General features: G+C 37.4%; 15 protein-coding genes across 21 annotated transcripts; 7 read left to right on the forward strand and 8 right to left on the reverse strand.

The window, feature by feature from the left end:
• Positions 1 to 1,274: 1,274 nt before the first annotated feature.
• e2f5 (E2F transcription factor 5) lies at positions 1,275 to 6,238 on the reverse strand. Its single transcript, XM_056267585.1, has 8 exons — positions 5,901 to 6,238; positions 4,663 to 4,772; positions 4,312 to 4,473; positions 3,656 to 3,764; positions 3,189 to 3,474; positions 2,488 to 2,622; positions 2,329 to 2,367; positions 1,275 to 1,627 (listed from the first exon to the last, which is right to left on the reverse strand). Exons 1-8 carry the CDS (start codon positions 6,039 to 6,041, stop codon positions 1,518 to 1,520), a joined length of 1,092 nt encoding a protein of 363 aa, XP_056123560.1. The 5' UTR covers positions 6,042 to 6,238; the 3' UTR covers positions 1,275 to 1,517.
• Positions 6,239 to 7,080: 842 nt separating this feature from the next.
• lrrcc1 (leucine rich repeat and coiled-coil centrosomal protein 1) lies at positions 7,081 to 17,974 on the reverse strand. The gene is made up of 20 exons (XM_056267520.1): positions 17,893 to 17,974; positions 17,214 to 17,303; positions 16,904 to 17,109; positions 16,695 to 16,760; positions 15,867 to 16,034; positions 15,152 to 15,321; positions 14,882 to 15,031; positions 14,549 to 14,748; positions 13,770 to 13,938; positions 13,526 to 13,674; positions 12,035 to 12,239; positions 11,442 to 11,581; positions 11,093 to 11,294; positions 10,414 to 10,599; positions 10,041 to 10,215; positions 9,791 to 9,954; positions 8,211 to 8,419; positions 7,884 to 8,021; positions 7,667 to 7,802; positions 7,081 to 7,449 (listed from the first exon to the last, which is right to left on the reverse strand). The coding sequence occupies exons 2-20, from the start codon at positions 17,255 to 17,257 to the stop codon at positions 7,339 to 7,341; spliced, it is 2,988 nt and encodes a 995-aa protein (XP_056123495.1). The 5' UTR covers positions 17,258 to 17,303; positions 17,893 to 17,974; the 3' UTR covers positions 7,081 to 7,338.
• Positions 17,975 to 18,039: 65 nt separating this feature from the next.
• ralyl (RALY RNA binding protein like) lies at positions 18,040 to 40,910 on the reverse strand. Of its 2 annotated transcripts, none has more exons than XM_056267519.1 (9): positions 40,823 to 40,910; positions 32,434 to 32,704; positions 22,132 to 22,204; positions 21,971 to 22,018; positions 20,121 to 20,272; positions 19,758 to 19,871; positions 19,356 to 19,489; positions 19,187 to 19,228; positions 18,040 to 18,682 (listed from the first exon to the last, which is right to left on the reverse strand). In XM_056267519.1, the coding sequence occupies exons 2-8, from the start codon at positions 32,687 to 32,689 to the stop codon at positions 19,196 to 19,198; spliced, it is 810 nt and encodes a 269-aa protein (XP_056123494.1). In that variant the 5' UTR covers positions 32,690 to 32,704; positions 40,823 to 40,910; the 3' UTR covers positions 18,040 to 18,682; positions 19,187 to 19,195. The 2 variants fall into 2 exon arrangements, with proteins under 2 accessions (XP_056123494.1, XP_056123493.1); XM_056267518.1 differs by having other exon boundaries at positions 18,040 to 18,689; positions 19,191 to 19,228; positions 19,341 to 19,489.
• A 7,575-nt stretch (positions 40,911 to 48,485) lies between these two features.
• On the reverse strand, positions 48,486 to 52,206 carry and2 (actinodin2). The gene is made up of 4 exons (XM_056267533.1): positions 52,152 to 52,206; positions 51,405 to 51,443; positions 49,992 to 50,134; positions 48,486 to 49,824 (listed from the first exon to the last, which is right to left on the reverse strand). The coding sequence occupies exons 1-4, from the start codon at positions 52,204 to 52,206 to the stop codon at positions 48,508 to 48,510; spliced, it is 1,554 nt and encodes a 517-aa protein (XP_056123508.1). The 3' UTR covers positions 48,486 to 48,507.
• A 10,379-nt stretch (positions 52,207 to 62,585) lies between these two features.
• On the reverse strand, positions 62,586 to 74,041 carry retreg1 (reticulophagy regulator 1). The gene is made up of 9 exons (XM_056267560.1): positions 73,776 to 74,041; positions 72,835 to 72,941; positions 72,708 to 72,738; positions 66,224 to 66,350; positions 65,612 to 65,696; positions 65,165 to 65,287; positions 64,182 to 64,252; positions 63,920 to 64,043; positions 62,586 to 63,129 (listed from the first exon to the last, which is right to left on the reverse strand). The coding sequence occupies exons 1-9, from the start codon at positions 74,024 to 74,026 to the stop codon at positions 62,672 to 62,674; spliced, it is 1,377 nt and encodes a 458-aa protein (XP_056123535.1). The 5' UTR covers positions 74,027 to 74,041; the 3' UTR covers positions 62,586 to 62,671.
• A 1,461-nt stretch (positions 74,042 to 75,502) lies between these two features.
• Positions 75,503 to 76,980, forward strand: rnf182 (ring finger protein 182). The gene has a single exon (XM_056267538.1). The coding sequence runs from the start codon at positions 75,900 to 75,902 to the stop codon at positions 76,644 to 76,646; it is 747 nt and encodes a 248-aa protein (XP_056123513.1). The 5' UTR covers positions 75,503 to 75,899; the 3' UTR covers positions 76,647 to 76,980.
• A 1,056-nt stretch (positions 76,981 to 78,036) lies between these two features.
• Positions 78,037 to 93,455, forward strand: ranbp9 (RAN binding protein 9). The gene is made up of 14 exons (XM_056267473.1): positions 78,037 to 78,679; positions 81,003 to 81,114; positions 81,927 to 81,979; positions 82,334 to 82,501; positions 83,009 to 83,031; positions 84,995 to 85,179; positions 85,352 to 85,464; positions 86,089 to 86,197; positions 86,284 to 86,438; positions 86,909 to 87,050; positions 88,272 to 88,393; positions 88,608 to 88,759; positions 88,941 to 89,052; positions 92,251 to 93,455. The coding sequence occupies exons 1-14, from the start codon at positions 78,463 to 78,465 to the stop codon at positions 92,379 to 92,381; spliced, it is 1,794 nt and encodes a 597-aa protein (XP_056123448.1). The 5' UTR covers positions 78,037 to 78,462; the 3' UTR covers positions 92,382 to 93,455.
• Positions 93,456 to 93,536: 81 nt separating this feature from the next.
• On the reverse strand, positions 93,537 to 96,103 carry nol7 (nucleolar protein 7). Its single transcript, XM_056267565.1, has 9 exons — positions 96,091 to 96,103; positions 95,153 to 95,510; positions 94,972 to 95,032; positions 94,760 to 94,815; positions 94,649 to 94,677; positions 94,521 to 94,563; positions 94,311 to 94,432; positions 94,146 to 94,223; positions 93,537 to 94,055 (listed from the first exon to the last, which is right to left on the reverse strand). Exons 1-9 carry the CDS (start codon positions 96,101 to 96,103, stop codon positions 93,982 to 93,984), a joined length of 834 nt encoding a protein of 277 aa, XP_056123540.1. The 3' UTR covers positions 93,537 to 93,981.
• A 14-nt stretch (positions 96,104 to 96,117) lies between these two features.
• epdr1 (ependymin related 1) lies at positions 96,118 to 97,631 on the forward strand. The gene is made up of 3 exons (XM_056267515.1): positions 96,118 to 96,492; positions 97,115 to 97,323; positions 97,441 to 97,631. Exons 1-3 carry the CDS (start codon positions 96,248 to 96,250, stop codon positions 97,629 to 97,631), a joined length of 645 nt encoding a protein of 214 aa, XP_056123490.1. The 5' UTR covers positions 96,118 to 96,247.
• A 1,150-nt stretch (positions 97,632 to 98,781) lies between these two features.
• stard3nl (STARD3 N-terminal like) lies at positions 98,782 to 106,176 on the forward strand. 2 transcript variants are annotated; one of them, XM_056267558.1, is made up of 9 exons: positions 98,782 to 98,938; positions 100,882 to 101,166; positions 101,425 to 101,502; positions 103,502 to 103,579; positions 103,767 to 103,820; positions 103,919 to 104,036; positions 104,186 to 104,284; positions 105,795 to 105,850; positions 105,944 to 106,176. In XM_056267558.1, the coding sequence occupies exons 2-8, from the start codon at positions 100,963 to 100,965 to the stop codon at positions 105,845 to 105,847; spliced, it is 684 nt and encodes a 227-aa protein (XP_056123533.1). In that variant the 5' UTR covers positions 98,782 to 98,938; positions 100,882 to 100,962; the 3' UTR covers positions 105,848 to 105,850; positions 105,944 to 106,176. The 2 variants fall into 2 exon arrangements, with proteins under 2 accessions (XP_056123533.1, XP_056123534.1); XM_056267559.1 differs by having other exon boundaries at positions 105,951 to 106,176.
• Positions 106,177 to 107,609: 1,433 nt separating this feature from the next.
• On the reverse strand, positions 107,610 to 128,535 carry LOC130101735 (M1-specific T cell receptor beta chain-like). 2 transcript variants are annotated; one of them, XM_056267581.1, is made up of 6 exons: positions 128,440 to 128,535; positions 128,045 to 128,359; positions 110,023 to 110,082; positions 109,579 to 109,893; positions 108,570 to 108,659; positions 107,610 to 108,034 (listed from the first exon to the last, which is right to left on the reverse strand). In XM_056267581.1, exons 1-6 carry the CDS (start codon positions 128,480 to 128,482, stop codon positions 107,895 to 107,897), a joined length of 963 nt encoding a protein of 320 aa, XP_056123556.1. In that variant the 5' UTR covers positions 128,483 to 128,535; the 3' UTR covers positions 107,610 to 107,894. The 2 variants fall into 2 exon arrangements, with proteins under 2 accessions (XP_056123556.1, XP_056123555.1); XM_056267580.1 differs by lacking the exons at positions 110,023 to 110,082; positions 128,045 to 128,359; positions 128,440 to 128,535 and adding exons at positions 110,612 to 110,648; positions 111,523 to 111,830; positions 111,935 to 112,272.
• A 1,499-nt stretch (positions 128,536 to 130,034) lies between these two features.
• Positions 130,035 to 162,085, reverse strand: amph (amphiphysin). 4 transcript variants are annotated; one of them, XM_056267574.1, is made up of 26 exons: positions 161,961 to 162,085; positions 156,600 to 156,680; positions 153,420 to 153,474; positions 153,239 to 153,333; positions 150,854 to 150,949; positions 150,571 to 150,678; positions 150,365 to 150,450; positions 146,107 to 146,182; positions 142,286 to 142,368; positions 141,452 to 141,590; positions 141,135 to 141,257; positions 140,895 to 140,996; positions 140,716 to 140,739; positions 140,427 to 140,453; positions 139,889 to 140,065; positions 138,025 to 138,057; positions 137,323 to 137,364; positions 136,745 to 136,897; positions 136,345 to 136,398; positions 135,724 to 135,771; positions 135,406 to 135,459; positions 135,058 to 135,099; positions 133,315 to 133,611; positions 132,542 to 132,715; positions 131,398 to 131,499; positions 130,035 to 131,304 (listed from the first exon to the last, which is right to left on the reverse strand). In XM_056267574.1, the coding sequence occupies exons 1-26, from the start codon at positions 162,027 to 162,029 to the stop codon at positions 131,200 to 131,202; spliced, it is 2,445 nt and encodes an 814-aa protein (XP_056123549.1). In that variant the 5' UTR covers positions 162,030 to 162,085; the 3' UTR covers positions 130,035 to 131,199. The 4 variants fall into 4 exon arrangements, with proteins under 4 accessions (XP_056123549.1, XP_056123550.1, XP_056123551.1 ...); XM_056267575.1 differs by lacking the exon at positions 138,025 to 138,057 and having other exon boundaries at positions 161,961 to 162,084; XM_056267576.1 differs by lacking the exons at positions 135,724 to 135,771; positions 138,025 to 138,057 and having other exon boundaries at positions 161,961 to 162,084.
• Positions 162,086 to 163,159: 1,074 nt separating this feature from the next.
• On the forward strand, positions 163,160 to 171,740 carry otulinb (OTU deubiquitinase with linear linkage specificity b). Its single transcript, XM_056267578.1, has 8 exons — positions 163,160 to 163,518; positions 163,649 to 163,858; positions 164,446 to 164,516; positions 168,196 to 168,302; positions 168,370 to 168,510; positions 168,654 to 168,770; positions 169,492 to 169,761; positions 171,483 to 171,740. The coding sequence occupies exons 1-8, from the start codon at positions 163,385 to 163,387 to the stop codon at positions 171,738 to 171,740; spliced, it is 1,308 nt and encodes a 435-aa protein (XP_056123553.1). The 5' UTR covers positions 163,160 to 163,384.
• A 1,875-nt stretch (positions 171,741 to 173,615) lies between these two features.
• ankhb (ANKH inorganic pyrophosphate transport regulator b) lies at positions 173,616 to 190,038 on the forward strand. Its single transcript, XM_056267582.1, has 13 exons — positions 173,616 to 174,107; positions 176,498 to 176,714; positions 177,975 to 178,093; positions 180,229 to 180,312; positions 180,638 to 180,713; positions 181,708 to 181,802; positions 181,991 to 182,125; positions 183,389 to 183,481; positions 184,445 to 184,540; positions 186,466 to 186,595; positions 187,975 to 188,098; positions 188,253 to 188,352; positions 189,784 to 190,038. The coding sequence occupies exons 1-13, from the start codon at positions 174,012 to 174,014 to the stop codon at positions 189,922 to 189,924; spliced, it is 1,506 nt and encodes a 501-aa protein (XP_056123557.1). The 5' UTR covers positions 173,616 to 174,011; the 3' UTR covers positions 189,925 to 190,038.
• Positions 190,039 to 194,568: 4,530 nt separating this feature from the next.
• Positions 194,569 to 196,362, forward strand: mycb (MYC proto-oncogene, bHLH transcription factor b). Its single transcript, XM_056267579.1, has 2 exons — positions 194,569 to 195,229; positions 195,506 to 196,362. The coding sequence occupies exons 1-2, from the start codon at positions 194,578 to 194,580 to the stop codon at positions 196,030 to 196,032; spliced, it is 1,179 nt and encodes a 392-aa protein (XP_056123554.1). The 5' UTR covers positions 194,569 to 194,577; the 3' UTR covers positions 196,033 to 196,362.
• Positions 196,363 to 288,358: the final 91,996 nt, after the last annotated feature.

Below are 288,358 nucleotides of genomic sequence, written 5' to 3' on the forward strand. Positions count from 1 at the left end.
CCAGTTGGCTTTATATGGTTAAACTGTACTTTACTAGACTTTTCTGGTTCGTTATGGCCACAATCTTTGGTCTATTTAAAAAGAGCATTACATTTTCTGTAAGTTGAGTCTTCATTTTAAAAAACTGTTGCTAAAATTACCAATGCTGTATGTGAAAATTTTAGTAAAAGAAAGAGAAAGGGGAAAAGATTGAGGGATCTACTGAAAATAAGGTAAAAGAGGAATTGATGGATAGATTTTGACAACCCAAAATAATGCTTTATGTGTGTTATATTGCAGTGTTACAAACAAATACATTTCTTTTCCAAGACGAGATTCCATACAAAACATAAATGATCACAATACTTGAGCAAAAGCAAGTGTTTTTTATATATATATATATTTTACATATATAAAACTTTGGTTAAAAAAGTGCAACAGAACAAAAACATTGCTCTTGATTAGAAAACCTATACAGAGAAAATAAAGTTACTTACAATAATAGAAAAAAAACTGCATAAGGCACAATCTTGTGGAATGTATAAACAAAGATTATCCAAGGCAGTTTAACATCTTTATGTCCTCTAAACCAAGAACACCACAGTACAAATTATATTAATTCCCCTTTTAAATTAGGTAGGATTGCAATTTGCAATAGGATTACAATATATATTAAAAAAAAAAAATCTAATTAGCATTTCACAACAAGGTGAACAACATAGTAATATTCCAACATGACAGTCAGTTACAAAGACAAATAAAAAAAACTCCAGTACAAGTAAACTCCAATATAAATACGCACAGTTGAGTGTCAGTGTTTCTATCAATAGACTACAAAACTAACCAACATACAAATAATTAGTGTTGTGATTAAATAGTTAGACAAATAATCAAGCCACTCAAATGTCTTTGTGTGAGCTGTTAAATTATATTATACATTTTCATGTCACATTGTAGAGCTCCTGCTTACAATATGTGCTAAGAAGATAAAGTTAGAACCCTTTATAAAGTATCATGAACAACAATAAGACAGGGTGGCACAGAAAGGGCAAAAACAAAGAACAAAAAGATGATCTTAAGGCACATGTTCCAACAACGTGTCATGTTTGGGTGGTTTTAATTTCTCCGATTACATTTAAACTGCCCTCCAATTACCTTTATGAATTACACCATCACTCATCAGGAACAATGAATGAAGTCACAAAACTGAAAACAAACTAACGACTATATCAAACAAAATCACAATAGACACACAAGTGTCTAAAGTTTAGGTGGGAGGAGTTTCTTTTCTTCTCTCTTCCTCTTAAATATTAGTCATGGTTGAAGGCAGACAGGATAAAGCTGTTAAAGACTTGCAACCCTAAGCTAAGGATGAAATGTAAATGAATGTGAAACTGAGTGCAAGCCAAGGTTCAAGGAGCAGGCACTGAGGCAGGAATGCAGCCGTTGGCAGTGAGGGGGGGGGGGGGGGGGGGGCTCATTACCTTTGCTTTTGTCCTATGAAAGCAAGTGTCGACCGGTGTGGCATGAATCATGCTTTAATAATTAAGAATCTGCACATCAAAAAGGTCACAGACTCCCTCGTTGTCATCAAGGTTGAAATTGTAATCCACACCAGGGTTAGGTGAAAGTCTTAGCAAGGGGAAAACTACAGTGGTAAACACATAAAAAAATAATAAAAAAAAGTTATCACAGAGCAGATTGAGTTCATCCTATATTTACAAAAAAAAAAAAAAAAAAAAAATTATCAATAAAAGTACACAAATAAAAATATCAAAATTTTGGAAACTATCTTATGCCCACCAAGGCTGCATTTATTGATATACATTATAAACAGTAATTTTAAACAACTGTTTTCTATTTTAATACATTTTAAAATGTAATTTATTCCTGTGATGGCAAAGCTGAATTTCCAGCATCATTACTCCAGTCTTCAGTGTCACATGATCCTTCAGAAATCATTTGTATATGCTAATTTAGTGCTTAAGCATTTCTTATTATCGATGTCACAAAAGGTTGTGCATAACAGCGCTCTCGTGACTGCATAACAGGGATTAATGCCGTAACACAACAAGCCAAAGGCAAAAGTGATAAAGAAAAACTGGCAAGCATAGGAGAAAGAAGCCTTGAGAAGAACCGTCACTCAGCTGTTTTGTCAGGAATCAGAACATATTAAAAAGATTTATATGCACTGCTAGCTACATGATTAATTGATAAGGTCAGCAGTGAACTGCTTCAAGTCAGAACAAATATAACCAAGGAAGCTGTTCTGTGTGGCCACAAGGGGGCTGTGCAGAAGGCAAACACTGACACAAATAAATGGTTGGAAAATATTTTTTAAGAACTTACCATCTGAAGACATCAGTTCATCAATGAGGTTAGAAACACCTGGAGGAAAAGGAAAAAAGGCAAGTGTAAGAGATGCATCTCCTTGAAGTTCACTTAAAAATACAAAAATATCACACTATCTTTTTTGTTTGTTTGTTGGTATAATGGCATCCATGTTACCTTCTCTCTCATCCCTCATTTCTTCCAGCATGGACTGCAGATCCTGACCACCCATGTCCCTCTGCTGTTCTTCAGCTCCACCTAGAGAGCCCTGCATCAGCAAACACTGACTGGCAGGAGACTCAGGGTGGCATTCTTTATAAAAAATAAAATAAAAATAAAAAGGGTAGAAAAGAGGTAGAAATTGTAACTGAAATCAATCATTAAAATACTGTATAAAATTTCTCATATACACTACAATTCAAAAGTTTTTTTAAAGGTTTTTTTTTAGAGAAATTAATTATTTTATTCAGTTCAAAGTGTTCTTTTGAACTTCCTATTCATCCGAGAATCCTGAAAATATATAGCAGTTTAAGTTCAACATTGATAACATGGAGACTGGAGTAGTGATGCTGATATAATACAAGAAATATATAATATAATGAATGAATTACATTTGAAAATATATTAAAATAGAAATCTTTTAAATTGTAATATTTCACAAATTACTGTTTTTAATGTATATTTGATCATTAAATGCAGCCTTAGCAAGCATAAGAGGTTTTTTAATGGAAATATATATTATATATATTCTCACATATATTTAAAGGTGATGCATGTAATTTTTTCATTGTTAAATATGTATTTTTTTTACAATCCAATGACTGGTGCTATAAATATCAATCATGTAGTAAGGAATGGGGCCAGTATGAAAGCAGTACCCATGTGCATATCGGGGGACGTGGAGGACGGAGTGAGTTGGTGCTCTGCAGCGGGGCTTTTGAGCGGCCCACGCTTCAGATCACAGAGATCGGCTGAGGAGATGGGGAATCTCTGCAGCCCTGCTGGAGTACTAGGAGGAGTCGGCATGGCAGAAATGTCGTCTAGAGGTGGAACGGAGACAACAACAGGCTTGGAGCAGCTCGTCTCTCTGTTTATCAGCATCACCTGGATGGGAGCCGTGTGACTTCGCAAGTTCACCTGGTATTTCTTCTGACCATTGTGGCCCTGAGTCAACAAAAAAGGCATGGAGATTAATATACAGACAAAAATCACACACAAAAGAGCAAATTAACATCTTTTTCATATAAATGTACAAAACAAAAATGTTTTATTTAACATTTTTCCACTTTCACACTCAAACTGTTTTCAATAAAGATAAATTATGCTCAAGGTTAGTGTAACATACCATCTCCGGCACTGGGACCTCCAGTTGTGTCCCTGATGGTGCCATGACAGCTAGAAGAGTATCCCCACCAAACGCATCACATATGTCCTCATGCGTCACATAGCTGTATGTATGCAATTCTAAGGAACATATACCAATGGGGTAATGCACTGTAACTCCAATCCTTTTGTACATTTCAAAGAAAATTCTCTGACACAGATTTTCTCAGAGGAAGGCAATATTTCTGAGAGAACACAAAAGTTTTGAAAGCAAACGTAAAATAAATTAATGTAAAAAAATATTCCTCCTATATTTTTTCCATAATCATGCCCCCTTAGGGGCTTCGTACCATGACAATGTACGTTTTGAGATGGCTGAACTGTACATAAACCACGGCAAGTGTAATCCAAAGAGGAATAACTGGTGGGGTGAGGGTTATGAAACTCTAGCATGAACCGCAGTATACTAGAGACTGGAAAAACTGGACTAGGGCCACTCAAATACCCAACAAGGAAGGATAGCATTCAACATGCAATTATGTGCACTCCTCTGACAATGGCGTTTTCTGGGACTGTTAATTACCTGGGGAACCACCCAAAAATGGAATAATGTCAGACGAGAATAAGGAAAAAGAAAAAAGCAACTATTTCTGGCTCATACACTGACAGTAAGGATATCTGCAGCTGGAGGAGTCTTCATTCAGGTGCTTGATGCTTTGTTGCAGACACGCTTTCTGCATGTCCAGCTCTCTCTCTTGAATCTCCAGATCAGCAATATTTGCCTTGAGAACTTCCACCTGCTCGAGAACTTCCTGAGGCTGGCAGCCTGAACTCTCCCCCCTAATTGAGATAAAGCAACTGCATTAGAGAATTACGCAATGGAAGTATATCACACTGAGCATGCATGGTGCAAAGAATGCACACATCACAAAATACATTTACAGTATAATCACATAAGGAAAGTTATTTAGATAAATATAGTGTCAGTACAAATCAACATTTGATAACTTTCTTAATCTTTGTACTCACTTCCACTGAATCGTGTTTTTGGTCTTTTTTTCAATGAGCCCAATACCTTCCAGAACATTGGTGATGTCGTAGATTCTCCTCTTCTGTTTGACTGCCAAACTGTCTGCAGCCTATGAAAAATCACAATGTAATTATCAGAGACTGTCCAATCAGAAGAGAGGAAATGGCTATTTAGGGGACCAAATGTAATTTACAGCTTGTAACAACAAATAACAACAGCTCGGGTTGTTGGGATATCACAGAAGCTCTCAACTGTTATCAGAGGAGTACGAGTGCCATTATGATAAATATGGGCAGGTGTACTAGAGCTGGTCAAACTGACCCCATCTGTCCTTGTATGATGGTTGATGGTAATATGACGGAAAGTAACAAAAGGTACATTATATGAATACTACAGACTTTGGTCCATTATATTTTTAAAAGAAGAGACACAAATGCTCATGTATTTTAAAAATAACTGAACTAATAAAACAAATAATAATTAAAAACTAGGCTTTTGGCAATTAAGTACCAAATAATAACAATAACAACAATACACCGTTACCGCAAAAAATTTACAAAAAAAGGAAAATTCTTTAAAATTGGGACCCCAGAAATAACTCATTTTCATTATTTTTTACATAATTCTGCAATCAAGCAGCCCTGTAACTCAAATGTATAAAAATATACATTAAAATTGTTTTAACATTTTAACGCACGAAAAATTCTATCAATATCAACACACTAACATAGGATCCCAAACTAGTGCTAAATGGATTTAGAATTTAACTATAAATAGTTTTTTATTTTTATTTTATTAAAACCTTTTATTTAAATAATTATTTAAAAGCAACTCCCATTGGTTGAATTTTTTATAAGAGTTTACGGCCCTATTTTCTACCATTTTAGCGGAAAGTAGCAGGTGATTAAACAAAAAAAAACTAAAAAATACTGTCTCCAATGAATTCACAGTCTCTGCTGCCTCAAGCGTCAGGTAACAAACACCTGCTGCGAGAATCCCACGGGTTTCTGTTCAAAAGTCCCTCTGACACAATAACACGCCATTTCTGTTCGCTCTTAAGCACTTTTAATTAACTATGAGCCAAACACTTAGTAATTAAGTTACCTATATAAGAGCCTCAAAACTCGGCGAAGGTCCACTCAGGTAACGTTAAAGTTTCTTTGTGCAATTTAATTACTTTCATTCATTACTTCGTTCATTCATTCTGCCACTCGTAGCTAATTGTATTTTAACCCACCACTTTGAGATCGAGCACTCCATCTTTGGCCTCTTGAAGCAGAGTAACGAACTTGACTGTGAGGAGACCCAAACTCTTCTCATGGCGACTGGACCCGTTCGGTGTCGTGTGAGGAAAACTCGCGCTGTTCGACTCAGCCATACCATCCAAACGCCCGGTGTAATTCAAAAACACCCTCTTTGTCCCGTTTAGAGGTATGGAGGTCGACCTCAGTTTAGCTGGTGACGGTGAGGGGGAGCAACAATCATCTCTTGCACTTATTTACCTCAGGCTACACTTCTACTACTGATGGCTCGGGGGTTTTTAAATGAGAGGAAATGACGTAGGATTACTGTTACTATGACAACGTCTCCACTTGAGCGTTCCAGAGGTTCGTGCCAATAAAATGTTTCAAAATGTAGTTATTCTCACACACACACACACACACACACACACACACACACAAAAACACCGAATACGGAATAACAACGAGTTTAGAATTTAATTACAATTTAAACAGAAAAGTAAATAAAAAGGCGATGTTATATTAAAAGTGCATTTTATGATGCTGTATGTTGAAGGAACAACAGCTTTACAAAAAAAGTGTATATACCGGTATACACTACCGTTCAAAAGTTTGGGGTCAGTGAGAATTTTATTTTTATTTTTTGGAGGAAAGAAATCAATACTTTTATTTAGCAAGGACAGTAAAGACATTTATAATGTTACAAAAGATTTTATTTCAAACAAATGCTGTTCTTTTGAACTTCCTATTCATCAAAGAATCCTAAAAAAAAAAAAAAAAAAAAACTGTACAACTGACAGACCAACAACTGTTTCAACATTGATAATAATAATAAATGTTTCTTGAGCATCAAATCCTCATATTATACTGATTTGTGAAGGATCATTTGACACTGAAGACACTGACACTGCTGGTGATGCTGAAAATTCAGCTTTGATCACAGGAATAAATTACACTTTACTATATATTCACACAGAAAACAGCTGATTTACACTGGAATAATATTTACTACTATAACTGATTTTTGTTGTATTTTTAATCAAATAAGCGCAGCCATGGTTAGCAGAAGAGAATTCTTTTAAAAGTATTTAAAATCGTACCGACCCCAAACTTTTGAACGGTAGTGTATATATATATATATATATATATATATATATACACACACACACACACAAATATAATATTATTAATGTTTTATCATTAAAAGAAAACAAAATGCACAGTTACAGTCAGTTCACAGCCATTTAGTATTTATGTATGTGAAACAAAGCCAAAAATAGTTAAACACAGTAGGCTGGACTCTCATAAGTACAATAATTTCAGGATATGTTCATGTTGGCAGTCAAACTTAGGGACATACGTGACATAAGTCTTCTTATATAAGACATAAGGCATCTTCAAGCATTTTGTCTTTTGGTTTGTAATGGTAGGAGGTCAGAAGTCTTTCAGCACTTGTGTGAGGCGTCTCATTTTCTCCTCCATTACCCTTTTATTACTCTCAGTTTCCTCAAGCAGCTGGCGCATTTCCTCCTCCACCTGGAGCACCTGTGGTTACAGAAAAAGAAATTTGGACTAAAGAAAGAGTGCTGTTCAAGCATCAGTCATTCATTAGGACATAATTAAAAACAACTCATTCTACATCTGCTCATTTTAGTCAAACAGTTTGTCTGAACGTGACAACACTAGCCATATGAATGCAAATACGATGAATCAATACATAAATCAATACTGAAATGATAACTTGTTACAGTGGCAGTAATACCTTCTGATTGGCCTTTTCTATCTGTTTCTGTTTGTCATTCGCAAGATGAAGTAGTTCCGCCTGATGGGAAGCTTGTAGAGTCTCCAGTTGTCTACGGAAGGCATCGTCAACAGAGTGAAGCTTCTCCACTGCCGCTCTAATAAATCAATAAATCAGTTTTAAATGTATCAAATCTATACTACATTGGCCAAATTAGGACCTGCTGCCCATCTCATACGTGTGTGCTTGTGATGCTTTTTCCTTTTCCTCCAACAGCGTTCTCTCTTTGGAATCAAAACCGTCCTTCATTCGCTTCACCTGGCTCTCGAGCCTGTTCAACAGTTCAGCCTTTTCCTGCCATTTCTTACTTGAGGTCCTGCAAAAGTTTAATACAGTAGTGTATTTTGGATAGCTGTTGAATTTAAAGGATTATATCTGTGTGATGGAGTGCAACAGACATCAGCAGCCAGCCTTTAAAACAACAACAACAACACACTGTATTGCGCAATAAGTCAGGGTTACAGCTTGGAATCATAACATATTGGTGATTATTATTATTCCGTACCTGTATGTCTCTTTAACCTCATCAAGCTCCACCTCCTTATCAAGGAGCTGTTGTTTCAGCTCCTCCTTCCTGAGACTGAGCTGCTCTACTGTGTCTCTGAGCTCCACTGCAGAGGCCATTTCCTCCTCCATCTGCTGCTTCAGCTTTCGCTGGTCCTGCACACTCTCGTCACGGAGTCTACGGATCTGCTCATCTCGTTCCAGCAATGCCTAGAAGCAATATGTCCGAAAAAAATGAGTCAGGTGATGAAAACTGGCAATATTATACATTAGATTTTGCTCATCAGACTATTTTTTGTATTTAATGCATTAAATTAGCACTAAATTACACTACCGTTCAAAAGTTTGGGGTATGATAATGTATATACCCCCGGTTTCACAGACAAGGCTTAAAGGGATAGTTCACCCAAAAATGAAAATTCTGTCATTAATTACCCTCTTGTCGTTCCAAACCTGTAAGCCTATTCATTTTTGGAAAACAAATTAAAATCTTTTGATGTAATCTGAGCGATTTCTGTCCCTCCTTAGACAGCAACGCAACTGACACTTGGAAGCTTCAAAAAGTTCATAAAGAGATCGTAAAACTACATTTACATTTATTCATTTAGCTGACGCTTTTATCCAAAGTGACTTACAATTTCTATATATGTCAGAGGTCGCACGCCTCTGGAGCAACTAGGGGTTAAGTGTCTTGCTCAGGGACACATTGGTGTCTCACAGTGGATTCGAACCTGGGTCTCTCACACCAAAGGCATGTGTCTTATCCAATTTTTGCTTTGTATTCACATATAAACATTTATCAACTCACACATCAGTTGTGGTAAACGGAAGATAAAGCATGTTCGCTTGAAGTGCGAGAACCAAATTAGGTTCATTCTCCTGTTACGCAGCACGTTTGAGCTTCTGCAAGAGGTTTGTTCTCGCACGTCAAGCAGGTTTGTTTGAGTTTTCTTCTGTCTATGTTCGCTGATCAATGTTTATATGAGAATAAAAGCCTAAATTCAATCTGTTCATAATATAATGCGATCGAGTCTCTTCAGAAAATTTGGACTGAACCGCTCCATTCATTTGGAAAAAAGATCTTCATTTGTGTTCAACAAAAGAAAGAAACTCATACAGATTTGGAACAACATGATGGGAGTAAATGATGACAATTTTCATTTTTGGGTGAACTATCCCTTTGGGTGAGCCTAGTCCCTGACTAAAATGCATTATTGAGATTGTTTTAACTCAAAACAAATTGCACTGACATATCTTGAAATAGAGAGTGCTTTCAAAAACATTCAGAAAAACTTACAGACCCTAAACTTTTAAACGGTAGTGTAGATTTTGTGATAAAAGGAATGTCTTACCACAGGACCAATTAAAGATATTGAGAAGCATTTTGAAAAGTTGTACTGTTTAACTTCAAATGTTGTCTTATAAAAATGGCACTCATGGCATATTGGTGGATAATATGATTGATTAATTAATAAAGACATCATGCAATTGTAATAATGTATTAATCAAAAAAGATTATAATCAATTGACAGCCTTAATTTATATCTTAGATTATAGTTTTGTGAGTGAGTAGGACTTCACCTCTTTTAGTTTACGAATTGTCTCTGTCTGGTCATCAACAATCTTAGCTTTAATCCTGAGTGCATCATTGTCTCTCTCATTCTGCTTCTTGTGCGATTCCAGTTCGGTAAACAAAACCTCAATTCTGGCCTCCAGTCGACCACGGTCCTGTGCTAAGGATGCCCCTAAGCAAAAGGACAAACACAAAACTTAGTTCAAATACAAAAGACTATCTGCATCATGTTTTCTTAAAGTTACGAATGTACTGTGCCTTGCTGTGCAAGTTCCTGGCCCCAGATCTTCCTCTCTGCCCGTAGTCCATCTATGACAGACTCTTGAGCAGTTAGCTGGGAGATCAGCTTGGATTTGTCCTTCTTCAGTAGCTCCACCTGTAGGTTAAGTCGTTTATCATCCTCTAACCTGGATTCCAATGACTGCACACGGGCCTAACATGCAAAACAGAGCATAATGTAATTTATGAGGCACTTCTTAAGAACTGATTAAAATCACAACCATTCGATAATAAAAAAACAAACACCTGGCTACATTTCTAGACATGTATGCGTACATGATAATGATGTCGATTTCTATGAAGAAAAACAAAATCAATAACATATTTAAAAAAAATATTTGGTCTTTCTTACCTTGAATTCAATGGCAGCTTCTTTTTTGGCTTTGAGTATCTCAGTAATTCGTGTTTTCTGCTCTTTTACCATAGCTGTGAGTTCCTGCACCAGAGAGGCTGACTGCTTCTCTTTCTGCTGAGACTGGCTGAGGCTTGACTTCACTTCTAAGAGTTCAGCAGACACCAGATCAAACCCTTCCTTGACCTTGAGATCACACACACACACGTTGGGTTTCCATGTTTTATGGGGACTTTCCATAGACATAATGATTTTTATACTGTATATAAAAAACTGTATATTCTATCCCCTGACTCTAAACCTATCCATTACAAAACTTTCTGCATTTTTACATTTTCAAAAAAAGCTGTTTTCCTCATGAGGTCCAAAAATGTTGTCCCCATTACATATGGTTTACCAGGAACACACACACACACTAATACAAATGACAAATGCAACAACATTACTAAAGATTAAATCCATTCTGCAAACAGCTTGTCCTCTGTAGGGTCGCGAGAAAAGAGGCTGAAAGCTGAAAAATGAAAGCTAATTCTAAATAACAGTACATTTACATGTTCTCCCCAGTGACTTCAAATTTAGAATCAATTCAAAATAAAATGTAATGTCACAAAATATATATATTTTTTTTATTCTAATAAGACTATTCGGACAAAAAATGTTACCTCAAATTTAGATTTACCTCTGAGAAACGCTTTGACTCAATGGTGAGAGCAATGCGAAATTCATCCTCTAGAGCAGCATACTGTCTTCTAGAATCAGTGATCTTCTGTTCCAATTCAGCCTGTTTCTGGGCAAATCTCTGCTCTGTCGCTGCCACCTCTTTGTCTACAGCCTCCTTAAACTCAGTCCCACCAGGAAGCAGTCGGGTTGCAAGCTCTTTCCTGTCCCACAAAGTTAAACAGTCAAAACAGGTGCAAGATGAAACAGTTGAAATTTCCTGTTTTGTAAACGAAACAATTTTCAGACAGTCACTCTTACTACGACTAAGAAAATGATCATGGACACAATTCCATGTGGTGCTTGTTTACCTGTGCATCTCCTCTCTGGAGGCCAAAAGTTCATGCAAATGCTGCAGCTTCTCTTTGTGCTGTCGTGCTGATGCGCGGAGAATTTCAACTTCCCTTTTTAAGGCGGATGCTTTATTCCCTACCTCCTGAGTCCTCTTCATCTGAAATAATATAGCAGGTCATATAGCAGGTTTTGAAGAGTGTTTTTCTGCTCAAGTGGTACTTCAAGCAGCTTTCCAATGGTAGCCATTCAAACACATGCAAAAGGTCAGGTAAAAAATGTTCCTCTCAATTCAAAGGATTCAAAATGTCAAAAAGAAATTGGAACATGTTTGCAATTCAGCCAAATGCCTATATATTTATTTGGGAGCTGCTTCTTTAACCATCCCACAAAAATTGCTCTTTACATGGCTAGTATTTCAGTGTCATTCTAGTAAGTAGGAACAGTTCTTGTTAGGTCAATGAAGACTGGATTCATGGTTCAGACATGAACCAAGTCAACTCTTGAACCTTGTAGATCATACACTATATTGGAGCACTCAGTTTATGCTATGGATCTGTCACTACTGAATTTGGATTTTGGACACATCTATGAGCTGCAAATGTTACTCTACCTCTTCTGCACGCTGTTGTTCCCTAAGAGCCTCTGCTTGGGTCATGCTGTCCTTCAGACTGTGCAGCGCCCTCTTGTGTTGATCTTCCCTGTTGTGCACCTGCTCCAGCTGTTGTAACGTTGACCTGTACCTCTCCTCCAACTCCTGCAAACGAGTCTGCAATCCTGCCCGATCAGAGCGCTCTTTTAACAACAACTCCTTCAGCCTAAAGGAAAAAGACAGATCTCATTTCTCACAATATTTTTGAATAATCATTATGTTTCACCATGCATTCATGTACACCACCATTCATACATTTGCGGTTGGTAAGATTTTTTTTATGTTTTTGAAAGAAGTCTCTTATGCTCACTGAGGCTGCATTTATTTGATGTATGTTTGATGTATGTGTTTTGTAATTTACACTGCCTGGCCAAAAAAAAAAAAAAAGGATTTAAATAGACAAATGCTTAAGTGCAACCTTGCCAAATAAAAGTATTCATTATATTAATACCATTTTTTAATATTGACATTACTAATTTTGAACGGTCTATCAAATGATGTATCAAAGTGTATCAAATTTTTATTAAAATTCTATTAAATTAATTAAATGGAGTTATTGACAAAGTTTATTGATAGGACATTACAGAGATGACTGAAAGTGATCTGGAAAAGAATGGGCAACAGGATTGGGATATGAATCAAAAATCGATTTCAACCGGATTCAAACACACATCTGCATTAGCACCAAGGTGCAACATGTCGCCATTACCCACTAGGCCACAGCTCCGACACACTGCACTATAGCAAAAAGTGAATTACACATTAAAACTTCTGTTTGATGACATTTAAAATATCACACTATCATTTACACACACTCAGCAGATAAAGAGTTAACAAAACAGATACTGGACAGTGAAGTGACAATCATTAGCAGCAGAAAGCTGCAAGGCTGGTAATTAGGATTGATTGATGATCTGCAGCAGACATGTGCCTGTCACCATAACTTTAATCTCCATTATAATTACGATTTATTACCAGGGGGAGCGCGTGGGCTGTAATATTGGAGCACAATATCAGGGCCATCATCATGCCACAGAAACTGCTGTGCAGGTGGGATGGCAGAGCTTCATACATCAGGGCCTGCAGTGGTGTCTCTGGAAACTTCTAATAACATTTAATTATACTCAAGTGTATTCAGATCCAACATTTCAGCTGGAGCTGACACCAATTAGGTGCAATACATCAAGCCAAACATTCTCTGCAAACACTTGGACGGCTGAAATGTCCTTGATGGGAGAGAATGTTTATATGAGTGAGATAATAGGTGTTGCAGCTAATTGTGTTCATTGGTAAAAGAAAAAAATAATAAATAAAAAATAACTTTGACTGTCGGCAGTAAAACTCTTAATTGGGCTGCTCAATTTGCATTCACATTTCATTCACATTCAAAGGCATAAACATGAAGAGACAGAGTGAAACTATCCATTTTAACAGAGAACTGTTTGTCCTCACCTGTCTGTGGTGTGTAAGGCCAAACTCTGTAGGTCCTTTTCCTCGCTGGCTTGAGTCTGCAGGTTCTTGACCTGTTCGGTAAGTCTCTTTGCAGCCTGCTCTGCCTTCCAGCGCCGCTCCCGCTCCTGGTCTCGCTCTTCCACTATTGCCTGCATGTAAAAACACAAGCGCTTTACTCTTTTTACATCTACAGTAGCTTAATAAATAAAAAATATGCTGGACCTGAGCAGTGCAGTTTGCATACCCTGTAGGTTTCCTCTTGAGGTTGAGTTGAGCTTTTGCTAGGACTTGCTTTGATGATTTTGTTTTTTACAGACTCTATGGTTTCAACAGACCCAGAGCTCTGGACTGATGTCCTCCTACGGGCACCAACAGCCAGCTTCGTCGACTTCTGCTTCTGTGTATTTGTCACACTGCAATGGAAACAAAATTCATTTCGGACTAGTGAGAGATAGTAGGTTGATAGTAGAACTTATGGAAAATATTAAATATGTAATATTTTTTTTTTACATTAAATATAGAACTATGTAAATATAAATAATTTAAATGAACATAAGGATGCATTGTTGTATGTATTCAAATATTATTGCTGTAACTCATCAATAGTAGCTCTCTCTAGTTCTGTGATAATTGAAGTTTACGTTTTGATGAAGCTAAATGAACTTTGTGACAGTGTAATCATTCTTGTGTACAAGCAATTTTAAGTGGGAGGAGCAAGGACAATTTATAAACTGCCCCGATTACTGGACTACTGCAAAGCCTTTGTTAGATGCGCCATCCAGTCTTTTTGTATTGGGTAAAGAATGCAGCAAGTAAATATTTTGAACAGCCTCTCAAAACACAATTCAAGGCCTGTGCTGAAGTAAACATTATTACACTATTAATCAAATCCAGTAAACTGTAATGATAAGTATTTGTGCAACTGAAGTCTAAATTCTCAAAAAACACTCGAAATTCAGTTTGAGACCAAGTGCACATATACACTGTATATATATATATATATATGTGTACAAGTCACTTCACCTTTCAGATTGTTTGGGTTTGGTGTCCTTAGACAGTTTTTTCCCAGCAGAGCCTCTGGGATGAGACAGGATTCTGGAAAGCCGTTGGTTCTCTTTTCCACTGTCACATTCGCTCTCTGATGTCTGATCTGTGTCTCTTTTAGCTTTATGTACCACAGAAGGTACAGAACTGTTGGTGTTAAAGCCAGCCCCTGTAGGGATCTAAGTACAAATGTAGAATTTGTACTTTTTGCTTTAAATTATCATTCATAAAAAAAGATTGCTAAATCTTTTTAAAGAAAATACTGATAATAATGATAACTGAAATGTAATAATCAATTTTTACACAATGTACCTTCTGGATTAGATGGGAAACCTGCTGCTCTAGTTTTTTAATTCGCTGCTCATTTTCTTGATTTTCCGCAGTTGGTTTTCCCCCTCGTTTCCGAAACTGGGTCAGGACTTCATCAATCCGTGGAGTAGTGAGAGGAGCATCTGACTTTGCCTTCATAATAAAGAAACACTCTGAACATAAGCATGTGTCTCACTACCACCTCAGATAAATATATAAGTTAGGGTTAGCTAATTAAAAAGCTAATCAAAAAGTATGGTACAACTATTTTACCAGTTCTCCATTAACACTAGTGTCTGATGAAATTAGAAACTCAAGAAAGTCCTCAAGACCAGGAACATCCATGGGACTGTCCTCTGCTAAAGGAGATGTGTTTCCAAGGCGATCTACTCCATCTAGTGTGGTGACTTGATGTACAGATTGAAGAACCATTTCCCTGTAGCCTAAAACATAGAAAGAACATACCAGTGATACTAGGGGCCAGATTGACTAAACAGGGCAAATTAACATAAGAGCGCAATTCCAAAAAAGCGTTGATGAGAGTGTAAAGTTCTGCACGTTATCTTACGACACGCAAATTAAAGAACACAGACGCAGCTGGATCATTTCAATAATGACGCAAATTAGCGTCTGGTTTAGGCCCTGCTTTTTTTTGACGGTAAACAATGGCACAAATACCAGTAAACTGACAAGTGCAATCCTTAGTAAATCTATTCGCGTGATTCATTTAAATACTCTCCTCATGTAAATTTTGTGTCTGAAAGGGAAACTCCTACAAATACATATGCAATAAGGTCAGTCGCAAAAACAACTGTGTCTTTAGTAAATCCTGAAGTAAGTCCTTTAGTCATTTTTTAACACCAAAAGAGGGTTTGCGCTGGCGGCACAAGCTGTTAGTAAATCTTGTTTTTTCTTTTTCTTTCCTTTTTCACTATTTCAGACCTTTCACCACATTTCATTACATGTCAGGAGGACTTTTCCAACAAACCTGGCAGCGAGCAGATTGGATTCTGTGCACCGTCCTTGCTAAGAGTAACATCTTTCAGATTCTGCAGTCCCACCATGCACTGCAGCAGGTGGTTCATACTCTCCAAACGATTGCTGTGGAGCTGCAGGTACTTTAGTTTGTATTCCGCTCCATGGAGATACAAAAGACCTAAAAGCACAGAGCAGAGAATGACTACACAGTTGTCTAATTGTGATCTACACAACTGTTGTTCAAAAATTTAGGATCAGTAAAATTTTCTTATTAAGGTACTTTTATTCAGCAGGGATGCATTAAGTTGTTCAAAAGTGACTTTAACATCGGTAAAAAAAAAAAAAGATCAAATCAATTCTGAAAAAAAAAAATCCTGAAAAAGTCCTGAAAAAATGCTTCATGGTTTTCACTAAAATATTAAGAAGAACCACTGTTTTCAACATTATTAGTATAAAACATTTAAATGAGCACAAATTCAACATATTAGAATGATTTTTGAAGGATCGTGTGAGACTGAGTAAAGGCTGTTGAAAATAAAGCTTTGCCATCATAAGAATAAATTACAGTGTAAAATATATAAATCATATTAGAAAAGTATATTCAATTTTTTTTAATTGCAATGATAAAGTATTTCACCGTTTTATTGTATATTGGATAATACAAAAAACTATGAGCATAATGGTGACCATAAGAGACTTCTTTCAAAAACATTTAAAAAATCTTACCAACCCCAAACTTCTGAATGGCAGTGTGCATTTCTTATCTTAAATGTCCAATTATTCAGAGAGCTAAAACAAACTACTCAGGAATATTTGATGGAAATGCAATCTAACCAACCAGTTAGGTCATTTATTTGATTGTAGGCCAAATTCAGTCTTGTGAGGTTTGTTAGTCCATTAAGTCCTGAAATAAATCCATATATTGACAAATCAGACACAATTTCATTTGACCATTTTTTAGAACATTGTTTTACAACAAAAAAAATTATACTACAATGCTAAAAAAACATTCTTAATATTTTCTGCCTCCAAAAGTGTGAGCTTTACCTTCTACTTTAGAAATTAAGTTGCAGGACAGGTTTAGGGTGCGCAGAGAGGACAGGGAAGCTAATCCTTCTATACGACAGATGTGATTGGATGACAGGTCTAGATGTCTTATGTACCAAGCTGTCGCCAAGCCCTCAATCTTAGTGAGGCGATTGCAGTGAAGATTCAAGGATGAAATGCTGGGATTCAGATGGACCTCTAGTAGACTAAAAATAAATATCTTCAGTGAAGTCACCATCAAACACTACTGTACTTAAAATACAATCCAGTATTGATAGTCTAAATCTGAAGTAGAATGAGTTAAACTCACCTTGAAATATCCTTATCAATTAGACAGAGCTCTCCAACAGCCATAACGAAGCTGCAGACTGACTGAGAACAAGCTTCTGTCTTTATCAACCTGTCAAAAATAATAAAATAAACCCACAATAACTGGGGTGTCACATGACCGAATAGGTCACAACAGAATCGATGACAGTGACGGAGAACATTAACCACAACATAGCGTGTTATTGTTTCATGTTTATGTACAATGGCGCAACAAAAACGAGTGTCCATTCATCGAAATAAATGTTAAATTGGGTCATTGATTCAGATCACGAGAATTAAGACAAAGAACTGCGGTAAGTTAATGTTTCCCAAGTTTGAGACTATGGCCGTCCGACAGTTCAGCACTTGACAACACAACACATAATGTAAACAAAGCCCAGCCTGATCGTTTACAGACTTGATTGTGCTGATAACAGACATATTATCCTATTAAAAGGCATGTAGAGTTGCCAGGGTCGTATAAAAGTACAACATTGTTAGGTAACGTTACAGCTTTAATCCAGCATTAATGTCAAATGCAAAGTGCTGTGAGGTTAGTTAGTTTTAACGTCAGTTCTTCTTCTGCTAGCCTCGGTTTATTTTTATTAATTCTACAATAACTTCGTCTCCATTATGCTATAATTAATATGTATAGAAGGCAACGTATTACTATCACCTACCCGACTTGTGGAAAACTTTAACTGCCTGGGTAGGATTCAAAGCTTTTACCGCTGCAAAAATTAAAAGTCCCGCTTAGTCTTAATTCCCATTTCCGGCCTTGTACGTAGTCACTTCCTATAGGCGTGAAAGTCAAAAAGCTGCTATAATTGTTGATGTCTGGTTGATTTTATTTCACAAATTTGTGGCAATATTACATTAAACATAAAAATAAACACTTTTCAGATGATGGATAAACCACAATAAAATATAGAAAAAAAATAGATAAAATGTAAAAGGAAGCTTTTCAAATGTGTGAGACATCAATCATTTTATGACAGTTTACTTATACATAAATGTGCATTCAATAAATATTATTCAAATATATGCATAATCATTTAATGCCGAAAAATAAAATGCACATAGGCTACAGTAACGTTTTCCATTTATTTGTAAACCTTTATGACAATGACTCTTAAGTTTATCACTTGTTTTGCTAGACAAAATACATGAATTATTTTACATATTTAGTTGAATAGCCGAAAACCAAAGTTACCATTTTCACCATTTTGTTTTGTCTATTTACACATATCATGTATGCAGATATCAGAATAACTTCATAGATACTTTCAAATTTCTTACAAAAAAGAATGATTGAACGAAATAAATACATATACATACATACATTTATACATTCATATATACATACATACATACATACATACCGGTACATACATTAATCAATACATAAAGAGTTTGACATGGAAAGGTCAACAATTCTAGCTAGATATCTTCCAAACATGATGCGCTGGTCTCAGTCCTAAAAAGAAGAAGAAAAAAGTCAAAACAACATCAACAACAAAAATCATCAATAAAAGATTTAAATATTTTTATAATAATAGATATATCACAAAAATATCTTTTTGTTGTATTATTACTTTTTAGTAGTATCAGAAATGTCCAGTATCAATAGTGTTTTCCAAGAAACTGTTGGTTGTACACTGATTGAAGCAAATAAGAACTTTTTGCTTGCCTGATACTGAAGGTCAAATGACGAGAAATTTCAGAGACATTAGTACTTATAAATGAATGGCTTAAATAGCTTTTAGTTTACATGGCATTGGTTCTAAATGCTGAGGTCTGTCTGGAAAGGATGAATGCAGTAAACTGCACAATACAATGACATTCATGAAGAGCAGACAGTGTCAGACAGTACATTTCACAAAACACTTGAAGGAAAGATGCAATCTCATTTTTGATGATGTCAAATAAAAAAGACAAGTATTTCAAACATAATATGACATGAATTTGTGGTACAAACCTTGTTCAGTTGTCTACATCTGATATTGGGTTTTCTATCTGGGATTTAACACACATACAGACAATTTAATCCAATACAAGTGGGTCTTATTCATATATCAAATTAAAACAAATGACATTTCACATGCATATGAGTTTAATGACAGCTCACCAGTTCTTTGTTTACTCTGTCATAATATCCATCATCACCTTCATCTGTCACGTCCCAGGACCCCCCTTCCTGATCCACATCTTCTCCAGAATTTTCTTCGGTTTCACTATAGAGAGATTGATAGGCCTTCTCGCGCTTCCAGTGGGCTTCTACACAATATAGAAATGGCAGACAAAGAGATGACTGAGATTTATATTTACAGAATTAAAAGGTAGCAAACTTTCAAGTAAGTAAAACTACACAGGTTTGGGGATGGCCCTCTGCCAGCCCATTTTTTTGTGTGTGTGTGTAGGAACAGAGTGCTGCTGTTTTCGATTCCCTGCACTGACATTGAAAGTGATGAAGACAAGTGTTTTTAATCTACCTCCTGCCAACATGGCCTCTACCCTGATAGCAATGTTCATTCCATCCTCTTACCTGCTTCTGCTAACTGCTTCCGTTCAATCTTCTCAAGCCTTCCCAGTAAGGAGTCAATCTTAATCTTGATCTGAGACAGTTCTTTCTTGATTGTCAGGAGCTGATCGGATTTCACTTAGATAAAAAACACACCCCCCAAAAAAAATTAATCGTGAGGATGAATATATCACTGTGATTTTATCAGCTCATTGTATTACTTTTAGTTTTAAAATAGTTATGGTTGGCAGTAGATTATGGTTGGCATGGGCATGCTATAGTCCAGGTTGGGACATGTTGTCCTTGGGGCTAAAACATGATAATGGAAATTGAAATGAACTGATAAAATGGACTTGGAATGATACAAAACCATGGAGCATAAGGAACCTGAGGACAGCCTTCTTAGAGAAGAGCAGGTGGACATCTTTGGCTGGAAAGACTTTTTCGTCCTGCGTGTTGAGAGTGCAACCAAGCGGGAATGCTTGATAGGTATCATAGCCCGAGGGGATGGTGCTAATCGCCCACGAATGTCAAAAATCCTGAAAAAAATATATTATACAAAATATTTAGTTCATTATAATTACAGTATTGTTATTATTTAATCACTTTCAATCCTGGAAAAAATGATTATGGTTTCCACAAAAATATTAAGCAGCACAACTGTTTCAACATTGAAAACAATTTGACCACCAAATCATCATATTAAAATTATATTAACTTAAAGAGAAACAACACTTAAAAATTGTGCCGACTGCAAACTATTTGAATGGTAGTGTATGTACACATTGAAGAATCCTTGTTGATTTTTTTAGTTAAACGTGTCACTAAAATTGCTTTTCTACAAAATATAATTTATTATGCATTTTTTATTATTATTATTAGAGGTACAAATGTAACTTTTGGCCATGCAGCTATAGCAGTTAAAAAAATGCATTTGGTTGTGCTTCGGTTATGTGTGACTGGGTGGATGAATTTGCCCCTATACAATAGATAATGCTTTACAGTGAACTGTACTGGAGAGCTACATATGGCAATTTATCTGTGTATTTATCTCTAATATACTTTAATGATATCACCTGTTGAGTAATAAAAATGCAATCTCTGCATCAGTTTTACAACATTTCAAATCCCTCATTTCTCGCCATCACCGAAAAGCCAAGCCAATGTTGATTCTTGTTTTATTACAACCTTTCTCGCTCATTGTGACAATTATGCCACTCCATACACACGTCATATAGCCGGAGGAATTTTTTCTCCATTTACAGATATGACAAGCAAAGCCAAGTGTTCGCAATTTCAAGCTAATAAAGATAATAATAATAAACATAATAATAATAATAGGTCCTGTCAGGTCTAAAATATAAACACTTATGGCTTCCCATAGTGAATCAGGGTAAGAGAAAAACACGTTTTGGAAGAATGATTTATGATATATTAACTAATTATTTATATTTAATATTTGGAAAAAAGTTACAGTCACGTACCTTTAATATTTAATTAAAAAAGTTACAGTCAGTGTACCTTTAATAATTAACAAAAATAGATGTTCACTAATGATCTAAGTCTTCTGGACCCCATTTAAAATGACCAGCTGTAATCCAATAATTCTGTTGTACCAATATGGAAACTGACATATCATGGCATGTATAGAATTTCATTAAGTTTCATTAAGTAAGCAAGATCACTTCTTAGTCCCTGTCCCCGGAGTTAACATTTGATAAGCATAATTAGGTTTTTAACTAACTGCACAGAAGGGATTTTGTTCGTTAGCACACATATATTTTCCGTGGAGAAGTATAAAACTCAGCTCTGCCAAATGAGGAGTGAAAGCAAACACATGAAAATGTCAGAGGAAAGATGACCGGTGTGTCTCGCGCTGCTTGGTTAACGACCCAGCAGCTTTCTGACATTCAGCTAATGTCTCACAGGAGAGGAGTGCTCATCATTAGCCTGAGCAAAGGATCGAAGTCAAACCAATAAAATGACATTAATTATGGACATTAGGGGAAGCTCTTCCTCTACTTTTTCAACTGCTTTTATTTTTCTCTTCACCTTACCTCACTTTTTCATAGCATAGAAAAGGTTAAACGAGACAAGGTGGATCTTAACTAAAAATTTAATTAACAAAAACATGTTACAAATCTCCTGTAGCAAAGACCTTACCAAATCAACAACTGAACCTAAATTATTGGTATCTTTGAATTATTGCATTTTCATAAGTAATTGCATGTACATACCTGGTATAGAAATCATTCCTGTAGAAATCATAATCAAATTCATAGCCACTTAAAAAAAAAAAAAAAAAAAAAAAAAAAAAGATGATTAAAATGTTATTTCAATATTTCCATGTCTACTAATTACAATGGGGGAGGACTATAATTCATTTTAGGTGGCTCACCTGTATAAGGAGAAGGGTCGCTTGGATCCCACTTTTGGCCTGTAAGGACGAGGCTCTCCAGCCATGTTAATGTCTGTGGGAAGAGCAAAGGACATTATGAAGAAGAAAAAAACAGCATACGCTTCCTTTTTTATATATAGTCTCCTTCAAATAAATTTCTAAAAATGGCCGATGAATATTCTGGACAGAAAAGCCTCTGCGCCCTCTGAAAGAGCATAAGCATTATGCCACAGAATAAATAACTGATGGCTTGCATCTGTCTCATCAGAAAGAGAGATGCTATCAGAGCAACAGCCTCACTCCACACACAACACACACACACACGCACAATCACTCCTGAGTGCCTTTCAAGGTCATCCGGCACGTTATCCAGAAGGACGGACTGAGTGCCTGACTAAATCACAATTCGGGGCTTTAAGACATTTACAAGCAATTTAAGCCTTCACTCTGATGAAGCACAAAACAAAGCACTAAATCTGTGAGGAAAAGTAGTGCACTTTCAGAGTTTAGATTAGTCTTTGCCTCACTGAGCCAAATTCATTATGGAAGCATACAGACCTTTTAAATGGTCACGCTCCGAATATGTGAGATTGAAGTTTCAAAACATTTGAATGAGAGTGTCACTAGGTGGAATACAGTATATTGGAAAATACACTCAACCAGTGGTGTAGTCTAGTTTTTTGTAGTGAGTATACTGTGATATACAAATCCCCCCCCACCCGCCCACACCCATTTTCTACTGTTTAGTGTAAATCGCCATCTAACTCAGCCAGTAAAGAGCTACATTTAGCCTTAGATGTTATATGGTCCCTGAAGCACAGGTTTTATCAGCTGACAATTAAAATACTTAAACATTATAAGCACAAATAAAAATTTACTTTTTAAAAACTTGTGTGATATTCCTTTAAAATTATGTTTTAATATATTTGATTATTATTATTTAAAAAAGTACATCTTACTATGCAATTTCTTGCATAATTTCCTCGGGTAACTTTATTTCTCTCTACAAACTTTTATTTTGGTGGGTTGTAAATTAAAGACATTTGAGCTTCTGTGTGTTATAATAAACTATTATTATTATTAGGCCTACTTGAAGTATACTCTACTGTGCAATAGTAATATATTTCTGTTATATTTTCCTCAAGTTATACAAAACTTTGATTTTGACAGGTTGTCATGAAGACTTTAAAGTTCGTGAGTGTGTAGCCTATATGATACGAATGAATGACGATCGTTTTATCAAATGAAATGGTAAAATTCTTGTGAAGTGACTCTCATAAAAGCTCTGCAATGAAGTTCAAATGTCCTCTTCATAGACGCTGAAAACACAACGCGTGTCCCGCTCGCTTCAGTGTGTAGTAGAGCACACATTGAGCGCTCATTCACAGAAACACGCAGAAGTGGAACATGCAGAGTTTATTTCAATAGCAGTCTTTTTGAGCTTTAATATTCATAGACACTTAGTACATATCGAGATTTGATTATCATTACTTTTGATTTGTTCATTCAAAAATGGCCAAATTGCGTGACGTTCCGCTTTACAGTAACGTTAGCTAGTTACATTTGTTGCTGGATTCCGCGATTCGATCCGTGTCGCTGCGCAAACACAGACGTCACGGCGGGGTGAATTTATGAATGAAAGTTCTTTCACAAAACGATGTTGTTACGAATCCTCACGCTTTTTAAAGTGGGTATACGGAGATCTTTGACATTTCCTAGTGGGCATAGGCATACGGAAATCCTTGACATTTTCTAGTGGGTATACGCCGTATACCTGCGTATCACGTAGACTACACCACTGCACTCAACCATATTGGAGTAAATGCATATAGCAACAGAAAAGCCTGAGGAAAAAACAATTGACTAAGAAGATCAGGTTTGTTTCATCCTCTTTAATTAGTTACATCTGACCTTCTGTGATGAGAGCAGACGTTTTCCACAAGTTTGACATTAACACAAAGTTAGTTTGACGTGAACACGTATAAAAAGTAGGCCTATGTTATGTTCTTAAAGTGTTTGAGGTTCAAAGGATATCATTGTGAGTTTGATGTCAGTTTCTAAAATGTTAAAGAAACTTAAAAGGGTAGTTCATCCAAAAATTAAAATTCTGTCATCATTTACTCACACTCATGGGACAAAAAGATTGGGGGAAAAAAATTAACGGTTTCTGAAAAAGAAACAAAAAAGTCATCGTTTTGGATCAACATGATGTTGAATAATTGATGACAGAATTATTATTTTCTTTTTTTCAATTTTCATTTCATATCCTATTTTTGACTCATATTAACTCATGTTAAAAACAAATATATTTATTTATTCATTTTTTTTTTTTAAATAATATCAATTTGATTGTTTTTCTTCGATTTTTAAAACAAAAAAGATAAGTTTGACATTAAGCTATTCAATAAAATATTCAAGCAAATATCAGAAGGTTTGGCCAATGATAACTTTTATTCATGAACGTTTAATATAAAGTTCATGAATTGAATGGGGTGAAAGGTTCTTTTGTGATTGACGTTCAAAAGGAAGTCATCATAAGTTTGATCACAATGAACCTGGCATTACTAATCACTGATGTGGCTGCTGATCATTTCTTTTGATTTACATGAATGCGTTTGGCAGACACTTTTTTGTATTAAGGCCATCTTTTTTTTTTAGTCCATGCATTCCCTGGGAAATCGAACCCCTGACACTAGTGCCATCCTTTACTGTTTGAGTTACAGGAACGACCTCATTGAGCCTCTTTGACTGCTTTAATGTGGAAGCAAATGATTCAAGCGCCTTTAAGTTCACGATAATGATTTTGTGAGATCTTAATAATGGTTTCTTGGGAGGCAATATGAACAGGCTGACTCATCCTACTGCACCAATAATCCCACAAAACACCAGACATTTCACTCGATATGTGCCGACCATCTACAATACCCCCATATTTCAGACATGGAGCCATATCAATACTTTAATCTCAGTTTACCAATGGGTCTCTTCTACTCAGTACGCTTCTCTCCCAAAGGTCTGTCAGGCTTAGCATCGTATAGAGAGAAGATTGGCGTTCCTCTTATTGATGACCTCGGCTTAATGTCAATGTCTCCGCCTGTCAGCTTAAAGAAGTTTTTTTGAGTGATTAATTTGACAAGACATAACTGAAGACTTGTGTCTAAACTTGCCTAAATGCCAAACTCTAAATGAAAAATCTGTTCTGATAAATCTCAGTAAACATAGTCACTCAGGATATACCTGACTAACCAAGAAAAAACTTCAAGGACTTTATTTATTTCCAAAGAAAATCAATTTGCAAACATTATAAACTCTTATACATTTTCTCTTTAGCTATCTTAAATGAATATTATTCAGACATCTCATTTGTTGCATCTCTTTAACTACTGAGTGTTTTCCATACATGACCTACTTATCAAACATTTCTTTCACTTCCTTTATTAATTCCCTTTGTGGTGTGATGTAATTCAGTGACTGATGTACGCAATTGTCTGGAACGGTTTGTACACTTCAGGACATCACATCCATTTCCAGTGCCGCTCATTATCCCTGGAGTCTTGTGTGTGCACAGCTGCAAAACTTTGCTTTGTAACTTTGATGTGCCGACTTTGATTAGACACATGCAAAACATGGATGCTCATCATGAACATATGCTACTTGAATGCAAATTTAACAGCTTTCAGGATTTTGTGTCTTTCTGGCAACATCTAATTTTTGGCTACTTTGCCTGGTCAAGGAGAAAAACTTAAGACCAAAATCATCCTCAGCTACTAAAGTAGATGTGCTATACTTCAGTATGGAGAACACACATCAAACCCTTAGAAAGAATAAAGACAGGTTATCATTTCAAACAGGTCACAACATTTTTTAACAGATGCAATTTAGTTATTATGTAGCCTATTTCCCCCTTTCAGAATAGTTGACCAAAAGGTTGTAAAGAAAAATAATGTTTTTTAACCTTAAAGTATGTTTCATGTGGCAACATTGTTATTAACTGTTTTTTAAAAAATATATAAATTTTATTTTAAATATTATTTTGTAATATTATTAAAATACTATTATATTTTATTCTATAGCCTACTTTAATATTTTTAAAGTTTAATAACTGTACTAGGTTGCAACAAATAAAGTATTTCTTACAAGCCATTTTACAAGTCATTTCAGACCAAGCTCCTTGGAAACAACTGCACATTCTCAGTTTATACAGCATATATGAAAGTGCATTTATTTAGTTACTTGTCATTTAGCAGATTTATGTTTAATTTTATGTCCACAGCAACTGTCCCCAGTGCAAGGACAATTTCACAGGAGTTATCCTGGGTTAATTACAAACTAATGATTTTAATTGTATTTATTTAATGCATTTATTAATAATTAAACAGATTTGATATCAAACAGGAAAAAAATATAATATTATTGGATACAATATAATACATAATGTAATTATCACCATTTCGTCCTTTTAATGAACAAAACTGAAACAGTCGTATTATTATGAATGTTTATAATTATTATTTTGTTACAAATTAGGTATTAAAAACAGAAATAAGATGCATCTTATTTGTCTGTAAAATACTCACATCTCTGATTGTGGCGCTTCCCTTTTTGTATTGTTCTTCTGTACATGTCCATTAGGTTGTGCATACTATATTTTGATAAATAAATGATTCCTTTCCCCTGAACTTACTTCACTGTAGTGTCACTGTGAGAGACTGACTGAATGGAGTTCAGCACACAGGCATGCACCATTCCAGACCATACCACTGATGCATAATGGGGGTGTTGATAAATATATTAAAAAAATTCTAAACAATTATAAATTATTCATAATCAGGACCCATTAAGTAGTGCAGGAATCCTGTTGTTTTGCATATAAAAAAAGATAAAAAATGTATCTACCATATGTATTGTATAAGAAAATAAGCTTTTACAAATGTATGGCTATATAAATACATACATGTAGGCTATATCAACGATTGATGCAGTTTCTTGTCTCAGATTGTTTATCTGATCTTGGATCATATACATCAAAAGAACAGCATCACACAGCTGCTGCTAAAAACTAATTATAGTGAGTAATACACTCATTGTGACATTGATATAATAAAAGCTTTTATTTAAGGCAAGTTTAATAAAACAATTTTGAAGAATGGGGTATTGAGGTGGGAGTTTCTAATTAAAGAAACTATAGGTCCTATTTCTGACTCACTCATTTTGAAGCTTATATAAATCTTAAAGGTCCCATGACATGAAATTTTCACTTTTTGAGGTTTTTTAACATTAATATGAGTTCCCTATAGCCTGTGTATGGTTCCCCCGTGTCTAGAAATTTCAATCGGTGTAAAGGATTTCAGATACAGTACTAGGGACCACTAAGGCCTATATCAAAGCCTACAAAAAGAAGGATGCCATGGGACCTTTAAGGTTTACACTATATGGTTTATAAATGGAAGTGTTCTTAAAATATGCACAAATAGATGATTCAATGTATGAGGTTTTAGTATTCTTAGAGTATGTTTAGTTTCTGATTTATCTTTGCCACTGCAGTTCCATAGATGGCTATGGTATACACACACACACACACACACACACACACACACACACACACACACACACACACACACACACACACACACACACACACACACACACACACACACACGTCAGAAGTAGTATGTATATATATATATATTCTGACAGATATATATTGCCATCTAGTGGCTGACATTGGCCTATTTTTTTTTATTCTGTAAAGTGACGTTTTTTTATTCTTCTTACCAGTACTTCCTCTTGCCAACAAAGGGGGGCAATAAAACACTGTAAAAAATCACATGTACAATTTTTTTTTTACTGACTACACCCCAAAGAAATTGTTAGGATAGATTCTTGAAACTATTCAAATTGTTTCAATTCAATTTCATTGTAAAGAATTATGTTTATTTTTAAAGAAACTATGCTGCTCTGGCTACAAAAAAAAAAAAAAAAAAAAAAAAAAAAAAAAAATAGCACTAGGCTATCTATTTTTTTTAAAATAACCTTATTAGCAATAGCAATGTGCATTAAAATGAGGCACATTGATCTCCCAAACTGACCCGCTGAAAAGTGCCCAAAACCTTCATTAATTTATCATCAACATTAGGCTAGTAACTAGTATTTTTCTTTTTTTTCCTTTTGATGTTTAGATGATATTATTTGAATTATTTGCTTAGGTATTATGTGTGGTTATAAGAGCCTGATGTGTGTGTTTTTTTTTGTTTTTTTTTAAGATGTAAAAGTAGTATGTAAATCAGGATGTGGTTTAGAGGCCGCTGCAGACGGAGAACGAGTGCGGGAGAGTTGATTGTTAAGAAAAAAGCGCCTCGCACTCGTTCTCCATCTGCAGCGGCCTCTAAACCATGCTTTCCACTTATTGGTTATTGTTTTTATTTATGTGCTTTTTTTTATGTGTTGGTGATGGGTATTATTATCACAAAAGAAAATAAATAAATAAATGAAAAGAAAGTAGAGGAAGGAAAGGGGAACAATTACTTTGTCTTTACAATAAATGTTTATTTGTATAATGTATTAAACAATTTTAATGGAAATACTATAATCGATTATATTTTATAATATACTATAATAAAGCATATTTAAAACAAACAAACATTCAAAGCCATTTGAATTTTCATCAAAATACTCCTGAAATTAAACAAAAGCTTTGCTGGCTACAGATGCCCAGCTCAGCACTGTGAGGTAAAATCAAGCAACTCATATTTTTTCACAAGGAAAGATGAAGTGGTCTGAGGAGGGGGGGAAATAACTTGTAGCAGTTAGAAAAGGGGAAAAAATACTTAGTCTTAAAGGTGCTCTAAGCGATGTCGGGTGACATCACTTCTTGTTGACGTTAAAAGTATTGTCAAACAAAACGGAGGCTAGCTAGACCCTCCCTCCAGGGGCGCCGCCAGGAATTTTGGGCCCCATGACAAAAAAATCACATTGGGCCCCCTCTGCGTAGCTGTTGTCACCACATCTCTAGGACCTAACTATCCCATCAAAAGCTTTACATAACTCTAATCAAAGGCTTGCAACTGTCTTGTTTCTTGTAGTACAATACTAGTGCTAGCACTATTTACTGCTGGTGATTTGTAAATGCAAGTCTGCATACAGTATGCGCATACAGATGCAAGATTAAAAGCCACCATAAAAATGTCCTTAAGGCAATCCTTTACAGTCTCAATGTATTTTTATTGCAAAATTAATGACAGATAAAATATATATATATATATATATATATATATTAGTGCTGGGCAAGTTAACGCGTTATTATCGCGTTAACGCATTTAGTAATTAATGCCGACAATTTTTTTATCGCGCGTTAACGCAGTTTTTTTTATTATTATTATTTTGAAAGTCCGTTGCTCACTGGCTCTGAATACACATAGGCCTACCGTCAAACCATGATCACAGGAGGGGTGGGATGTTGGTCAGCCAGCAAATAACCCACCCAAACAAGCAGTGGAGAGGCTTTGGCAGGTTCTCTCAGGTGAACAGAAAGGGAGAAAGCGCTCCGCGAGTGAATGACAGGCGCTCTATGGATAGTAACCATGCAACGGCTTCTGTGCGCTACGCAGCTGTAGTCTTTTTAACTTAAATTAAAATTATACATAACTTTACCTGATAGGCCTGCGTTTAGTTTAGCGGGGATGCTCTGCCATGTGAATTCCCTCCTGTTGATGTCCTGATAACTATTTAGATTCTGGAAACTCACAAACAGCGAGCCAAGGATCAGTCTCTCTTCCAATGATTTGTGCTGCGCGTCGTGTACAAAAAGTTAGACAATTCAACTTCGGCAACGCGCGGGCGCGTGCGTGAGGCGAGCATGACCGCAACAGTTTCACAGGAACGCACCCGCTTGTCGCTGCACCAGTGCTCGACCACTTCACCTCACTCTAGGCTGATTTATACTTCTGCGTCGGACCTAAGCCGGAGCCTCTACGCTATAGACTACGCGTTGGTTTTCATTTATAAATCTGCGTCGTTGACGCGCAATTACACATGCAGAGGGAGAGTGTGAAACCCGGGGAGCGGTTCTAGCAATCACAGCGCTTGCGGTACGCGTAGAATTGACGTTACATTTTTGGAGAGATGCACGTCAGGGTACGCGCGCTACACAGCTACGGCGTGAGTTCGACGCAGAAGTATAAATTGGGCTTTACCTCTGTTTAATGTAATCTTACGTGGGAAACCATGGCATGCCATGACCAAACCTAAGCTGCTATCAGAGAAGTAACGTTGGTCGACTTATATCTGTAGTAGTGATCATGACCCTTTGACTACATAGACTGTTTCTGCTGCTCCCTGATACAAGATACCTGTTCAGAAAAAAAAAGAAAAGAAAACTGGACTCGTTTTAACAAGCTAGATAAAAGGTAATGCCCTGGCAGTGGCAAATAGCTTTGTTTAAATATTTGATTTGATTATGTTAATGTTTAAGTTGAGATTTACAAGAAATATTTTATTGATACTGTGTAAAGGGAATACTGCTGGTATAAAAGCACCTTATTTGTTTAAAGTTTTTGCAAACCACATGTTATTGCACTTTTGTAGCAGTACATTTAAATCAAAAGTGCGCAATACACTACTTTAGAATTCATTATTCAATATTGCGCGTAACAATGCGATTAATCGCGATTAATCGCAAGAAATCATGCGATTAATCGCGATTAAATTTTTTAATCGTTGCCCAGCACTAATATATATATATATATATATATACATTAACTTTTTAATCAAAATAAATTAACATCATCATCATCAAAATTCAGTCTAAATGAACGCATCAAACTGGATTATTTTAATACTGTCTGTAACTTACATGCAGGTTGAGGTAAGCTACTCATTGTTTCTAACTGCATCCAGTACAGACAGGAGGTTGTTTTTGTGTTGTTTTTTATTTATGTCTGTCATAATGGTCATTATGTGAGAAAATAATTTGTGTTTGATTTCTGTCATTAATAAATATTTCATTTTCTTTTTTGTTATGGTAAAAAGAGCAAGAGAGACAGAGAACCCCACAGACACTCCCTGGAATGATGCCAAGTCATTAACACAATGCTGCTCACCTTCTTCACCTGGACAGGGACAGGGAGGGTGCAGTTATGGGGAGACTGGGGTGCTACTGACTCATCTGTTGTTGAGTCTGCTAAAAGGGGCATGGACAATGATTTAATATGAATATCTTGCTAAACGTTTCCCTGCACTGATTAAATGTTGATGAAATAAATGTAGGCTAACAGTAGCCTGCAGCTAGCTAGCTTATTTCACTATGGACAACAGGTTAATACCACTCAAAGGCTACCCACCTTTCTTGGTGAAAAACTGGGTTACAGATTGACACCCTTTCTTTTGTCTTTCCTCTCTCTCTTTCCTTTTTTGAGAACCAGATTTTATTTTACAATGCAACGTTGTGGTCATTGTTTTTCTGGCGCATCGACGCGATCTGTCTGCAATTAAACACCGTCACTGATGAGTGCGCGCGCTTAGGCAGGACCAAACCATTTCATGCAGATACAGGGGGTGGTCGGTCAATATGGATGTTTACTTTTTGGTCAATGTTTATGGGGATATTGAACTTTTATTCCCAAAATAAGTAAAATCAAAGACATTATAATTAGAAATATACTCAATGTTGATGGTGTATATAGTGTATAATATATATATTTTTTATTATTAGTTTTTACCTATTTGTTGGGGCCCCTGTCAGTCAGGGGCCCTTGGAATTGTCCTAACTTTTCCCCCCTATACGGCGCCCCTGCCTCCCTCCTCCTCATCCGCGCACTAACCCCCCAAATCGTTCCTGTCGGTTATTGGCTGGAACAGTTTGTTATGTTTCGGGGTGCGGGTTGCTACAATTTGTTTTTGTTGCCTTTGTGGAGCCTGGGGAGTCTGCAGAGACCGCGTCTTTGTACAGTGTGTTCAGGGGACAGGCAGCTATAGCGGATAGTGAGGAGATGTTTGCTGTATGTGACAAAAAATGTTTTGGCCTAAAAAAATGTGTGACGTCGCTTAGAGCACCTTTAAGGAAAATCATTCCAGCACAAGAGACCCATTGGAGTTCAACTCAAGCCACAGCCCCAACAGTGGCAGCAGTAGTTTAATTTTTAATAAAGGGTGATGAATATTTACCAGGTAGCCATGGGAATGACCATGACCTAAGATCAACTGTCTGTCTCTGTGCCTGCAGATCCTCATTGTTATCCAAATATTTGTCATTTGTTTCAGTCCAAATCATTTACATAAATATAAAGGGAAATAAATATCACTTACCCAAAGTCTGTCCAGCAAGCACCCTGGTGTTCTCACCAACCACAGCTGAGCGAGCGTTCCTCTCGCAGGCATACTGGACGAAAGCAAACCCCTTGTGCAGAGAGCAGCCGGTGATCTTACCATACTTGGCAAAAATTAGCTCAATGTCAGTTTTCTTGACCACAGCAGTGTTGAGGTTACCAATGAACACTCTGGAATTCAGAGAGCGAGGATCTGTCTTGTTTGTTATATTGCTGGTTTGAGTTTTCCCAGTCATCCTTCTCAGGATGTCCTGAAACACATATAAACAAATATTAAAGTGCCCCATTATGCTTTTTCAGATATAACCTTTCATTTAGTGTGTAATATAGCTGTTTGTGAATAAGAGGTCTGCAAAGTTTCATAGATCAAAGTGCACAATAAAGGGAGGTTTTTGTCTCCCAAAAGAAAGAACAGTTAGTAATTCTAGTCAGTAGGCCTAATGAGGCACTTGGCATGCACTTTAAAAGGATGAGTGAGGTTTAGAGAACTGCATCCTTGATCAAACCGTTTCAGACACTGAGACCAGAGGTGATCCTGCAAGAAAACTTAAGTGTTTTTAAATGAGTGTATGGATAGTCTAGACAAGAGACCACCAGGGCGGAGCAGGCAGAGCTGGAGACCCCCAGGAGCCAGCCAGGACAATAGTGAAACACAGCAGAACTGATGGAGGGAGGAGCCAGGGTGGAGTCATGAGCCCGACCAACAGAGGCAACTCCTAGAGAGGTAAAGACCCAGGCGGAGTCCGATGGAGAGAACAGGCAACATCGAAGGATCAGAAGGCCAGAGCCGCAGTGACGAGTGGCTGAAGTGGAGCCAGGATGCCGGAAGACTGGGAACTGGGAACACTTCCCTTAAATCCTGATGTACTCGTTTCATCATAAGAAGAATGGCATCTACGCTAATTTTAGTGTGTTTGTTTATCCCGAGTTTTTCCCGCAGCCTGCCGGATCCAGACCGTTTCCAGATCTGACGACACCTGGACCCGATGACAACGCAGTGATGAAGTGCCAACTAGCCTCTCCCTATGGAGGATCTCCCTATCCCAAAATTTATAAGACAAGTAGTTTGTTTAGGCATGGTTTGTAGGGAATTACAAAACTGCGCACATATATTCAAACGCACATAACTATAGAATCAATTCTTAATGCGCATGTGAACGCCATCAGCGTTTATCACAGGTTCGCGTTTAAAGTCTGTTTAGAGAGAAAGGTGTCATCTTAGCGTAATTTAATAACAAATGATCATTTCAACGGAAGTGAATCAATCAAAACTAACTTTAGCTGGAAAATAACATTATTCAAGAACCGCAATAAAACCGAACCAATCTCTGTTACCTTAAATTATATTAAGTTTATCTCTGTAAACCTGCTTTGAGACAATCTACATTGTTAAAAGCGCTATATAAATGAGGATGACTTGACTTGAGTTGACTGAGGCATAGCCGGTGGGAGTGGACTGAGGCAGAGCCAAAGAGGTGGAGAAACTAGGCACAGCCGAAGGCCCCAAAGTTCGAGTTGGAGGTAGAGCAACGACTGACCAAGGTGGAGCCGGAGGGACGAGTGAGCCCAGTGGAGCCGGAAGGACAATGGTTCTCGGTGGAGCTGAGGGAGGGTAGAGCCAAGGTGGGGCCGAATGGTCAACGGGCCGAGGTGGAGTAATGGGCTCGGAGGCCCGAGGCAGAGCCAGGGGATCTCCACAAAGGTGGAGCTAAAGACTGGTCTCGAAGACCGGGCTCGAAGCATAACAGCATTGTTAAGCAAAGTCAATGGAGGACGAGCCGAGGAGCTGAATGGGACCAGCAGAGCCAAAGCCGAAGAACTGGATAGCTTACTTGAAGGAGGAGGGAATGGGAGGCTGGGAGGGATCATCAGCGGCGACAAAGACTTAGAGTTGGTTGGAACCAGCGGCGATGAAGAAGACTTTGAGCCGGGCGGGACTGGCGGAGATAAAAGAGAAGATGAAGAAGATTTGGAGCTGGACGAGACCGGTAGAGATTAAAGAGAAGACGAAGAAGACTTGAGGCTGGGTGGAACCAGAAAAGGAGGAAAGGCCTCATACTCTAGCTCCACTAAAACTTCCACTGGCACAGATGTATAAATTGGCTTACACACCTGGTCAGAATGGACAGCAGGCTTGGTCTCCGGGACAGACTAGGCTGCAGGCTCTGGCACTGGTTCCATGTCGGGCATAAACTCTGGCTCTGGGGTGGGCTCAGGCTCCATATCCCCAGGGGCGGGGTTTCTGGATCTGCTGTGGTCATGAGCGACAATATCAATATGGGATAAAAACTCTCAAGAAACCGGAGAACGGCTTCTCTCCATGTTCCGTCTTTCATATCTGGTCCAGGGGGTTACAATAATTTGCTCCTTCCCAGTAGATGGATTTGAAAGTCTTGTCATCCAAAAACGAGCACTGGGCTAACTGGTATAAGTGGGCTGAATAATCCAATAGAGGTAGCCCCTCACGGGCGATAAACGCTGCTGTTAGATCCATAAATCCTTTCTGTGGTCAGGTGTTCTGCCACAGCTGGGCTGAGGATGAAGACAAGGCGAGGTGAAGCAGATCTAAAATGCAGAGTAGTCCTTATTAAACAAAACATTAGAGTATAATCCAACATAAGAGTAAACCAAAACAAGCGAGAAGGCAAAGTTACAGTGTGCTATTGGACAGGCAACACCAGTCCAGGAGTAACTGAAACTGATATGAACTAATGATACAATGAATTAACGAGGAACAGGTGTGCGAGTATGAATCTGTTACGATCCTCTGTGTCTGTTTTGTGTGGTTTTTTTTTTTTTATATGAGTGCTGGGATTGGTTGCCGACGGAGGAACCTGATGTGCAGCTTTAAAAGGGTGGCGCTAATCGAAGATGTCAAGCTCATTCTGGTGTTGGCCTTGTGGCGTGAAGAGCTCCGGATTCCTCCTCCCGTTGACAGATCAAAAAACCTTCTGTTGATCATGTTTGTTTGTTTGTGATGATTTAATTAGGTTTTTTCTTATGTTTTAGGAGTGTAGGGTGTTGTGCCATTTATTTTGACATTGTTTGAGATTTGTTTATTTATAGGGAGTTAGGGAAGTTTCTTTGTAATTTTGTTTATTCCCTGATTAGGTAATTTATACATGTTTTATTTATAAGTCTATTTTGTTTATTATTTTGGCCTTGGGGCACCCTGAAGCCATTGCTCCTTAATTTAATTACTTTTTCCACTTTAATAAATTATACTTTTTGTGGAACTTAGAATTGTGTCTTTGGTGATCTGTCGGCTGGGGCTGGTTTCCTTCATACCAACTAGTTCACGTCAAGCCTGTCTTTATTGCACGAGTCGTAACAAAATCAACGAAACAATGAGAAACAGAAAAAACAGAAAGGAAACACAGGAAATGACGATAACAAACTAAAAGTCCTTGAAAATGAAACCGAAACCCCAACAGATTTGCGACAATAACACTATATAAAATAACACTCATTTATATTTGAATTATAAAAGTAGACTGGCTGATTCAAAGTACATGTATCGGTGAAATAATGAGTTTTCAGTGGGGTTTAAACAGATACTGACTCATTCATTACCTGGCCATTTCCTATCTCCATGGCAACAGACATAAAAGTTTATGATCAAGAAAGAAAGTTATTTTCAGATACTGTATCTACTCAACTCCATCCATTCACACCCTCTTCCCGAAACCTTACCACACACAAGCACTAATACAGCCACATCAAACACCACACCAAACTCAAGCTGTCTAATTGCTTCATGTGCATTTTCAAATCTTCCTCACCATTGCTAATATTCTGTAGTTGCTATAAATGGACCAAGAATAAATTAGATCTTTTGCTGAGCTATTTATACATCTCTTGAGCCTGTGATCCTGTCAGATTTTTTAAACACTCTTTTCATGTACACAGAGACTATACATCTGGCTGGATGTGGCAGCACTAGGGTTGACACCAGAGAAGACACTATTCAGGATGAGCTGTGAGGATCACTACAGAGTGTGAATGCTGAGAAGTGTGAAGTTCACACACAAAAAAAGTTTCACATATAAGGCTTCTCCTGTCTTTTGCGGCAAATGATAACAAAGTGCTTCTTCAGGAATCCCAACAGCATTCCCTCACATGCATTAAATATAAATATAACCAATAGTGCAAAATCATTGAGTTGTCAAGGGTTCAGCTTGCGTTGCCAGAACCTTCAGACTGACGGCAGAAGGTCTGGACTCCATAGCAGCTTTCATTAGCCAAAGGGATGTCTGACCGACATGGAAAGCAACCAATCACAGTTAATTTGTTCAGCGTCATGTTTAGAGGCGTGAAAATGTAAAGTCAATGTCTTGCAACGGCTTGCGATTTATTAAAGAACGTTGTGATAGTTTATTGCAACAATGGTGCTGTGATCTTCAGATACTTCCAGAGTTTAGTTGATATGCTCTCATTGTCACAATTGTAAACACGATGGCTTTCTTCTTCCATGAGGGGGTTTGGCGTCATGACGGCTTTGTTTCCTGGCGGACCGTTAAAAAATGTGAGACACATGTTTTCCGGAAATCCTGGAGAATTCAACCAAAGATGACGAATTCGAAACTCCCAAAGTGTTTCCCATTTTTAATGCCATATGCATCAGACGTTCAGCCAACGGTCCGTAGGGAGTGACGTCTGAGGCTGAGACCAGGGTTCAGCTAACATATGAAATTAAAGACAAAACAACTGTGTTTTTCAACGCCCAAAACAACGCCCAGTTTTTCTCTCTTTAAATCTATGATGTCTAGTTTTTAAAAATCTGTTTAGATTTTAAAAGTCATGTAGTGTGTTCAATCCTTAATACCGACTACTTCTGACTACTAGCAAATCAAGTTCATGACTGTGGCATAAACTAAAGTCTAGATATTAAAAAAAATAACAAACTTCATTATTTTTGCCCCAACTTCAATCAAAATTCAAGTCTTTAAAAAAAAAAAATAGTAAGGAGAATAAATGTGGTCTTTAAATGTTAAAACAAATGTTTAAAGTATGATATAATTTTTTAGAAGGAATAGTACAACTTCAGATTCCTTTTCATATAATCTACCATTCACACACTAGAAACAAAAGAGCTGGAAATCAGCAGACCGACACAGAATCCATTTCATCTGTGAGACAGTGAGTCAACCCTCTGACTGATCCTCAGCAACACCAGCATCCTCCTCTCAATACACACCATCATTTCTACCGAATCACTGATGCATGAAAACCTTTTGCTTCCCTGTGTTAACAATAACCTCACCTCATTCTCTCAGGTTGACAGGCATGGCAGAGCTCTGGCATTGTGACTGGACATGACATTTATATTCCCATTCAAATCCCATTACTTCACCAGCTCCATGCACAGTTATTCTATTATCCCATTCAAACACTCTCGACTCCTCACACAGTAGTACTTCACACTTCTCCTATTTGTTGGTCAGTGCTAAAATTACATGACCAAAAAATCTAATAAAGAAGGCATCAAGTAATCTCTGTTCTCTATCAGCATTAGAAACATCTAACTAATGTATACACATTTTAATTGTTTAAATTTAGTGATGAATGTCACAGTCAACTCAATTTTCTTCAGAATTGAATCAATTTTATGAATCGAATGAATTTTATGCCGACGCAATCCTTAAGATTTAAATATCATTGGTTAAAATTTTCTACACTATAAATATGTTTATCACATAATAAGGCTTCTTATAACTGTCAGTTAAAAGCATTGTTTGTTTTTAATTTATAACCTCAGTTGTCAGTTGCATCGAAAATGACTTTTTATTCATGTTTCTGTAATATTGCAGTGTTCATCTTGTTGCTAGTTGATTGTTTTGTACACTGCAATGGACTACTTTTTTGATAGTGGTAAAATATATATAGGTAAAATCAAATCAAATCAAATCAATATGTCCACATATTTATTTATTTGGCGAGTATAGCCTTGTAATAAGTGGGATAATATTAGTGTAATTATCTCAAGCAGCTTCTGATTCTAAACTTGGTGTGTTTTATATCTCTTTATTGCTGTATAACCCTATATACAGTAGCTGTTGCTGATGGTGTGCTAGTCCAGATTACAGTTTCCGCATGAAAGCTCAGACACTTCACACAGAATTCATGAAAAAAACAATGTAAGAAAACATCACAACAGATCCTACCAATCCACTATACAGCACACTTCTCCAACACTGAGTATTCACATCTACATTTATGAGATATTGATGTTTATAATAATGTTTGATGTTTATAATGTTCTTATGCAAAAGCAATTTTTTGTTTGTTATTAAACCTATACCTCTGGCATTAAGGAGACTTATTCATTCCTTTCTCCCTCTGTTGGGTGATCCCAAATATAGAGAGTAAATTCAACCAGGCATGTGTAAGTGGGTCACTAGAGCAGTGACTAATTAGCTGGTATACACAATGAGCTGCAGCTGACAAGGCAGGTGCACTGCTTAGACAATACAAGGTCAATTCAAGGTGGAAAATACATTCACTTTTACATGAAAAGTAAGGATGACGCCAGGGTGCTAAAATAGATCCGAATCATCTCCCTGAAGTCATATTTGTGTCATCAGATTTTTAAAAATATTTATTTATTTTCACTTTAGTTTACTCAGTATTTTGAACAGGCCAGAAACTTCTACAAATTGACTACTGTATGAAAAGATTTATGGGACACAATCACTTTTAAATGGGTTATAGTCAGTTGTTACAATTACTGCAGTACTTTTGAATAAGTAGTTCTTTCAAATAAAAAGTCAATGAAATCTGAGGATGATGGCATATTCTGCATACAAGCAGACTCCATTTATCTCTTCATTGTCTATCAACAATGAACTTCTAAACAAACCGGAGGAATTGAATCAAAATTATGCATTGTGAAAGACAGAAAACCAGACAGTAAAGTTGATTCGGTGTAAAGCCTGTTATTTCTGAAATAGCATGACAAAATGAAGTTGTTTATTCAATTGTCTTCCTCCCACTCCATTTTTATTCTCAATTAAACTAGAGAGAAAGAGTCTAGGTAGGTGTCTACAATATAAAACTTTGCTGGGAGAGACATGGGATACCTCAGATAGAGTTATTTTGATCTAGAAGCATATGACAATACTTTGTGACAATTTATCCTGCCATTAAAACTGCGGTGATATGTTACATAAATAAACATATAGCTACTTTTATCTTCATTATCTCATCTGTATTCATATGTGTATGCAGAATGTGGGGCTCTGAGGAAGACTCAGGAATTCTGTCCAGGTATCATATGCTTGAAACTCCCATCCCTCCTAGAATTCCCAATGAGAGATAAGCCTTTAGGGAAAGGATATTTCACGGCTGGCTTCCCCCACCTGTCCCTTGACTGACACAGCCTGAATAGTAAATAATTCTTTTTCAGAATAACATACTTCTTCAGCACTATCGTTCTCGACTCTAAAAGAACAATATTGATTAAAGAAAAGGGTTTTGCAGGAAGACTGTGAGTATCGTATCTGGTTGAGAGCTGGTTGACAAACCGGTAGACTTATCATGCTTTGGGCTCTGAGCTTGTACAAAACGAATGTAAGAAATATTGCAATTGGCTGGATAAAATGAAAGCCAACTTAGATTATGCTGATAACATAAAATATTCCTATTACAAAGTCATGAGGTAAAATATTTTTTCGCGTGTGTCAAACTTTATTGGAAGATTAGTCTTTTTAAGTCTTATTTTCAGCATCCCCTCATAGACAATTTCATATTATTTTGATAATATCAAGACCAGTCATAGCAAGCAATTTGCATGGATACAATGAAAAAACTGGTCCAACTGTGAAATGCACCACATTTACATAATGAAAGTGACAAAGGCAGCCATTATTATACATTTCAAATTCAAAAAGTTTTTCATCTCACAATAAATGTTCTTTAAATAAGTGTATTGGTTTCTGAGAACACATATGTTTTTAAAGAGAGAACACAGTTCGAATTTAAAAGGTTCTCATTTAGCATCAGACTGAAAACCCCTTTTTATTCCAGTTGGAACGTTTAATTAAAGTCTAGGCTATCAATAAAAATAAAACATGAAAGAGATAGATCTGCAAACTTCGGAACCAACTCAAGAGTCGTTAGGCTAATCATGTATGCATTGAAAACAATTTTTATATATAATCCAAGGCATTGCTTATCGAATAGCCTAAATAATTATTAGTTTGAAATTAACGCGACGTCAAATTTAATTGTAAGACATCGAACGGAATTAAAAAGCTAGCATCTCTTTTTAAAAACCTCAGGAAACAGTTTACACGAAAAAGCATTTCAACATTTGACCAACGATGAGCAGAATCGAGAAAGACAGCAGGTAAAACACAGGAGCTACTTACCAATCACAAAGTCCGAGCATCAGATGAGATGGAGAGCGAGTGCAGAGCATTACGCTTCTGATCGTTCAGATCGCAGCCTCACTGGATCATGTGACAGCTCTGCTCTCCGCTTCATCATCCACAAATCCACACTGCATCCATTCATCCACAGCTGGCTTACTGTCTGGAACCTGTTTCTTTAACTTCGGGATTTTTCCACCTTCTTTTTTATGTATGATGTAGCATATTCCCCCCCTTTATCAATCACAGCTCTGATTCAGTAAGAAATTACGTGTTGCAATAATTGACTTTTTCAAATGCCTTTTATGTATAGATTTTGTTTTATTGTTTTTGTTTTACTCTTGCACCAGACCCAGACTTTTAAGGTGCTGTAGCCTATGTAACTTTTTGACTCCTAAAGCACAAACATAGGCTAGCTAATATGTTTGCAGATATTTAGGAAAAATGCTAAGTTCACATAGGTCTAGTTTCTCCGAAAAACAATGCTACAGCCAGTTATTCTACTTTGAAATATGCGCTCCGTGTCGGAATGTTCGTTTTTGTATTGGTCTGTGTGATTCCGCCCAGTATTGGGGGCCAATTTACCCAGCCGCGGTGTCTGTATGGGCAGGTCAAATGGCCAAAATATTTATTCAAACATATAGACCTCTGCTCTGAATTAATAATAAATTATAAATGTGTTCAGCATTCTGCAACAAATATTTTTCAGATTTTCTAGACTAGCCTATTTTAAGTCGTAAAGCGAGCAGGATATATGAAAATGTAGCGCATGGATTCGTCATGTATTAATGATAGGCTACTAAGCGGGGCAGCCGGTCTCGGAGCCCTCCCCAGCTCTACAGCGCCCAACAAATTTTCAATGTAAATCTGTGGTGAAAAATGAAACTGCAGCACGCTATTGGGGCAGATTTCGGTCAGATTTCTGTCTGCCCTGCTTATTTTCACGAACAAGACGCTATCAGTCCACTTCAGCTATGAGTCTGCATCTGGTTAGTAACTAGTTGGCATGTTTGTTCCTCCTATGTGGAGTAGGGTATCAAATTAATGAAAGTATAAACCCTTTAGTTTAAACATGCTCATGTGAATATAGCTTTTAGGCTATAGGCTATATAGCGCGGGGCACAACGTAACGCTGGGCTAGTTGTAATACACTTAATACTTCCACACATGCCAGCATGACGAAACTTGGTGTATTTACTATAGTTGCCATTTCAACACTATATAGAGAAAAAATTGCGCCAAAATTCAGAAATCTTTGTAAGATATCACTGAACATTTATTTAACCATAGCAAAAGTGCATTTCTTACTTAAGTAAATTTTTCATCTCTATATTTTGTGTTTATTTAAAATTAGACAAATCTGATATTATTTTAATCTCCAATCTGTTGTTTAACAGTTCATATAGTTCTTTAATGCTTCGCTAACTAGCAGAAGACACTAGCAGGGTTTAAACCCCAGTTGTGCAGGTGGGGCAGGGCCGTCGCTAGTGGGGTGAAAGGTGGTGACAATTATAGGGGCCCCCGCTGCCCAGGGGGCCCCACAAAATCCAGCAGTTATATTTAGGCCCCTGTAGTATGAATAATTCTAATATTTATAGGCCTATTAGTTGTATGCCTGAGATTTAAATGAAAATCACAAAAACGTGCAATTTGGGTAAATATTTTTCCAAATATCTGCTTCTCTTACCTCCATAAAAATGGTTTAGTCCGACCTAAAGTATTAATTATTCAGTCAGAGTCAGTGACAAACATCAGATGGACCCAATAAAATTGTAAGTCCCGCCCCAGCTCGTGAACAGAACCAATCAGAGTTGAGGCGGCAGCCTGAAGTTAACGATGAACTTGGTGGAAGACCAGGAGACTAACTGACTGAAAAATGTCGGGGAAAAGAAAACAAATCAGGGTACCAGAAATGCCAGGAAAAGACGGAGAGGGAGGCAAGGAGAGTGGTTGTATCCCAGTCGATCAAGACGTTCTTAAAGACCGGTTATATATTGTTATTTCGCTGGGAATTAGAAAACTTCCGTCTACAGTCTGCCGTGTACAGTCATTTTTTATTATCGGCGCGCGCCGCAATCGACCGAATGATTACGTGGTCTAAATTCCTGTCTTTTTACAGTATTGTAACTAGAGTTTTAAAAAAAATTACACGAGTCACGACGCATTGCATTATGCATCTGACCTGCCGGCTGATGATATTTAAAACATCGAGAAAACATGAATACAACACACTGCACTTGGATGAATAAATGTATTCGCTTTATTTAATAATATTAGCAGTTCCATATTATCTTTATTAAAAAATAAGACAATGAATGCTTTTATTTTTTGAGTTAGACTGCATTCTTGTCAATTTTTTAAATGTTTACTTTTTGATTTATGAATTATAACAGACTGATGGGGAACATTTTTTTACTTTTTAAAAATTGGTTTTATTATTATTTAACAATTTCTTGCTTTTTTGTTAGTTTTTATTAGTTGTAATTTTTATATAAACATTTAACTTTTAAAATAAAGGTTTTACAACAACATCACCATCTTCTGTTATGTGGGCCTCCATGTTCATCTATTGTACAGTATATGATATTGGTGGAGGGTGGTGGGGGCCCACATCAATATTTTTTCAGGGGGCCCCGAATCCTCTAGCTACGGCCCTGAGGTGGGGCATGTTGTAACACTGCGTTACAATGTGTCCCTATTAGAAATATGCTATTATATTCTACACTTTTATGAATTCTATTGAGAAAACATGAGAAACATGTAAATAAAGACTGAGAGTCAATGTTCAGAAATTATGAATTATTATTTTGTTTTGAACTATGCTGTATAGCTGTGTTTTCCGGTGTGTTTGTTGTCAAACTCAAAAATTAGTTTATTTTTAATTATTAAAAAAATGCCATTATTTTATATGAAAAAGTTAATAATTGTATTTTATTAAGAAAATATTTTGGTTTGACTTGTATATTTTTTTATTAGATCAGATAGCATCTTAAGCTGTCATATGGTGATGTTACAATGTGCCCCTCACATTTTACAATGTATAGGCCTACCCACCTACACGCTGATTTCACGCTGCCGCCATTTTGAAATCGAAAGCGAGGCTCCGGTGGGCGATATTTTTTTTCACAGGATGGTAGGGGAAGACTCATGAATATTCATTAGGGAACTCATCCCTGATTGGTCTGATGACCTACCCCCTAACCCCGCCCCTAAACCTACCCGTCACTGGGGGTCTGATGACCTACCCCTAACCCCGCCCCTAAACCTACCAGTCACTGGGGTTAAGACCAATCAGGGATGAGTTCCCTAATGAATATTCATGAGTCTTCCCCTACCATCCTGTGAAAAAAAATATCGCCTCCGGTGGGAAGAACCCCGGAAGTACAGATAGACAACAATGCTTGGACTACCAACCTGAAGCTGCTGCTGCTGCGTTTTACACTATTGGATGTTAATATCCAATATAGGGAATGTATATAGTTCGTTTTTTTCCGTTCTGAATTATATATATATAAAAATGTTTTATTTATAAATGAATTTCATTGTATATAGTCCAAAGTATGAAAGAAATGTATGTACATTTTTAGAATAACTAATTTCTACATTAAACACAACAATACGCCATCGCATTCGCGACTCTCCTATGATTAAAAGCGACACTTCCGGTTTTCTTCCCACCAGAGCGATTTCAAAATGGCGGCTGCGTGAAATCAGCGTATAGGGCATGTTGTCACATTTCACTTCCATTCTTTCGGGGTAAATCAAGAAAAAAGTATACACTGTAAATCAAAACCACATAATTCTACTAGACATGTGGGAAATTAAAATATAAATACTCTAAACCCAAAGTAGATTTACACAAACTGAGAAAGTCAAAAAGCGTTAGGCCTAAGTTGTGCCCCGCTCTCCCCTATGTAGTTCTGTTGTGTTTGTTTTATTTTTGTTCTGAGAATAGACGACTTTGTTTTCCTCACTGGAATTCCTAACTTGCAATATTCTAAAACAACATTTGGACACAATAAATACATTAAGGCAATTCCTAAGATTGCATTAGGCTATAGCCTATTATGCACTATTATGCCTATGCGTTTGTCGTGTGTACTAAAGTCTGTCCATTATCATCAGAGCGCCACCCTCAGGCTGAATAACGGAAGAACATTAGAATTCTACCGAAACTGTGTCTGATGTGTTCAGCTATTATAAAGCTTACAAAATGTTTATCACAAACTAGCGCTAAGACCCAGAATCTGCCCTATACCAAAATTTATGGCCAGGAGCCGCTACTGAATTCACCCAATAGTATTTCGACACCACAGGTTGCCAGCTGGTGGAAAACACCGCGTATTGTAGCCACGGAAAACTCTACCCGACCTAAAAAGCCTCTGCATCCATCTAAAAATCTCAATGTCCAGACTGAGAGGCATATTAAAACGCGGATAAATCAACTCATCAACTTACAGTGTGCTCGTAGCCTTCCATTGTGCATTGCACTCGTTCCTTGTTGTGTGTTCTCAAACTGGCAACCCGGGCTAGTTGATGGTCGCCTTTAGTCCTTTTGGGATGTTCAAGCGCAGCTAGTTCTATGTCGGCTTGGTGTGTCCCGGGCTTTACACTTCATCAGTGTGAAAACACTTCATGAGTGTGAAAAGTGTGCTTTAAAAGCCCACAGGGTCAAAAATGCGAAACATCACAATAAACTAATAAATATCGGTCTGATATCATTGGAATGCATCTTTTCACAACATTCCCCATTTTTTATATAAGTGCATAGTTTTAAGCTCATTTAGTTTTGCTTATCTTGGCGAAAGCCGAGTACAAATCAGCATGAAGTTTTAACATCTACTCTCGTGTAATGGAAATCGATCATTTACTGTTCCACTAGTCCCAGTAAGAAATTAAATTTAGGAATTCAGAAAATCAGGATGTAGTTTTGTAGGTCGTGTTACAGTGATTCAGACTGTCAAACTTATATTCCAGAGGAGCAAAAAAACTACTAGGCCTATATCTTAAATGAAATCTTTGAGAATAACCTGAAGCGTACCAGACAACTCCATCTCAGCCTACAGTTGAAAATGTTCCTCATGGGTTGTCAAGCCTTTGCACCATGTCATCACATGCTTCAGAGCCTGTATGAGGAGGTTGGACGTGGTATCTTATGCACGACAATGCTGACAATCTTCTCTTCTTCTCCCTCCTCCGTGAGCACAAGGTTTGATCACACTAAAATTTAACTTTATCAATTTAGCCAGAAATACATTTTAGCGTTTTTAAGATACATTTATAAATGTATAAATATACTGAAGTCTTTGATATTTATCCTTTTTTTCCCCAGCAGGTTTGCCTGCATGGCACAGACACTTTTTCATTTGAAGCTCTGTACAAAGAAACTGTCAACAGTGTTCTGTACTGTAAGTATGTCACCCAGAGAGATTAACGTAGTTAAAACTGTTCATATAACTAGGGCATCTCTCATTTTGGCAAAAGGTCACCTTCAGTACATGAGCCAACTTAAAATGGACAGTTTTAGGTAGATATATGACCTTCGTGTAATTTTAAGGTGCATGTAACATCTGGTTTGAAAATCGTTGTCAGACGCAGCTCCTTTAGGGCTAAACATTATAGTCAAAGTCAAACTTTATTTGTCATATGTGCAACTGCACCAAACAGCAATACATGTCAGTGCTTTATTTTACTAGCTCATAGGCCCTATATATGAACTTTGTATAAATATATATATTTATTTATATATTATATATGTGTACGGTATATATATATATAAAACACTTTTTTCCAATTATATGTATGTGTGTATAAATATAAAAGTAACATTCTCTACCGATTTATCTGTGGTCAGTTTTATTCAGTTTACAACACCACTAACATACAGACTACGTGTGAATGTTTACAAAATACATTCATATGAATTCATACATTTTTCAATGGCCACATTTCATTTTGCAGAAGTGCCATCAAAGTAATCGAAATTTCTGTTCAAGGCCAGATCTGTCACTTTCAAGAATACAGTGTTTCAAACACAAACTCACTTACTGACCACATTAAAATGAGAAACTCTGCTGCACTTCTGAATACAGCACATAAGTACACTGCTAATTTCTGGTTGCTTATGCAGAGGACATATTTACCCTCATTACCATTCAGGGCTCTTTCCCATCCACTTAATGACATTCAGCTGGTCCCGCAGGTATGCAGGCCATGGAGAGGTGCAGTCAGCACAAACCGGACTCATGCTGACTGAGGCATTAAGCAACAGTTCAAAGTCTCATAGCCTTTTCTCAATCCCCTCTCAAAGCCCACCTAAGGCCAATTAGACAGTAAGGAAAGAACCCCAACAGACGTGCCAGTGGTATGAACATGCAATGCTGCTGCTGAGTCTGCATCTGGGTAATATATCCTCACTGATTTCTAGTACTTTTACACAAGTTGCCTGTCAGAATGAATTGTGTCAATAAAGTCTGTCATGCGTTCCTTGGAGAGAGCGTTGGATAATCCAGGGTATTTTTATGTTTTGTGTGCTTCATCAGTTCCCTTTTTAGGTAACGTAGATTTGCCCGCTGAGGGACCTTCTAAGAATGCCATATTTGCAGTGCACTTGCAGTTTATGCATATTTCAACATGTTCACTGCTGCTGTGTGAGTAGTCATTAATGTTACTGTGCTGGCATGCCAAGCTCTTTTAAAACAGTCATCAAGTGCACTCACTTTTCATTTGCCCGAGGGATCTTTTGACCAAATGCTGTTGTGGGTGATTTAAATCATGGTTTTACAATTAATTACATTTCTATTCAACAAAGAATTTTTTTTACTATCTACAGCAGGCCTATAGATTGAAGCGCAATAATGTATACTTATGTAACTTGGCATGCAAGTTTATATTGTGAATGACTTACTTATTTACCCTAAGGAGATATCTTTTTTTTTTCAAGTTGAGCTCTTTCATCTGTTTTCTTGCTCCCTTTTTAAAGCCTGACATTGCATAACACATTATCTTTACATGTGTTGATTCTGGAGGTGCATATTACAAATAACATTAACAATTCAATACTTTCATTTTTGTCATAAGAGATGTACCAATATATCATTTCAGGTGTTGTGACTTTTAAATAAATCATACAGTGTGTAACGTGAACTTAGTATCTTTTTTTTTTAAATTGCAAATTTTTGAATGCAAAGATTGCTATATGTAGCCGTATACTGATGTTACAGTATGGTTTTAATGCATACTCCAAGAAGAATTGAAAAACACCAATGTTTTATTTCAAGTAATTTATTTTTTTATCGAAATAATGAAGCATAAAATGCTGAGGAGAAAGACATTGTTTTCATCAAAGTGGTTGAAGCTACATTAAATATATATAAAAGGGATCTGATAACAAAACTAAAGAAAATGTAACATACAGATTTAAGTATCAGTTGAAGTCATATTCACGTACCCGAATCCTACACTATTTAATACATAAATACATACTATTATCAATAACAAAACCCTCAAATCTATTCATTTGTTTCTCAGCATGACATTTCAGAAAAAAAATGTAATGTTAATCTATAGTTTCTAAAATATCAATGCAAAAATGATTCTTGAGTGACCCTGAATTTCTTCTTTTGCATATGCCTAAATTTGTATAAGCATGATTTAATTTGTAAGTTCTGGTCCATTTTTTCTTCTCATTTCTTGTAGCCACCCATATATCCTCTCAGGAAGTCCTCGAATCCTGGAACTGGATACTCAGGAGCCACATGTTCAGGGAGAGGGTTGCCATGACCTTGTTCTTGCTGGGCCGGCTCATCGTTGTGTTCTTTACCTGTGGATGCTGCCCTGCGCAGGCGGCAGTTGTAATCGATTTCTGGGTCACAGTCCGGATGGGGCTCAATGATGCCATCTTTGACCGTCTTTGCTGGCTCTGCTTGAGTGGACGGATGAGCGGCAAACCTCCCACAGTTGGGGTCGTACGGGTGGCAAAATGGTTTAGAACTGGCAGCACTGGCCCTCGGGTCCTGGTTGTCCACCGGGGTGCAGTCCTTATCGTAGAACATGTAGCAGTCATAGCCTTCCTTGGTCTTGCCACGGACGCCCAGATGGTGACGGGTCTGGAACTCTGGGAGAACTGGAGGGGGTTTCCTGAGAGCAGCGGCTCCACCAATCAGACAATATGGATCGTAGCGAGGGTCGCAGGCCAGATTGAGAGGCGCAGGCTCATCTCTTGGAGCGTACTCCAAGGCGGGCTTACTGAGTCCAGTTAGCTTGGCAGCTGTAAGGGGGTTGCAGCCCTCTTCAAACAAAGGATTGCAAAACTTCTCTTTTGGGGTTTCTGAATTCTCTGCAGTTTGGGCTGCAGGTGCAACTACATTGGTGACGCAAAGGGGGTCAGTGGCGGGGTTGCAGGAGGGGTACAGGTGATACAAACCTGAGGGTGATCTGGCCACCAGCTTGGGCTGGCAGTAAGGATCTTTGGTAGGATCACATCCAAGGTGAGCGTACGAGGGCAGAGGGCCGATCGAGGGCCTGTAGCCATAAGCAGCGCGCAGGTGGTACTGCAGACACTCAGTGTCCGAAGGGTTGCAGATACGCAACAGCTCTGCTCTTTGCTCTGCCGGCAGGAAAGGCTCCAGGACCGGAGCGTAGTAGTGAGCCGATGGGGTTTTCAGAGGCAGAGGGAGTAGATGGGACAGAATCGGAGCAGGGACCTTCGCTGGAGCGGGTGAAGGCTCTTCTTCTGCAGCTTTTGGCCTAACAGCATAGAGGCAGTATGGGTCGAGGTAAGGGTTGCACACCGTCACAGAAGCTTGCCTCACAGGAACAGGCATGACAATCTTGGCTTTGGGTTTGCTGGTGGACTCTGCAATGCAGTCTGGGTCGTCGGAGAGGGCACAGGCTTTGTAAATTTCGCTCAGGTGCGTGAGGTAATGGTTGTAAGAGCGGCCCTCTTCTACTCTGTGTTTGTTTTGCAGGTAAACTAGGTACATGCGATCCATGTCCTCTACCTTTAGAGGTAATCACACAGAAACAAGATTGGGCTTATTGACTTATACTTGTCGCAATTTTCTGAAAACATCTCTCAATAAAGTTAACTTATTTAAAAGAAATATATTCCATAAAGTCTCAAAAAAGACTGTGACCATGAATGATAATCTCTTCTTTTGTTACTCACTCCTTCCTGGTTGTTGGTCTCCATGAAGTATTTATACCAGCCCCAGAAATCAGGCAGGCTTCTGTAATAGGCAACATTCCTCCTCTTGCGGACCAGCTTCTTCAGTGATGACATGCTGTCTGTCTTCACCTCAGAAACGGCCTCTATAATTGAACCAGCACATGACAAAAGCAAGTTTCAACATATTGACATCTCAATATAATGTATATTGTTTTGTGTGTGTTGTGAAGTTTTTTGTAAATGAAAGGGGTTTTTATGTATGTATACCTATTTTGAATTATAGATTAAACTTTTTATGGGTGCTTAATTTTTAGGCAAAACCAATGTTGGTTTTACATAATGGCACAATATAAACTTAAACTATAGTTAAAAGTTTACACACTTGACTAAATTTACTTTTTCTCATGGTTTTAATTTTTTTTTAATCTAAAGGCTTAAACACTTTAACACTAAAAGCTTAAACACAGAATTTAAATTTAAATTGCACCAACATATGTATTTCTTCATACACTACCATTAAAAAGTTTGGGGTTATAAGACATTTTAATGTTTTTGAAAGTCTATAAAAATACAGTATAAACGTTAATATTTTGTGAAATATTATTAGTTATTTTCTATTTTAATCTAATTTTTTCAGCATCATTACTTCAGTCTTTAGTGTCACATGATCCTTCAGAAATCATTTTAATATGCTGATTTGGTGCTAAAGAATCCTTTCTTATTATTATAGTTATATAAAATTTTTGTGGCTGACGTCACACTCTTTTTTCAGGATTCTTCAAAGTTTAGCATTTATTTAAAATAAAAATATTTTTTTAATATTTTCAGTCTTTACTGTAATGTTTGATTAATTTAATGTGTCCTTGCTTAATAAAAATATTAATTTCTTTAAAAAATTGTACTGACCCCAAACTTTTGAACGGTAGTGTATTTTATAAAATAAGAGTATTATGCTATAGAGGATTTTATATCTTACATATAAGTTTAGATTCATATTTAAGACACATGTATGTACAGACATATGTCTGGACATAATTCCCATAATTCCATTTTTGTTATTTTATAGTTTCGATGACTTCACTATTAATAAATAATGAGCAGAAAAACCTTTTGACTTGCAGTGTACGAGAAGTATTAATGTGAAAGAGAGGAAAAATCATTGTGGTGATTTGATTGCAATATTAAGAATCCTTTAATTCTTTGCTTTGCCAGTGTATCACATGACCTATCCATGTATAACTTAAAATTATACATTTAGAAGAAGGATGTTCTATTTTAGAGCCAAGATGAAGAGAAGCTATATATGAAACAATGAACCACTGCATATTTAAGTGATGTTTAATAGCTTTATCTCATATTAGAGTATTGATATCGCTGCCATTTACAACACAGCTGATAAATAAAAAAACTCACCGTCTTTATTGCGCCCAACAGGACCAGCATTCAGAAAGTCTGTCACACATTGCAAAAGAAAAGAAAAAACAGAATTGAACTGTTATGAAACCAAGGTCACACTTCTGAAAATAAGGAAAATGCCAACCGAGAACTGACTAATATGCTCCTGCAGGTGCACAGCAGGCACTTTTCCCGTCAGCAAAGGATTTGTCTTATTCTAGTGATTACTGCTCTGTCTTGGCTCTCTGAGAGCACTAAGTGCTTTAAAATGGGGCTTAAACTTCCGGGACCCCCTGCAAGTGTACCTGTTAAACTACAAAGAGATTGGGGAACCAGCCCAGAGGCTGCTGCTATAATTACCACTGCTGTAAAATAAAATGAAGGATGTAAAATGTTCTGTACGTGCAACATTTGTGGCATATATCTGCACCTCCAGTTGGTCTCTTAAGATGTTTATAGTTCATGGAAAAATTACAGTTGGCTGATAATTGCAAGGCCGGCCTTTTCCTCTATAACTGTTTGCCTTCACAAAAGAGTAACAATACACAATGCTCATTTGTTTTCTTAGAAATTATGTTTGAAGTTTCTGCAGTTACAGTAACCTAATGTGTTTTGTATCAGAGCTTTCTAATTCATTTGGTTCATGCTTTCTAATGCTATGTGATTTACGTTTTGACATTATTATGTGAGACGTGAGCTGAAATTTAACTGTGCAACATATTAAGGATAACAGAATATTTTATTTTGATCAACATGGATTCTCACCTGACATAAAGACAGTTGCAAGAGCCATTCCACAGATCATTATAAGTCTGGCCATTTTTCTTGATTATTGAGTCCTGAAAACACAAAAATAAATCACTTGAGAGAGTGGCCATTTCAGGAACATTCCAACATTCAAAATAGTGCTTGACGGGGTTTTTCAATAGTTTATTCTTAAATGATATTGAACTTTTAACTATTTTAACTTTTAAAACATGTATGATTTCTTTAATATGACCAGATATCATTATTTTAAATATAAATCTTTATATCAATACAACACATATTGAATAATAAAACAGTGACAATCCATATGAGATCTCCAGCAAAACATCTCTTACTACTAAAATGTAATTTCAGTGGTCTTAACTCGATCTAACATGAATTTAATAAGAGTATTTTGGAAACTCTCACTATCAGCAACTGTATGAGAAAAGGAAACTTGTCAAAAGCATGCACTTACCTGTTCCAGAAGAAATAAGTTGCTGGTGGGCTCTGAAGGGGCGGACTGAGCTCTTCACACAAACCCCTGCACTCCCCTTCAAACCCTCTGTGGTGGATGGCAACGTTTTTAAGGAGCTCCATGATCATTAAGAACAAAAAGGCATGTCATATGTCAGGAGCTTGCTGTTAGCCTTATTGGGATTGGCTCTTGCAAAATCAGCTCATTGACCAATGAGAGTCCTGTAATTTGGAAGAAAAACAGCAAGATCCAGCTTGGAAGAAAGAGCCGGAGGGATGCAGAAATAATCAAAGATATACTTTTTTTACTGATTGATGAATGAGGTGCCACATTTACCAGAGACAGACATGTCATGTTCAATTTTTTTTAAATACCTGAACCTAGTTCCCTTTCGAGGGAACTCGCGATGCGTCATCGACGCTTTGGGAACGCCCCCAGCGTGAATGCGTCTGAGCATCAATGTCAACTAGTCCAATGGAAAGAATGAGCGTCACGGGCGGGTGACGTCATGACCAGGAAGGCATAAGAGCACATCCGTTGAAACGCGGCATTAGCTTCTGTGTCTCAGCAAGCGATCTGTGTCATTTTGTCTCTGTCTATTTACTGTTGTCTGTTGCGTAAAAGGATGGAAAATAAACACGTGTACAAACAGTGTGCTTCTCCCTGCCCGCGTTATTTAACGGGTGGGGACACACACGAGCTTTGTGTCATTTGTTTGGGAGTGGAGCATGCGGTCTCAGCCTTCGAGGGGGCTGAGTGCCAGCATTGTGAGATGCTACCGCTTCGCATGCTCCGCTCTCGCCTGTCACTCTTTGATAAAGAGAGTGGGCAGGCTCGCGATCCGCAGGGATCAGGACCCGCGTCTGCCGAGGCAGCGCGGAGAATGCATTCCTGGGGATCGCAAAAGGATCTTTTGGAGGGGTTGGAGACGGGTCCGAGGGCTCTTTCTCCTTCCTTACCCGAAAGATCCAGCGCTCCCCCCCCCCGAACCCCCCCCCCCCCCCCCCCCCCCCCCCCCCCGGTGTCGTAAGCACGCTCTGCGGTTTCTTCCGCCCGGGGAGAGAGCCCTCCATTACTTCATTGCTCTTCCTCGATGCTATGAGTTTGGAGAGTGAAAGCACACACATGGGGGAATGAGATTCACAATTTATTTCCCCAGCATATGATGAGCTGGTGGATGTTATGTCGCGGGCTGTAGATAAATTAAAGATTGAATGGCCATCTGATAATAGGGGCGCTCGTCCTAAGAGTAAATTAGATGAGCGCTTTTTATCTTCTACTGCTTCATCTCCACCACGAGGGCTTCCATTTTTTCCTGATCTTCACAATAAGATTTCTAAATCATGGAATAAGCCATACTCATCACGACTTTTCAGCCCTCAAGTTAATATTTATTCAAGAATTAGAGGGCTGAAAGAGTATGGTTATGAGGCGATGCCCCAGGCGGAACAGAATTTAGCCAGCTATCTTTCCCCTGGTCCCGCATCGTCTCTGAAAGCCTCGGCTTTGCCCACTAGACCGCTCAAAGCCACGTCGGTGTTAGTGGGCAAAGCTTATACGGCAGCAGGTCAAGCTGGAGCATGTCTGCATACTATGGCAGTGCTTCAGGCTTATCAAGCTGACCTGCTGGGGGGTCTGGATAATAGTGAGGGAGTTAGTCATGACGATATTCGAGAACTTCGCCGGGCTACCGATCTTTCTATCAGGGCTACTAAAGAGACCGCCAGAGCAATTGGGCGGTCTATGGCAGCTTTGGTAGCTACTGAGAGACATTTATGGTTGAATCTTTCGGAGATTAAAGAAAAAGATCGTGCTTTTTTGTTAGATGCTCCGCTTGAACCTTCTGGTCTCTTTGGTGACGCAGTCCACACGGTCGTCGAGAGATTTCAGGAATCAAAAAAGCAAGCGGACGCTTTCAAAAAGTTTATACCTCGCCGTGTCCAGCCCCCTGGGGCTGCTGGGCGTGAGCAGCCCCAGCCACCAAGCTCATCATATCGTGTGCATCAGAAAGAGAGTGTTGCGTCTCGTGCACCTCCACGTGGAAACTGGAGACAGACGCAACCCTCTCAGCCGAAGTCTTCTAAGTCGAAGCCGGATCTGAGGACCGCTCTTCAGGCGAAGAAGACTTCAGCTAAAAAAAAAAAAAAAAAAAAGGTCCTGATGTTCATGCATCAGGCCTGTGAGGACAGCCCCGACCGAAATAGAGCGGTGTACACCTCATTATACGGTGCCCGTTCCATTTCGGGGTCCTCACGAGCCCGTTCTGCCAACCCTGCCACCCTCGGTGCTTCAGGGCGCAGCGGTCTCCAGCGAGTCGCTGATGCTATGCTGCGGCACAGCATCGGTTTCGCGCCCTCTGAGGGGGGCTTTAGAGCGGCCAGTTCAGGTAGTTCCTGCCATTATGTTTAAGGCTCCGGAATTGGCTGTCTCGATAACACCAGAGACCAGCCTCGAGAGGCTGGTTCCCTTAGTAAATTTTCTGGCAGCGTGGAAGCTTCTGCCTAATATTTCTCATTGGGTCCTGCAGATTGTAGAGAAAGGATACAGAATCCAGTTTGGTTCTCGTCCTCCTCGTTACAACGGGGTGCTGCCCACAGTGGTGCATCCCGAGCAGGCTCTGGTAATGGAGCAAGAGGTAAAGGCCCTGTTAGCAAAGGAAGCTATAGAACAGGTGTACTCACCCGACAGAGAGTCGGGTTTTTACAGCCGTTATTTCATTGTTCCAAAAAAGGATGGGGGGTTGCGTCCCATTTTAGATCTTCGTCTGTTGAATCGTTCAGTACAGAAACTCAAGTTCAAGATGCTGACACTCAAACAGATCCTGACTCAAATCAGATCTGAGGACTGGTTTGTCACGATAGATCTGAAGGACGCTTACTTCCATATCTCCATCCTCCCTCAGCACAGGAAGTTCCAAAGGTTTTCTTTCGGGGGCAAAGAATACCAATATCGGGTTCTTCCTTTCGGTCTAGCTTTATCACCCCGCACGTTCACGAAATGCGTGGATGCAGCTCTAGCCCCTCTCAGGCTTCAGGGCATACGTATTCTGAACTACATCGACGACTGGCTGATTCTGGCGGAATCAGAGCAGTTGGCGGTTCTGCACCGAGGTGTCGTTCTCGCTCATATGCAGATGTTGGGGTTGAGGCTCAATGCCAAGAAGAGTATTCTTTCTCCAGTACAGAGAACCACTTTCCTTGGTGTGGTATGGGATTCAGTGACGATGCGGGCCACTCTATCGCCCGTTCGTGTAGCTGCTATCCTGACAGCCACCAAAGAGCTAAAGCTAGGCCAGTCACGCACTGTGAAACAGTTCGAGAGACTGTTGGGTCTCTTGGCGGCAGCGTCCAACGTGATACCTTTTGGCCTGCTGTACATGAGACCTTTACAGTGGTGGCTAAGGACCAGAGGGTTCTCCCCGAGGGGAAACCCACTTCGTATGATCAAGGTCACGCGGCGGTGCCTTTGTGCCTTAATTATATGGAGGAAACATTGGTTCTTAACCCAGGGTCCGGTATTGGGAGCTCTTTGCCATCGTGTTACTATCTCGACAGATGCTTCCCTCACCGGCTGGGGAGCGGTAATGGAAGGCCGCTCGGTTCAGGGTCTGTGGAAAAGTCATCATCTTTCGTGGCATATCAATTGCCTGGAGATGATGGCTGTCTTCAATGCGTTGAGACAGTTTCTCCCAGACCTGAGGGGCCATCATGTGCTTGTACGAACAGACAACACATCAGTGGTCTCTTATCTGAACCGTCAGGGGGGTCTGCGGTTGCGTCCGCTTTGCAAACTGGCGCACCAGATCCTCCTGTGGTCTCTGGGGAAGGTACTCTCCCTGAGGGCAGTGTATATTCCTGGGGACCAGAATATGGGGGCAGACATCCTGTCGAGGCAGGAGCTGAGGCCAGGGGACTGGAGACTCCCCCCCGAGGCGGTGGAGAAAATTTGGGAGTTTTACGGCCAAGCAGAGGTGGATCTGTTTGCGTCTCAGCATACGACGCACTGTCCACTTTGGTTCTCCCTTACTCACCCAGCCCCCCTGGGGCTGGATGCTATGGTGCAGACGTGGCCGAGGCTACGTCTGTACGCATTTCCCCCTGTTGCTCTGCTCCCAGGAGTTCTGGAACGAGTCCGCCAGTACGGAATAAGCCTACTGCTTGTAGCACCACGCTAGCCGAGTCGGATCTGGTTTGCGGACCTGATCCATCTCTTAGACGGTCCTCCCTTGGAGATCCCGATCAGGAGAGACCTTCTGTCTCAGGCCGGGGGCACAATATTTCACCCTCGACCAGAGATTTGGAACCTGTGGGTTTGGCCTCTGAGGGGGCCCAACTCATAGAGAGTGGTCTCTCAGCTGAGGCTGCTGAGACCATCCTAAGCTCCAGAGCTCCAGCTACTAGGAAACTTTATGCGCTTAAATGGAGAGTTTTTTCTGTATGCAGGCCTGCAACTCGCACTAAGGTGCCAGCTTGGGATCTTGCTATAGTACTAGAAGGCCTGTCTAGGGCTCCGTTCGAGCCCTTAGATTCGGTTTCAGAGAAATTTCTTACCCTCAAGACTATCTTTCTGCTAGCTATTTCTTCCCTTAAGAGAGTTGGAGACCTTCAGGCCCTTTCGGTTTCCCCCACCTGCCTTGAGTTTGCACCGGGGATGGTCAAGGCATTCTTATATCCGAAACAGGGATACGTCCCTAAGGTGCCGACCTTGATTCCGAGGCCTATTGTGCTGCAGGCTTTCTGTCCTCCTCCTTTTACATCTGCGGACCAGGAAAGGCTGAACCTCTTGTGTCCAGTGCGAGCACTGGATACTTATGTTCATCGGACATCTTCAATGAGGAAGTCCGACCAGTTATTTATTTGCTTTGGATCACCTAAGAAGGGTCTTCCTGCTTCTAAACAGACGGTTAGTAAGTGGATAGTCGAGGCTATTTCACTTGCATACTAGTACTCTGACCATCCGTGTCCCTTGGTGGTCAGAGCTCACTCTACGAGGGGTATGGCGGCCTCTAAAGCCTTGTTATTTGGGGTTTCTCTCCAAGACGTTTGTGATGCGGCAGGCTGGTCTTCACCGCTCACATTCGTCAGGTTTTACAGTTTGGACCTGGATGCTGCCCCAGGTTCTCAGGTGCTTAGTGCTTAGTTCCAACAGACTGACACTCAGGTACTTGGAATTCTGGCGTTTTGGGTATTCTCGTTCCCAAAGCGTCGATGACGCATCGCGAGTTCCCTCGAAAGGGAACGTCTCAGGTTACTACTGTAACCATAGTTCCCTGAGAAAGGGAACGAGGCGATGCGTCACCCTGCCATACTTCCTGCATCCCTGTGATCGGCTTGCTTCGACTTTTTGAAGCTAATGGCGCGTTTCACCGGATGTGCTCTTATGCCTTCCTGGTCATGACGTCACCCGCCCGTGATGCTCATTCTTTCCATTGGACTAGTTGACATTGATGCTCAGACGCATTCACGCTGGGGGCGTTCCTAAAGCGTCGATGACGCATCGTCTCGTTCCCTTTCTCAGGGAACTATGGTTACAGTAGTAACCTGAGACGATTTTTTCCCCATTCTGCCATATACATAACCAGTTCATGTAGATAATTCAACATACAGTAGATCAGTTTATCTTTTATGGTAACATCTAAATTAGTTTTGTTCTTGGCAAAAATATTATTTAATATGACTAACCTGTTACTAATGTTACAACAACAAAAATACATTTTGTGGACCAGAAATCGGCAGAATATGCAAATTCTACCTAATTGTTTTCATGTGTTTTGTTTTATTTTGTAGTGCACAATGATAATCGATTATAATACATGTTTGTCACATTAGTAATTTTGTCACCATAAAACTTTGACAAAGTCAGCACTCTATTTGTAAAGATATGCAAAAATATGTACGGGTGAGTTTAGTAGAAGAATTTCTTCTGAACCTACATTAATTATTTTTCAGCATTTTTTAGAATAGAACCATGTATACAATATTGTTAAACCACCTGCATCATCTTCCTCATTAAGTGGAATGAAGACTTCTAAAGTCTAGATATGGTGAAGTAGAAACTGTATAATGTAAGAACCAGACCTTTGCTGTTTAAAAAACAACAAGCGGATTCCTGTCAGCAGCTTTCTGAAGGTGTTATCTGGCAGTTTCTTCACACTCACTAAAGATTCCACAGGAAAAGCAGAAAGTGTCGACCACCGTCATAAGAAACCAATGGCAACTGAAGGCCATAAGGTTAAAGAAAGCTATAAAAGATCAGAGATTACTGCTTTTTATGACCAGAACATAGATCAGAATGATGGCCTGTCAAATATCATTTCAAGTGATTCCTTCAGTACAGCTCAAAAATGTGGCTGCTTTTGACTCAGAAATGACAACTCTGTATAATATAGGCCTACTGTATATGCGATTGAATGTTGAATGGTGTCCACTAAGATCCATTTATCACGATGAAGGGAGAGCCGGATCAGCACGTCCAGTTACACATATAATTAAACTTCAGGCTTGCTGAAAACAGGTGTTTTACATAGCACATAAACCTGCAATCCAACCTGGAAGCAGCTGAGCACACAAACATGATATGGCCTCATAATTTCAACATACCACATGTAGAAGAATGCGACGTCCGCTCAGAATTTTAGAACAGCTGGCGCCAGAGAAGACTTTAAAATCACTTAGAAGACAAAAAAAAAAAAAACTTGCCCTTTGCTGTCATAATATCTACAGAAATTTCACAAACTTTAGTGAAATATGTTTTTCTGACAGGATGAGTGTGGCATGCAAGGTAGGTCAAGGTGATAAAACTCTGAGTTTTTTTTTTTTTTTTTTTTTTTTTTTTCAGTTCACCTGCATGTCTCTGTAGAGTTTTACAAGACTTGAGACAAGCCAGTTTTCACTTCTTCCCAGGTAACTCACCTTGCCTTAAAGGCCACTATTAAAGGCCACTATAGGAGCACTATTCCTTTCCCTCCACACATAATGGCTCCCAAAAGCATTTAGCTACACAAGTCACTCCTAAAAATGCACAATGTCATTGCATTAGATAGTACCATCATACCATGTCAAACCAAAAAGCATTTATTTAAAAGAAAAAAAAAACATATCACAAACACACTTTTCAAGCTCAATTTCACATGCTAAAACAATATCCGCAAAAACACTGTTGAAAACAGTGGACAGTTTATGGTTGTCAAACACATGTCTGTAGTCAATGTGAGGAAATGCATGTTGTTTCTCTGACTGAGATGTAGCCATATGTAAAATAACTATATTTCTGCCTTGCATTTCCCAAGCCAGCAACACGATTTGTAAACAGCATTTTATGAAAAACTAAAGACCTTTCTCAAAAGAATTCAAGCTTGTTTTCATGAAAAAGAAAAGAAACAATAATAATAATAATAATACGTTTATTTTCTATAGCGCCTTTCAAGAACCCAAGGTCGAATAGCCAAACAAATAGCCAAAAATTATATGTATGGCGCCATTTAATTTACATGCCAGAAATGTGTCGCGTATAATTTCATATTGTAAACCACTTGTGAAAATTTCATTGGATCCTGCTATATTTATTTAAATCGATTCAAATAATCTGTTTGTGCAACATATCTGTATTGATATAGATATAAGAAAAGTAGGCCTGTCTGTGCAGTCAGTCTTTTGTTATGTTTCTCTTTCTCACATTTAGAATAAATTAATGTGTGTAGCGACTTTTTGTGGCTTGTTTGATTATTATTTTGCCCCTAAGACACAAATCACACCACATTAAGCTACTCACTTCATAAAGAAATGCAGTGGTAGTAAAAACATCTCCTGCTGGGCCTGAACCTTTAAAGGACCACCAGACGCAAAATTATGGAAGAGGTTCTTTTTAATCGTTTCAGTATGTTTAGCTATAACCATACAGTCACTCATATTGCATTCAGTCAGACACTGTGTTAGTTTACTCTAAATCATGAATGCAATTGAAAACATTGGTGTTGTTCTTTTTATCTGCTTTAATCATGAAATGCTTTAATTTTGTGCTGTTCGTAGCGTATACAGCACATTATGAAATCCCACATGATGTTAGTTACCAAGCCAAAATCATTGAAACATTACTTTATTTTGTACTGCCGACTTGAGGAAAGGGTGATGGGTGATGTATGGATGGCGTGCTTTACAGGTGGTGTATGAGTAAATCACCTGGTGTCATATTTATGAGGAGGACAGTGCCTCCCCTTTACCTGGTAAACCTGCAAACAGTGAAAATACCAGAGAGAATACATTTATTATCTGGTTAATCATGCATTTGGTGACAATAACCTATACACTGAGGTACAAAAGTCTGAGCTCATTAGTGTTTATTATTGTAATTTAATTTATATAATTATAGTTTTTCCAAAAATATATATATGAAGGGGGAAAAGTCCCAGATTTGTAATGTGAAATTCGCACCCCCTTTTATATGTTTTTGACTCAATTTAGAATCTTTTCTAAGTTACTTCAGACGTTTTTCACTCCACCTCATTCAGAAAAAAAGAAAGAAACCCCTATCTTTGAATCTGATGGTTTTAATTACATTCTTGAGATTGTTTATATCTATATTTTGATTATTCTCTTCCGCTCTGACAGACAAACTTGCACAGGCATATAAGGCGATCATATGTGGATGGCAGCTATCTAGTAGAGATATATATAGGAATAAATAATATCAAAATTTTTAAAAATGATCAAACTGACACCTGATTAGAGTCATTTTTGGATAGCAGTCATAGTGAGTGGCTAGAAATTCATATTAAGCTACGTTACTATAGAAAGCGGTTGATACATCTCAAAACAAAACTCATAATACATCAGTAGTTTGTTAGAAACACTAAATTTAGATACACACCAAGCACCACACTGTGAACAGAAACAGTCTTGATTATATGTGCCTCTGTACTTACATTGATGAAAAGGTAATTATGAATAATGGGTAAATTGACAAAAGACAACTTTCTTATCACAGAAAACAAATAATGATCCTCAAAGAGACAATTTGATTTATATGATTGACTAAAAGTGCAATTGTCTTCTCTCTACAATGTTCTTTGGGATTAAATACATTTTCCATGTTAATTTTGACTGAAAATTAATGTTAAGGTTCTTTGTGTATATTAAAGAGACAGTTCACCCAAAAATTATCCTTATTTACTCACCCTCATGTCATTCCAAACCTGTATGAGTTTTTGTGGAACACAAAAGAAGATATTTTGAAGAATGTTTCAATTGATTTTATCTATAAAATGAAAGTCAAAGGTGTCCAAAGCAATATTAAACACCACTGATGACAGAATATTAATTTTTAGGTAAACCATCTCTTTAAGCACTATTTGTTGAATATTTATATGAATATAAAACATAATCTGTTCAACTTTGATGACTATGTGCTCTAGTGCCTAGTTGGTTCACTCTAAAAAAAGGTGCAAATCGATGACTATCCAATCCATGCAAAGGATTACACTAAGACCACCGGCTTTTCAAAACTCCTTCATAAAAAAATACAATAAAAAAAGAAAATTAGAAAACAAAAGATTTCAAATAAAAATACATATTCACCACATGTGTACTTCACTTCAAGGTGTTTCTGTCATTTAAGGGCTGTCCTGATTGTCAGTTAGTGGGAGGCCCTTTCTTTTTGGCCATGAAGCGTTTTAAGTTGAATAGAGACAAATATTTGGCAGCAAATTATGGAGTATCCTGCATCTACCAGCCTTTTAACAGCTAAACTAATGACATTACTCTGGTCCATAACCCTCTGGTCATTGGCGGGTTGGAAGTTGACAGGAAACATTGTGAAAATAATTTCCTCAAATGACCAACTGAGATGGAGCTACGCCAAAACCAGCCACTATCGCATTCCCCGTGAAATACACAATTAACCTCCCTTCCAAAGATTGACTTTGTTTAGCAAAACAACTGAATCACGCCAGCAAAGTTAAACAATGGAATACATTCATCACTCTGGACCTTGCCCTGTAAACCCGACATTTATCCTCCCACCCACATCCCATCACAGAGGGAAGCGGACGCCCCTCTGAATAAGATCAGTGGCGCCCCAGTAGTTTGGACAGTAAGCCTGAAGAAGGTTGGCTAGGTTTAGACGGATCTGCACGGCTCGCCTGGTCCAGCCCCAGTTCACCTTCCAGCTGTTCCAGCTCTGATTGGTCCAACAACTCAAAGTCCTCTGCCTCGCTGTCTGACTCCTCCTCCAGGGCCTGGACCAGCGCAGGCGCTACCGCCGCCTCCAGGCGTTCCTGCATGGCCGCGGTGACAGCTGCCGTAATTACCTCTCCAGCCAGCCTCTGCACAACCTCCAGGGCCTGGACCACAGGTTCTTCCTCTGACTGTGTGGACCCAACCCTGCTGGGATGGGCTGGAGGGGTGGGCATTCCAATGCTCAGGTCTTCATCGTCCTCTCCGTTTGTCACCAAGCCATTGTCCATGGAGGGAAACTCTGGTAGTCCACCGGCGAAGACTTCCTCGTCACTTCGCGGGTCTGAATCTGTATGAAATACAGCAAATAAATAATATAGAAAACAATCACATTTTGAAAAACTCAAGGCTGAAATCGAAATTTGCATGTATTCACTGGAACATAATTTGTGTAATATCCAATATTCAACGTCTCGAAAACATAGTTAAATGTGATTCTATTCAAAATTCTATTAAATTGTTATAATTTCATTAGACCAGTATAATAGATAATACTTAAAAGACCAGCTATAACACATGAAGAATGACTTTCTAAACTAGAGGTCTGGCTTACATTTTATTAATAATAATTTATTAATAATTTAATAAGTTAACATAACTGTATTTTATTATTTTTTGAAGTATATTGTATTTTTTTTTTTTCAGAAAACAGACGCAGAGAGTGCTACACGGGTGCCTTTACATAAGCACTGGTGGTCATTGGATGAACTGGAGGTAAACATCAAATTATGTCGACGAAATACTCCAAGGCACTCACGTGGTAAAGTTAACAGCCTTTAATGAACTGGGCTAAATCATTAAAACCAGTTAAAAGTAGATCTACGCGTTTCGGCAACACAGCCTTCTTCCGGACCTGTTTTTAAGACAAATGTCTTGAAATACATAATCTGAACAATGTTTTGAGGTGTAGTAACGGTAGTATAAGCGGAATAATTGACTCCGGGTCCGGGTGCACACCCGAGGTGTAACGGCCACTGCGCTTCACCACATTGGGTGTGCTTAATTTTTCGAATAATTTGACGGCCCGTCGTCAATTGTTCCTTACTTCATACATTTCTGTAAAAGATAAGAGAGCTTACCCTCAGAGTTCTCTGTCTGAGGTGTGTTTCCCTCTGAAAGGTTGAAAGTGCCATTGTCTGTCCACGTTACTTCAGAGACCTCTGTGTCTGATATAGACAGCTCTTTGCACACAGTGGAGTCCATCTGTAATAGATCTCTCAATATCAGCTCACACATAGACAGGAAATGGACATAATTATGTATATTATATCGTTGCCATATCATGAAACTCTCCGAGTGTTCAGTGGCACATGATAAGCATGGGTGTGACAGTGCACTGACCTTGGGGAAAAGTGCGGACAGATCTGCTTCAATGCTCTCTCTCTCGGCTTGTGACTGGAGTATCCTTTTCTCTGGAGCAGGGAAGTAATATGATAAATGCAATTCAGAAATGACTTTAAATTAGTGCTGACAAATCGATTAATCATGATTTATCACATAAAAGTTTGTCAATATACTATATATATATATATTTTTTTTTTTTTTTGTGTGTGTGTGTGTGTATATATATATGATATGTATATAATCAATTTCACAGCACTACTTGAAATAAATATTTCATTTAAACAGAAAAGAATCAATAAAATACTCCTATGTAGTTGAAAAAACAAACATATTGTGCTATGTTTTATATGTTTATTAGTGTAATGCTCTGTTAGCTTAGCAACATGCTAATGCCAAACTCCATTGAACTCAATTATAACAAGTGCTATATTTGTGGTGCAAGGAGATGATCCAAATCGGTTACTTATGAGTTTCCATACAGCGTTATATTAGTATTATATAAATACGATTATAATAGTATTTATTAATATTTTGTCATTTGAGTTCTTGTTAAATATTTATATGTATAGCTTTAATTTGTTTTTATTTCAGTTTTAGGATTAATGATTTTAGAACTTCAACTTATTTTAGTTTAGTTAGTTGCCAAGGGAACATTACCAATTTTATGATCAACTTATCATCAAGTTTTTTAAGATTTTAATCTAATATTTATATTTTATTTCAGCTTTATTTAAATGAACAATAATTAAATGATTTTAATAGCTTTTAATTTTAGTTAACAATAACATTTTCCATGAAGGTTAGGATGCCGGCTACATGGCTCATAGGTTTTGAAACAGAGCTATAGCCTTTCTAGTAAAACAAAGTCTAATTAAGATGCCTGTGAGGCAGCATATGCTGGTGGTGACGAGCTCTACTGGAAATAATGTAAAATTCAGAAATGTAAAGACATTTTGTGTATGAATGTATTTGAGACTAACCATGATTCTCCTTGATTTTCTGAAGAAACTCGCCCACTCCAAAGTCCAGTTTCTGCAGAACTGGTTCCAACCACATCCCAAACTCATGTGACGACACCAAAGGCCAGAGAAAAATGCCCAGCACTGCAGCAAACAGATGTACAAACTATTAATGTAGGTGTCACACTTACCAGTGTTTATGAACCTGCTGACTGCTAGGAAGAAAGAGAAACCAGAGACTGAGAGAGAATGTCGTCCTGGTTCCATTACTAGGAATCCACTATCACATGACAAACAGACTGTTGGATGTTCTCGGGTGTGCTGGAGGTATATCCAGGAAAGGGTCCGCTCTACTTAGCCATGACGCATGGTTACAATCACTTGAACATAAACTTAAATGAAAAGGTAGGACAAAAAACTATTGGTTGTCTTTTTTGTGTGTGTAGGCAGCTCTAACTTACCACTTACCTAAGATGTATGAAATAACAACCCCTGGAATGTAACGTCCAAGTATTGCCAGAAAAGAACACATACTGCACACCAGCAGACAGAACTGCAATGACACACAAATTCACAATGTCTCAGTTCACTGCAAATGGATAGACATGAAATATGTATGGAAAGTTAATATAACATGTGATGTGACATGCTATACTACATGGAATACTTTGAAAAATGTAAGTATTACTTTTTTTTAAATGACAGGTACAAAAGCTGTCACTGGGGTGGTACCCTTTGTACCCAAAGAGTGCATATTAGTACCTAAATGGTACATATTGGAACCTTTTTAAAAGGGTACTGACCAAGTACCAGTTACAGCTTTTGAAACATTTTTTTCTGAGTGTATAAAAAATATAAATATTAAATTTTATATTAAATCATAACATTATTAATATTAATTACTATAAGACCACTGTAACCAAGACCATTAAAATAAAGAAATTAAGGCAAAATGGGGAAAATGTAAAAGAAACTGAGACTTGTTACATGATGATACAGTTTTCCTTATACATTTATACAATCTTGATGTGGTTGTAAAAAAGAATGTGTTATGTGTCATCTACTCAAATCCATCCATACCTTGCCTGGATTCTGCTGCTTAAAAGAGGAAGTCTCCTCAATGAACAGCTTGAGGCTTGTCCAGAAGTCTGTGAAAGGAGATTCAGATCCAGACTTGCCATCCTGGACAGAATCAATGACCTCCCAGCTACAATTAAAAGACCAGTGACATAGATGATCATTCATGCTGAACCAAAAGTAAAGTCTGACCCTTTCTGAACAAAGCACTTAATTCATTCATTAAATAATTTAAACAATTTACATTTCTTTTCATTATCACTGCATTTCTGTTAAGCATATATACTGCAATATACATATACACAAATATATATATATATATATATATTTGTAGTGGCCTCTCAACCTCTGAAACTATGTAATATGACATGCCTATACAGAATGTTTAAATTCATGTTTTGGAAGATGGAAATTATTAAATAACAACAATAATAATAAAGATTAATTTAAACCTTAGTCCTTAAGGCTTAGTCATCTCAATCAGATGAAAAACGTGTGATACTGCACAATCTGAACATATAAAGATGACATACGTTTTGACATAAATAAGTTTTTCCACACTGATTAGATCACAGTCCATGTCTCAATTTTACAAAATCAGGTCTTTAATAAACAGATTACATTAGCTATTCAGCGGTATGCTTTTGAAGACAGAATCTAGCACTATTGGAGTGAACGCTGCATGTGTGAAATAGTTCACAGTCTGAGTGATGATTGCAGATATGTACAAAAGGATTCTTCTCACTTTTAACTACAATGGGTTCATGAGATATCTGAAATGGAGTGGACCTGAAAAAAAAACTGATTTATATATGAGAGAATTATTGCACATTGAAATGCTTTGCGTGTTTGAGGGTTCACCTTATGTTGCCATTCATAGATTCTGATTTTCTAAAAATATATGATTACATATTAATGGATTTATGGGTCCTTAACTGACAGCTTACATTAACAAACATATCATTAATCACATAAAAATGACTATTTACACATTAATGATTCTTTGAGTCCGCTGGGGTCAAAGTTAGACTCTTTGATGACATTAAATCACATTTGACGTTATATAGAAAGTTTACAGGTAGCCTATGGTGAGTTGGTTTAAATTCTTTAAAGCTAATAATAACATCTGGTAAAAAGTCTAGCAAATATTTCTTTGGTCAAACATTTGGCTTTCAATGAATTAGTATGACTTTTAGAACGGGTCATCTGAGAATTTCTTGGAACTAGATAAGAGTCTATCAACACAGTGCATGTCTCTTTAAATGATAATGAGCAACTGCTCACCCCACCCCTCTCTTCCGTGGGGTGTGTCGACACAAGACACTTAAAGTGCAGCCTTGGCGGACAGTATACAAATGGCTGAGGGCGGAAATATGCTAATACAGGACAGTCCGTCAGTGGTCGTGGGCGGAGCATGAGCAACATGACATCATATTGCTCAGAAAATCCAAACGGCTTGATTATTGAGAGTGTTTAGGCTTTTTGAGGATAAAAAAAAAAAAGAAAAAGGAGTGAATGGATTTTTTTCATTGTAGGGTGGTTGTGTCCACACACTGCAAAGACACATTTATATGCAAACACCATATAAAAGTAAATTTAGCATCTGATGACCCCTTTAATGCCTTTAATCTCTGGTTATGCGCCCTTACTCTTGTCCCCTCACAGCTGACGCTCTATATTTCCCATGACCAAAACAAACCAAACAACGCCACCTAGAGTAGGTAAATGTGTCGAAACTTTTTAAACTGATCAACCCCAAATGTTAGCAAAAATATGCTATAACCCAAGCAATTAGGCTGCCTCCTACAGATCAGCTCGAGCTGTGTTTCCTCCAAAAGGTCATAAACCTGTCACCTCCAACATTGCAGAGACATGTTTCCCCACCGGAGGTTTCCTATTAAACAGGGCGCGTGGGGTGCATGTGACTATGAGGCAACAGAGCTCACATTAGCATTTCACCATCGACCATGTGGCAGATACAAGCCAATGTGCCAGAGAAAGTGCAGCTCAGGCTTGCCCAACCCAGACCAGAGCTGACGACTGGAGATCAATGAGGTCTAATACTCACATGCCACTTGTAAAAGTGTGAAGACATTTCATAAGATAACATCTTCTGTTACATCTTTCGAGAAATCTGGTTGTTGACTGACGCCATGTGGTGTTTGATAGTTAACACTATTTGAAATCATACTGCATGGCATGTTTGCCACTGGTAAATATGTTGCTAAATAGGTTGCTATAGGTGAAAACCAAAAATGTTAACATTTGCTGTCTCAAGCGAGTCTTAAATCTTTTAAACCCAAAGAAAATGTGTAGAAAAGCCTCTATGTCTCTGCAAATGCCAACAACAGGTGACTCTGGATTCTGAAAACCAAACCGCTGGACTAGCTGACTCCCATGCTAATCGCTAAAACAACACAGAAAGCTACTTGTCTGACACTCAAACAGGCCCAGTGACAGGGCACTAAAATAGCCCAAAACAAACAGCTGAGGGATGGCAGTTAAAATCCAGTGTCTCTTAATTTGTAAAATAAGGGCAGCAGAAACACAGGCATTGCCAATTGCAGTATTTTAACAATGCTATTAAGCCTGTCTGTGGGTCTGTCCACTTAAACCTCATCACACATGACTGACAGGATCCATTGCTGTGTGGCATACATGCACGTATCAATACCTCTGCAGTCCTTGTGACAATCAACATGAAATTCCCCCTAGCAAATGTTCCAAAACAAGGGTCGCCATGGAGACTGCACAACCCCCTGATGCATCCGATACATGATGACTGACATTTATAAAAATTCGGAAGAAGCTCATATCAGAAACATGACACATCTAAGTGCAATGAAAGTAAGATTAAAGCAAGGTTCTTCAAAGACAAGTATTACTTTACTTTTTTACTTTACTTTTGTCTAACACTTTAAAAAAAAAGACAAACTATATTGTTCAAGTTATCAGAGATATACAAGACTAGCAAGTATAATGCACATAACACTAATGCTTAGTATTCAAAGTTAACAACCACTCTGTCTAGTTTGTACCAGTTTCTTCAAAACAGTTTTTTTTTTTTACCTCAATGCTGATCCATGGTCTTCAGCAGTCATTTCAAAAGCTCTAGGTTTCAACATGAAAAGCCTTCAGAAGGTAAGTCAGAAGATGAGTGTGTCAGTGATAAGTTCCAGAGTTCAGACAGAGTCACAAATGAAGTGTCGCATGAAGCCACACAAGCTAGTGTTTATGTTGATCAAGGCCTGAGCTTCACTATTTCAACCAGTCAGGTCTAAAAATACCAGAGTGACATAGCATTCCACAAGCAGGCATCATCCAGACAACGCTGGGGCATGAACACACACACACACACACATGTACAAACACTGCACATAATACCCCCTTAATACCCCCTCTTCACAGAATGAGACCATCTAAAGAGTATTTTGAATGACACTGAAAAATGATCTCCATACAGGTACATGGGTATCATTTTTACTGGAAAGCTACTTCTTGACGTCACAAAAACTATATGTTCTTCCCATTGATTTATGATCATCTTATTTATGAATTAATTATATTGAAAATTAATATAGAACTACATGTTATGTAAATACTATATACTGGTATAAAATTATACAATTGATTAATTAATTATATTTCCCTATAAATATTCATTTGGGGCAGGTGGTCACACTTTTATTGTTTTTGTTCATTATTTACATGTGTTTTAAATGGTATAAAATGAAATTTTAACAAATGTCCATTTGGGGCAAGTTGTCATGTTTTTTTTTTTCTCTCTTTCTATTATTCACATGTGTTTGAAAGGTATACAATTTATTAATTAAAATATTTATTGGCCAAAAACTTTGTACATTTAACATTTGCCATTTCATCTTTTCATAACTTTTTTTGTTGTTGCTGAAAAGCCTATAATAGGCTGTGTTCCACCAGGCCAGCTTTTTAAATAATGGTAAATAATGGTGGATATGTTCAAAAAAAAATTTTTTGTAAGACTTCAAAATATACAGTATGTACAAAAATTCAAAAATGAACATTCCCAGAGAAATATTCAATGGAGTGTAAAAAACTTGCCCTGTCTCCCCTGTATATACAGATAGTAACAGTCTTTTTTTATTATTCATATCACTTCTTTATTGATCTTATTATTAGTTGGTCATTTGACTGTGATGAAAGCAACGTGACTGGTCAGCAAACAGCTAATAACAGTAATGTAACCATCACTTCATAACCGTCTTCCTCCAATGGGCAGCTGAGTCTCTAACCACACCCTTTTTTAGTTAGTATACTGTGATGTGATTGGCTTATTGGTTAGGACACTCCAATTTCCTCCCAATAAGAATGGTGAGGAAATGCAAGAAAGGATTACCATCACTCCCGGATGCACAAATGGCTGTGTCATTCTACTCAACTTGCCACGCACAGGCACGCAAAAGTCTGAAACATAAACTCAAGTTTCACAACATGACATGTGCTACCACTGGACAAAACAACCCGCACTAGAGCATACGTCACAATACAGATAAACAAAGCTGAAGATGACAAATATTAGTACAAATTATTGCACTGTGAAAATATAGCAACAACAACAAAAAGTAACTAAATTCATATTACTAAACTTCTGTTGGAATATAAAAAGACAAAAAATAACAGACTTTTCTTAAAGCTCTTAATGTGAAAATACAATCATCACACTTTAAATGTCACGTTAACGTCTATGAAAATGCATCACTGTAAAAATGTTCCCCCTAATTGCTGCCTTAAATTTTGAAGTATCAATTTGGCCTGTCATTTCAACTAACTTTTTTAAAAATCTTGCCAAGTTGCATAACTTAATGAGTTTGTAATAGGTTAAGTTATTTTGATGAGTTAAAGTAATTGAAAAACATTTTGTCATGACTTATTGATCATATCAATTCTTACAGAAATACATAAAGTAGAGCAGAAGCACAACATAAAGCGCTTTGATCCCATAGCTATTGGGGGCTATATAGCTATATAGAGATCAGTGTGAAGATCTGGGCGAAGGCAACTGTTGAAACAGAACTCAAATCAACAGCAGCCGGCAGAAATGAACAAGCTGAGGCAATCCAGCAGCTGTTGGTCAAGTACTCGAGGTTTTAATGAGGCCCGCCTCACATAAACACCACACTGATGATTACTGCACTGGCATCTCACCCGCTGGAGCACAATGGTGCCATTGCATTTGTTTTCACCATAAGCATGCAAACAATGACAGAGCAAGTCCGGTCAGAGTACAGCATGGCGCAACCCGGATTAAAATAATGGAAAGCCGAAGGCCAATGATAAGCAGTATTGGATAAATTCATCAAGCCTTCCACTAATCCAACACTTTAACAAATTTAGGCTGACTTTTCAATGTTCTCATATGCAAAGATTTGATGAAAATATTGATTACGGTACATAATGTTTGTTGACTTGCACACTCTTCAAACTAACTCATATATGAAAAAGGTCAACAGTGTCGAGCGTTGCTACGTTTCGAGTGGGTCAGGAGTACTTTGTTAGATTTCTTAATAAGTCTTGATCACACAACAGCGCTGGATATCACTGACATTTCTAAGCTCACATGACAGGCTAAATGGATTGCTGTATGTCATCAATAATGCCAATAAGAGTCATAGGACACCCTCTAGTGGTTACAGGCTGGACTGTAGCTGATGAATGGGGCATTTTTAAAAACACCTTGTACATGCACTCCAATTTGTGCATTTGTGCCATTTCAGATGCAAGTTAATAGTTAATCTAAAAACTATGTACACTGAGGTTCAAAAGTTTAGGGTTAGTATTTAAAAAAAAAAGAGGTTAATAAAAATATAGCTGTTCATTGTTTGTTCATGTTAGTTCACAATGCATTAACTAATGTTAACAAATACAACTTTTGATTTTAATAATGTATTAGTAAATGTTGAAATTAACACAGATTAATAAATGCTGTAGAAGGACAGTTCATTATTAGTTCATGTTAACTAATTAAACCTTATTGTAATGTGTTACCAAAAAAATTAATTAATACTTATATTCAGGACACATTAAATTGATCAAGTTATTTATAATCTTACAAAATTAATTTAAAATAAAGGCTGTTGTTTTGAACATTCTGTTCGAAGGAATCCTGTACATATTACACATCCTGAAAATGTGTATCAGGGTTTCCAGAAGAATATAAATATAACGCTTTTCAACATTGATCATACAATTCAGCTTTGGCTTTTACAGGAATAAAAATATGAAATTTTATTTTTAAATATATTAAAATAGAAAACAGCTATTTTAACTTATAATACTATTTCGCAATATTTCTGTTTTTACTGTATTTTTGACCAAATAAAGGCAGCCACGGTGAGTGTAGGAGACTTTTTTCAAAAACATTGAAAAACTTTGAACAGTTGTGTATATTAGGTCAGAATTTGAAACTCGTTCTTTAGCTGATTTATAGGTGTGCATGCTCTAACTTTACCTGCTTGTCATACTCTTCCATAGAGCAGCTCCTATAAAGAAGAAAAATAAACATCAGTCGAATTTTGCTTCCATTCCTATGAGTAAAGTGACAAGTTAGAGCATTATGGGAAGAAACAAACCCACACCTCTTGATCTGGAAAGAGCCACATCTCTCATTAGCTGTATCATCACTAAGAGAGCTACACACATGGAGATAAGGCTGAACATTCGACAGGGACTGAGGGAAACAAACCTGCATGGAAAAATAAACAGAAACAGGTTTCCTATCTATAAACACATGCACTGCTATAGTCAACAGATATCTAACTATCACGTATGTGTATAGTGCTTGTTTTTTTAAAGATAAATGCTGTGAGATGATCTAAATCTAATATTTGTCATCATACCTTTAAAGTTAAACAATTATAATGTTAATCTAACATTAAACAATTATAGTACACAGTACACACTCGTGTTATTATTTCTGTTTACAAGTCTCTTATGTAAAATCATGTGCTTTGAAGGTGAAACTAATTCCATAAGGAACACCAAATTACTACTTATAAAGTCATGTTAACCCAAATACACTAGGCTATTTATCCACATTCCACAACAAGATTTCTTTAAATCTAATGTAAGCAATGTATGCATTGACAGCTTTTGTACATGCAGGGAAATGCAAATGCAATTTTGAATTGAAATTTTAAAAGTTTTTCATTTTTATTTATGTTATGCAAAGGAAACAATTGCACAAAAGATAGGCCTAAAATACGGGCACTGTTAGCTACTTACAGCAATGCAACTGTAGCCAAGTTCATTGCAAACACAGATACAGAGAAACTGGTCAAGGGAGAATGCCTTAAGCAAAAACATTGTTAGGACTGCTGATTTAATTCGATTAAATATAGTGCATTGGAAAGCGATAAAGACTGACCCATATTTATTAATGCACCTTTTTTTTAAACTCCAACATCATGATGTCTTAAATCAGAATATGCGATATTTGCATGCATGCAGTCTGTATTCAAGTGATATAATAAAAATAGCCTATGTGAATGATGAAAATACGCTGCGTCATGTGCCTCACCAAAACGCTATATTTGTAGTTACGAAGAAAGCGGAAGTCCATAATGGTCTTTTCCAGTTAATCAGCTTTGATATTCGACACGGATAATTGCCTGCAGGGTGTCGGACTCCGGAAGGTTGCTCTTCCTCTTTCTCCGCCATCTCTCCTCCACCTGAGTTGAGTGGTCTGGAAGAAGTCTCGCCGCCGGCGCTCTTGCCCACCGGCTCCACCTCTGAAGCATCCGGGCTGTCGCATCCACCCTGATTAGCCATAGCAAACGACCGCGAGCCCGCTCCCCGCTCCTCACGCGCACTGCCAGCTGATATTTATTTTGTTGTTGTTTAGTCGCTGACGTCACTCAGAGGCAGCCCCAGGTTGCTGTTAGGAACTCTTACGTCATCGTTAAATCAGCTGTGTGACTTATACCTGCTCTAGGTTACCTATTCATCTTATTGCTCGAAATTAAGGCAAATGAGCGTGTTCCTTGATTTAATTCATAATACATGGAAATAATGCATTGTTTTCTTCTTCTTCTTCTTCTTCTTCTTCTTCTTCTTCTTCTTCTTCTTCTTCTTCTTCTTCTTCTTCTTCTTCTTCTTCTTCTTCTTCTTCTTTTTCCTTTAACTATAGGCCTAGTTCATCACCAGCCGCCATTCTAAAGCTTCTTCTTTATACCTGTGCAACTTTTCCAGTCATATATAAAATTGTATTTCTTCTAAAATACAAAATATGAATGAGCTCAATAAACTCTTTAACCACTAGGGCGTAGTGTACATTTCTGTAAATTGCTTGTAGAAGTAGTTAGCCACTTACAGTGGAAATATAATAATAATATAAAAATAGCCTATAAAATGCTATACAATTATTATTATTATTATTATTATTAATGTCTAAAAGTTGTTTCTGCAGTTTAAAGTTGTAGTGCTTTTGAGAGCGTACACACTGTAAAAAAAAGTTGCAGCCTTAAATTTTTAAGATGTTTAAGTAATTTCAACGAAAGTTGAAAACTGCTAACCGTATTTTGATGAGTCAAAGCAATGTAAAAACATAGTTTTTCAACTTATTGATCTTTTTCTTTTTTTACATATGCATGCACTTAATCTCTGTCATTGGTTAAAAGTTAACATATTGACAGCTAACACTGATGACATTCATAAAAGATTTTATCTTGGCTGTAAGGTGAGAGATAATTGTTGTGAAAATGTTTGACTGAAAGGTCTTTAAAATATGTCATTGCTCATTATTGCACTAGAACACAGATGAATACTGTTCTTGACTTGTCAGCTGATCAAATCTTAGTAAAAATTATTTTTGTTTAAACACGTATTATTATTCCTGACAGCCTTAAATAACAACATTAATAAGCATTATATTATTTTGAGCTGGGCACTTGGCACTGAGTCCCTTTGTGACCTCGCTAGTCACATAAAGGGCTCTAGTCCAATAAAGAAGAATATAGCAAAGTATATGTATATATGGAAGAAATCTCAATCAATTGTCAGTGAATTCTCATTGCACATGATAAATTCTCAGTAATACCTGACGTTGAGAGACAGGCTCAGTGAACAGCAATGACCTAATTTCAGATGTTGCACAGTGAACTGTAGCCTATGCTGACCTGGCTGGTAAGTTTAAAAGTTTATTTTAAGTTTAAAATAAGTTTAAAATGTTTTATATTTTTGTTTATTCTAAACATAAAGTAATTTCAGAAATAGAATTACAGAAACAAATATCTTCCTTTTTTTTTTTGGAATAGTGTTGCATTGAGCAAGCGAAATCAGCACTGTGTACCAGAAAGTGTGGAGCCACTAATTGGACTGAATTTCAGTGGCAACAAAAGACCTGGCTAGAAAATTCCAGCCCTGGTTTTACAGGGCCTGCTTTGTTGCTGCAGTGTTTGTTCTCTACTGCTGTGTTAACAGTTATCTTTTCGGTAGTGGCCTCTCCCCACCCTTCCACACAGTGCATGAAAGGTTCCTCAGCACAAACCCGTCCAGAGCCTCTGTGGCACAGTGAAGGCAATGCCCCGTTCTGCATAGGACACCATCCAGACGCCAGGACTGACCCAGCAGCTGCCTCGCAACCATGTTCCCACACAGCTTTGATTACAACCAGCCGATGAGAAAACGTTGAGAGGAAGGAGACATGATGGGACAGCTCCCGGAGGATGTGGAGGGTTGCTTCACCACAGAGGAACTGGAATGCAAGATCTGCTACTGTGCATACAGCCTGTCAAGTCGACGGCCCAAGGTCCTCGAGTGCTGCCATTGTCTGTGTGCCAAGTGCCTTGCAAAAATCCTCGATTTAGGCGAATCCTCTCCCAACGCAGTGGTCTGTCCATTCTGCCGCTACATCACGGACCTTCCCAGAGAAGCTGTGGATAGTCTACCAGACGAGTATAACCTGGTGTCAGCGCTGCTATCCGTCCAGGCACGGAAACATCCGCACCCGAATGAAACCCAAGGCGAGATTCTTCTCAGTCCCAGATGCCTCAACTCCCTGGTGGGACACTCTGCTTCAGCTTCCCCCACCTCGATTCGTTCCAATTACGTGGTGATCACCATTATGGAGCCTCGGCAGGAGTCTGCTATTCCAGCTCCGGGGAGGGATTACCGCTCTTCTAGCCTGGACTCAATGGCCTCCGTTACCAATAGATGGACAGTGTGGAACTGTGCGGCCCTGTTGTGCCAGACCTCAGCGCGTGTCCTGGTCTGGTTGCTGGGGCTGCTGTACTTCAGCTCGCTGCCTCTAGGTGTCTACCTGCTTATCATGCAGCATACCACAACAGGGGTGTTGATGGTCAGTCTGGTACCTGTCAGTCTTCTCATTGTTATGGTGTACGGTCTTTGCCAATGCCTGTGTCGTGAGTTTTGGGAATGTGTGCCACCATAATGACCAAAGCAATAAGTGTAACTGTTATATTTGAAGATTGGATGTGCTAATGGTCCTGTCGGTTTTTGGAAACTGAATTCTCCTGCTCATGGATAAACAATTTAGGCTACAGTGAACTGAAAATACAAACAATAAAAGTCCACAGATTTAATTTAGCATCATAGAAATCAAAGTAATATTACAATACTTAAAACTGGTATGCACACCAACAATATATTCACCATATATGATATATCTGTATATGATTGTTGAATGTGCCTTTTCCTGGAGTGGCTGAAATGGTCAGTTCAATAACTCTATAGGCTTAATGATGTACATTTTCTTTGTAAAAATAATTAACATATAATAACTTTTTTAATATGCAAGTCATTTGGGTGTTTGCAATATAACATCATATACTGAATCATGGGTAGGCCACATATTTTAATAGTAAATTAGTTTGATGTTGCCATTTTTCATTTGGAACAGAAACGCATTTGAAGAATGAAGAAACTAACATGCATATGTTTTTACAATTTGTGACAAGTGTATGAATGGAACATTAATGTATATCACAAGAATGTTGGAGAATGCACTTTATACAGTTGGTATAAAGTATTTTACATCCCAAGTCAAATGGCAATGGCAAGACCAAGACGTCAGATGCAGCTTTTAATAGTGAGCTGTGTAAAAAAAACACACAAAAAACTGGTCAAATCAAAACATCAGATCATGATAAATTATTACATTCCACTTTTACAAATGCATTTGTTTGGGAAAGACTATTAGTCACATATTTTGTATATAAATATATTTTATATTCTGTTTTGTAAAACTTTTGATGCTGCCCCAACTAGACTAAATGCACTGACACTGTTTAACCACAAATCTTTTGGACTGTAAAAAATAATAATAAAAAAATAATAATAAATTAATAATACAAAAATGTAATTGTTAATTCATGTGGTATGGTCAATGAAGTAGCCTACTTTATGTAAAATAAAGAAGAACTGATGTTTTAATGAAAATCAAGTTGTGAGGTTATGTAGCCTATGTTTAGCGGCACATAGGCTATAGTTAAAATAATAAAGCAGGGATATGTGAGGGTTAGATTAATGGGTAGGGGATTTTAAATTGCATTAGCTCAATGGAAGTCACTGAAAAGTCCCAACCTGAAAATGAGATGTAAGGGGTGGGGGGTCCTAATCTGCACCACAACTGCATTGTCCCATTGTGTGACAATTATTGAATAAACGAAACATTGTAATTGGTAAGTGTACGTATATTCTCATTGTCACAGCCATCTAAACTATCGTCGATAACAAGTCAAGTGAGAAAGAAGGACATGTAATTGGTAGCTTGTGTCTAGTCATGTACCAAGTCCTCGAGGAAGTATGACTGGACCTTGAGAGAGCCAATCAGAACGCTGTATTTCACACTAACAACAAACAAAAGATCGGGGTTCCCTTCTGCTGCTGTCTTTCTGCTCCTTTTACCCAATTTAGTCTGTCCGATCGGCTGGATGTCGTCTTAAATAACAAGGATCAACTTTCTGGATGTCTGTTATGTTTTTTGTAAGCTGCCGTTTCGCTGTATTGGCGTGATTAATTCTCTAGCGTCTTGCTAACTCGCACCAGAGAGGCTGTTTGCGGGCTAATCGCAGTTAGCTGGCTGGCTAGCCAGGCGTCAGAACCGAATAAAACTACCCCGAAATCTCAGCGGCTCTTCTCCTGCGGTGTCTGACAGTGGTCGCTTTAGCTACTGGACACTGTTAGAAAGCTGTCCAGCTAAAGATAGCTGGCAAGCTGTTGGCATCGACGGCAGAAATCGGATCGCGATGTCAGGACCGTCATCGGGCTGTGGGTTTCTGATGTCGGTTGTCGTTCACGGAGACTTGGCTCTCAATGAGCAGGAAAAAGAGCTCAACCAGCGGCTTAGACGCCTTTACCCGGCCGTAAACGAGCAGGAGACCCCGCTGCCCAGATCCTGGAGCCCCAAAGACAAATTCAGCTACATCGGCCTGTCTCAAAACAACCTTCGGGTGCATTACAAAGGTAACCAAGGCTAACAGCAGCAGATGAACACAAACACCAAGTTGTTTACCAGCTAAATGTTTAAGGGATTAGCCATGTTAGCTCGTGTCAGGTTTCACATCTGATCGGTAATATTAAAAGACACTTGTATTAGCTTCTGCGTACTCGTATTGTGTGCAAATCAAACCCATTGTTATTCACAAAAGCTAGTAAAAATATTTACAAAATAGGGATGATCTTGAGTGATCATCGAGCACATTTAGTCGATATAATTATACGAGTGTTAACAAGAAACTTTGCTTGGTAATACTAACTGCTTAGACGACATGTTTGAATAAAAATAGCCTCCCTTTAGCATTATTTAGCACCATTCCTGAGCAGTCAGCATTGTATATTAATCGAACTACTGCTTTTATAGGATGTTTTATGCACATCAGTGTGTATACAGATATGGCATATAGCCTTTGAAAATGAATGATTAAGGTGTTAAGTTTGAAAGTGTAAAGTTCGTGTATTGTAATTAGCAATGAGATGGTGGTGAGTTTCAGCAGCGAGCTATAAAGATGCTTCAGTCATTTCCGGAAGCTCCTACTCTATAGAGTTTCGCTGCTGAAATGTAGTCATTGTCAACTCCTTTGACAACATGATCTGTTTATAAAAGGCCATGTCTTAATACGCACATGCTGATGATGTAAGTTAGGTACTGATCGAGCCTGTCGCATAAGCTCGAGCAAGGCCTTTGTGTGTGTGTGTGTGTGTGTGTGTGTGTGTGTTTTTATCTGCAGAGGCAGGATTTCTGTCATCGCGAGTATACAAGAAATTCATCAGATAAAGAAAAACTGTAATATATGTATAATTATATTAACACAATTAGTTATTAAATACGTTTTTTTGTAATCCAGTGAGGTGTCTGCCATTTCCCTCAGCTGAGTCATAAAGGTAGGCCACAGAATTAATTAGGCCAGCCAGAGTTGACGACAGGTAGGTTTCAGGAGGAAGACTGCCTTAAATTACCAGTAGGCCAAGATGTTTTAAATGCACAAGCTACATAAACTTATGAATCTTAATATCAGGGGTTCAAGACTGAAATGTTACTACAAGTGACAAAAATGCCCCATATTGACATGAAATAAGCCTGATATATGAAATAATAATCATAATAAAATATTTTGTAAATGGAAGTTAAGTGAATCTTTAGACAAAACGTAAAATAAAATAAAACATTTTTGCATGCGTTTTGTATTATATTTGATACATTAGGATTTTTATGGCCCATAGCTATAGTATGATATTGTGAGAATTCAGAGCTCACACACACTTTTTATTCAGAGGCCCAAACTGATCAAAAATATGCAGTTTGTTGCAGATGTTATTATTTATATGGCCAGAAAGTAAAATGCTAACTTGTTCCAAAACATAAGAAATTCTGATAGCTTGTAACGTAAATCAATGAGACTTTTTTATAACAGTATAGCAGACTACTTGCATAAAATTATTATAAATATCAGTTGTCATAGTACTATATGACCCAGGAATATGTCTTTATAAGATGATATTTAAATGCTTAGTTTTATGATTAATACTCAGTCTGTAGAGGGGGCAAACAGGTAATGAAATGCAGTACAAAGAGGATTGAGAGATGTACAGTACAAGTAAAATTCCCCCAAAAATGTTGGTTCATATTTGATTCATACATTTTAACATGATTATTCTGAAAAAAATGATGTATGGATAATCAAGTAAACCTCTAATTCTAATTCAGACACTTTAGGGACCTATAGCTTTTAAATATATTTATTTGCTGTCTTAGAGGTGAGTGTTGTTAAATATTGCAGCTAATATGAAGTGGTTTTGATGAAAACACTCCAAAACATCAAAAGCTTCCTTAATGGCATTAGAGAGATAGGCTATATATAGTATATCATACAATTATTTTGTTGTGTTCATGTTTTATTTTGAGCATTATTTACAACTAGGTTTTAGAATTAACTTCCATGTTTGTTTGAGAATTTATTTAAATGAATAGCAACTGAAGTATGGGTGAATGAGGTGGCAATTTCAAGGGGCAATTATTGACAATAATAAATGCAAATTCCCAAATATAGAGAAATCCATATTCACATTAAAAAAAAGCAATTGTGCAGTTTCTTTGCTGTTGCTAGGCAAAATATCATCAGCCTGAAGCATACGGCTCTCACAGCAAAAACATTGATTACTTTGCTTTTTTTTTTTTTTTTTTTGCCATGATGACCTCTGGCGATGTTATAATATTACAAATGTTCCAGTTCTCCTTGTGAGTGACACCATCCACTTGCAGTTGTAAATTATTGTGTTTGTCATCCAGGTCATGGAAAGACCCCGAAAGATGCGGCATCTGTCCGTGCAACACACCCTATTCCAGCTGCTTGCGGGGTCTATTACTTTGAGGTGAAAATTATCAGCAAAGGACGAGATGGGTATGTAAAGGATTCAGTATTTTGAGATCACTTTTTGCTGGGAAATGTTTAAATGTGCACTCAGTCATTTTTGTTGATGTGGCAATGGGCTATATAACAGTAGTCTTGGATTTATATTGGCACCTATTGGCGTGGATTTAGCATTATGCAAAAGTCTTCATTTAATAATTCCTTTGTAGAAATGCTCTATTAGAAGTCAGCCATGATTAATTTATTCTGTGAGTGAAAATGTCAGATAATGAGAGGTTTACCGAGATAAAATTAGTATGGTCGTTCTGGTCATGTGATCTCAACATGGCAGCCCTCATGAGGTGACCTGCACCATGTAAAATAAAACAGGTTTTATTCAGTCCAGGGTTATTATAGTTGACTTAAATGAAATTAAACTTTTTTTATATCAGCTAGTTGCCAAAGTTCCCAACATTTCTCATGTCGTTTAACTTGATGTATGAACTAATTAAAACTGGAAAAAATAGATATTTAAAAAGATAGAAACTAATAAAATAAAAAAACTTCAAAATTACTAAAACTAACTACATTATAATGAAAATGTAAAAAAAATAAAAAAATGAACATTTTATATAAATATTAAATAGAAAGTATTAATAAAATGATACTAAAATAACAGATTCAGTCTCACATAAGTATGACTTTCAACATTTTTCAATCATACTGTTCATTTCCTTAGGGATAAAACGATTGTAATTAGGACAAAGTTACTGAGTGTACCTTACATTTTTAGGGTGAGCAATTTTAACTTCCTCTAATACAGACTTTTACATCAAATAAATGCTGTTTTTTTTTGTGACCAGGTACATGGGGATTGGCCTGTCAGCTCAAGGTGTCAACATGAACAGACTTCCAGGTAAAATGACTGCCAGATGTTGGGAAGTCACTGTACTTTTATTGCTAGTAACACATTAGCTATGTCATATTTTCAGGTTGTTTGTGCCTAAAGTGTCTAGGACTCCCATTCTGTTTCTGAATCACTATAGACAGACAGGGTTTGAAGTTTATATGCAATTAGTGGGCATGTTAACTTTATCCTCCACCTTCTTGACACTCACAGACCCGGGGTGGTTCCTCTGCAGCTTGGCAGAGAGATAAGAGTTAGAACCCTTAGTGCTCTTTCCTTAGTGTTTTTGCAGTACATACAGTACATCGTACAGTACGTCGTTTCCAAAATAACAACAGTATGTGCCCAATGTTCTTCCCTTAGGTTGGGACAAGCACTCATATGGCTACCATGGCGACGACGGCCACTCCTTCTGCTCTTCTGGCACTGGACAGCCCTATGGTCCCACATTTACAACAGGCGATGTGATTGGCTGCTGTGTGAACCTCATCAACAATACCTGTTTCTACACGAAGAATGGCCACAGTCTAGGTAGTAAACATTTGTATTGCATATTAAGATAAAGGGTGTGATCACACTTGGCATGTTTGGTTTGATTAAAACGAACACTGGTGCTATTGCTCTGTTAGTGTGGTTCATTTGAATAAGCGTGAACGCTGCCTTCCGGTGCGCACCAAACCAGCAGACCGAGACCGCTGAAAAGGTGGGTCTCGGTCCGCTTCCAAATGAACTAGGTTTGGACCAAGTGAACCGAATTACACACCCTAAATGCCCATCTCAACTAAACTTTGGTTATTTGTTCTTTGTTCATTACTGATGTTTCAATAACAGTACAGTCCCCTCCATCAATTCAATAGGGACTTTAACATTACATGTACATCACTAGGAATATAATATTTTTCATTTAGGATGATTAAGGATTTTATGGGAGGGATAAAGCAGTTTTGGCTATAAACACACCATGTTTGCACACAGGTTAAACCTACATAGTTAAAAGTTAATTAACAATTAATTGTTGATCTTTTTTCTTTCTTTCAGGGATAGCTTTTACAGATTTACCGGTAAGGCTGTTTTTTCTTAATCACCTCTTATATTGAAGTTAAGATTCTGTTGCCATATTATATCATACCACATTATACCCTACCATTTAAAAGTTTGGTGTTGATGAGATTTTTTTGAAAGAATGCAATTTTTATGCAATTATTTGATCAAAAATACAGGAGAAATTTATATTGTGAAATATTACTACAATTTAAAATAACTTTTCAATTTTAAAACTTTTTAAAATGTAATTTATTCCTGATGTCAAAGCTGTATTTGTATTACAGCATCATTACATCATTACAGTCTTCAGTGTCACATGATGCTTCAGAAATCAGTCTAATATGCTGATTTGGATTATTATCAATATTTTGTTGCTTTATATTTTTGTGGAAACTGTGATAAATTTTTTCAGGATTCTTTGATGAATAGAAAGTTCAAAGGAACAGCATTTATTTGAAGTGAAAATCTTTTGTAACATCATAAAAATCTGTACTGTCACTTTTGATCAATTTACTGTGTCCGTACTGAATAAAAGTATTATTATTATTATTATTTTTTTTTATCTTACGGGCCCCAAACTTTTGAAACCGTATTGTATATTTTGTGGTTTATATAATATTATATTTTATGTAGTTGCATCAGATAAATATATTTGGTTTACATTCCAATATATGTACGTATGTTTCATGAAAATATCAAGATGCATCATTTGTAGCTTTACAGAGTTGTTTTTGTTTTCTCTGCCTGAAGGTCATTTGGTTATTGATCATGTGTATATTTTTTCACTGTTGTAATAATCTTCCATTTTTAGATGTTGTAGAGGAAGCCTTTTGCTATTGTTTTATCTTTCCTTCCTTTCTTCATCATTCAAGATGTTGGTCTGACAGCCCCTAAGCATTTCTCTCGCTGACTGAACAGAGGCTTGTTTAGGGCTAAAACAATAATCCATTGAGCAGAAAACACAGTTGGCTGGTGACCAGCATTCATGTTACTCTGAGTACTTCTGTGAAGTATGTCAGTTTAGCAGCCCTGACCTTTCTCTCTATTGGAACATGAGCACAGACCCTCTCAGAGTTATTCTCCAGAAAGCATCACAAAATGATTAGTATGTGACTGCCCCCTGACCTGACCCAGAAGCAACATTTGAATTATGTAGTTGGATGAAGCCATTTACACATGATGCCAGATAGGACACTCAAGACTCGCACTAAAAATGTTACTATCAGGAGAAAATTCGTCAGTGTTGATCTTGTAAGATTTTACTGTCCATTAGACATATTTTGCTGGACTGTAATACTTCTACCCCATTGAGGAACTAGTTTTATTCTGTTGATACTTTTGAGAAGTAAGTAAATCCAAATTTAGTCTTAAGGGTTTTAGAAAAAAATAATTTATTTATTTTTATTTTTGAAAAAGTAAACCTGGCCCTCACAATGAACATAGCCATAGAACTGGCATTGTGTTAAAGGAAAGAAAAAAAATTGTCGATTTGTAATCTGATGTTTTCTCTAATCGTCTCAGTTTGAACACCTATGATACACATGAACCAAGGCACATTTTCAAGTCAAATTTATGTATATAGTGCTTTTCACAACATAGTTTCAAATCAGCTTTACAGAAAATCATGATGTTAAGGTTTTTTTTTTTTGTTACTTCATGTTTTATAGTCGCATTTAGCAGATTAGAGCTGGGCAATAATATACAGTAGTCAACATTTGAAGTGGATCAAAACCTTTCATCAAAGTTATACATGAATTTTGAACAATACCCGTTCTTGTCTTAGGATAACTTTGATTAACTTTTTTGATCCACTTTCAAATGTTGACTACTGTAGTTTACATTTTGTGATGTTACAAGCTATCAAGCAGTTGAGATTTGCTTTTTCCTTTTTTTTTGTTTTATGAGAAAGTCTTCAAACACTGTGCTTGCATTTACATCATTTACAAAAAATTGAATTCACTGCATTTATTTTGCTTTCAGCCCAACCTGTATCCCACAGTGGGTCTACAGACCCCAGGGGAGGTCGTGGACGCCAATTTCGGGCAGCATCCGTTTGTCTTTGATATTGAGGATTACATGCGTGAATGGAGAACCAAAATCCAAGCCCAGATTGACCGTTTCCCCATTGGAGAAAGAGAAGGTGAATGGCAGGCCATGATTCAGAAGTGAGTACTTTTGATTTGGAGCATTTTTAGAAGGTTGACGTCAACATAGTTCAAAAACCATAGTTTCAAAACCTTCACAGATGTAATGAATGTATGTGCTAGTGGCTAATTTCTTTCTGCATCTTTCTCCATTTCTCTTTCTGACTTATTTGCTTTCTTCTTATCTTCCCAGAATGGTGGCCTCATATCTGGTTCACCACAGCTACTGTGCCACTGCAGAAGCTTTTGCCAAATCAACTGACCAGGCCGTACACGAGGAACTTGCTTCTATTAAAAATAGACAGAGTGAGTCTCCCCAGGCAACAGAAATAGGCTGTTCAGACTCTGTCAGTCCTTTTGGGTCTGTCTGATTGTTAAGATCAACAAGAAATCAAATTAACACTATTTACTTTCTTAAAGACTATGTAACTTTTTTTGGTTCAAAATTAAGTCAGTACACCATCAATCCTCCCAAAACGCGTTTTTGTCTTGCTCTGATTCACTATGGTAAGCCTGTTAATAAGTGTTTAGATTTTAGACAAAGCAGCATGCTTTTCGCGTGAAATCGCGCACTTGTGTCTGTGCCTGTCTCGTCAAATCCATAAATGACAAAAGTTGTTCCAGCTACTATGATGCATGTGAGAGTGGCATAAGTTATTTGTCACAATAAGTGAGAAAGGTTGACATGGAGCAGCTAAATCTTGAACCTCCAGGTAATCAAGAAAAAAAAAAGCAGAACAGAGGAGCTTCTGCTAGCAAAAAGAGACTGCGACAGAGCTCGTTATAAAATGATAATCAAACTAGGCCAACCGCTAGAGGGTCAAATGTTACATAGTGTACCTTTAATGAAAGTTCCTGGTCTAATTCTGAATGATTCATCAATGCATGCTTTCAAGAAGTCATGTAATGACTTCACGATTGTGATTGCAGAGATCCAGAAGCTGGTCCTGTCCGGCAGAATGGGAGAGGCTATAGAGACCACTCAACAACTTTATCCCAGCCTGTTAGAGAAAAACCCAGACCTCCTCTTCATGTTGAAGTGAGTGTGATGTGAGCAGTTTTACAAGAATGGACAGATCTCCTGTGAAGACACTGTATACATGATGTGTCTGTATCTCTTTCCAGAGTCAGGCAGTTCATTGAGATGGTGAATGGCACTGACAGTGAGGTCAGGTGTCTCGGTGGGAGGAGCCCCAAGTCACAGGATAGTTACCCAGGCTCCCCTCGCCTCTTCAACAGCCCTGTTCACAAAGCCAGCAGCTCCCAGGCATATCAGACAGGCACGTGCACTACATACACAATAAAAAGAATTAAAGAAAATCTATAATGTATCTTTTGATATCTTCAGCCAGCATGGGTGATGAAAGTCTTACCAAACAAAAAATCTCTTACGAAGAGGTAATCTTCACTGAAATAGCTATTTAGATTAGTGGTTCTCAACCACTAATAAATCAGGCCCTCTAGAGGGCCCCTAATATTATTTATTTAAGTTATATAAGCATAATCTTAATTTAAAATGCTAAAAACACTACAAATAAATAAGTGTTTATTAAACCGACATATATTATTACAGAAGTATCAGCTGAGATAGAAGGGCCTTCAAACATTGTCTTGACATAGGGGGACTTTGTTTTAAAAAATGTTGAGAACCACACATTTTCAAATCAAGGTTAAACCTAGACCAGAATGACCCATTGATCATTAATAGGAGACGTTATCGTTGATCATTTGTTTTTACGTCTGTCTCCAGGTTTGGATAGTAATTACTGTAATGGAGTTTCATCAAGTAAAGGCCACACCTCGACCCACAGTCACAAATCGTGTCCCCCTACCCTGTCAAGTCCTGAGCTTGGTGTCCTGAATGGCAGTCGGGGCCAGCAGACCAACGTGAGGTATGTGAAGAGGGCATGAAATGATGAAAGGAAAATTAATCCTATCTGTTTTGTTAATGCATGTTATAGACCCCTTTTGCGCCGACGTCACAATTACGTCACGGCGCTAGCTGGAGGCAAAACAAACGGACAACTGGAGGCGGCTAATACAACCCAGCACAGATTCGGCTACATAATAAGGAGCTTAAATTATTATTATTAAATGTCATCTTGTTGTGTTGTTGGGTGCAAGAATCAATGAAAAATGAATATGCTGTATCTTTTTTATTTCTAGAAAATATTCACATCATTAACATTGCACCGTAATGTCACTCTTTACATTGTCGTCTTCTTTGCGCTGGCTCGGCAGAACTGCGGATCGTACCACACAAGTCTTGTACATGACCATTCAGCACATAGTTATAGCCATCTAAAGATTTATATGCCCTCAGTTTCTCTTTACGATCGGTTTCTCTATCGGATAGGTGTAGAAGTCAGGCCACTCAACCGGAGGTAGCGTTAACGTTAATCCTGTCAGCTCGTCCATCCATTGAGTGAGCGTGTACAGGTCAGCCAATCTGGTTCTGTCCGTTTAAATTAACTTTTGCAAATAACAATCGCGGTCCTGGACACTGAGTGACCTTGCACATTAAGATCAAATCGGATTTTCTCCAGTCATTGTTAAAAAACAAGCTAACAAAACTTGCAAACTAACGTTAGGGAAGCGGCCAGAGGGATCGTTCTGCCTCCACCTAAGCTCCGTCCCACAAAAAAAACATCACCTTGTTTACTAACTGAAAAGAGGTCTATAGATTAATTGTGAACAATTCATCTGTGTATATGCTTAATTTTTTTGACCTTGTAATGTTTAATCAAATAGTCAACTGGATCTTCCGATGAAATGACATACTTCTCTAGTCAAGGATGGCGTGCTTCTCCAATCATTTAATTTGCTTAAAACCCTCTCCTCAACAATTGACTTCAAGCTCGCATTAATTTTGTAGTGAAATGGCCACATCTCAAAATCAAAACCGATCGATAGAATCAAGTCCCCTACCTACATTTATTTATTTAAAAATAAAAATTTCATCTGTTACACTCGGATGTACTTCACAATACAGAAAAAAGACCGGTCACTACTTCTGTTTGATCGCAACTTTAATACCGAAGGGCAAATTATATTAGAACATAACTGTACAGCACAGAATAAGCCTGTTATCTCTTGTTGACTCTTCCTTGTAGTACTGAGGTGGAGATGGAGGTTGATCACTTCTCAAACGGAGTGTCTGAATCCTCTTCAAATGGATTTCTGAATGGCAGCTCTACACATGGGACAGAGCTGGAGGATTGTGATGCAGATATGGGTGAGTAGGTTAATTGGGCTCAGTCTTCTGTTAAATTCCTGTGTATCTGCAATGAGATTTGTAGTAAAGAGGTCAAAGGGTGTTGTCTTTTTCCCCTGTGTGATCTGTATTACGAAACTGATGCTGTGCATGTGACTCCTAATCAGTTGGCCAATTATGTTATGCAAATTAATCCACTGTTCCATTTTAAAAGGATTAAATGCTTTGTACACAGAAGTGGACAGCACTCAGTCTAAGAGGCAGTTGTGCGGTGGGAGCCAGGCAGCCATCGAGAGGATGATCCAGTTTGGCCGAGAGCTACAGAGCATGAGCGAACTCTTGCGCCGTGAGCGGGGGAAAAACTCAGCCAATAAGAAGATGCTGAAGGTAATTCCACTTGTTCTGAAAGTTGTATGTAGGTGCTGTTTGTATCTAATCACATTTATGATTTAAATGGTGTTTAGAAAAAAAATGAATCAAATGTATTTTGGTTATGATGGTAATGACCAGTAAACATGAAGAAATATGTGTTTTATGGTAAAGCCTCTTACTGTCTCCATTCCTGCAGGATGCATTCAGTTTGCTGGCATATTCAGATCCATGGAACAGCCCCGTGGGCTACCAGCTAGATTCCATCCAGAGAGAGCCTGTCTGCTCTACACTCAACAGTGCAATATTAGGTATAGCATCAGTCTTCCTACCACCTTTGATTAAATCAGAACAATTAAGTTCCATCTAGTCACTGCAATGATTCAGCACTCTTTCAGCACTGAGCAAAGCTCTTTAAGCTCAGAATTAATCGAGTGAAAAAGCCTAAGTGAGGAACATAATAGGGCTGGGTAAAAAAAATATTGATTTCTCGATATTAATCGATTCTCATTTTTATGAACCGATATCGATTCTTAAATCTCAAGAATCGATTAGTCATCCTGTTTTCATTTGATGAATGGAACATTGTAGTGCGAATCAATAATCTTTGTGCTTTGTGACTTATTATGAAATAAAGTCTCAAATTTCAAATTTCTCCATTTTCTTATGAAATTCAAAAACATAAATACCGTTTTGTCGCTGTGGCGTGCGTGAGATCGCTCAATCAGTGGAAAGACGTCAATTAAACAGCTTGTAAACAATGTAATGTAACGTCACATTTACCTCAGAAAAACCATATGTGACCATAAACTTAGTCAGTCAGCTAGAAAAATTAACTCTAGAGAGGAGAATTTTTGCTAAATATATGCACCATATTACATATTCATTATAATTTTTATGTTATTCAATATTTAATGCATGTTTGAATAAATCTGGCAAGTTTTTATGACAGCCACCATTTAAATTTTTATATTTCATATAACTTTCTTATTATAAAAATAAATAAAAGTGTAATTTAAGTGTTTGGAACGCTACAAATCAGTTAATTTTTACCTTCAATATTATAGTAGGCTAATGAACCCTATAGGCTACAACTGACTCCCATAGTTTACAGCATTAGTTAAGAGATTTGTTTTCCTTAAAAATTAGCCATGTATTGTACCTGATATCCAAAATAATCAATATCGAATCGTAATCGAATCGAATTGCAAGCTTGTGAATCGAAATCGAATCGAATTGTGAAATTTGTGTCAATACCCAGCCCTACAACATAATGCTGTATTTTGATAAAAATCAATATCCCTGTAGTACAGATAAGTCATGGTGCTGCAGGACCCTTTGGAAGGATCCTTGCACATATCACAAGTACACATATTTTGCATGGATTACTATCTAATTGCACATGTTAGTATGCGAATGTTGCATTACAATTTAAACACATTAATATGAAATAGTTTTTCTCATCTCTCTAGGTCAAGCTCATACAATATTGGTAGCATTAGTAATATTGGAGTATTAGTTTATATATATTGGATTAGTAGCATTAGCACAACTTAAAAATAATATTTCCCCCCCTAACTTTTAAATGGTAGTGTACACAGTTTAAATGTAAACTAATACTCCAATACATATCACAGTGTGGCAAGGTGTAGAAAGTTCTCAAGCTGCACTGACAGCAAAAAAAGAGTAGCAAAAAACACAAGCGATCAACAGAATACTGGAAATATCCTGTTTTTCCTGACAATAAGCATCTAGATTACTAATTGGTAGCATTAGTAATATTGGAGTATTAGTTTATATTTAAATAGTGTACACTACCATTTAAAAGTTTTGGGGGAAAAAAGATTATTTTTAAGCTGATTAAAACTGCATCCCGTGTATCGGAGCCAAAAAAACATCTAGATGCTTATTGTCAGGAAGAACAGGATAATATTTCCAGTATTCTGTTGATGGCTTGTTTTTTGCTACTTTTTATTTTATTTTGTCGCTGTCAGTGCAACTTGAGAACTTATTTTTAAGTTTAAGAGGTTCACCAAGGCTGCATTATTTGATGGAAAATACAGTAAAACATTAATATTGTGAAATAGTACAACAATTTAAAGACCCCCTGTGGTGAAAATCACAGGGTGTACACGATGTTGAGTATTTTATCTTTAAAACTGCAGTGATCTAAAGACAGTCTCAAAAACGCTGTTTGAAATCGCTGGCGTTTCTTACGTCACAAACTACCTTGTAACCAATCACACCAAAATACAGGCGGGCTTTAGCATATCATTAACTATGCTGCGAAGTTTCAAGAGTAGCCAGGTTATCCCGGTATATTTTTGTTGATAGGAAAAATCCGGTACATTTAGCAATACAGCGGGTGTGTTATGTATATAATGTATATTACGATGTTATGATGAACTGTATGCCTTTCACCACTTACGTTCTAAGTTGTTCAAAGCGTTTGTAAGGATGTTGATTTTTAGAAGGCAGCTGTCTGACTCTTAGTTGAAGTACGGGAACATGATTTATGTAACATTAGCACACCTTAGCTGTGTGATAATGTAGTCAAGCGAAAGGCTAATCATATTAATTACAGTTAGGCCGTGTGTCCACCAAAGCGTTTTTAGCCAGTTGAAAACGCTAGACGCTCTGCTGAAAACGCTTAGCTGTGAGCACTTGAGAGCGTTTTGGCAGCGCAGCATTTTTTCCGTTGAGACGTTTGCTATGATACAGAATATCCGCAGCACAGTTTACTTGTAACTGATTTCGCAGATAATTTGTTTCATACTAAAAATGTATTTTTCATCCATTTTGTTCGGTTAGCTCTGCTGGTTGATGTCGTTGTACAGAAAGAATGTTGTGAAAGTTGGTCAGTGTGGTATTAGTCCCGCCCCTCCTCCACTGTGATTGGACGGCTGGGTAAAAAGTGACAGTGATGTTTTACCCGAAATTGAACATTTTTCAACTCTCGGCGACCAGTAAAAAACGCAGAGCGCTTCAGCGTGAAAAAAAACGCTCATTGCCTCGTTACACTCATGGCGTTTAAAAAACGCGGCGCTCCCATTGAAAACATATGCCAGGTGCGTGGAAAAACGCTTTGGTGGACACACGGCCTTATGTGTCCGATGTTTTAAAGAGCGATACCATTGTGCAGCATTTACCTCAATAAAGTTGACCAACCGAGTGGATCTCTGAGCTGGTATGAGTGAGTGGAGGCAGGGCTAATTTGCATAATCTAGGTTCCGCATTTATTAAATGAAGCAAGGGTGTAGAGGAGGTGTTCCAGGTAATTTAAGGCATGAAGAAATTTTCATTCATTTTGGTGATTAAAGATGAGTTTTAGGGGTTAAATTATTGACTTGTGACTTTAAATTATCTGCTTTTTTATTGACTCCAAACTTTTGAACTGTAGGTTATATTATTGTTTTTCATGGTTTATCATGAATAACAATTTTAACATTAGCATTTAATGTTTTCATTTCAGCATTCAATCAATGTTTTTTTTTTTTCCTCTCATGCAGAGACTCATAACCTGCCAAAGCAGCCTCCCTTGGCGCTCGCTGTTGGCCAGGCAGCTCAGTGTCTGTCTGTCATGGCTCGCACGGGCAGCGGATCCTGCGCCTTTGCATCAGTGGATGATTACCTGCACTAACCCCTGGAGAATCATCCCTGTAAATGACCACGTGAAAGAGGCCCTCATCATCCCAGTCCATCCCAGACTCCCAAATAAACTGGGGCCAGCTTTGGCTTGATGAACTGAGCCTTCACATGGCCAGACCCATCCTGGCTCTCTTGATAAGACTGGATCCTCCTCACCCAGGCCTAAACTGGGCCTAAAGACACATTAGGAGATGGGTCCTTAGAAGTCAGATAAAATCCCCAATCATTATGGTCTTTTTTTTTTGTTCCTTTTGTCTTTTTTATTTTGGGGGAGGGGTTGTTGGGTGGGTGGGGGGTGCAGCAGGCTCTGATTGTTTGTTTCCTGATTTACAAGGCATGAGGAAAATTATTATGACATAATTAATGTTATTATCAGTAAACTTGCATATAAGATATATTTGTTCTTGGTTGAAAGCTGGCAGAGTGAGCGAGACCGAATAACTAAGGTCCCACCACAGCAACACCCTGCTATTTTCAGGTCTCAGCTTGTGTACTTTACCGTTTAAAAAAAAAAGAAAAAGAAAAATATTGAAATTATATTAACAGGAGGAGTGGAACATTTAGTTATCTTACAGTAAAAAAAATTAAAACAGAAAATCTAACACTGCTGGAGTCATCCTTAGTGGTGGTATTTAGTATAGAGCGTTAGTGTGAGCTTTGAGTTATGCCCTTTTTTTGTGCAAGCGCACCCTCCCTCTGCCAACTGCACAGCAGGATTGATGCAATGTTCGGACACTTTGATTTGTAATTGTATTGATGTCAATGGTCTTTTCATCCACCTGATCCCTTACTCCATCTTTTAAAAAGTCCGTATTCAGGCGTTCTCTCATCATCGTTGCCTGCACTGTGTTTTTGTGCAGTTTGGATGTGTGAAAGGAACATGGTAAAATTAAGGTCACATCCAGTCTCTGAGAGGCAAGCCTGATCCATTGTTTTTTCTCCTCTTGTTTACCAGTCAATCCCTCAGACCATCAGTACTTTTAAAACAAGGAGAATGGTACAGTATTGTCATCAACACTGTCTTATCATTTTCAGTAATAAAACATAAATACCCAGTTGAACGAGATATACCAGTCTGTGTTTTGACACATTTCAGTGAGTGTTCGGATGTTAAACAAGTATGCAATTAGACCATGAAGAGCACTAATAATGGCAAAACAAGTTTTATTACATATGTTAACGTTTTGAAATGACACCTCCATGATTTGTCCATTTGATCATTACAGTCATATAGTTACAATAGTCAAATGAATGTAAAACGTAACTAAAACAAGAAATGTCAGGCCTTAGATCAGGTTTACATTTATTAAAGTGTACATTAAATATGCAAACATGAAGAACATTCAGCTTCAGCCATTTTTTTTTTTACTTTTGATTTGAAAAAGATGGAAGAACATAGTCATTTCTATTTGAATGAGTAGAGACTGAATTTTATTTGATAATATTTTTTAACTGCGTTAACGGAAAAGGTACTAAATTAAAGGTGTCCTTTTGTAAAATGTGATCCATATGGTCAAAAATAGCTAAGCTCCCTAAGTTAAGGAAGGTTACAGTTCTCATGTGTAATAATTATTAATCCCCTGTTTTAGATCTCAGGAAGGAACCATTTTCTGTTTGTGTATAAACCTTTTATTGGACTTTGTGATCTTCTTTTTTAAGTCGGCACCTGTAGATGAATAAAGACCACTCAGACTGTTGCTTTCCAAAATAAAACTAATATAATATAGTTGTTAAATATGAAAATCTCAATACTCACCATATTTTTTATTCACAAACTCCACAGATGCACCTTGTCTGGCACCCTTTTTCATTTTGAGGGACAGAAGCTCTGCATCTGCAGAAAAATAAACAGAAATATTAGTTTTTCTACTAAATTTGGTTTTAAAAACAGGGTCTGAACAGCACAACGTTATCATCTTACTGCTTGTTCTTTTGGTTCCTGGTCCGTAAAGGCGGGACTGAATGAAGTCAATTGCGCTTTGTTGCAGTGATTTGGCAGCGGATTCATCCTTCACTCTCTTTACACTGTAACTGTCTGGTAAACTGAAATCAGATGTTCTTCCATTTATACATAACATGAGGAAGCCTTCCAGTAAGATGAATGTAAACAGCCAATTACTACTATTATTACCTTTTAGAGTTTGTTTCTGACGTGACATTTGTCTCCTCCTCATCTATAAAATAGTATTGTCATTCAATACTTAAATTGACCAATAGGACAATCATTTTTAGTAAAGTTACAGAAAATTCTGGTGTTACCTTTGACGTTGTCTGATAACACAGCAGGTCTAAAATAAGAAATTAACAGTTTATTAGGTTTCCAAAATGATTTAAGGAATTCAAATGTTTATTTTCATCCAGATAGCTTACTTTTGGGGTTCTGTATCAAATTCCTCCAGGAGGTCTTCAGGAAGACGTTTTCTCGTCTGAAAAACAACAGATGTAACATTTCATTATGTTTTGATTTTGGTATTTATATTACATCTACAATTTATTGTGTGGATTAAGTGAAAGTGTATAAACTTGTCTAATAATAATGTATTCGACATCCAGGGGATGGTAACTTATTCACAACCCTATACCTTTTGTTCTTGAAACAACTGTTGTCTTTTCCTTCGTTTCTCCTTCAATAGGTTCTTCTCTCTGAAAGCAAAGAGAAAAAAAAAAAAATTATATATATATATATATATATAATAAACAGTTTAAAACTCATAAGCTCATGTGGTCTGTGTGTCTAAAGCCAGTGGACACACACTCACAGACCTTTTAGCTGACTCCAGTGCATCTTTAACGCTCTTCAGAGCAGCACTTTTGGACGCATCAAAGGCGACCTCCTCGGGAAGTTCATCATCACTGGACTCAAACTGACTCTGTGCCAATTCAGACATTTTGTTAGTCTCTTTAAGTGAAGTAAACCTGACTTTAGAACACACGTTGTACGGAATTCGCCATATTAAACACCAACAACGCCGAACATACATTAAAGACAGACCGACTAAAGTCACAAGTATTGACTGCAATAGATGCTGCCATCTGGTGGTTCGGATGTCCCTGCAACATCTGCTCGTAAACAAACGGATGCAAATGGCGGAGTTTATAATAATAGCCTTTCTTTTACTGTCTATGATAATAGCACATACGCCAGATACCTACACTTTTCAGTGAACAGAGATAAGTATAACTATATATTGTTAATAATTTAATATTTGTATTTCATAATGCCCTGTATCATGAATTATTACGGCAATGTAAAAAAGTACTATATATTTTTTTAATATTTTTTTTATTATGACTGCTACTACCACAATACAGACTATTATTTATAATATTGATCATTCAAAATTCTTGAGATTATTATGGTGAAATCCTATTGTTTCCTTACAACAAAAATGTAAATAATAGCCTAATAATACATTTTATTATTATTATTACCATACAACTATCATTATTTATAATATTGATCATTCAAAACATTTGTGATTATTATGGTGAAATCGTATGGTTCTTTGCAGCAAAATAAACAAACAAACAAATGTAATTAATAATAATAATTTATTTTATTTATTAATAAATGTAATTATATAATGTTAATAGTATAAATAGTAAATAGTAAAAATAAACTATACTTATTTTCAACTAGTGGAAAATAATTTTATGAGCCGTCATACGGGTTTGATATCTGACCAATCGGTGTTTCTGACGTGTTTGTGACATGAATGCTGGACTGGTCTGTGTATTTTTTTATTTGTGGATTTGAGACACCAGCGCAAACACTGCGGCTGGGGGGAAAAACACTCCAATCAAAGGCGTTGTGTCAATATTTAAATTTCATGTAATTATCGATTTGCACCAACAGAAATGTCAGGCTTTGTGGTTTTTGCGCTGGTATCGTCATTGTCCGCGATGGTGCCGTGTCTGGGCTCTCCTCCTCCGTCAGTAGCGGCGGCGCCTCAGCCCTGCCTCGCGCCGTTACAGTGGGAGGGTCGGACCGTTCAATATGACCACGGCACGGGACGAAACACACGGGCAGCGGTCTCCTATGATGCACAGAGTCAGCGAATTAGGGTTCTGGAGCAGAAGACAGGACACACACCTTGTAAAAAGTACGAATTCATCATATGTTATGAAATATATTTTGATACGTTTTCTTATCACTGCAAAATACTCAGTATTTTTTGTCTTCTTCTCCAGTATAAACATCTAAAGATTCTTAAATCGATACACTTGAGAAGCAAAATTCTATGTAAAGTCCTGTTTACTGAAAAATGTATCAAAATTAAGTGACCCTTAAAAAAAGTAAAAATATCTGCCAATCAGTAAGAAAAATAAACTTAATTCAAATTCTTAATTATTTTAAGTGTACAGTCACTGACTTAATTAGTATTATTATTATTATTTAGAATAAATCAGTTGTTTTGCTTCTCAAGTAAATGTATCTTGATTTAAGAATGTTTCGATATTTGTACTGGAAAACAATACAGAAAAAATTACAACTCCAAGTAAATTTATTTATTTATGTTTTGCTTGCAGTGTTTTGAAATGTCTGAGCTGTTGTTTTTCACCATAGTGTGGATGCATTATCCATTATAGTCAAAATTAGAATGACCACACACAGTTCTTGTGTTCTGAAACATTAGTAAACCAGATAAAGTTTAATTGATTTGAATTATATAACTGTAAATTTGCTTTGCATTCATTTATCTGTATTATGTAATTCTCTTTGAGGTTCTTTGAGTACATCTACTTGTTCAAGAGTGGAGTGCTTTTCCAGATTGAGGAAATTACCAAGCAGTGTGCAAAGATCGCTCTGACGGAGGCCTGGGACCCTTATGATATACCCCTGAACTCCACATATGAGGACCAGTACTTCATTGGAGGACCTGGAGACATGATTGAAGTTCAAGAATGGTCTGATCGAAAACCGGCCCGCAAAAGTATGTTTGTTATAGCTATGTTATAAATTTCGCATATTACATGTGCCTTGATTTTTATATAGGAACTCTAATATGGTCCTGATTAAATGAACTTTGCATTTTTCCTGTCTCTCACAGATGAAGCTTGGGTTGGTGTGTACACTTTGAAGGACTGCTATCCTGTACAGGAGACATACGCAAAGAACAGTAGCTTGACCATGTCCACTCGCTTCTTTGACCTTCAGCTGGGCATCAGTGACCCTGAGGTGTTCAACCCACCCAGCACCTGCCAGTCAGCACTGTCTGAGAAGATGACATCCGACTGCTGAATACCACTACATATATTAACCATAACAGCTTCTAAAGAACTGATATTACACTGACAAAGAGCACATGAATTGAGTGCAGGTACTGTTAAATATAATCAGCTTCGAAATAAACCAAGAATGTCAGTTTTAAGTTCACTAGTTCTTGTTGATTTACAGTGTGAACTGTGCCTCATATTATTGAAGCCTCGTTTTTAATATGCCACATTTTTGGCTGTGTTGTGTGGATCCAGGGTGGATTAATGTAGCCTAGTACTTTTGTTTGTTTTACAGTTAATATTTTGTTCATCTTATTATTATTATTTAGCCTTTAGGATGGTTTACAGTTTGGATGCTTACAGTTTATTTTGTTTATAGTTGTTGAAGAATTTCAATAAAATGGTTTACCTCACTACCACAGTTGTTGAGCACATTGATTTTAACAGTATACCGGTATACAGCTTTTATAAGACAATTAACCAGTGATGTTTTGCATAGATAAAGAATTGTTAGCTGTAGTTGAGTACATCAGATTATGTTCTTTAATGAAAGCATTGTTTTGTTTTGCTCCAGTCTGTAGAGGTTTAAAATAAGGATCTTGTAAATTAACAATATAAAATAAATTAAATAGCATAATGTCATCAAGTAATGTTTGCTTATTATAGCTTCTTGATTAACTTAAAAGAATACAGTGACTCAAAAACAATGTCTGTATGTCTTTGCATTAAATGCTATAAACATTACATTTAACATGAATGGAATAGATTTATTGTTTAAAACAAAGACAAAATCGTTTGGACCACAATTAATGTGATGAACTACACTTTATTCCGCTAGAATGCTTTTGTGAATTTGAGGAGAACTGACTTCACACAGCCACTAAAATGACCTTCACACCAGTTGATTAAAAAAAAAAAATGAGCAAAGTTGGTTCTGATAGAAGCTCTAGCATCATTTGTGTGCAGAAAGCCACTTGTTTCCTTTCTAATTCAATTAATTCAAATGTTGACTTTTAGGGCATGAGCATATAAAGCTTTCTATAGCAAAAAAATCTACTCAGACAGGTCTGTTATATTATGTTATTGTTTGTTATATTTACTTGATGCTTAGAACTATTAATTAAATTAGAATTGTGGGCAGTCCTGACGAAGTTCCGGGTTCTACTACATATCCCAGAATCCCCTTTCCAAAACAACATCACACTATTTCCTGTCTGACTGAAACGAAAGTCATCAGAATCATATGGTGCGGAATTTTCACCGAGATATATCCTCATTGATTTGTCGGTTGACTGTAATACAACGGGTACTTTTATAAGGTTGCTCACCAAGGTAAGCGACATGATCGATAACACACACATATTTACTTTGGTAGAGCAATGCTAATGTGACAAGAAGCCGCTGCTGTTTTGCAGGTTGATTGCTTCAAATGTAACCGGATATATTGTTTTCAAGAGAGATTCATTGTTATTTTAGGATCGCTTATTTCGCTTGTTACAATTTTAGTTAGAAATATAGAAATATATGGTGTGCTATTATGACACTATGTTCCACATTTTGAGAAATTCTCGCTGGGTTTCCTGTTATACTGGTGTATTATAATGCTAGCCCATAGCATGTGAATTGGTTTGGCAGAGCTATGAAATAAATAAACACTTCACAAAATAAATACAGACGAACTCATTTCAGTTAATTGGGTTGTTCTTACATTTTCCATTTTCATTTCAGCTAGAGTCACAGATAAAGCAATAATGCTAAATGTCCTATATTGTTATTAAGGGTAGTCCATAACGATATAAATTACAGCATAAAGAAATCAGTTCTCTTCTCATGTAAAGTTCTTTTAGGGGATGCAAAAAATCCTTCCAAGTGTAACGTTAGTCATTTGCAAACAATGCATGAAAATTCCTGTGCTCGTTTTCGGTAAATGACATCAGTAAGGGGAACTTGTCCCACTAACCAAACAGATAGTTACTGTTCTCATAAACTCTTGCCTGTTTTAAAACGTTATCTGGGGTACTTCCTGGTCTTCCTGATAAGACTTGTAGGGCTAGATTTTCATGCTTAGTTTCTTTTATGAAGACTATATTCACTTACTATAGGTGAATAGTCTTTTCAATTGTGATTAAAATTGCATTATTATAGGAAACCTTGTTGATTTTAGCACGATGAATCCACTTTAAGACATTTGGTTGATAGTTTTGTTTTTCAGAATTGTCATGATGTCTTAATTTAGGTACAAGTTCTTGTCTGTTTTGATCATGATCATTATCCTGCTCATTACACTGCTACTTAGCGAATACATAATATAGACACGAAATATTGATTTCAGTTTTAATTTTTTAGTTATTATCGAGGTGTCAGGTGTGACAGAACATATGAGCTGTCATTTATACATGACAGCCATGGGAAACGGTCATTAGTGTACATTCATTGTACATTCAGAATCTAGTATTCCAGAGACGCATGTAGAGTGCAACAGTGCCCACTTTTTCAGCCTTGGTTTTGGAAGGGGTTTTAAAAGTCTTTATTTAACAGTTATTAGCTATGGGGTGAGTCAACAATGACACAAAGAAGAATCTGAAAATTGGACAAAATGTACATGTGTACTTAACGTCTTTAATTAGGGAAAGAACTACAATCCCATGATTCAAAGCGAATGACAATCAAATTAAAAATAGATAAATATTGTTTACTCACATATTGTGTTTAAACAACATACTCATGTATGTTTTGGTGTTGTTCACAGTGCTACATTGGAGTTTGCAGGCACTTTTTTTTCTTACAATTTGATTGTTTCGATTCTCTAATTGGTGGAGATTTCTCTGCAGAATTATGGGTAATGTAGTCTTTCACCAGAATTCAGCTGTTACACAAGATTACTTAAAAAAATAATTTGAATAAAGCAGGCTGATGGCTTCAGCAAAAGTAAATACCTTTGATCAACAACGTTGTAGGTTACAGTAGGTCCATTAGTTAAATAAGTTATTGGTTAAAATCAATTCCCATATGGAGAAAATGAATGGGATTTTCACTTCCGGTCCGGAACCCATCTGTTGCACTCTATAATTGGTGTTAATGTTTTATTAGTCCTTTTTTTTTTTTTTTTTTTTTTTATTATTTAATTTTTTTTATTTTAAGTATATCTACTTAGTGACAGTACAGGATGTTTGGTGGTTTAGTTGAAGACGTCACAAAGTCCTGATCATACAACAGCAATAACTATAAACCCATGACCACTGTGTGAAATGCCTCCACTTTCTGTGTCCTTTCAGAACTAGGCATGACTACAGAGTCTGACTCTCCAGAAGTGTGAGTGTGAGTGGAGTGACACGAGTGGACGAGACTGACGAGTCATGGACAGCCAATGCAGCAGCAGTGTGGGGTCCCGGGCCACTCTAGGGGGTGTGGGAAACATTAACTCCACCCTCATTTCTTCCCGTATCGAGTCCTATGAAGCAGGAGAGAAGAAGTGCATCTCCGATGTCCGAAGAACCTTTTGCTTATTCGTGACCTTTGACCTTTTATTCGTCACCTTGCTGTGGATCATTGAGCTTAATGTAGGTTGTGGTTTAGATTGATTCATCTCCTCTAGAGATTATTACGTTCTTTTAAATATATGCTGGATAAACACCAGTTTAATAGGGATTCAGCTGCACAACATTTTGTATTTTATATATATATGTATATATATACAGTATACAATATATATATATATATATATATATATATATATATATATATATATATATATATATATATATATATATGTGTGTGTGTGTGTGTGTTAATAATTTTTTTCATCTATATTCATCCAGGTCAATGGAGGTATACAAGAGCAACTGATGAAAGAGGTGTTGCAGTATGATTACCACAAATCCTTTTTTGACATATTTGTAAGTACTGGCCAATATGCTGCCCTCTATTGCAGGGTTTCCCAAACTGGGGTTCACAAGCCCCTCGGTTGCATGAGTTGACGCAAAGCTAATAACGAATTAATTCATAAAAATGTAAAAAAATTGTAATATATTATTTTAAAATAATTTTAAAAAATCATTTTTTAAATAAAACAAATTATAACAGTAATTGCACTAATATAATAAAATTACCATATACATAACATCTTGTCCACAAATCTATGACTTTTCTCTACAATACGCTGATTATAATATATATATACACATGTATATGATATATATATATATATATATATATATATATATATATATTATACCATTGAGCTTCTTTAAGGCCTATCTCCCACATAAAGATTTAGAAAGGGTGATTAATGCCTTTATAACTTCTCGCCTTGACTACTGCAACTCCTTATATGTGGGCTTAGATAAGACATCTATTCAGCGCCTGCAGTTGGTACAAAATGCTGCTGCCCGCCTCCTAACAGGAAAAAAGAAGAGAGACCACATCACACCTGTGTTGCGCTCCCTCCACTGGCTTCCCGTTCATTACAGGATTGATTTTAAAATCTTACTCTTAACTTTTAAATGCCTAAATGGATTGGCTCCATTGTATTTAACAGAGCTTCTTAATGTTCACACTCCAACTAGAGTGTTGAGATCCACCAATCTCCTCCTCCTGGATGTGCCCAGAAGCAGACTTAAAACCAGAGGCGATAGAGCCTTCAGTGTAGCTGCCCCAAACTTGTGGAACAACCTGCCACTCCAGATTAGAACTGCCCCAACTCTCGCACGCTTTAAATCACTGTTAAAAACACATTTCTTTTCTCTGGCATTTCCTCTCAGCTAAGTTTGTTATCTTTCCTGGCAAATTTTAAACTTAATTTCACTATATATCATATACTGTATATTATAATGTTTTTGGTTGTAGTTTTACTGTGTGCCTTGTTGTATTTTTATCCTGTGAAGCACCTTGGTCAACCTTGGTTGTTTTAAGTGTGCTATACAAATAAAGTTGATATTGATATTGATATTGATACCATGTGACTATTAACCTTTAGAGACATCAGAGAACCCTGAACATGCAAATGTGTTATTAAATTATTGAAATATCAACATAAAGTCTCAGGATATGCTCCATTTTGACTCTTTAGCAGTGAAATTACCAACATTTAAGATGTGATTTAATTTGAAACTGGTGTGGTAACATTTTAGGGCCAGTCCATTCCACAGTTCCCTTTTCAAAGATGACTTTTTCTCTCTCAACGTAGATTACCTCACTCATGCCTTTCAAACCACAAGGTTTCTGTCCAGGAAAACTTCATTATTGATCCTAAAGGGATAGATTACCTTAAAATGTCATCATTTGCTCATCCCCATCTCGTTCCAAATGAGTGTATGACTATTTTTCTTCTGTGGAGGAAGATAATTTGAAAAATGTTGTTCATTGTTGTACAAAACAACAAACCTTTCATTATGTGGACAATTTTCAAAGTATTGTTGTGTTCCACAGAAGAAAGAAAAACATACAGATTTGGAACGACATGGTGGGTGAGGAAAAGATGACCAAATTTAACTATTTAACCCTTCTATCTTGGGTCACATGCGTATGGGGTGCTTCTTTGATATACAGATTCAGTTGTTCTTTGGTGTTTAAAAGCTTTGTTTTAGATCATTTAAATGTGCAAGTTTCTGTCTTAGTTTGATGCAGCGTTTAAAATCAAGTCAACATTTTTTTTAAGACAGCTTGGTATTTGTAGACTTCGCCCTGTAAGTTGCTGTGTGGATTATATTTATGCAAATACACAGTGATGTCATTGTGAAAAATGTTACCTGACACGACAGCAAGTTTTAAAGCAACAAATTTTTCATGAAATGTTGTTAAACCGGTTTTGAAAGGTAGATAACACATTTAAGTGTGTCGAAAACACTACTGTACAAAAGTTTGCAGTCTCTTATGCTTGTATGTTTTTCTCCTCAGCTCTTGGCTGTGTTCCGCTTTGCAGCCTTGATTCTTGCGTATGCAGTGTGTAAAGTGCGTCATTGGTGGGCCATTGCGGTAGGCAGCCTTTACTTTATATTCCTCCACCAGAGGGCACTGTTGTGTTACTCATTAATAACATGCTGGAACTTTGTTTCAGCTGCTTAATCAAACTATTAGACTGAGCTTCACATAAACGTATATCTATAAAAATGTAAAAGATTACATATAGATTCATGTAATTATCATCATATCTTCATTACAGATAACTACAGCAATCACCACTGGTTTCTTAATAGTGAAAGTAGTTGTATCAAAGGTATGAGATGTTTTTTATTCAGCTTCTTTTTTTTCCTTTTTCTTTTTTGAGAATTACACACTTTTTCCATTGATCTAAAATGTTCTTCTTTTGTCCAGCTCCTGTCTCAGGGGGCGTTTGGGTATTTGTTACCCATCATCTCCTTCATTTTGGCATGGATAGAGACGTGGCTGCTGGACTTCAAAGTCCTGCCCCAAGAGGCTGGTGATGAAATCAGTGAGAATCAAATATCTAATTACAGTGAGACAAGCATTTACAAGCGGTATCAGTGAAGGCTAATGGACGTAGATGACATTATAACTCATTTGCTCTTACAGTGTGTGAGTATCATTGTCTTTAGCAATCGTGTGTGTCCTGTGTGATAGGGTATCTTTCAGTGCAGAGTGTGCCAGATCGAGAACCTCTTTTATACCCAGGACTTGTTTCAGAAGGCCAGTTCTACTCTCCTCCTGAGTCCATGGCAGGTAATGGCTTACTAAATGCCCAATACAAGCCGGACAACAGTGAAAATGGTTCTCAGGGTTGCATGGAAATCTAAAATCATGTATTTTACCAGTTTTTTTCTGGTTCTGGCGCTTGATAGCTTAAAAGATTAGTGAATCAGCCGTGGAACATTTTGTTCTTATTTATGTTTTATTTTTAGTCATAGTTTATTTAAACAGAGATCACTCTTACAAATGAGAGATATAATGTTCTCACCACATTTTTACAACAGTAACAGACTTGTATTTTCCAGGAAATACCACTGTCAGAGCTCAGGTGCCCTGTGGTGAGCGCTAGAGATATTCAAGGATAAATATGTATTTAGAGGTGTTGCAGCAGTATTAAAGCGCCTAAAAAAATATTTAAACCATTACCGTCTCCTATTAATAAATTGCAAAGTGTGCATTTTGCGCCATTATCATTTTATATCTTATATACTCTAAAACTAAATATAATATACAGACGAGTCATAGCATCTATGTATATATATATATAGATATACTCGTCTCCATTTCTTTCAAGGTTAACATTAGTTTTTCATGTTAATCCGCAACATTTTTGCCAACAATAATTAATGTCAACTATGCATATCTTGCACCCATTTTCACAATGTTTGCACATTTCCCCCCCCTTTTTTCTTTTCTCTTTGGTCCATTGAGGACTACAGTGTGGGGTACAATTAGATCAATTTGATCAGTCAGTTAAATTACTTTAGAAAGAAAGTGTACAAATGATGTTACTCTGACCGTAACTGATTCAGACTAAATTAATTTTTATATATACATACACACACTACCATTCAAAAGTAATTAGAAGTTAGTTTAATTTCTATTTCAAATAATTGCTGTTATTTAGAACTGTTTACTCATCAAAGAATACTGATAATTGAACATTGATAATAGTAATAGTAATTTTATGAGCAAATCTGAATTACTGTTATACAGATATTTCACAGTGTTGCTGATCTATCCGTGGATTTACTAATTTATCTTCAGGAAATTTAAACATTTTATTGACTTGTCTTTGTATTGTCTTGGTAGATTGATTTGTTTTACACCTCGTGACAAATTAAATCAGTAGTGTCCAGTCCATTGGGGGCAACTAAACACTTTTTGACATTGCTATGTGTCTCTTTATATTTAACGCACTAATTTTAAATGTTCGCAAATGTATTTGCTGTACTCTAATATGCCTTTGTGTGCTTTAGATTCACAGCATGAAAAGGGATCACTTTACAGGGCTGATTTTATTCACACATTTGTTGCTCATCCTAGTAAACAGGGCTTGTGAAACATAGAGAATGAATACTTACCCTAACGATTTTTATTGACCTTTATATTTTTGTTAAGAATTCTATACATTTTTTCACAATATTATTTCAGTTTTTTTAGTGCTTTGAAAAACAGCGTTTGTTGTGTGCAAACAGCGACATATTCAGTAGGCCCACAGAGATGTTAAACACTCACTAAATATGATATTTTGTTTCTGTAGACTCTGATGAAGACCTTGATGATAAACTTGATCTAGAGAAGCCCATCGTCTAGCAGGTATTCAAAAAATATGAATAATTCTTTTATCATTTTTTTATTCCTCCATCTATCTCAATCTAACTAATATGATTGTATTTGAATTGTTATTAGGAGCTCAGAGTTAACACTGACTTCTGGAATACAACAGCCTCTTTCAGCGCTGCTCGACTTCAGGCTGTGTGTCTTAATATGGGTTTGTGTACGTGGGTTACAAGAACTAGACAGTCACTCTGCCTTAGATCCACCATCGCCATGATCAGCAGTTTGTCACACAAGCTCTTAGTGCAATTGCATTTTTGTCTGCCTCACTGAACAAAAACCTATTCTGCTTATACAGCACTGATTGAAAACAAAATGAAGAATTTTAATGTGTATTTTGAATTTAATCAACAAATAATACCAGTGTTGACCAAGACATTTAGCTTTTTTTCACATGGCACTCTTCAACTGCTTCTGTGTAACAAAACGACTGCCGTGTTCATGCAGTAAAGCTCCAAATGTGTATTAACACATTGCTATGCCTCTGATCTCACATCCATCACTGGAGAAGACCTAAATGTGAATAGCAGTAAAAAGTCTCAGGTCTGCGCTGCCACTCTTTAGTGTGTGAAGATTTCATGTTTTCCGGTTTAATCTCTTGTGTTCAGAATGAACCGAGAGACGATAGAGACTCGATTTACTTGCAAAATAAAGGACTGGCTAAGTTTTGCATGAAAAGCACTTCAATGAAGAAATACGACTTGCAATGATGCATGGATATGTAATACATTTTTGTGTTTGTCTTTAGCTTCAGTAAGCATTCCTAAACAAAATCATCTTAAAATAAATCTACTCCCTGTTGACTTGTGCCATGCTTACTGAACAAGGGCTTTTGTACCTCGGGTCTGGGACCTTCGGTTTTCTATGAATATATAAAGAATCTCCATATGTTTCCATCACAAAGCCTCAAATATGCAGGATAATGGCAGATTGTATATTCTTCTTTCGTTGTGTATTAAAACAATGTTTTTATTAAATGTGTGTGTTTCTATGCATCGGTTTTTACAGACTGAAAGCGAGGGGAGCGGAAACCCCTGCCGAGAGTCAGTTTGCGCTCTCACGGATGCTGCAGCCTCCTCGCCCACAAATAACAGCTTAGATTAACAAGACGAACAGCCTGCAGCCGCTAATAAATTATCAGCCAATCATGCTGTGGTTAAACTGCTGCTTGTTTTCTTTCCAGTAAGCGCCTCCGCTAGTGGTGTGTACATACCCAACCACATTTTCCTACCGCAGCAGTTTCAATCACCAGCGTGATGTTTTCAAATTCATGTCTGAGGTTTTGATCTTTAAACTTCATTAAAACAGATACAAGAAATGCTCTTTTTTTTAAATTAATTTAGCTAAAACAGTAAACCATGTAAAGTATTAATAGATTAGAAGATTATTCTTTAGTTTTTAGGTAGTCATTTAGCAGACATATTAGTATTACGTTTTATTATTATTTTACTGTATTTTCCAATTAAGTTGATATTTAATTATGTACCAAAATTTATATGTGTCTGCTACATATTGTATTAATGGTATTTGTATAAATACAGTATTTCTAAAATAATGTCTTGGCAATCAACTTTTTATATGCATAATTTCATTTTAGTCGTTTTTTATTTTATTTACTCTAATACCGCGAGCATAAATTAAAAACAATTTTTATTAAATTATTCATAATGCAAAAAGTGCATTTATAGAGAATTAATTTGACTATAAATGTAACATTTTCATTTATGAGCAAGAAAAATAAGTTTTGTCATATTTTATTGAACAAATTCAGAGAATGCCACAAAAACAGATTATGATGGGAAAACAAAACATGTAAAATGTTGGTATATTATGCACTTTTAAAAATCAAAATATTGCATTTCAAAGATGCAAAAATAAAAGCTGATCTACAACAAATACATTTAAAAGCAATACATTTAATCAGAGAGAATATAGTTGCAGACATGCATCTTTAGAAATTAGCTAAACGTACTCTATATGATAAACCTTTGTTTGCTTGATGTTTATCTTATGCCTTTAATCTCTAAGAGATTTCTTCTTTCTTTCCAACTTTTCTCTTCAATAGAAAGATAAGGACAGCACAAAAATATACTCCGTTCTTCATGAGCATGACACCATACGCATAGACAAACAGGTACAGACTGGGTATTTGGTCTGAAGAGCCTGCAATAAAACAAAAAAACACATTTGAAATACATTTGATGAAACATTTAATATTTTTTTTCATACTGCACATATGTAGTTGATGCATAACATGTTTCTGAACATTTTGTTTTTGATCAGCTTCAAGATCTTAGGGTAAAATGTATATGTGTGTATGTATACTTCTACCATTCATTTTAGATGGAGTTTTGCAATTCAATCTACAAGGTTTTAATGTCAACTAATGTCAATCACACATTTATTGTACCCATAATGTAACAATGTGACTTTTTTCTTCTCCCTTCTTTTTGGTCCATTGAGGGATACATTGTGAATGAAATGATTAGATTCAGAGATAGATCAGAATGATTAGAATCAAATTAGATCAGTTGGTTAAATTACTTTATAAATGAAAAGAAAACGTACAAATGATTTTACTCGAATGTGCAATGAATTCATTTAAATGTTGGCTTGGATTTTGAAATGCAAAAGTAATTAACAAAAAAATCCATCCAAATTTGCAAATCCATTTATATATTCATTTTTATTTATTCACCTGATATCTGATTTGCTAAGATCTCATTGTCGGGTGGGCATGTTGGGTTCTCAATGGCATCATCAGATTTCTCTGCTGGGTCTTCGTTAACTGAAATATAACAATGCAGTCATTTTATTAATATACTGTATAGGGTAAAACAAGACAAATCAGAATCCCAATAAAAGAGATTTATCTGAAAGGTAAAATTACTTATAAACAGGCATGTGAATATTCACATTTTTAACTGTCCATATTTTAATTGAAGATATGTCATAATAATAGAATCACTGTGAAATCAAATTGAATGATTTAATTCAATAAACCTATAGGTTTTAATGAAAGCGAAGATGTCTGATATATACATTTAATTGGAAATATAAAATAATAACCCCATTAATTACAATAAGTATTAAATCTACATCTAATAAAAAAAAATGTTTTACTTCAAAATAAAAACTATAACTTTTACTCCACAAATACAAAAACATTGATATTGGTATGTATAAACTTCTGAAATACATTACTTTGATACATCTGATAACAGATCACTCTAAATTGTAATGTAGATACATATTTTCTGTAAAGCTGCTTTAAAAACTATATGTATTGTGAAAAGTGCTATACAAATAAATGTGAATTGAATTGAATTGAATGTGATGTGTCCACTAATCCCCCATTAACAAATAGACACAACAGAATTCAACATGCAATGTCATAGATCACTATTTTCCAGAGACAAAAAAATTGATAAAATGTGGGGGATCCTCTTGATATATATATATATATATATAATATATATATATATATATAATTAATTAATACAAATTATGTACTTTTAATTCTAATTAACTCTTTTTTAATTATTTGATGTAATTAAGGCTTTAATAATGTTTTCCTATAACAAAGAACAATTATAATAGTTTATAATCAAAGTCTACGTATCTGCTACTCTATCAATTGTATTAAACTTTCTTTCCAAGAAATCTAACACATATGAATGTTGTGAATCTGAGTTTCTTCAAATTACCGTTATCCAGTATTTTACTTTCGGGTGCCTTGCTTCCTTCATGGGCAAGAGTGCATTGATAGAGGTCGTCTTCAGCCGTGTTTTGATCTATCAATATACTTGTCACGATGACTGGATTTTCATTCCTCTGCTCCACAACATTGTCCTCCGATACATCCGTCCACTCTCCAGTCTTGCTCTTCTTTTTCCAGGTGAATTTCACCAAGTCTGGAAACATGTCAGTGGCCTGGCATAGCCTTGTCTGTTTGCCACTTTGTTTTTTTGTTGGTAGGTATGCTGTTAGAGTTGGTGACTTGACATTGTCTTTCCCTGGGTCTTAAGAGAAATACATGTTGAACATGACTTCAGTGATCAATAAGCAAATGAGAATATGAGCAAAGAGGGTGACTGGAGAAAGTTTGCTCTTGGAAATAACAACATTTTATGAATTTGACAGTTTCCTACCAGTTACTATCAGCCGGGTTCCAGTTCCAAATCTTTTGATCCAGCCCACCCAGATTAAGTCTATTACAAATACTTCTGAATAATACAAAACCTTCTAATGTGTGGTAAAATTGACAACTTGTTCATTCTTTCTGATGGTCTACACTATTTTAAAGGGTTAGTTCACACAAACATGAAAATTATGTCACCCGCATGCCATTCCAAACCTCTATGAATTTAATCTTCTATAGAACACAAAACAAAATATATTTTGAAGAATTTTTTTTGACAGTTTTTGTCCATACAATAGTAAACCCAGTGGGGTACAAAACTACATTGAAACCCTTTTACTTCAACTGTATGGGGGAAAAAACTGACATATTTTTCAGAAAGTGTTCCAAAGAAAGAAAGTCATACAGGTTTAGAATGATGACAGAATTTTCATTTTTTGGGTTAACCCTTTAACAAAATTCTCCTGTTTTATGTAAACAAGCCCAAGATGGAAGTGAAACTCTCTGTTGCCAGCTGAATTACAGAAATAATTTTGCAACAAACTTTAAAATGCTTAAAATAAGTTTAGCAGACCTCAATTATGTGATTTTTGTCTTACCTGTCACATATAGTCTTGTACCCGAACCGAAGACTTTCTTGTCTCCCACAGTCATTTATTCCTAAACAAAAAGATGCAGTTTGTGCAGAAGAGAATCTGCAGTTACCTCGTGTACATTGTTTTAGAATATCCCTGAAGACTTTTTAAATATTAACCAAGAAAGTAAAAAAAAAAGCTATATTAATCTTGATTTTGATCACTGAAGTGCTAAAACACTTCATTTAGGCTACTTCTGTAGTGAACAGATCCAGCATGTGTTCTGTACAGTGTCATGTCACACTCTTTCCAGTAGAGGGGCTGCAATAGTTTATTTACAAGTCCTGCAAATCTGTCGTCACTCACTCACGCTAAACAACTTGAAACAAGCTTTTGGCGAAAACACTGGATTTTATGTAAAAAAAATTTTTTTATTTAATTTTATTTTTTTCCTTGCAGTTAATGTAATATTGTTTAATATGTGATACCTCTGTTCTTGTGGCATTGAGAAAAAAAGAAAAAAAAAGCTTTTGGACAGACAGTGAAAACGCGGTTATTGTACAGGGCACCCACTAACTAAACTTTGAGTAAAAATGTAACACTAATGAATCATGTAAAAATAAATAGGCCTACACGCGACAGTCCGGTAAACACTTATCTGAGCATCTTGTTGATTCCTTGAATCCTAAAGCTGCTGTTTCTTACTGTTCAACAGCATATTTGTCCTTCATAAGTCTATATTTCATTCATAACATTAAACCTTCTCCCTATTTTCTCTAGTGCCGATCCATTGCAGTGAATTAAATTTATTTGGGCTGAAAGAAATGCATTGTTTGTTGCATTGTTTTTATAGCCTAGCCTATGTGGCTTGTGGTTTTAGATTAAATCAGGAACCCTGATGATGAGTTTTTGTACAGGGTTTCAGTATTTATAACTGCTGTGCGGCCTGAGACCCAGCAAGCACAGTAATACATTGCTGAATGCTCTTTTTTTAGTTCAGGTATTTTCAGAGCCAGATTTTCTTGTTTCTTATCTACTTTAAACGATTCAAAACCAACATCATTGTATGTGGTTCCATCTGCTATAGATGAATACAGTATTCTTTTTAAGGTTTGTCCCTCTTTTAGTTGATACCAGTGAATGTAGCTTATGCAGTCTGAAGGAAAATGACAGTCAATAACGACTGTCTTGTCCTTAGATTTGGTCGATGAGATTTTCTGTTGCAACTTCACATTTGCATCAACTAAAAAAAAAAAAAAGAAGTTAATGAGGGTTATCATGTTTGCTTTTTGTGATAACATAACACAATTATGGTATGATTGCAAATAATAATAAAAAAAACCTTACCTCTACATAAATGTTGAATGAGAAACAAAAGGCATAGCTGTATTTGAAGACTCATGATGGCAGGGAGTGTCTGGAGAGCTTCTGTCTTAAATCTGTCATGAGGAGAGATCATATGGGAGGTTTATTATATTAAGTTTCCGGCCCCTCATGCTAATCTGAGTTTGTTTTGTGGTTCATGATTCAGATGTAACAGATTATACAGTTTCAACTCTGTGCTTCAGTATACACTAATATAATACAATTAGCATATACATAACATGTTGTCCACAAATCTATTACTTTTCTCTACAATATGCTGATTGGTAATATATGCAAAGTATTATCACATCACCAGCAGGGTATGTATATTTTCAATGCCCAGACAACTGTTAATCATTTCCTGTAAGTTCACCAGTCGTTTGAGAAGGAGGTTTGTATGCACATCTGCAGTCTTGTTTTCCCACAATATTTTAGTGGGAGACATCCAGCTGGCCCAGCACCACACCAGAAACCTTTTCTGAACAGAACGGCATCAGAAGCAGAACCCAATTTCTCTAACCTTTTTTTTATGTAATCATTTGCACATAATACATTGTTCTTAGTCTAATAGCACTAACATTTTGATACCAACTGCATTTTAGTAGCAAATGGGAGGCTGCAGTGCTGTTGAGTTTCCTGTCCTCATGCTAATGAGTTTGTATTGAGGTTCATTGTACAGATGTGACAACTCAGAGCCCCTCGTTCAAGAACAAGTTAACTGAATCTGTTTGCTTTATTTCTGCTAAGGAAATAAACAAAATGAAACACGTTGCACAAATAATATAAACATTTCCATTTATGCATTTGGCAGACACAACTTAAATTGCATTCAAGACATACGTTTTATTAGTTGATGAATTCCTTGGGAATTAAACCCATGACCTTGGTGTTATGTTCATTTAACATTAAGAGAAAGGTTTGTGGTCTCTGATCATGACAGGAAACCTTGCAGAGTTTTTGTACAATACTTTAGTATTTATGTGTACTGTGCTTCCTAAGATCCAGCAAGCACAGTAATACATCGCTGAATGCTCTTTTTTCAGCTTGGTGATTTTCAAAGCAAAATGATTTGATGTTTTCTTTTCTGATTTTATGGACTCAAAACCTGCATCATTTTTTGCGGATCCATCATTTATGTCAGCATACAGGATCCTCTTGAAGGGTTCTCCTTCTTTCTGCTGATACCAGTGGATGTAGTTCCAGCAGTCTGAAGTGAAGTGACAGTCTATAATGGCTAACTTTTCCTCTGCTTTGGTCAGTGAGATTTTCTGTTGCAGCTCACCGGCTCCCACTGTAAAAAGCAACGACTCACAAATCAAACTACCTATAGACTAGTTGGTTAGATGTATCATAATGGTTATTATTATTATTATGTAACATTTTTTCTTTAAAAACAATCAATTATATTGCCAAATAATAAAATACTTGCCTCTGCATATGAACTGAAAAGGCAGGAAAAAGGGAAGCATCAAAAGAGCATTCATAGTAGCAGAGACAGTCTGATTCTGTCTTTACTCTGTGAAACATAGGAATTGAGCAACAAACAGGAAGTTGCGATGCTAATAGCTAATCTGGGTTACAGATATGAAATGCCCCATACTGAGCTTAACCGAAGAGAAAGTTTGTTCCTTTTCAAGGATTTCAGCATTTCATTGATGGACTTCCTCATTTCCACCACTTTTGAGCACTCTCAGAATAATAAATGTTTTTTTTTGTACCTTTAGGGGTCACTTGGGTAGTACCATTAAAGGACATCTTTGTACATTTTTTTACCCCTAAAGGTGCATATTAGTACTTTAGAGTAGCAATACGTACCATAAGGTACTACTATGAACCTACAAAGTTGTCCTTTTAAAAGTACTGCCCCAGTGACAAGCTGTTGTACCCTTTAAAGTAAAATGTTTGCAAATTTTTTTATGAGAGTGAATGTTAGGAGCAGCCTATTAGTCTTCAATTAACATGACATCCAATATTGTTTGTATTGCCTCAGCACCAAAAGAAACAGCATGAAGTAGTAGTTGTAGTAGCTATATTTCAATGTGTGGTTAAAGTCCTTGGACTTGCATTATGTTCATATCCTAAAGTAAATTTGCGACACGGACACAATGAACATTTCTGCCTGTTGATAGTCTAGAAGGCACTACACCTCGTAGGGGGGAAATAATTAGGGCCCGAGCACCGATGGTGAGAGGACCCTATTGGAATTGCTCCGTTTATTATTATTCTAATTTATTTCCATACTTCTTTGTCTTTTCCTTAAAACCCAATCAAAGCAATAAAATAATCAAAGCCTACATACTGAAACATATTAAACATACTGATTGCACTGCTGACATTACTGCTTATCAGTGGCCCATATGTTATTGTGTTTAATGTGTTAAAACTCTGCATTGAATTGCATTCTGTTCATGAATTCCCTTTGCAATAGATTGCAATATTAGAAGTTGTTGTACTGCATCTCTTACTATTGTAACACTGAGAAGGCCAGCACGAGGTGATTCCACTACATTAAATAACTATCATCCTTTGTGCTGTTGTTTTTATCAGCAAGCATATTTGCTATACCAAACCTCTCTATTTTGTGGTTCTCCTCAGACAGTATCTGTCAGATGATTTAATGTAATAAAAGTGGTTTGTAACTGTTAGATTTTGACATTGTTCATGTTGTGGAATAACAGTTTCTCATGGTTTATGTCAAGGATGTCAAAGCTTTCTCTCACTGTGGCTGCCATCCCAGCATGCACAGTAATACATGCCAGCATGTTCCTCCTTTGTTTCTTTGAGCTTTATGCCATATGAATTTCCAATTTTTTCAGAGACAAAGTCTTTTGCTTCACTTGTAGCAATCCCAGACTCGCTGATGTAGAGTAGTCTTTTAAACGTTTCACCATCTTTCTTGTGGTACCAGTGGACAAAATTACTAGAGCCCAAGCCGGTTACCTCACATCTAAAGGTCACAGTTTTACCCTTTAGCTTCACCAAAACCTTTTGATTTTGATTTAAACTCAAACCTTCCACACCTGCGATGAAATAAAAGTATAATAAAATAAAATAAGTTTTCATATTTATGTTTTATCATATTAACCTATTTTATTTTACCAATTACCTATGTAACCCCCTTTTAAAGTTTACTTACCATGGATCATTATGAGAACAACAGTGCACAAGTTTATGATCATCGTTCATTTGGTTATGCTTTACACTATTTTGCAACGAATCCATGCAGAAAATTGTTCAGTGACGTCATTTCCTGAGGTGGAGCTCTAACAATATGTGGTGTGATTTGTTGTACAGTAATCAGAATGAAATATTTCAAAAGCTGATACATTTCTACCTCACTTGACTGATAAATTCGATATCTCATCGGGATTCTCTTCAATTTATCAGAAGTAATTTAGTAACATGCAATTTATTACAGAGTCTTAAAGCAAAAAAAATCCTCTTTTGCAGCTCAATAGCACCATCCACTGTTGAAGACCTGCATGTCAAACAAACAACTGTATAAATATTACAAATATAGGAGAATATTTGAAAGGGCTTGAGGAAAGAAAAATAAATCACACCGGTTGCATTGAACTTCAGGGACTTATAATAGTGGAGGTGAAATTTGGGTTCATATGAAAAATTAGCTCCTATTTCTATTCAAATTTCAAACGTGTCAAATCTAATGAATACTATAATGATAATATCCATGAGTTCATGTACAGTATGTGAGTAAATGTTCTCACTGTGGTTGCTTGTGTCCCAATAGGCGCAGTAGTAAACTGCAGCATGAATCGGCTTTGTGTTGCTCAGTTTTAGATTATAGAGCTGTGTTCTGTCCACAGTGAAGTCATTTGCTTGGGGATTGTTGGTATCATGAATAAAGCTACCGCCTGCATTGATATAGAGTAGTCTTGATGGGGCTTCACCCTCTCTCTTTTGGTACCAATGGATGTAATTCCAAGATTGTAAATCGGTCACTTTGCAGGGGAGATATGAAGTTTTGCCCACTGCTTTGACCAATGTTGGTTGAGCTTGTTCCAAAGTCACTCCCAGAACAGTTGCTTCAATTGAACAAAACAAATGTCATACTTTTTTTTTTTAATGAAAGGCTTAATTTTAAATGGCACCTACCTGGGATCTCTGAGAGAAGGACAATATAAATGTATGCAAACATCATTCATCTAGTTGAAAAAGACGTTTGGAGAGTAATGCTCTTTTTTTAGTGTTGTACCCAGCCTTGTGCCATTCAGAAGCAGTTTGCTGATGTCATTTCCTGATTGTTTTCAGCACATAACATTTCTTTCCTATTTCATTTCAGTCATCATGTTTCAGTCATCACATTTTAAAATTAAGGCCGTTTAGTTGATCTAAACTTGAGTAACTTCAATTACCTATTTTCACACTCTTTACAATCTTTGTTAAACAATTGTTAAACAATCTTAGATTGTTTAACTAAGATTGTTATAATCCCTAGTGCTATAATAAATGTAAATGTGAAATGTTCATAAATTAAGATTGAGATCAGAGTTTAAGACAAATGTAAAATAAAAATAAAATCTATAGGCCTAGGCTACATTTTAGAAAAGTAAAAATCAAGACATGATAAAACGTTTGAAAGTAAATTTTAAATGTTACCTTATTCATATAACAAAAAGAAAATGATTTTCATTGTAATTAAAAATTAACCAATATATAAAGCCCTATAAAGATGACTAGCCTAGTTGAAGAAACCGTTTTATTGTAGCATAGTGTTAATGGTCTGCACGGTATGGCTACAGTAGTTTTTAGGGTTCAGAGACACTTTTTGAACATTTACAGTTGTTTTTAATGTAATATTGACAACAAAAAGCAAAGTCCCAATTAAAATATTCTGAATGTCTCCCCCTTGCTGCTACTGTTTTTGTAAAGCAGGTTTTTGTAACGATTTCCTCTTACAGTCAGCACTGTGTTATTATCTCCAGTCCAGAGCGCGCAGTAATATGATCCTGCATCGTCGAGCTGCACTTTGGAGACAGTTAGTGACACTTGCTGTTGCTGATCTCTCACCGATCCAGCATATCCACTGCCGATCACCGCCGGATCGATTTTGGCTGTTGTCGATCCTGCTTCGAAATATATTAATCGCTGGAAAGCTCCTCCTGGTTGAACTCTGTACCAGTGGATAGCGTTGGACTGAAGCGTCGATGAATCCACATTGCATGTGATTCTAGCAACTCTACCATTTACCCTAATGAGCACAGGATCAGGGTGCATAGGACTATTTTGTCCATTTAAACAATCTAAAACCATAAGAGAAACAATTAAAATGTGCTAAGTGTGTAAACACAACAATTAGGTAGCCTATCTAATATCCTAATTAAAGGTTTGGGAATAAAATTTGGGAATAGACCTAAGTAGCCTATTTTAGGCACAGTACCTAAAATTACTGTACGAAAATTCCTTTTTAAAAGTTGAAAATCACTGAATAATCTTAACTGAGAAATGTTAATAGGCTAATTATACCAGAATACTGAAATCTCACCTATTAAGACTAACAACCCAAATGTTATCATTCCAGACACTGCCATGTCTACATCTGTCATCCAGGAGTTTGAAGAATTATGAACTACATCTGCCAATCAGAAGGTAATGATAATGGCCTTGTTGTTTCCTCTTTATGAATATCTCATCGTCATCACTATCACACACAAGCTAAACCACTCATGGGTGAGGCAGCATTTAACACATGTAATTTAACCCTGGTTTATTAAAACTTGCCCCAGAGCAGATGAGCGGCTCGTCCTCAGTGGTACTCTGTTTAAGGTGGCTTGTATGGATTTAAATAGATGGTGAACAGCTGAAAATGTTTCCCAGGTTGGCTGTGTTGGCAAGATGCTTTGAGTAGGCTACAATTTAGTTTAAAAAACATTAACACTGACACTATGATATAATTCGGAATGGGTTGTGAAATGCACAATGTAGTTTAAAAAGTGCTATTGCAAATTGGTCACAGAGATACAATTGAGAAAAAAAAGAGTCACTCTTTTTTGTGCTTTTATTTGTAAAAGAAATGGTTAAATGTATTTTATATTATCCAGTACTATATTATATTCATGCATTTGTTCAAGACTGTTGGTTAATCCAGTATATTTGTTATGTCTGGCAGCTTCTGTAACTTAGTGCCTTTCAAATTTGATACAGAAATTATTTGAATGTGAAAAAATATAATAAATAATTGAATGTGAAAAGAATATAACGTTGGCACACTGCTAAATACAACCAAATTTATTTGATGGCCTGTATGATGACCTGTTTAGTAGTCAAAGCGCCATGCACCTATGGTTAATTTTTGGAGATCAAGGACGCCGACAAGACAGCCCTCCTTGACTCCAAGGGGGTAATCCATCGACCGGAAGTTGAAGCCGGCCGGGTGCCGCCATGTTGTAGCAGAACTTCACTTGCGTTAGCATTTCCATTGACTCCCATTCATTTTGGCGTCACTTTGACAGCGAATAACTTTACATCTGAGGCGTTTAAAGACTCCATTTGTCCATTATTTATTTCTAAAGAAACACGACAATGTATAAAGGGCTCCATTACCTTCTATGTCACATTATGGCCCTGTGGAAACAGATTTTGTAAAAATAGGCTAACGATTGCGTCATAACCACTCGACTCTCTGTCGCGCTGTACAGAAATTACCGTACAGACAGGAGGAGAAGCTCGCAGGCAATTGGGGGGACGTCCCGTCAAGGGAGAAGCCCATAGATAATGAGTCCATAAAAGCAACGGAATACTTACTCCTGCTCACTCACGCCAAAGAACTCTTTGCTCAAGTTCCCCGTCTCTGCAAGATTAACGTTGGCAATTTTCACGCACAGCTACTAGAAGAGTAACGTCTGTCAGACAGGTTGCTCACGTCATCAAGCTTAGTTTGAGTCGGTTTGAGTCTGCGCGTCAGGAACGGAAGTGCTCAAAAATCGCTAAAAATGGGCTTCAACTGTCTCAACTGAGTTCCAATGAGATGGCTCTGTCCACTTCTTATACTGTCTATGCTTGACTCCCGTCTTTCCCTTTGGCCTATATTCGGTTCTGCGTGGCTTTGCTGAGCTTTTCACAGCAGCATGGAAGGTGTCGCAGGCTATGCGCCACTTCCTACTGAAGCAGGCAAGTTCTTCTGTGGCCATCAGTTCCTTGCCCCCATGCAGCGAACTGCTGCCCGAAAAAACTCAGTCCCCTTGCCGCCCGACTTCATGCGTGGGAAGTCATCCCGAGCGTGTCAGGCTGGGTTATGCAGACTATAAAAAGAGGCTACTCGCTTCAATTCGCTAGCAGGCCTCCCCGTTTCAGGGGTGTGGTTCAAACTTTGGTTCAGGACAACGATGCTAATGTTCTTCACTCCAAAGTGCAGTGTCTGCTGGTGAAGGGTGCCGCCTAGGCGGTCCCACCAAGTAAGATGGTGGACTCAGGCCCATCCTCGACCTCAGGCTCCTGAATTGCGCATTAATGAAGCGGCCATTCAGAATGTTGACTTTGAAGCAGATCCTCATGCAAATTTGCCCAGGGGACTGGTTCTTATCGGTGGATCTGAAAGATGCTTACTTTCATGTCCAGATAGCCCCTCATCACAGACCTTTCTTGAGATTCGCGTTCGATGGGGTGGCTTACCCTCAGAACTTATGTGGAGCGTTCTAGCCAGTTTCGTCAAGATTATCCCGCTGCATAGTTGATGCTATAGCCCTGACTTAAGCTTCAGTGGGCTTTGAATGCCCCATTGGAGTGAGGCCCCACTCCACTAGGGGAATGGCCTCCTCCTGGGCTTGGTCCAGCAGTGTCTCCATTGGAGATTTTTGAGCGGGGGCTGGCTGGTCTTAGCCGTCTACCTTCACTAGGTTTTAAAACCTGGACGTCCCTGCCCTCCAGGCACAGATCTTGTCCGCTTGATTGTCCTACACCCCTAAAAAGTGTTCCGGACTGTGTTTGCTGAGGCTCCAGCCCCGTATCCTGAGCCTCACTAAGTTATGTTGCCTAGGGACCTCGTGGTAGCGCCCTAGGACTGAGCTCATAGGACAGCTTCTGCTCTATGCTTATAGCGCGGCGCTATGGTATATCATTCCCCAAAGCGTGTTTCACGTAATGTGAGAGACCGTTTCGAAAGGGAACGCTCCGGTTACTAACGTAACCTCGGTTTCCTGAGATAACGTGAACGAGCATACCTGTACCCTGCTGTGCTATACAGCTGCAGTCGGCTCTGCCCGTTCATGAAATGCCATAGGTTCATGCAGTGCACAAACGTGAACAAATCAGGCTTCAGTATTCTGAGAAAACGGAGTTATCCCCAAAGCGTGTTTCACGCAATGCTCGTTCCCGTTATCTCAGGGAACCGAGGTTATGTTAGTAATTGGAGCGTTCTTATTTAGAAGCAAATTCTTTGATTGTCATGATAGGTTTTATATAAACTTTGTTTTTTTTTTTTGTTTTTTTTTTTTGTGCAGGGCTTCAGTTTTATACTCACTGTGCTGCCTGAGATCCAGCAAGCACAGTTGCTGGATGCTCTTTTTTCAGCTTGGTGATTTTCAAAGCAAAATGATTTGATGTTTTCTTTTCTGATTTTATGGACTCAAAACCTGCATCATTTTTTGTGGATCCATCATTTATGTCAGCATACAGGATCCTCTTCAAGGGTTCTCTTTCTTTCTGCTGATACCAGTGGATGTAGTTCCAGCAGTCTGAAGTGAAGTGACAGTCTATAATGGCTAACTTTTCCTCTGCTTTGGTCAGTGAGATTTTCTGTTGCAGCTCACCGGCTCCCACTGTAAAAAGCAACGACTCACAAATCAAACGATATTATCATAATGTTTTTTTTAATTTATTTATTTAACTTTTTCTTTAAAAAAACTAGTTTTACAATGCAGAATAAATTATATTGTGAAATAATAAAAGACTCACCTTTGCATATGAACTGAATAAGGAGGAAAAGGGAAAGCGTCAAAAGAGAATTAACAGCAGAGACTGTTTCTGTTGAGACTGATTCTGTCTTTAATCTGTGAAACATTGAGCAACAAACAGGAAGTTGCAATGCGACTGAGTTTCCAGCCCTCATGCTAGCTAATCTGGGTTACAGATGTGAAATGCCCCATACTGAGCTTAACCCAAGAGAAAGTTTGTTCCTGTCCAAGGATTTGGGCATTTCATTGATGGATTTCCTAATTTCCACCACTTTTGAAATCTCTGGGGCAGCAGGGCTTGCCTTAAAAAGGACATCTTTGTACCTTTTTTTTACCTCTAAAAGGTGCATATCAGTACCTGTAGCAGTATGTACCTTAAGGTACTACTATAGCCTTTTAGGGGTTGATAAGATGTACAAAAATGTCATTTTAAGGGTACTGCCCCAGAGATGAGCTGTTGTACCACTAAAGGTACCATTTTTGCAATGTTTTTCTGAGTGAATGTTAGGAGCAGCCTAAAGTCTGCAGTTAACTTTATATTGTTTGGATTGCCTCAGCACCAAAAGAAACAGCAGGAAGTAGTAGTTGTAGTAGCTATATTTCAATGTGTGGTTAAAGTCCTTGAACTTGCATTATGTTCATATCCTAAAGTAAATTTGCGACAAAAAGGGACATTAAAAACGCCACCAAGCATTTCTGCCTATTGATAGTCTAGAAGGCACTATACACCTCAGTCTTAGGGGAATTTTTTTGTTCATTTATTTCCATATATCTCTTTGTCTTTTTCCTTAAAACCCAATCAAAGCAATAAAACAAGCAAAGTCTTCAAAAAATACTGACTGCACTGCTGACATTACTGCGTATCAGTGGCCCATATGTTATTGTGTTTAATGTGTTGACGTTCAGTGAGTTTGTACTGCATCTCTTACTATTGTAACACTGAGAAGGCCAGCACGTGGTGATTCCACTACATTAAATAACTATCATCCTCTGTGCTGTTGTTTTTATCTGCAAGCATATTTGCTACACCAAACCGATCTGTTTTGTGGTTCTCCTCAGACAGTATCTGTCAGATGATTTAATGTAATAAAAGTGGTTTGTAACTGTTAGATTTTGACATTGTTCATGTTGTGGAATAACAGTTTCTCATGGTTTATGTCAAGGATGTCAAAGCTTTCTCTCACTGTGGCTGCCATCCCAGCATGCACAGTAATACATGCCAGCATGTTCCTCCTTTGTTTCTTTGAGTTTTATGCCATATGAATTTCCAATTTTTTCAGAAACAAAGTCTTTTGCTTCACTTGTAGCAATCCCAGACTCGCTGATGTAGAGTAGTCTTTTAAACGTTTCACCATCTTTCTTGTGGTACCAGTGGACAAAATTACTAGAGTGCAAGCCGGTTACCTCACATCTGAAGGTCACAGTTTTACCCTTTAGCTTCACCAAAACCTTTTGATTTAAACTCAAACCTTCCACACCTGCGATGAAATAAAAGTATAATAAAATAAAATAAGTTTTCATATTTATGTTTTATCATATTAACCTATTTTATTTTACCAATTACCTATGTAACCCCCTTTTAAAGTTTACTTACCATGGATCATTATGAGAACAACAGTGCACAAGTTTATGATCATCGTTCATTTGGTTATGCTTTACACTATTTTGCAACGAATCCATGCAGAAAATTGTTCAGTGACGTCATTTCCTGAGGTGGAGCTCTAACAATATGTGGTGTGATTTGTTGTACAGTAATCAGAATAAAATATTTCAAAAGCTGATACATTTCTACCTCACTTGACTGATAAATTCGATATCTCATCGGGATTCTCTTCAATTTATCAGAAGTAATTTAGTAACATGCAATTTATTAGAAGTAATTTAGTAACTTTCACAGAGTCTTAAAGCTAAAAAAATCCTCTTTTGCAGCTCAATAGCACCATCCACTGTTGAAGACCTGCATGTCAAACAAACAACTGTATAAATATTACAAATATAGGAGAATATTTGAAAGGGCTTGAGGAAAGAAAAATAAATCACACCGGTTGCATTGAACTTCAGGGACTTATAATAGTGGAGGGGAAATTTGGGTTCATATACATATGAAAAATTAGCTCCTATTTCTATTCAAACGTGTCAAATCTAATGAATACTATAATGATAATATCCATGAGTTCATGTACAGTATGTGAGTAAATGTTCTCACTGTGGTTGCTTGTGTCCCAATAGGCGCAGTAGTAAACTGCAGCATGAATCGGCTTTGTGTTGCTCAGTTTTAGATTATAGAGCTGTGTTCTGTCCACAGTGAAGTCATTTGCTTGGGGATTGTTGGTATCATGAATAAAGCTACCGCCTGCATTGATATAGAGTAGTCTTGATGGGGCTTCACCCTCTCTCTTTTGGTACCAATGGATGTAATTCCAAGATTGTAAATCGGTCACTTTGCAGGGGAGATATGAAGTTTTGCCCACTGCTTTGACCAATGTTGGTTGAGCTTGTTCCAAAGTCACTCCCAGAACAGTTGCTTCAATTGAACAAAACAAATGTCATACTTTTTTATTTATTTTTTATGAAAGGCTTAATTTTAAATGGCACCTACCTGGGATCTCTGAGAGAAGGACAATATAAATGTATGCAAACATCATTCATCTAGTTGAAAAAGACGTTTGGAGAGTAATGCTCTTTTTTTAGTGTTGTACCCAGCCTTGTGCCATTCAGAAGCAGTTTGCTGATGTCATTTCCTGATTGTTTTCAGCACATAACATTTCTTTCCTATTTCATTTCAGTCATCGTGTTTCAGTCATCACATTTTAAAATTAAGGCCCTTTAGTTGATCTAAACTGAGTAACTTCAATTACCTATTTTCACACTTTCTACACATTATTTTTCAAACCATACACTTTAAAATAATGTACACATTTTTAATATTAGCGGTGTGCGATGTTTTCTCATTTGATGGAAGGTTTTTAGGCTCAAACAATCATTTACTTTTTTAAACAATATGCTTAACTGGATTGGACAAACAGGGTGTTATAAGGAAAGGCCTCCTCCTGTCATGTTTTCTGAAAATCATTCATTCTTTCTTCCAGCATTATTTCCATAACATTTAAAATTATGTATTGGTCAGTATTCTGAGATGATTTTTATTTATTTAAAAAATCTTGATTAAAATGGCTGACCCATTTGTCTCGCTAAGATTAATTGTAGGCCTATTAGCCTTTTAATAAAACTAATGGTTTGGAACTTGATTGGAATAAAAAATATTGTTCAATCAAGTGCTTTACCATTTATTTATGTTCTTCACACACCATGTCTCATATTTCTTTTCAAACATGCTTTTCATTGATACTCTTGTCTCATTTGTATCCGAGCCATTCATTTTTGATAGAACCTTATTATAGGCAAAATGTTTGATTGTGGAGGAAGTGATGCCAAAGCTGTGGGACAGTAGTATTTTGAATCTAGATATTAAAAATGTATTTAATATTTTGAATCTATAGATATTAAAAATGTATTTAAAGTATTTAAAAACGAATTTCACACATCAAATGGTCAAATGATTGTTTAACTAAGATTTTTATAATCCCCAGCGTTATATTAAACTTAAATGATATTAAACTTACATGTGAAATGTTTTAAATTAAATTAAGATTGAGATCAGAGTTTAAGACAAATCTATAGGCGTAGGCTACATTAGAAAAGTAAAAATCGAGACATGATAAAACGTTTGCAAGTAATTTTAAAATGTTACCTTATTCATATAACAAAAAGAAAATGATTTTCATTTTATAGAAATTAACCAATGGGGTAGGCTATAAAGATGACTAGCCTAGTTGAAGAAACCGTTTTATTGTAGCATAGTGTTAACAGTCTGCATGGTATGGCTACAGTAGTTTTTAGGGTTCAGAGACACTTTTTGAACATTTAAATGTGTTTTTTAATGCAGCCTAATATTGACAAAAAGCAACGTCACAATTAAAATATTCTGAATGTCTCCCCCTTGCTGCTACTGTTGTTCCAAATAAAACCGCATTGATTATGAAAGCAGGTTTTTGTAATGATTTCCTATTACAGTCAGCACTGTGTTATTATCTCCAGTCCAGAGCGCGCAGTAATATGATCCTGCATCGTCGAGCTGCACTTTGGGGACAGTTAGTGACACTTGCTTATCTCTCACCGATCCAGCACATTTACGGGGGGCATCCGGATCGATTGTAGGTTTTTTCGATCCTGCTTCGAAATATATTAATCGCTGGAAAGCTCCTCCTGGTTGAACTCTGTACCAGTGGAGAACGTTGGACTGAAGCGTCGATGAATCCACATTGCATGTGATTATAGCAGATCTACCCTTTACCTTAATGAGCACAGGATCAGGGTGCATAGGACTATTTTGTCCATTTAAACAATCTAAATAAAACCACAAGAGAAAATTAAAATGCGTTGAGTGTATCTGAAATTCTAATTAAAGCACTTTGTAATTGTGTATAGGCTTCAATGGCGTTTTAAACGTTTAATCAACGACGAGTTAGTCAGAACGCAGTAAAATAAAAGCTCTGCGAAGAAGCGAGCGTTTTCTGTTATAATCCGTAGGCCTATTGCACATTACATCGATAAAACGTTAGTATTGTTGTCATTATTTATGACTTTATGACATATTTACCTATCATAAAGGCATGTAGCCTACAAACAAAAGTAGTGTTTTGTTTAAATTATTGTTGAAATGTTTTAAGATAGTTGTCAAATTAAGCCTGTGCGAGACGAACCTCAAAATATTAGCCTACTGATGGAAATAAAATAAAACCTTTTTAAAAATAGAAAATCACTGAATAATCATAGGCTAACTGATAAATGTTAATAATTATAGAATACTAAAATCTCACCTATTAAGACTATTAACAACCCAAATGTTATCATTCCAGACACTGCCATGTCTACATCTGTCATCCAGGAGTTTGAAGAATTATGAACTACATCTGCCAATCAGAAGGTAATGATAATGGCCTTGTGGTTTCCTCTTTATGAATATCTCATCGTCATCACTATCACAAGAAGGTTTCTTACACAAGCTAAACCACTCATGGGTGAGGCAGCATTTAACAATTTAATGTAATTTAACCCTGGTTTATTAAAACTTCCTCCAGAGCGGATGAGCGGCTCGTCCTCAGTGGTACTCTGTTTTGATATAGTGGCTTGCATGGATTTAAATAGATGGTGAACAGCTGAAAATGTTTCCCAGGTTTGCTGTGTTGGCAGGCAAGATGTTTTAAAATATTCTGTAATGACACTATGATGATGACACTATGGGACCCAGGAATAGACATTTGTCCTCTGTAGTGGACATTATATTTTAGTGAATTTCTTTGACAGCATACATGTCACAGTTTGGATGTCATGTATGAGCAAATGCAGGGGTTTTCAGAGATGCCAAATGTTTGGATGTTTCACCATGACAACTTACTTCTCCTTGGTCTTTAAGAATGACTGAAATTCATTTAGTGAGCACATTTAGCACTGTTATAGAAATATGATAATAATTATAATTTAAATCAGACTACTTTTCAAATTGTTTGTCATAAATCAACATCTCAGGAAAATATTATGGGGTTTCTAATCAAAATATATGACTATCTCTTACAGTACAGTGCATTGATTTCATACATGACCTCTGTGGACACCAGCGGCCAGTTCCATAAACATATATCTGCCAAGAACTAGACTGACCAACTAGTTAGTTAGGGCTAATCACTCTTACACTTCCGACTCAAATTAGACCAATTTCATGTAACTGACTTAAAAAAATTATGGCAGACTTAAAGAAAAAAATTAGATGACTAACTTGTAAACCTAGTTTGATCATTTTATGCAACCGGCCCAGGACTTAAATGTTGTTTTTTGGGAGACACCGCAAATGAAAGAAATTATATATGAAATATTAGATATTATTTTGAAAACGTTGCCAAATATTACTACCATTATTAAATTGTTTTCATTACATGTTGGCCCAAGAACACGTTCATATGCAAATTAGATACATTGTATTGAATGGGACTATGGTCATTTTACACACACATATTGCATAAAGTAAAATGGTATATCAATTCATTTCTATAAATCTTTCATAACATAGTTGAGAACCATCTTTATACAAAATATGAAACCTAAAAATTAATTGGTGAATGAAAAAAAATCCCATTGGTTTTGCATATAGCTACATGTCATTTCATGTTCTTTGTTTTTTGTAGTGGACATAGCATAACATGATTAAAATATATTTTGTCAAAAATATATATATATTTTTAAAAAGCGGCACACGCAACGACGGGCCGCACTAACATTAAACTTTAATGTCAAGTAGGGGGCCACAAAATATCACCCTGCGGGCCGCGAGTTTGAGACCACTGCTCTAAACAATGTAATGACATGAAAAAATACCAAATTTAAAAAACTTTTTTCCCCCTGGTTCCCAGGAGGTTATAATTTGGAATATATTGGTTGTGAAATTCACAATGTAGTTTAAAAAGTGCTATTACAAATTGGTCCCAGAGATACATTTGAGAGAAAGAAAAAATTAGTCACTCTTTTATTCTTAAAATAAATGGTTAAATCTATTTTATATTATAGCCTTTACTATATTCATGCATTTGTTCAAGTTTGGTTAATCCAGTATATTTGTTATGTCTGTCAGCTTCTGTAACTTCTGCAGTGCCTTTTTTGAAATGATTTGATACAGAAATGATTTGAAATGCATGTGAAAAGAACGTTAAGTCGGCACACTGCTGAATTGAGGACAAGTGATATTTTGAGCAACTGAAAATTACAAACATGTAAATGACCATAAATACGAAAAATAATTGTAACGTGTATAATAATTCTACTTATGTGACAATGATAAATACTTATTTATATCTTCACAATGTATAACAAATATGAGATACACCTGACATATTCCAAAATCATAATAATACAGTGTGTAAAATAACTTCATACATACATACATAAAATATCAATGAACAGCAGGGCAATAAAGTTCAGATCCGAACAGATCCAAATACCATCATCCAGTCATCCTATAAAGCTTAATTCAAATTAAGAACTTAAACAGAAAATGACAAGTATATAAATATTTGATTCATATATTACCAGTATAGTTCATGTACAGTATGTGAGTAAATGTTCTCACTGTGGTTGCTTGAGTCCCAGTGGGCACAGAAGTAAACGGCAGCGTGACTCATCTTAGTGTCACTCAGTTTTAGATCATAAAGCTTTGTTTTGTCCACCGTGAAGTCGTTTGCTTGGGGATTGTTGGTATCACGAGTGACGGCACCATCTTTACTGATATAGAGGACTCTTGACGGGGCTAGACCGTCTTTTATTTGATACCAATGGATGTAATCTGAAGAGCTCAGACCGGTCGCTTTGCAGGGCAGATACACTGTTTTGCCCATTGCCTTAACCAAAGCCTTTGGACCTGGAACCAAACTTATTCCTAGAAATGCTGTTTCGACAAAACCAAATTCAATACATTTAAATCAGTTTTTAATTTTGTATTGCTTTATTATTATAAATGTCACTTACCTGGCATCTTTAAGAGCAGGACAATATAAATGTATAAAAACATCCTTAATCTGGTGAAAAATATACCTGTGTAATGCCGTCTTTCAGGGTTTCACATCTTTTGTATGAGTTTCAAAAATAGGGTGGTGATGTCATTTCCTGAAATGGAGTTACCTTAGAAACCATTTTAAAAGAAATTTAACGTGAGCCTTTTACACTAACTGATTTTCAAGTTACATTAAATTAACCCCACATTTCTGTAAGATATTAGATTTGTTTTTAGATTATGAGAATCAATGCTTAAGGTTATTTTAATTAATTAAACTTTTATAGTAAGGTTGATATAACTGTGTGGAAAAACAAGAGAGCTGAATAAATAAATAAAACAATATGGAACATATTGATAAAACTGACGGCCAGTTGTTATGTACAGCAGGCCAGTATTAACTAGACGATTCAGTATAGTCATCCAGAAAGTGTGCAAATGTTTTGTTTTTCTTCATAAACAGTGTCTGTTTTAGCATTTAGAACCATTTTAGTTATTTTATAAAATACTCCCTGTAAAAAATAAATAATAATAATACACGCAAACAATTTTTTAAATGTTTTTTAAAGAAGTCTCTTATGCTCACCATGTCTGCATTTATTTAATAAAAAACACAGTAAAAACAGTCATATTTCAAATATTATTACAAATTAAAATAACTGCTGCTGAATTTTCAGTACCATACTCCAGTCTTCAGTGTCACATGATCCTTCAGAAATAATTTTAATATGCTGATTTGCTGCTCAAGAAACATTTCTTATTATTATCAATGTTGAATCAGTTGCTAATTATTTTTGTGGAAACAGTGGTACTTTTATCAGGAATCTTTGATAAATAGAAAGTTCAATGAACAGCATTTATTAAATTGATTTATTAAGGCATTTATTAAATAAAAATCTTTAAATGTCTTCACTGTTACTTTTGAACAATTTAATGCATCCTTGATGAATAAAATGATTAATTTCTCTCTTTTTTTTAATCTTACCACAAATGTTTGAATGTTATCATTGTTTCCACAAAAATGTTAAGCAGCGAAAACTGTTTTCAACTGATATTAATAATAATAATGATAAATGTTTCTTGAGCACCAAATCAGCATATTATAATGATTTCTGAAGGATCATGTGACACTGAAGAATGGAGTAATGATGCTGAAAATTCAGCTTTGCCATCACAGGAATAATCACATTTTTAAATGTATTAAAATAGAAAACAATTATTTTAAATTGCAATGATATTTCATAATATTGCATTTTTTTTCTGAAATTTTAAAGTGCAAAAAATGCAGCCTTGGTGAGCAGAGGAGACTTTCAAACATTAAAAAAAATTTAATTTGTATATATAGCCTACACTGCTAACGCAACAGTTCACGGGAAAGACAAATGTCTCCCCCTTGCGTTATATGGTTGCCATTACAAACTAAATAAAAAATTTTACTACTAAACTGCACTATTAACAGTGCTTTTAAATGCTCTACTACAATGACCAGTGATATTTGATATATTAGTGATATTAGCTAAACATTACATTTATACTGATGTTGTTTCCATTCGTGAAGATGAACCAAAACTCATATGAACTATTCTTTATTCACTTTACAGTTAAATTAGCACAGATATGTACATCACAGAAATGCTCTACAGTGAGGCTAACAATACGAACACAAGAGTGATGCTGTTTTTTTTTTAAGAACCAAACAAAGACAGTGATTACTCTATCAACCAATCACATATATTGCATATTTTTTTTTTGATTTCCCACCCCAAACTTTCCCACTCATCATTGGCTTAAAAAATATAGAGCTGAATAAATACAATTTCTCCAAACATAAAACATCATTCACAAATTAATGTTTCCACGTCCATTCAAGGTTAAGTTCTGCATTTATGTCATTGAGAAGAATATAATACACATAATATCTGTAATTATAGGGAGCTACATGTTGTGTTTTGCCAAGCTGTATGAGCTAGGTGCAATATTTCAGATTTCTTCTCACAACATTTTTCATGCTGTAAACTCAACACATATCCATATTCATCAAGAGGACTTTGATTAATTTGGCATAAACACTGAAAGTCTCGGCCATAAACTATGCCAATATCAAATATATGCCAAATACCACCACCATAGCCGCGCACGGCCAGCCGTGAAACTACAGAGAACACTAACGATGATGCAATGTCACATTTATATCAGAAATATCTCAAAGAAAACACCTAAGTTTTGTGTAACACTTAGAATGGTTAAATAGGTCATATCACTACAAATTCTGATAAAATTCGCTGCAGAGCAACAAAGTCAATACAATACACTTGGTGCAGAGAGGATAAGGTAACGTTTTTTTGTCTTTAGAGGGGAAACTCTCACTTTAGTTCTTCTTTCAACAGACAGGGATTACATGTGGAGGTCACCAGAGTTCCAACAAAGCACACATCAAGTCCTTGCTGCTCACAGGTAAACAAACCAAAAAAAACAACAAAAAAAACAGGGACTTTATCTTGGTTTTGCGAGAAAGGGTTGACCATACTATCACGTCATGCTTGGTTATTTTCTTTATGCTCTGAGTAGGTATTTGTGTCTCCGCCTGCTTCGTTTAGTCGCTTGTGTTATTTCCTCTTATGTGGTTTTTGCCTGGTCTGATTGACAGCTGTCATCAGTACATCAGACTTCACGGTGGATGGCTCTGTCTGCAAACGTCCATGTCCACACGCCTTCTCATGACACGCTGAGGTCAATTACTCCAGGCGCTGCGTAAAGTTTTCAGGAAACAGTCCTTTCTTAGCTGAGCTTCCGCGCTGTTCCCAGTCGCTCTCTCTGATGCCAGTGAGCCAACCAGCATCCTGAAGAGAGAATCAAATGAGCATTCAAATCAGGTTCTGATTACTGTCAAAACAAGAAAGGATCATAAAACAAAACATTCAAGCAAATCGTACCTGATCTTCAGTTAGCTCTGTAGGTACCACCAAAACAATGTCTCCTTTCTTCAGCTCCAGTTCGTCTGGGTTCGCTGCTTCAAAATCATGCAACGTTTCAACCTACGAGACAGCATAAGAACAAGACTCATTATTACATGTGCATGAAGCTCTGCTCATTTCCAGCACGTTCATCTTAAAGTCACCATAAAATCAAAATTGACAATTTGTATTTTTTTATGGAATATTGCTGTAATTATTATAAATGATTTATTCGTGCACATCGTTATTGTGCGTATCCCTGTTGCAGCGACATCTCTTCTCTGATGACGTGTTTACTGGCAACCCTAATTCATTTCTGGTTCGAGAAGCCGTTTCATTCGGATGTAGCCTACGTCACAATAGGGAAGAAAAGCCAATCGTGGTAGTCCTGCTATATATATAATATATAGCAGTAACTTTAAGGTTATATCTACCTTATTTTTAAGGTAAGAGCGGGCTTGGTCATTTTTAACTTTGATTGTGCAAGACTTCTGGGTGTCAGACAGTTTGTTATGCTGCTTGATATTGCAAACTGATACTTTTTATCATATTATTTTAATATATTATCGTAATCATGAACACACTGGTTTGTTACTGCACATTCTTTTATTTATAGTGGCTAATGAATTGGAAGTCTTGCACATTAAAGTTAAGATGGATATGGGCAAAATCAATATTTTCTGGGTCACTGTGATTTTGCCAAGTAAGAAATGTTCCTGGATCAACATATTTTATTGATACTAGAAAAACATTCCTGTCTGAAAATTTAGTCTTAACCTTATCCCCACCCCTAAACCTAACCATACCCATAACCTTTCCCTAAAATCAAAGGGAAATGATAGCTAAATAAAACTGATGTAGAAGCACCTAACCCTGGTTGTTAGCCTAAACTTGACATAAACTCTAAACTTGTCCCTCAAATCTGATTGGTTGATTGGAATGATCCAGGAACATGCTGTACTTGGTGAGATCAGGTTCACCATATTTCCTGACCACGTGTTTACTTATTTGGCGAGTAGCCGTGTGATTAACAGGATAATGTACGGTCACTCGGTCATTATTGCAAAATAAATGTATGACTGTCCATTATCCCTTACTTCAATGGTGTTCGCTTTATATTCACCTTGAAAATATATCCAGTAGGCATTCCAGAGGAGATGTCATTGGTTGATTGGCATCCTGCGATCACCCCATTGTCAATGGATGCGATTGGAGATGTGAGATCACCATCCCGGTCATCATCACCCTCATTACTAGAGGCAGGCTCAATAACAACAGAAGGGATAGGCATCTTCTCCTGAGGTGAGAAACAAACAGCATCACTCAAGTGACAAACCTTAAGGTTAGATTTTTAAGTATATTTTTGACCAACAACTTGACAGTTACATAATACACATGAAACAGATCACACATACTTTATACACATAATAAATTGAAAACAACTGGATAAAAGAACAATAGGTAATGTTTAACAATAAGGTCTCATTTGTTAACATTATGTTAACATGAACTAACAGCGAACAATACTTCTACAGCGTTTATTAATCTTCACGTTAACATTGATACTAGTTAATGCACTGTGAACGAACAATGCACAATTGTATTTTTGATTAACATTAACAAAGATTGATAAATTATGTAAAAAATACATTGTTCATGTTAGTTTATGCTAGCTAATGCATTAACTCATCAAGACCTTACTGAAAAACAATTGACATTTAGCTTATCATGTTACAAAATTAACACTCAGTAGAACATATTTGTTCTTAAAGCATTTTGATTATAATTCTAAGTATCAGTGAGTTTTAGAGTGCAGTCCAGAACGGTTACATAAATAAACCAGGGTCTTGTCAATGGTCTGCATACCAAAGTGCAGAAACACAGGTGAATATCTACCTCCTCTTTCCCATTGTTTGCAGCACCCTCCTTACTGGTTTCATCCCCTGGTTGGGGCTCAACATTATCAGGAGCATCTCCTGGTTTGGGCTCAATATTATCAGGAACTTCTCCTGGTTGGGTTTCAACCTTATCTGGTTCATCTGTTGGTTGGGTCTCAACCTTATCTGGTTCATCTGTTGGTTGGGTCTCAACCTTATCTGGTTCATCTGTTGGTTTGGGCTCAACATTATCTGGTTCATCTCCTGGTTTGGCTTCTAGTGAACTGGCCTCTTCCTCTGGTTTGGCATCTATAGTCTAGAAGAGGTGCCCAGGAGTGAGAGCCAGTGTTTGAACACTTAACACAAGCCACTCATGTGGATGGATTGGTGTACAGTACCACAGAGGGGAGCACTCAAGAGTGTCACAATGAGGGGTGCAGGGACCAGTTTAACTTCAGAAGTTAAAACTGTCCCTGATGTGGAATGGCAAGTCAGTTCTCAAAAAAACTGACTTGAGTTTCACCAACAGTCAAGTACTTTGGCTAGGGGAAATGTTCAATAGACGGCATGAAGGATAGGGGGTCATGATTCATAGTGGATAACCACTGCCTACTGAATGAAGTAGCATGGATGAACATTCCTCAGATCATAGAGACAATATGATCTCAATATACATATGACGAAGTAACCAAAAAGTTCAGCCTAACTCCAGAATAACTGTAAAATGGAACCCCCTTTTTTTTGTCATAAATTCCAGAACCCCTTTTCATTCAAAACTGCTGAATTCAGATTCAACAAAACATAGATCCTAAGATTATATTGACACCTGAAAATGTTTGCCACAAGAACGTCACTTAAGCAAAGAGAGAATGTAAAATTACTGCCCGTTACAGTGATGTAAGAATGGAGTCACCATAGAAACCGAAAATGGTGATTAGAGGGATAATAATAGTCATCTGTTAAGCCACTATTTAAAGGTTCAGTAAGCAGGGGAATTGTCGGGTTAGAACATCATCTCTGTTAAATTGGCTTTAGTGTTTGCAACCTTATGTGGTTCAAAGCTATTGTAACATAAAAGACCAGGGGAAAAAAAAAACATGAAATGAAAATTAAACAATAAAGGTACAATCAGAAATGGCAGAAACAGTGGCAGTGTTAGGCTTCTAATGATCTCTGGATCTAAAAACAAAGCTTTGTGCTTGGAACAAGAATAATCATTTATGAGCTGGACGGTGTTTGTTATTGTCCTGCCAGATGTTGCAACAGCTGATTGTACCCTGAAAAACTTAACATAAAACATACAAATATACAAAAAAGATGGGTTAAAGGTTTTGATAAATGCCACAGCGCATGTTAGAAATCCATCAACACATACTATTAAAAAAGCATTCTGCAATACTAAATAATGACTTATGTGGCTACCATCCTGTTCCATTTCTTTCCAGCCATCAGTTTGGTAACCACACGAAGTTGAATATGAAGCCAGATGATGATTTAATATCAGACTGAGACTCTTTAAAATATTTGAATAATTATACTGTTACAAGGTATTCTATAGTACGCACTAAAAACTTGTCAGAAATGATCTGACAATAACAGTGATTGAATAAATAAAATAATTGAATGTATTTGCATATGGCTTCATGAGACAAAACAATGTACAAACAAAAAATAACAGTAAATATGTACAGAGTAATGTTGAAATAATAACAAAATTATTTTAAGACTTTTTGATTTTTGATCTATTAAGACAAATAGTTACCGGAGTCTCGTCAATGGGAGACTCTTTATCTTCAAAGGTAGCCTACACACAAAGAAACGTGGTTATCAGCATCATTACACATTAATTTATTCAAATTAAAGACATACTGCAGTGATGAGTCAACAAATCTGTATCTGGTCATGCGAGTATCTGGCTTTTCTTTCGTAACCGTTAATATCATCTGTATCAGAGTTTGGATGCTTATAATCATCTCTGTGAATTATTGCTGAACCTAAAAACATGTTTAGAAGTAGGAATGTGGAATTTAATAATTGAAGGTCTTCATTAATAATGGAAAGTAGTATTGATTTCATATTCGGAAGGCAATGATTATAGAAGTGAAATTACCAGAGCCGCCTCTGTAGGTGACTCCTTCTCTGTTTCTTGGACTGGAGCAGATTCCTACATGCAAATAAAAAACATTCATGCTATCTCCAATTTCTGTTATACTTCCAAATAACACCACCTGTTTTTATTTCATATCTTGTATCTCATACATAATTCATTTGGACACACTGCAAATGCCAAAAGGCTGTTTCTGTACAGAAAACGAGGATTTGCTAGATACAGTTCGAAACCAAGCACATATGCGACAGTGCTGCATATGACTTGAGTTTCTCTTATGCCATTCATTATACATAAGTTATAAGTTTTTCTTATAGTTACCGGGGCTTCTTCACTGGGTTGCTCCTTTTCTATGTCCTCAACTGGGAGCTAAAGAATGGTTGAGACTTTTTCATCAACATTTAAAATCTCAAGCTCAACCAAAGTCTTAGTAAAAACTGTAAATTAAACAGTATTGTTGTTTTTTTAGTTCCACTCCATAACTGTGCTTCTGACATCCTACTTTAGTTCATGCAAAATAATAATAATAATAATAATATATATATACACTGCAAACTGATCCCAAAGCATGTGTACATAAAAAAAAAAAAAAAAAAAATGGATTGGTACAAAATAAAAATAAAAAACATATTCAAAATTCACCACCATAAAAAGAACATTAAAAAAATTAACTGGTTACTACATAAGAAAAAGAAAAGTCACATTCAGAGCTTGCACTGGTATAAAATATGTTCATATATACAATAATAAAACATCTATATTTACAATTGTCAATACCATAAAAATAATAATAATATTAAATCAAATATGTTTGAGTTACAGAACCCCAGAAAAATCTAGACAGTTTTTTTCTAAAACATACAGAGTTTTAAAATAGAAAAGGTAAGGTGGTCAATATGCAGGCACTGTTTTGAATTATTTTGGGAGGTTTAAGGCACATACCTCAGCCTGCTCAGATGGCTCAGTCTCAGCAGATACTGGAGACTCCACAGTGCTCTTTATAAACAACAGTACACAATCAATGGCTACAGCTCATTTCTGATCATTTTGATGTGTATTATTACATGTAACATGAGGGTTGTATCATGACATCAAGGGCAATAATAACTTTTATGCTCTGATGGAAGATGTTGATGATGAATATGCTAACAAGACTGATGTTGAGATGAAAATTATGAAAATAGTATCAATATATTGATGACGATGATCACAACGACTATGATGAGGGTGATAATAGTAACAATGGAAAGCATTGATGTAAATGACAAAAATGATGACAATGGTGTTGATGATGATGGTGATGACATTTCTGATGACGTTTATTTGACGCTTTGTCACTCACTGTGGCTGTCTCTGCAGGGGGGCTTGTAGCAGCAATCTCTGCTGGTTGTGTATCTGTAGGGGGAGTGGTGACGGGACCCTCACCACCCTCAGGTACTGAGGCTGGGGGTGCTTCACCTTCTCCTTCAGCTACATCACCCTCTGGGGCTTCAGACTTTATATACATTTACAAGAAGACAATAAGAAACACTGCCCAATGACACATTCACCACTGGACCAGTATCAAAAGCCATAAGTTTAAAACAACAGTCCCTTTCAAAGTTCCATCAGTTATCTAGACTTTGCAACAAGCAATGACAGATGTATCCATGTACTGTAGTGCAATCAGACTTTGAGGCACTATAACCATGAGGGAGCATACCAACAAAATGATTGATAAAAATAAATACATATGATTTTTTTTTCCTACAAAAGGGGAAAAATAAAAAAGAGGAAAAACTATCACAAAAAAAGAACAATATTACAAAGAAACATTTATGGAACATACCTATTGACACCCACTGAGTATGATAAGTTATTTCTGGCATAGTACAAAGCATTACAGTCAAAATCTTCACTATCAAAAGACTGTCAACTCACCATCTTATCAAATTCGGCCACAAATGTTGGGGCTGTTGCATCCTAAAGAGAGAATAAAGGGATGGAGGTAAGCAAATTTAATTGTATGAAATCTGAAACATATAACCGCTAGAATAGACTGGAGATTATTTTGTTCAAAATTCCAGTGAGACATATTTTAATGAATCTTTCAGGGAACAGGAATTAGTAGGGTTCATCATTTGTATTAGTTATAAAACAGGATTAGGTACATTAAAGCAGGGCCACAATTATTTTTAACACCAGGTTCTGCATGTTCATTGTAAAATTAGTGTCATCATTTGTGAAAATTAATTTATTTTTGAAAAATATTCATTAAAATGGACCAATTATTGTCATCATTTGTTTCAAATGATGAGATCCATAATTGAATCTCTTTTTTCCAATTTTTACAAAACAACACTATGAAAACTATACTCTATTCTCAAACTATACTATTGAGTATATTATTTAAGTATACTATACTCAAAATTAATGTAACACTTGTTCCTGAAAAACAGATTATGTGAAAATCAATAGACTTTTTCAGCACCTACAGGCAGCAAACTAAAAGCACTGCTAAAATACTTGCACAATCACTTTGGCCAATGTAGCTTTTGTGTTTGGCCACATTGACAGTAATTCATAATGTTATAAATTTTCTTTTAATCTACTGAAAAGCAAACTTTCTAAACTCTGATTTACCTTAGAGAATCCATTAAAAGCCTTGTTGGGCACCTAAACCGAATTAAATGAGTAATTAGCATGTAATCCGTCAAAGACATGTATTTTAATTGCACAGACTTGGAAAACTGCAAATTCTACTTGAACTTAGCAAAACCAACAAACAATCAAAGCAAGCAAAGGAGAGAGAGGAGAACAGGTCTTGGGGCTGTGGACTGTGGGAGGGGTTCCAGGGTCCGAAGGGTTTTGTAGCAGGAAAATAGTACTTCATCTGCAGGCAGGGAAGGAGGGGAGTATTCTTGCTGTAGTCTACTCTACGCTAAGCTAAGCAGAGTGGCAGGAAGTCAGGTACCTCTTCCAGCTCTGTATCTATTTCTTGGTATAACTTTCCGTATCTCCGGTTTGCAACTTCATCTTCAGACAGGTCTGAGTTCTCTGGCTCTTTATGACCGACCTGGTCTGCTGCAATGGTACCTTTAGGATTAGAGGGGTCTTGTGGTCCAGGGAGGGAGGCAAAGGGGTCTTGGGGTGGAACAGCCTCACCTGGCCAGCCTGCTGTAAAGTTACCTTGGCCATCAGAAGAGAAGAAGCCACTGCTATCGCTCACCTCTTGCCAGGAGCCCTTACTGGAGTTCTCAGAGTCTGCAGCTGGCGCAGGAAAGGCTGCCCACTGGGCAAACCCATTGGCATGTCCAGTTTTGTCATCAATGACATCAGAGTCTTTTCCTTCATGAATAGCCTCCTTTGTCCCAGTAGATTCCCAACTCCCTGCCCACCCCTGGTCGTTTTCATTGGTAAATGGATCCCCGCTGCTTTCATTGGCAAAAGGATCAGATGTTATCTCATTAGCAAATGGGTCCTGATTGCCCCCAGTGGCAAAAGGATCTGATGGGAATTCAGCGGCAAAGGGTTCTGGTGCACACTGTCCTTCGTCTCTTGACTGGGTCTCTGCAAATTGATCGGAATCAAACACACTTTTCGGACTCTCTGTTGGTAATCCTTCAGTGCCGAAAAGATCACTGCCTGTTGTAGAAAAAGGATCACTTCCAGAAAAGCCACTGGGATCTTGGTCTTGATCTAAGGTGGCAAATGGATCGTTTCCAGTGCCAAATGGGTCGTCCCCTGAAGCGGCAAAAGGATCATTCCCTGTACCAAATGGATCATGACCTTCAGTGCCAAATGGGTCTGAACTCGGAGTAGAATCAAGAACATTTTGAGGCGTATTTGCTCCTGCTTTGGCTGGGTCTGAATGCAGCTCATCCGAGCTTTCATTTTCAAGCTCTGAGACACATGGTTCTGCTTCAGGCTGATCGCAGTTGGCTGCAAATGCATCACCACCAAACACAGAGTCAGCAGGGGTAATCTGCTTGGGGAAACTGTCAGCCGTGTCCCAGTCTGCAAAGCACTCTTGGGCCACAGTGCCTTGTTCTGGTGCCACAACTGGATTCTCATTCTCGGCAGATTCAAGTTCATCATCTGCACTGACCCACCCACCGTTTTGTCCCGGGACATCACCCCATTCTTCAGCAGTCTCGTATTCTGACCCGGATCCATCTAAATCCACCTGGCTAGACAGGCCCCATCTGGAACTATCTCCCCCTACTCCCTCCGTGGCATCCTGAATCACCTGACCAAACTCATTGGTTAATATGATTCCAGGCATTGGTTGCAAGCCCACTGTCTCCTCTGCCCCTGTCTCCTCTGATCCGCAACCTGCCTTTTCTTCTGCCCATTCCACTTGATTTGTAGCCCAGTCTGTCTGACCTTCCTCTACACCCTCCTGCCCCTGTCCTGGATGCTGTTGCTTGGCCTCGCCACCCCCCACAGCACAGGGATAACAGTCTGGGTTTGGCTCAGGATAGTTTTCCGTATCCCAGGCTCTAACCTCATCTGTGGCCACCTCTTCCTGCGGCTCTGATGCTGCCTCTGTGGGCCAACCCTCAGAAGGTGGCCAGCCCTGCCCATCCAATGCAGGTTGAGCATTTTCAGATTCCTCCGTAACCGTAGTGGCAGAAGAACCAAAGTCAGCTGCCCAGTTGGCAGTGAAGCCAGCATCTGCAGCCTGATCAGGGTAAAAAAAGGTAACAAGTGGTTAATGTCCAAAAAAAAGCCTCCAACAGAGGAGGGGCAAAAGAAGACTTGTCACTGACAGACACAGATTTGTCACAGACATGGATTGAATAAACTAAACATGAATATTTTGAACTAGAGTACATGAATTTGTGTAAATTGTGATGCGATGTCACACTGGAGAAATGGCGGACAGATTTCTGTAACTGAAATCATTTCATTTGTAACATTAATGAATAAATGAACATTTAAGAAGTTATATTCTCTTGAAAGCTGGAGGTTAATTCTGCCATGAACTTCAATTACATTCGCAATTGCTTTCTACTGAGACACTCTCGTCAGTCATTACTTACAGGCTCTGCAGGCTGTGCAGCATTTCCCTAGAAATAAACAAAGATATCAAAGGTATTTGCTGTCAAATTCATGCTCAACAGGAGCAGTTGTAAGCTTTTCATGAAAATACAGCAACATCTTCACATTTCATGTCAGTGCAAATTTATTGTTTCAAAAGAATACAAATCTAGGCCACTTCTTTTGACATCAGGACAGGAGACAGGATTCTGTCACCAAGTTACTGATAGCACCAAGATTTCCAAGATCAGCACACATAGATCAAAGAGAAAGCAAAGGAAGCAGGCTCACCGTCCAAAGATCCCAAGGTAGTGTCTGTGAGAAAAAATGTTATGCATTAAATATCTATTTTCTTACTGATTGATTAATATTCCATGATCATAAAAACAGAGCAATTATTGCTAAACCTTTTATTTGACCTCTCACTGTCTCCCAATTGTAATACAATAAAGCAGAATATGAAGAAGAACCTGAGATATGGGTGATTGGGTCTGCCCGATAGGTGTACTGGCATCAGGCTTGAACGGATCAAAATCCAAGTCCAAGAGAGATTCTCCTGGTTTCTCATTTAGCTAAAATAAGGACATAAAAATAAAATGGACTTACTTTTAAATATGGTAACATGCTGTTCAATGACACTGGTTTACTCCTAATGTCTCTTCTCTTTTTACATACTAATAATAAAGTAAGGCTCCAGAATGTTCACTCACCTGTGGTGATGTAACACTGATTTCTGGAAAGCCTCCATCGAACAGGTCGATTATCTGCTCTTGTTGGAGCTCCTTGGTTGGAGTAGCTTTTGGAGGAGGTGGTTTTGGAGGTCCCATCTTGAGCTGAGATGAAGATATACCATATGTGCCTTTGAACTTCCCAAATCATAACCTCACAAATGCTGGTCAAGGAGAATAATTGTGCTGCACATCATGAATGAACTGCAAACTTTCTACTTGCATATTCATTGTAAATGTTGCGGGACACCAGGAAAATCCTGATAAGCATTGTGTCTTGGAGGTGTTTCAGGCCCTACCTGTGAAGGTGATTTGGGTCGAGGTGGGCCGGGAGATATAGGTCTTAGTGTGTGGTTAGGGCTGGCAGCTGGGCTGCTGTCTGGGCTCTCATCATCAGGTGGGGTTGGAGTCCTGGCTAATCGCAGGGGCCCAGAGTCACTGTCAACACACACACACACACACACACACACACACACACACACACACACACACACACACACACACACTACATGACCACTAAGAACACTATCTTGACAATTCATTATGACTTCTTTAATTCTGAATAAGAAGTTCACAGCCCTTAGTGGATATTTTTAAGAAGAACATGTTTTAGCATAATTGCTAAAGGTTAAAATCCTAAAGGTTCCTGACACCACCCATCACCCACCAGATTTACAAAACTAAACACAATCATCATTTGCCTCAAGCACAGTGCTGTTGAACTATGGGGTTCCTCTGCACTACAAATCTATTTTGTGCAAAGATTGTTTACTTACTTTTTTACTAAAGCAGTTTTTTTTACTTACTAAACTAATAAAACTTTAGAGGAATTAAATCTCCAAAGCCTACACAATTTTCTATACTATTATACTATATCTATACTACTTACCGTTTCACTCTGTAACAGCAAAAACACAAACAGAGCCAACCCGTATAAATGTTTGATTACAAGTATTAAAGTCATTATGACAAGATTCTTGTTTTCTTGTCATTTTTCAAGGTGGTAACAAAAATAAAACATCATGACATGAAGACTCTTCAACCTTTCGCTCTTATGTAGAACCATCAGTTCCATCATAGAATAAGTACATTCTGTGCAGGGAGGTTAATGACGGTTAAAACCTATTCCTTACCTGGGTGCTCCTTGAATTGTGAACATTTTGTCGGAATGCTGCTCAGCGAGCTTATTCATCACTTCATACAGCTTATGACAGAGCTAGATCCAAAACACAGAGAAAGAAATAAACTGAAACAAATAATTATGAGAAGAACTCACACAAAATGACTTGCCCTTGGCAGCCATTTATCTCTCTGTTCAGGAACTTTGGTGCTACTGAATGGCTATTGAGCTATTCATGCATTTTTATTGTGCATAAACTTGTACATAATCTCAATGTTGTTAATATAAAAATAGTACGTTAATAATAATAATAATTCATAATCACCATCATAAACACTTAATGCTCAAATTATTTCATAAAGGTTTTCTGAATGTGGAATGAAGGGAAACAAATGCTTCTCACTCCTTAAATAAAAGTACAAATAGAGCATGTGTCAGTAGAGAGATGCATTGACCTATGTGCTGATAACACTGACACAAACATAGCAGACCTTTGCAGTAGCTTCTGTGCCGAGCTGCACTGTATACCCCTTCAGGCGATAAAAGTCTTTAACAATGTCCACTGACAGCCACATGCTGTGTCTAATAATAAACACATTATACCAGGCAGAGTTCCCTACTCAGTGTGAACCCAGAATGACAGATAAATTGTCCAGAGATTGTGTGTATCTAAAGAGGCAAAAATCAGCACTCAGTAATGTCTCTAATGAAGAAAGTCTAAAAAACCAGCATTCCAAAATGACCTTAGTTATAATAATAATAATAATAATATAATAAACTTTATTTTATATAGTGCCTTTAAAAGCTGCATCTCAAATTGCTTTACAAAGACGTACAGAAAAGATACATTGAGATAACAGAGAATATATATATAAATAAAAATAAATAAATAAATAAATAAATAGAATCATACAATCAAAATCAATAAAAAAATCACATATATGCTAGCCGGAAAAAGTACGTTTTAAGAGAAGATTGAAACAAGATTCAGCATGTCTAATCTCAGTGGGGAGAGAATTCCACAATTTTAGAGCCAAAGAAGAAAAAGCCCGGTCACCCATAGAGCGTAAACGAGTTGCAGGGATAGTTAAAAAGCCAGAATCAGGAGAGCGGAGATTACGCCTTGGGGTGTAGACAGTTAAAAGTTCAGACAGGTATACTGGCGATAAATCATGCATGGCCTTGTAGGTAAGTGTGATGGATCACGGGGTGTAGTATTTTATTTTTGTCCAGTAGGTGTCTCTGGGTAACACTATTTGTGTCCTCAGGTTAATTGCTGTGAAACAGGTGTGGAAAAATAACAACAAGAACAAGAAGAAGAAACAGGTGTGGAGAATTGACGGTGATTAACCATGCTGCTCATAAGATAGCTGCTAGGTGTTGGCTGCTAGGAGCTTGGTCTTGCTGTTTGGTTGTCCTGTTGACTTTCTCACCCTCTCCAGTCAAAGGCTTGATGTTGTTGTTTTTGTATATTTATATTTTATGTTATACTTTAATGTAGTTATGTTTGTTTTCTTGATTAAATACACATTTGTGCAAATTTGATTATGTTGTTTGGCCTCTCCATTCATGTTCCTTGAGCCAAGGGGTCGTAACAGTAAGCATGAGAATTTTAAAATCTATGCGAAACCTGACAGGAAGCCAGTGCAAGGACTCCAAGATTGGAGTGATGTGCTCACTTGTCCTGGACCTTGTCAGGATTCTGGCAGCTGAGTTTTGAACATACTGCAATTTATTTAGAGTTGATTTAGAGACCCCAGCGAGCAGAGCATTACAATAGTCGATGCGAGAAAAAACAAATGTGTTGATCAGTTTTTCCGCCATGGAGAAAGATAACATGGGGCACAGTCTTGCAATGTTTCAGAGGTGAAAAAATTATACTTTAACCGTGTTCTGGACATGAGGATCAAATGTTAAATTTGAATCAAATATCACCCCCAAATTTTTCAATTTTGTTTGAAACTCCAAAGCAGAGCCATCCACCTTTAGGGTTAACGTGTCAGCTTTACGTATTTGGTGGGGTGAACCAATCAGCATAACCTCAGTCTTGTCACTGTTGAGACAAAGAAAATTTTGTGACATCCATATTTTTACCTCCGATATGCAGTGTTCAAGAAAGGCAACAGTCGAGTTATCACCAGGTTTTGTGTGAATGTAAATCTGAGTCTCGTCTGCATAAAAATGAAACTTAAGACCAAGGGATCTTAGAAGTTGCCCCAGGGGAAAATGTACATGCTAAAAAGTAAGGGACTCAAAACAGAACCCTGGGGAACACCAAATTGCACTGAACCAATATTGGACCATAAATTCAGACAGGGACACAAACTGCCTACAGTCTGAAAGGTAAGACTTGAACTAGTTTAATACAGTGTCAGTAACACCAAAAACAGTTTCCAAACGAGTGAGTAAAAGAGAATGATCTACAGTGTCAAAAGCAGCACTGAGATCGAGAAGAATCAGGATTGAAAGACAGCCAGAGTCTGAAGCAATTAACAGTTCATTGGTGACTTTAACTAATGCTGTTTCAGTGCTATGCAGTTTGCGGAAGCCAGATTGGAGGGGCTCAAAAAAATTGTGTAAAGTAAGGTGAGTGTATAACTGAGAAACCACAATTCGCTCAAGTATTTTAGCAAGAAAGGGCGGATTGGAAATGGGACAAAAATGATTGATGTTTACCCAGTCTACGTTGGTATTTTTTGGTACAGATGTTACAGCAGCGATTTTAAGTGTAGCAGGCACAACACCTGTGCTCAGGAAATCATTTAGTATACTCAATACGACAGGGCATAGAGAGGCAAAACATGATTTAAACAGACAGGTAGAAATGGTTTCACTTAGTGGCAGCTTTCATTTGTGAAACCACATTACCCAAAGAGACATGGTCAAGTGAGCTCAAATTTGAGAAAAATGTGCCAGAAAAATTAAGGATACTGAGAGCAGAAGCAGACACAACAGAAGTAATGCATTTGCGAGCATTAACAATCTTGGAACTGAAATGATCAAGAAATCTATTACAAAGCTGAGCTGAGGCAGGTACATTATAGGAACTAGAAACTGTTACCTTTGATCAGTTTGTTAATGGTATGAAACAGTTTTTAATTTAGTTAAATAAATTTAATTTAGTTAAATAAATGTTGTCATATTAACTGCCATACTCTATTACTGTTGTCATATTAACATAATAGCCTGTATAAAACATTCAGTTTAAACTTTTCCAGTCTTATTAAGCATGAAAATATGATCAGCATTATATAACATTAATATTCCTATGTGTGTCTAAAGGGTGGAAAATTTTGTTAGTTTATAGGGCAGGCGGTGCTTTTCCCACATTTGCACATTCTGTTGTGTTTTCCAGCAGATGCACTGCATTGTTAAAGAGTTAAATAGCCCTGTAAATATCCCTCAATGGTTCATCAGTGTCTCCTCTGTGATATAGAAAACAGATACACACACAAAGATATTTGTCTTCAGGAGTTATAGCTGCAGCACAACCAGCAGATTTAGAGATTCAGATGAAGCATGAGAGCTTTCTTTGACTGACTGCATGGATCCGAAACAAAGCTCCTAATCTTACTATGTAAAATTGTGAATTATGTCATAAGCCATTCTTGAAAACACAGAAGCCTGTGACTGCTCTAAAACCTTCATGTGGCAGGAAATGTTCCCAGGACGCCAATCACGGGTTACTCATATGTGACTAGAAACAAGTATGACTCAAAAGAAACATTTGCTTTGTGTTTCCTGAGCACCCAGTTTTTATTGTTTGTGACATTTAGGAGAAACGTCATGTTTAACAGCTTCTAGACTAGAGCTTTAGAAATTAAACCAACTCACAAAAGAGATCTCCCTGTGGAATCGAGCTTCCAGGCCGGAGACGTTCTTGAAGGTGCTCACATAGAACCCCACCCGACTGCAAAGAGGAAAGGAGAAGAATAATGATTAGGCTCCGGCATCCAACAAGTGCGCAATATCCTGAAGAAGCATCTAGAGAAATAGATGGACACTGATGTTCTGTGGAGTTTAGAAATTCCTTGGTTTTATTTTTAAAAAGAAGTTCTTTACAAACTAATGACGCATAGAAATATTTTCTCACACATAGAAAACTTGCAAGTAGTTTGATATAGAGTTTAAGCAAAATAAAGAGTCAAACAAGATTCATGATTTAAATCGTTCCAATGTCTAAAAAAAAAAAAGTATCAAAATTACTGCATAATATGTGAAAAAGCATCCAAAGGCAAATGTGATGCACTAACACAAACCTCTTAACCTCAAACATTAATACTTCAGCAAGGTATTTGAGCTCTTTTAAAGGATTAGTTCACTCCAGAATTAAAATTTCCTGATAATTTACTCACCCTCATGTCTTCCAAGATGTTCATGTCTTTATTTCTTCAGTCGAAAAGAAATTAAGGTTTTTGAGGAAAACATTGCAAGATTTTCTCCATATAGTGGACTTCAATGGGGACCAACTTGTTGAAGGTCCAAATTGCAGTTTCAATGCAGCTTCAAAGGGCTCTACACGATCCCAGCCGAGGAACAAGGATCTTATCTAGCCAAACGATCGATCATTTTCAAAACAAAACAAAATGTATATACTTTTTAACCACAAACCACACTTTCACTAGCTCTGCGATGCATCCACGACTTCACGCATTAAATAGTCACGTTGGAAAGGTAGGAGGAAGGTAGGGTAGGGCGTAAAACTTCTTCAAAATCGTCCGACATTGTTGTTTTACCTTTTTTAAAGGGCGTTTGACTTAGTCTTTGCATGTTCGCTTTGTAAACACTGGGTTGGTACTTCCACTGTGACGCGTGACCTTTCCAACATGACTTTGTAATGCGTTAAGTCGTGGACGCGCATCGCAAAGCTAGTGCAAGACGAGCATTTGTGATTAAAAAGTATATACATGTTTTTTTTTGTTTTTTTTAAATGACAGATCGTTTGGCTAGATAAGACCCTTATTCCTTGGCTGGGATCATGTAGAGCCCTTTGAAGCTGCATTGAAACTGCAATTTGGGCCTTCAACCTGTTGGGCCCTGTTGAAGTCCACTATATGGTGAAAAATCCTGGAATGTTCTCCTCAAAAACCTTCATTTCTTTTCGACTGAAGAAAGAAAGACATGAACATCTTGGATGACATTTGGGTGAGTAAATATCCTTAATTTTTAGGAAATTTTAATTCTTGAGTGAACTAATCATTTAATCCTTATTAAAGAAAGAGGGGAATCATATATGCAAGTCACTCCTATAAGCTAAAATGCACCAGTCCATGCTTGAACAGTACATCAGTAAGAACCCTAAACCTCTAAATAATACAAATCAAATGTAAGTCGGACATTTTTGATGTCTGCAACAGTTATAAATGTATCTCGGGCATCTTTCTTTCTGGCCCGAGCTGAAATGAGCGTGGCTGGAGGGCCTGGTGCAGAGAGGAAGCTGATTGGATGGATTATGTAACCAGGCTGTTGCTTCAGTGAGCAGACAGAGCCTCTCAGCTCAAAACAGAATACTGCTTACCAGAGCATATTCACCACAACATTCAGATGACCACAAGATACATTACTTCACTCGTATTATTTACTATGTTTTATTACTTGTATTATAATTAAAATACTGTCTACAACAACACTCAAAATTCTAATTACATTAGTTAAAGGGTTCAAAATGAAAATTCTGTCGTTCCAAACCTGTATGACTTACTCTCTTCTGTTTTTCAACTGTTTTTGTCCATAATAATGAAAGTCAATGGGGTCCAAAATAACATTGGATCCCATTGTGTTTCATTGAAGAAAAAAAAAACCTTTTTTCTTCTTTTGTGTTCCACAGTAGAAAGAACGACTTTCATTATATGGACAGTCATGCAGGTTTGGAATATGAGGGTGAGTAAATTATATTAAAAAAAATGTTTTGGATGAACTATCCCCAACACATATTACTGCAACACACCGCATATTGCTTAGCACAGCATAGCTACAAATATTTTTTGGTTTCAGTCATACATAGAGTAAGTCAATGCATATAGAGTTACAACAAAAATCGATTTGTGCTCTAAATAAACTGATGACTAATTCTAGACATTCTCTTCTTTGTGACAAAGCATATGACTCCTGTTGTGTAAACCAGCTATTTATGGCAGGTTACCACATCTATCATTATCAATCCTGCAATTATCATTGACGTGATTGTCGTCCATATCCAACGCATTCAATCAACATTTCAAAAATACACTTCCCTTCATCTCACACAACACATTTATAGCCACAGAATTCCTTTAAACATCCAGATTAGCTCCAGCCAGCCAATCTATTGCTCTATAGCACAAAAAGCAAGCGTTTTTGAAAACAAGACAAATAGTATTCAATCTACATGCATTGCATTTTACAAATTTTCCCCAATTTCTTCTGCAGCATATTCCATTCCCTTTAAAAGTGACCTTACCTCTTCTATTGTATGTAACCGCTGCGGTGTACTGTACAGCTAGCATGCTGTGCAACTAATGGATAAATTAAAAAAACTGGGATGTAAATGTGCATTCCAGGAAGGCCTTTGGTCAAATTAAATCAATATTATCGGCCAGAGCCTTTTATTGTCAGGGCATCAGGCTGTAAATATAACTGCCACCCCTCTGAGAGTACAATAATTATACTGGGCATGATACAGCAAGGCTTTAGTTATATAAGAGATTGATGCTAATTATTGAGCTAGTCTTGCAAATAATGTTGTACACCAGTTAGTGTTGAATGTGAACAAAGGGTCAAAACGTGACCCACAGAAAAATGTCCAACTAGAACAATGAGAACAATGAGAGTTTTGTCTCTGTTCACACTAAGGACAATTAACTAAAGATAACGATAAAAAAAAACATGAATGAAAAAACATTGACAGCCAATCAGAATCCATCCTGCTGTAACAAGCTTGAGCATTTAAAGTGACAGACAAGCACGCGCTTAGAATAAACAGAAAGATATCGTCCGCTAGAGTGGACGCTAATATAGTTACAGCATCTTTATAGTTATCGTTCTTGGTGTGAATGGGCCTTAAGTCGTTTCCACACCATATAGACATCTGTAATGAATCCATACAATCTTTAATCTGGTGGTTTCATCACATCAAATATTTATTAAAAGGATAGTTCACACAAAAATGAAAATTCTGTCATAATTTACTCACCCTCATGCATGTCGTTCTAAACCTGTAAGACTTTCGTCCATCTTCTATACAAAAAATTAAGATCTTTTGAATAAAATCTGAGAGATTTCGGTCCCTTCATTGACAGTCTACACAACTACCACTTCAAACTGACACTTCAAAAAGTTCATAAAGAGATCGTAAAACTAATCCATATGAATCGAGCGATTTTGTCCAAATTTTCTGAAGAGACACAATCGCTTTATATGATGAAGACATTGAATTTATAGGCCTTTATTCACATATAAACATTTATCAACTCACACATCAGTTGTGGTAAACGGAAGCTTAAGTGTGTTCACTTGACGTGTGAGAACCAATGAGGTTCATTCTCGTGTTACGCAGCACGTTTGAGCTTCCGCAAGAACCAATGAGGTTAATTCTCGTGTTACGCAGCATGTTTGAGCTTCCGCAAGAACCAATGAGGTTCAAGCAGATTCGGTTGAGCTTCTGTTTATGTTCGCTGATCAATGTTTGTATGTGAATAAAAGCCTAAATTCAATCTGTTAATTCAATCTGTTCAGCATATGAAGCGATCGTATCTCTTCAGAAAATTTGAACTAAAAAGCTTGATTCATATGGATTAGTTTTACAATCTCTTAATGAACTTTTTGAACCATCAAAGTGGTAGTTGTGCAGCTGTCAATGGAGGGACAGAAATCTCTCAGATTTCATAAAAAATATCTTCATTTGTGATCCGATGAACAAATTCTTACGGGTTTGGAACGATATGAGGGGGAGTAATTAATGACATAATTTTCATTTTTGGGTTAACTAACCCTTTAATAGAATTAAAACAATAAACTAGCAAGAAAAAAAATCAGGAATGCTCTTTATGAATGCTCTTCATTAAGAAAGTGCAACAATTAAACTCAGATCGCAGTCAGTCTTAAAATGTCTCACCTATCCCAGAGTGTGGGCAGCTCATCCTGCAGGCCAACGTTGAGATCATCAAAAACCCTTTGGGCCTTTTTCAAGTCTTCCTCTGCCTACATGCACACAGATATGGCATATACGTTCAGGCAATAGCTCGGATCACAGCATTCCATATTTTCAGCAATTACAAATTGTATTCAGAACGTTTCAAAGGCCATACAAGACTGACATACTTTTGATATCTTCTTCTCATTCCTCATGGCTGAAGTCTGCAGGGTCTCAAGATGGTGTCTTGCACTGTCATAGTCAATTAACTTCCTGCTTCTCTTTGCAACACGCGTCTGGAGGGAAGAAAACACTTGTGGTTACTATGGTTACCCTTCAGCTGAATGTGTTTTCTTACAGCACTCTGCTGGCACATGCGTCAGCTTAGACAGTACTGCTCATGAAAATATGAATGATACATTATTTAAATTTAAAACCAATTCAGCATGAGTAAAATGACATATTCGGTACCTTGAGATCTGGGAACTGAGTCAGATATGTTTCCAGTGTGTTGATGGTAGAGTCGACCAGCTTCTGATGGAAGTCCTCCCACAGAACATCACAGTTCTGCAGAGGAGACAGGACAGCCATTAGAAAGATTAACCGAGAGCGTTTGACAAGCATGGGAGATTTCACAGAGAATCTACTGTATAGCCCTCTTTAAATGTTATTCAGCAGCTCCTTTAACATAAACAGATGCGTTTGGGTGTTGGATTTATGATTCAGCAGCAGGGAAATTAAAATCTAATTAAGCTCCTATTCATTCACAGAGGATGCAAATCAGATTCAGGAAGCTGAATTCATTGCGCTCCCCCTCGGGGAGGTGTGAGTAAACAAAAATGAGCGTCCTTGGGTAAATGAAATTGAAATTCTCTGAGGACAGTGAGTCACTGCCCCACTCCATACTAAAAATGACATATGCCATTATCCACTATTAATAACTCCCTCCCTCAAACCACATCATCTGTGTGCAGCAGGACAGATGGTATGGTTTGATTTTTTTCTAGTTTTATGAATATGAAGTTATTAGTTTGTCACATGAACTTGTTTTCTGTCCAAGTCAGTATAAAATGTTGTCAAAATGTGTAAACGGTGTTAATAAAAACAATACGCAGCCCTGATATGTGGAAAAACAGCATTATTGCTTGTGTGATTCTAATAAACTTTTTTTACAAATTAATATCTGTATTGATTATAATATAATAAAAAAAAAAATATAAAACATAATAGCATATCAGTATGAATTTTCATAAAAAAATATTTTACAATAAATGTACATAATAATAAAATAAATAATAATAATACATTAATATTGTTGCTAATAATCATAATGAATATTATATATAAAACAGTACATCAGTATGATATCATTACACTCAAAAACAAAATTTTAAGCCTTTTTTTTATTCAATTCAATTCCAATTCCATCAAATTGAATTGAATAATTCTTACGTATATTTTAATTAAATACATTAGGATTATTCAATTACATTTTATGGATTTTTACTATTAATTAAATTGTGTAAATCGTAAAAAAGGCTTAATTTTTTTAAGTGAATTAATATTCAAAATATTATACATAAAATATGATCATTATGAGTTTCTAACTCATGCAGTTTTCTAAAAAATAAATAAAAATAACATAAAAATATAACATATTCTATAAAACATATTCTTCAATTTCTCTAATAGCAAAAAAGACCATTGCACTCATTTCTTTTCTCTGAATAACAGTTTTAACTACATGAATTAATGCCAGCTATTAAATTAGCTGTATGGGAATTTAAAGGTGCATTGCGCAACATTTCATGTTAAAAATCCCCTTTTTTCTAACCCATACATGCTTAAACAATTGCCTGATGGGCTGAATGAGCCCTTCTCTGATCACTGCGATTGCCTCTATAATCCTGTACAGTAAAATAAATAAGAGGGATTCGGGCCGGAACGTGAGACTGGGCGTGACGTCATGCGCGTTCACGCTCCCCTGGCTATGTCTGGCAGGTTTGTGTATTCGCCGCCATTCTCCGTATTAGCGAAGACAACTCGAGCGACAAAACTTCAGTCAACTTTCGACAAAAGTAGAAGATGGATTCAAAGAGAGCGGCTTGTAGTTCATAAACCCCAACGCAAACTCCACGCAAGACAAAGACAGTAAGGCAGTTTCGCTTGTCGCCAGAGGGGGGCATAGTTCTGCAAAAACTCAGAGAGGTGCGCAATGCACCTTTAAACAGCCCAAGGATTAACATGACTAGTAGATATGACCCCTTCTGAAGCTATCTTATAAATTGTCTGTGAAATGGATGTGCATAGGCTGCATAATAGACCTTAACGGCTCAGTGACTTGACCCCATTTTCCCTAAAAGGTGCAGTATTTTAGCTTTGGCTCAGGTACTGAGACCAAATCCCTCAGCTCGTGTGAGAGACTGCCAAAACCTCTTTTCTGTTCTTAAACCCCAGATCTCACCAGAACAGATGAGAATGTTCTAGAGTTGGTGAGAATTATCTTTAATTGAACATAATGCGCAGGTTACCAGAGGCCCGGTATTTCATTTTCACCCACTCTCACAGCAGTTCTTGAGAATATAAAACTGTGAATAGAAATCAACACCTATCCTTGATCTTTAGCAGATCTTTTGATGAAATGTTACATATGCAATTCCTCAGCATTTCCCACAGGCCATTTGTCTGATGGCTCTCATCTATTTGTCACTACTAATATCTAATATTTTAATTTTTTTTTTTTAAATATTCTTCCCTGTCATTTTGCTCTGTTTCAACAGCTGTTTAATGCCTTTTTTTTTTTTTTTTTACACATTGTACCAACACTTGCACAGTCACAACTATAATTCTGGCTACCTTTCCAATGGTCATGACATCATCCTTGCCGTGCCAGTCAGGCTCATATACTTCATGTAATGACTCTGTCAGATTCATAGACGCTTGCTGCATCCCTGCAATCATTACAAAATGAGAAACAGGTTCAGTATTGAGCAAGCATGTGTGTGTACTTGTATGTGTGTATTTTGCAATGGTTCACCTTTCACAGCTGCTATGTAGGCCTTCATCTCCCTCTGTAGCCTAGAGCCCTCAAACTATGGATCAAAACACAAAAGAGGTTCATCACATCAGATATTAAACGATAGGGAGATATTGACAACATTACATCGACTTTCATATAGTGAGGTTTTATTTATTTTTTCAGATCTGTCAGTGAATAGCATTTTTAAAAGAATGATGATCATCGGTGCCTTTTATTTGATCAAAAATACAGTAAAAACAGTAATATTGTTCAATAATATTACAATTTAAAATAACTATATTCTGTTTTATATATATTTGTAATTTATTCCTGTGATGCAAAGCTGAATTTTCAGCAGCCATTACTCCAGTATTCAGTGTCACATGATCCATCAGAAATCACTCTAAATTTGCCGATTTGCGGCTCAAGAAACATTTCATATAATTATCAGCAATGCTGAAAACAGTTGTGCTGCTTAATATTTTTGGAGGAAACCATGATACATTGTTTTCAGGAATCTTTGATGAATAGAAAGCTCAAAAGAGTTTCTGACCAGTTTTAATCTCATCGCTGAATCTAATCACAGGAAAATTCTCTTCACTCTGGAGAGTGTATAATAACTAGTTTATAACTAGTATAACAGTTTCAAGTGGTGGAGAATAACACCTGTCCATGCTGCTGAAACCATAGCATCAGATTAAAAGAAACCCGCAGGCAGTCGTACAAAAAACCTGCTCTCAATGAGCTCTCCAGTCAATGCAGCAGATTGAAGTCATTTCATTCTCTGCATCATGAGACAGCAAAAGGCTGCAAGGAGACTTGATATGAAAAGCCCAAATGGCAACCTCTATCAGCTCTGATAATCTTCCTCTGCACAACATGGTTAAATAATGAACCTTTCGATGCAGCAGTCTGAAATTATGTCAGCAGATATAATGTGTCTCATATATTAAAACATCTCAGCAAAGGTGCTAGAGTTTGTGTATGTGTGTGTGTGTGTGTGTGTGTGGTTATTTTAGCTTGACTTAAGAAATGGGATGGGGTTGTTTAACATCCACTGAATCTGGTGTAGGCCTTGCAATCAGCCATTGTCAGATTTACAGTATTTCACGGGCCTTGATGCATTGATGTGCACAATATCTCAGTGCAGTTAATCTGCTCCAACGGGTGTTTTATGAGCCAGACTGGCAGCATATGGTATGTGGGTTCAGTTTTGGCAGTGACTGGTATCCTCCAGCTGTAGTGATTGACTCTGGCTAAGCAAATGTAATATTGGACCAATTCATTCGTCATGTACATCTCTCTGCGCACACCATCCATCACAGGGTGACTACAGTAAGTACAGATTAGAGAGTCATTGATGTAGCCCAAAAGACAGGGGAGGAAGGGGTTAAAGTTTGGAGGTGAGCAGAGTGTTTCTGGAAGCACTGGCACACTGGAGCATAAAGCAGTCTAATCAGGATTAGTGAGGACAGGTGGAGAGGGTGGGATTAGACTGCTTCTTTTTCTTCAGCAAACACACACTTCTTCTAGAACTACACGTCCCTCACAGACACTTCACTTCAACAAATTTAATAGTATAGCTTTTAATCATCAAACGAATCAAATTTGAGACAAAATTATTTGGTATTACATATGGAGCTGTTTAAGAAATGCCAGTTAAATAGTGTGCAGTAATTATGCCAATCTAATTTATCTTGCTGTATATATGACCATGGACATGAACATATATGGTACATTTGCAATTGTTGCGATATAAAATTAAGCATCATTGTGAATATCATGATGATTTCCGTTTGCCAATTACGTTTCCCAAAGACGTTTTTCGAGATGTTTTGTGACTCACAAGCTTGAGAGCATTAAGACAGGGATGATTTAATAGCATCTCTGATTTAAACTTTGAAAGCAAAATTTGATTCATTGAATGAGTTTAAACTTGAAGACTGACTCAAAGATTCATTTTGCAACATCAGTCAAAAATGTTAGCGTAAGATCTTGCATGACAATTTTCATATTAAACTATATTACAAAATAATATTATAAAATTATGATATTTCCATATTAATTATTTAAGTAAAAATACTGCATAATCCATGTAGTTAAAAAATCTTTTTACTTGAACTTTGAATTTAAATGGCTACAGTGGCTATATTGAAATAACAGTTCCTCTGATTAAAACAAAAACATCCTTTTAAATGCTTATATATAATAGCCAAAAGATATTAATATGTTACATTGAGATATTGAACAGCTAATGCAGAGAGGACTACATTAGCCAAGATATTTCTTAAGAAAGAGAGAATTGTATATGTGACTGTGTAGTGAATGTGACATACATAATTCACCTTTGCTATACACTGTTGGTTATAAACACAGCATTTTTGTTCTTAGCGTGTTTCTTCATGACTGTTCAGGGATCGCGGTCCCTTTAAATGCTCTGAATGGGTGATGACATGGGACGCTTGTCAGCGGCATTTGTTTTCTGTGTTTACCTTCTAAAAATAAATGACACACGCATTTGTGTGCTCAAAGTGAGAAGCTGTCTCTTGCAAATTACTGCAATTTCCACAACAGTGCCTTTTATTCTGGCAATAATGAGAATCATATACGTAGACTGCAAAGACTTTTCAGACAAAATAGAAAACGTGACTACACCTTTGAAGTCTTTATCCTATTAGTGCAGAGAACTATTATAAGATAAAGAATATCGATGGACAATTTCCCACTAATATTGACCCCTCTCGTTTAAAAGTGATATATACCGGTAAACACAAAATGAAAGACAATAGAAAATTCTACTGGTTAAGCACAATGTGGCTGTGGTGGGAAAATCAATCCAGCAAAGCAACCAACCAAAGAGTGGTATGGAAGTAAAATAATAACTAATGTCTTTGAAACACAATTTGCACAAATTGAAAAAAAATGTATTGCATTAACAGTGCTTGCATTTTAATAAGTGGTGTCAATCGATTAAAAAAATTAACTAATTAATCACACATTTTTATTGTAACATTCAAGTTTTTAATAATGAACCTTTGTATGAAATGTTTTCATTTGAAATATTCAGTGTATACAGTATATATACAAATATGTTGTCATTATTTTACTTCCATACTCTTTGGCTGGTTGATTTGCTGGATTGATAGAGACCCATTAAAGCACCTGAAAACAGCATCGCTCTATTCAGACTCATCTTACCTCCTGTCTTTTGAAGTTCTGCACACACTGCTCAAACTGTTCATCTTTTGTCTCATCTGCCTTTCCCAACTTTTGCAGAACCTGAAAGAAAAGAACACAAGGAGTCAAAGCAAATCAGGTTGATTCATTCAAAATATTTTGGACAAGATGTAACAGTTTTTTAGTTATCTGACAAAATACTTTTTAGTGATGAGACCAATTAAAAATCAATAATTTTTTCCAAACATCAGACATGATTCTCAACCAATTCCAAACATTTTTGTCATCCATATAAATGTTTGCATTTCTATAAAGATGAAAGAAAAGGGCCAGCATGAACAGAAGAAGCATAGCATCCGTAGCATCCTTATTGATTCAGCTGAGCCATGATTGAATTCCCATGAGGGAATCCTCTAACAGTGTCTGAACACCCTGTGGACAGTATGACATGCACACAAAGAAAGGGCTGAGCAGGAGCGGGGGAGGAAGACCGGGCATATATTTCACTTCCTAGTCTGTCAAGTCTTTCTGCCAAAAAGAGGACTTCTGTCACATGACCACCTCAACCCATAGTGACTAACACATGAAAATGGCAGTCAGCTGATACTCAAACACTGCATTTGCTGAGAACAAGAGGGGTGCCTGTTTTGATTTGAACTCCGCTAAAAATATTGAAAAGCTACCTACTTTTTGATATGTCCTTTTTATGTAAGGTTCAAACTGTTGAATCTTTACATAGTTTGACTGCTTAAGTCATACAACGTGCATACAATGACAACATACAACAACCAATGGACATAATGTGAGCAGGTTGTGTGCAAACAATATACAATAGAAGTCTATTTCAAAGGAAATGGATGTTTTGCTTTGGCAAACACACACATAGTGCTACACCAACAACCTTCTGGGTTGTCCAACCGGTACAGACAAACCAGATTGGAATGTCCTTATAGACCAACTATACAAATTGTTATGTCAGTCAAACTAAAACCTGTACTTCATGTGGTATGACTATTAACTGGTGTTAATCATAGTCTAAAATATGATGTAATATTAGATTATAAAACCTACCATAATTTTTAGCTCCTTAAGGAAACAACCGCAGATCGTGCTTTTTATTTAAAGTGTATGATTCAGTGAGATTCAAAAGTTTTAGAACCACACTGTAAAAAATAAATTACATTGTATCTATGATTTTTTTTACATAAAATTGTAGCTCAACAATATTCCCTGAAAGTTGTTCCAACTAGCCTAAAAGAGTTGTCTGAACAACAAGCAAGTTAATTTTGCTGATCAGTGTTTATATAAAAATACCTTTGTAAGCAGCAGATTGCAGATATATACTGTATGGCGTTTCCTCCGGGGAGGCAGTGCCTCCTCAAAAAAATTGGATGAGAAAATAATGCATAGTACAAAAATAAAACAACGCAAATATTGCGAAATATGAAATTAAAATGTGTATAGATCACTCGGTCCAGCAGCGACACCCGCGGGTAAAGTTACAGCGTGAGTTTGCGTCTCTCTTCTTGCCTCCTCTGAGCCCATTGATTTTTAACAGACCCTTTAAATGTCAGTAGATCACGCACAGAATTTTCCACTATCATCGGCGGTTTTATGGAATTGCTCTCTCATATTAATTTGCCTTGTTTAGTAATTCTGGCCCGTAGTTTATAGTATAGTTTAGAATAGTATATTATAGTATAGTTTATTATAATATATAGCATAATATAAAACCATAAAAAAAACCAACTGATAAAATTGACAAATTCAAATGTATTGTATTGCTAATTTATATTTTGCTGAACAATTTATTCATTTATTGGCTCAACAGGCGTTTTGCATTTACATACAAACTGAAGGTGTTAAAACAATGTTACAGAGGGCAATTGAGACACTTGCTGAAAAAGATAAAGTGGTACGTTTAAGCAATTGTTACAATTATACAAACATAATTGACGTGTTTATTACAATACAGTAAACTATACAGTACAGTAAAGACAATAGCTCCCATCATGTGTAAAAGTGAGAGTATATGGCACAGGGCTCAGTCAGTAAACCACAGGAACGGCCCCCTGGGAACATGAATAATGTCACATACAAAAGCTCCACATTACTCCTGGGTGGAAAGAACGTGCCATCTGGGTCTTTTCTTTGTAACACACTCACACATGTTAGTAGAGGCTTTGATATGGAGCAATAGGTAGTGTGTTGTGACACCAACATCCCATGATAGATATACTGTAAATGACATCAGGAAATATGCATCACAAAGATACATTGTAGACGTAACATTCATGCAATACATGTAATGCTCTCTAATAATGCTTTCTAGTAATGCTCGCTAATCAGGCTCAATACTTTAATAATGCACACAAATATTTTTAAAATAGATTTAAAAAAGAGGTCCGAGTATTATTCTGCTGTTATTAATAAAGGAACCAAAAGTAACATTACTTTAAATATAGAATAGCCAAATATAAAGACCAAAATCACGCTGGTATGTGCTCATCTGTATTTCAATTCTTAAAAATGTCGTAAACCTCACATCTAGAGTCTGAGAATCAACACCTAACTCTCCAGAAGGCAAATGGTACTAACCTAAGACACAATGCCGAAGCATGGAAACACTATACACCAGAAGCAGCCAGCCTATGAAATATTAACACAGCTTAAGCCTAAAAAACAGACACTCCACCCTGTCTCATCCATTCAGGGGAGTAATGTCCTCAATTTTATGTTGACAAATGTTCTTTCAAAAAGTGTTTTATAATGTTTACCACCCCCCCGCCCCCCCCCCCCCCCCAAAAAAAAGAACAATTAATCTCAAAGCTTTGCTAAACAAAGTGGAAAAGCAAATCTCTTATAGCAAATGGAACAGTGCCATTCCAACAATTATACATGATTTCCCAAGATGTGGATGCTCATATTTATCCTGCAATACACAAGAGAAAATGACAAATCAATTTACATGCGTTTTCACCGTCATTCTGCTTTACAAATGCATTGAAAATATTTGTAAAACATTAAGTCACAGCACTTAGTACAATCAATGCTGCATCCAGTTCACAATTACACTGTCACAATGCTGCAATATTCCTCTGACAGTATATGCAACAGGATTATGAGTGATCCCTCTTGATATGAGGTATTCTGTCCCCACCAGAACTCAGATTAAAGGATCTCTTACACCCCTTATCATGTTATCTGGCCTGGCCAGGATATTCTGTTCCAGAGGCAGTAAATTGTATACCTGCTCTTAAATGTGCTGGTCTTAACTCTCTAATGGGAATCATGTTACATTGATAGAGATTGTGAACATTCAGGCTGAACTGTGTGGCTTCATGATGCTCTTATGAAATCAGATCAGATTTGATATGTGTCTGCATGGCTTCAAAAATGCATCATCAAATGGTAATATTAATAAACTATAGAACCTAGAAAAAAATGATAATAAAATATGACAAATATTTAATATAATATAAATTTAGGGAAATATTATTCTCTGTAGTTGGCAACATACCAAAGCTCTGCTTTTCATTAGAACAATTTATCAGGTAGAAAGTGGGAAAAATAAGTGTCATGATTGATTGTTTCTTAAATACCACGAGGCAATCAAATATAACAGTCATTAATAACTGCCACGAGGATCCTCATTATGAAAATGTTTTCATTTGCCTGATGTCATTGTAGTGGTTGTAGTTTTGATGTCTAAATTGTCTCAGCAAGAACTGCACACAGCACTCTTAAAAATAAGCCTCAATAAAGAATATAAACTTGTATTGCAGTTTCTGGGGTTGGGGAGTCATTTTTCATGATAGTTGAATGGCCAGTTACAAAAAACATTGTTGCAATGGTTTTGCTGTATCTTAAAATATTTGAGTATTTGGTCAGTATAATGGCACATTCATCTATAATGGGACATTTCTAAATTGTTCTGATGGATAATGACCACTAATAATTATACTACTAAGAACTAACATGACCTATAACATAATAGATCTTTGTCAAGCTGGTCAAGTCTTGCACCAGTAACAAACCAACTAAAGCAACTAATGTTAAAAGCCAGCTTGGCCACTTTAAATAGACATGTGACATGTAATTAACTAATTTAAATGAAGAAAATATTTTAATTGCTTTTATCTATTTACATTTAGGAGGGGTTTAGCAACTCCAAAGGCAGGCAGAGGATGTAAAGCTTATTAAGTCTCTATCACGCATCTACCAAAAACTGTCCGCCTTTTGCACAGTTCACCCTGAAAAACACCACCGCAACGAGTGACACCCAGTTCATACATGAAAACATGAAACACGGATTTCAATGGAATCTTCACTTTCGATGTCTCACTACAGCTGGCCCTCGGTCTGTGAGTGAACCGTGGGTATTAAAAGAAAAGCAATCCTCTTACTGCAGCTCGGCTCGGGCTGGGGAAACCACTACTGCTCTGTTTACCAGACGCCTTCAGTTTACTAGCTGACAGACATTTCATTTTCAGTTCGCTACCAACTGCAAATTATTCCGCAGGAAAAAATCCGTATAACCCCATAACCAAATCCCATTCTGCAACTGAATACCATTGTCAAAGACACCACTCGAAAGCGATAGACATCCTCGTCTATTTGGCCTATTTCTCGTTTTAAACAGAGCGAGACTGCAGCGTGTCTCTCTCTCTACAACCACATTAAGCGGCCTTCACGATCTCGTGGCCACTAGGAAATCTCCCGTGCTAGTATTCATACCGCATAGACGAGGGCATCCCCCACCTCCCCTTCTCCTGACCTTGCAGGAAAATGACAGCTTCAACCAACATCTTGGGTAATAATGAATTACATCGTCAGAAATGCCAGGCAAATCGATATTGAATAACACCTAGCCAAAATAAGAACGAATAGCTAGGCAGTATGACATAGGCTACAATAACTGTGACACATTATGATCTAGTCATACAAGGTTTTCAAACTGAGATCAATCATTTCTCCAACAAGAACGTAGTACATAATATATTTAGGCCACAAAGTATGATAATGATAATTCCTCGAAGGTTTAAGTGGGATTTCAGTCATGGAGAGCTTCTCATAGTCGCTTTTAAATGGCAGTGCTGGCTAAGATTGCAGTCTGCGCATTTCTGACGCCAGCAATGATGTTGAAGGTCTGATGCACTGAAAATGTAAACTATGCATGTGAGAAAGGACAAATGAAAACACAGTTTCCTCTAACCTAAATTATTTCAGGTTCAATCGCACACCTGAATCTCCTTCCCCTACCCGGAGCATCTGCTGGACAGCTCCACGAAGACAAAATGCTGCATTTTGCTTTATCAAACGTCCTCTAAGAATCAAGTCATTTTTGATCCATCACAAATAAGAACATAATTAGACCCATACCTTTTCCTGTGCCCGACTGAGCCTCTTTTGGACGTTTTTGGCAAATATGCCCGTCTTAATTTCAGCCATGGCTGCTAGTGCTCTGAGACGAGAAAGGCGACGTTTCAGCACCTCCAGAGCAGAGGAGAGCGAAGGGGGAGGAGCGACATTTAAAGCCACAGCGCGCGCCACAGAGAACACTCACCAACAACACACTATTCGTTATTAAGATGCTGGATATCAAATATGTTTGACAAATTAATCTTTATTTTTTTCGGTGAACATTATAATATTAGCACGTGTATGACGATGAGGATGCCTCGAAAATGTGCGTCACAATAATGTGCTCTACTGCATCTTGTGGTTGCTTTTATTCACTCTTTTGCTCACGCTTTACGCTCCAATCCCTCCCTGCTGTTGCATACTTTTGATGCACCCTTGATGGCGAAGGCCTAACAGGCGCAGTGTGGTCGCATTCACCACCCGATTTTTTTAATTAAGAAATGTTAATAAATTGCATTTCTCTGTTGCCTTTTTTATTTCTAATGTTTCATTTATTTTAATGCAGTAGCTAGCAGCTATATAATATAAAGGATTCACTATTTTTATTCATTACTATTAGAAATGTTATAGCCTGCCCTAGGCTACTACAACAATTCTGAATAAACTAAATGCTGTCATCTAGTGGAAGAAAAAAGTAGTCGATTATTTAACGGCTCTAAGACAACTTGTTTTGGTGTTTCTAGGTAGAGTGTTACATTTCTTCAATAATATATTGGCTTATTTATGTATGACTTATATATATATATATATATATATATAAAATGACCTAAATAAATAAATAAATTATATATTACAGCAAAGTGTTACCAGAAAAAGAAGAACAGCATTCTGAGATATTTTCCACTAAATGCCGATAAAACGGTCATATTTTATTGAGCTATGGTGACCAAACACTTAAGACCAAACATGCCACATTATGCCGTAAGCAGGCACAAAAACTTCATAAACAAACAAGCTTAGCGGACATGCCAACACGAAGCGGCTGCGCGTGCGCGCCGGAATTTCCGGAAAACTACATTTCCCTTAATCCCCCATTCACCGGAAGTATTTGTAGGGTCTGTATTGTCCCCGTTTGGGAGGACACTGGAGAGTAAAAGCAGGTCAGTTAAATACAAGCGCCTTTTTGGCAGTTTTGTCTGAGTGTGGTTAGTAAATCGTTGCATTAATAATTACTATTTTCTATTTGGAATGGTAATGTCACTGATGATATTGTGGAATCTGATTGAATGCGGAAGTGTTTCTGTTTGTTTGCATTGTGATGTGCAGTAGTGCAAAAGTAAGGTTAGTCACCTTCAAGCTTCACGTTTGATATTTAGTATTTATTTGTATTTCCCATCTGCATCAGCCCACCATGCAGAGATGCAGGTTGGACCTCCCTGCCCATGTGTCATTATGATTCAGGTACGAAGGATGTGCAGAAACGCCAAACTGACAAAACCAAAAAAGTCATGAACAAAAAAACAAAGTTTGATTCTGGCCAAAAGAGTCAGAGTAAAAAATCCAAAAAGAATAATGGGTATGCCATAGCACTGATTTATTTATTTTTATTGCAAGTTGAAAGTTATTATAATATTTGTCAATTGTAAATATTTTATATCTAAGCATATGTTATTTCATGTTGGACATAACTGGTCCTCCTCTCTTAGGTCGACACAGAGCACTCAAGGTCAGAAAGCAGAAGTGAAGGGCCGGGCTGCTGGAAAGGATGCTTATTCTCCTGGACCTAAGAGAAGCTCTGAATCTACCCGCAGTATGCAAAAACGTGCTCAGGAGGAGGCCAAAGCTACTCATAGTGACAGTAATTCATCCCAGCAACATCTGATGAAGACGTCAAGGTCTGCTGAAGATGAAAAAGGGTAATCCTTCCTGTCAATTCAGCTGATTCAATGCAGTGCAGTATGGCTGTGTAAAGTACTCAAGTCAAAGATAAATTACAGAAGATAAAATGAATACTCCTAAGGATAATTCTGGATGTCTACTGTCATGTGAAATTAAGGTTAAACTAGCTTTGTCATGTCAAGGAGGAAGACAAATCATTTGGGAATACATTTACATTTAATTTACATTTCAAATTTTACATTTGGATTTCAAGAGAAAACTCACTATCACTTTTAGTTTTGGTAAAATGCTTCTTTTAATAATTAATAGCTAATCTTTGGTCAAATAATTTATATGGTTTTATACAATGACAATTCACTAATATGTACAATATACATTTTTAGACCAGGTTAATTTTGCTTTGACATAAAACTCTTTTTACTTGCTATGTAGAAAATGTAACTTGACACGTTACATTTTCTCCTGCATCACTCAATCACATGCAGTAGAGATGTATAACCATAAATATATGGTTACGTGACACAAATTATGCGCCATTTACTAGATTAAGGAAGTGACACAAGTTACTATGCACCATTTTGCAGTGAGTCTTATTGTTTCTTAGTGAGCTGGACCTGTACAGAGGAGAAGAGGAAATAGAACAAGAACTGCAGGAGAAGCACCAGTCAAAGTCAGGTAGTGGCCAGTTTTGAATGTTCAGTCTGTATTAAAATGTTGGAGATACACTCACCTAAAGGATTATTAGGAACACCTGTTCAATTTCTCATTAATGCAATTATCTAATCAACCAATCACATGGCAGTTGCTTAAATGCATTTAGGGGTGTGGTCCTGGTCAAGACAATCTCCTGAACTCCAAACTGAATGTCAGAATGGGAAAGAAAGGTGATTTAAGCAATTTTGAGCGTGGCATGGTTGTTGGTGCCAGACGGCCGTATTTCACAATCTGCTCAGTTACTGGGATTTTCATGCACAACCATTTCTAGGGTTTACAAAGAATGGTGTGAAAAGGGAAAAACATCCAGTATGCGGCAGTCCTGTGGGCAAAAATGCCTTGTTGATGCTAGAGGTCAGAGGAGAATGGGCCGACTGATTCAAGCTGATTGAAGAGCAACTTTGACTGAAATAACCACTCGTTACAACCGAGGTATGCAGCAAAGCATTTGTGAAGCCACAACACGCACAACCTTGAGGCGGATGGGCTACAACAGCAGAAGACCCCACCGGGTACCACTCATCTCCACTAAAAATAGGAAAAAGAGGCTACAATTAGCAAGAGCTTACCAAAATTGGACAGATGAAGACTGGAAAAATGTTGCCTGGTCTGATGAGTCTCCATTTCTGTTGAGACATTCAGATGATAGAGTCAGAATTTGGCGTAAACAGAATGAGAACATGGATCCATCATGCCTTGTTACCACTGTGCAGGCTGGTGGTGGTGGTGTAATGGTGTGGGGGATGTTTTCTTGGCACACTTTAGGCCCCTTAGTGCCAATTGGGCATCGTTTAAATGCCACAGCCTACCTGAGCATTGTTTCTGACCATGTCCATCCCTTTATGGCCACCATGTACCCATCCTCTGATGGCTACTTCCAGCAGGATAATGCACCATGTCACAAAGCTCGAATCATTTCAAATTGGTTTCTTGAACATGACAATGAGTTCACTGTACTAAAATGGCCCCCACAGTCACCAGATCTCAACCAAAAAGAGCATCTTTGGGATGTGGTGGAACGGGAGCTTCGTCCCCTGGATGTGCATCCCACAAATCTCTAGCAACTGCAAGATGCTATCCTATCAATATGGGCCAACATTTCTAAAGAATGTTTTTAGCACCTTGTTGAATCAATGCCACGTAGAATTAAGGCAGTTCTGAAGGCGAAAGGGGGTCAAACACAGGATTAGTATGGTGCAGTGGCGGAACCAGAGTTTTATACATGGGGTGGCCAGGGGGTGGCCACTGCTACTTTCGGGGGTACACAGTACACACACACACACACACAGTGGAAAAGCTTGTGGAAGGAATTGGGTCACTCTGTTTGTGTCTATAAGTGTTGAACATCCAAAATATTTGCAGAAAACAAAGCTGAAGCACCAAGTAGATAAGATACCGCATGTGTCTGTTATGCACTGCTGCATTTATTTACAAAAAAACTCACATTTACAAAACACATTTTTTTATTGTATTTTATCTTTTATTAGAAATAGCAGGCATCAAGCAGACATGTCCTTGAAAAAGTTAAACAATTTTATTGCCCATCAATATAAAATCTTATCCTGGGAAGATTAAATACAACATAATTCTTTCTTTATAATAATTTATAATAATTCTAATTATTTAATTTATAAAAAAAAAAATTGTTTATTTTTGGGTGAACTATCCTTTTAATCTGGCAAAATCATCTCAACTTAAATTCCTGAATTGGGTATGTGATTGACTGCCTGTGTGTGGTAGATGCTCTGACCTGTTGCTGGTTCTGAAGTCTGACCACACTGACTCTGACTAGCCAGTGGTGATGCAAGGGCTGGGGGGTCTGTTTGCACCTGATCTGCCTGTTAGTCCAGTCAATTTAAGCCAAAATGGGGGTCAACCTTGAACAAATTGCAACAAGCAAACTCAACTGATTTTGTATCCTCAATATGTCCTGAGTAAGGAAAAAAAAGTCCCAAAGAATCCCATTAGGGAAAGTTTAGAAAAACAAAACAAATATAGCCTATTCATACGCCTATTCATTCTTTTTCTTACGAGAATAGGGTAAAAAGTTTAACCTTTAGATATCACCATGAAAATTACTGAGTTGATTACTTGCATCAAGACAAACAAAAAAGGTATTCCAAGTTTTTTTTGAATTGTTTAAGATGGACAAACGGTGCATAATCTAATTACGTATGTGCTAATTTGCATAAATACCACAACAGATCTAAACATTGGGTCTAGCCAGGTGAAAATGTCTTGTTGAATCTTGTTGACACATAACAGTAAAATACTTAATGTTAAGGTCTGAATGGAACTCATTTAGGCTACCCATGAGCATTAATACATAGAGGCAGGAAGAAGTACTTTAGAAACCAGCCTTTTTTAATTATTAAGAGATGGGGTTTGGGGCTGGGTCTGTGCGACTGTTTCTGGGGGACGAGTCTAAGGCAAGAACAGGAGACAAGGGTAAGGAGAATGCAGAAGACAAAAGGTAAGTAAAATAAAAAGTGAATCCCCAGAAACAGATTTTGAAACTTTCCCCTAATGGGATTCTTAGGGACTTTGTTTCCTTACTCAGGACATAATGAGGATACAAAATTATTTGAGTTTGCTTCTGTTGCAATTTGTTCAACCTTTTTTTCATAAAATGACTGGACTATGTTTGTGCTTATTTTAAAATAACTCTGATATCTCTCCCTTTCTTTTCATGTTTAATTGACCCTGTTCAAAAATATGACAAATTTAAAATATGATTCCAATCATATTCATATTCTAATCATCATCCAATTACCAACATTTAACTCTTTCTCGCCAGTATAAAAAAAAAAAATTGGTTTTGGTAATTTTCACAATTTCATGGCACCCCAGAATATTTTGTTATATGAATATCTGAACATACCAAAAGAAAGAACAAACCCTGTGCTTTTAAAACAAAAACAAAAAAATAATGTTATTCTAGCTTCGTGCGTTTTTTTTTTTTAATCAACACTTGAATGTTGGCAAGTTTCATAAAAAGCAACATGAGCAAAAAGCTGAGAAAATCGCATTTTTATCAAAGACTATACATCTAGATAAGATTCATAATGATGATCAAAACACAGTAGATCGAGTCCATCAACAACCTACTCCCATAAAGCTTCATAGTCCTATAGTGATCGCATTATGATATCGCTTGTTTCTCCTCTTCTTTGCCTGCGTTTTGATCTCCTATCCTCACATTAGCTAGACGTAACATTTGTATACTGTAACGTACACACGGCAAGGTACTGCGTGTATTAGGCCTAATGTAGGCTATTGGGAGCAAACCACCCTGATGCTAAACCTTAAAAGCTTACTTCAAATATGATGTTTTCTTATTCGGTGAAGTTCGGTATCTTGCAACCATCTCTCGTCCTCTGCTCGTCCGTTTGAAAACTGCGCGCGCCGCACTGCCGGTGAACGTAATTTTTAAAAAAAAATCAGCATCAGCAACTGCCAGTAGCAAATACAATTTTGGGGTGGCACCCGGGGTGGCCAATCGCATGTCAGGGGTGTCCAGTGCCACCCCGGACCCCCCTCTGGTTCCGCCACTGGTATGGTGTTCCTAATAATCCTTTAGGGGAGTGTATGTCTGTGAGGTTATTTTTGTCTGAGCTAGAGGTGTCTTTATTCCCATCAGTGGCTGTTGGTGAGGCCCAGAGCAGTGTTTCAGCTGCAGAGGATCTTCAAACCTACAGCGAGAGAGAATGGAAAGGCAATACCACTAAAAGTCAGCTTATCCGAAAGGTGAGTCTTCTTCTCTCACACATTACTGTTTATTAAAGGAGCTTGCTCTCATCCACATCTTTTTCAGGGGTATGAAGCAATAGCCAGTGAATTCAATCTATGCATAGTAAGAGGTGATAACTATTGTGCCCTGAGGGCGACACTCTTCCAGGTGCTCAGCCAATCCAAACAGCTTCCTGCCTGGTTACATGACTCTGACATCATTAAGGTAATTTAGCCTTATTGTGTTTAGAGACATTAGGCATCCTTATTACATCCCTACTAATTCAGGACTTCCACAAAGCAGCATATTAATATAGAATGTTATTATGTGTTAAATTAATTTGGTGCATTATGAATGTCTTGTTATAGTGGCCAAAAGAAATGCATTCTGATAAGGATTTTATTAAGGAGTGGCAGTTTCCATTTGAAAGCAGGACGAGCACAGTACAGCATCTTGAACAATGTCTGGAATTACTGAAGAAAAAGGTTACTTTTGTTATTTTTCTTCATTTCTTATGTATCTATATTTAAGTCTCTCATGCTCACTCTTATGCTTTTTTTTTATTTGATCAAAAGACAGAAACATTTTTTAATATTGTAAAATATTATTATAGTTAAATGTACCTGTTTTCTATTTTAATATATTTTAAAATATAATGCATTCCTGTGATGGCAAAGCTGTTCTTTCAGCATCATTACTCCAGTCTTCAGTGTCACATGATCCTTAAAAAATCCTTCTAAATAGGCTTTATCCACAGCTTCACTACTTCCTGAACTTCAGCCAGCTCCTTTGTTTCCTGTCTGCCATTATTGGACAAACTGATTAATCCAGGTGTGCCTGGCCTCAGTAACAATAATCAGGCACACCTGGATTAATCAGTTTGTCCAATAATTCAGGAAGTTCAGGAAGTAGTGCAGCTGTGCATAAAGCCAATTGCTGATTTGGTGCTTAAGAAACATTTCTTATTATTATCAATGCTAAAAACAGTTGTGCTGCTTAACATTTTGTGGAAACCACGATACATGTTTTTTCAGGATCCTTTGATAAACATAAGAACAGCATTTGAAATGGAAATAATTAGTAACATGATAAATGTCTTTAATGTAATTTTTTATCAGTAAGTCTTTGCTAAATAAAAGTTTTAAAATCTTACTGACCCCAAACTTAACTGTACCTCCTGACAATATTGTATTGCTTTGTCTTTAGTGGCAAGAGGCTGTTGAGTGTAAAACTCTTAAAGAGAGGGAGCGCATGTGCCAGCAGGTGTTCAGAGGTCATGATGAGGAGTATGAGCTTCTGGAAGCGCTGAAGTTCTTGATGCTGAGGACTGCCGTTCAGTTGCACTCCAATATGGAGAAGGGCTCTGACGTACCAGAGTTCTGCTGGCTCCTCTTTGCTCGTGACTCGTCCAAAGGCCCCAAGACCTTCCTCACCAACCATCTCAGACATGTAGGATTTAGTGGTGGGCTGGAACAGGTGAACAAAAATTTGTTTATATAACTTTTCACTTTATTTAATTCTGGACCAGTCATGAATGAATAATTACTACTAGGTACTGTTATTATACTACTGTCATTTAAAGGTAGGGATGGCAATTTCAGAGAGGCTAGCAGTAGCAAGCTAGCTTTGAAAGCATGAGATTACCTCATGTCTCAAAGCACATAACATTACAATAATAATGAACGTAAACAACTTACAGAGCTCTTATTTGTACCACCTGACTGCTTAGAAGAAATTAAAATAATCAAAAGAAATAAGAATAATTAAAACAGTTTAGAATAAATATAAAATACAGTTCAAACAGTCGGACGCACAGTGGCACAGTGCTCATTCATTAAATGCACAGCTAAACAGATGTGTTTTGAGTCTGGATTTGAATGTGACTACTGTAGGAGCACATCTGATCTCTCCTGGAAGCTGGTTCCAGCTGTGGCTGGCATAATAGCTAAAAGCAGACTCTCCATGCTTAGAGTGAACCCTTGGTATTTCTAGCTGATGTGATCCTAATGATCTGAGTGATCTGTTGGGTTATATTCTGTTATATTCAGTGAGCATATCTGCTATGTATTGAGGCCCTAGGCCATTGAATGATTTATATACCAGTAATAATACTTTAAAATCAATCCTAAATGTACCTGGGAGCCAGTGTAAAGACCTGAGGACTGGTGTGATATGTTCATATTTTCTGGTCCTGCTCAGAATCCTGGCAGCAGCGTTCTGTATGAGCTGCAACTGTCTTATGGTCTTTTTAGGAAGGCCAGTGAGGAGTCCATTACAATAATCCACCCTGCTGGTGATGAAAGCATGCACAAGTTTCTCTAAGTCTTGATTGGAAACAAAGCATCTAATTCTTGCAATATTTTTCAGATTATAGTATGCTGATTTAGTTATTGCTTTGACATGACTACTGAAACTAAGGTCTGACTCTAGTCACACCAAGATTCCTGACTTGATTTTTAGTTGTTTGACCCCTAGAGGGAAGGTATGCATTCACCATGAGAACTTCATCTTTGTTTCCAAACGCAATGACTTCAGTTTTGTCTTTGTTTAACTAAAGACAGTTTTGGCACATCCAACTGTTCAATTTGCATCAATGCATTGGCACAGGGAGTCAATGGGGCTGTAATCGTTAGGCGATGGGGCTAAGTAGAGCTGTGTGTCGTCTGCATAGCTGTGGTAAGCAATTTGGTTCTTTCTCATTTTTTGCATGTACAGGTTGAATAGGAGTGGCGCAAGAATTGAGCCTTGAGGGACTCCGCATGTCATGGATGTCCACTCAGACTTATGGTCCCCTATACTCGCATAATAACCTCTCCCTCCTAAGTATGACCTGAACCATTTTAGGACTATCCCAGAAAGCCCCACCCAGTTTTCCAGCCTGTCAAGAAGTATATTGTGATCGAAAGTGTCAAATGCAGCACTGAGGTTGAGTAGTACCAGTACTGATAATTTGCCTGTATCAGTATTTAAGCAAATATCGTTTATTATCTTTATGAGTGCTGTCTCTGTGCTGTGATGTGGTCGGAAACCAGATTGAAAATCGTCGAAGTATCCGTTCAAGCTTAAGAATTTGCTTAAGAATAACAAAGTGTTTATAAAAAAAATTGCCTACCCTACCTTTAATTCATGCCATTGTTTAAATGGTTGAAGTGATCATATTTTTATGAAGGAACCTCTCCTGATGTAATGTTGTTTAGGTGGAGATGTGCCTCCTGGGTCATTCCCTTCAACAGACGATCCGGGTCGTTCGGCTGTATAAGTGTGACACAGAAGAGTTTATCACATACTACCCGAATGACCACAGGGAAGACTGGCCTCCTCTATGCTTGCTTACTGAAGATGACAGACACTACAATGCACTCGTACCCAAAAAGTCCTCCAAATTTGATGAACGCGGTAGGCCAAAGTGGAATCAACCCTCAGATGGACCATCAAACATAACTACGCGTCTTTAAAGAGTATATGGCAATCACACACAATCTACAGAACTCAGGAGTTACTGTGCAATCCTTTGTGCTTTCCAAATTGCAGTTCTTGCATTTATGGTTTGGGATACTTTTTCCTTTCTTATTTTGATAAATGTAAAGATTTGTTATCCTTATTCTGCTACCAATGTAATTTTGGATAAAAGGATGCATTTCTAAATAAATCTTTGCAGTGGTTATATGAGACATAGCTGCACCTCCAGCTGGGATGGGAGATTATTTTTAAATGATTTTCATTAGTTTACAAGGTTAATTATTGCTTTGCTTAATTACAATAAAAATTTAACCATAAATCTAGACTTTTTTTAGGTATTACATTAAGCTATTTTAGGGTCCCATTCGTTTTAAGATCTGTGTTCTTCCACTGGTTTCTATATCTTCTTATACTGCCTTCTTTAGATGACGTCATCTTAACGGTCTGACCATTTATTACTTTGAAGAGCAATGTACACAGCGTGGGCAGGAAATGAGAAATGGCCAAAGCTCAATAATTCACAAGCATCTGATGAAGCATGCATGCAGCATTACAACAGGCCGCCTCCATCTCAAATCAATTGTTCACTGAAACTTTGTAATGAAATGTCATGATGAAAGAGTAAAGAAATGCCAAGAGATGATTTAGACGTTTGTGAATGCAGGAATCGTTTCTGATTTTAATCGGTAAATGGTTTCAGATTTTGTGAGCATATTGGCTAAAAGCAGCATCACTTGATCTTGTATGGTTTACATATCATTGTGCCAAAAATGTATCATTAGAAAATCTATAAAATATTTCGGAGCATGTTTTGCTAGCACCTTCATACAGTATGTTTCTGACTGGCCAAGTCAATCTGCGCTTGAAAAAAGAAGTCCTGTAATTAATGGTAAACAATGCAATGCAGAAGTAGCCTAATATGGTCTATATCTGGAGTTCCCAATCCTGTTCCTGGAGCTCTACCTCCAAGCAAATGTAATATGGTAATTAAGATATTTAGGAGCACTGAAAATGCCCCTCTGTTTATATCCTCGCCCACTGATCTGGTAACTCCTATTACTGTCCTGCAGAGACCTATACTTGGGGGAGCACTTGATATTTACAGACAGGTGTATTTGGATCTGAACTCTGCTGGTAGGTAGATCTACAGGAACAGGACTGGTCTATTTTAATAATAATTTATATAGCCCCCTTCGAGGTTTGCTGAGGTCCTTCGTGGACCCCAGCCCCCATGGTTGAGAAATTACTGAGCTATTCAATATATGTACTAATTTGAATGATAATTATATTTTTGCTAGTTGCATTTGCATATAAAAAAAAAGTTTCTTTTGGACTGCGCAGATGTGATAATTTCTCTCTCTACAGAAGTAGGAGTAAACATGGAGCACAAAAGGAGATGTCGGTCACGGTCATAAAGATATAGAAATATGTATGCATGATTGTGATTTATGGGTGAACGGTCCCTTTATTTGACAGTTTGACAGACAGCAGTGCTTCTCACAATACTTGCCTGCTCCGCAGCCCCACCTGCTGGCCGACAAATAAGGTGTTCGGTTTTTACTTAGATTATTGAGCGTCACTAAATTTTTGTTTAATGTCTTTGTCTCAATTTGATATTTATTTATTTATTGCGCTATCATTTTTAGGTCAAATTAACGCGTAGGCCTACATGCAGCAAGCCAGGTAAGAAAGAAAGAGGACGGCCATTTCATCCCCTTGTGCAGTGCCCAGACCTCTCTGGCAAGCCGTTATCTGAGAATGAACTCAATTTTGGACAGCCGTGTGTTGTTCAGCCGTGTATGTCTGTGATGGCTCTGGTCTGTGGTACGCAGCAGGTGACGTTTAGAAGAGGAGTGGCCTTTATGCAGCGACCGTCTCCCACGTGTTTTTAAGGAAGGATGATGATGATTTAAGTACAGTAAACCGAGTGGCCATCTGCAGCAGAATAGCGGCTGGCCGAGCGACTCCATGTATATGGCTTGTGCCGCACTTAATCGCCGCGGCCGATTATATGTATCTTTTTCCTCTCCCCTGATGGGTGAACAATGGAGAAGCCGTCAGCAGAAATTTCTGGTGACCCTCCTATTTTCCCATGCACCAGAACATTGTTTATGATGCTGTTGTTGTGTAGGAGGGCAGGGACGGACCTGATCTCGGTGGATTTCTGCTAGAAAACACTCAGAACTCGACAGGCGGTGACCGGCCTCTCATCCTTCCAGATCCGAGCAGCTGATGTTGGCAGTGCTGCCGCTATCTTCCCGGTGAACATGGTGAAATTCCCAGCGCTCACGCACTACTTGCCTCTCATCCGATTCCTGGTGCCGCTGGCCATTACCAACATAGCCATCGACCTCGGCGAACAGGCAAGTGTGAATGAATTGTCCGTTAAAAACAGCACTTAATGACGTAAGATTGGTTGTGTATCCTTGGAGCTGGACACTGCAGCAATGGCATCCCTCAAGAGATTTGTTTATCTGGCTCGCCAATGTATAGTATGTTGCTAACGTAATTTATAGGTTAGGGCCATCCTGTGCTTTTATTTCGTAAGGAAACGGGCAAACAGCGGGCCTTCGTTAACAGGGCATCATCACAAACAACGAGCCGATCAGCTGTGTTCGTCAACAGCTGGCCATACAGCACATCCAATAACGTGTGTCACACCGAACAATGCAAAAGCAATCTGACAGAGATGAATGTGCACTTTTGGATGGGCTGATTTTGTTTTCACCTCTGCGTGAACTGGCCTTGTTTTTGTCAACCATTAACAAATGTACTGCGGTTTACAGTATTTATTTATTTTATCGCAGTCTCTACATGTTTAAATGGGTTGGCTACCAAAACCCTTGGCTGAACAAATATTTTATTCATGTAATTCACATCTCATTTTGATGCTATTATGTTTCTTCCCGAGGTTTTAATAAATCATTTCTACACATTGGAAAGTCTTTCTCATTATCATGAGTTCCAAAGATTTAAAAAAAAAATGTTCACACTATTTAAAATGTTTAAGATCATGTTAAACTCAAATATTTGTGCACAATCACTTTTTTTATTGAATGTTTGAGGGCATTATATACAGACCAATGATCTGTGTTTTGATATTGGGCTTTAAAATAATTGAATAGCATTATTTCACAATTGTTTGGATTTTGACACTTTTCACTGGAAAATAAATGGCTGTTATTCAAAAAATGTAATAATTATGTAATTGTTAAGCTACATATTTCACACTGGAGAATAAATGTTATCCAGTTCAGTAGCTTAACAATTACATAATCATAATTATAATGGTTAAAAGTTTTTATTATATTTATAATGTTTTAGCGTTGTATTATAATGAAAAGTTATTGTGTTAAAAAGCAGAAATAAATCTATAAACTGGCTTTAAATATCAGTTATTAGAAACATATTGGGCATATTAGTTGATGAGGAAATGTAGTGTGTTGATTCAATCCCTCAGTTGTCATGACAAATTATTTTTTTGGTAAGTAAAGATCATAAAATGAGAACATTTTGAAATTAGTATGGATTTGATGGATGCAAGTCACTACACTGAAGAACTCATTTGATTTTGGGGAAAACTGGAATGAAATATTGCCTTTCGTTTTTGTTACAAAATACATTTTTCAAAATCACTTATAGCAGAAAGATGAAATGTGAGCAGGAACCCTAAGAGCCTCTCTGCCCACAGTAACAGACAACCATTATCTCTCTGCACATTGTTGTAAGGCGTTGGAGATGAAGTGACAGACAAAGAGAGTCAGAAGAAGGCAGCAGATAAGGAGGAAAAAAAGTATACATTCATGTGTCCTTTTGACTTGATCTCTTATTGTACAGGCCTTGCTGCTTATTGATTCTGTGACTCATTATCTACTGTTTCATCCAAATGAAATCTTAAGATTTAAACATATTAAGCAATGTTCTCCTTACACAGTAAATATTACAGAATGGTGGCACCAGGTTAGAGTCAAGGACAGGACAGCAATGGTTATTTAATTGAGTAACACCTACAACCTAAAGAGCAAGTAGAACTTATGTACATCTCAGCATTTTCCAACAAGTTGACATCTGACACATTTACAAATCACCTTCTCATGTGACGGGGATATATTCTGGTATATGAACATTTTTTACAGCTTTATTGTCACAAAATAGTCGGGTTTCATTGAGACACTTTAGAGTTACTCTATCTCCACTTTCTTTGAGAGATTTCAGACTACATTGACTGTTGATTCTGATCACACTTTTCAGGTGTTTATCTCAAGTCGATGAATAAATGTAATCTTATAACTCTTCGTCCTGTTTCTGCTTAGAAATGTTCCTTGATAGTGTTTGGACAGTCTACAGACTTTTATACTGTGTGATATTTAGCAGCACATGGTGCATTGTGACACATATTCAGCTTTAAAAGAGAGAGAAGCCAGCGGTCCTGTGTAACACAAACTTATCCAGTGTAGCAAATACCAGTCCTCACATTTAGATCCTTTTCTGGGGGGGCATGCCATGAAAGGCATTTAGTCGGTTGATACAGGGCTAGTGCTGTATATCTTGGGTATAAAACCCTCTTTGTGTTAAAGAATCCCATGAGGAGTGATAGTTTATCACCATTTCAATTCATCCCTCCACTTTAGAAAATCGATAATGTGACTAAATCTGGATTCTTTTAATCACTCTACTTGCCTGTTTTTTATGTAATGCTGGAAAAAATGGTGTTTCTGATAAATGTGTATAATTTCTCTCTCTTCCTCTACAGGCTTTAAACAGGGGAATAGCAGCAGTCAAAGAGGATGCTGTGGAAATGCTGGCCAGCTATGGTCTGGCCTACTCCCTCATGAAGTTCTTCACAGGCCCTATGAGTGATTTCAAGAACGTAGGGCTGGTGTTTGTCAACAGCAAACGGGACAGAACCAAGGCGGTCCTCTGTATGGTCGCTGCAGGAACCGTGGCTATCATTTTCCATTCTCTCATTGGTCAGTCTGCCAGTCTATCACTTCCTCACTCCACCTCTTGCATGAGTTTGTACTAAATGTACAGGGAACACCGTTTTGTTTTGCACTTTTCTAAACAAATATGTCATGATGGTAGACTTAGTGAGCTGTGTTATGACTGGAGAAGGACCTCAAATGGTCTTAACCACACAGACTCTACTCATAGAAGGCAGATGTAACTATTCTCTGGAAAAGTCATTGCACAAAGGAACATTATATTCCAAACACGGTTCATCCGCTGTGTTGACGGAAAGGCTTTTTTTGCCAGGTTACTACATGCCTGTCCAGTGTACTCCCTGTGAATGGAGAGGCCTCTCTGACTCTCAAACAAACTATCCAAACTCACGGGGGTAGTAGATTGCCATTTATTTTCGGATCTTCGTTCATCCTCTATTATTATATTGTCATTAAACAAATTGGGCAAAATGCTGTACTCCTACTCAGCAGGAAATAAGTTCTGCCACCCATAATTACCAGATTACAAATACTTAAGTGTGGGGGTTGTGGTTTAAAACGGTCCAATCGTCTTTAAACAGTCTAAATTTACAGTGTAATTAGTCATTTTATTAGAAGAATGAAGGACATTCACCTTGAATTCGTCAGTTTCTCTACCCCAAATTAATTTGCATTTACATAAATAGTCATTTACACACAAAGCAAAAAATCTGAGCCATTTTCAGATGCTCCGCAGTGCCCATATGACAATTACTGCTATGAGTGCACGAAGAAAGAATGTTTCCAGGGTAACCTCGAGGGATATAGGGATACAAACCACCACCCTCTTGGAGAAGGGCATGAATTTTTAATTACTATGCCAAAACTGTCTACCGCACTTAATGATTTGCTTTTAAATGAAGAACTTATAGTCTGTTAACATAACATGGTCACTCTCCATCATCTTGCGTGTGGTCTCAGACATGTTATGCCCATTTGCACAGTCACTGAGTTTTGTAGAGCTGCGTCATCCATATGTGGATTACGTCACTGCACACATTACTGAGAAAAAGGGAAAACACATGGGAGACATGAGAACTTCTATGTCTTTGCATGTTATTTTTAAAATGATATTATTATATTATATTATCCATCCATTCTCCAAACAACTTGTTCTAGTAAGGTCACAGGGATGCTTATCCCAGAGTAATATAATATAATATTAGAACTTCTGTGTCCTTGCATGTCATTTGTGTACATTATTGATAAATATACAAATTAATCTTGTTCTCACTTATCCTTGTTTAGCCTACACAGATCTTGGCTATTACATCATTAACAAACTGCATCATGTGGATGAGTCTGTGGGGAGTAAGACCCGGAAGGCGTTTCTCTATCTGGCTGCTTTTCCTTTACTTGACGCCATGGTGAGTGACATGCCATCCCTGGAGATATTCGGTCGTAATGTCATATGTTCTTGCTCTGACCGTCAGATCTGGCTCTTCTGCCTGGCACAGATGGGCAGAGAGTATGTGTGTTTAGTCGTGTGGTACAGCCAGGCATTCAGATCTGGAAAACCATCAAGCTCCTTTGGATAAATAACAGCCCATGCGGAACGTCCTGTGCCTCTCAATGGAGGTTAAACTGCAGCAATGTTTTGTTTAAAGTGTTATGTCTCTAGACTAGAGATTGAACCCAACAATTTTTTTTTTTTATAAACAAATGGAAATACATAAAATTGCAAGCAGCAAAACTGTTTAGGACATTGCTAATAATAAGACTGGAGTGATGATACTGAAAGTTCAGGAGTAAATTACATTTTTGAAATATATAAAAATCAGTTACTTTAAAGTGTAATAATATTTCACAATATTACTGTTGATTTTTATATTTTGATCAGATAAATGCATTAAAAAACAGACCCAAGAATTTTGAACAGTAGTGGATACTGTAATATAAAACTACATGAGTCATGAATAATGTTTATTTTAATGGCTTTGCAATGCTATCATCAATATATAGTATGCAAATGCATCAATATAGTACTATATGAGTAAAATACACCCTACAATTTAATATAATATGTAACAGAGGGTCCCTGCTCCATCTCTCTATCTACTAAAGGGTCCTTGGCCTGGATTAGCGAATTGTATCCAGCTTTTTCTGTTAAACTGTAAACAATCAGTTAAAGGTTCACTCTGTGGATGCAATAATAAGCATTTTCAAAAGCTGGTGCAATGAGATGACATTATTCTACTCACCCTCTAACCATCACACATTAAAGGCACTGGGGTGGCGAGCTGAGAACCAGCTCACAAATTTAAAAGTGTAAAAGCATTAACAAATGATTACAACAGACCATGAAAAACCCCTAAAGCTTATTTCCACTGCAATATTATTGACAGGTTAAATATCACTGTACTATTTGTCTATATTATGTAACATACATTGCCTTAATAAAAAAATGTCCATTGAGTGTTAATTTTTCAATGTGATTTCCATCATTTTGACAGACATTGCAGTACACACTGCTAATAGTGATTAGAAGTGAAAAGGGGAGACAATTACATTTTAATTTGGCCGTGTGGAAACAAACCTGGAAAGAGACATGAGGATTTGGGATTAGAGATTCTTAGTACATTCCAGTGAATTATTCATGGGATATATCTTAAATTAAATTGGGAGAACAGAACAGACAACAAATGCACTGTATTGGGGATGCACAATATATGGGCCACCATATCGGTATCGGCTGATATATTTTAATGTTTAATGTTATTGTCCCAATGAAGAAATTGGGTTGATATATTAAAGCTGATAAATAATGGATTATTTCCTTCAGCTGAGATGCATCGATGTGCACTGTTCACCATGATGGTTTTGAATTGCTTGAAATATGATTGGAATTACTTCAAAAAAGGAAAATGCAGTTAAGTGCAACATACAGTTAAGAGAATATCATTATAATTGTGTGCTTGGGACATGGATTTTAATGGTGAGACTTTTGTTTTTGTAATCCGCTGTGCAAATACATCTACTGATGCTACTGGACACAGGCTCTCAAAAATTAGATAAGAATTTGGATTTAGATTTATCGGCCAATATATCCGTTATGGGCCTTTAAATATAAAGAGTTATCGGTATGTGACAACATTTTCATAGTGGTGAATCCCTACATACAAGACATGTTGTCTTTTTTCAGACTGTTAAAGAAGAATAGAACTGAACTGTCAGAACTGTTAATAGAAATTAATCAGGAGGAAAAGAATGCAGCTCTTGCCATAGATATTTTTTGTTACACCATTTCACATTAAAATATCAAACTGACGTCTGAAAATAGAACATGAAAGAAATCTTACAGCTTATTTAGTCACTGACGGATAAGGATTATTTGTAAATTGTAGCGCAACCTTATGATTTGAATTTGTTTGTCTCAAGTCTTTTTGAGTACAACATTCCCAAACTGGAAGTGCCTCCTATAATCTAAAACACAGTAGGCTCATCAGGACAAATTTGTATTGGATTAGTGACAGTTGATATTAGCTCTTGTCTCTAATTTCAGGCCTGGACTCATGCTGGAATCCTTCTGAAGCACAAGCACAGTCTCCTGGTGGGATGTGCCTCTATTTCTGATGTCGTTGCACAGGTAAGTGTCAGATTCAATGAAGCAGCATTTCATTCTTTGATTTCAGATGCCTATTTACAAATCTGTATTGATATGTTAAGTGTTGTTTATATTTTCAATGTTTTGTGAATGTGAATATGGTTGTGTATAAAGGATAATTGAAGGTGAGATAATGTGATATAATGGGTTATCTATAATGGCAGTGCTTTTCATAGCAGTGGTGTAATTTGTTTTTATTTATCATGTATTTGGGTTTGAATTAATAATATATTTATCACTGTCATTATAATCAGGGTCTCTCTCTCTCTCTCTCTCTCTCTCTCTCTCTCTCTCTCTCTCTCTCTAGGTTGTATTTGTGGCTATTTTGCTCCACAGTCACTTGGAGTGTGTGGAGCCCTTATTGATCCCAATCCTCTCTCTATATATCCTCCTGGGACCCAAGAATAGACTTTTGTCCACTGTAGTGGACATTATATTTTAGTGAATTTCTCTGACATCATACATGTCACATGACACAACCTGGGTGTCCTGTAAAGAGCACATTCAGGACTTTTCAGAGATACCAAATGTTTGGAGGTTTCACCATGAAAACAACTTCTCCTTGGTCTTTAAAAATGTCTGACATTAATTTAGTGATCAAATGTAGCATTCTTATGGAAATATGATAATATATTGTAATTATATTTAAATTGGACTACTTTTTCTAATTGTATTTCATAAAACAACATCTCAGGAAAATGTTAAGGGGTTTCAAATAAAAAAAATACTTTCTGTTACAGAACAGGGCATTGATTTCAAACGTGTCCACTGTAGAGGACATCAGGACTAAAACCATGTTTATCAGGCATTCTGGGAGACACAACAAGTGAATATGGAGATAAATTATACATCAATATTCCTATGAAATATTAGATGATATTATTAAAATGTTGCCAATAATTACTCCAATTGTTACACTTCTTTTTTCATTAAATGTTGCTCCAAGAACACATTAATGTGCAAATTAGATACAGTGTATAGATACATTGCATTGAATGGGAATATTAATTTATGGCCATTTTACCCACATATTGCAAAAAGTAAAATTGTGTATCAATTCATTCCATTATTTCTTTCATAACATAGTTGAGAATAATCTTTATACAAATTTTGGTTGAAAAAATCCTGAAACCCCAAAATTTATTGGTGATTGAAAAAAAAATCCCATTGTTTTTGCCTATACATATAATTTCATGTCATTTTATTTTTTAAACAACTTAGTCCTGGCGTCCACTACAGAGGACATAGCATAACGTATGAATAAAATATTATTTTATATATGTGTTTTTTTACCATTTGTTTATTGTGCTCTAAACAGTGTGATGACATGGAAAAAAACTAAATTCAAAAAACTTTTTTTTTCTGGGTCTCAGGAGGATATGGGAGCTTTGGTACGCTTCACTATCGTTGGTTTGGGGTACTACAGGACCGTTCATGACAACATCCCTGACTCCAGTGGGCCAGAGGTTGGGGTACGTCCATTGACTCTCTTTACACCAATTCAACCAACTGCCATTTTATTGTGTAAATCTGTTGCTATTGTCCTGCTTAGTTTAGTATCACAGCTACATTGGTCAGTTTATTGGTTTTCTATACTCATTGCTCCTTGCTCTGCCCTCTCAAATGTGTGCTATATACTGACAATCACTCTGTGTAATAGGGTGATGCCACTATTAAAAAGATGCTAGGCTTTTGGTGGCCATTGGCTCTTATCCTGGCTACGCAGCGGATTAGCAGACCCATCGTCAACCTGTTTGTGTCACGGGATCTGAAAGGAAGCACAGCTGCCACAGAGGTTAGTCTGGCAAAAGCACTGATGCCTTTACAGTATTTAAATATCAACTTGTAGTCATAATCGTTATTTTCAGTCATTTAGATACAGCATATGTGTGAATATGTAGCTAATACTTAAACTTAGCTATACATGGTGAAAGGCTTCAGCAGGTCTGCATATTTTCTTTCTTTGAAAATATGCTGAGAAGGGATGGAGGAAATGTTTTAGTTCTTCTAAATTGACAATTTGCAATCTATTTTTACTTTAACCGAAGCAGTGCTGTCAGTTGTAAATAGAGTTGGACTTGATTTTGTTGTTAACTAAAACTATTAAAAATTGGTTTTGGTATTTGAAAGCTAAAATATAAATATTAAATGAAAAACTTTTACTAAAATAAGTTGAAGTACTAAAATTAATAAAACTAAAACTGAAATAAAAAATAAATTAAAGCTAAATATAAATAATTTTTTAAAAAACTAATCAAATTATTCTGTTTAAAAATTAGATAAAAAAAAAAAAAAAAAATGAATACTACCTAGTTCTGACATGAAACTCTAGATAACGCAGGCTGATAGGTCCTTAACTCACTTGGTAGCAATCGCAGCATCATCTACATAGTGCAACTGATTGGTTGCTGTTGCATCAGCGGCCAATGAGCTGAGGCGCAACTTTTAAACAAATACTGGTAGTGTTGCTGTTAGCAGTCTGCTGCGCGCTTCAGAAACCCTCCACCTTCCCCAGCTCCACCTGTATAGATCTGCTACAGGGTTTATTTCATGTATGTTAAATGTGCAGCAGCATGTCCTACATGCTCACAGCAATGTCTGTAAATGTATTGGCAGTAGAAAATCGTTCTGCAGCGTAGCAGATCTATTCCGCCTAGACCAAATACATGAACATTTCCATATCCATTACCATGCCAATCTCTCAGAGAGTTGTAATGACAGAAATACAGTAATGGCAAATAAATAATACTAAAATAACACATAATAATAAAACTCATTTAATCTCATAGTGCTCATTTCATCATAGAGTGGGATAACTGGGTCTTTGCATCCTGAGTGCTGCATTTATGGACCAACTTTGCCACTTTTCCCCCTGCTTTATTTTTAAAGCTAGGTTTAAACAATTACTGTAATGACAAAACAAGTTTTAATGTCGCTTTAGTTGTTTGGTGCCTAGATGTCAGAAATATTTTACGTCACTCAGCTATAGAATCATTCATTATAAACAGATTAGATTGTGGGTGTTTAATGTTACCATCATCTTTCCGTTGTTTTCCAGGCTGTTGCCGTTCTCACAGCAACATATCCAGTGGGTCATATGCCATATGGCTGGCTCACTGAACTCAGAGCTGTTTACCCTGCATTTGACAAGGTAGGTATTTGTTGTTATTTCAACTAAAACATTTTTTAATCCTTAAACATACACTACTCAGAATGCTTAATGCTGATCATCCTCTGCATACAGTATATACTTAAGTTCATCATCTCCTCCCAGTATTCTTCCTGAACGATCAGTAAAAGGAATCAGTGTGCAGTTTTTTGCTTTTTTATTTATACGACACTGTCTAACTTTATCTCAAGGGATGACAAAATTAGTTTATATCTTCCACCTTTTGTGCTAATACTGCAGTATGTCTATTATCTTGTTCTACTTTATGACAAAGCAATTATTTTTTGGGTAAACAGAGTGGGTTCATGGAGACAGACCTGCAGCTAGAGTCCCAGAGACTGTAATTAAAAAGGCGCACGGTGGTGTGTTATTTATGGATATTTCCCCATAGAAAAAGGACTCAGGATCCACAATTAGGAAGTCCACAGGAAATGGGTTGACGTTCTCTGGCTGCAAAAATGACCGATCATTTTTTAATGGATAAAGATGATCTACTTTACTGTTTAAAAGTTAGAGGTCTGTAAGAATTGAAAAATAAATGTTTTTCAGTAAGGTCACGAATGCTCACCAAGGTTACATTTATTTGATCAAAAACACAGTAAAAAAGGTAATACTGTGAAATATTATTACAATTCAATATAACTGTAATTAATGTAATGTAATCATGTGATGGCAAAGCTGAGTTTTCAGCAGCTCTTGTTCAAAAGAAACATTTCTTAGTATCATCAATGTTGAAAACAGCTGTGCTGCATAATATTTTTGTGGAAACAGTGATACATTTTTTCATATAATAAATATCTTTACTGTGACTTTTGATCAATTAAATGCATCCTTGCTGAATGATAGTGTACATTATAAATGCTCAAAACATTGTACATTATAAAGAAGAAATGAACTGCTTTCCTCACGTCTGCTGTTTGTCTTTGTTCTCTTCTCATGTTCTAGAATAACCCGAGCAACAAGTTGGCCAACAGCAGTGCAGTTGTGACAAAATCCGACATCAAGCGCTTCACTTTTGTTTGTTTGGCTCTTTCTATAACAGTAAGTTAGTCCACATTCTCAGTCTTCAGTCTCCGTCTGGCTTTAATAACGCTTGTTTCATATTTTGGTAACTGCAGTTTGCTGAAGTTCAGGGACTTTAAAGGTGCTCTGGGAGTTTATTGTGACCGTGGGCTGCAGTCTTATTTTTTGTTTAGCCAATCAGGAGGAGCTTTCTATCTGTCAATCAAAACAGCCCATATGTGGAAAGCACGAAAATAAAACATGGTAGATAGAGTTAGTTAGTTCACTTCACTTAAGCTGTAACTGACTGTATTTAAGTGAGATACTCCACATGATGGGAATTTTGACAACTGTGTCTGTATTTGACCATTCAGGCGCAAAGAGAACTGAATTCAGGCAGAGTTTGGAATAGCTCTGTCTGAAAGAGCGCTTGTGGTGTGTGTCATTCAGCCCGATACCAAGAGTTCTTTTTTTCACAACTTACTGCGCATGATAACTTGTTAAACTCTTTTTGAAGATCCTCATTAAATGTAAACATGCGCTTCTTTGACATCTTTACATCTGACTCGATCTCCCCTTCACTTACTGCAAGTCGATATCGAATTGTGATTGGATGGTTATTGTGTTCTCCAAAATATACTATGATGAGTACATTTGATTAGCCATTCTCGCATGACAGAAGACTACTGCGCCCTTTTATGATCACCTAGCAAAGACAATTTAGGAAGGAATTAATACGGGACAAAACAAGATTTTTTCCTATGTCGGGACACTAAAAATAGAGCTGAAAACGGGACGTCTGGTCACCCTAAATAGGGGCATGTCTAATCAGTAGGTAATTCTGGCTACAGCGCACTTAGTTTTTTTTTTTTTTTACTTTGATGGCTTTTGTCTGCATGTATAATATATAAACCCACATAGCGTAATCAGTAAACATTATATTTTATATATATTTTATTATTCCATTTGTCCCCTGAATTTAAATTCAAAAACAAAAATCCAAAACTCTTCTTATTCAGCTACTAAACACATAGTTGTAAAGCCGTAAGGAGTGCATTAGGATAGTGTGTTTTGTTATTGTGAGTACTTTTAGAGTCAGGCTAAATGATTAATTGATGCTGTCTGCTTCTGTAACCGGGTCAGATCTTCCCTCCCTGACCTAGATAAAAGCCTGCTTAGTATTTCACTTCAGTGATCATTTTTATTCCATAATTTCACGTCTCTGTCAGTGATGTGGAGGTAGAATCAGGATTGTATGAGTATGAGTTTTCTGTTTAATCTCTTGTGTAAGGGCTATATTGTTTTGCCCAGATGGGCTCTTCCCTGAAATGTTGCATGAATGCGCCGCTATGGAAGAATACCATGGCTTCTTTACATTTTAATTTAGTCATCTAGATTTTATATCAACATTTTGCTTAGAAATTTCCCCTTTGGACTTTATTGTTAATTAAATATCATTGATGGTTGGCTTGTGTTATTGATTTTAAGGAGTTGTAGCAAGTGTTGAGATCTGCTCTCAGCTCCAACATGTCTGGCCATATCTGTGCATATGCTTCTAATTCCAGCACTGTTATCCATATTTCAAAGGCTCTTCTCCACCCAGATATACATAAACACTTATGAGTGTAAATGATAGTGTTTTGATAGCCGTGTTAACAGGGTAAGTATAATATACCAGCTTCCAGATGTGTGCTGGCTCTAAAAGTACCATGCGTACTACTATATTACATTCCGCTAGATAACCAGTACCATCAGAATGCCTTTTCACAGAAATAACCAGGAATACACTTTTTTTTTTGCCCTTGTCGACTGCTTTATATTTTACTATTAGATGTTTGATTGATGGTTTGTGAGTGAATATGTTATGTTATGTTATGTTATGTTATGTTATGTTATGTTATGTTATATTATGTGTGAGATTGTCTATATAGTCCCATTCAGGCAGTCTGTCTTTCTCTGTGCAGCTCTGTTTTGTGGTGTTCTGGGCGCCACACATTTCTGAGAGGATCCTGGTGGATATCATAGGAGTAGATCATGCCTTTGCTGAGCTGTGTATCACCCCATTACGGATTTTCTCTTTCTTTCCCATTCCAGGTATTGCACTTTTAGTAAATTTCCATAAAGAGACAAACATTTTACACAGTTTTGAGAAAATATCTGTATACAGATTTTTACAGTACAATACAAAGAAATTATGATTTTAACCATTACGATTACTATTGATAGCTGAAAGCATAATCAAAATATTTGATAAACAAGCACGTAAAACACAGGACATACACTACTGTTCAAAACTTGGGTCGGTTAGACTTTTTGATGAAAGAAGTCTCTTATGCTCGCCATGGCTGTATTTATTTAATCAAAAATAAAGTAAAAACAGTAATATTATTACAATTTAAAATAACTGTTTTCTTTGTAATTATTATTGTTCTTGAGTGTCACATGATCCTTCATAAATCATTCTAATATGCTGATTTGGTGCTCAAGAACATTCTTATTATTAGCAAAGTTGAAAACAGTTGTGCTGCTTAATACTTGTGTGGAAACCATGATACATTTTACATTTACATTTTCATTTAATCATTTAGTAGACACTTTTATCCAAAGCGACTTTTTCAGGATTATCTGATAAATTGAGAGTTCAAAAGAACAGCATTTTCTTTGAAGTAAAAATCTTATATATAACATTATAACCCTTGGTTTCACAGACAAGGCTTAAGCTTGTCCCAGACTAAAATGCTTGTTTGAGCTGTTTTAACTGAAAGCAACTTGTACCGAAATATCTTAAAATATGTCAGTGCCATTGCTGTGCCTCAAGATGCACACCAGTAATGTTTTTTTCTAAGGCATGTTTAAAAAAGCTACTTAAATATCCTAATTGAACTAAGGCCTAACCCTGGTTTAATCTAAACCCTATCTAAACCCTGTTTGTGAAACCAGGCCTAAATGCCTTTACTGTCACTTTTGATCAAATTAATGCATTATTGCTGAATAAAAGTATTAATTTCTTGGAAAAATGGTACTGACCCCCAACATTTGAACAGTAGTGTATATAACTTTGTGAATGACCCATGTTCAAATTCTGTTTAAATCTGCAGAACTTTCTGTAAAGTCTTGTAGCTGCAAATTCTCCAGGGGCTTTCTCATGACAAACAAAAATGGTTGATCTAGGGTCTGATGTGCAGTGCATCATCAAATGGACAGATGGTCTTAGGGGGGCCAGTTGCTCTTTTAAAAAAAAGTCCATTTGAAAAGGCGAAGGTCAAGCTTCAGTTACAATGCCCCAGGCTTACAGAAACTGAGAGAGAAAGAATCACAATGAGAGCTCAAAGTACCTTCGAATTTTATTATACTTGACTTTTATGATATAATGATACTGATAGCCAAGCAATCACTGGCGTGTAAAACATGTTCACATGATTGCTTGAGACCGAATTTGCATGAACTGAATTCTCTTTTGTTTTTATCATCAGTGACGATTCGTGCTCACCTGACTGGTTGGCTCATGACCCTGAAGAAAACCTTTGTCCTGGCACCCAGCTCTGTCCTCCGCATCATTGTCCTCATCACCAGTCTCATAGTGCTGCCTTACATGGGGTAAGTGTGTTGTGCTTGATTCTACACTAGTACTGAGTAGAAACTTGAAACATACATATTACTAATTGTTGTACTTTAGTGCATCACACTTGTAAAGTGTATATTAAAATGTATTAGACTTTGTTAGAAAGCTTTTTATGCTCAAATTGTGCAGGGTACATGGGGCCACACTTGGTGTTGGATCTCTGCTGGCTGGTTTCCTTGGGGAGTCTACTATGGTTGCAATTGCAGCATGCTATGTCTACCGGAAACAGGTACAATAACACTGAAGCCTGTAGGTTTTTCTGATGATTAAAGTTGCTTTCTATTTGATTAGTTAATACGGTAAAAGAGCAATAAATATTCAGTTCTGCGATAACACAATGGCCATGAATCTCCAGACATGTTCATTCCAATACTGTATTGTGTATTATAAGCACACACACACACACACACAGGAGACTGAGGGTAGTTATTTAAAAAAATAAAGTACAGTCCAGTCAAAAGTACAGTTGCATAAATGTGTTTTCTCTAGCGGTGATTTTGTATGCTCATTTCAAAATTCAAGAAGGATTATTCAGTCTTCCAAGTTAAACTTTTGGCTGAACAAGTAAACACAATAAAACCACACTGATGTATAAGACAAGGGTCAACTATATCATGAAGGTAAATTTAAGAACAAGGATTTTCCCCCATAAATATCAGTTTGTCATTTAACATGTTGCAAAAGTTTTCAGGTTTAAATAAATGTTGTTATTTTTAACTTTTATTCATCAAATAATCCTGAAAAATGTATCACAGTTTCTACAAAAATATCAAGGAGCTGTTTTCAATATTGATAAGAAGCATTTCTTGAGCAGAAAATAAGCATATTCGAATAATTTCTTAAGGATCATGTGCTTCATATTCAGCTTTGCCATTATAGAAATAAATTACATTTTAAAATATATTAAAATAGAAAACCGTTATTTTAAATTGTAATAGAATTTCACAATATTACTGTTTTTACTGTATCATATAAACACAGCCTTGGCAAGTAAAGAGAGTAAACAGATCTTTCCGACCCTGAACTTTTGAACAGTATTGTACATTACTCTTTACATTTTTATTATTTCTTGAAAGAAAACTCCTATTTTAAAAAATCCTATGTGGTTTCTCATCTCTATTTCCCAACATACCCCATATAGTGTCACAAAATGCTCCATTCTTGTTTTGTTATTAAATTAAATTGTAATTTTACATGGTACCAATTTACAATAAGGTTGTATTAGTTAATTACATGAAATAACAATGAAAGATACTTCTACAGCATTTATTAATCTCAGCTAATGTTAATCTCAACATTTACTAATACATTTTTAAGATCAAAAGTTGTATCTGTTAACATTAGTTAATGCTCTGTGAACAAACATGAACATTTTTATTAAGTAGCATTAACAAAGGTTAATAAATGCTGCATACAATATATTGCTTATTGTTAGCTCATGTTAGTTAATGTTAACAAATGAGACCTTATTACAAAGTGTTACCTTTTACAAACTCTGCATCTCATATTGTAAAACCTTTATAAACCATTCTATCATAAAATGTCACATTCAGTTTGATATGACAAATTATGTAAGAATGGTTTAAACATACATAGGTTCTGCTCGTGTTTAATCAATGAAACCAGTGCGTTGGGGTAAAATGACTTTCTGCCCACACAGAAGAAAAAGAAAGACTCAGATGAAGACTTGACCATTGACGGGGAGGACTCTGCCCCCATGAACGAGGTCAGGGCCGGGGGCCGCATGGACGACATCGTGGAGTTAAGAGAAGAGGATGAGGAAGAGCTGGAAGAAGACTGAACTGTGGATTCTAGGCTGAGCAGGATGCATTGTGGGAATCAGGGCCTTCTTGCTTTCTCGGGCAGTGTACTTATTGCTTACTGTCCCCTGCTGCCGCCCTTTCCCTCCTGCCGAAGCACTACGCAGAGGGAGATTTAGATATCAGTTATGAAGACTTCAGGTGTCCGCTGCAGCATATCTTTGTTACAGTACACACGCAGACATACAAATGCGTACATGCGTCTTCCAGCTGTTGTCAGGAGATATTTTTTTTTTCTTCTGATGCAGGACAGTGAAGATATTAATTTGTACCAAAGCAATGTTGTGCATTAACTTATTTTTTCTGTATGCTGATCTTTAATGTGCTGCCGTCCTACACATTTCAAAGGAAAGACTATGTTAAATGGAGTTACATCATTTGCTTGGAATGTATTTCCTGTTCCTTCTTCTTTACCTCTACTATTTCACAGAAAGGACAGACTTGATCCAGGGGCGGTGACCTGTGTTACTGCACAGTTTCAAGGACCAACTCACACTTTTTTTTTGGCTTTTTGGCAAGAAATGTCAACAGAGGTTATATATATATATATATATATATATAACATTTATATTGGAATTGAGAATGAATTTGATGGACATCTTAGAAAACAACAGTTTCAGAGTGACAAATGGTTGGAGTTTATGGGTCATCTAGAGGACCTATTTTTTTAAATATACATACCATATGTTTAGGTGTATAAAATATGATACATTTTGTATGGGTGATGTTGTGAATTCTGTATATTGTAGGAAAAGAGCGAATTGGACTGTGTTTTCATAATGAAGTCTATTGGAAGTATTTTTTGTTTTGTTTGAAGTATTTATTTTGTATCTCAGGATGTTTGTGATGGAATATATTAAAGTACTTTAAAGTCTGATTTATGATCCCTCCCCATGAGCTGTTTTTCAAGTTTCTCCATTGGACAATGATACACAGCTGTTAAGGGTGTCTTAAACTGGTGTTTGTTTCATTTAGATTATAGTAAGTGAAGTCTGACTTAGTTTGTGTTAGAGATTTCCTGGACAATACAAAGTAATGTTTGGTCCTCTTATTAAACATTGAAAATGTGGTTTAAAGTGGTCTATGATTAGGTTCTTATGTTCTGTCTTCTATTAAAATGAAGAAAACTGGGTGTGTTTGTCACTTTTACTGCAGCTGATGAGAAGTCTGCTATACAGATAATGGAAAATTATACTATAGATGTCACATTTATCGAGAAAATTGTAAACTTAAAGTAAACTAAATTAAATAATATTGACATCTAATTTGCATTGTGACTGTCATAAAAATGGGAGCAAATACATGGATTTCATAGCGGTGAAAGGACGCCCCCTGTCGTGCAACTTTGACACTGCAATGACATCTGAACACAGGAGGGTGAGTGTAATTTTAAAGCAATGTCTAGATGATCTCACACAGCCTGTTTTGTTTTTACAATCATTTTAAATTCGTTAGCACTGCGTTAGAGCCATTTTTACTGCATATTTTCTAGTTGTATAAATTAACATTATAGTTAATGTCATATGAACAAACCTCACCATTGTTAAATGTTAACATTATCATGTAATTTATAACTAGTAATAATAATATAGTAATTTCATGATGCTTAGTCCATTAAAGTGATGTAGTTCAGCTAAAAATAACAATTCTGTCATCATTTACTTTCAAAACTACGACTTACTTTCTTTCAAAACACAAAATAAGATATTTTGAAGAATGCTTCACTGCTTATGTCCATATAAGCTAATCAAAGTCAATTGGGTCCAAAACAACATGGGACACTTTTAATTTTCATTATAAGGACACTTTTTCTAAATATAGATTTAGAAATGTTGTGTTTCGCAGAAGAAAGCAAGTCACAGTTTTGGAACGACATGAGGGTGAGTAAAATTATGACAGAATTGTCCTTTTTGGCTGAACTATCTCTTTGAATTTTGTGTTTCCAGTTGTTCTGTTCAACAAACTTTGATTGTAAATGCAGTGTTCCATCAATGTCATCCTTTTTCATTAATCAACCCTATACTGTTTGAGCTATATTTTGACGTGTTACCTGGCAGACATGTGTATAGCTGTGATTAAACAGAAACTCTTGGCCTCCTCCCACGTTGAAGTGCTGAAGGTCCAACACAGTACAGCGCATTCCCATGGGGTCAGGCTTTCCCTTGTGCACACTTGGCTATGAGACAAAAACCTTTAATAGTAACCCCAATGTGAAAGCCCTCCCATCCCCACTGCCCTCAGCACTCTGAAGCCCTCTCTCATGACTAAACATGGGCCTTTGGCATTCTGCAAATTAAGAAAAGATGGGTCGAGCTGCATGTCTGGTAAAGTAGACCTGTGCGAGAGGGTCAGGCCTGATGAATCTGCTCAGCCATATATCTTACGTCATTATATGTTGAGTATGTCTTGCCTTGCCTGGCTTGCTTCGCACCATGTTTAAAACATGTAAGACTTTCATTCTTCAGTGGAACACAAAAAGATTTATTTATAGCAGAATGTCCAAGTGAATGAAAGTGAAAAGCATGGCACAATTTTCGTGAACAAAATTCTGTTTCTCACATAAAGTTATTAATATGGCTTCAGAAGACTTGTAATATAGTCTTATGGACTATTTTATCATGAATTTATGGGCTATAATATGGGCTTTTGTTCTTTTGGAATGTGGTTAAATTGGTCAAAATTGACTTTGCTTACAAAGTTGTTTCTTTCCTGAAAAACACAGTTTCCACAAAAGCAGCACAACTGTTTTCAACATTGATAATAAGGAATGTTTCCTCATCACCAAATCATCTCATTAGAATGATTTCTGAAGGATCATGTGACACTAAAGACGGGAGTAATGATGCTGAAAATTCAGCTTTGCATCACAGAAATAAATTACATTTTAAAATATATTACAATAGGAAACAGTTGTTTTAAATTGTAATAATATTTCACAATATTACTGTTTTACTGTATTTTTTATCAATTATTTTTTTGATAAGCGTATAAGAATTCTTTCAAAAACATTTTAAAAAATCTTGACGACCCTATAAACTGTATATTATTATTTGCCTACAATACATTCTGACATATTCTAAACACAATATTGTAAAGGATTATTAAGGATTAAGAACGTGATAATTAAAACAATAGCCTACACCAAACATTCATTCAACAATCCTAAAAAGATTAGAAACAGTTCCCAGGGCCAGGACACAACTAGGCCTATATAATGCCAGTTTAAAGTCCTCTTCAAACGGTTTAAAGTAAATATTTGATTCCTGTTCAATATAACAATCATTTAATATCTTAATGACTGCAGATAAACTCAATGTTTGTCACAGACCGATCATAATAGATCTCACTCAATTAGCTGTTAATCCTGTAGCATTTATTACAGATGGCCACCAGAGGGAATCACCCACTTCTGGGAGGATAAATCGAGACATGCTTGCTCCTTCATCCACCAGACCAGGTCAAGATCGAAAACACTATATCATTCTTATTTTGATAATCAGTGATAATACTGACTTGATTTGTTTTATAATAACGGTTATCATGATGATGATCATATTATACATAAGTAGGCTAATAAATGACAGCATTACTGTAATGCAAAAATAACTGAATTAAATAACAAACAGTACAATAAAAGGGAATGATTTTCATTCTCAAAAATAATCGTCAGATTGTTTTAATTTAATTATCAGGCATTTTTAATTAGGATGATAAGGGCTTCTGTGGATTTATTTTATTCAACAGTTACATTTTTGCTTATTTTTAGGTTGGATAACCTTTTAACATAAACCACAGACAGATATCAGTGGAGGGGAACTTGTAAAATGTGTAAATAGAGGCGTTGGGTGCTAGTTCTCGGAATTATCCTCATGCACAACTCAATGTGCAGTGTTTTCATTAAAGCTCCGCCCCCGAAATAAGTCCGCGATAACAAGTAGTTCCATGTGTAACTCGTTTTCATTAAATAAGGTCGCATCTTGAGGATCTTTTTTCGTTGCTGTATACATTGTCATTCGGTAATCTGTTAGCAGAATAACTAAGAAGATACGTTTGTGATCTGTTCATCTTTCTGCGTCAGGCAAATTTGGCGCGAACGGCGCAAGAATATCTAGAGTAAGGGAGGTGGAAAAAAAAACAATCCGTAGTATTAAAACCCGCGGGAGCAGCTGTTCGAAATCTTGCAGTAAATGACAAGCAGCCGCTCGGGTGCTGCATTCGCAGAAGTGCGCAGGGTGAGCGGCTCGACCCACTCCCACTTTGGACTTACTTTTACTTGATACTACACATTCACTGAAATCTGACCATATTGACCGTTTTCATTCAATTTCACCACAGTTACGGTAAGTCCTTCTGAATGACCATTTATAGACCGTTTTCATTTATTTGCATTTATATTTTTGGCGAACTATTTGTCATTTCATCTTTTTTGGACCATAATAAATAATGAGAATTTAGACATTTTAATGTGTTTATATGACTTCTTCTGCATAATTTCTTAACACGTTCAGTAAATTGATGAGAGAAAACAGTAGGCTACTTCTGAAGGTTTTCATTATATGAATCACTCACTATGTATATTTAAAGGGCAAGTCGGCAAGATCTTAATCACGCTTTCTTCTTCACAGGCACTCACCATGCCGCTGAATTCAAGTATGGCGAGTAAAAATTATGATTATGACTACGATTCATACCAGCCCTATTTCTATTTCGACAACGAAGAGGAGGATTTCTATAACCACCAACACGGACAACCACCGGCGCCCAGTGAGGATATATGGAAGAAATTTGAACTGCTCCCCACTCCGCCCCTCTCCCCGAGCCGGCGTCCCTCTCTGTCAGACCCCTTCCCCTCCACTGCCGACCAGCTGGAGATGGTTTCGGAGTTTCTGGGGGACGACGTGGTCAACCACAGTTTTATTTGCGATGCGGACTACTCCCAGTCTTTTCTGAAGTCAATTATAATTCAGGACTGTATGTGGAGCGGGTTCTCCGCCGCGGCTAAGCTGGAGAAGGTCGTGTCGGAGAGATTGGCGTCGCTGCAGGCGGCGAGGAAAGAGTCTTCCAGGAGTGACTCAACGGACGGCTGTCGGTCCAGCCCCAACGTCAGCTACATTCAGGACATGAGCACCCCTACCTCGCAGTGCATTGACCCGTCTGTAGTGTTTCCCTTTCCGTTGACTGACAGCTCAAAGCCGTGCAAGCCGTCGTCCACACCGACTTCCACAACACTGCCCCTGGATACTCCACCTAACAGCGGGATTAGCAGCAGCAGTGACAGCGATTCCGGTGAGTAGGCTAATAGTTTTGACGCTTTACTTATTGTACTCACTTGACGGGTCAGCTTACACTTTGAAAAGTTTTAATTTTGAGCTGTCATTTGTTGCTTATTAATGACTTTTAAGACTAAGATATGGTCTTTTAGATTCGTGGTGGTTAAAGCGTTAATCATGGATTGTAGCGTCAATTACGTAAGGAGACGCTCCCACCTACGCTAGGTTGTCTAGTATGAATAAGCATGCAGAGCTGCAAATTGACGTATTTTTTACTTTTTAATCCTAATAGATGACGAGGAGGAGGAGGAAATCGACGTTGTCACGGTGGAAAAGAGAAAGTCTGTAAAGAAGTCTGACGCGAACGCAACGCATCAAAGCCCCGTCGTCCTCAAGCGGTGTCACGTTAATATTCACCAACACAATTACGCCGCCCAGCCATCCACGAGGAACGAGCAGCCTGCAGTCAAACGGATTAAATTCGAGAGCCACATCCGGGTGTTTAAACAAATTAGCCACAGCCGAAAATGTGCGAGTCCCAGGACGTCGGACTCTGAGGATAACGATAAAAGGAGGACTCATAACGTGCTCGAGCGGCAACGGCGGAATGAGCTCAAGATGAGTTTCTTCGCGCTGAGAGACGTCATTCCTGACGTGGCGAACAACGAGAAAGCTGCCAAAGTGGTGATACTTAAGAAGGCGACTGAGTGCATAGAGAGCATGCAAGAAGATGAACAAAAACTGATCTCACTTAAAGAGCAATTAAGGAGAAAATGTGAACATTTGAAACAGAGACTTGAGCAGTTAAGCAATTCTTAAATTGCTTGGACTTAATTTAGGGACTGGACTTGTTTTAAGCATCCTTGTATGGTTATGCCCTAAGTCAATACAAGGTCTTGAGGGTGTGGCAAGTAGTGAGCAATCTGACATTGATTTATACAAGTACACTGCCTCAATTTGAACATAACGGAGGTTGGATTTATTTGTATTTAATTTTATTTTTTAGTAATAAAATGGTCTGCGGTTCCATTTACTGTTGGCCTTAACTTAATGTTTTGTTTTTTGTAAGTTTTGTACATATTGCACATATGTATTCAATATGCTGTTGATTTCTGAATCATAAAATGCATTTCTCTATAAAAGTTTTTTGACTAATCATGTCTTCAATGTGGACTCATTGCTTTTGCCTTCCAGTCTCATGATGACCCACTTCAAAGCCTTTATTGGGTAATCCATTAAGATGATTCAATCATGCACCGATCCAATGTTTAATTGATTAGGCCCACATCCGGTATACATGAGACTCTTGTTTTGCACATAATTTACCTTGGCAATGCCATCATCTGTTTGTCAGTTTAGGGTGACTAATGCTTGTGTCAATTACATTCTCTATTTAAAAGCATCAAAGCCAGTGCCTTGTGTAAAGCCACTTAGATTGAATCACATGTCTACATTTTGATTTAGTTATCTGTCCATGCTCTTGGCTACATAGGCTCAAATACAAGAAGTTTACAGTGGGTTGGCTTTAGGTTATCACATTTTATTCCACAAGAAAATAAAGATGTGTATAATTTCCCTTTAAACATTTTACTACAAGGAAGATATTTTTTTTTATGTAAAATGTTAAGACATTTAACTTGCTAAGAAGAGCTTTGATGCGCCTGCTGCAAAAAAGATGCTCCCTTCCCTTCAGTGGAGCAGTTTTGAAGACCATGTTGGAATAGGGAATCCCATAGCAAAACTAGCTTCGGCTTGCCCTCCCCTTCAACTCAAGTGCCACTTTTCTTAAAAGTGTCTAGGGTTTGGTAGAAGGTATACGTTAGGGATGGGCAACGTCATTCATGGGGTGCCGCTGTCCTGCAGAGTTTAGCGCCAACCCTAATCAAACACTTGAACCAAGCTACTTACTGAATGTCTTCAGGATTACGAAGGCAAGAGGCAGGTGAGTTTATTTTGTATTATTTGATCATGGTTACTTGGAGCTAAACTCTGCAGGACAGCGGGACTCCAGGACCGATGTTGCCAATCCCTGGCATACATTCTCCTTTTCATACCCAGACTTAACTTATTTTCTCTAATATAATTTTCTTGTCCTGCAACCTGGATGTTGGAACTTTTAAGGAAACCATTCTGGATGCATTTTCTCTCGCACACATGTTAAAACACCTTATCTGTTCACTCTTATCAAAATAGTCTAATGGTGCATGATATAACCAAATGAATAAAAATAAAAAAACATGCTCCAGTTTGTCAGGCATCCTCTAATGAAACTCTTGGAGCACAAACATTCAAAGGTAAACATTGTCATGTGATTTGATGGTCTGCATTGTCATTCTGTTGCACAATTATTTCCAGCAAAAACATCATGAGCGTTGCATTCTTTACGGTAGATAAGTGTTCTATTACCCACCCTGGATCCATGTGGAGGAAAAAACAAGTAATATGCAGAAGAGTCCAGAATAAGTGCATGAAACCTGACAGTGTCTTGTCCGAGACAGGTAGTCATAGGGTTAAATACTGTGGTATTCACGATCAATATTAGGATGATAATGCAACTAAATAGACAAAATAGGAAAGCTTTACGCGCCACAAGTTAATTCGTAATTTTTTTGTGTAGTAGCCTTATGAAGTTGTCGCGCGGTGACGTCAAGCCCTGATCTGACTATGCAAAGCGCCCACGATGCGCGTGCTGCTGCTGTGAGCACATGGAGGAAAGAGAGAGGACGCACACTTAGCAGCCTGGCTAATGTAGCCTGCTGTGGGGGGCAAAATATTTGGAAATGAAGAACATTTCAGATCTGGAAAGTGAACTGACTTGCCTAAGGCGTCCAGAATGGTAAGATTCTTCTCCATTGTTGCGCTTAAGATGCATCCAGTAGTCGTGAAACAAAAACTTAGCTTTAGCGCAACAAAATGTGTTTATGTTTTGTGCCACAGGTGCATACAGTAATCAATATAGGTTTGAATAGGAAACTCGAAACAATTTATTAAAAACCATTATTTTTTTATTATTAGGCCTATACATTAATTTTGGGCAGTGAACTTTGCATGTGAATGAGCAGTGATTTATTCTGATTTGTCAGAGTCTCTTGATTTAATGAAACATATTGACATTTGCAGTTTACAAATAACTTTTAGCAAGTTAACATAGCATTAATGCGATCGTTTTTGATACAGTTTTGATGTTACGTATATAGAAAATATTCAGTTGATGACAGACAGCTTCATAGATTTATATAGAATTTGTGTCTAGGTATCTGTGTCTTCTTGAACTGGTTATGAAAGCTACTGTACTACAGTGCACTTTCTCTCTCTCTTTTTTGTTGTTGTTGTTGTTGTTGTTGTTGTAACAATCAACATAATTGGCTAAAAGGTTACAGTTTTGCCAAAATGGAAGTTTTTTTTTTTGCATGTGTTTTGTTTTGTGCAAGCAGGTCCATTGATCATTTTATGGTATGATAAATTCGATGTACCATTAAATGACTTTACCAGAAAAGTGCCACACAAATTTTAGTCAGCTTTGCAGATTTATTCTTAATTTGCAGGTCTTGTCACTGTGTAAGCAGTGCCAGTCTTCCCTCAGTACAGCGTGTTGACAGAGTTCATAAATTATTTTCTGTATGATAGACAGAGGCGCTCAGTCATTGGATTTAGGACTACCCTGTGAGAGATTTAATGATCTGGACTCTGGTGGTGGACGGTCATGAAGAGGAGGTTCCCTTTACCATGATGTGATGTCATATTAAGTCACTAGGTCCTACCACAGACCGTCTACTGTAGAAATATGAATGGAAGAAATAATTGTTAGTTGCAGCCAAACAACATTATAATTCTATACAAACAGCAACTGCAGAATTGTCATTCCAAACCTATTATGCAGTTATTTCTTCTGTGGAACATTTTTGTTGTCCATGCAATGAAAGTCAATATAGGGTCCAGTGTTGTTTAGGACCCCATCGAATTTCTTTGCATGGACAAAAGCTTCTTTTGTGTTCTGCAGAAGAAAGTAAGTCATATAAGTTTGGAAGGACATGAGGTGAGATGATGTATTGTATTTATTTATTTATAGAGCACTTTTCAGGCTACACAGTAGCTCCAAAGTGCTGTACATTACAAGTGAATAAAGCAATAATAAAACAAATAAAAACAAAGACAACAACCAACAATAAAACATCCATTAAAAAGTTAAAACGCAAGAGAGAACAGGTATGACTTTAAGCGGCAGTTGAAGGTACTTAGCGTAAGGGACGATCTAACCTCAAAAGGCAAGCTGTTCCATTATGTGTAAATGCACGTTAAACGTAAATGGCAGAATTTTCATTTTTGTGTCAACTATCCCTTTTAAAGGATGTCTCTTGTAGGTCTGCTGACACTTCCAAACGTGCATTGCATTCTATAACTAATGCAGGAACATTGTGCAGATCTGTAAATTAAAAGAACTCTGCTTGCCTTTGCAAAGCTGTTCCATACCTTTAACATGTCTCCTGAGAGCAGACCTGACTCAATCAGATGGCTTAAATTTCAGTCTGTTACATTGCGGTTGAATGGCCGCTATGATTGAGTGCTCTATGCATGGGCCTCCTTTTCAATACAACTGATATTTTCAGTTTAGGGTGATGTCTGTTGGATGGTTTGGTACCTCAGGTCAGCTGTTGACCTGAGGTCTAGTGGACGACCATATTTACAGGGAAGGTCTAAATGTTGCAGCACCTTCAAGACTGTTGACATATCATTTGTCTCTCATATAAACTATACTGCTGACTTCATTATTCATTGGTCATGAAGCATGGATTCAGATGCACCTAGGGAGATGTAGCAGCTGGTGGAGCATGCAGAAATGATTGCTGCAGCAACATGGCTGAATTAGTTTTGATTAGATGAGCGCGAATGTTGAACTGAATGCGCTGGATCCGGCACTTTGTTGAAGTTAATGATCCAGAAACCAAGCTGGCTGGTTGTTCTCCCATAACACAAGTTTACTGTTTGGTTAAGGGCATCACATTTTTATCTGATCCCGTTATATAGCCTCATGTATAGGTTTTCAGCAGTTAAATGGAGGTTATTGTTTGTTATGTAGAGGTTTGCATAAGCCCAAACCTCTTGAAATGACCAGTACCGCATGGCTCCCGATTAAAATAAATGACTGGGAAGCTATTGGGTTAAATGACCGTAAAATAAATGACTTAATTGGATAATAAATTACAGTATTATTAAGTCAAGATGGTTGCAAGATTTGATGCTGTCACTGTAGTGATCATGACGATTGTAGTTGTGCCATATCACTCTCATAATATATTTTTCAATAATTTTGCAAAACAATAGCCAATAATGTTTTTAGTGAATGTTTTTATTTAGATTACCATTTTATTGCAGCAAATTCAAAACAGTTTTTAATATGTATCTTTAATTACAATTAACAGTTCCAGATTCATTTAGAATCACAGAAAAAAAAAATCATTGTTCAGTGAGGGAGTCAGTTGAGAGAACTCAGAATGATTCACTGCTACTTCATGAGTGTTTTATGAATCTTTTTTGTTTTTGACTGACTCATTAAAAAAGAACTGACATTTTATCAGACAGTAGACGTCTATTGTGACATAATTGCAACATTATGATGTTCGTCAGTCATGAAAGTCAGGCATGCTGCGGTTAAGGTCACTCAACCATGGCCGGAACTCATGTTCTCTTTCATTTACATAACCTGACTGACACTGTGTATTTGTCTCAATAACAAAGCCCAGAGAAATCTTTATTTCAACTCTGTGTGCCCCTGGAGTGACTGTTATAATTGCCTGTTGCAGTTGGTCCAGTTTTGGCTCTTAGCACTGACTGTTTAAACGATGAGTGTGAGGCTGACATGGTGCTAATGTCACTGAGTCTCATCCTGTCCTTCTCACACATGGGAGTCATCAGGGGCACTGGCAGCTTCCCAAATACTGAGAGAAGCAGCTCTGCTCTCTCTTTCTCTCTCTCTCTCTCTCTCTCTCTCTCTCTCTCTCTCTCTCTCTCTCTCTCTCTCTCTCTCTCTCTCTCTCTCTCTCTCTCTCTCTCTCTCTCTCTCTCTGTCTGTGATACTGCAGCATGCAGTGTCTCTTTAGGGATTGATATGAAACTCAATCTTCGGTAGCAGCTTCCATAAGAGGCTCTGATATTTAGACAAGTGCTCAGCTGTTATGTGTTGTGTGTGTTACGTGGTTTGTAAAAGATGTCCAAGAGCTGAGTTGTCCTATCCTATTGCTGTTGCTAACCCATCACCTAGTTCTGTGATTCTCAACCAAATATGGATCACAGATCTGTTCTACTAGGGTCGTGGATGGCAGGGAAAAATCAACGCAATATTCAAAATAAAATGCAGCTAACTTATTTTGCGTACCGGTATTTATATAAAAATACAAAGAGTATATTCTGAATGGTATAATAAAAAGGATTATAGCATTTTATTTTCTGTTGGTGTTTCTATAATATCAGAGTATACAATAAACTTGTCAAAGTCTACAACTCTACCAATAAATAAAACATTACAGTGTATAGAACATCAGAATATCCTATTTATTAAATGAAATATTACATAGAAATACAAATCTCTCCCAATCTATCAGATTTATTTAATCTTAATTTCACCCCACTACTTAAATATATAGAAGATGACTAAAAAACGTTTGATGAATTTGCCATTATCTCTTATAGGAAGAATCGCTACAATAAAAATGTCCATATTACCAAAAATTGATATTTTACAATGATTTTTACAAAACACATTACAATGATTTCTATCCAACCCACTAAGAAATGGTTCGGCACATTAAATGACAAAATAAATATTTTTTACTGGAATTAATAAAAATCCTAGAATAAGCATCAACACATTACAGAAAAACCAAGACATGGGAGGATTAGGGGCACCATGGGGCAAATGGATAAATGGTAATCATCTCCATAACCCATGGTTGGATTTAGAACAAGCTGAATTTAAAAAGATTCCATTATCCAACCATTACATTACTGATGTAATTAAAGGGTTAGTTCACCCCAAAATGAAAATTCTGTCAGTAATTACTCACCCTCATGTTGTTCCAACCCCGTAAGACTTTCGTTCATCTTCGGAACACAAATTAAGATATTTTTGATTAAATCTGAGAGCTGGATCACTCCTCCATAGGCTTCTTAGGGGTCGAAACTGGCCGGCCCAAAAATTATTAAAGACATCGTTAAAATAGTCCAAGTGACTACAGTGGCTCAATCTTAAGTTTATCAAGCGACGAGAATACTTTTTGCGCGCAAAAAAACAAACAAAAATAACGACTTTATTCAACTATTCATTTCCTTCTCTGTGGGCCGTGAGATTTCACGTAGTGAAACTGCGCAAAGCTTCTGTGTTGTACGTCACGCATCACACGCATGACCAGCGTCAGCCAATAGTGAGTCTACGTGTGACGTGCAACACAGAAGCTTTGCGCAGTTCCACCACGTGAAATCTCACGGCCCACAGAGAAGGAAATGAATAGTTGAATAAAGTCGTTATTTTGGTTTGTTTTTTTGCGCACAAAAAGTATTCTTGTGGACTATTTTAACGATGTCTTTAACTTTTCTGGGCCGGCAAGTTTCGATCCCTTAAGAAGCCTATGGAGGAGTGATCCAGCTCTCAGATTTAATCAAAAATATCTTAATTTGTGTTCCGAAGATGAACGAAAGTCTTACGGGGTTGGAACAACATGAGGGTGAGTAATTACTGACAGAATTTTCATTTTGGGGTGAACTAACCCTTTAAGGTTCATAATATATACATCAACATGACAATTCGTACAACATTATTAGTGTGGTGGAAAATATATCAAATAACTCCTATTCCAATAACACCACGCTCCTTCTTTTCTATATGGCATAACCCAGATTTCATTATTAATAAATCTCCACTTATTAATGAAAAATGGAAAATTGCTGGCATCACACATTTCTGTCATCACATCACATCATCTGTTGTTGGATAACAATTTAATACATTTTTCAGAATTGATACAAAAATATATTTTAGGCAAAGATCAGTATTTTTATTACATACAAATTAATTGTGCTCTTAGAACTAATATTGGCAAACTTCCTAAAATTTCGCTTCTTATTGAGAGAAAAAAATCAGCAACTCTAAAAAATTACTAGCCAAATATAGACTAATAAATAAATATTCAATACCAATACCTAATACCTCCTCTGTCTTCTGCCCCCCCCCCCCCTTCTTTCTCACTCGGAAAAGAAAAGAGAGAGGTCATTACAGGATCGCATTGCCAATGGGTCTGTAGACCAGGAATGGACTGAATAAGATATGATACCTGGCTTAAAGCACATACCTTACGACCACAGCTGGTGGGTCGCTCTAAATAATATCCAAGCACCAAAGGCATAGACACAACCGGGTCATGCACCACTGATCTGGAAGGTTCTGCAAAGGTGTTTTGCCGGGCCCTTGCAAGACCTCTAGGAGTGGGAATGTGCATTTCCACATTCCATTGAAATGTGCATATACAGGCATCAAATTGGAAATTTGTTTGTGTGTGTGTTTATCTGTATTGCTCTGTTTGCTTAATAAAAATAAAATAAAAAAAAATGCAGATGATCTCTTGATGTTAATGCTGAAGCATTCCTTGAAGGAAGGAAATGATCAGATGGCACATATTTTATATCTCAGCCTTTTACGAGCATTTTATGGATCAGATAGCAATTCCTAGAGTCCAGGTTCGTTCATCATGACTGACTAAAGCAGTAGCTGCGGCAAAGTGAGTGGCCTTCCCTTTCATGTTATGGGACAAGTAGTGACTTAGGACTCAATGACTCTTCCGTGCAAGCACTGTGTGTCCCCAGGGAGGCTTGAATTGCTCCGGCTGGCCCCTGTGTAAAGGAGAGGAGATAGCCGGCCATCTGGAGAATACGATACAATCACCACTGGTTCCTGCCATTTAAAGTGCCCCATCATCCCCCCCACCAGCACATCTCCCTTGGCCTTGACACGTTTTATGGCACGTTAGTCTTCAGCTGTCATATATTTTACGTTGTCTTGTTTTCTTTTGTTTGATTATACCTGGCTATGATAAACCATGCTCAAACGTGGAATGAGAGAGCTCAGTAATGTGTCCTTTGTGGGTTGTGTGTATGTCACTGTGCATGTTTGTGTTTTGGTGTGCCTGTGTTTGTTAGGAGTATCATGTTCTTCTGCACACACACACCCACACACACACACACACAAGGATGTATAGACATATCGCAACCAAACACAATGAATTATTAAAACGGCTCATACCGTGTGCTGATTGGACAAAGCCACACAACAAATGTGAAACCTCATAATGAAAAAAATCAATTTTTATATACAAGCTCACTCTTTGTTCTCATATAACATCTGGTGAAATTAGAGGAACCAGTAAATGATACAGAGGAAATAAAGCTTTTTTCTTTCTTTAAAAAAAAATAGCTGTCAATATTAAGCAACTTGTGATTGTCTTGACATTTTTTTTTTCATAAAATTCTATCCTATTTTTTTCTAAATAAGTAAAAAATAAAACACTAAAAAATAAAATCCGTAATTTTAAATGCTACAATCGAAACTTAAAGAATTGTCTTTAAAGAATAACAGAAAGTGAGTGTTAGATGATGGCAAAAACATGGTAAAATTTTAGTTTAAGAATCTTAGTACTTCAACATGGGCCTAAACTTATTTTATTTCAGTTAGTTGCCAAGGCAGCACTTTTTTCAGTTTTATTTTATCGAAAATGTTTTGAATTATAACAACATCGCGACAAAGGTAATGAGCATATACAATTAACTATCTAGTATCGTTTGATACCGCTATAAAAATTCAAATAACAGCCAACAACTTCTATAGTACGAATATATTTTGAAATCCTAATTGTTTTGGCATTGAGCTTGAAGGAATTTACATTCAAATGGTGAACAGAAGTGAGTGTGTCAAATTCAGAATGAATGTTTCTTGACTTGATTTACCTAGATGTCCTGTGGTGGAGGGCGAGAGTTTGAAAGGTGTTAGTTTAACTGGCAGGGAGCTTTCCAGAACAGATGGGACAGTAGTTGGAGATGACATGTTCTACTATGATGGTTTTAATGCCCTCTTGAGTCTTATGATGTAATGGTGCTGAGCAGATGCCTGCACAGATCTTGATGTTAGAAAAAACCATGAAGTGTGTTCTCAGCAGCCAAAGGTCAAGAGCTCACTGTGACATGAGTGGATGCTTGACTGAGTAATACATTTACCCAAGAGTTTATCTGGAGAATCTAAGTATGTCGTAAGTATACGTAGGGGGTCTTATTTTAAATGTATTTCTAAATAAGGGTTCTTGCATTGGTTACATGGTAATTAGTCAGTTTTTTCTTCCTTGTGACACAAAAGCAACACCATGAGGGTGTTAAAACAATAAACTACAGATGTAGGGCAATACAAAACAACAGTTAAGGCTGTTAGAGGACAGCTGGCCAAAAAGTTTCCTCTACTTCCCCATATCCTGCTCAGGAGGAAATGTCTAGTAATAGTTCCTGATAGATATTGTGCACTGAAGCTAATGCTTTCAAGGTTAGATAAATGTGATGCTTCTTAATAATATTCGTATGATATTTAATTTTGAATGATGCAGCACCATCATGTTGAGTATGATAAAGAGCATAGAAGCTGCACAGTTAAAAACTGTATTAATGTAAGCTATGCATATAAAGAATAAATGTGCCTTTTGAAATCTGCAATAAAAATAAAGTGTACAAGTTTAATTCAGAATAAAGGAGGAGTGACCTCTGGGATGCTGGTTCAATAGTTGTGAAAAACTCAGAATAGAGTTTAGAGTTATAATCAATGGATTTGAATGATTAGTTGGCCATTACAAGACAGTTAGGTGTTTGCTGTCTGAGACAGATTTCTTCTTATTTCAAAGTAACGTTAGTTTGTTTCTTGTTGTTCTCGAGAAATTACTCTTTTAAGATGTACTCTTACAGGCTTATTAAAATGGGCATCTATATATTTTTTAAATGCAAGTTATTTACTTTATTGTGAACAGGTCATCCATGCATAGGTTTCATTTTAAATGTTTCTTTTTTTTTTTACCTTGTAATTTTTAGTAAAAATGTCATAACTCAATCTTCCAGTAAAAACGACAAACATCTTTCTGACATATGCTGGAACATGGTGATATCCAATTATTTAGTCTGCTTAAAACCTGCGCCTTTTTTACAAACGACTGCAAGTTTGCATTCAGATCTGCCTCCATCCAATCAACAACTGATTGAATGAAGTCCCTACACTACAGTTTTTTTTCGATGATCACTCAGATGTGTCACAATATGGATAAAATTGCCTTTTGCTACTTCCGTTACATTTCTATCGCAATACCTTTATGTGCTATGTGATTGCAAAAGCAATCTCAGTCTTAAAATGGACAGAAATAATTTAAATATCCAATATCATCCTATACCTATAAATTTAAAACAAATGCCTGTATCGTCTGATAACCGATATTGTGCATCCTTATATTTGTATGTATACTACTGTAATTAAACTCACAAAATGATGCAAAACTTCTTGTTTTAAAACACAAAAACTTTTATTCTGTCAGTATTTAGTGATCAATACATAACATGTAAACATAATTATGAATGTAACAGTTCTGTAAGTAGGTAGTCTATGTAAACGGTAAAGTCAGATTATCATAGGCTACTAAAGTTAAAAGGTGGATTTTTCCTTCAAGTCTTTGAAAGCAAATTTAATGGTGGATTTTTTTCCATCCTTTGTTGAATCACATTCATATGAGACTTGAATTGAATATAAACAGTGTTTGATGTTTTCTGTAAATGTGGATATTATGAATTCTGTTTCTGCCAGAGCCTCAGCCATAATGACTGTATTTAATTTTGAGGCTTGAACAGGAGGAACTAGGTCTCTGTTCATAACCAGTGCCTTGAGGACTGACTCAGCCTGAACTGATCTCTCTCTCTCTCTCTCTCTCTCTCTCTCTCTCTCTCTCTCTCTCTCTCTCTCTCTCTCTCTCTCTCTCTCTCTCTCTCTCTCTCTCTCTCTCTCTCTCTCTCTCTCTCTCTCTCTCTCTCTCTCTCTCTCTCTCTCTCTCTCTCTCTCTCTCTCTCTCTCTCTCTCTCCATCTCCATCTCTCTCTCAATTAGTCTGCAGATGTATCAAAGTGAATGGGATGTCCTGAAGTGCTTCACAAAGTGATTTAAACAGCCAAGGAAGCATCTCGCATATGTTGTGATTTGAATCCAGAAGACGTCATTATCAAAGAGCTGAGCTGACTTCGACTTTTTCAATGAAGAAAACTCATCTGCGTCATCTATTCCAGGTGTGCCATCTGTTTTATGTAATTGATGATTTGTAGAGCTCACACCCTGGTGCATCGTGTGAAGATCCTGTCCTTCATTCCATGTACAGTTTCACAGGGCCGACTGCCTCAGCTGTCCCATACAGACTTTTCCTGGAAGCGAGACTTGAGGATTTCTTCCATGAGTCTTCTTGGAATCAATTTTTTTTATTTATTCTTAGAGATGCTTTTGGGAGTCTTGTTTCAGCAATGTGCCACAGACACACATATCCTCATGGAATATTCTGCACAATCGTCTTTATAATATTGCTGTGTGTTGGTCATCGCCCAGCTATCTACATTAAGTCAAAGTTGATCGAGATATTTCTGCATTTAAACCGAATGAGAGTCTGTGGAGACTGTACTCTTCCTAGTAGGGCTCCTGAAAATATCTTCTAGACAACAAATTATGAAATCTGTCCTTTATTTACTGAACTTCCAAGCTATGAATCCCTTGCTGTAATTCCAGCTCCATTGTAAGTCTTCTTAGAAGTCGTTGTGACCAGGCAGTGAAAGTTTGATTAAATGGAAACAAAGGTCTAAAAATTGTGCTTATGTTCTGTGAAACTTCTGTTTTCTGTTATGCATTATTTACATTTTGGTATCAGCTAGAGGGGTTTTCAATGGGCTGTAAAGAGTTGCTAGAGGGTCTGTGTAAAATTTCACAGAAAATGTTTTTTATTAATTTAAAAGTCCCTCAAAGTGTTTGTTCATCATATTTGGGTCCACATGTTTTAGTTAATTTTTACTACTGAGTTTTAGGTGGGAATAATTGGTTGCTCTCCCCATGTTACATGTTTTTTCATTTACATTGGTTGTTTTGTGGGTGGAAAGCCTGATCATCAGCCCTCACTCAATATTGGCTCATTGTTAGGAAAGAGAATGATCTTACAGTTTGGCCTGACTCCACTGAGCTTCCAGTAAACTCTGCATGTTCAGAGGTTCTTTATGTCTGTGACACACGGCCACACAAAACATAACAGAGTAATGACTTTTGCATATCTTCGCTAAATAACAGAAAAGAAAGTCAAGAGGTATCATGCATAGTGTTATTCCAGTGACCTGGTTTTCTACATAATTTGCCCATCATAGTCATCACTAAAGCCACAGCACCATCTTTGTCAAGATCGAGTTGTTCAAAATGTTATATAATCTAATTGAAACCAGTTAGTGCTTAAAAATAGCCACAGGCCAAATAAACCGAAACACCCTGCAATCAGAGAAAAATACGAGGCTTTCAATAGTTTTATGGCACTGCCCTTTTCTCTAGTAACAACTCTCTTGAGAGGGTCTTTTCAAATGGTTAAGAGCAGATCTGCATTTCTCATATATGCCAATTCAAAGTCTGCAAAGTCTTCTTGGGTGGCGTTCGCTTTCTTTCTGTTGATTATGAATGAGCTGTCATTCTTTCATTCTCTCTCAGTTTGTCTTTTCCTCCATGACACACTGATTTACTGATCTACCCTCTTATGTTCCCTCTCTTTTGCTGAGTCACAGTGTGTATTTAAAGAGCTCCAGTTAGAGACCGGAGCGGAATAACGGGATTCGCTTACACCTCGTGAAGTGACTCGCTGCAGTTATATTACAAGTAGATGATCTAAAGCAGGACAAACGGTGTGGTTAGCTGTGCACACTCCTCTTAGGATGTAGCAAAAACCAAAAAGACCAAACTAGGCCAGATTTGAGAGGCCAGCGTTCCTATTTTAGATCTGCAGTCTTTAATGTACACCCTTAAGCTGCCAGATCTCTTAAAATACTGTCCAAGAATCGGCTCTGTTGTTCAGTGACCAGAGATTATCTTGACTAGGTGTTTCTGGTCAGTACAATTCCTTAAAAATAAGACGATGAAGAGCAAACTATTAGTTTCTCCCCTTCCCTTTCTTTATTTAGTCTTTTAGTTCATTCTGTCTCTTTAAACAATTAGATCTTTATTCTTGGCCCACTTCCTAGTGCACACTGGAGACATCAATGAGAGTGAAAGAGAGCAAGGAATGAAGCTATGCGTTGAGAAAAGTGAAAACCTTCATAGTTTATAAATAGATATGGTGTGTCTCCACTAAATAAGAGCGCTTAAACAATCAAGGACTTTGAAGATTCCTAGACTATATGAAAAAATTCCCAACTATGCCAGGTCCCAACCCAGAAGGCCTCGTGCCAGTACGGCTTAACGCACGTTTACCGTAAACAGACTGGAATCCTGGCGTCTGTGTGAACAATGCACTGACTTGGCTGCCAAAACCGTAACCCTGTTTTTATGACCAAACCCACTTCAGAAGCGAGGCTCGGGATTGTGTAATAGCACGATTGGCTTTACAGTAATTATGGAATAACTTGGGTAAAATTTACCTTTGAAACCCAGTGGCCTCTGAAGGATGGTTCACTGTAGATGTAAGATTCTTGTGTGGTGGTTAGTGAGGTCAGTCTGGACTGAATCATAGTACTGGGTTCTGCAAGGTATCTCAGAGACTATCTGTTCTGCTGTGTCCAGTCAGTGTGGGAGTTATAACGCACAGGAATGTTTTTCTGTGACTGCGCAACTAGTAGTTCCAGGTCTTGACCACATTACAGTAGCTTATTACACAGCTCTGTGTATTACTTGATTCTGATCGGTCAATTGCGCTATCCACCGGTATGGTAAAAACTGATAACCGAGGCTCATCCGGGTAACAGTCACTGAAGTAGGCACTTTGCGCTTGCTTGAAACTGTTTTTCCTCATGTAAGTTTTGCTTTTGGTGAGCTAATAAAACCATACAAACACAGCTGCTGCCATTTAGCAAAATAATAGATTTAGCAACTGCTTTCTCCATGAATATTAATAAAATATTTCGACTCAGATCAATATTTCATGTCTAATTATTCAATTATGTGGCAAGTAGCCATGTAATAAGCGGGAAAATGTAAAACCAGGTGGTTATCGCAGAGTAAACCCCTTCAGGCTTATTCAAGATCTGATCACCCTGCCAGGGTTTATTCTGAGATAACAACCGGCCGGATGTACGTTATCCCTTACTTATCTCATATCACACTTGGCACAACCCAGATACCATCAATCACTGAGAAACCAGTGAAGAGCTTGGGAAAGGTGTTCGATTGCAGCCTGAAAGATACAGAATTGGCCACTGCAAGCGCCTCCGCCCAGTGAAGAACACCATTGCTTTTGTCCAGGCTGGGGAGAAGCCACCATTAGCTGCCAGGGCCGTCTCATCTAACCTGCTAGCAACAGCATGAGACTGGGAGTTGGGAGTTGAAAGTTGAAAGATGGGATGCAGAGGGTTTGCTGGCCAGTCTCTCTGCAGGGCCTACAACATCCTGGGCATCATAGGGGCCAGTAAGCGAAGGAGGTCACGGAGTCAGCAGAAGTTGCCTCAAGGTGTGGATAAGGAGAGAGAACCATGGGGGGTAGGTAGGGGTGTAACGATATTCAAACCGAACCGAAAAAACGTGATACAGCACCCACGATACGTATCGCGATACTCTCATAGCGTACCGAACACGCCCCGCCCCCTGCTACCCCAGCCCAGCTCTGGCTCATTGGACCTCATGTCTTATGTGTGTACACATTGAATTCAGTGTTGTAGCCTAACCACCATTAACACCATATAATAGTAAGCCCCGTGTTTTGTTACTTTCGATAATAAGCAAGGTGTAATCTTTCAAATTCTGTCTATTTGATCACGAAATTCAAACAATAAATGCCTTTTTGGCGGTCTTTGATGTGGCGTGACAGATCACTGTACTAGGCTCCTCATTTCAAGCGGAAACGCGATCATCTCTTCCTTATTTACAGAATAAACGTGAATGGACACCTGATGTTGAAAGATACAGTATACTTACTGAAAGGCATCATAACTCGTGTGATCGCTCAATCAGTGTTTCAGCAGCGGACAGACGTCAATAAAACAGCTTAGTTTGTCACATAGCATTATATTTACCTCAGCAGTGTCCACAGCTTGTTGGTTCCTAGAGAAATTAACTCTTGCACTAAATAAATGCACTATATTAGCCTATATATTATATTTTACTTAACCTGTTAATGATATCTTGATTATTTAATGTATGTTTAAAATATCTTTCATGAAAATGACAGCAACTGTGTAAATTATTATATTTCAATAACGAATTAGAGTAAAAACATAAGTTAATGCAAAAACTGCTTTATGTTCAGTTTTCATACAATGTGTTGAGTGTTGATTATTATATCTAAAAAAATAAATAGCATCTGAATTTAGGCTAAAAGTCTAGGCTCTGTTGTTAACCTTTAATGTTAGGCTATAGTAATGTGCGGGCTCCCTATATAGTTTACAGCATTAGCGAAACATTTAATTGTAAATTGTAATTGAATTAATTTAAAGACAAAGACACAATTTTTTCATTAAACCACTGTTTAAAAAACAAAAAAAGCAATTTTTGCTTTCTAAACCCCACCACCGAACCGAACCGAGACGTCAAACCCGTGGGAAGTACCGAACTGTTAGTTTTGTGTATCGTTACACCCCTAGGGGTAGGGCTTCCTGGACACAAGCTGGGGCCTGATCAACCCCAGCTGGGTCGCCTAGGTGAGAGTGTATGATGCTTGAAAGACCCAAAACACACCGTGACCCCAGGTAACATCACTGATGATGTGTCCAGGTTGCATCAAGTTGATGTATGTTACAAGTATTGCTATATTATTTCAAAGAGCCTTACAGCCTGCTACAGCAAACAAACCAGGAAAAATAGACCCTGACTAATTTATTTATTATAAATTCCTTTCAGTGTTTATCGAAAGCTCTTTATTTACCTGAAATTACTTTATATACAGAAATAACTTAATATCTATGGGAAGCTCTTTATTTATTATTTATCTATCAGAAATTACTTTAAATATCTTTGGAAATCTCTCTTTTGTGCTGTCTTGCTTTCACGCACACGTACCAAGAACCATGTTGTCAGCACTACTGCATTATTTATACTAATAAAATACAGTTTCACTGGTGAAAAGGTACATTACATTTCTCAATAGTGATGTGGCAACATCACTATTTTGATGTAGTTGCTTACTTTGCTGTTTGCAGAGACACTACTGTCCAACACTGCTGAGAGATGAGACAGACACAGGTAATAACATGTCCAGTCACCTTTCTCTCTGCATAAACTGCCCAAGCCTCTGTTTACTAGTTCTAAAATGACACTTACATATTTTCTGCGCTGATTTTAGTGATGTTTTAACATGGTAAAATAGGTTTTAAGATAGCTGAGAGCGATGTGACTGAGCGCTTAAATTTGAAAAATGAATGCATACTTTATCCATTAATTTTGCATATGCGTTCTAGTGTATACCAAAGCAATGGTATTAATACCTTTAGATGTACATTATCTTTCAATAATTCAACAGTATGGATTAGGGCTGCACGATAGTGGAAAAATCTGACATTGCGATATTTCGTTTTTCTGCTATATATGTTGTGATATGAAACCAGTTTCATCAGAGGAATAGCTCTATTTGGAAATAATTAATCATTGTAGAATGATGGGGTGATTTTGTAGGGAGTGAATCTACATAGAAAATAATAAGCAAATTACAAGCATTGTTTAGTTTTGTTTTGTTTTTATGGACTTTCAGTTTGTTATCATTTGTTCAGATTCCCGACACTTATCTGTCTCCTTGGTTGGTTACAGTCATTAGTCATTCGTGTAAGCTGTGTTTTATTAATTATCCTTGTTTGTGCTTGCTTTATATGTTCATCCCTCACATTCATTCTCTGTTTGGTCTACGTTACCTTTAGTGTGTGTTTCCCAGGCTGTCTTTGTGTTATTTGTATTACCCTCATTAAACTTCATATTGGAACTTTATTCATCATCTTCGTCTGCCTTCCTGCAACCACCCGTGACGGTGACAAGCATAGATAAATACAATAGAACAAATATGCAAATTAAAATAAATAGTGGTTTAGCCTATGCTTTTCAGGTACAGAAATTGATTAGTCAAATGTCAAAGAACACTGCATAGTCTTCTCTGGAGACAGCAGCAGGAATATTAGGCAGCTGTCACTTTAAGACCGATTGCACGAATCCAATATAATGATACTGTATGCATCCGTTTTCTTTCTCAATTGTTTACATTCACATAGCGACTAAGTTTACGAGGGCACTCGCGAGACGGGCATTTTGAAAACTGCACAAGTACCAAATTGAGCTCTTTCTTGTCTTTGTGCGCTCAAATGGTTTCAAAATTTCTTGAATGTTTAAACTGACAGGACCTAAAACACGTGCAAATGATAAACTTTCACTCTACGATGGTTAAACTTTGCAATTAATCTGATCTGTTTCGAACCGTGGTGCCTGGTTCGTACATATCAACTACGATCCCTATCCACAAATACAGTATACGTTTTGACAATTGTTTTTTGACTTCACCCCAATGATAAAGGGAGAGGCATCAGTAACTGGTGACTATCCAACAGGGGGTCACAGAGGTCTGACAGACTGAAAAGATCATGACACTAAAGGATGTACCATCCCATCTGCTTCATCCAATAGAAGAGAAGTTCAATTGCTTAAGGGCTAATTTTGTTGTTTGTAGCTCAGCATGTGAGTAACCAAGACCAAAGTGAAGAGCTCTCTTAGGCCGAGAGAGCACGTGTTGTGCCGGCAGTCCATCGAGGTCTAATTTATGAAGCACAGCTGTAGCCTGTAGTGACTTGTGTTGACCTCTGCTGGGTGGCTGTCACAGAGTAAAAGGAGTTCATGGCTCGCTTGGGTTCTCTGTCACATTACTTATATTTGTTACTTATATTCCTTGTCATACCACATTAGAAGATATCGGGCCATGTTTCACAGGTCTTGACATGTAATTTGCTAATCACCCCTCTCCCAGTTCATTTTGATGATTTGTGTTAATATCATTTGCATTGCATCAGGTTCTTGCACTGATTTTGGTGGGAAATATGCATTTTTGAAGATGGCAAAATGTGTTGAGTTATATTAGCTAAAAAATATTAAATAAATGAACTGAAACTAAATTCACCCAGGTTCAATTTCTTCAGCGTGATCCCCATAGACATACTGGACTTGACTATTTAACACAAAACCACTGATATAAAACCAGCAAACAGAGGAAAGGTTTAGTGACGGAACTATGGGTAATTGAGTTTCCTTCCACTCGGGGCTTTTTTTGTCTTTCCTTTCTTGAAAAGATGTCTGTGTGGATTTGTGAGACATGGTGGAACAGAGATGTGATTGTATAGAGGAAGGTTCGAGCGTCCTTTCTCTGCTAATGCAAGCTAAGATGAATATTAGTGTCCAGGAGCCAACACACATCCAGTCTGTTTATATAAACTCTCTGTTGTCCTTCTGTTCTTTCTCTGTTCTCTCGCTAACTCGCACACAGAGTCTATTCATACAAGCCCTCACACACACACACAGACCCTATTTATACGATCTCTCTCACACTTATGGCGTGCGCACTTTTTTTTTTTACAATTGCGGCAGATATCAGTACCATTCAGAATTACATTGGGCATTTGTATGGATTTATATTAAGTAGACAATATATAAAATATAATAGATAATTTGTGTGTGTGTGTGTGTGCGCGCATGCGATTTAGAGGCCTGCACATATTAGGTTTCATGAGTGAAAGGCCAGCGGGCCGGTTGTAGGGCCCTATAGCTCAGCTGCAGTGAAATGTCAGTGGAGTTCTGTCAGATCAGACCTTGACCTCTCCACACCGGCGCCAGCCTGCCTTGCCCGGGACACTATAGAACCACTTACTGGAAGAAAGCATGCTTAAATATTAGTATAACATATAGGGTTATTGTTTTTGTCGTGAGACATTGTAGGGGCCATATTATTAATGTTTTTCTTTATCAGTCTTGAGGAAGTGAATTAGGGCTTTTGGAGTATGGTAAACATTTACATGAGCACTAACAATGTATTGTCAAGAATCAGACAATTGAAACAATAGCTTGTGTTGCAGTAGGTTGTTTTTGGTTGTTTTCCACAGTAAAAACTTTTATCTATGTGACACAATGTTTTAATCTCTAGTTTGGCTTTACTTTTGATAGACATTTTGGGCAATACAATAATATATTGACCGATATATATTAAATGTTTTTTTTTTATACATATACTACTCATCGTAAGTGTTACTGCATGCTTTAATCAGGCGTCAGAACATTTTAATGAATTATGGAAAAGATTATAACTGATATATAGGAAACTAAGAAAATGGGCCAAATAATGATGGTGATGATAATAATACAAGATTATTTATGGCCGATACGGTCATCAATGTGTTGTGCATCTTTATTTATTTGCTTTTTCACCACTTAATCATTGTTTGGGTCAGGAGTCCAGAGGTCTGTTTTCATCATGTTCCTGTGCAGCATTTGCTTGTTGACCTACGTAGAAGGACCTCGCATATATGACATTAGACTTGATGGCCTGGTCTGATAACACAGTAAGCTTGAGGATCAGGAGCTCACTGTATCATCGTAACACCAGCATGCTTTTGCTTTATTGGGTCCCGGACTAGGGTGTATAGACCAGCACTATTTTGTTATGATGTCACTAAACGCGGCCAAATTCCTATTGACCCACGGACCCATGTTTGAAGCTGGGGGTTTTACCCTGCGGCATTACTTTTGTCTCCCTACCAATCTGTGTACCACCATTTAAATGTCTTTTCCTGGGATTGAGGCCCATGGGAATAGCTGTAGATCTGATAGCAAAGCCGGTTTTTGTATAGCTTTGTTGCTCTTAGAGATTTGTTTCCATTAGCTAGAGGTGCTGCCCAGCTGAGAGAGTTAGCTGAGTACACATAGACAGGAAGATGTCACATTCATCTCCATTACAGACAGCAGAGTCAGCTGAGTGCAGCGAGAGAGGGAGGAGTGGAGAGAAGGGGCGGGACCATTAAAGAGGGATGGTCTTTTTTCCTAAATGAGTTTGAGAAGGTTCATTGAGTTCAGACTGAGTCATCATCACACCGCAGATCTCTCGCTCTCTCGCTCTCTCGCTCTCTCGCTCTCTCGCTCTCTCGCTCTCTCAAAGCCTGTAGCGCAAAGGAAATACTCTATAGAGCCATGATTCTTCCTTCAGGTGTTCGTGTTGGTTTCATTAGAGTAATTTTGCAAAAGAGACAACAATGTTGTTATTGTTGACTAAAACTATTAAATATCGTTATTTTAAAATGAAGCTGATATAAAATAAACTATTAATATTAGATTAAATAAAAATTAGAAATGACATTTAACTGAAATGTTTTAGTTGAAGTACTAAAATTACTAAAACTAAAATAAAAATTAAGCTAAATAGAAATATAAAAAATCTAATAAAATGACAAATGCACTTAATAAAATTACTGAAACTAAAATGAAAATGACTGAAATTAAAATGAAAACTTTAAATAAAACCTAAATCAAAATATTATACTATAAAAGTACAGTTCATTTATGTGCAGTATTCTTGCTAACTAGAAAATGGGCTTTTCTTTACTGGACTATATATGTGCCGAGGTTTAGTGTTAAGCAAATTTTAACAACATCTTTTGACAGAGACATAGCTTTTATTCATTTAACAAAAGGTTTTTGTATTTGCATATAAATGTGATGTGGGTAAAAAATGCTAAAAATTGCAACAACAAAAAAATATAAGATGTTAATAATATTTATTGTATGACTAATTTTACGTTACATCTACCTTTTACTCTCATCTAAGAGCTAACATTAATTTTATGCTCTTGGGTTTCTTTCTTTATGAATATGATTAGCCAGACTGAAAAACTAGGTCTCTGGAGCTTGTAATACACTTTAGTTGCTGTTAATCCTTGACCTCCTGCCAATGATTATGCTTCATGAGCGTATCAGTTGTAGTATTAAAATGAATATCATTTGCTTTCCCCCATGCATTCCCAGAACGCCTGGAAATACCGGCGTTCAAGCCTCTGCAGGTCTTATCATAGTTTAAATAGTCGGACACATTTGCTGTTAACATTTGCAATGCAAATCTCCTCTTTTCTGACTTCTCATTTTGATGTCTACTACTAGTTTTCATATCAACCGTTTCAAATTTACAGGTTCATCAAAAACGGTTTGCGGTTTTCTTTTGTGTACAGCATAGAAGTGAACCTGATTACAAGAGTACAATGAATTACCTGTACTCCAATTCTTTCTCATAGCTCACATCCGTTAACATCCGTGTTATAGACAGTCTGTATCAATGAATCACTATCTTTGACGCATCACAAGTAGTAGTGAGAACTACAAATAAGATGCTAATGGCAAACACATGTTTTACTGGCTTGTAATGCCTTGGAAGGGAAATATTAACCAGTGACTGTCCCCACACCACCTCCAAACACAACATATGGCTTATTAAAAAACCAAACTTGCAGATTTCACACAGTGCTCTACCATCACCGCTTGACTGCCCGCCTGATGTGGATAGTGAGCGCATTGTTTTCATAATTCTCTCATAACAATGTACCGCGTTCATATTTTCCTGAAGGACTCCTCACCCTGACTCATGTGTGCTCAATGCGGTTGGCATTGCGGATTTCCTCTGATTCACTTGTTTTGGCTGGTTGATACTTCCTCTTCTATCCTTTTGCTGTTACATCCCATTGTCTGATGTGATGAGGCCCGAAAAATAATGTGTTGTTGTAAAGAATTGAATCTTAGAAAAGAAAGGATTGTGTGTGCCTTTCATATGTAAATGCATATAAAACGGGCCATTTTTCTTCCAAGATGGTGACAGTGACTATTTAGTGTAGGTATTGGGATATACAGGTCCTTCTCAAAAAATTTGCATATTGTGATAAAGTTCATTATTTTCCATAATGTAATGATAAAAATTAAACTTTCATATATTTTAGATTCATTGCACACCAACTGAAATATTTCAGGTCTTTTATTGTTTTAAGACTGATGATTTTGACATACAGCTCATGAAAACCCCAAATTCCTGTCTCAAAAAATTAGCATATCATGAAAAGGGTCTCTAAACGAGCTATTAACCTAATCATCTGAATCAACTAATTAACTCTAAACACCTGCAAAAGATTCCTGAGGCTTTTAAAAACTCCCAGCCTGTTTCATTACTCAAAACCGCAATCATGGGTAAGACTGCCGACCTGACTGCTGTCCAGAAGGCCATCATTGACACCCTCAAGCAAGAGGGTAAGACAGAAAGACATTTCTGAACAAATAGGCTGTTCCCAGAGTGCTGTATCAAGGCACCTCAGTGGGAAGTCTGTGGGAAGGAAAAAGTGTGGCAAAAAACGCTGCACAACGAGAAGAGGTGACCGGACCCTGAGGAAGATTGTGGAGAAGGACCGATTCCAGACCTTGGAGGACCTGCGGAAGCAGTGGACTGAGTCTGGAGTAGAAACATCCAGAGCCACCGTGCACAGGCGTGTGCAGGAAATGGGCTACAGGTGCCGCATTCCCCAGGTCAAGCCACTTTTGAACCAGAAACAGCGGCAGAAGCGCCTGACCTGGGCTACAGAGAAGCAGCACTGGACTGTTGCTCAGCTTTGCATGTCATTCGGAAATCAAGGTGCCAGAGTCTGGAGGAAGACTGGGGAGAAGGAAATGCCAAAATGCCTGAAGTCTAGTGTCAAGTACACACAGTCAGTGATGGTCTGGGGTGCCATGTCAGCTGCTGGTGTTGGTGCACTGTGTTTTATCAAGGGCAGGGTCAATGCAGCTAGCTATCAGGAGATTTTGGAGCACTTCATGCTTCCATCTGCTGAAAAGCTTTATGGAGATGAAGATTTCATTTTTCAGCACGACCTGGCACCTGCTCACAGTGCCAAAACCACTGGTAAATGGTTTACTGACCATGGTATTACTGTGCTCAATTGGCCTGCCAACTCTCCTGACCTGAACCCCATAGAGAATCTGTTAGATATTGTGAAGAGAAAGTTGAGAGACGCAAGACCCGACACTCTAGATGAGCTTAAGGCCGCTATCGAAGCATCCTGGGCCTCCATAACACCTCAGCAGTGCCACAGGGTGATTGCCTCCATGCCACACCGCATTGAAGCAGTCATTTCTGCAAAAGGATTCCCGACCAAGTATTGACTATTTGGTGCATAACTGAACAGAATTATTTGAAGGTTGACTTTTTTTTTTGTATTAAAAACACTTCTTTTATTGGTCGGATGAAATATGCTAATTTTTTGAGACAGGAATTTGGGGTTTTCATGAGCTGTATGCCAAAATCATCAGTATTAAAACAATAAAAGACCTGAAATAGTTCAGTTGGTGTGCAATGAATCTAAAATATATGAAAGTTTAATTTTTATCATTACAGTATGGAAAATAATTAACTTTATCACAATATGCTAATTTTTTGAGAAGGACCTGTATTGTGTGAATAAAAGACTAGTATTATTATCTTCATCAGTAAACCTGTGGCGATGTGAGTTTGGTAGTCTCTTTGGGATTGTAAGCGAGTACAATGAGTAAGATGTACATACCTGATATTTACTTTACTGTATGTTTAAAAATGAATGCTTCATTCAACACTACTGTATTATTTTTAACTTTCATGCAAAATTTGGTATGTTGGTTCATTCATTCACTACCATTCAGAAGTTTGGGGTCAGGTAAAAAAAAAATGTTTTAATTTTTTTTAAAGAAATTAATATCTTTATTCAGCAAGGATGCATGAAATTGACCATTACTTGATTTAAAGACATTTGTAATGTAACACATTTTTTTTATTTCTAATAAATGCTGTTCTTGTGAGCTTTCTATGCATCACAGAATCCTGGAAAAAAATCACGGTGTCCATAAAAATATTAAGCAGCACAACTGTTTTTGACGAGGAATAGCTGCGGGAGTAATCAGCTTTGTTTGGAATAAATTACATTGTAAAATGTATCAAAATAGAAAACAGTTATTTTAAATTGTAATAATATTTCAATTTTAATTGTATATAATAATCTTTTACTGTATTTTTGATCAAATAAATGCACCCTTTGTGAACAAAAGAGACTTTTATCAGTGAAAGGTTACATTTCTGTTATACTAAATCTTGAAACTCTATTTTCTAGGACTGGAACTAATCCTGGAAAAAAATCACGGTGTCCATAAAAATATTAAGCAGCACAACTGTTTTTGACGAGGAATAGCTGCGGGAGTAATCAGCTTTGTTTGGAATAAATTACATTGTAAAATGTATCAAAATAGAAAACAGTTATTTTAAATTGTAATAATATTTCAATTTTAATTGTATATAATAATCTTTTACTGTATTTTTGATCAAATAAATGCACCCTTTGTGAACAAAAGAGACTTTTATCAGTGAAAGGTTACATTTCTGTTATACTAAATCTTGAAACTCTATTTTCTAGGACTGGAACTAACTGTTGTAATATTGACGACAATCAGAAAGAACCTGAGATATATTTGAGTGGTTGACGAATTATTATGGGGACATCCTCTTTTCATTTACTGTCTTCCCTACTCCTGTCTAGCCTCTGTAGTGATTAAACATTATTCATGAAATCCTAGTTAGTCATTTAAAATATTTCAGGGAGACTGTGACCCATCGTTTGGTTTGTTCCTCATTTTAAACTCTGTTGGAAACATTGGCTAAGTTTAAGTAGTTAGTATGTGATGTGGTTGGAGAATCACATCTGATTGCTAACAACCCCATCAACCTGAATTCAAGAGTGAATTTTAGATAAGTTCCAGACATTTTTTTTTTCTAGAATTGAATTAGGAAACTGAATGGCTGTTGCATAGGCAACAGGAATTTTCTGTATCGGCAACAGCATAGTCAAATGCGTACAGCGTCTCAATGTTCCTATCCACGTGTTTGACACATTAGGGGATTTTGGCTTTTACCTGGTTCCTCTTTTCTGGTTTCTGCTCCTTTATACGTAGTGGGACTCTTACCTTCAAATGTGTGTCAACCTCAAAGCAGACGTCAGCGGTTAACACATGAACAGAATGCAAGCGTGCATATCTAATGGAACGTAAGCGAAAGTTTCTTCTGGGGGTTCCACTGAGGCTTTTGTTCCTCCAGCAGCAGTTGATAATCGATCTGAATTTGAGTTGACGTAAATTTCAGTGTTAAACTACTTTCTCCTTAGCTATAGGTTCATATATAGAGACAACTAAAAGACAAATGGTATCTTTCATTGACCATGTATACACACAAAATTTGTGTGCATACAATTTGCATACAAACATTTTCACAAACAAATCATAATTCACTTTGAATAACTTTCATGCTAACATTTGTATAGGCATGGTTGGTCGTTTTATGCAAATGACTAACTTTGGGCACACAGCCCCTCATTTAAAGTGCTCCAAATATAAACATGAATAATCCACATAATTATTATTGAATGAGACGCATTGACTTCTCAAAAGTGTAAACACTGACACTTCAATAACAGTGCACTTTATTTGAGCAGTCATTTTATGGCTTAACCAGTGGAGTTAGTTTGTGAAACCTGTTCAGAAGTAGTCATTATTATTTTAAAATTTTAATTTGGTGGTCCTAGGCACTAACTCAACAGTAACTGAGGTAAATGACTCTGCTACATTTAATCTATGAGAAACTATTAGATTATAATATAACAAACAAGGAATACAAGTTTAAAAAATAAATGAATGACTACAGTACATGCAAACCTGTGGTATGCACATGTAAACCTTGTGTAGGATGTGCTGTTAATAGGTTACAAGCAGGTGATAAAGTGCATACTTTCTTCCCAGTGTGATCTCATATGGACATATTAGTTACATTTGAGTGAACTGTTTGCTAAATCTTGGCATTGATTTGTTCTAAAGCCCTTCTCAGGTTTTGTGGTTTGTCAGGCATATTTTTCTGTTGTTTTTCTTCACTAGAGTGACCATATTAGTGGGGTTTGTGCTGAGGATAGCAGTGTATTACTCACTCCTTCCTGAAAATGTGTGGGGACCCTCCCCTCCAGTGGGCCATGGCCAAGAATGTAATACACACCTCTGCAGCATTTGAATACAGCAAAGTAATTTCCAACCACACACACATCTCTCTCACCACAGGGAGCAAGACACCTGATCTGAGCGATCTCAGCAGAAAGAGAAACCAGACCTTACTACTAGATAAAAATAGACTGCAAAGAAAAGAAAAACCAGACAATCATTCCTTCACCCCCCATTTCCATCATCAACCCACCTATTCTTTCCATTTTCCTCACATCAGGTGTAAAATATTGAGCTAGGACATTAACTAAATTCATGAGACTCAGGTTATGCGTCTATTCTAAGAATGGTTTGGATCTCACCCATTTGTTTTGAATGAAAACATTGTAATCAATATTTGACAAATATTAGAGCTGCTGTACATTGGGTTTTGAGACTACAAAAGTGGTTGATTATACATACATTTTCTTTTTGATAGCCTTTGGTTGCTTTTCAGATCTGGTATTAACTGTTTACTATTAGCCTGCATATTTAACATGATTATTCATTCACTGAATCGCATTCATATTGTTTAATAGTATGTAATCAGTTTCTGGATCTCGCTGCAGAGTGAAAGAGAACCGCAGTAGATGGACGGAAATGAGTTGGGGTGCTGCCTTTTTGTTTTTGATCAGATGACACAGACAGATTCAACTCTGTGGTTATCAGCCGCTTTGCCAGGCCTCATTTGGAAGCTGACTGTGATTCCAGCTGACGGACACGGGACGTAATGCGAGCGTTGTGTGTGACGTGCGGTTACTGTGCTTTTCGTGTACGTCATCGCTGGAAGCCGGCGACAGATTCCCACCCTGTCCCAAAATGGAATTATGACAGCTGAATGCTCCACTGGACCAACCGTCGCTGGACATGACACAGCAGGTGTTCCTCCCAACGTGGGGGAAAAAAGCCACACGTGAAGGTGCTCTAATGCTGGAGCCTCCTGCAAGGATCAGGTCACCAGGCCTTGGATTGTGACGAGCTCCATCTGCCCTAGTTGTGTCCTTATATAGCTCAAGATGTTAGGACCATGCTTGCAGAAAGCTTTGAATTTAACAGAATTTGACTGCCCATCTTTCACAAACGTGTACACATCACTTGCTCCCTGTATGTTTATGCTGTACTGCCCTACAAAGACTGACTCAAGACATGACTTAAATAGGGTTTTTTAAAGTATGATCTGTCCTGTGGCAGACAGATTTGGCTCAAAAATGCTTCAATTCTGAGAATACAGTTCTAAACTTTTTTTGGTTTTTCTTTTTCAATTGCAGTGATGGTGCAGTTAGCTGTGTTTTGCAATTTAAGTGCATTATATTTCAATGTATTTTAAATATTAATATAGTTTTATTTATTCATGATGATATTATTTGATGATGATAATAATATCAACAATAACAATAAATATTCATGTGTTAAATATAACATTTAATATAACTATTTATTATTGGTGTTATTATTAATATTATCATCAATAGTAATAATAATTGTTTTTATTTATTATACATGGTACTTTCATGACCTCATGTTGATTAAGAGACTGCATGGTTGCATACTTTTATAAAATAGAAATCTACTAATAAGATTGTAGTACTCTCATTTCCTTGTAACACATTTCACTTGATTGTGATCGCAAGCTTCAGTTGCCCTCACTAGTGTGATGATTTATCAATGAACAGACAGTTTGCTTTATCAGGGAGAGGGATGGTATAGTGTGTGTGATCTGACAGCGTGTAAAAGTGTTACAGGAAAACCTGTGCGCCTGAGGCCAGGCCAGGTGAGCGCGGTCTCATGTGTCACTGTGTTCAGCTTTATTGACTTTCACTTGGAGAAAATAGACAGCACTGGTGTATTGTTCTTTTAAATAGGAGGACTTCCATATTTTGGTCTAGATGGATTTATCTTGTATAATCCCAGCATTGTTGCCTTGTGGTTTTTGACCTGTGTGAACAAACATCATTTTTAAATATTAGGTCATTGTTACACTAAACCAAAGTAATGGTTAGTCAAAACAAACAAGGGATCTGTTTACAATACATGGAGTGTATTTGCTGCTGATCTTTCCACAAGAAACTGTAGGCATATGCTTGTCCAATCAGCATTTTGCATTCAGTCTCCATTGTGTCATGGAATCTATCATCCAGATCAAATCTGTCAGTGCTATAACAACAAGTGTTTAATGAGCAAATAATTAGTGTAGAGCGGCGTGGCATTGTTGTTTCAGCTCTGTTTGCTGCTTTATCCTATTGCTGGAAAAAAATCCTGAGATCCTACAGTGTCCTCAGGTCTTTCTCACAGCTGGAATTTTGAATAAAAACGGTTGTTTTATTAGTTCCTCAGAACACTTCCTTTCTGCCATAGCAGGTCTTCCTGGGTTTTTGTGTCTCCAGTGGGCGTCACTGAAGCTTTGAAACCGCTTGAAGGTCTTCCTCATCAATCTGACCCATTCCTCCTGTTTCTCTCATTGCCACCAGCAACCTCTTCTTTACATGCTGTTCTTCCGTAGCGCAAGACTCCCCACCGAATTCACCTTACACCCTGAGCTATTCATAGTATGTTTCTTTATTCTTCCCAAAATCCTTTCTGCTTCACAGTGTTTTCTTTTATTGTATGATTCTGAAAAGAAACATTTGATCATTTTGCACTGCTAGATCCTGAATGTCCCTGAGCTTTGTGACATTTTATTCTGTTCCTGAGGTACACATTTTTCTTCTCAACAGTGTGCCACTTGCCCTTGTGAATTAATGTCCTAGAGAGGCTGTTCCTGCCTTGTCACTCTGAGGGGCCTGTGAGCGTTTTCCCCCGGCTGTGCGTGCAACTGCGCCGCAGTAAAGCTTCCGCCGTCAGCAGCTGATAGTGATCTGTGTTTGCAGTGCAGCATCTGCATATCATGTTGGTGTTCTCACTCAGGGTACGCAAGTTCTCTTGTTCATACATTGGAGAACTTTCTCTTGTTTTACCTCACCCACATACAGTAGACTTGGCCTGGCACACCTCCAAAGCTGCTCGGGCCACCTTGCTGGTTTGGATTCTGTGTGTATAATCATTCTGAAGAATGCCAAATCTGCAATTATCATTCATGCTTGAATGAAATTCAGTTTGGGCTTTTATCTTATGTTGATATATATATAAATATATATATATATATATAAGATACAAAAGTTTGGGGTTGCTATGTTTTTTTTTGTTTTTTTTTTAAGAAGTCTCTTATGTTCACCAATGCTGCATTTACTTTATTAGCAAAAAACAGTAATGTTGTAAAATATCATTACAGTTTAAAATAAATTTTTTAAATATACCTGTGATGGCAAAGCTGAATTTTCAGCATCATTACTTCAGTGTGTCTGTGTGATAGCTTTCTCCAGTGAAAGTGTCTTTGCTGCAGATTTAAGCGTGTCCAGACAGAGTGAGCGTTTTGCGGTAGGGGAGGAAAAAATATATTGCAAAATCTGTGATATAGTTAAGGTACTGCTTATTTATATAACAACACATTTAGCATAACAAATGGAATATACACTAATGATATGTCACCATGGGGGAATGGAATAACCTGATTTTTAATAAAGTCTTGCAAAGTCGTTGCTTATTGCCAATGTTGATGTCAAAGTGTTTGGTAAACGCCGCTTAATTGCGACAAATGTTATGAGATCACAGAATTGTAATGGCTTGCCTCTTCAAACTGCCTGCATTATAATGTTTATTGAAAAAATCCACAGCATGTGGTTCGCAAGTCTTGACAAGGGAAGCAGTTTAAATTACTATCTCTTCCTATCCCTCACCATGATAAATTATGCAGGAGGAGGATTCATAGATCTTAAGATCGCAGGGTAATTACCTTTTAAACAAGCTCACAAATGGAGCAATTACAATATTTCAGATCCCAAAGGGAGGCATGTACATTGGTAATCAAAAGGACAGTAATTCTGGTAAACACAAATGCTGTGAATTTAAATATTCAAATCGGATCCCCCTCTCCAATCCCCAATTGCCCCCCTGAGCCAGATGAAACACCTGACCTATTTGTCAATGACCCCTTACTAGAAAACACCACATACCCTTAGCAGTGAATCCGGGAAGACAGGATTTTCATTGCTTTGTGAGGATGAGTGTGACATTCTCCGATTTCATGCTGTTATTCAACAGCTGGTGGATCCATGCCAGCTTCACATGCGTCACGTGTAGCTGCAGTCACCTGACCTGTGTGGCGGTATTGTTGACAGCAATTGCCTGAAGACTGACTGACATTTAACTGAAGAATAACTGCCAGGCCAAATCATCTGTGTGTGCGTTTAGGAACAATAAGACCTCTGTTTGTTCTATTTGCTCAGAATAAACTGTTTGTCACATGAGCATTTTCATGTTTAGCAGGGTGTCTTTACTTTTTACGCTTCAGGCTCTTGAAAGAGGCTTGTAGAACGTCTTGTTGGCAGTTCATAGATACAGTTGTAAAAGGGTTAACTGTTTTCTCCGGACTCTGTTTGTTGCCTGCAGGCCTGAACTTTGTTGATTTGACCCCAGTTAAAGGATGAAAGAGATGTTTGACTCTCGGCAGCGCTGCAACAAATTCCTCGAGATCAGTACAGACTGACAGTAAACTCTCATGAATCACAAATATTTTGGCCCTCATCTGGTTTGTTTTCGCATCTACTGTAGCAACCAGGATGTATATGTAAAGACTTTCTGTGATCAGAATAATTAATGTCCCACTTTCTGTTAATTAATATTCTGTGTAAGATTATCAGTATTATCTTGAGAGTGCTCATTGGTCGGTTTGGTCTTTCACTATCTTATTTTATCCAATAGCTAATCTTATCCCAATCTCAGTATAAACAGTGCTCGAAGTGGGGCGGTACTCACCGGTACGCAGTACTGGCACTTCTACATTTTACTCTATACCTTGTTCCTGTGTGTATGTGTGCAGTTGCCGTAAAGGAATATGTTACATCGCGAGAGCTGATATCACGCGATACTTCCTGACACTGAGCACGGCGGCCCGCCGCACCGAAGTTGCAAGTGAGATTTTTTCGCTCACAGGCACCAGGGGGGGTCGAGACGCCCACCATTCAACCCGAAAGAAGTTATATAACCATTTCAATAACTCTGAAGCTGTTCAGTTAAGCTAAAAAAGCTGCATTATAGTGTCCCTTTAAGCGTGGTCTGCACTTTTTCTTGCGTACCGCTACTTCTCGCATGTAGCCGGTGTTGTGCCTAATTTCGACCCCCTGCCAAATTATTACCCCCCTCGCTGAAGTCAGTACCTGATTGCCTAATCCCAATCCCGCCCCTAATCCTACCCCCTCCCCCAAAACTAATCCTAACGCCACCTTCACACTGGCAGTTGAAATCAGCTCCGTAATACGCAATACGCCCCCAACGGACGTCGTACTACACAGTGAAAAGCGTCGGAAGCGGGTAGAACAAAAATGGCGGAGAGATTAGAAAGTTTGATTCTGTCAGTTCTGTACGATCTCTCTCATGAGGGTTATAGAGATATTAATAGGAAGGCTGCTTCGTGAGGAAAGTTGCTCAGGACGTTGACATGTCAGGTCGGCTAAAAAATGTGATATAGTGGTATAATTTATACCACTATATCATATTTAGTTCGATGTCTGCCTACAATTTAATTGTATTAACTGCCCTAATAACGTTAGCAAATCATGAAAATAAAAAATTACATGACAACTTAACTTTTAATAAAATAAATAATAATTTTATAACGATAAGAATTCAGGTTTGTTTATCAGTATCATAGCAACGCTAACTTCCGCTGGAATTGTCGGATAGGAACCGTCCGTAGCTTTTCGCAAGAGTTCAATTTTTTGAACGCATCCGGATGACCAACGGACACGATTTTCTTCGCACCGCACTCGGTCGGACCCGTTTCGGACCCATTCGCATGCGAATGACTTCCGGTCGTTTCGGAGCCATATCGGAGATGATTTCAACTGCCAGTGTGAAGGCGGCGTAAACCTACCAATGCGAGGGGGGTAATAATTTGGCGGGGGTCGAAATTCGGCACAACACCGGTACTCTACTGACAGAAAAAGCGTGACGGCCGTTTAACCCCTTATTTACACTGCACACATCTGCGGCACGTTACGGCTGCGAAACGGCTACCGGAGCTGATCGCGGCCACCGCACGCGTGAGCAGCGCGTATTTTTTTCGGCTTGCATGTTAATCAATGAGTGCATTCACACCGCGAGGAGGAGCGTCGCGTGAGAAGCAGTGAAGCGGGGGTTCGGCGCCGAGTCTATTGTTGTGCTACTCACGACATTTAAAGTGAAAGCAAAGCACACTTTTGATGGAGAAAATAAATATGATTTCACACAAAAAGAATTTGCATGTCTAGTGTGTTTTAAGAAGAATTGGAGTAGGCTACGTCAGAAAAGAAAATGAAGACTCAAAAATATTTATACAAGATTTAGCCATTTAAACTTGTCTTAATTATTCAGTTTTGGGTAAAACTATGTTTTATTAATAAATAAAACGAGCAAACTAGTCAGAATATAAGCTTTCTTTTAGTTTATGTAATAGCCTACACAGACATGCCCAAATCAAACCTGAGTTTACTTTTTTTTTTAATGTTTGCTGTCTTGTAAGTAAACAGATGACTGAAAAGACAATATCAGAGCTGTTTTCTTGGTTGTTTTTGTTGTTTACCATTTAAATGTAATTGTTGTATACCTCCCATCTTAACAAACTTCAAGAATCAAGTTTATTAATGACCAACTTCTAAAAAGAGAATGTTTTTTTTGTAAATAAACGCGCGCACACACACACGACTTGTTTAAATACATTTATGTTGTTAATAAATAACAATAAATTGTTGTTGTACCAGCAATATTTCCAAGTTTTGTTTTTCACTGTAGAAATTTCAAATGTCATGATTTGCCAATGCAAGAGAGTACCCCCCCCCCCCCACACACACACACTTTTGTATTTATATATATATATATATATATATATATATATATATAATTATTTTTTATAATTCTTGTATTCAGCAAGGCTGAATTAAATTCATCAAAAGTCACAGTAAAGTCATTTATATGGTTATAAAATATATCTATTTCAATGAAATGCTGTTTAAACTTTCTATCACAACTGTTTTCAACATTGATAATAATAAGAAATGTTTCCAAATCAGCTTATTAGAATGATTTCCGAAGGATCATGTAACGACTGCTGAAAAATCAGCTTTGCCATGCCAGGAAAGGAATAATATTAAAATATATTAAAATTTAAAACAATTATTTAAAATAACATTTCACAATATTACTTTTACTGTATTTTTGATTAAATAAATGCAGCTTTGATGAACATGAGACTTAGTGGAGTAAACTGGCATTTGAAATCTAATTTAAATCTGGAAATAAGCAGACCTCTTGACCCCTCTGTACGTTGTTTTTGTAAGCTCATAGAGACCTGTGCCAGTTCTTTGATTTCTTCCTAGTATGTTGGTCTATTTGTTTGAAAGACAGAAAGTAACATTTACCGTAGAGAGTGACATGTTTGATTATCTTATCAGTGCTCTGATAATGGGCCGAACATGCCCTGTACTGATGGATTGCACCGTCCTCAAAGGATGCCGGCAGAAATCCTACACAACATGGACAGGAACTCTGGGAGGTTTGTAAACACACCCTGAAAGCCAGCATAGAAGCACAATTGTCAATATGTATCTTCAAACAGCAGTGTTGAGATTACGCTCACCCGCTCACTCACACACAAGTTAACATAACGTGCCAGACTTTCACCATGGAGGCATTATGGATGTGATGGGAACCAACCAGGCCCATTGTGTTACAAACAAGGAGTCTCAGTGCATAAGGGCTCTAAAAATACTCCTGCTGTCCTAGTAACTCATACCCAGCCACTTTTGTGGCACTGCCTGAATGTAATGGCCATGATACATTAGCAACTTTTGGAGCATGTATAAAATGGGTGGTTTTAACCACATGTAGCCTGTCTTTTTCTCTGGAGGGTTTTTACTAATGCTATTGGAATTTGGATCCCAGCAGAGTAATGCCTTATTGTGTTGGCCATGCTCTGACAAAATGCTCTAGTCAAGAAAGAATTCGGTTCAAAGCTCAACAAGAAAGGATGCACACAGTAATAAAATTGAACACCATTCACTTGGGTTTTATTGTAGCATGTGTTCAGTTGGTGAATCATTCTGATTAGATATTAGGTAACGTGTGTTTGTTGAAAACCACTATGCATTTGCTGTGTTTTTGCTTGTTCTAATAATGGTTGTGCCATCCATGAAGAGATGATTACATTTGTTTTAATCTAACACAAACCTGCTGACAGCCTCCCGTCATTCGATAAGATCAACCAATGTGTTGGCTGATGGTTTTTCGTTTGTTTGAGATGCAATTTGATCAAACATGGCTGAATGTTGATTATAAAATCTGGTTCCCCTGGTATAGTTTCCAAACCCACGGCGCTGTTTGGCTACAGCTCTTTTATTAAGAAACCTAAGCGCTTAATAAGTGAACTGCAGAATCCTTTTTAATAACACCAGTAAAACTTTATGGTTGTACTATTTTGCTTTTTCTCATTGCGGCTGCACTTTTACAGAGTGAAGTAATGCTGTTTTGAAAATATAATGACAGTGTCTTTTTGTTTTTGAGCAAGCTGTTTGTGCTACATATATAAATAATACCATAATGTTGTTGGTACATTTTATTTTACATAAATTGAGTTATGATATTAATCTGACATTTTAGCATCCAATGCCCTTTTTAATTCTGGCCAGTAAGTATACCATATCAGTTATTTGCCAATATTGGACTTTTTTTTCCCCTCAATCCATCTGTCTGTCTTCCTATCTTTATTTGCTTCTTTATTTTATTTTAATTTGTATTGTTTTACGTAAGCACAGTAAAGTGGTGAATTTTACATGGGTGAACGCCACTAATTTTCTTTAGAATATGCTCAATTAACCGTATATGTACATTCATTGGTTATCTTCAGAGGTGGGGAATCCACTCTGATTTCAATAGAGGTCATTTCTCGTCTGCTCCCACATGAAAAAGCCCAGTGAGCAGCAGAGCGTTGAATAGCACCCCTCTACTGACTCATCTGCTCCTCTCTAGGGCTCTCTTCATACTCTGAGGTGAGGCTGCAGTGGGCGTCTTCTACGTGCCTGTGATCTTTACTGCTCGGCTGACACCCTTGCCTGCCCCATATTCAATACTCGCTCTAAGTGCGAGTTGCTTTGGTGCTGGCATGAGCCAGACCTCTTTGGCAGGATTCAGGCGAGTTGGCCTTGCCAGGCATAGTTGGCTGTGTGTGTCTGGTTCCCAGAAGGTTGCTAGTATTCTAGTCTGGCTCTGATCCCTTGTTCTCACAGGACTTAGTGTTTATTTTTGCCTGCCCTACTAGTCAGCTACCTGTATGTTTTGTGTGTATGTGAATACGTTTATTTGCAAGTTCATTTGAGTGCATTGCACACGGTACATGCATATAACACCAAAACTCTCTGAAGCAGCATCTCCTCTGCTCTTGCTGTGAAACAACCTGCTGAGATTTCATATGTTATTTTAATGCACAGATCACGCAAGCCTGAAAATTATTTTGTGGTGGAATTGTCTTGAAAAGATCGCAAGGTTTGCTGGATTATTATATTCATTAATGTGTGACTTGTATTTGTTTTCCTGCCCTTGACTTTTAGACTTAAGCCAAGCACTCAGAATATACTATTAATCATAAGACTCTGCGTCACTTGCTCTTCGTCTGTCTGTATTGTGATGCTGTGTAGCCTATAAATGGACAAGACGAAATCTAATCTGTGTACACAAACTGGCAATAATTGTTAAATAGTACACCGTTTGACTGCTAGTCACACCTTGGATGTAAACTGTCATTCCAAATGTTATCTGTCATGGTACTTATGGTCATGGTGCATATAAACTGTGGTTTGGGTTAACCATATGTTATTTGGTGACTGGATACTTTAAAAAATATATTATATTATATATAATGTTTTCACTGTGTTTTTCAGTATCCTCCTCTCCTTTTTCATATGACCCAAAATGGTCTTATTTGTCATTTTATATGTTTCTTTTCAGGTATATTGTGTATTGTCTGTCATGGAAAGGGACAAAAGCTAGCATATGTGATCTAATTTACTGAAAGTGCTTATCTTTCCTCTCTACAATAAAAGTATAAAGGTGGTGGCTTTTCTTTATTTATCATGTACTTCTTTAATGAATAAGGTTATTATCTATGAAAGTATGTTTAGTATCTATGTTATCAAGGTTAATTTAGTATAGGGCATCAACATTCACCATTAAATTCATTGAATAGCATTTTTTCTTTCTTTTTTTATTGAAAGTAGACCCAGATACTGTAAACCTGCTCACAAAGCTGATTTAGAAAAAGTGTAGACTAGTAAATAGATTCTGGCAAAATCACACAAAATATTGTGTAGATTTTAGTTATTATTATTTTCTTCTTCTTTTTTGAATCATACTAATAAAGCTTGAATCTTGAGAGACCTGCAGCAGGTTTCTTGGCACTAGGGGGGACAAGGTTTTTGGTATTAAAATGATGATGAAGAAAATGAAATGAAACTGTTCTGGGTCTTTAAATGGCAGATTAGAAACTATGCTAGTAGTTGACAGGTTGTATTTCCTGTGTGAGATCACTGTGCAACATCTGCCCACTCTGTGAGATTGAGTTCAGAGACTATTTCCAGCTTGAAGTCCCTCGTAAAACAGTGGTGAAATGATGGAATAACAACTCAACTTTATTTCTTCATTTTTCCTAAGTTACATGAGCATAACTCTGTGAGAACAACTAAATGAAATCTGCTTATGACAATAGTTCATGTTTTCTTTTCTTTGTAGGAGGAGAGAAAAATATTGAGAATGTAGACCCACAATGAGTCATCTTCATCTTCAAAATGGAGCTTGTTCTTTTCCCTGAACAAGTTTGAGTCTGAGGTAAATCACCCTACACAGTAGTGCTGTCATGAACCTACACTATTTTTGTTTTAGGAAAAAATGGACATCTTGTCATAGAAAGTTATTCTCTGTTGTCAGAGTGTTCAATTACAAGAAAGCCCAGGTCCCTGAGAGTCAAGAAACAAAGAGTGAAAGTGTGAGGCAGCATAGATGAACAGTGGACTCGCTGGGGCCTATAGTTCTTCAAAAATACCCAGCGTTTCCTGTGCTCTCCTTCACACATCTAAAACCTCAGCACACGAGCAATTCTGAGAATTGCCATCACACACTCTTTATAAGGAATTAACCCCTCTGACACCAAAATAACGCCTAGGGGTTTCCTTATTGAGTTTTAACACAATGTTAATTAAAAAACTGAAAGCGTCATAAAAGGTAACGTCTAGTCGACCAGTTGGTCTTAAGGAAACCCTATTTAATTAGACTAAGGGGGAATGATTTAGGGCCACGTCCACCATAATCCGATCAGGCACTTTCTTAAGGTGTGTGCAGGATGCATTGTTGTGTTCAAAACCAACCTGACAGGAAGCATAACAATGTAACCGAATGCAGGGGTCTTACATTTGTATTTTTTGGTAACTTTTAACTTTAATTTTAAATTGACACGTCATTATAAAACACACGTACAAATGCACTTGGTGTGAGATGCTGAAAGACAACAAAAGATGCAAAATATGTCACATGCAAGTGACCTTTATTTATATAGCGCTTTATACAATACAGATTGTTGTGATAAACGGGAAAATAACGATTCAATGGTGCAAAAAGAATTCAATTCCGCCGTAGAGCAGCTCTAAAAAGGCAATCGTAAACAGTCATTATTCAGTTGAAATCAGCTCAGTGTTGATTCTATTTCGGTTCAATAACTGGGTGAAGAACATCAATTATGAAATAAGTTCAATTCAGCTACAATGCTGTTCAGCAGAAGACAGTAAAGTTGAGTTCTTATCCAATACTCTCAGTGCAGTCAAATCAGTAATATTGCTGAAAATGAAGTGTCCCCAACTATGCAAGCCAGAGGTGAACAAAAGACGAATAAGAACAAGGAAAAAAAAAGAAGTATAAAGTTAATGCTGGTATCATTATATAAATGTTTAACAGTCTATTGTTATAGCTATCTGATGGCATTTTTATGTTTATTTCTTGCAAATTGGAAAGATTTTAAGTTTTTTAATAAAATATGTATCTAAATATTTAGTTGTTTGTTTCTTTTTGGAGTCATAAATCTATTTTAGGGTGCGTTCACACGTGTAGTTTGGTTCACTTGGTTCGTCCTGGTCTGCTTAGAGTTCACATTGCCATTTTTAAAACTGAACCTAAAGCTACCGAACCTAAAGGCACAGGGATATGTTCACAACCCGACTGTTCAGCTTTTTATGACGTATATTTCGCGAGTGAACTTACCGAACATCCATTTTTATTTCAGTTAACGAAAATGTGTTTTGTTACGGATGATAATACCACTTAAAAGGGGACAAATTTAGAAACAAAATTATCTGAGTTTCCGTGTGCTAACAGTCATGCATACTATTAAAGTTAAAATAAATATAACCATATAGACCCCATTAACTGACTAATCGACCCTTCTGGCCCATCCATAGTGTGACAGAACAGAACAGTGGATGGTTTGTGCTTCGTTGGAAGATAAAAACACTGCTCCCCACCCAGATATGAGCAGTAATGAGCGGCAGAGATAGGTGAGACAAGAGTTTTGTACGGATCGGTGTTGGGGTTATCTCGCCAACAGAAAGCACTTCCCTTTCTGATAGAGCTGACAGGTCTGTAGTAATCTCAGTCAGACTGAGCCACTGGGTAACAGCCGTGGCTCTTTCCTGAGAAGCCAATCTCAGTGCTCCTTCTGCATAGACAAACCCAAATACCAGCAAACACACTCGTTATCACTCGGCTCGTGCAGGAATCTGTTGGGAAATAACGGGCTGATGTTAAGAAATAACAAAGTCCCTTCTTTGTCGAGGCTTAGAGTGATGTGTTTTTGAGAGTTGGATGATTTGCATATAAATGGCGTCCTTGTTGAACAAGACGGATCCTCATGCTCTATTGTACTTACTAAAGTGATGTGACGCTGTCAATATTATAAAGGTATCAATAATTTTTAAAGTTCTTGAACATTGCTTTGTGTACCTAGTGAAATTATTTTGGCATTGAGATCTTGTACGCTTTCCACTTCCATTCCCACATAATCACTGTGGTAAACTGTTATTTGACCTATAAGGGTCATCAGTCATTCTGCCTGCCTGATTTCCTGCCAGTTTTGTTGATGTGCATCTGCTCCATAGATGACAGGGAAGGACAAATTGAGCTTTGTGGACCTGTCCTCTGCACAACCAAGGACAAAAGACAAGGTCGCATTCCTTCTCAAGATTAGACATAGCATCAGCAGTGCAGGGGTAATAAGAAGCAGTGTACAGTATTATAAATAAGGGCTGGAACAAACTGGACATTGAAAAAGTTATACTACACCATACACAGTTCCAGAAATCAAAGGTTGATTCTGAAAGTTTCCATTCAAAGAATTTTAATCAAGATTAATGGAAACGGGAGGAGTATTTGTCAGTCGTTGTTCCACAGCCTTTTTTGACAAAGGAAAGTTTTGTTTTACCTTGAAACACGAAATGAGATGTTAAGCAGAATATGCCAGCTGCTTTTATTTTTTGCAAGGTGAATTATGGCCCGTTCACTTTTAATAATCATTCTAAATCTATGCAAATAGGTGTGTAAAATAGTCCACACCACAGCTACAATGAGAACGACACAAAGGATGAATGATATAAAAACTTGGACAGACAATCAGAATCCACCTGGATTTAAACAGCTTGAGTATTTGATGCCGCAGACACCATAACTGCTGTGTGGATGCTATGCTAATATGATTATTATCGTTATAGTTATTGTTATAGTTATCTTTATAATTATCGTGATGTTCTGCCAAACATCAACTTTTATTTTTCGCAGAATAAAGAAAATACGGGGATTAGAACAACATGAGGGTGGGAAATGACAACACAACTTTCCTTTTAATTCGCTAAAAGTGTGACCACTTTCATATCAACTTTTACTGTAATGTTCTGCGATCGATGACATGCCTGCTTAAGAAGACTAAACATGGATTCCATCTTTAGTAGAACCCACCTCTTTCTCTGTTCTCTCACAGTGTCTGTTGGAAACAACTGAGAGAGGAAGTCAATATTATGATAGGAGGATGTGTTTGGGTGCCGGGGTTTGGATGTGGTCAGTACTCTGTTGTTATTTGCTCGCTGTGGGAAATCACTCTCGCGACAGACATGGCTTTATGAGTTGTGGTTTCTGCTGCATAGGAGCAACAGAGTTATGTAATAACTCATAATTCACTTATCATTAATAAATGAAATTCCTGTTTTGTTGGAATGCTAAGAAGGTCTAGTACTTTCCTTGACAGTTGCAATGACCTTGCTTGTCTGAAAGAATGTTTAGAAAATGACATAAGCCACAAAATTGTTAATATTTATGAAGCGCTTGTCAGCACGTACAGACTTTGGAAAAACTGAAAAGGCAGAAAAAAACTGAGTAAAAGAAAGAGAAGCACATGGTGGGAGAAAAAGGGAGTAGAAAGAAAGAAATTTTTGGATCGCACCTCCCTTGCTAACTCGTTCCTGTCACAGCTTTCCACTCATTGTGGATTGTTGTTATGGGAACAACCAAAAATCGCTTATGGAAGCGATAACAGCAGCGTGTGTGGTTGTGAATTATGTGAATTTTAATGATGTAAGACGATCTATTGCGCACCATGAACATTTGAGGGATTTTTATGGAGCCTGATATATTTTCCAGCTCAAAATCTTAGTTGATTTGGCTGAAGTTGAAGGCCTTAATTCAATAATAAAGATAAATGACTGCAGTGTCTGAGATGTAGTGATCCATAACTATATAGGCTACAGTTTTAAGCTGCTGAATCCATGTGAATCCCCCTCTCTGACGTAATTCAACTGAGAGCACGAGTCTAAAGAACGCTGAAGCTGAGAATGTGAAGTCTTCTGTAGGGAAATCTCTTGCTTACTGTGAAACTTGAGCAACAGTGTCTGCGCTACAGCTGTGCCGTAATGTACTATAAAATATTCTGTGGTGGTGGAGCATTTCAGGTCGGCGCTGTGATTAGCACACAAACGTGGAGTAATGTCTCAAGGCCGAAATGAAAACAAACAGACGATCAGGATCAGTTGCTGTCTTTTTTCTAACACAGACTCGGCTAACCAGACGCTGCGGTCGATTGGACTTTCTGTACATTCTTTCAAATGACAGAGTGGAGTTCTAGGAAAAATATCTCTAGGAAAAACCTTCCGCCCTCTCCTCTGCAGGAGAATGTTTATTCCTCCTTAGTTGCTTCTCTTTCCACTTCTCTTTCTGCTGCTTCTCTCCTTTGAAATAGAACAGACTGTACTGCAGATGAGGACAGTATTTGTGGAATCTAAATTATAAGGTGTTACTGTTCAGACTGGCTGAGATCTTCTTTTGCCAAACATTTCAACTATTCCGCATGTTCAGAAGCTTTGTTGATAGCTGTTTGGTCACAGATGTCAGAACGATGTCATTAGATGGTCGCATTTGTTGTAGGCTATTCATGAATGAGACTAATGTGAGTGGTTTTCTCAGGTTGTTCGTACATCTGTTAGAATTCCTTCATTAGTTGTGATGTTAAACAAGCAGAGAGCATCTCAATAAAGCGTATTGTAATGGTTGTGATAATTCCATCTGTTGGCCTTAAGCCAGTGAACTCCATCTTCTTAATTGAATTTCTCTCATCTGCTAAATGAATGAATGAAATCAGCTTTGCACAACCCTCAATGTTTCCATCTCACTGTTTCTTTTTCCATATTGTCAGGCATATCCTCTTTAACCATGTACTGTAAATATATGTGACATTACAATTTAAAGATTAAAAGCTCATTTACACCAGCCTTTACCCTAATTTGTATATATATTTATGCATTTTCTTTAAAGCTGTCTGATTTTTTTTTTTTTTTTTTTTGCTGTCTGACAGTAATCACATAAAGTGCGTCTGGTCATCCATCATTGCTAAATTACATGATTTAGTATTAGGGAATACAGGCAGGTTTTTTTTTTTTTTACTCAATCATGTTTACAGGTCACGTTGTACTTTCAGGTCATACATACACACGGTTACTTATTTTCTAGAATCCAGACGGCGTATCAGTCGCTTGCCCTGCCAGTGAAGAATACGGTGAAAAGGCCATCTTGTGTGATAAGAGCTGGACAGCCTGACCTGCAGAGGACTGGACTTAAAATGAACCGCAGTATTAGGAAGGAAAGACGAGGCTCTTACCTGGGAACACCATCCTGCTGAAGTCATGAGTCACGCTGGCATCAACCGAACTCAAATCATAGCAGTGATGTCACCCGAGATGTAATGGTTGTAAAAGCTTAAGCAGGAGTCTTCAGAAAGGGGTAAACCAAGTATTTTTGGATAAAAAAAAATGTAAGCACATTAACTTGAAACAAAATCTAAATTTAAGAAGCTAAGTTGTCCCTTTAAATATATTTAAATATATAAAAAGTGTGATATTCATCCATATAAATATAACATAATTAAAAAAATATGAAGAATTATTATTATTAAACAATATGTATAATAATATCAATATATGTATACATAGATTTTTAAACACTGTGTATCAGGGGTCCCCGTTCTGTTTCTCTAGGTGTTTTTGGAATGAAAATGGTTTAAAGGGGGGGTGAAATGCTGTTTCATGCATAGTGAGTTTTTTACACTGTTAAAGAGTTGGATTCCCATGCTAAACATGGACAAAGTTTCAAAAATGAAGTTGTAAGTTTGATGGAGTAATTCTGTTCCAAAAATACTCCTTCCGGGTTGTCACAAGTTTCGGAAAGTTTTTTTCGAACACGGGCGTGTGTGACGTCAGAGTGGCCGGAATTTCCTTATACGGGTCTTAAGGGCACTTCTCCCGGAAGGGCGCGCGCATCTGTAGCCTAGTGCGTGCGAGAGTACGCCTATGCCCATCAGAGCGCTGGGCTCGGTGAGTATGGGGAGGCTGCAGACCTGGAGCCGGCAGATATACGCCCCTGGCAGTTTTACGCCCCGGCAGTTTTACGACCCTGTTGTTCCTGATGCGTCCAGTAGAGGGATATACTGCGAAATAACATAATTAAATCGACGCTTAATAACCCGTCCATAGACTTGACAATTTTGTGTTTTTTGTTAATTTAAATATAAACGTTATAGTGTATATCTGCACGGATTAAGGGGGGTAAACGGACATCAAAAGAGATTGAATTAGGGTACACAAATCAATGCAATATTACATTTTGTCAATATAAAAACATGTAGGCTAAGGTTCTTTACAACAGACTCAATGATATTATTTGTTTTATAAACCTTTGAGTTTAAAGGTTCTGACATTTTCTTAAAGGAAGAAAAAAATGAACTTTATATCAGAGGACAGAGGAGAATATTCTAGAATCAGGATTACTTTGAATGGTTCTGTCTTTATGAAGATGAAATTTGCCCAGAAGACAAAGTAATAATATCGTATAATCAAGTTTAACATCGTTAGAATTAAAATCTGACAAAAATAGATTCTGTCATTTGTATGTTAAATAATCTGCTAAAGTTATTGTTTTTTTAGCAATGATGCAACATTTATTATTTATAAACGATTAGCTCGATAGAGCTAGGGTAGGTAGATATCAATTCATTTATATATCAATGGATGGGTCTATAATGTATTTTGACAGGTTTCTGTTCTATCTGGTCTAAACTTAGCTAACCACGTGTAGCTTCCCCTATCTTATCTACTCAATTTAAAATTAATTTTAATTTTAATTTTCTTTTGTTGCCTGTCTTTAGCTTGGCCTCTTCTGGTAAGACTCTGTTTACTCCTTGCATTAAAACATACTCCACATAGTTTATAGAGCAATATTACAGTAGATAATGGAAATATGTGAATTTTTTTTACAGTCTATGGTGTGAACACACAAAAGACACATTTATAATAGGTATGTAAATCTCTCTCTCTCTCTAAGTAAAGAGTTAAACTGCACACTCACTCAAATACGTTAAAACACATTAAAAACTTTCCCCATATGGTTTGAATGTAGATTCTGGTTTGAGTTGTTTCTTATAAATGAGATGATCTAATTATCTCATTTATATCTTAATATACATTTTTTCTTAAAATAGCTTACTGATCTGGACTCAAATGTAGGGTATGTGCACTTAATGTGGGTTTTATCATACTCTGTCTTTACCTTTCTCTTTAACTTGGATCTCATAAAGGTGTGTTTGCTTTAGCTACTTAAGGAAATACACACACACACACACACACACACACACACAGGGACAAGGTCAAATTCACCATGGATGTCCTTTTTAACTTTTTTTTAATGTTTCATTTTTTAATGTTTCATCAGTGATTGAGCAGGAGCAGTTAAAGAAAAAAAACAGTTAAAGAAGAGTGGCAAACCATAGGGGAGTCATCATAATTCATAAATGGTGTTAATAAATATCTTTTTGGGAACAACAATATTGTCTATATCTTCTAAATGGCCCATGGAATTTTAGAAAAGGTATACATTGTGTTTGTCTTCATAAAATGCTGTGTAGGACACTGTTTTGTAGCTGTATGATGACCAATAGAATAGTACAGCAGATATTTCATCGAGGATCCATATTATTACACGGTACTGCATGTCTAATGGGCCAAATATAGTTAATATCTAAATGTGACTTTATATAAATTCACAAAAACATATTTCACTCAGTCTCCTGTATATAAAAACCTACGGTGAATTGGCCTATAACTGCAGTAGATCATAGCATCACCTGTCATAACACATAGTTGATCCAACTATGTGTATTTTTAATTTTTCAATTCACAAAAACAAATAGTCTTCTGTAGGTTGAGTGAAGAGAGTGAAGCCCAACTGAATATCTACAGAAAATTTAATCTGTGGAGATCTACACTGTAACGTTTATATTTACATTAACAAAAAACACAAAATTGTCAAGTCTATGGACGGGTTATTAATGTGTAAGCGTCGATTTAATGATGTTATTTCGCAGTATATCCCTCTACTGGACGCATCAGGAACAACAGGGTCCTAAAACTGCCGGGGCGTAAAACTGCCAGGGGCGTATATCTGCCGGCTCCAGGTCTGCAGCCTCCCCATATAGGGCTCGGTCGGCTGCGCTGCAATTAAAAAAATGGCACCAAAAAAGTGTGTTTTTGGTTGCCAGGGCAAGACAACACTGCACAAATTTCCAAAGAACCCAGCGTTAAGGGACCAGTGGATGGATTTTGTTTTTCCAGAGCAGCAACGAAGTTGTGCAAGTGTTTTTGTTTGTTCCCTTTATTTCGACGGTAATAGTTTTATAAACAAGGCCCAGTTCAACGCCGGATTTGCAGATCGCCTAATACTTAAAGATGGAGCAGTCCCAACGATAAAGGTTCACGGTCGTGCGTTGGAACCGCAGGCGGTGAGTAAAACTGCTTCAAATGTCTGTGAGTTGTTAACTATCGGCGTGTAAGCACTGCAAGTAAACAACATGATCACATACAGTTAATGTATATCTATGGAGCATGCGATGTATGGTGTGTGTGTTTAAATACATTTGTTTAGCTGGCCACTGTAGGTGTCAGTTTGTTTATTGTAAAAATAAATCATGTCCTCATAAACCACGAGTCTGTCTGTTTACAACACACAAATGTTATAAAACTCGCGCATGACATGGTGTTCTAAAAACACTGCGCTCAAGTTCAAATCATTTCTATTTTTTTTTTAAAAAACGCTCGAGACCTTATGGTTTTCACCCATGCATTTCACTGCCCATCTCACGTTTTTGTGAGCAAAAACGCGTTCTGTATGAACGAGCCCTTAGTATTGTTTAGATCCTTGTTCTGCATGGGATTACTATCTGATTGTTAGCCATGGTTTATTTTCGGATGTCACTCACAGCTTCCAGACGCTCTCAACGCAAAAGCTTCGCGCGCTCGTGTCGTGATTATTTAGCTCCGCCCACACGGCACGCCTCCACCCGCTCGGGTTTTTCCGGAAAGACTCGGTACAGCCTATCTTTCTTTTATAAATATAATAAAACTAAAGACTTTTTGGAGATATGAAGGATGCAATACTACTCTATAGGTACTCAAGATTAACATGAGATTGAGTGAAACTGAGTGTTTCACCCCCCCTTTAAGCACAGTACTGTATGCACCGTTTAACCCCAGAGTGACCTCACTGTATTATAGTATTAACATGCATATTAATCTGTGAATGCATTTAAAAGTCTATGATAATGCAAGGATGATAATGCCCTTATGTTTTAATGATTAGGTGATTGTAGATCTGTAATGAGATGGTTTAAGCGCAGGACTAGCCGTTACTCCTCTTGGGTTGAGGATTTTCTCGTGGATCCTCGGTAAAGCCCAGGTTAATGGAATTGCTTCAGATCCGGTGTTGGGGATTGAGAAGCCTCTGTTTAGATTAATGTGAGAGTCAAAGATGACGGGAGAGCGCCGCGGGATGCTGCCAGTGCTCTCTAATAACACTGTGAGGGGCCGGGGTCGACGGAGGGCACGCCCAATCTGGCTAGACTGTTTCGTCAGTGGATCCTATCATAATCCTCTTTCTCAGACTGCCACCGTGACCATGTGACCGCCTCTGTAACAGAAACCATAAATCTGCGGCAGCTAAAGGGATTTATGAATTGTAGACAAACTAGCATACATTATGACATAAATGCAGATCCACTGATGTTTTTATTACTTATTGGCAATCACAAACTTAAGTTTTGGAAATAAGCTAAATAAACAAAGCTTTTCAGGTTTTCTAGGAAGGCATTATCCAATTTTGAAGTAAAATATTTCCACCCTCCTGTTCAAGTGTCACGTGCTTCCTCTTTTACAGTGAAGAGGCTGTGTATCAGTTATCCGTACCCTCTGTTGGAGGTTTCAAATTTGACCGAATTCCTTTGTAAAGTGGTCTCGCACCTCTATCATGCGATATTGTTGTACTTCGTGGTTACTGGGTGGTCCTGTTACAGAGGTATGGCTTTCAGCTCTCGCTCTTAATGCCACAACTCTTATTTCAGCATTAAATGCAGTATTACAGGTTAAACATCCTTTGAGGGGGTCCCGGATGCAACCCGCACATGCAACCTGTGTGTATTTGTTTTCATGACATGCACATTATGCAAAAAGGTATGTTGTTATGTGAACATTTCTTAATTCTGTACAGTTTTATCTTTCATCTGAACTCATTTAACCATCACATCCTCTGGTTTTCCAGCCCTTTTTTTTTTTTTTACTCTTATCACTTTTTTCCTTTGATTTCCATCCCCCCTTACTAACACTCTCTGTTCTTTATCTAAGGGCAGCAGGCCAGGCACACGTGTACCAGCGCTCTGAAGAAGGCCAGTTCAGTGGAAAATAGCGAGCAAACACTCCGAAAAGGACACACGCTCCCTCAATGTCAGCAAATATTTAGTCACAACTTCAAAGGGAAGTGACAGTCGTTTGAAATGGAGGATTGAGCTCAAGTTGGGCACTATTAGAGCAGGTGGAATGCGTAAAGTTTGCAGTTTAAGAACAATGTGATGATGGCCATATATTCTGATCTCTTTTACTAATAATGATGGACAGTTTTTGCTTTATTTCATAAGGCCAACGTGGTAACATATTTTTGGAGGCAAGGCCCGCTGTTCTAATGGCTTAGAGAAATGGACTAATGATGGCCCTGAAGTGAATGTGGTCCATTGATAAAGTTTAATTAGAAAGATGGATTGTCACTTAAGCATTTATAGCTACTGTTCAGCTCTTTCTGTTCCCGAAGTGTTTTGAAATCACCCCTCTAGATCAGCCTCTGCGGAGTGTGGACAACAGTTTTTCGTGGGTTACAAGTATCATAAATATTGAATGGTGAAATACAGAGGTGTACAACTTGTTCCCCCTAAGGGCTTGGTTAATAGAGAACAGGGCACAGAGCAGATTTATTGGGGTGTAGTAGGACAGTTTGTATGCATTATTTGTCTTGCTGTGCATTAAGTTCTGAAATTTTGGCTTTTAAACAAAGAGTTCTCCCAAAATCACAATATACAGATACATGGGAATCTATAAAGTATGCTTATGAGACAAAGGAGGTCTCAGTATAGAGACCAATTATTTTATATATTTATGTATTATGAAATATTATATTTGTAACACATATATTTAATGTTTTTGTTAAATATTATATATTTTACCATTTGAAAATGTGGGTTCTGTAAGATTTATTTTTGAAAGAAATGAACTATGCATTCAATTGGTCAAAAGTGAAAGTGAAGAAATGAATATTACATGGATTTCCATTTCTAATAAATGCTGTTCTTTTGGACTTTCTATTCATCAAAGAATCCTATAAAAAAAAATATATATATATATTTAAGCATCAAATCAGCATATTATAATGATTTCTGAAGGATCATGTGACACTGAAGACTGGAGTAATGATGCTGAAAATACAGCCTTGGATCACAGAAATGACATTTTAAAATATATTAAAATAGAAAACTTTTGTATTAATTGTAATTTTGACCCTTTCGGTCAAATATTGCACTGCAAACATCAATAACAGCTTTAAGTCATCAATGCTGGCAAATGATCATGGTATAAGCAGGATAATCCACTGCTAGCTGTGCAATAATAATTTAAATGCTTCGCGTTGAGTGGTTCTTTGCCTCCATGTCGTGCATTAAAATCATTTAATGCACAGCTGAATTATCCCTTACTTAAAAAAGTCATACCGACCGGTAGTGTACATGCAGTAATTCAACAGAAGAACAATTAGTACAAGATAGTTTCTTTGCACAAAAAACGTTTATCATGTTTCTTTCTGAGGCAATACATTGCAAAATGTTTGCAATCCATTATCAAGATTTTGCTGAATGAGGGTTCATCACGGGGTTAACAGGGTGCCGGCAGAGTCATGACTTTGTCCTTTTTTTTTCTTGGCATGCAGCCTTGATCCCTCTGGATTGCTTGACATTGCATCATTTATCTGTTCCTGTGTATTTATTGTAGTGAATGTGCGTCAGAGTGAGGGAGAACACGGAAATCCCCTTTTGCCACGTGGGATATGAACAAAGACTCCACTTTGGCCCAAACTTTCTCTCTTTTGCCTTGCAGCACAAGTGGTCCCGTCGCGCTCGACTGCCGGCATTCACACTCCGTCTTCTCTCACTGCATACCTTCCCGTGGAGATTGGCTCACTTTGTTTCCTCAAAGATGAATGTCTCTTTGAACCGCTTGTGGCATTTGAGTGAACTGCAGTTATATTACAGGTTCCAACCCTGTGGTGATTCATCGAATAGGAACTGAGGAATTTGCTTCATCACAGAGCATATACACTGTTCAGATATTTCCTGTGTAAACAACATTCATTTTATGTGACCAACAAGTGTATGAAAAAAATAATGTCTCTTGAGAGAGATCCATGTACTGATTCTCAATGTATTATGTCCAGCCATCATCTTGGCTTCACTTTCACATTTGTCTTTTCATACAGAGGTTTGTATAATGTATGCCACATTGCTTCGCCGTCATTAAAGGTGACCTTAGTTAATTATTGATCGGGTCATATGATTACAGACCTGACCTCTGTATGTTCTCGTCTAGCGCTCGGCTCAGTTTTCATGTCCATGCTCTCTCTTTTTTTTTATATTCCTGGAGACCCTCATATGATGAATTACTGTCTATTATTACTGCCAGGGGAGTGTTGGCGCCTTTACAGAGAAGTACAATTTAAAATTACAAATGTAACCTCCACAAGACAAGGGGTAATGTACAGTCAATATGTCATTTTCAGTACATAAACCCTGACAGGGTGATCAGGTTGAACCCCTGTAGGGGTTTATTTCGTAACAGTGACCGGCTGGCTCTAAAATGTCCTGCTTATTGCACTGCTACTAGACAAATAAATACATGGACTTGAAATATTGTTGTGAGTTTTTATTATGTTATTATGTGGGAAGAAATAGACCATGGAGTGATCGCAGATACATTAAATTAGCGCAACTAAATAGGAAATCATAATACAGTTTAGCTATTATTCAAACATATTTGACCACTGAATATTAGAATCAGGCACTGTAAAACAGAATTAGGTAATGGGTTCTGTCAGAATGGACTCTGTATCAGACACGCAGACTGATGACCTGGTTAATGTCGGTATATCGAATGAAAAGGATGGTAGGACTGTCACCTTGACCTTTCGGAGGCGTTCCCTCGTCACCATAGCCCTTTGGCCTGAATGCTTTAATAAACCCTCATGAAATTAAACCTTAATATGTTGTGTGCTGACTCAACAGCAGTTGCTCGGGTCACTCGGAGTTTGACTATTCTGGCCCTGGCTGAGGTTAAGTCGGGTCAGGAATGAGGCACCTGTCACTTGTACATAATTTTGCCAGAGAATGATAAATGTGGCTGTAATGGCTAAACCCTGATGTGGCCCGGTACAGAATTAGCTCCCATGATGAGTAGTAATGACCTCATGATTTACAATAGCGGTTTGCCTAGTGTTAGTGTGCTGTGCTTGCTTGGGCTTTGCCGGCCTGTAAAGTTCACACAGTGGTCAAACCGCAGAACCTCAACCCCTGTTAAAGCACTTGTCACTGAAGTTATAGCAGGGATGTTTTTACATCTCTCTCAGTCCACAGATCTGGAGTGTAGTGAAGGCAGTGAGAAAGTGCTGACAGTCTGAGGCTCACTGCCTCTCTGGGGTGACCAGACGGCTCCTGACTCAGCGCCAAACACTGTCCTCCTCCCCTCGCTCCATGATGTCTGTCTGCATTTAGAGAAACTCAATGAAAACAGGTTGAGGCAGATAAACAGTTTTCAAAGAGCATTCACCCTATTTTTTCTTGTGTAAAAGTTTTTTCCCCTCGCTTTTACAAAGGGCTTTTTGTATAATTGAAAAAATATGCAATGTTATATTTCTACTTTTATATAAAGTGTTTACTTTGTATTCCTTTTATATAATTCATAATTCATAATTATTATATATATATTTTTTTTTTTTATAAATTACTTGACTATGTGGTAATTTAATTTATTAAAAAGTTTAATATACTAAAATATATTAAATTCATATATAATTTTAGAAATATAATATTTAATAAAAATGAATAAAAAACAATGTACACAATATAAAAAGAAATATAGAAATATTATAAAACTGAAATATTGTTAATTTCATCTCATTGTTTACTATATTTACTTTTGACACATGGGTTAACATCATTTGTTTGTGTAGTTTCCTGTAGCTCAACTGATAGAACATGATACGCGCTCATGGGTTCAATTCACATATCAGAAACCGATTAAATGCAAGTGCTTTGGATAAAAGTGTCTGACAAATGAATTAATGTAAATGTATGTTATTTGTAGTCAAATTTAGAGAAAGAATATGATCAAAGTGTTGGTTTGGCATAGATCACCATTCAGTACGTGTGGATCAAAGTGTATAGATTCTATACAAAGTACATGGTAGGTTAATGACTTTCTAATTGGGATTTTCCTTCAAGCTGTCTCATAGAATCACAAGAACAGTGCCAGGATCCTGCATGAGATCAATACCAGCTTAACAGGTCATTGTTCGTTGACCACTATTGATTTTATATATTTTTTTAAATGTATAATCATCAGCACAGAGCAGTAATAAAAACCCCAATACCCTGTTAGGATGCAGTGATGTTCAAGAAGAATGAAAGGTCACCTTTTTATTTCTCTTTTTTTCCATAGAGTGCAAAGCCTTGAGTTGCTCCTGAAGCTTTCGCTGACTGAATACCAATATATTTAACATTGAGGTCATGTAGTCATTTATATTCAATTCAACAGTGACTCTTTTCGGAAGAAGAAAACTGATCGATAGCTATGTAAACCCCCTGAACCGATGCTGCGTGTTTCAGGGAAAAAAGGTCCTTTTTATGTCTTATGGAGGTCTTTAGGACACAATGAGGTGACTGTTGTCAGATGGGCTCTTACGTCCCCATGAGAACATTAAGGAGGATTTATTAGCCCTGCTTTGAGGACAGCAGCACACTAACTGGTTCACTGTTCTGAAGGTCATTTTATTCCTCCAGCCCTCAGATTTGTGTGCAGATCAGCTAAATAAAAAATGCAGCATGGCCACAGCGCTGTCAAATCAGCATAGTTCCTCCTTTATATTAACCTGGTTGCCCCCCCCCCCCCCCCCCCCCCCCAATGGAAAAATCCAAAATGACTGGTCACTAGGTGGTATAAATCCACTGGGACTTAAAACTCCAGTTTCTAAGCCCCTTTGGCCCCCAAAGCCCATCATTTATCTAACATGTCTGGGAGGATGTGGAGCACCTGAGCCAGTTAGTCAGGATGTGATGGATCACCGTACCTTCTGCCTCAGCTGTTTCCTGCTGATCCTCTCCCTGATTCCTCCCCCCTCTCTGTTTTCTTTTCTCTTACCAGTCTCCCCATCTCTTCCTATCTCTCCATCTCCCCGGTATTCCTACAACCAGCTGGGACCAGCTCCTCCATCAAACCCAATTGTCTTTGCGAGCTGACAGTTCCCTCCACACACCCGCAGTTGACCTGCTCTTTATTTGTGTTGCCTAAAATAGTTCGGCTGTCAGTGTATCTGTGCTACTGTAGTGAGGTATGGAGGATTAACTTCATCAAAGTCACTTGTAATGTCTCAGCGCTGTTCGAGTCTGCCACCAGACATTTTTCTGCATGAACACGTTTGATGCTTCTCTGATGTGTATACCATCCTTAGTTTCTCTGGACAACTAAAAATAGCTTTCAAAATTCTCCCACACAGGTAAAATAATCAACTGATGCCAATGTTGTTTCCATCACATAATTCATTAAATATACAGATATTTATATACATGAAAGCAATTGGGATATGTTTGAACCCTTAACCAATTCTTCTTTTATTGTTTTGAATTTGTTAGAATTTAGATTTCTCTTTTTTTATTTTTAAGCACCGATGTTTTTCTATATACAATGCCTTGCAAAAGTATTCATACCCCTTAATTCTTTCACTTTTTGCCGTATGCTAAATTGCTTTAAATGACATTTTTCATATCAATCTACACTACCCCATAATAAAAAATAAAAATAAAGATTTGTGACACCTTTGCAAATTAATTAAAAAATAAAAACTGAAATGATTACATTGCACTACAAGAACATGTAAGGACAATTTGTATTATTTTTTCATGTTCCTATGGTATACTGGAACACATTGATAAACATTTCATATGATTTTAAAGGCTTTTATTGGCAAACAATATGCAAAGAGTCAATATTTACAGTGTTGACCCTTCTTTATAACTCATTCTGGTCCAATTCCTGACTGATGGAGATCCATTCATGTCTTATTAGTGCTCAGAGTTTATCACAATTTGGGTTTCTGCTTGTCCACTTATCTTTCGAGGATTGACCACAGGTTCTCTATGGGATTAAGATCAGGGTATTTGCCTGGCCACAGATCCAAAATTTCAATGTAATGATCTCCAACCCACTTCACTATCACTCTTGCCTTGTGACACGGTGCTCCATCATGCTGGAAAATGCACAGATCATCACAAAATTGCTCCTGGATCACTGGCAGAACTTTCTCTTGCGGGACATTTTGATACCGTTCTTTATTCCTGGTGGTGTTTTGGGGAAGAATTGTGAGAAAGCCCACTCCCCTGAATGAAAAGCAACTCCACATATGACTGGTCTCAGGATGCTTCCCTGTTGGCATGACATGGTATCGTTCACCTTTTCTTTGCTGGACAATAGATTTTCCAGATGTTCCAAACAGTCAGAAGGGGGCTTCAACAGAGAAAATAACTTTGCACTAGTCTTCTGCTGTCCAATCCGTGTACTTTCTGCAGAATTTCAGTCTTTCCTTGATGTTTTTTCTTGGAGAGAAGTGGCTTCTTTGCTGCCCTCTTTGACACCAGGCCGTTGTCGAAAGTCTTGGCCTCACTGTGCTGCAGATGCACTCTCAGCTCAGCCTCTCGCAGCTCTGCACTGGTGGTGAGACGATTCCTTCACCAACTCTTCAAGAGGAGACGGTCCTGCCGCTTGCTGGACACCCTGGGATGTCCTGAAGACTTCTTCACTACAGTTGAACCTCTCTCCTTGAAGTTCTTGATGATCTGGTAAATGGGTTTTTCAGGTGCGATATTCTTTGCATCAACTTCCTTGCATGTGAGACCATTTTGATGAAAGAGATGATGGCTGCACGCCAGTTATGTGTTGATGGACAGAAAGTAGCATGAAGAAGAAGCATGAATGAACAGCTCAGCAATTGTAGACAGATATAGCATGTAATAGACTATTCTAAACACATAATGTTCTATATACCTTCTCTGATCGCTGTATAAACCATTAATCCTCCTGATGGCTTTTGACTTTAGTTCAGCCCCATTTTAATGACTCCCTTGGAGATTTTTTAACGTTTGCGAGTCACATTTTAATTAGCACACCGAATAAAATTGGTGAAACCGCCTATTAACATCTGGTGTGGAACCAAATTAATGTTCTATGCCAATTTGTAGCACATGATTGGGTTTTACATAGGTGTTTTAGACGATGAGGAATTGAAAAAGAATCAAAGAAATGCAAAAATAGGGAGTAAAGCACTCCAATTTTGAACATTTTACATGGGCTGTCAGCAATACGATAAACACTCTCTACTGGGGCGTATGGCAGTTGGACTGATAAATGCAGTTCAGCTGATAAAAATCTGCTGTTCCTTGTGCATCAAAAAAATCCTCTGTCTCCATTCAGATAGAGATTTGGCCCACTTAGAAAGACGTTATTTCTCAGTTTCTAAAGCTGTCCTGTTCACAGCCACTAAGCAGGTGCGCGTCAGCTGGACTTGCCCTGTTCTGCAGCCAAGACAAGGATAACAAATGGCTTGGGGGCAGTTGGAAAGAGAGAGATAGGGAAAGAAAGAAGTAAAACAAGAAAGCACAATTCTTACCCAAAAGGCCCTCATTAGGAGCAGAGAGGCATGTGAGGGAGTCAGCTGCTGGGGTGATAAAGGCAGCTGGAGGGATCCAGGAAAAAGCAGCACAGAGAGGCCTGTGTGGGACTGGACCCCAGCCAAACCCAGAGGCCCTCACTCGCATTATATAACCCTACAGTGGAAAGAAAACACAGCAACAGTACAGCTAGACGATATATGACCAGGAAAAGGGTGTGCTTTGAATTATAAACAGCCCACTTAGTGAAAGGGGCAAAAGTGCGTTTTGCCCCAAGAAAGTTGTAAAACAAAGACGAGAATGGCTTTGATTATTGTGGCCTGTGATGTTGTCCTGAATGAGATTTTTCCATATAGTGAATGTTTTGTGTCCTTGCTCATTGAAAGGGTTTTAAATAATGTTCTTCTTCTAACATAATAAACACCCAAATGTTCATACTTTGACATAGTATTTGACCAAGTTCCCCTTTGATTGCTGCTGAACTTGCCTTGAATTTGACGTGAAGGATACTGTTGCTTCACTCTGGCCTTGACAGGGAGTTTAGCAACAGTGAAGCAAGGTTAAATTGTTGCCTGCATACCAGGGTTTTGCAACATTCAGAATTGAATTGAGAATGCCTTTAAAATTCAATTTCTGGATTTGAATTGAGGTAGCAAACATGATATAGATAGATACTATCACTTTCATGTGTAAATTATGTGAGCTTATTTCCTCCATTATACTAAAAGATCTGAAAAGCCCATAGATTTACCCGTCCATAGACCCCTCCCTAGAAGAAATCAGGACAGAAGTGGACAAAAGAGAAGGATTAAAACACCAGGTTTAAACAGGAATCTGTCTGTAAACAGGGCCATAGATAGACAGACAGACAGACAGATAGACTAGTCTTACACAGTCCATTTTCTTGCACCAGTTGCTCAACAGCCTTTTGAACTCGTCCCTTCATAATAGGCCTATAGCTCTCAATAAACACTGAGCATTTGGAAAAAAAGGAGGGATTTGCATGCAAATTTAAGGTGACATTTCTGCTGAGCACATTCAGCCAGCCATAGAATGACAATAGCAGGATTAGCATTAGCACCCACCCCCACGTCACATCTCGCTCTGTCGGAATGCTGCGCTCATCAGTTATCCAGCATCAATCCACAAGCATGTCCAGGCACGTCCCATCCCATTACGGACCCTAGTATGACCACAAAAAAAAAATGTACTCTGGGTCCCATGAGATGAAATTCCAAATGGAATGTGATATTCAGTCACATGTAGGAGGCATTAAAATTCTACACGCTTTCCCTGTCTTTCATTGCTGAAATGGTTCCCCACAGATTCACGTGGAAGTGCCTTTGAGAGCTTTTTGAGACCATGAGGCAGTGGCAATACCTATTTGTTTATTAGCTTTTACCTTGAGTACTTGAATAATCCAACTAATCTTATTTCTGATTTTTTTATAAGAGATGTAAACATCATGCATAGAGTGTGGTGTTTTACATTGTTTTAAAAATCAAATACAGTGCCTTCCAGTGTTGTTATTATTATTAATTTTTTTTGTGTTTGATTCTACTCAGTATAGATTTGTCTCCTGGAAGCTGCAGCCCTTTGCAGAAGCTGTGATTATCTGGGCTAGCTTGTCATCAATCAAACATCAGTACACAGACCTATAGTGACAGATAAAACCTCTCCCTTCCCTGTAGAGCTGAGACAGGCGTTCTCTCCCAGAGGCAACACAGCGGAGGTTTTCGGATCTGTATTAGCACATTTCTCCTGATTTTCTCTCAGGTTATTTTTGGGAAAGACTTTTTGCACACTGCCACAAACACTGGCTTTCAAGACCTAGGTGGTGTCTCTTTTTTGGGCAAGAATCACTGCGTAAAAGATTTTAGGTGTATTTGGATTTCAAAATAATTGTTTATGATCTGCATAATGGTAGTTAGGTTGAGTTAGCATGGCGATTAACTGTGGATTTATTTGTTAAAGGGTGTTTGTTCACCCAAAAATCTTTTAGAATTTTCTCACACTTTTGTCATTCTAAACCTTCATGACTGACTTTCTCCTGTGGAACACAAAATATTTTTTTATCCTTTTTTTATGCTCCACAAAAGATTATTATTGTTAACCCTGTATAGCATTTAGCAGCACAAAAATACACTAACCCAAATACAACACTGCATGTTATTACTGGACAGTATTTCCTTAATAGCTCTGTTTTTGAAAGTCTTTTAGCCTGCGGTCATGGTATAAGATTTGTAATTAGAAGGTCAGGAATGTTCTTTTAATCGAGCGTGAAGACCTTCTGTTTCTGTTAAATTGGCATAGTAGCTTGTGATAGTATCAATGGGTTCTTCATGCCTGCAGCTTGTCATGTTTCTTTATGAAGTCCGTCAATAGCCATAAAGAGACGACTGTGCAATGTCTCTGTTGAAGTGAACAGACTCGCCACATGATGTTCACTGAGGGTGCGATTCATTGACATCAACACACAGCAATCATTCAACAATGCCATAAACTGAACTGTTGTTTTCCATCTTAAAAACTTATGGGCACTTAAGGGATTATTGTTGTGTGTTCAGTGTTTATTTCCTCTCCATTGGTAGGCCTACTTTGAGTTGAACCTCAATTAGTTTTTTACACCCTTGAACCCCTAAAGGGTATAGAGGATTTTCCTTTCGAACAAAAATAATCTTATCTTAAGTAAAACTTAACGTAAAAAAGGCTGCTACTTTCAGCTACAAGGAGGATCCATGAAGGTCTTGGCATGTTTATTTGCCCCAATATTTTGATACAATAAAATCAATACGTCTGACAGAAACTTAATCAAACTGTCAAAAGCCCTCATACCTTGCCATTCCTGCTTTAGTATTGCAAGATCGTGAAAATATCAGAGATTTTTTTAAATTGTGATTTCAATTTTTCTAATCGTTATTAAAATGAAAGTCTTAGAAATGTACAAGATTCAAATAAGTAATAGAAAAGTAGTTGAAATGTGTTTAGTGAAAATTTATTATTCTAAATTTATTAGCCTACATTTATTACACCAAAACATGTTCCCTTGGAATCAAACCCAGGACTTTTATAAAAATATTTCTATTTTCAATAAATGCTGTTCTTTTTGACTTTCTATTCGTAAAAAATATCCTGAAAAAACATTAATAATAATGAAGCCATCAAATCAGCGTATTAGAATGATTTCTGAAGGATCATGTGACACTGAAGACTGGAGTAATGATGCTGAAAATTCAGTTTTGCCTTCACAAGAATAAATTAATTTATCAAATTAATTATAAAAGATGTTAAAATAGGAAAGTTATTTTATATTAAGACTTTTTTCAAAAACATTTAAAAAAAAACATCAACCCCAAACCTTTGAATGGTGTATTTTTAAATGGGGTATGGATGCCCATTTTCCACAAGTTTTTATGAATCTTTAGGGTCTTCATGTAAAGTTTGTAACATACTTTGGTTAAAATTCCTCAATGGTTGTGTAAAACGACACCCTTTTTACCTTCTCAAAAACCGTTTCGGTGCATGTCTCTTTAAATGATAATGAGCAACTGCTCACCCCACCCCTCTCTTCCGTGGGGCGTGTCGACACAAGACTGCCTTGGCGGACAGTATATGTATGGCTGAGGGCGGAAATATGCTAATACGGGACAGTCCGTCAGTGGTCGTGGGCGGAGCATGAGCAATATGACATCATATTGCTCAGAAAATCCAAACGGCTTGATTATTGAGAGTGTTTAGGCTTTGTGAGGATTAAAAAAAAAGTGAATGGATTTTTTTCATTGTATGGCGGTTGTGTCCCCACACTGCAAAGACACATTTATATGCAAACAACATATAAAAGTGAATTTGCATCCGATTACCCCTTTAAATGTATTTACAAAGGTGATGCTTCATCTTAGTGCTCTTTTTTTCTCTTAGGCCGATGTGATCTGTAGCACTCTCATCTGCTGTGATCCTGTACTCGTCACTTAAACACCAGGGAAATGAATGCAGAGTATCATTCCAATGCAGAGTATAAGAAGAACCCTAGACAAGCATGGCCTTCATGTTGGGACATCTTGCCGAATGCCACTCTTGATCAAGAAGAACATAAAAGGCCGACTTCAATATGCTGAAATTCATTTGGATAGACCTGTGGAGTTCTGGAAGAATGTTTTATGGAGTTTTATGAACTGGAATGCTTTGGACCCATGGATCAGCAGTACAGTATGTCTGGTGCAAAAAAGGCAAAGCTTATGAGCAGAAGAACACCATCTCAATATCAAACATGGAGGTGGTCCAGTCTTGTTATGGAGGTGCTTTGCTGTTGAAGGAAGTGGAAATCTTGACTGTATGAAGGACATCATGAATTCTTTGAACTATCAAGCAATTTTGGCAAAGATGGTGATGCCTTTGGTGTAGAGACTAAAGCTTGATGATCAATGGACTTTCCTGCAGGACAGTCATCCCAAAGTATTCATCCATGCATTCATTCTACTTACGCTTGGTTCAGGCATCAGTCTTAGAATGTTCTTGAGTGGCCTGTACAGTCTTTAGATTTAAGAAAGCAGTGGTAATGTGAAAACCAAAGATTATCAGTGACCTGGAAGCTTTTTCAAGCGAGGAATGGGCCAAGATTGCAGTATGTGACAGAAGCTTCTAAGCACTTACAGGAAGCGTTTATCTGAGGTTATAAAGAATAAAAGATTCTGACAAAATTTGACTTCTGGGTGTTGAATAATTTTGTACATAAATGTTTGGAGCCAATTAAATTTTTTAGCAACTTTACGTTCTCAGAATCACTCAAATGTGTATTAATAAACTTTCTGTAATACTGATGCTTTTGTTAAATTATTTTCATAAAAGTTTGTTCTCTGTAGCAAGATGTGTTGCAGGTTAAGGGGTTGAATAATTATGATTGCAACTGCTTGACAGTCATGGTTGTAAAAAAGAAAAGAAAAAAAAGGACGTTACAAACAGAAGGACTAAACATCTGACAGCTGCAGGCCAAGACTAGAATTACTCTAACAAAAAAATGCATCATCTGGTGCCAAAATGTCTCCATCCAGAGCAACAGCAGCAGCACTGAACCACGCTGAGTATGAATACAAGTCATTTTATCCTGGTTTAACAGAGGCCAGGCTGTGTGTGTGTTTGGCGGACAAAACCCTTTCATTTTATCTTCCTGTGGAGGATTCAATATAATCAACTTCAGTTTTTCTTCCTAGATGTAGCAAAACGGGGAACGTGACTTTCAAGTGCTTCTCTGGCACGTAAACAAAACTTAATTTCCGATTTGAGGATGACACTGTTTTGAGTGAGAAGGACACTCTTCGTCATGCTGTTAATTAATCAAATAGAGAGTCTATCCGTGTGGAATTGTGTCACATCTAATACAGCTTTATATTCTGTTTGATATCGGCTGTCATGGTGAATCATGATCAGTGACTTCATCATTGATCACTCTTGACTCATTATGAGCCATGAAGTATAGCACCACTTGCATGCGTCTTACACTGTCAGTGCCTGTTAAAGCAGAAGAACAGACAAAAGTTTGCACACACTTTAATGAATTTGTGCTCCTTATGATCTTAAAACTTGGGATCAAAAAGCTATATGGCTTAAAAATACAATAAGGTATAATTTGTTAACATTAGTTAACTACATTAGTTAACATGAACTAACAATGAACAATACTTCTACAGCATTTATTTATCTTAGTTAATATCAATCTCAACATTTACTAATATGTTTTTAAGATCAAAAGTTGTATCTGTTTACATTATTTAATGTACTGTGAACTAGAGTCCTGCGCGGGACTGTTTTTTTCATCCCGCTCCCGAATTTTTGACCATTACCGCCCGCTCCCGCAACGTATGTGTTACACTCCCGCCCGCTCCCGCAAAATGTATGTCCACTCCCGCCCGCACCCGCAAAACTCGGATAATTTATTCCCGCACAATAATAGAGATGCACTGACTTTGTGTCTTCTCCCGTCCTGCAGGAAAAAAACGCGTATTTGTATTGCTATTGTTAAAGAGATTCATGGGGTTGTTGGTTTCGTTTCCCTGGCCTGCATGTATTCTGACGCACTGATCAGGAAGATGAATAGTAAATGTCAGACTTGCCTTGCTCAGGTTTTGTACTGTAAATACCTCGTTTAAGGTTCTTTTCCACATCATTGACATCTCCATCATGTCGTTAGGCTACCTCCCAATCCCGCAGGGGTTTTATTTGTCCGCCCATTCCCGCCCGCAGCAAAGTTCAAACCGCCCGCTCCCACGAGATTTGCGTTGGGTCCCGCGGGACCCGGCGGGACTCAATCCCAATGCAGCCCTCTACTGTGAACTAACCCCAGACAGCAACATAGTGTCGGCCCAGATCCGGGCCACATCTGGTACTTGTGGATTCAACGTGTACCAAACGTGAGCCGGATCTGGGCCGACACTATGTTGCTGTCTGGGGTTAGTAAATGATTAGTAAATGCTGTAAAAAATATATTGCTCATATGTTAACTAATGCATTGTTTGCAAATGAGACTTTAAAGTGTTACCTACACTCACCTAAAGGATTATTAGGAACACCATACTAATACTGTGTTTGACCCCCTTTTGCCTTCAGAACTGCCTTAATTCTACATGGCATTGATTCAACAAGGTGCTGAAAGCATTCTTTAGAAATGTTGGCCCATATTGATAGGATAGCATCTTGCAGTTGATGGAGATTTGTGGGATGCACATCCAGGGCACGAAGCTCCCGTTCCACCACATCCCAAAGATGCTCTATTGGGTTGAGATCTGGTGACTGTGGGGGCCATTTTAGTACAGTGAACTCATTGTCATGTTCAAGAAACCAATTTGAAATGATTCGAGCTTTGTGACATGGTGCATTATCCTGCTGGAAGTAGCCATCAGAGGATGGGTACATGGTGGCCATAAAGGGATGGACATGGTCAGAAACAATGCTCAGGTAGGCTGTGGCATTTAAATAATGCCCAATTGACACTAAGGGGCCTAAAGTGTGCCAAGAAAACATCCCCCACACCACCACCACCACCACCAGCCTGCACAGTGGTAACAAGGCATGATGGATCCATGTTCTCATTCTGTTTACGCCAAATTCTGACTCTACCATCTGAATGTCTCAACAGAAATCGAGACTCATCAGACCAGGCAACATTTTTCCAGTCTTCAACTGTCCAATTTTGGTAAGCTCTTGCAAATTGTAGCCTCTTTTTCCTATTTGTAGTGGAGATGAGTGGTACCCGGTGGGGTCTTCTGCTGTTGTAGCCCATCCGCCTCAAGGTTGTGCGTGTTGTGGCTTCACAAATGCTTTGCTGCATACCTCGGTTGTAACGAGTGGTTATTTCAGTCAAAGTTGCTCTTCTATCAGCTTGAATCAGTCGGCCCATTCTCCTCTGATCTCTAGCATCAACAAGGCATTTTCGCCCACAGGACTGCCGCATACTGGATGTTTTTCCCTTTTCACACCATTCTTTGTAAACCCTAGAAATGGTTGTGCGTGAAAATCCCAGTAATTGAGCAGATTGTGAAATACTCAGACCGGCCCGTCTGGCACCAACAACCATGCCACGCTCAAAATTGCTTAAATCACCTTTCTTTCCCATTCTGACATTCAGTTTGGAGTTCAGGAGATTGTCTTGACCAGGACCACACCCCTAAATGCATTGAAGCAACTGCCATGTGATTGGTTGATTAGATAATTGCATTAATGAAAAATTGAACAGGTGTTCCTAATAATCCTTTAGGTGAGTGTATATATAGTTATGTAAAATGTTGTAAATAGGAAATATGTTTATGGAAAATATGTCCAAACTTTTGACTAGCAGCATAAAGTATTATTTAAGTATCTGTTATAAAATATATTACTTAAATATCAGTTTGTCGTGCGCTTTTAACTTCTGTCAGTTATAAGAACAAACACTTCTGTAGACCTAAATTGCTACTTCATGTATTTATAGATTTTCTTAGAAACAAACATTTTTGCATATTCTTTACGGCATTATTGGAAATGAACCAATTGCTATTCTAAAATCTATGTTGGTATTTTAGGATCGGCCAGTCCTGTACTCAATGCTGGACATGGCAGCAAATAGCACCAAGTGATTGGCTGCAGTCCCGGAGATTCCTCGTGGGGGTTATGTAGGACACCAAGTGTCCCATTTAGGACAGTGAAGGAGTAATATGCCAACACCTCATGCACATCAATGCATCAGTGAGTTCACAACAACAATATCTCTTTTTCACAGTTGCTCTCAATAATTCACATCTGCACATTTACCAACCTGTGCCAAGATGTGCTATCAGGTGAGAGCATGTTCCTCCACTGCTCTCTCTCTCTGCTTTATAACTAAAACAGATCACTAGAGAGGGAAACCTCGATAGACACGGAGACATGTGGTTTCATTGGTGAGCGCATATCCACGTTTAAAGGAACTCTCTGAACTGTAACTAGAAAAAGACACAAGCTTTTGTGGCTCTTCTGAAGACAGCCAGCAGACCGATGAAGCAGTGCGAGCTGTCAGATAAGGAAGCCTGCAAGGGAATTAAGAAGAGGTTTCAAACACCTGAATACTATAAATAAGACTGCTAGGTTTTTTTTATTTTTTTTTATCTATTCATGTATTAAAGTTAGTTTGCGCCTGATCTGTTTAAAGACAGACAGGTGAGAGATCTAGAAATATCATCCAGCTGCATCTGTCATACATGCGGTTTTTACAGAGAAACACAAAAATGATTTTTTTTTTTCTTTGAATCAGGATCATTGGCTTAACAGTCACTGTGTAAGGGGAGCAAAACGTGCCAGCAAAATAGAGATATTTATATATAGAAATATACGGCCCATTCAACGTGCCTATCAATGGGCATGGCAAGTGTTGGGGTTCATGTATCCATACTTAGAATATATACCGAAGATCTTTTTACACTAGATGGTATACTGCAAATACACCAGACCATTTTGATTGCATATGCTCTGAATTTGTTCAAAGGAAAATATTAGTTTAATACTAAACCTTTAAATAGGTTGAAGAACATATATACATTTTTATTTATTCATGCCATCTTTACTGGCCAAAATCTTCTCTTTTTTCCTCCTCAGGACTGTTGGTCTTAACAAGAGAAAAAGATTCATTTTAGTTTGAGAATGATCAAGTCGGATATCCCAATAATTGTGCATTGTAAATAAGATCTATAATCTGCTTTTTAATTAAGCTCAAGTCCTTAGTTCCAGACAGTCAGTCTTTAATACAAAAACACATTTAAAACTTTTCAGCATCATTACTCCAGTCTCCAGTGTCACATTATCTTTCAGAAATCATTCTTATATGCTCAGATAACATTTCTTATTATTCTGAATGTTGAAAAAAGTTGTGCTTAATATTTCTGTGGGAATCGTGATACTTTTTTTTTATTTGTCAGGATTCTTTGATGAATGGAAAGTTCAAAAGTTCAAAATCATTTGTAAGTTTATACCCTTGGTAAATAATGTTTCTCGATATTTACTTCTGGTTTATAGAACTGCTGTATAAAGTAATTAATCAATATCACACAACAATTTGCTGAAGTTAAAAAAAGTGATGTCATGAAGCACAGTGTGAATATAATGATAAACTTTTCTACAGGCTGTATTTATTGCAAGTCTGTTCATGCAAGCCTTTCTTTGACACAATCTTGAAGTGTCTCTGGAGAAACATGCCATTGATCTTTAAATTGCCAGCTATCTGATAAGACTCAACTCTTCGGCTGCTTTCTGAAGATATTTTACACAATGGCTCCAATGTGCTCAGAAAGCACTTCTCTATATATACACTATTATGAAAAAAAGCAAATCATTCGTCACTGCATTGTGCGTGAGTCGTGACTAAGATTAACCGCTTACCATTACTGTGGAAAAAAAAGAGTGCATGCCAAAGACATCAGTTACTGAGAGTATTTGCACTGGCAGAGATCCAGTGTACCATCATACTCATGCATAGACCTGCCACATGAAGAGCATTCATTACATTCATACAGTGTTATATGTCACCAGTGCATCCCTGCAGTTGTTTCACATGAAAGAAGCTGATTTGAAAGAATGCTGCCTCTTGGCACTAATGCGTATGGTACTGCCTACTCAGCACTTTGCCTTTTAAAATATTGTGTCGAGCTGATGCTGGGAAAGGCAATGTTGCTTGTTACGTGCAAGCAAGTCCCATCATGGCAGCCCGTGGAGGTTTACCGAGGGTGTGCCTAACTCTGAAATACCTGTGTCAGTGACAAATGGCTGTTAAAGTGCTCAGTTCTCAGAGCAGATTCAACAAAAGCGGTGGGTCTCAGTATGCCGGAGGGAAAGAGCTGAAAAATCCATAAGGTCGTTCCCAGGCCAGGTTCCAACTGCCGTTATTCATCATTCATACTCCTTTATGTAAATCTGTGAAAACGCAGTGAGTGTTATTTTTTGCTGCTTTCATGGATCAGAGCCCTACTACAGCTGATTTCAGGACAGAAATATTTGTGGTGCTGCATCCTAGGTCTAAAGCAGGCCGGAGATGGAGGTGGGGTGAGGATCAAATCCTTTCACATGTGCTGTCAGGCTTTGTGTACACAACGCCGTCTCTCCGAGAGGCTTTGTCACTCACATTGTGCATGTCCCATTATGGTGTGTAATTGGATCCTCTGCAGTTTTGGTTGAATTTGCAGTTCTGTTGTTCCTTTGCCTGTAATGTATTAATAGTCTCTTTTTTCCCCCCTTTTTTTTTGGTCAGGATGGCCTTTGGTAATGTACAGTGACCCAAAAAAGTATTTGAACATTTTTGGACACTTAAAGGGGTATTTCATTCTAAATGAATATTCTGTCATAATTTACTAAAGTTCCAATCCTTTATGACATAATATTTCAGCTGTTTCGGTCCATTAAAAAAAATGAAAAGTCAATTGGTTTCAAAACAACATTAAACACCATTGACTTTCAATTTATTGACTTCTTTTTTTTTTTTTATCGTTCCATAGAAAAAAGAAAGTCATACAGTTTTGGAACGACATGAGAGTGAGTAAATGATGACAGATGTTTAATTTTAAACCAGGATTTGTCCTGAGACAAACTAGTTTGGTTCACATTCGAAAAGTGTGTGTTTGAAAATGTCAAAATATCAAATCAATTAAATTCAAATCAATTTTAAACTTTGAATCTATTTTTCTATGTTCCAGTTTTGTTCCACAAAGTTTGATAACCAGAAAATGTTATATTGTGTCTTGATTTTGAACAATAAGTATTATAATTTCAAACCTTTTTTCAAATACATTTTCTTGATTTTTTTCCCCTGTATTTCTTTCAAATAAGTGCCATGTGGTTTAATATTTTGTTATTATGCAATGTTATTCATACATATAGTGCGGCCTAAATGTTCAAATATACTAAAAAAAATGCTGTTATTTTTAAACCCAACGGCTGGGTTTGTCCTTTATTTGACCCAAACATGGGTTGAAACAACCTAGCATTTTTAGAGTGTATATATTTCATTGTAAAGCTCTAATCCACATGTTTTTTCAATACATTGAATTGCATTAGCCTCAGTCTAGCCAAATATGCACTATGAGTTTATCAAGTTCTTATTCATGAACTCATGAGGTTATGGTTTAGCGATTCAGAAAGTCTCCAAAATTACGGATCAGTCGTTCTCTAAAAAAGAAGCAACCCCAGCCTCTCATCAGTGGGCTTAACTGAAGGAGACAGACTGAAGCATACATTCACTCCACAGTGCAGTCTAATGAGAACCAGCATGAGACATATAGCACCACCCTCGACCCTAAATAAGCATTGTTTAGGGGCCTCTAAAGTCTAAATGATGTGGTTGGTTGTGAATAATGCACTTCTTGGTAGGATGTTTTCATCGATTGCAGATGGTTGGGGTTCAGCCATAAAACCACAGAAAACGAGCACTGTTAAGTGTTATACAGTGGTCACCCATAATGGTTAAATCCCCATTTTATTTTTACGCATGGAAGGGTTCAAATCTAGGTGTCGTAATTAGTGGTTGGTCAGTCTTCACTGCCACACAAATGCTATAGCTGTTAACTATCTTGTCTCTTTGAGGAGGAGTTGAACTTGTGCCCAGACAACTGCAGTGACTATTGTAATTATGCATCAGATGGGAAGCCGACTCTGGCTCGCTAATTTGGGTGAGTGTGTTAGATGCCTGTGTGTGTGGGTGTGTGTGTCCCCTCTGTTCTGCCTGGACACAGAGTGTTCTTTCAGGCTTAATGTCAGCATTGGCTCAGTCAGGCTTTCCATACATCTCTCCAAACTGCCTCCAGACGCTACAACAACAAAGGAAATGTGGAGACAATGAAGGTTTTTATAGCATCCGGGGCTTTAAAGGCTTAAATGTACAGACATGTGAGAGTGTGTGATTTATAAAAGAGCTTATAAATCAGGAGTTGTGAGGTCTCCGAATGTTAGTAGTGATATACGGGAGTTCACGTTGAATGTGCAGAGGTATAGTGGTTTAAATGTGGATCGCAAGGAGATACTTGAATCTGTGCTCATCCTCTGAGCCGCCTCATCAGTCAAGAGATTCTTGAGGTGATGACGGCTCTGGTGCAAAACCTTTGTGAGCTGCCTATGTAGATAGTGTTTTAAAACACTACACACTGCTAAAGCAAAGGCTGTTTCTGTTTTGACTGATTCAATCCTATAATGCATTTCAAAAAGCTCAGTGGAAAAAAATTCATCCAAGATGATGGTCAAAATATGAAATGTTTTTTTCCACCGATGTTGCTTTAAATTGAAATATTATTTTATTATTGAAAATTACAGACATGAAATTTATAATGTTACGAATTGCTATTTCAAATGTTGCTATTTTTTATAATTAAATGCTGTAATTGCTATAATAATTGTGGGTAAACTGGCTTTTCAGGAATAGGAAGAATGAATAGACAATTCTAAATAACAGCTTTAATTTGATATAGAAATCTTTGGTTACAATTTAAAAGTCTTTAGTGTCACTTTGGATAGAAAAATGGTACTGACCCGCATAAACTGTCACCCTACTCATGTAACTGATCAACTGATTTTTAGAATCATGCCATATTACTGAATATCAGCACAGCTGTGAATACCTGACTGCCATGCTCATGATTTACACAATGCCATGGGCTTTTTCAGGTCATTGCTGCACATTGTCATAAAAATAGCATTTTTCCAAGCTGTTATACCAAAGTCTCTGTCCTGACATGACACTAACAAGGCCACTTTGTTAATAAAAGGCACCTCTAGCCTGTCAAAAACCCTGTGAAGAAAGTGCCTGTGGGGTCAGAAATACCCATCTTTGTTCCTTTCCAATAGTGTGCTTACAAGTATTGGCTACAATTTATTTTAATAGTCCAATTTAGACATTCTACTGACTATAAGACTATTAGTAATATTTGCAACCGCATGTCAAATAACTATCATTAGACTATTAGGATAGGGTTAGGGTAAGTAGAATAAGTTAATCTACTTGCAAAGTTACTTATCGCCACCTTTGAATTATAAGGTTTTGTCTGCATTCTGAGCGGTTTTGAGATATTCCTCTTCAAATATTTTGCATTCCATTCGACTTCGTATAAAACCTTTTTGTTTTCTAAATAAAATGTCCCAAAATGTACACAACTTTAAAAAAAAAACATCAAACAATCTAAATAAGTTGTCACAGAATAAGAATATGTGAATAACTCAATTTAAAAAAAAAAAAAAGTCAGAACCTTACAATTTTAAGTTGACGTTATAGTCAGTGGAATATCTGTTGGAGACCATCAACATAAAGCATTAGGAGATATTAAGCAGACAGTCTACTAAGACTGGTGGACATGTACGTAGTTGCTACTACAATTTACTTATAGTTAGTAAAATGTTCAAATTGCACTATCGATATAAATTGTCCATGTGAAGTGCAAGTGGGGGCATGTGATGTCAGACTGAAATCTTACAGCTGCGTACTGTATGTTTCATATCCACTAACACTAAACAGAAAAGAGGGGGAAAAGGCACGACAGGCTCTCCCATTAAAGCGATAGTTCACCCTACTACCCCCCCCCCCCCCCCCCCCCTTGTTGAACAAAAAAAGGAGAATTTTAACAATCTTACCAATACTCATTTTGTTACACAGAAAAAAATAAAGCCTTAAGGGTTTTAAATTACATGACGGTAAATAAATAATGGCAGAATTGTCATGTTTGGTTGAGGCCTCTCTGACACACGCAGCGCCAGCTCATTCCCTTCAGCTTACTTCTGCAGAATGAGCAATTCGTGACACATTTTGTTATTTGTAAACCAGAAGAGGGAAGGATGAGGAATAAGAAGAAGTCATGATGGTGAAAAGTGGAATTAAAAGAGGAGAAGGAGATAGAAACAGAGGAAGAGAGAGAGAGAGTAAGAGACTGAGGGATATTTTTAGGAGTCTCCTCTCTGACCACTTCAGTGGCTCGGGCTTCGTGCCTGAGGCTTCTGGTTTCATTGTGCAATCCGGTATCCAAAGAGACGCCATTTAGCCAACCAAAGACAGGGCTCACTTTGTCTGTGTGCACCACAGTGAGGGTACCTAAAGACAACTTCAGCCTCCACTACTGCTACTCAATAAAAGGGAACAGCTGTATCGAGGCCACACTCCTAAAAATAAACTTCTTAGTTTAATTAGGGGCCGTCAGGATTCCTCTGGATCCTGCCAAGAGGTCGGAGTTTGGAGGGGAATCAAGGTCAACTGAAAAAAAATCAGTTAAAGCTTTCTTTGATGTGCCATTTATTTTTATTTAGTTATTGTTGTATTAAAGAACACTTTTATTCGTTTTGTATGTTTTAGATTATTATAGGCCTATATTCCAGAACCAGTTTTTATTTTAAGATGTATGTCTGCGCTGGTTGAGCTGTACGTGTCTTGAGTTCCACTGTACACACGTGAAATAGTTCCTGTGGGAATTACAATTAACAAGCTGGTCTGGAGAACCATGGGATAGTTTAACTCTGCCCTGACCACTGTTAATAAATAATGAGCAGCACATTACCTTTGTCTAATGATTCCATAAGCTTCTGATTAATATTGTAAAACTCTATATCCGCTGTATGCTGGCATGATTCCTGTGGGAACTGGGAACTGAAGCTGAAAAACTGCTTGTGAAACCAACAGTGTTGAAGAGACATTAGGACCTGCGATTAAAGGAAAAATGTACATTCTGTCATCATTTTCTCACCTTCCTGTTATTGAAAATAGGACATTCCTTCTTCCAAAGAACATCATTTTTGTGAATGAGAACAAGAGATTTGTTGCTCATGTTGTTCATACTGTAAGAATATTCCAAATGTATTCACTCATGAGTGACTGGCAATTTTTTTAACCATGATCTTAACTGTTTCTATTACACCCATGTTTAATATTTTCCATGACTTTAAAGTAGAACTCCGGTCAATTTTAACATTGAGCTCATTTTTTTGTACATTTGGAGTGCTGTCAGTACAGACAAAAACGACAAAAATCGGTGTTGCCTACACCGTGTTATCTTCTTTTTAAAATTCGCACCCTGTTGACTTCAATGGGGCAAGTTCTAAACCTGCTTTTAGCCTCTTAACAACATTAATGTGTCATTACAAGTGCACAGCCATGTGAGTGGTGTTATTAAGAGTGACCACGGTCAAACTGACTGCAGATGTGAAAGATATTAATAAAAATGATGTTAATTCAGCCAGCTCACATACCTGTATTTACTTCCTGTTTTCGTTCGAAGTCCACAGTAGTCGATTGTCGAGTTCGCGCGCGCGATCATTAGTTATATTAGTTACCAATGATCGCGCGCGCGAACTCGACAATCGACTACTGTGGACTTCGCACAGTACTGTGTACTTCGCATGGCTGTGCACTTGTAAGGACAAATCAAGGTTGTTAAGAGGCTAAAAGCAGGTTTAGAACTTGCCCCATTGAAGTCAACAGGGTGCGAATTTTAAAAAGAGGATAACACGGTGTAGGCAACACCGATTTTTGTCGTTTTTGTCTGTACTGACAGCACTCCAAATGTACAAAAAAATGAGCTCAATGTTAAAATTGACCGGAGTTCTCCTTTAAGAGGTAATGATTACCCCGACACAATACAGAAATTAACCATGCATTTAAGCATTGAATTGACAGTGGATAATATTCTCTTATCACCATATAACATGGCCTTTAGTCTCTCTCTCTCTCTCTCTCTCTCTCTCTCTCTCTCTCTCTCTCTCTCTCTCTCTCTCTCTCTCTCTCTCTCACTCTCGAACACAAACATGCTTTTATTCTGGCTGGTTCTTGCCCTCTTGCCACATTATTCTCAATTATATCATAATCTAATATTATCTCTCAAACACCATATATTTCACTGAATGCAGTCATTTTTAGAGGCATACACTCTGAATCAATAGCCGTTGTCTTAGGGTAATAGTGCAATTATTGGTCTTTGGCTGTGTTGTATTGGGTCAATGGAAGCCTGGCTGTTTCAGCCCTCACTAAACCCCATTTTGATCCTCTATTTTAAGAATGTCAACAGTTGTCATTGATAGGAAGCAATTATGGGGGTCAGAGGTGAAGTGATTAGCAGTAATTATGGGAAAAAAACCATTGAGTGCATGAATGTGCTTAGACAAGGTCACTGGTCACCATCTAATGTGACAGACGCATGGCTCAGCTACTTTTTAAATAGCTAATTCTACATCCATTTTCACTTTGTTTTAAAAAAATGTATAACCTTAAACACATAGGCTAAGTGTTATTCACATATTTAATTTAAATATTAACAAAACTTTACTTTTGTATGTCAGGCTCTGGCTGAAATTAATTGCTAACAGGCTTTCACGGATGCAACCAAGCATGCAAGTGATCATTTCTGTTTCCTGATCCTCTTCACTTTTGAAGAGCTAATAATGATTGGCTGATGTAAATGAAGCTCTTGACTGAAAGTGCTACGGTTGGTTTGAGGCATTGTTGCTTTGATCAGTCATCAGTGGTGACTTTGATAACCCATGTTGCCATGACAAATTACTATATACTTGAGTTATTGTTATTACGGTATTCATATGAGAACTTTGTCATTTTATTGTATCACATCTGAAAACATTGTTGCAATGTGACGCAACAACCGCTGTGTTAGTTGTCCAATCACAGTCTATATTTGATGTACAATCATGAGGAGGATTTAGAGAGGTCGTACAAGGTATAATTTCTTACTGGTATAGTTTGAAAGTGTACAGTGGCCTCAAAAAGTTTTTGTACACTTTAGTCACATTAACGGAGAACTCCGGCGCAAAATGAACCTTTGGTCTAATAAAACATTGGTACCTAGTCAACCGTTCTCTGAGATTTGTTTTCATGATAATCGAATGTAAAGAGTTTTATCTCTAAAAACTGTTTAGCGTATAACGCTAGTAATGGGGGCATCTATTAAGTAAAAATAAATCGCTAGTTTATACCACTAACAAGACTCAAAATAGCCCCACACTAACACAGTAACATAATGAGGGTCCCTACATGCAAAACGAAGCATTGAGAACTTTGTAAGTGTACAGACCGTTTAATAAGAAGATATTTTATGAAGACCGTCCACTTCGTGTATACAGTATGGGATGCACCGAATCCAGGATTCGGATTCGGATTCGGATTCGGCCGAATATTGGGCTTTTTAGCCGGGGTTCGGTTTCTGCCGAACCTCAGAATTTTTTTTCCACCGAACCGAACCCTAGGCTTGCACTACGCGCGCTACGTCGAAGTCACCGATCAGTGAATGACATCAAAGTACTGCGTGAACGAATAGAGAGCAGACGGCTCCATGCTTTTGAATTGCTCTCGCGGTACTTTGATGTCATAAACTGATCTGTCTGTGCAGCGCCGGTTCAAGTCGAACAAGCCTGTAGTAGTGTAACGCGTTGTGTCAGGAAGAATAATAGGGATAGCTCACAGCTAAACTTATTGCAGAGGCCAGACAGTTTCACGGAGGCGATTGGCATCTCACAACTCGCACTTTATTACACAATCGAACTTGTGTAACTGTATGTCACAAGTTCTACCGACCACAGCGTTACTTAACAAAATAAGGTAAAAATGAGCATCAAACAGAAATAACCCGCATACATGGGCATGTGTTCGAGGCGCACGGCACATACAATACGGACTGCAAACAGTTCAACAGGGAACGCGCAGTTCTTAAAGGGGCCACACCTTATTTCCACTCGTTACAGTAGGTGGACCGTTCGAATGCAGTAGGTTGTGAGAAAGTGAAAATGGAACTCATGAGCAGAAAAAGTGTTGTTTGGCAGTACTTTCAGTGAAAAGAAGGCAATTCAAGTCGAGCTACATGTTCAATTTGCAATGCCGATTAGTCTCATGGTAGCAAGGACTCTAAACAATAGGCTACACAACATCGCCGCTGTTAAAATGCATAATGTTGCTTATTCTTTTTTCTTTTTTTTACAGTTATAAAAGTAAAGTAGTGTTTATTATTTACAGTAATAAAATAAAATGAAAAATCCACTTTGTTTACTTCATTAATGTGTTTACTGTGTTAATGGACTGAGGATGAGAGTAGGATTCGGTATTCGGATTCGGCAGAATCTTAACCAGTGGATTCGGTATTCGGCCGAACCCCGCAAATCTGAATTCGGTGCATCCCTAGTATACAGACAGGAGCCATCTTTGGAAAACAGTCTAGACTAGTCTAACCACGAACGCCATTCATACAGTTCAGAAGTTCACTGAACTTCATACAGTTCAGCTCACTTAGCACGTCGTTCGTGGTTTGACTAGTCTAGACTGTTTTCCAAAGATGGCTCCTGTCTGTATACACGAAGTGGACTGTCTTTATCTTTATCTTCTTATTAAACGGTCTGTACACTTACAAAGTTCTCAATGCTTCGTTTGGCATGTAGGGACCCTCATTATGTTACTGTGTTAGTGTGGGGCTATTTTGAGTCTTGTTAGTCGTATAAACTAGCGATTTATTTTTACTTAATAGATGCCCCCATTACTAGCGTTATACGCTAAACAGTTTTTAGAGAAAAAACTCTTTACATTCGATTATCATGAAAACAAATCTCAGAGAACGGTTGACTAGGTACCAATGTTTTATTAGACCAAAGGTTCATTTTGCGCCGGAGTTCTCCTTTAAGATGTCTGCATGTCATTGCATTAAACACCTAATACACCCATTCTCGTGATAAGTCATGATCATTTGTACGAGATTGCGAAATAGTACAGAAAAAAAAAACGTATGACCCAAACCTAAAGCTAAGCATAAAACCACACCGTTAACATAACCATGTTTGTTGTAGAAAAAAACTAGAATATTTTACATTTTACACAATCAAAGTCAAATGATATCATTATATTTAGTTATTTTCAAATTAGTACAACTGTGTGTTGGCACTTCAAGTTTTGTCTATCACACTTTAACTGTTCATTTCTAGCATTGCAGAATGAATACTGCTGAGAGATGGTATTTGTCTGAGGCGTTCTGAAATATTGGAGGTCTTGTTTGTGATGCGTGAATATGTATAATGAGCTGCGCTGTTGACAGAGTGAAACTCCCCTCAGGATTTCCTCATAAATCAACAAGGTGCGCTGACCAGAAGTCTCCATGGATATTTCTGCTTCCAAGAACTGGGAAACACATTCATTTCCAATAATCTCCCAGGCCTGACGCTTCACAGAAAGAGATACTTTTAACTATCCTGTGTGAAGTGCTTCAAATATTGGACACATCTAACACTGTACCAGATTCAGTAATACTAACAAATATCTATACTGTAAACACAACCTTAGTGCAATTAAACATGTAACACAGCTCACTTGTGAGCTAGTATTCATGATGCATATTTTCCTGCACGCGTTCCACAGTCTCACACGCTCATACCGCTGCTTCAGATAAACAGCAAGCACACTAACGGCAGCAGCACATTCCTGCTCTCACATGGATGCAGTATGTGTTCCCCACTTTCTAAGAAGGAGGCTCCTCACTGGTTGCTGTAAATCATATTTGTAACCTTGGACCACACAGTGTAGTGAGCTCAGCCCAGGCCACAGGAGCAGAGGACGGGACATTGAACGGAGAGATGCTAAACAGAGCAGGAAGTGCACTTAAGAGACTGCCAAATTATTAAAGGAAATAAGTGCCCTCTATTGTGGCCAGCTCTGGAAATTCTCTAGAGGTACTGCTATAAAATGATGCATTAATGTATTAAATAATTATCAATCTCTCTCTCTCTCTCTCTCTCTCTCATACTTGTCTTGAAGTACACTCTCACAGATTAAAGAAGACAAGTGAGGAGATTCATTTTTGTCTTTTTAAGTTTTTTATGTCATTCCCTGAGTTCATCCCATCAACTCTCTCTGAAAGAAAAAAAATCCTGTGGTTTATACTAATAAGCCTTGTTGGGAGTCGTGTTGCTTAGGTGTTGATGCGCATGGACATAATATATCATTAGCTATGTTTCCATCCATTTTTATGGATATTTTTTTCCATTTTTGGGATATCGCATAAAAAGCGCTGGATGAAAATGCCAAGATGCGCATCAATTCTAGAGATGTGCATAAAGAAACTTATGTGCTCAAATTGAGGCTGATACATTTACGATACAACTACGATGGAAACACATTTAGTGAACAAATCTCTCGCTGCACAATGAAAAACTTGACTTTGCCTCAACAGTGGATGTGATTGGATAACTGGACTAACCAGCGGGCCGATTTCATTGCACAGCATCTCAAATGTTGGTTTGATCATTCTGAAATGCGTGAGCCAAAGTCTGTCATCAAAATGATTTGGTATAATGACCTCCAGAAGTGTCTCAGTATTTTTTTCTGTGTGCTCTGAGACACAAGTAATTTATGATGTTGGAAAAAAGAGACACAATTTCCATTTTTATTACAGATATTATGCGGCAATTTCCCAGCAATTGACGATTTTGTTCTCTTGAAATCATGGGATGGAAACACTATTCACAAATGTTTTATGCGATATTCCAATTTTGGGCATAAGTTCAAATTTGCAACTTTGAATGGAAACATAGCTATTCAGATTGTATTAGTCCAGATGAAGGCCATTTACTTCAAAATCAAAGTTTATTTATTATTTTATTATTTAAGTCAAAGTAGACTTTATTGTTCCCAAATGGAATTTGGTTGAACACTGACTTTCATTGTATGGACAAAAACATTCTTTAAAAATCTTCTCTTATGTTCAACGGATAAAAAAATAAATAAATGCATACATGTTTGGAACACACCCATTTTGACTTTAAAAATTCAAAGCATTTTGGTTCAGAGGAGGTGAATTTTGCAACTCTTTGTCAAACCACTCTCCATTTCATCCTTTACTTTAATTGTTCTAAATGGTAGTCAGTCATTTAAAGCAATTTGCCCTGCACTTCCCAACTCCAAACAGCGTTGAATGGTAGAGGATGCCACGCCTTTATTGACAGCTGAAATCTCACCACATGCTCAATTGTGGGTTTGTCACACTCATCCTTTAGAAATAGAAAAGTGATCAATTAAACGAATGCCTATGACATTTCTCACAGATTATGTGTCACATATTGCACTTTGGTGGCAAATAATGAAGCTTGTCAAAATGAGAATTGGAGGAAAGTAAACCATCACCATGAACAACAATCATCACAGCATCATCACTTGGACCACACTACATTGTTGGGTCTTCTATAAGTTTTCCTCAGTTCTTCAGTGTGAACTGTAGGTGAGAACGAGCTTATTATTCACTGCCAAGGGCAGGCTTCAGTACCCACCACAGAGAAATTACAAACTGTGTGTTCTTATTGGATGGGAAGAGTTAGTAGGGCCATTAACTGTTCAGTTAAAATGGTTAACATTTACCTGGTCACAGTTGTGTGCACCAATTCAATTTTTAAGTTATGCAAATTAAGTTAAATTAAAGTAGAAATAGAGTGGAGGGCCGATTGCCTCACATTTTTGAGTCTCACGTTGTTTTATTTTTATATTCTTTCTTTCATTTTTTTGTCAGAGTTTAATATTTGTGTTTAATAGGACACTAGCTAAAGATACCTTAATTGAACCAGAGATATATTAGCATATTATGTATTTTATTCATATATTAAAGGTACTCTACCTAACTTTTTGGCCCTTCTAGCGGTTAAAAAACAAAACGGCATGCATTTTGCGGAAAAACATTGTTTTGGTTGTGCTTCAGCTCTGCGTGACTATGTGGATCAATATGATTCTCCTACTGATCATAAAACATTCACTACTAGGCTAAAGAGATATAACCAGTTCAGGTGGAAAGGATCTCAAGTGGACTATCTGAAGACGTTACTACCATTAATATAAACGGTACTTCCTTGAAAATAAATTTCAGCACAGCACTTAACAACCCATAATGAAATGACCCTTCACAATAGATAATGCTTTACAATGAACTCTGTTAGAGAGCTACATATGGCAATTTATCTGTTAATACTTAAATACTTTAATCACCCGTTGAGTAATGAAAACGCCGTCTCTACATCGCTTTTACACAAATCCCTCATTTCTCGCCATCTCCGAAAAGCCAAGCCAATGTTGATTCTCAATGTCGATTCTCGTTTTATTACACAGCGTACAGCAAAGTACAGCGAAATCAATTCGAAAGCATAAAGAGCCGTATGCTCTCTAATCGCTCTTGGGTAATTTGATGTCATACAACGATCGATCAGCACCGTCGAACACACCTTATAATAGACAGCACATGACGTCACGGCAGGTGGGAGTCACTGCATTTAGTGCAAAAAGACTGAGTGGCAACATTGGTGTTCAGCGTGAATGCCAATAAAAACACACAAAACACATCTTAAATGGGAAAGAGCTGCGATTGACCGGCTGAGGGGGCGAGTCCCGGCGGGAAAGTGATGTCAATGCATACCCTCCATAGGCTTACCATAGTGAAAAAAACACGTTTTGGAAGAAGAATTGATGATGTGTTTACTCATTATTTAAATTTGATTAATTTTGAGAGAAAAAGTTTCTTAGTGTACACTGTAAAAAAACGTAACTCATTATTTTGTGTTATCTTTTTGCATGTTTTTTTTTTAGTTTAACTAACTTATTTCGATAAGTTGAGGACAAGAAAACTTAAAATTTCTTGTTGTCTGGACAATCTAGTTATCTCTACACAAAAAAATAAGTTGAAATAACTAAATTGCTAAAATATTTTTTACAGTGTACCTTTCTACATTTTCTTGCATTTCTATAGAGATGTTATATTTTACCATTTATAAAAACAATATTTTATGTTTGGAAAGCTGCTTGAAAGTGAATATGTCCTATTAAAAAAGTCTAATAAAAACTCTCAGTCAGATGTGGCCTACTGTTTACTGCACTTTTGAGTGAGTTTAAATGTCTCTGACTACAAAGATACTTTTCAGCATTGTGCCACCAAACAGATCAGCTGTCTGAACCCCTGTGCAATTGTTTTACAGTTTAATGAAACTGCATCAAGAGCAGCACAGCTATTTAATACCCATAATGGCAGCAGCTTTAGGTGTCGGCACAGAGTGAGGAGTGCTGAGTGGGGTATCTGATAGCTTTATCTGCTCCTGTTTAATTAAAGTGAGTGAAGTTTTTGTGTCGGGCCAGAATATGGTTAAGTGTCACAGTCAATTCACAGAGCTCCTATTTGCCATATGCCACACACATGCCATATTGTGCATGCTTCAGTAAATACAGCTTGCATGTACTTTCAGTAAAATGTGATTTTGCAAACCCTTAAGATTATGATTATAAAAAGCATACGGATTTATAAATACCTTTGCCTTAAACCCTATAGCCCTAATCCCTGCTGACTAGACAGTTCCAGTAAACTTCAGATGAACTTATGCATTTTTAATTTCACAGCACTGACTAATTCATCACCCAGACGTCTGAAGAATCCATTTTTTTTGCCGCTGTAAATGTTGTAGCGTCTGTGAAGTCACAGCATGAGACAACACATTTCTTGTATGTCTTCGTTTTGAGACAAAACAATAAAATGAAACAACAGAAAACGACCTTTATTTACCCACCTGTCCATCTTTTAAACTACCAATAAAAAGAGAAAATAGTAAGAGCAGTAATTGTAATGAGTCATAGTCATTCTCTGTTGTCTTGTCCCCTATCTATCCCAGCACATTAATTCAACGACCTCTGTTTTCCAGTAAACCGGCGGTTCGGTATTACCTGTGCTCTTTGGTTATAGAGCACCCTGTGGTCACGCAGGACAGGGGGGGCTAATTCACTCTAAAATAAATGAAATTCACTATGCTCTGAGCCATTGTGCCTCGGCAGCGGTCATGCTGTGCTGCTGACAATGTCAGAGCGCATTACACTCGACGCGGGATGGTCGTCTTTGGAGCAATTATGGGAGACACCTACTTCTGTCATAACCATTGTAAAGGGACAAGTTGACCTACTGCCAGGTTTTTCGTATTCCCTATTCTATTTTTGTGAAAAACAAAGGAGCCTTGAGTGTATTTAACTCCTGTGTGATAGAAAAATGATTTTGCTAAGTCTTTATTTAGGTTTACACAATAACTGCAGCTTGAAAATGTATGATACAACAGCACATCTGATAGCTGTAGATCACACACACCAGAACCAGTGATGGCGGTGCTGGGCAACTCTGACGGGGGTCATAATGAATAAAGCTTTCAGAGCAGAACCTGCAAACAATTATGGATTAGATGACTGGCGGGTGGTCTTCGTGAGGGCTGACCACAAGAGGATAAAGAAACATGTGGCACACAGTAGCTGGAGCTACAAAAAACTATGAGTTCACAAGAAGCCAGTGTGGTCACAAGACTTCTTTTTCGTCATAGTGGTTTGGTTTGGGTTGTTCTCCATTGGTCAACTTTTTTCCTCCCAGATCATTTTGATCTTCAACATCCACAATGTAACGTCTATTTGATTGCAATTCAAGTATCTACAGACAAGTTCATCAAGGGCCTTTTATTGTTCTACCCCATTGTTTACTGCATGGCATGGTTGTAAATATCTTTCACAAGTATTGTATTGCTTCCTTATCTTGAAGGAACATAGTTTAAATGAATGTTCAAAGAGCGGCATGCGTGGGCAGGTGCTGATATGCTTATATAGCCTATACTTTGTTATTTTGCCTCATAAAAATAAAAGTAAAAAATTCCACACAAAAAAAACAATATTTGACTCACTCGGCACATTTGAAGATAATTTATGACCTGGATGCAGATGTGCAGATTCAATAGAATCACACGCAAGTGTGACATAAATGCGATTTCACAGCCCAGTTGAGTAAACCTGTCTGATAATGTGTACTTGACAACAGAAGATAACGATATTAGACAGCAATGGTGGAGAGCACACGCAGGAAACAGCCGTGACAGCTGCGCTTTGTTCTTTGTGTACCCAAAATGCCGACCCCTTCTTATCTTAAAGATATATGAGTGATTTCCTGCTTTCTCTTGGCACACATTCATAGCCTGCTATGTGCCTGGCACTGCTACAACATTTACTAAGGAAGGAAATGCCATATATGGTCTGGTAGATCTGCCATGATCTGATATAGTACAAGTATGCCTATTAGCATAAAAGTACTAAAATGCAGGTGTAAAATGCAGTTCAAGGACATTTTACTGTGGCGCCAAAATATATCAAACCAAATGCCATCTGCAGACCTATGGTCTTTTCCAAGCTCTAACATCACTTTTTTATTTTTATTATTAATCTATTAAATAAAATAATTATTTTAAAACGAACAAACTTTTTTGTGAAATGTTAAGTTTGGAACATTTTCTTGTGCTGTCTTTAAAAATAGTTGTATAGTTTATCTAAAGCAATGACATTCATATGTCATATGACTTAAATGTCCAAATGCTTATTGTATCATGTGTCATGAAAATTAGTGCCATTAAGTCACAGTACTTTTATGAAAATGGCAGAAACTTTTTTCAGAAACGTAATCCATCAACTAGAGTCTCATTATGAATTCAAAATATTTGCATTATATCAAATGATTTGGCACAAACTGCACCTTCCACATTAAATGCAAATGAAAATGTTATTCCAAAAGCTCACCACCCACACTGACAGTTTAACTTTTATTCAGCACATTTTCAAAGAAGCCTATTGCAGTATATCGCATTTCACTGCATCGAGGAAGTAGCAGTGGTTCATATCCGAGACTTAATTTTTGACTTCTTTGCTCACATTTGATTCTCAACTCCTTTTAACTCCCACAGCTGCCAAAAGAAAGCTCTTTGAACTCTAGCCTTGAGGTCAGCCCTGCTTAATGGCTTAAAACTCCATTCTTTCCTCATTACCACCACAGACAGTTGACTTTACTTGATCTGTCTGACTGTGGATAACCTGATACTGTACCTCTGTCTCTGCTGACTCACAGATATGAGTTGCTGTCACTCTTTGCACGACAAAGAAGTGATTAGGCGCTTCACTGGACTTCGTATTGGTATTCATTTCATTTATAACGAATACTACAGTTATAGCAGGAGTCAAAGGGGTGTAACACTTTTCCCCCATTGTCACACTCAGAGTCTGGTTTTATCTGGCCTGTAACAGTGGTTCTGCCATTCTTCCATCCAAACGGCACCAGACACCGTTCCATGTTATTGGAAGAGCCGGATTTCTTTTTCCAGCTGTTATCAGCGCTCCCGGACATGTGAAGTGGAGCCGAGAGGATAAATCCATCCTGCCAGTGAACAGCAACCTGAAACTGGGTCAGGTAGTTTTGCCAAGCAGCTGGAGCAGCAACCAACAGGCATATAGTTTATGAATATTGTTTCAAACACAATTATGACAGACATATACAGTATGATTAGAGAGCACAATATATCGGTACCATAACAGATTTTTATTTTTTATTTTTTATGTATTGGTATCGGTTGATATTGGATATCTCATTGTGCACGGTTTGATATTTGGGATTTAGTTAAGTTAAACTGAGTCTGAATAAATTTTTTATGTTTTTTGAAAGAAGACTCTTATGCTCAGTAATATTGTGAAATATTATTTGAATTTAAAATAACTGTTTTCTATTTTATTATTCCTTTTAGTTTTGAACCTTCAGAAATCATTCAAGAAATTTTCTTATTATGAATGTTGAGAACAGTTGCTGCTTAATATGATACATTTGTGATACATTTTAATCAGGATTCTTTGATGAATAGAAAGTTCAAAAGAACAGCATTTATTTACATTTATGCATTTGGCAGACACTTTTATCCAAAGCGACTCGCATTGCATTTTAAGGTACACATTTACATTCTTTTTTTCCCTGGGAATCGAACCCATGACCTTGGCATTGCAAGCACCAACGCTCTACTGTTTGAGCTACAGGAAAGGACTGAGCTACAGGAAAGATATTTGAAATATCTTACACAGTAAATGTGTAAGATATTTTTACTATTGTTGTAATCTAACTTTTTGTCATGTAATCTTTAGCAAATATCAAAATGAATATCCATTTTCATGCTGTGCATTATTATATTTTAAATGTCTAAATTCAAATTTTAGGGTTTTATTTTTAATTTCATTAAGCAAAATAGTACAGAATTTTAATATTGACTATTTATTTGTTATTTGTCATTGGCCATAACATAAAATAATTAACGGCTAATCGGTATCAGCCAGAAGCTTAATATTGGTGCATCCCTATTTATAATAAATGTATACATTATCAAACCTATGACCCATTGGCATTGTTAGCATCAGTTTAGCAATATCAACCCTTGTATGTAAAACACGTAATTTGAAGCTCATTTCCCTAGAGGTTTCAGGTCCGAACAGCTGAAGTTTTCAGACACATAAAGTCCAGCTGTCATAGTTGAAGTTGGCAGTTTCTTTTACATGGGACCATAAAATCCTGTTGTTAGTCAACATGGAGTGTGTGTCTGTGTGTGTACATGTTTATATTACATTGTGGGGACCAAATGTTCCCACGAGGGAAATGGGTTAATAAACAAACTAAATTAAAAAAAATTGAAAATGTAAAAATGCAGAAGGTTTGTGATGGGTAGTTTTAGGGCTAGGGTGTAAAGGGATATAGAATATACAGTTTGTACAGTATAAAAACCATAACGTCTATGGAGAGTCCCCACAAAGATAGCGAACCAGCTGTGTGTGTCTGTGTCTGTGTCTGTGTGTCTGTGTCTGTGTGTCTGTGTGTGTGTGTGTGTGTGAACAGACATTTGTGCAAACAGGGAAACAGGGTCATGGGTGAGCAATATAGGATATTAACCTGGAAATCCTGAACATCTGCCATTAAACATGGGCCGTAATGAGATAGTGAGACAGACCTAATTCTGGGCCTTGCTCACACAGGACTTCAGAGGACATGTGAATAGACTTTAATGTGATAATGCACAATAAATGCAATAGCGAGGGGGCATGTGTAATGAGATGCCGAGCAAGTGGTGACCACTGTGACATTAAAAATACTGTATATAGAGAGTGTTGTGGCACTGAGCTGGTGAGCACATTGGCAGTATAATTGAGCTGTGTGTGTTTTTCTATCTGTTTCAGTGTAACATCATGACTGCTGTTCCTCACTATGAGTGAGCAGGCGATTGTGACCAGCTGCTCCGTCTGCTGTAGTGTGGAGCAGATTACTCTAATGCCCCATAATCACAGTTACATAACCCACACACTCATCCTTTGTTTTGATTTCAAATTCTCTTCTTTGAACTCACAAACAACTTTGCTTTCTAATCTAACAATGATGCATTGTCAGGAAAGTAACATTGCATTTAGCTTTCATCAGCCATCGGTAACCACGTAACAACGTGTTCATGCCATGTTTGTGGATTACTTTAGTTTATGATTGCACTTCATTTCATATACATTAAACAGCGAATTGTCCATATCAAAGTGAAGGTTTCAAACAAAGTATCTCCACTGACAGCAGATTCAGGTAACATTTTAGAATACTGTTCCTTCATTTATGAATAACTACACAGGAACAAATGAGTAACGTCATATTAACATTCTATTAACTATGAACTAACAAGAAACTCAGATTAATGAATTAGTAAGAAATAGCGCTCAGTTGAATGAGGTAGTTCATTTAACTAAGTGCTATTACTTGTCTTAGAGAGTAGCCTAATCAAAGTTTCTTATAGTTAAAAGCAGCTAATAGAATGTTAAAGCTGCAGTCCGTAGCTTTTTTGGGGTTAAAAATGATCCAAAATACATATTTGAAAAAATACATAACCAGCCAGTGTTCAAAACTGCTTGCCTTAGCTCGTTTCAAAGCGGTAAGCTTGTAATAATGTTTTTAATTCCAGTGGTACTGGTGGATTTCCGTGGGAGATTCGAGCATGTCTTTGCGTCATTACGTCACATCTGTACACATAAAGGAGTCTCGGATAGTATAAGCTATATAGCGTGTGAGGATGTTGGAGGTGGAGATTTATAACCTTTTCTCGCAGCACTTGATATAATTAAACGTATCAATTTGACGGCGGATCAAACGACAATCACCAGTGACAACTGGAGATTCACACGTTGTAAAATACAAAAGACTTCCGTTCGGACTTTGGAGTGGCTACAGAAAAAAAGAGACTGCAACCGGCACATGCGAAAACAAGGATACCGTGCAAATTATACTTTGTTCTCAAATTGTTCATGTTAACAACGTCAGCATTGCGTGACTACATGTAATGTCCTTTATCGGAAGGACATTACATGTAGTCACGCAATGCTGACGTTGTTAACATTAACGATTTGAGAACAAAGTATAATTTGCACGGTTTTGCGTGATATGATAAGAGATTGTTAGATTTAATCAGCACGATTTACTGCAATGTCAGAACCAGAACAAAAGTGGATGTTACTTGTTCAGATGACATTTTAGGATGAAAATTCTTATGTTCGTCATACTTCCAAAAAGTAGAATCTGTGATTCCGAATGACAGTATCCACACCAGCGCGGTGACTGACAGCCGCATATTCTCCTCAAAACATTAGATTCATCCGCGCTGTGCGGTGCCGAGGTACAACTCACGTAAAGTTGATAATTCCGCAAATAACTGCAATTGCAGATTTCGAACAGAGATGGCGACAAAGAGGAAAAACTGCTGACTGCAGCTTTAATATTGCGTTAAACATTTGCTCCTGTGTATTTGTTCATAAATGACAGAACAGTATTCTAGTGTTACCCAGAATCAAATTAGCATCATACCGTTTTAAAATGAATATGTTATAAAAGTAAGAGCATGGTAAAATGGCATTTTCAGGGGGCTAATGAACAGCTTTGTATGACCAGCAAGGAAAGGATTCATGATGCCTCTTCTTAGAGGGGATACAAGCTGAACTGATCACGAAAGATGCATTGTGCTATCTGCTTCATCCTAGCATTTTAAATCATTTTACAAATTTTTATTTTATTTTTTTATTTTTATAGGAATTTCTGAATCTATTAATATTAGCTTTGTCTCCCTTTTGCTTTATTTGTGTAAAACTTGATGATCATGTTGTCCAGCATGTTTTGAGAATTGCTTATTTCATAAATAAATAAATAAATAATGATAATAACTTTCAGTTCTAACCCAAATTCTAAACATTCTGTTTAAATTTGTTAAATCTCAAATTTTCAATATGGTCTTACACTTTTGGAAATCACTTTATACTGTGTACAGTACCGGTATATATATATATATATATATATATATACAGGTCCTTCTCAGAAAATTAGCATATTGTGATAAAGTTAATTATTTTCCATAATGTAATGATAAAAATTAAACTTTCATATATTTTAGACTCATTGCACACCAACTGAAATATTTCAGGTCTTTTATTGTTTTAATACTGATGATTTTGGCATACAGCTCATGCAAACCCCAAATTCCTGTCTAAAAAAATTAGCATATTTCATCCGACCAATAAAAGAAGTGTTTTTAATACAAAAAAAAAAGTCAACCTTCAAATAATTATGTTCAGTTATGCACTCAATAGTCAATACTTGGTCGGGAATCCTTTTGCAGAAATGACTGCTTCAATGCGGCGTGGCATGGAGGCAATCAGCCTGTGGCACTGCTGAGGTGTTATGGAGGCCCAGGATGCTTCGATAGCGGTCTTAAGCTCATCCAGAGTGTTGGATCTTGCGTCTCTCAACTTTCTCTTCACAATATCCCACAGATTCTCTATGGGGTTCAGGTCAGGAGAGCTGGCAGGCCAATTGAGCACAGTAATACCATGGTCAGTAAACCATTTACCAGTGGTTTTGGCACTGTGAGCAGGTGCCAGGTCGTGCTGAAAAATGAAATCTTCATCTCCATAAAGCTTTTCAGCAGATGGAAGCATGAAGTGCTCCAAAATCTCCTGATAGCTAGCTGCATTGACCCTGCCCTTGATAAAACACAGTGCACCAACACCAGCAGCTGACATGGCACCCCAGACCATCACTGACTGTGTGTACTTGACACTGGACTTCAGGCATTTTGGCATTTCCTTCTCCCCAGTCTTCCCCCAGACTCTGGCACCTTGATTTCCGAATGACATGCAAAACTGAGCAACAGTCCAGTGCTGCTTCTCTGTAGCCCAGGTCAGGCGCTTCTGCCGCTGTTTCTGGTTCAAAAGTGGCTTGACCTGGGGAATGCGGCACCTGTAGCCCATTTCCTGCACACGCCTGTGCACGGTGGCTCTGGATGTTTCTACTCCAGACTCAGTCCACTGCTTCCGCAGGTCCCCCAAGGTCTGGAATCGGTCCTTCTCCACAATCTTCCTCAGGTTCCGGTCACCTCTTCTCGTTGTGCAGCGTTTTTTTGCCACACTTTTTCCTTCCCACAGACTTCCCACTGAGGTGCCTTGATACAGCACTCTGGGAACAGCCTATTTGTTCAGAAATTTCTTTCTGTCTTACCCTCTTGCTTGAGGGTGTCAATGATGACCTTCTGGACAGCAGTCAGGTCGGCAGTCTTCCCCATGATTGTGGTTTTGAGTAATGAAACAGGCTGGGAGTTTTTAAAATCCTCAGGAATCTTTTGCAGGTGTTTAGAGTTAATTAGTTGATTCAGATGATTAGGTTAATAGCTCGTTTAGAGACCCATTTCATGATATGCTAATTTTTTGAGACAGGAATTATGGGTTTTCATGAGCTGTATGCCAAAATCATCAGTATTAAAACAATAAAAGACCTGAAATATTTCAGTTGGTGTGCAATGAATCTAAAATATATGAAAGTTTAATTTTTATAATTACATTATGGAAAATAATGAACTTTATCACAATATGCTAATTTTTTTAGAAGGACCTGTATATATATAGCAGCACATATACAGTGTTAATACCTTAAACATTTACAAGACATATCTCATGTTTCCTGTAACATGTTGTAATGTTTGAAACATATATGCTTAGTGACAGCACAGAATACTTTCCCAGACTGTGAGCCCCTTCACATCCTGTCAGGCTTACACAGAAAGGGTTTCAAAATGAGCCGTTACCCATATACTATGAGCACACCTGTCATGTTGGCAGTTAAGTTTCAAAATGAGTACAATTCCAGGAATCCCACCGTTTTAGCACCAAAGGGAAACTCCCATGGATAAGATGAAGACCTCCCTCCCCTTTCATGCACTGAGGAGCAAAGGTGAAGACTTTCAAAAAGACGTTTGGTTACCCAAGGCAAATTAGAATGGGGCAAGACGAATTTTTTGGTGTGCGACTTTTAATGATGAGAGATGTAGTTCACTTGTACACTCACCGGCCACTTTATTAGGTACCCCATGCTAGTAACGGGTTGGACCCCCTTTTGCCTTCAGAACTGCCTCAATTCTTCGTGGCATAGATTCAACAAGGTGCTGGAAGCATTCCTCAGGGAGTTTGGTCCATATTGACATGATGGCATCACACAGTTGCCGCAGATTTGTCGGCTGCACATCCATGATGCGAATCTCCCGTTCCACCACATCCCAAAGATGCTCTATTGGGTTGAGATCTGGTGACTGTGGAGGCCATTTTAGTACAGTGAACTCATTGTCATGTTCAAGAAACCAATTTGAAATGATTAGAGCTTTGTGACATGGTGGAAGTAGCCATCAGAGGATGGGTACATGGTGGCCATAAAGGGATGGACATGGTCAGAAACAATGCTCAGGTAGGCCGTGGCATTTAAACGATGCCCAATTGGCACTAAGGGGCCTAAAGTGTGCCAGGAAAACATCCCCCACACCATTACACCACCACCACCAGCCTGCACAGTGGTAACAAGGCATGATGGTTCCATGTTCTCATTCTGTTTACGCCAAATTCTGACTCTAACATCTGAATGTCTCAACAGAAATCGAGACTCATCAGACCAGGCAACATTTTTCCAGTCTTCAACTGTTCAATTTTGGTGAGCTCTTGCAAATTGTAGCCTCTTTTTCCTATTTGTAGTGGAGATGAGTGGTACCCGGTGGAGTCTTCTGCTGTTGTAGCCCATCCGCCTCAAGGTTGTGCGTGTTGTGGCTTCACAAATGCTTTGCTGCATACCTCGGTTGTAACGAGTGGTTATTTCAGTCACTGTTGCCCTTCTATCAGCTCGAACCAGTCTGGCCATTCTCCTCTGACCTCTGGCATCAACAAGGCATTTCCGCCCACAGAACTGCCGCTCACTGGATGTTTTTTCTTTTTCGGACCATTCTCTGTAAACCCTAGAGATGGTTGTGCATGAAAATCCCAGTAGATTAGCAGTTTCTGAAAAACTCAGACCAGCCCTTCTGGCACCAACAATCATGCCACGTTCAAAGTCACTCAAATCACCTTTCTTCCCCATACTGATGCTCGGTTTGAACTGCAGGAGATTGTCTTGACCATGTCTACATGCCTAAATGCACTGAGTTGCCACCATGTGATTGGCTGCTTAGAAATTAAGTGTTAACAAGCAGTTGGACAGGTGTACCTAATAAAGTGGCCGGTGAGTGTATGTATTTGACAAGAACATTTAAATGACTACAAAATTATACTCTAGAAAAACAAAATTATAGCACTAAAACCATAGCAGGTCCATTTCTGATTATTAAACTTGTCTTAGATGAACACTAATGTTGAGTCTTGCATAACCGTGAGACAAACTACAGTCCAGTTTCTCCGTATTAGGAACTTTAATTTTATACTTGTGCACCGTATACCTAAATAAATCTGAAGCAGTTGTTATTACAAAATATATAGTCTAAAGCATACCTACAGGTTTTACTTTCAGTGAAATTCAGTGAACTTGGGAACCTTTATCTCTTTATTGTACATGCGGCACTTTAAAGCTCAATTCATCACTCCTCTTTGAAGATACGGCATATTTGACAATGCAGTAGACTATATGATTTCACAACTAATGGATTACAGAGTTTACACAGAGTCTGCTTTCTTCAGACTAGTTAAACCACTATTGACTTACTGACAAAAGTGACAGGTCACTTATAGTTTAATTAGTTAAGATGGTAAAATATCAATATTACAAAAGCATACAGACATTTTTTGTACTTTATTTACTATTATGCAATCAATTTTGCATGTATATTTTGTAAATGGTTGTCTATGGAAATAATTTTTCTGTTTATTGAACCTAATGATAACAATAATAAAAGGTTTGATGCAGAGCAACAATCGAATATTTTGGATGTGTTGCATTATACTCACATTATTTACACTGAGAAAGTGTGTTTTACAAAATCCATCTTAGAATGGTTTTCCATGATTTCGGAATAACTGTGTTTGGCCTATAGAGGTGAGAGAGCTTATCATATAAATACTTAACAATATTGACGTTTTATCCTTTTGAATTCGTTTTCAAGAAATCTATCAAAGATGGAGCCATTGACATCAAATTAAATCTGAATGATAGGGTTAGATTGGATTATAGAATTTCATATGACGCACACATATTGCTCTTTTCTTTCATTGTATTAATTTCAGTAAAACATGAGGAGGTCATAATCCCTCTAATGTCTGTAATGGGCCTATATGATTTGTTTCTACGAAAGACAGCTCCTGTTCCAAATGCCCCGCTGGTATCAGATATCTTCTAAAGCAAGTCGATAGCACAATAAAAGCTTATAATTATTCAACAAATCTGTAATTGAGAAGCAAAGGATGAAGGGAGATGCACGTGGTGTAGAGTTACAGCTCAGGTGCATGGCAAATTCTTCTGTTCTGAAGCGTAATGTTCATGCAGGGGGAGAGGGAGTGTATGGAACATTATGAATGACACTATGTAAGACCTATTTAGTTTTATTTATTTATATCATCATTTATCATGGTTATAAAGGCCAGTGAGTCAGCCAAACCTTCTGCTTATCTTCTGTCCATACAGGGGCAGTCCCCCTGATGTACCATGGGCTTTAGTGCTCTGCTCAGGGGCATAATGTCTTTTGCACTTTCCCCCATTTATGTGCAAATTAGGAAACGATAGGAAAAAGGAAAAAAAAAATCGGGAGCAAATCACATTAAACGTAATTAGGCTATTTGTTGACATAAGGGCTGCCCACATGGCAAAGTGTTGCTTAAAAAGGAAGCTATTGTTTGCCTAGTTACTCAAAGTTAAATCATTCATCTGCATAAAAGGAAGTGCTGGTTCCCGACAAAGAAGGATATTTGCTTTACCAGACTCACAATATTTCAGCATTACTTACAAAGAAATACTTGTCCGTGTGTGGTCTAAGTTATGGGGACAAATGGGGAAATCTGTCACGCGGGGTGGTTGTATAAACATGAAGAAGATGAATGCAATAAGGTAATATTTAATAAATCCAATGTTTCATTTGAACAGGAACAGAGCAACATACAACACTTCCACAATAAACGACACCGAACGCTGAACTGAAACAGAACTGAACAGATTTACAGATGATAATGATGGTGATTGATGAGTGCACAGCTGAACATAATAAGTGTCTGTGACAACTAATGAAGGAGTCCGGCGAGGCCGATGGTCTACGGTGAGGTCGAGGGCGGAAGGACCGCAGGCGCAGGAAGGAACCAGGGCGACGGTTCGAGCCAGAGCGTAGCACACCAAAGCTGGAGGCGGAGCCTCAGGCTCCTCATGCCCAGGAAGAGATGGCTCCCGACAGGTGGTACCACGCTACTGAGAGGAGGCAGAGGTGGTACAGAGCGACTGAAGGGAGACGGTGATAACTGGGAGACGGATCCACCCAACTGATTCATTCACAAACACAGATTCATAATGAAGGAGGCAAGTGAATCTTTATGCGCGAGTCATTGATTCATTCACTCAACCAATTTGTTCAAAAACAATGATTCACTCGGGGACGCTACAACTGTGTGTGTTGCTTGTTGACATGCTGATGATGTCACTGTCAAAATGATTTATGTTGGCATAGGAAAAATAGACAATGTAACTACATGTAGAGTATGCTACTGTTGTATCATGCTGTTATTGTGTTTAACATTAATTACTGTTGTATTAAGACTACATAACAAGATGGATGCAAAACAAGTTAGATGGACTAGAAGAAATATGACTGTCTTAATAATTCTAATCTAAGCACATATAGAAAGTGCTGTGCAATCATAATCTCATGCTTTATGATAACATTTTGTCATTCGTATTTTAACAGGTTTTCCATCAATTTGTGCTGCCTTCTTATGGATAACTGGGAAGAAAATCCTAGTCTAGGTTAGGTAATGGGAAATTATTAGAGATAATTATGGCTGGGATGACGCATTGATGTAAAGATGATTGATCATTATTGATCATGAAAGAGACTTATATGCGGATGACAGACCTGATCGTAGTTTAACCACATATAATCATGCGAAGAAAGTGTGATGGAGGATCTTAGTAATGCTTCATTATGAATTAACTGAATCACCCAAGTGGAACTAAATTCAAGTGCAGATGTTCGCACTAG

Source organism: Rhinichthys klamathensis, unplaced genomic scaffold (genome assembly GCF_029890125.1).
Source record: "Rhinichthys klamathensis goyatoka isolate OS25496 unplaced genomic scaffold, OSU_Roscu_1.1 h1tg000261l_1, whole genome shotgun sequence".
NCBI classification, from domain to species: domain Eukaryota; kingdom Metazoa; phylum Chordata; class Actinopteri; order Cypriniformes; family Leuciscidae; genus Rhinichthys; species Rhinichthys klamathensis.

Bases quoted from the DNA above. Each gene is read 5' to 3' on its own strand.
- e2f5 (XM_056267585.1), bottom strand. From the start codon at position 6,041: ATGGCTGAGTCGAACAGCGCGAGTTTTCCTCACACGACACCGAACGGG. The intron at 4,474-4,662 runs GTGAGTACAAAG...TATCTCAATTAG, and splicing joins AAAAACACGATTCAGTGGAA to GGGGGAGAGTTCAGGCTGCC. The intron at 1,628-2,328 runs GTAAGTTCTTAA...TTACCACTGTAG, and splicing joins TGAACTGATGTCTTCAGATG to TTTTCCCCTTGCTAAGACTT.
- lrrcc1 (XM_056267520.1), bottom strand. From the start codon at position 17,257: ATGGCTGTTGGAGAGCTCTGTCTAATTGATAAGGATATTTCAAG. The intron at 16,761-16,903 runs GTAAAGCTCACA...GATTTATTTCAG, and splicing joins CTTAATTTCTAAAGTAGAAG to GACTTAATGGACTAACAAAC. The intron at 15,032-15,151 runs GTAAAATAGTTG...TTTATTATGAAG, and splicing joins CTAGTGTTAATGGAGAACTG to GCAAAGTCAGATGCTCCTCT.
- ralyl (XM_056267518.1), bottom strand. From the start codon at position 32,689: ATGACTGGGAAAACTCAAACCAGCAATATAACAAACAAGACAGATCCT. The intron at 20,273-21,970 runs GTATGTACATGC...TATTTTTTTCAG, and splicing joins AGGAATGATTTCTATACCAG to GATTTTTGACATTCGTGGGC. The intron at 19,490-19,757 runs GTAAGAGGATGG...TATATTGTGTAG, and splicing joins GAAGCAGTTAGCAGAAGCAG to AAGCCCACTGGAAGCGCGAG.
- and2 (XM_056267533.1), bottom strand. From the start codon at position 52,206: ATGGCCAGACTTATAATGATCTGTGGAATGGCTCTTGCAACTGTCTTT. The intron at 51,444-52,151 runs GTGAGAATCCAT...AATGTGTGACAG, and splicing joins TGCAACTGTCTTTATGTCAG to ACTTTCTGAATGCTGGTCCT. The intron at 49,825-49,991 runs GTGAGTAACAAA...TTACCTCTAAAG, and splicing joins AGACCAACAACCAGGAAGGA to GTAGAGGACATGGATCGCAT.
- retreg1 (XM_056267560.1), bottom strand. From the start codon at position 74,026: ATGGCTAATCAGGGTGGATGCGACAGCCCGGATGCTTCAGAGGTGGAG. The intron at 65,697-66,223 runs GTATGGATGGAT...GTGTCATTGCAG, and splicing joins AGCAGCAGAATCCAGGCAAG to TTCTGTCTGCTGGTGTGCAG. The intron at 64,253-65,164 runs GTTAGTCTCAAA...TCCCTGCTCCAG, and splicing joins GAAAATCAAGGAGAATCATG to AGAAAAGGATACTCCAGTCA.
- rnf182 (XM_056267538.1), top strand. From the start codon at position 75,900: ATGATGGGACAGCTCCCGGAGGATGTGGAGGGTTGCTTCACCACAGAG.
- ranbp9 (XM_056267473.1), top strand. From the start codon at position 78,463: ATGTCAGGACCGTCATCGGGCTGTGGGTTTCTGATGTCGGTTGTCGTT. The intron at 78,680-81,002 runs GTAACCAAGGCT...TTTGTCATCCAG, and splicing joins CCTTCGGGTGCATTACAAAG to GTCATGGAAAGACCCCGAAA. The intron at 82,502-83,008 runs GTAGTAAACATT...TCTTTCTTTCAG, and splicing joins GAAGAATGGCCACAGTCTAG to GGATAGCTTTTACAGATTTA.
- nol7 (XM_056267565.1), bottom strand. The intron at 94,816-94,971 runs GTATAGGGTTGT...GTTGTTTTTCAG, and splicing joins AGTTGTTTCAAGAACAAAAG to ACGAGAAAACGTCTTCCTGA. The intron at 94,056-94,145 runs GTGAGTATTGAG...ATTCATCTACAG, and splicing joins GTTTGTGAATAAAAAATATG to GTGCCGACTTAAAAAAGAAG.
- epdr1 (XM_056267515.1), top strand. From the start codon at position 96,248: ATGTCAGGCTTTGTGGTTTTTGCGCTGGTATCGTCATTGTCCGCGATG. The intron at 96,493-97,114 runs GTACGAATTCAT...ATTCTCTTTGAG, and splicing joins GGACACACACCTTGTAAAAA to GTTCTTTGAGTACATCTACT. The intron at 97,324-97,440 runs GTATGTTTGTTA...TGTCTCTCACAG, and splicing joins TCGAAAACCGGCCCGCAAAA to ATGAAGCTTGGGTTGGTGTG.
- stard3nl (XM_056267558.1), top strand. From the start codon at position 100,963: ATGGACAGCCAATGCAGCAGCAGTGTGGGGTCCCGGGCCACTCTAGGG. The intron at 101,167-101,424 runs GTAGGTTGTGGT...ATATTCATCCAG, and splicing joins TGTGGATCATTGAGCTTAAT to GTCAATGGAGGTATACAAGA. The intron at 104,285-105,794 runs GTAATGGCTTAC...TTGTTTCTGTAG, and splicing joins TCCTCCTGAGTCCATGGCAG to ACTCTGATGAAGACCTTGAT.
- LOC130101735 (XM_056267580.1), bottom strand. From the start codon at position 112,046: ATGATCTCTCCTCATGACAGATTTAAGACAGAAGCTCTCCAGACACTC. The intron at 110,649-111,522 runs GTTATAAATACT...GTGGGAGACAAG, and splicing joins GGGTCTCAGGCCGCACAGCA to AAAGTCTTCGGTTCGGGTAC. The intron at 108,035-108,569 runs GTGAATAAATAA...GTTTTATTGCAG, and splicing joins CTTAGCAAATCAGATATCAG to GCTCTTCAGACCAAATACCC.
- amph (XM_056267574.1), bottom strand. From the start codon at position 162,029: ATGGCTGAAATTAAGACGGGCATATTTGCCAAAAACGTCCAAAAGAGG. The intron at 140,066-140,426 runs GTAAGTAATGAC...TACCCTGATCAG, and splicing joins CTGCACAGCCTGCAGAGCCT to GCTGCAGATGCTGGCTTCAC. The intron at 133,612-135,057 runs GTAACTATTTGT...CACCTCTTCTAG, and splicing joins CTCCCATTGACGAGACTCCG to ACTATAGATGCCAAACCAGA.
- otulinb (XM_056267578.1), top strand. From the start codon at position 163,385: ATGTGTCATTATGATTCAGGTACGAAGGATGTGCAGAAACGCCAAACT. The intron at 163,859-164,445 runs GTAATCCTTCCT...ATTGTTTCTTAG, and splicing joins TCTGCTGAAGATGAAAAAGG to TGAGCTGGACCTGTACAGAG. The intron at 168,771-169,491 runs GTTACTTTTGTT...CTTTGTCTTTAG, and splicing joins TGGAATTACTGAAGAAAAAG to TGGCAAGAGGCTGTTGAGTG.
- ankhb (XM_056267582.1), top strand. From the start codon at position 174,012: ATGGTGAAATTCCCAGCGCTCACGCACTACTTGCCTCTCATCCGATTC. The intron at 174,108-176,497 runs GCAAGTGTGAAT...CTTCCTCTACAG, and splicing joins CCATCGACCTCGGCGAACAG to GCTTTAAACAGGGGAATAGC. The intron at 183,482-184,444 runs GTAGGTATTTGT...CTCATGTTCTAG, and splicing joins TTTACCCTGCATTTGACAAG to AATAACCCGAGCAACAAGTT.
- mycb (XM_056267579.1), top strand. From the start codon at position 194,578: ATGCCGCTGAATTCAAGTATGGCGAGTAAAAATTATGATTATGACTAC. The intron at 195,230-195,505 runs GTGAGTAGGCTA...TAATCCTAATAG, and splicing joins CAGCAGTGACAGCGATTCCG to ATGACGAGGAGGAGGAGGAA.